Source organism: Tursiops truncatus, chromosome 6, assembly GCF_011762595.2.
Source record: "Tursiops truncatus isolate mTurTru1 chromosome 6, mTurTru1.mat.Y, whole genome shotgun sequence".
Lineage (NCBI taxonomy): Eukaryota > Metazoa > Chordata > Mammalia > Artiodactyla > Delphinidae > Tursiops > Tursiops truncatus.
Genome location: NC_047039.1, coordinates 111,878,135 through 112,155,453, shown reverse-complemented (window position 1 = coordinate 112,155,453; position 277,319 = coordinate 111,878,135). Strand labels below are relative to the sequence as shown.

General features: G+C 56.0%; 8 protein-coding genes, 2 long non-coding RNA genes and 2 pseudogenes across 53 annotated transcripts; 4 read left to right on the top strand and 8 right to left on the bottom strand.

Annotated features, from left to right (window-relative positions):
• Window positions 1-13,927: 13,927 nt before the first annotated feature.
• On the bottom strand, window positions 13,928-16,041 carry LOC101332005 (transcriptional enhancer factor TEF-4 pseudogene; annotated as a pseudogene).
• A 9,128-nt stretch (window positions 16,042-25,169) lies between these two features.
• LOC117312814 (dynein light chain 1, cytoplasmic-like) lies at window positions 25,170-25,736 on the bottom strand (annotated as a pseudogene).
• A 63,685-nt stretch (window positions 25,737-89,421) lies between these two features.
• On the top strand, window positions 89,422-98,318 carry PPP1R26 (protein phosphatase 1 regulatory subunit 26). 7 transcript variants are annotated; one of them, XM_073806759.1, is made up of 5 exons: window positions 89,850-90,617; window positions 91,140-91,222; window positions 91,398-91,459; window positions 91,577-91,697; window positions 92,775-98,318. In XM_073806759.1, the coding sequence occupies exon 5, from the start codon at window positions 93,238-93,240 to the stop codon at window positions 96,802-96,804; it is 3,567 nt and encodes a 1,188-aa protein (XP_073662860.1). In that variant the 5' UTR covers window positions 89,850-90,617; window positions 91,140-91,222; window positions 91,398-91,459; window positions 91,577-91,697; window positions 92,775-93,237; the 3' UTR covers window positions 96,805-98,318. The 7 variants fall into 7 exon arrangements, with proteins under 7 accessions (XP_073662861.1, XP_019793159.2, XP_073662860.1 ...); XM_073806760.1 differs by lacking the exons at window positions 89,850-90,617; window positions 91,140-91,222 and adding an exon at window positions 89,422-89,607; XM_073806761.1 differs by lacking the exon at window positions 91,140-91,222.
• A 3,710-nt stretch (window positions 98,319-102,028) lies between these two features.
• PIERCE1 (piercer of microtubule wall 1) lies at window positions 102,029-107,411 on the bottom strand. Of its 3 annotated transcripts, none has more exons than XM_033859291.2 (3): window positions 106,407-107,411; window positions 105,215-105,314; window positions 102,029-102,913 (listed from the first exon to the last, which is right to left on the bottom strand). In XM_033859291.2, exons 1-3 carry the CDS (start codon window positions 106,547-106,549, stop codon window positions 102,725-102,727), a joined length of 432 nt encoding a protein of 143 aa, XP_033715182.1. In that variant the 5' UTR covers window positions 106,550-107,411; the 3' UTR covers window positions 102,029-102,724. The 3 variants fall into 3 exon arrangements, with proteins under 3 accessions (XP_033715182.1, XP_073662858.1, XP_004324388.1); XM_073806757.1 differs by having other exon boundaries at window positions 102,029-102,910; window positions 105,236-105,314; window positions 106,407-107,410; XM_004324340.4 differs by having other exon boundaries at window positions 102,030-102,913; window positions 105,236-105,314; window positions 106,407-107,407.
• Window positions 107,412-107,483: 72 nt separating this feature from the next.
• Window positions 107,484-111,309, top strand: MRPS2 (mitochondrial ribosomal protein S2). The gene is made up of 4 exons (XM_033858974.2): window positions 107,484-107,627; window positions 107,751-107,876; window positions 108,347-108,476; window positions 110,181-111,309. The coding sequence occupies exons 1-4, from the start codon at window positions 107,588-107,590 to the stop codon at window positions 110,788-110,790; spliced, it is 906 nt and encodes a 301-aa protein (XP_033714865.1). The 5' UTR covers window positions 107,484-107,587; the 3' UTR covers window positions 110,791-111,309.
• A 135-nt stretch (window positions 111,310-111,444) lies between these two features.
• On the top strand, window positions 111,445-214,090 carry RALGDS (ral guanine nucleotide dissociation stimulator). 19 transcript variants are annotated; one of them, XM_073806753.1, is made up of 21 exons: window positions 147,012-147,237; window positions 179,944-180,054; window positions 180,441-180,508; window positions 180,991-181,184; window positions 181,689-181,821; window positions 182,639-182,832; window positions 183,021-183,259; window positions 183,992-184,207; window positions 184,387-184,490; window positions 184,934-185,018; window positions 186,323-186,391; window positions 186,798-186,893; window positions 187,385-187,417; window positions 187,715-187,836; window positions 188,031-188,126; window positions 188,438-188,639; window positions 188,770-189,012; window positions 190,043-190,186; window positions 190,514-190,628; window positions 199,295-199,431; window positions 212,046-213,010. In XM_073806753.1, the coding sequence occupies exons 4-21, from the start codon at window positions 181,112-181,114 to the stop codon at window positions 212,274-212,276; spliced, it is 2,532 nt and encodes an 843-aa protein (XP_073662854.1). In that variant the 5' UTR covers window positions 147,012-147,237; window positions 179,944-180,054; window positions 180,441-180,508; window positions 180,991-181,111; the 3' UTR covers window positions 212,277-213,010. The 19 variants fall into 19 exon arrangements, with proteins under 19 accessions (XP_073662855.1, XP_073662848.1, XP_073662854.1 ...); XM_073806747.1 differs by lacking the exon at window positions 180,441-180,508 and having other exon boundaries at window positions 147,011-147,237; window positions 181,723-181,821; XM_073806752.1 differs by lacking the exon at window positions 180,441-180,508.
• Window positions 115,746-133,434, bottom strand: LOC117312706 (uncharacterized). 3 transcript variants are annotated; one of them, XR_004527171.2, is made up of 4 exons: window positions 133,159-133,290; window positions 130,287-130,334; window positions 127,598-127,672; window positions 115,746-119,841 (listed from the first exon to the last, which is right to left on the bottom strand). It is a non-coding gene; the product is annotated as an uncharacterized lncRNA (long non-coding RNA). The 3 variants fall into 3 exon arrangements; XR_012332748.1 differs by lacking the exons at window positions 130,287-130,334; window positions 133,159-133,290 and adding an exon at window positions 133,308-133,434; XR_004527172.2 differs by lacking the exon at window positions 130,287-130,334 and having other exon boundaries at window positions 133,159-133,412.
• On the top strand, window positions 133,633-143,568 carry GBGT1 (globoside alpha-1,3-N-acetylgalactosaminyltransferase 1 (FORS blood group)). Of its 8 annotated transcripts, none has more exons than XM_033858964.2 (7): window positions 133,636-134,003; window positions 134,866-135,057; window positions 135,648-135,713; window positions 140,094-140,144; window positions 140,227-140,262; window positions 140,987-141,121; window positions 142,224-143,568. In XM_033858964.2, exons 2-7 carry the CDS (start codon window positions 134,987-134,989, stop codon window positions 142,906-142,908), a joined length of 1,044 nt encoding a protein of 347 aa, XP_033714855.1. In that variant the 5' UTR covers window positions 133,636-134,003; window positions 134,866-134,986; the 3' UTR covers window positions 142,909-143,568. The 8 variants fall into 8 exon arrangements, with proteins under 8 accessions (XP_033714856.1, XP_033714858.1, XP_033714857.1 ...); XM_033858963.2 differs by having other exon boundaries at window positions 133,636-134,017; XM_033858965.2 differs by lacking the exon at window positions 140,227-140,262 and having other exon boundaries at window positions 133,633-134,017.
• LOC141279019 (uncharacterized) lies at window positions 191,150-200,367 on the bottom strand. The gene is made up of 3 exons (XR_012332749.1): window positions 200,305-200,367; window positions 199,870-200,003; window positions 191,150-191,217 (listed from the first exon to the last, which is right to left on the bottom strand). It is a non-coding gene; the product is annotated as an uncharacterized lncRNA (long non-coding RNA).
• CEL (carboxyl ester lipase) lies at window positions 201,270-209,879 on the bottom strand. The gene is made up of 11 exons (XM_033858975.1): window positions 209,683-209,879; window positions 207,342-207,492; window positions 207,142-207,264; window positions 206,763-206,960; window positions 206,054-206,184; window positions 205,800-205,907; window positions 205,579-205,696; window positions 203,840-204,026; window positions 203,454-203,657; window positions 202,067-202,264; window positions 201,270-201,778 (listed from the first exon to the last, which is right to left on the bottom strand). The coding sequence occupies exons 1-11, from the start codon at window positions 209,746-209,748 to the stop codon at window positions 201,349-201,351; spliced, it is 1,914 nt and encodes a 637-aa protein (XP_033714866.1). The 5' UTR covers window positions 209,749-209,879; the 3' UTR covers window positions 201,270-201,348.
• Window positions 214,091-215,028: 938 nt separating the features above from the next.
• GTF3C5 (general transcription factor IIIC subunit 5) lies at window positions 215,029-229,986 on the bottom strand. Of its 6 annotated transcripts, none has more exons than XM_033858960.2 (11): window positions 229,638-229,983; window positions 227,284-227,503; window positions 225,846-226,044; window positions 221,795-221,990; window positions 220,587-220,691; window positions 219,240-219,354; window positions 218,743-218,823; window positions 218,460-218,557; window positions 217,381-217,463; window positions 216,556-216,698; window positions 215,029-215,764 (listed from the first exon to the last, which is right to left on the bottom strand). In XM_033858960.2, exons 1-11 carry the CDS (start codon window positions 229,782-229,784, stop codon window positions 215,484-215,486), a joined length of 1,668 nt encoding a protein of 555 aa, XP_033714851.1. In that variant the 5' UTR covers window positions 229,785-229,983; the 3' UTR covers window positions 215,029-215,483. The 6 variants fall into 6 exon arrangements, 4 of the variants coding, with proteins under 4 accessions (XP_033714851.1, XP_033714852.1, XP_073662856.1 ...); XM_033858961.2 differs by having other exon boundaries at window positions 215,029-215,659; XR_012332747.1 differs by having other exon boundaries at window positions 215,521-215,659; window positions 217,377-217,463; window positions 229,638-229,986.
• Window positions 229,987-256,643: 26,657 nt separating this feature from the next.
• GFI1B (growth factor independent 1B transcriptional repressor) lies at window positions 256,644-268,597 on the bottom strand. 4 transcript variants are annotated; one of them, XM_033858940.2, is made up of 7 exons: window positions 268,486-268,597; window positions 261,699-261,818; window positions 260,903-261,043; window positions 260,209-260,480; window positions 259,482-259,619; window positions 258,372-258,636; window positions 256,644-257,336 (listed from the first exon to the last, which is right to left on the bottom strand). In XM_033858940.2, exons 2-7 carry the CDS (start codon window positions 261,796-261,798, stop codon window positions 257,158-257,160), a joined length of 1,095 nt encoding a protein of 364 aa, XP_033714831.1. In that variant the 5' UTR covers window positions 261,799-261,818; window positions 268,486-268,597; the 3' UTR covers window positions 256,644-257,157. The 4 variants fall into 4 exon arrangements, with proteins under 4 accessions (XP_033714831.1, XP_033714834.1, XP_033714833.1 ...); XM_033858943.2 differs by having other exon boundaries at window positions 258,372-258,537; XM_033858942.2 differs by lacking the exon at window positions 268,486-268,597 and adding an exon at window positions 268,243-268,405.
• Window positions 268,598-277,319: the final 8,722 nt, after the last annotated feature.

Below are 277,319 nucleotides of genomic sequence, written 5' to 3'. Positions count from 1 at the left end.
CTTCACTTCATTTAATGTGATCTTCCTAACAATTGTGTGAGAAGGGCATCCTTATTCCTTTTTTACAAATGAGATAATTAAGGCCAGAGACATGAAAGCATTTGACTAACTGCTTAAAAGATAGATGGAAGGATAGATGGGTGGATGGATGGGTAGATGGGTGGATAGATCGTTGGATGAGAGATGGATGATGGATGAATGGATGGATAGATGGATAGAGGATGGATAGATGGATGTTGGATGGATGGATGGATGGATGATGGGTGGATGGATGGTGGGTAGATGGATGGATGGGTGGATGGTAGATGGATGGGTGGATGGGTAGATGGATGGATGGATGGATGGAGGGTGGATGGATGGATGGATGGATGGTAGATGGATGGGTGGATGGGTGGATGGATGGATGGATGGATGGTAGATCGATGGGTGGATGGGTGGATGGATGGGTGGATGGATGGATAGAGGGTAGATGGATGGATGGATGGATGGATGTCTGGCTGGATGAATGGATGGTGGGTAGATGGATGGATGGATGGATGGTAGATGGATGGGTGGATGGGTGGATGGGTGGATGGATGGATGGAGGGTGGATGGGTGGATGGATGGAGGGATGGGTGGATGGATGGATGGTAGATGGATGGGTGGATGGGTGGATGGATGGATGGATGGATGGTAGATCGATGGGTGGATGGGTGGATGGATGGAGGGATGGGTGGATGGATGGATGGATGGATGGTAGATGGATGGGTGGATGGGTGGATGGATGGTAGATCGATGAGTGGATGGGTGGGTGGATGGATGGATGGATGATGGAGGGTGGATGGATGGATGGATAAGTGCCCCATCAGGTCTGTATCCTAGGCCACAAAGGAGGGCAGGGCTACTGAGCTGAGGCTGACAGCACCACTGACCAGCCTGCAGTGTCCCTGGCTCAGTGCTCCTGGCTCAGCAGGTCTTCTGGGACAGGGCTTCATGAACTGTGATGCAAATGTAACGCAGCCCGAACATCTCAATGACACGGTGGATATCCGGATAAGTGCCATGCTACAATTTGAGTTCCCTGGAAGAAAGGAGCTCTTACATGGTCACAAACGAGTCCAGCTCACCAGGCGAAGAAATGGAAGCAGTAAGTCCTGGGTCACGTTCACCTGCGCAAGAGCTGGGCACAGCCATTTACCATGGTTGAGTCGTGAGGTTGTTTTTCTAGAAGCAAAAGACATCTTTCAGCCTGACTCCTCCCGTCTGTTGAAGGAGATCTTCCGGATGCTTCAAATAGCTGAAAGTAACCAGGCTGAAATGAACGTCTGTGAAATTGCAACGTTGTTGGTGTGATGGTGGCAGGAACCAGCTGTGCCATGTCCCCACCATGTCCCCGTCAGCATCTAGAACAGGGCCTGGCCCAGGGTTGGCACCACTAAATGTTTGCAGAAAGAACGAGAGAAGCTGCAGCCAGCCCCGTCCTCTGTGCCCTCACCCTCCCGCCCATGACCTTTTCTCAGGCACCTCGCATTCTGTGCTGCTGTGGTTCTGCAGAACGGGCATCCCAAGTGGGCCTCCTTCAGTCCCAGGGTGACAGGGACAATAAAGAGAGGGGTCTTACAGTCCACCTCTGAGCGGCGCTCACGGCTGCCAAGACCCCCTTATAGGGGGTAAATCTGAGATCGCCCTCCTGGTCCTACACACAGGCTCAGGAAAAGCTCCGTGCACCCAGTTGAGAACGTGGGTCGTGGCGGCTGAAGGGGCGGGGCAGCCACAGCACAGATGAGCCTCGTCAGAGACGGGCACTCAGGAAATATGGGGGGAATAAAACCATATTTGCGGCATCTTGGACTCTTCCTTCTCGAACTTACTCGAAATATGTCAGTATTTGTGTGATCCTAGTTTAAGGTCTGCTCCCCAGCTGTAGCTGCCCAGAAGTCCTTGTCTTTGCTTCTCCCTGACCCCCCTCCCCCAGCAGCTGGCCCAGAACCTGGCACTTAATAAACGTATGAGGCTCAATGAGTAGATCGTGAAAGTACGGATGAATTTTGTGAAATTTATCACTAGCATATAAGGTCTCAAGGGTAAAAACTGGGCATCTTCCGTCTCAAAATCACCACAGTTTGGTGTAGTGCTTGAAGCTTGACACCCCGTAAATGTTTAGATTCTGAATTTTATTTAAATTTAACTGACCGGCCTCGTAGAGGAAAGGAGGACATATTACTCATAACTGAAAAAAAATAAGAAAAAAAAACTTAAACAAAAATTCAAGAGCCCCTGGCTAAGCAACTGAGGGGGGACATCCGGAAGGGAGGGTTTTCATAATTCGTATCTTAGAAAGCCAGACTCACCATTTCCTCCACTTGCTCACGTTTAATTCAATGGTGAAGGATTCGCATCTACTAACAGAAGCAGCCCCGCCGCCTGGCTCTGGGAAACCGAGAACGCTTAGCCAGGGGCTCTGTGGAGCTCCAGCACCAGCCGGAAACGGGACGGGGTCGAGAAGGACCCTCAGGCTGGAGGGGAGATGCCACAGGCAATTTTCTGAGCCACGACATGAGTGGATCCTGTGAAGACGGTGAGCCGGTCCCCCAGGGCAGACCCCGTGGAGCCCCTCCAGCTTCACTGAGGGTGTGCACGCCTGTATGCCCATGGTGCATGTGCATGGGTGCGTGTGTGCACGGGTGTGCATACGCAACATGGGTGTGCATATGTGACGTGGGCACATGCATGCGTGTGCATGGATGTGTACGTGTGTGTGCATATGAGCGTGGTTGGGCGTGTGTACCTCTGTGTGCATGTGTGGGCATGGCCATTGCGTGTGCACACATGTGTGTCCAATCCCAAACCCTAGCCAGAGCTGAGCTTCTCACCCACGTCGCACAGACTGCCGTGGTGCCCCTCCTTTAGGCGCGGAAGACTGGCCCAGGGAAGGGCTTCTTCCAGAGACGGAGCCAATATACAGGACGGACAGACTTTTACGGGGCAGCTTGGATGAGGAAAAGGCAGAGACCAGGTTCACAAACTTGTTTTCTGTGAAAACACACAAATTTAAGTCTAAACAGTACCGAGAGAAAGTCCAGAAATTTTTCTGCCAAACCTGTCGTCAGACTACTTCTGGGCGGTGGGATTCAAGATGACTTTCCTTTTTCTCTTCACTCGCCTGCATTTTCTGTGTTTCTGCGATGGGTGTGGGCTGCTTCAGCTACTAGTTGAGATTCTAGGAGTAACCGCTCATTTTAAGAGCCTGTCCAGGAATGTCTCAGGAGCACAAGCAGGTGGGGGTTCCGGGCCCAAGGCGAGGTGTTTGTTGAGTGACTTTTCCATGTGCTTTCTGCACGGAGTCTCACCTAGATGGGGACGGTCACATCCACCACAAGGAGGACAGGGCAGAAGTGCTGGGAGGCCACTGCTGCCCAAGACCACAGGCCGGCAAGAGGCAGGACCTGGACTCAGGCAGGTCTGTCTCCCAGCCTGGGCCCTTGGCGGGTCCCCAGGAGGCTCTAGAAGCAGGGGATCGGCCCCCAGGGAGCAAGGCATGAAGACGGGGACTGGGGTCCAGCACACTGCCTACCCAGACACGCTCGCTGCAGCTTGGCCTCGGACGCCGCCGGCTCTCTGTGAGATCCCAGGGTCCCTGACGGGTGCACGCCCACCCACAAGGCTGCACAGGTGCGGGAAGCGGAGCCCCAAGGTGGGCACAGGCCTTGAAGTTCTCCTGTCCAGAAGAGCACTGGACATTCTCTCTCACAGGTGCCCAGGGTCTCCCCAGGTGTAGACCAGCTACCAGGTGGACACCCCCCAAGAGACAAGGGGAACAGAGGGCTTAGAAGGGCAGACCCATCCTGGTGCCGCTTAGGGAGAAGCATTGCTGCCGTCGGGGTTCCTGTCGCAGAGCCCTGGCGGGCTCTCTGCTCTGCTTTCCTTCGCTCTTTCCAGAATGAGTTCTTTCTTCCCTCACCTCCTCCCATGGTCACATCCCTGTTTTCTCCTCCACCAAACCTCTGTGGCTCCAACTCGGTGACGCAAAGCAAACCAAAGGGGATGGATTTTATTATCCTAATAAAATTTCAATGGATGTCATATGAGTCTGGGAGTTTCATATCTGCACAAACCTTTGTCTCCATTGAGTCAGAAAATAAAAAATAAAAAGCCTGCTCCCTGTGGCTCTGTAGTCCAAGCACCGTAAACTCCAAAGATTAAAGAGAACACGCTGGCGAGGGCCCTTCCCTGGTGTGGCTACAATGGCAAACAGGCCTCTGATTACATTTCCTGCTTGCAGCTGGCGAATAAAATATTTAGACAATATAAGCTGAATGTTCCAGGCCCAGCCGGCCCGCAGCTGTACTGCTCCATGCAAATGGGAAGGCAGGAAGACAAAAAAATTTCAAATTAAATAAATGCCGGATAAATGCAGATGTATCGTTTTAAAAATTCATCAACATTAACACCCGGTGCAATTTATTTGGGTTTCAATTTATTTGGGTCTTTTCTTTTAGATGAAAAGACCCATCTAACGTCCTGAAGAGATGACATTTAAGCATGAATTTTTGAGAAATCCCATTTCCCAGTGCGTGAGGTGTGTCCCAGCAAGCCCCCGAGTGGGGGACCCCCGAAGTCCCTTCCGAGCCTGACTGACGGACAGAGGGGTGACAGCCAGCATGTCCCCTGCCAGCGCTGGGACCCGGGAGTCCCGCTCAAGCCTGACCTCTGCCTTGCCCACCTGTGATCCCCCGGGCAGCCCCGGGAACACCCCAGGCCTCAGTTTCTCCATCCGTAGTGTGCGGGTTCAGCAGGAAGCAACCGAGGGTCGTGGGGGCCTTGACCGCACCCACACAGGCACCCATATGGCACAGTGCTGGGTGGACGGGCATCCCGACAGCGTGACCGCCCCCGGGAGGGGAAAGTGTGCTTTGCAGGAGGCCACATCAACCGAACTGGGCGCAATCAGGCTACACTTCTGGGAATTCCTTCCTGTTTTGCAAAAAGCAGAGCCAAGTGTGGGCCCCAGAGGAAAAGATGCTGGTCCCCAGCATCCAGCGGCCGGAGGCAGTGGAAGATGAAGGACCAACCTCGGGGGCCGTGGGGCAGGCGCCATGCACACGGTGACAAGCCGGTTCCGAAGCCCCATCGTCGGAGCTGGAGCCTGTTCCCAGGAGACGCCGGCTCCACTGGGAAACCAGCCAACTGCTCCCCGCAAGGAAGTGTCTCTCTGTAGCCACTAATGGAGCCCTGCGTGTGCAGGATGCCGTCGGCAGAGAAGGGCATTTATAACAGCTAACGCGGGGTGGAAGGGCTCAGCCACTGCGCAGAGCTCGGGAGGCGGCTGCTGGCAGGGGGTGGGGGAGCAGGGAAGCAGTGAGGGGCCCAGGACCCCCGGCAGTGACAGGCACTTATGGGTCTAGGCGCAGACAGCCGGCCCAGGGGCCCAGATGAGCAGGACACAAGGATGGGTGGCAGGTGGAGGGACCGGAGGTGTGCAGGGGCCTGGCGGGGACACCTGGCTGTGGTCCATCATGAAGCCCCTCACTTTTTCTGGACTCATCCATCCACACTGTTCCCACCAACCGGGGCACCAAGGGCTTCAGGGAAGGTGCGCAGTGGGCAGGAAGGGAACGAGAAGCTCACCTGGCCGGTGGGCCGATTCCCTCAAGCTCCAAGCAGTGGGGGCCTCCAAGACGTGCCGGGGGCCATGCTCTGTCCCCGGGGGCCTCTGTTTATCTTCTGTAAGATGGATAATCACGGGCCCCCAGGGACTCCCTCGTGGCCTGGCCTGGCCTGGCCGGGCTGCTTAGCAACAGGCTTCGCCACTACCACCCTCCTCCTTCCCACCAGCCACGGTGGTACCCAGGGCTCAGAGCCTAGGGCAGGGTCTGCACTCCCCAGCATCGCTCAGGGAGCTTCGGTTCCACAGAAGGGGCAACTCCTGCGTCTGATGGAGCTGAGGATGGCATGGGCTCAGGGTCCCCGTGCTCTGGGCCGGGGCAGCAGCCCCCCGCCACACTCCCTGGGGCGTCCCCACCAGCCCCTAAGGCACCTCTGTGTAGATGGGGCACCAGGGCTCCCACCCCGAGGGACCACACCGAGACATTCGTGGACCCCAGCACCGTCCCCGCTGTGCCTGACGGGTCTGTCCACCCTGCCCCTGTCCAGCTGCCCAGCCATGGCCTGGGGAGGTCCACCAGCTCACTCAGAGGACAGCATCACCCAACGGCCTGGGCCACGCCCGCTCGCTCACGGGCTTGCCAACGCCCCGGCCGCTGGGTCTCCGAGTGGACAGGGGATCGGGCTCATCTTGTGGCAACATCTGTGCATCTGCACCTCCCTGACCCCTTCCCAGAGACAGCAGAGCCTGGCATCAGACCTCCGCAGGTCCGACCCCACACCCGAGGGCATGCTCTCCAGCTCCCCCCCCAGCCCGAACTCCCTATGCAGTTACGTGTCAGCCTGCCTGCATTTGACCCTCCATTTTCTCCAGGTCCCTGGAGGACATGGGGGAGATGAGGGCGCAGGAGAGCCTGGGCCCCGGCAGTCACCTCCAGCACAAGGGAGGCTCTGCCACGGGGTCCCCGCGTTCGGGCCAGGACACAGGGACCGCTGGACAGAAGTCCAGGCTTGGCGACGGGATCTGCCCACCTTGGGGGTCCTGCCCTGCCGGAGTCTGTGCCCGCTGACAGCCAAGTGCCGTGCGCAGGTGCAGCAGGTCCCTGTCCGGGGGCCCTGGGGGCCCGGAGGCCCCACCCACCCAGGCTTCCTTCAGCTTCTCAACATTCCCAGCTGCAGGTGTGGAAAGGCCAGGCGCCAGAGACAGCAGCCAGGTGGGAACTGGGGTGTGAGCCCCCCAGGAGGCAGGCTGGGTGGGTCTGGGGCGCTTCTGTGCTACAGATGAGTCAGCCCAACCGAGGCTCAGAGAGGGCAGAGAGCTGGTCTTCTCAGAGCCCAGGGGGAGGGCTGGTCATCTCGCGCACCACAGGGCCTGGCCGGGCCTCCCACCCTCACAGCCCTCCCCCTACACACACAGGCACACGCGTGCACACACGGACACAAGTGCGCACGCACGCACAGGCGTACGCACAGAAGACACACACACACACATGCCCTCGTCCAGCTCCATTGGGGAGTGTTTTCCTGGTCAGAACCTCATTCCTCCTGGTGTGAGTGGACAAAACCCACACTGTCTGTTCCAAGAACCCGGCGACAAGGGGTTTCTCGCCCCCTGGGAGAGGGGGGCTCTGTCACCATCGAGGTGCTGAGGCCTTGCCCTCCCCCTAGCCCTCCTGGTACCCAGACAGCCAGACAAGGGTGTGAGGCAGCGCCATCTAGTGGGCGCATCCGGTGCTGCACAGGTGGGCCGGGGTGACCACCAAGGGTGAAGCCACGGACCCCACCATCCCCGGGAGGACAGAGGACGTGCAGAGTCTTCCCTCCTGTGGCCTGCATGGACAGCACCCCAAGGATAGAAACAGCCTCTGCACAAAGGCCCTGAGAAATGCCATGATAGAGCAGCTGGCATGTAAGCCTCAAAAAACAAAAGAATGTGTGGCTTGAGTTCCGTGGAACCCCAAAGAGGCCTGCTCATGTGGCGGCAGCTGAGTGTTTGAAAGGACGGGCTTGGGGTTTTTTCTCCCTATTTTTTTTTTTTTTTTTTTTTTTTTTTTGCGGTACGTGGGCCTCTCACTCTTGTGGTTTCTCCCGTTGCGGAGCACAGGCTCTGGACGCGCAGGCTCAGCGGCCATGGCTCACAGGCCCAGCCGCTCCACGGCATGTGGGATCTTCCCGGACCGGGGCACGAACCCACGTCCCCTGCATCGGCAGGCGGACTCTCAACCACTGCGCCACCAGGGAAGCCCTCTCTATTTTTAAAGATATTTTTTAAATGCCTAGCGACACCCTGGGAGCCAGTGCTGGGCAAGTGACACGTGTTTAGATGCACGCGTGTCCCCTCTCTGCCCCAGGTCCTGCCGAATCGTGGCACCCTGGGCATGGGTAGGGGGTGGAGAAGGCCCCACCCTCAGATGAGGGCAGGTCGGAATGAAATGGCACGTGCAGGGTGCCCCGCCGGGGCTCTCACACCCACGATTATTCTGCAAAGAGAACAGTGTCCCTGAGTGCTAGCGGTCCATCAGCTCTTGCCTGGCAACTGCAGAGCTATAAACAACCAGAGCTCTGAGCAGTCGCCTGGGGAGAGCATCCGCCTTCACCCCGAGACGCCGGGCCTCCTCTCCAGGACCCCACTCACCTCGATGACGGCCACAGAGTGGGGTTCTATGCACGTCAGGCACAGTGGACACCCTCTGGGACACACCCTCTTGGGACACCCACCACCCACTTGGACCCTCACTCCCTGTGTGAATGGAAGTTTGCTTTTCAGACACCATTGCTGGGATCTCAAATATGCACAGGCCAGCACTAAGCGGGGACCTCAGCCTTGGGGGAGGCCGGCATCTCACGGCACCAGTAGGCTCAGGAGGAAAGACGTGGAGGGGACAGGCCGGTCAGCTTTGCCATCAGATGTTAAAAGCCCCCTGTCATGCTGGTGGACACAAGGAGGTGACACCATCAGACGAGAGACAGCCGCCTGCCTGACAAGCACCTGTGCAGCCCCCAGACTCCCCCGCTGTCTGGCACTCGGTCGCAGGGCTGGGGAGGGGGCGGGACGGCCTTTGGGGAGAGAAAGTGAAAAGCTGCTCCTTTGTTTTGGCACCTGGTCTCCGGAGGGCCTGCACGTGTACGTGTGTGTGTGCCTTTGTGTGTGAGTGCCCGTGTGCTGCGCATGTGTGTACATGCGTGTGCATTTTGAGCGTGTGGGCGTGTGTGCCTTTTGTATGTGCCCACGTGTTCCATGTGTGTGCTCGTGGGCACATGTGCATTGTGCCTGTGTTTGTGTCTATGTGCCTGTGCGTGCATTTGTGTGCATGGTACACGTGTGTGCGCCTACGTGTGTGCACGTGCATGGGAATGTCTGGGTAGCTCCAGGTGGAGGCCCACCACCCTGCCTGGGGAGCTTGAGCCTGTGAGGGCCTGAGGGCTCCCCCCATCCCCTCAACTGCAGCCCCAACCCAACCCTGATCCCCAGCAGGACAGGTGTCCCGGGTGAACCTCCCACCCACAGACGTGGCTGCTGAACCCACACTGGCCTTCGCCCCTGCAGGGACCACCCCCCCAGCCCCGCCTGACTCAGGGGCGGCCACCCAAGGACCGCTGGCAACGTGGGCGTCCAGTAGCAGAGGACAGATGGGCGTCTGTTTGCCCAGCTTCTCCAGGGACCCACACCTTCGACCACCCCCCTTGCTATCCACGCGGCGCTCCCAACAGGCTCTTCCCCCTGCTGTCTACACGGAGGAAGTGTTCCAACTCCCCGCACACCCTTCAGCCCTTGCGGGCGTGCAGACCGCCCACGGGGTCTCTCTTCTGCTCCCTGAGCTGCCATGCTCCTCGCTGAGCTGCTGCCCCTAGACGGCCCAGCCCAGTGTGTCACCACACCGACCCCCGCGAACCCGGCTCCCTCCAGCCCTCGTGGTTCCAACCCCTCCGGCAGCCTCCGGCGCCAGCCCCACCTGAGATGGACTTTGCTGCCTGCATCCCTGCCAGGGCCCTCATCTGCTCTTTCCCTACAGCTTGGCTTCTTACATTAATGATAGGTTTGAAAAGGAATCAAGCTGGTGTTCTAGAACATGCCCTGCACTGATTGTGTAAATAAAACTGTAGAATGACAAAAAAAATCAGAAGAATTGGCGGTACCCCCTGTCGCATTTCTCACATCCCCCTGGCTCTGCACCCACTCCCATCTGGCTTCCAGATTCCAAGGAGTTTCCACCCCCAGCGGCTCCACCCACCCCCAGCGGCTCCGCCCACCCCCACTCCCCAGGGCCTCCTTGGCCAGGGGCTCCAGGGTAACTGCTGGCCACTCACTCTGAGAACCAGGTTCCTCTCTGGGCTTGGGTGACTTCTCATCCCCAGTCCCCAGGTGTTGGTCCTTGTACCTCTCTGGCCCCTCCTCCTCTGTTGGCTTCACTGCCCCCTCGGCTGGCCCATCATATCTGGCTTGGGTCCCCACCCATGCCCTCAGCTCAGGCCTCTCCTGCAGGCTCTGGACCCATAGATCTGGCTTCTCCTCGTCCCAGAGACCCAGCGGTCCAGACACCACCTCCCCGTCAACCCCATCCACCACCAAGGCCACCAGCCATCTCCCCTGGTCCCCAATCCCAGCCACCGCCTTCTCGCCCCGCTCCTATGTGCCTCCCCCGCCCCGGCTGCCTTTCCACCGCGGCCCCTCCCACGGACCCACAGACAGATTTTTGTCACGGCACAAACCTGCCGGAAACCCTCAGGGCTGGCCCGTCTTCTTAGGACACAGCCTGCTCCCTGCCAGGCCCCACCCTAGCCTCACCCCTGCTCTTGACACCTGAGCGCCCTGGCGGTCCTGTATTCCCCACACTGGCCACACTCACTCTCACCACCAGACTCCGTTCATGACACCCCTTCTGCCGGGAATCCTTCGCCCTCCCCCACCCCCTGCTGACATGTCTCGTCCTCCAAGCTTTAGCTGCAGAGTCACTCCCAGCGAGGTTCTCTGACTCCCAGAATCAGCAGCGTGCTCCTGGGACACGGGGCTGTGTGTGGTGAGGGGTCACATCCATCGCCCGGCGTCTCCAGTGCCCCTCAGAGAGGGACCGACCGCATCCAGGGCACTCACTGCTGCGTCCCAGCCCCGCCCGCAGCCGGCACACCTGCGCTGTGCAGACGGCCTCCAGCCCGCAAATCAACACCCCTCCCGGGGGTCCAGACCCACTGAGACACAAGGGCCCCTCATCTCGCTATCCCACAGGAATGGCTGGGAGAACACCTGCGCACAGGCAATTCAGAACATAGGACAGGATGTCTGAGCCCCTGCACTGTGCCGTGGACGTGCTGGACTGTCCTGGTTCCGCCCTGAAGAGCTCTGATCAGGACTCCACCCAAGTGCTCAGCACAGCAGCATCTCCTGGGCACAGCTCTCCAGCATCCGGGCCCCGAGGAACCCCTTATTCATCCTACAGAAAATGGACGGGGCTGGGGCCGGGCAAGCCTCTCTGCCCCAGCCTCAGCCTCTGCGTGGCGGCCATCTGGTTTCAACTCAAACTTCACCCATTGGTGAAGGCACCCAGGACCCCACACTAGGAATGAGGGATCCCCCCCTTGCCCAGAAAACTCGCTCAGGTTTATTTTCTTGTCCATCTCAGCAGCAAATCATCCGCTCCTTTCGTTCAACCACTTACTCCCTACCGCCCCTCCCCCTGCACCAGAGTCGTCTACTCCAGGCCGGCAGGTATTTGGGATCCTGCACCCCTTAGGCACTCAACACATGTTTGTTGAATGACTAAAGAGTTTCGGGCCTGCAGACTGTGGCGGCCCCAGGATAAATCTCCCCTGGGCTTGGGGAGCTTGAGAGCAGGCGGTGTGGGGTGAATCCCTCGCATCCCCAGGCCTTCCCCAAGCATGGCCAAAGCCAGCTGACTGAGTCTCCAGCAAGGACAGAGCTGGGTTCCGGTGGGTGACGCCCCTCTCTGATCCTGGCTGGACCCTGCTGCCCAGAGTCTCAGGCTGCTCCCAGCGGGGCAGCTTCATCCCAGGGAGCCTCGCTCGGGAAGCCTGACCCAGGAGAGTTGCTGGTGGGGACACAGGGCTCAGACCCCTTATCACCAGTCCCTGCGCTGGAAACCACAGATGGGGAAACTGAGGCCTGGCCCCCAGTCAGGACAGGGCACGGGGGTTCCGGTGCCCAAGCACTATGCCCTTCAGGGCCCAGGATAAGCCCCTTGTTCCTCCCTGGAGGCCGGGGCTGCATTTCTGCCGATCTCCTCCAATTGCTCCCGCATCCTGCCCACTGCCTTCCCGGCAGGGTTCAATCTAGCAAGTGGTTGTAGCTTCTCGGGTTTACCTCCTTCCGCCAACATCATGGTCTCTGATGGCGTCTGACTCACGGCAGCCGAGACCTCTGTGCAAAGTCGGGAATCAGGGGAGGCAGGGGATGCCTGCCTTCCACCCTCCTCTCCAAGCAACTCACCCCCAGGCAGGGCCACCAGGCAATATTCCAGGGAGACCCAGGGAGACCCTTGGGCGGAGGTGCTGCTGGCCCAGCGTGAATGACCCCTAAGCACACGAGGTCCCCAGCCAGGCCTCCGGTGCCACTACAGACCCTGAGGCCCTGGAGCCTAGAGAAGCAGCCGCTGCTGGATCACAAAGGATTCAGCCCTGGAGTGGGAGGCTGAGGACTCTTTCAGCTGCAGAGACCCCGGGGGGCCCAAGTGGGGCCTGGAGAGAGCCAGCTCTCCCTGAACCCAGGTGAAAGGGCCTTCCCGGCCTCCAGTTCAGAGGTTCCCCAACAGCCTTCCATCCCGTGCCCAGCTGGCTGTGACGGTGTGTCTCTGGAAGTCTAACCTCACTCTCTCTTGCTGCAGCTAAAGTTCTCTCCAGAAGCCAAGATCCCCAGGAGGGCCCTCAGTCCCGTGTCTCAAACCCGCGTGCACATGGCTCATGGTCTAAATGCACGTGGGGCGTGCCCACGGCGGCCAGTCCCCCAGCACACTCTGCCCAGCAGGGACATGCGGGGACGGTGCTCATGGTGAGGGGGTGGGGGCCCGAGGGGGGAGCAGCATACCCAGGGCACCGGCCTCTGGTCCAGACATGCTGCAAACATTAACCTCCTTTGGTCTACACTCATCCTTCCAGTGTTCCCGTCCCGCCCTCGGTTTGCTCAGGCGCTGAGCTGAGTGAGGGGCTGAGGAGAGAGAAGATCCGGGAGCTCGGAGAGCCCAGGGGGTATAGATTTGTGATGGTCCCCATCCCGGGAACAAGCGGCGCAGGCCCAGGGCCAGGGTCAGGGTCAAGGATGCCTCGGCCAAGCGAGGCACAGGGTGGACCACGGGAAGAAAACACTGACTCCCAGCCGTGCTGTGCCCTTTCCACAGAGGAGAGACTGAGGTCCCCAGGCCGAGGTGGTGTGCGGGCTACCACGAGGGCGGGAAGGAGGGCTTGGCCTTAGCAAGACGCAAGTCGTGCCCGTGCAGCCTCGGGCCTCCTCCCCCGCGCCCTGCCCCGTGTCGGCCCCCCCGCAGATGCTGGAGACGTAGCACCTGTTACAAAGCCCTGGGGCAGCCACAGACTTGGCCGCCCCTTAAGTGTCAGGCCCTGGAGCTCCACTGCGCTCCCTCCTTGGAGCTGCCAGGACCACAGGAGCCCCCTTAGTGGGCTTGCAAAGCGCCTTTTTTTTTTTTTTTTTTTTGGTAAAATAGCTTTTTCCTCTGTCAAAACACAAACCAACACACTTTGAGGGGAGGGGAGGAGAACGAGGCGACACAGTCTAGCCCCACGGCTCACTTAGAGGAGGACATGAGACTTAAAAGCCTGACCCCACTGCTTGCCCAGCGGAGGAAATGTCACGACCCTAACACCCACTGATAAATATCTCTTGTTATATTAAAAAAAATATATATATATTTCCAGGGCCCACCTGGCTCTACTCCTGCCAGGTTAACCAGAAAGGGTTAACCTTTAAAACTCAACATCAGGGTCCCGGGATGGAGCTGGTAAGGAGAGGCAGCTTGGGAAGAAGGGGGGTGCTGAAAAACAGAGAGGGACAAGCCAGTGTGTACCTGGGGCCCTCCAAGACCTCCAAAACAGAGAAGGGGGAGGATGCCTGTCAGAGACAGAAACCAGTGCTGTCCCAGGGGTTGTCTCACTCCTGTCCCCAGTGTCAAATGCTCTGGAGTGATCTGTCCTTTCAGACACCCCTGTGAGGTCCCGATATCAGGATGCATCCTTTCCTCTCAGTCCCAGCCCATTCAACTCACCACCGAGCTTTAAAGGTCCTAAGAGGGAGCAGCCCACCGCGCCCCCCCCAGCCAAGTAAGAAGCGTGAGGAAAGCTGGAGGTCCTTCCTGGGAGGAGCCACTTCTGGGGTCCCCCTTCAGTCCCTGACCAGGCGGTAAATGTGGTGCTGGGCCCCCCGCTCACTGGTGGAGACCTCGAAGACATAGGCAGTGCAGAGCAGCAGTTCCTGGGTGTCTCTGTCTGTCACCACCTGGAGGATGGTGCGGTTCTCTAGGACACTGGGCATCATGTCGCACTCGGGCGGCTGCCGCAGCTTGTGCGGAAAATTCACCAGGTACTCACACATGGGTGAGCGCAGCAGGCAGTGCACGAACCTCCCGTCCTCCAGCTGGCACGCTCCGTCTCTACCTTCTCCACCACCTGCTTGCCAAAGGAGCAGCCCTTGGAGGAACAGGTGAAGGTCATGCGCTCCAGGCTCTCGTGCTGTCTGCTCACTCCACAGAAGCCGGCCCCCACCTCCTCGCCACTCGGGCCCCAGTTCAGGTCCGCCCAGAACTCGACCAGGAAGAAGGCGTTGGGGGGCCCACGATCATACAGCTCCCGCAGACCACCCTTTATCTCGGGGAATGTGTCATAGATCTGCCGGACGTCCACACTCTCGAGGCGGGGGCGCTCCGGGGCTGGGGCAGTGCTGGCTGATGTGTACAAACAGGTGCCTCTGGTAAGAGTCAGCTCCGCTCAGCCTGCAACACCACCCCACAAGTATCGGGGTCTGAGCCCCAAATTAAATTGGAGAGATACTGCAGGAATTTAAGAGACTCCGTGAAGTTGCCTGAGGGAGCAGGGGTCAACCCAGCGGCCTGGAACCCAGGCTGGGCTCCCCCCGGGGCTGCCAGCTGCCACAGCCAGGATACCATTCTGTGCACGAGGAGGTGTCAGGAGCCGCCAACCATCTCTATCCCCGTCCGCTCCCGGTATGTGGGCAGACGTTCCTCCAGCGGCGGAGGTCAGCTACCTCGAACCACGATGCATTCGGAGCTGTGCCTCCCGCAGAGTACGTCAGCCCAAAGAGGTGTGTGAGACCGTGAGAGTTCTAGTTAAATCTACCGCCCTCATAAGTAATGGCATGACTTGATAAAGGAACCAGTGCAGGCCAGGTTGGAGCTGAGTCTGGGCTGGGATCAGGGCTCAGCCTGCAGAGGAAGAGGGCTCCGTCTGGAACTAGGGTATGAAGCGACGAGGGCTGAACCTGAAGCCTGGATCGGGGCTGAGTCCGGGGGAAGGACTGGGCTCAGCAAGGGGCCCCAGGCTGAGAGGCGGAATTTCTTCCCCGAGCAGCCAAAGCCCGAGCCACCCACGTGATCCTCTTCTTGCGCTGCGAGCGGCAAGATATTTTCACCAGCTGCCCGATGCATCGCCCATAAAGCCATAAAGCAGAAACTGACTTTGAAATGGCCCTTTCTCCGCCTGTATCCTCGGGCATAAATTTAAATAAAATGGCAATCTAAATGCCTGCGACTCTTGAGTTGTCCTCGTGGGGCTGTCTCTCCGGGCTGCGTGGGGAGACAGAATGCCACCCTAAACCCATCCTCCTGTGCCACACGGGTGAACGTCGGTGGGGGGCGGCAGCGGGGAGGGTGGGCAGCCCTTGGCAGATGGAGCGGACACGTGGGACCGGTGCCTTCCCCTCTGCTGATGCCGGCTCCCAGGGGGACAGGAGAGACGCTGGGTCACCCGAGGGAGGGGCTGCACCTCCGTCCACCTGGGAAAATGGGGAAAGACACAGCATCTCTTTTGCACGCTCTCTGTAACATTTAACAGGCACTGAGCAGACTCCCTACCCACAGTAAGTGCTCGTAAGTATCCTGCATGTCTCCGCCGGGTTGAGAACCCACAGGGAGCGCCGACGGGGGACTCAGCTGATCCGACTTGTGCGGAGCGCCCTTCTCAAACCCAAGTGTGTGGAGGAACCCCCAGAGGGCTGGCTCCGCCCCGGGTTCTGAGCCAGCAGGCCTGGGAGGGGCCTGGGAACGTGCATTCCCATCAGGGTTCCAGCTGGTGCTGCTGGCAGGGGGACCACGCTTGGAGACCTGCTGCGCTAGAGAAAGCTCGCCGGTAGCGGTGACTCAGGAGCAGCAGGTGGGCACGGGAGGGCAGGAAGACGGGGCGGAGGGCCTCGCCGCGGCCCAGGCCGGAGGGGACCAGAGGGCTCCGCCTGCGTGGGGGCAGGGAGAAAGGAGGGGCCGCCATGCCTTGGTCCGCCCCGGCGCCCCAGCCCTGCGCATGCAGAGCCCCCTCGCGCAGGGTACCCTGTGCGCACAGCACGGGGCAGGGCACCCAAATGAACTGCGCCTGGCCTCAGGCTCCTGCCCACGAGTTCCTCCCTCACGGCAGCAGCCTAGACACAGCCTCCACGTACAGGTGAACAAACCAAAGCTCAGGAAGGTGAGGACCCCCCACGTCCTCTGGGCCAGGGAGTGGCGGCTGCTCCCCAAAGCCAAATCCTGGGCTTCCTTCCCAAGCCCCTCTCCAACCTTTCTCCCTGCAAAGTCGGAGGCTGAGCTTCCAGCCAGGTCCCAGGTACAAGCCCTGGCGTTTGGGGGCACATGCCAAACCCACGGCGCCCTTAATCTGGTCCCGACAAGACTGGACCCTCCCCTCAGCCTCCATCCTCTGGACGGCCAGGTCACCCTGTTCCTGTCTCCCAGTGCAGCCCCAGAGGAGGAAAGCCATCAGGACATCACGCTGTCGGGAGCAACGTGGCTTTTACGGGTGGCCTTTGCCAAGATCCGCAGCCTGGCACAAACAGGCAGAGGCACCTCACCAACAGTGAGGAAGGAAACTGGCCACAGGGATGAGCTCCCGGGCCCTGCAGGGGGAGGGAATGGGGGTTGATCTGGTGACATGGGTGGGAGATGCACCTCACCAACAGTAAGGAAGGAAACTGGTCACAGGGATGAGCTCCCGGGTCCTGCAGGGGGAGGGAACGGGGGGTGATCTGGTGACATGGGTGGGAGGTGAGGACAAGAGCCAGCTGTCAGGAGGGGCTACGGGCTGGCGTAAGGACAGGTGTGATCGGGTACCTGAAACGCTTCCCGTGGAGCAGCGGGCAGACGTGAGCTCAGCGGCGTGTGCACTCAGCTACGTGCCCTCAGGTGTGTGCTCACAGCCATGTGAGGAAAGGGCTCAGGGGCTTGTAGAAGGTTTTGCAGATAAGAGGGACTTACCGTTCCACAAGCAAAATCAAGGGTCAGAGCGTAGCTGTGGGCAGGGCTCAGGGGCTCCCTCTGGATCGGGGAGCAGTGAGCTCTGTGGGCGGGGCTCAGGGGCTCAAGGGTCAGAGCGTAGCTGTGGGCAGGGCTCAGGGGCTCAAGGGTCAGAGTGTAGCTGTGGGCGGGGCTCAGGGGCTCAAGGGTCAGCGTGTAGCTGTGGGCAGGGCTCAGGGGCTCTCTCTGGATCGGGGAGCAGTGATGAGCTGAGCGTCTTGTTGGTCTGGGCTCAGAGTCAAGGTCATCCCCCAGCCTGGGTGCAGAGTCCTCCATAGCTGGAGTCCAAGGCTGAGCATAGGTCAGGGCAGAGCCTATGCTGTGGACGGCTGGGCACTAAGGAGGCAGGAGAACTTAGCAGGGAGTGCCCGTGCAGAGCGCAGCTGCAGGGCCCAAGCAGCTGGGCGTAGAATAGATGGTGTTCACAGGCAGTGGGGTGGGGGTGATACTCCTCCTTTGACCCAGCCTTGCCACTTGTCTACGGTCTGGCTACGGTCACTCAGACCCCTCCCGGCCCGAGGTCAATCCAGTGCACTCTCTGAGGGGCTCGCCAGTGGGCCAGGCTTCTCTGACTCCATTTCCTGCTTCCACCAGGCCCACCAGCCTCCACCAGGCCCACCGGCCTCCGCCGGCCCCCACCAGCCATCCATTAGCCAAGATGAGTCCCCATCTAGATCCGTTCTACGTCACCACCGGCCCTGACCTGCTCCCTTCTCTCTGCCCTCTGCCAAACCAAACGAGGGACACCCCCCCCAACCCTGCAACACACCGCCCCTGAGACCAAGACAGAAGGTGGGAACTTTCGCTGGTGACGCAGGGTAATGACAAGGGCAGAAGAGGGGGCGCTGGAAGCTGCACAGCAGGAGAGGCAAAGCTGACATCTGACTTCCTTTTCTAGAAACCTCTTGGTCTCCCTGGAGAAGAGCCCGATTCCCGGGTGAAGCAGGGTAAGCGCCTGGAGCATCCTGTGATGTCAGAAAGTGAAGGGGGCGGGCCATGAGGGCGGGGCAGGGAGCCACACGCAGGAGCTCCCCCTGCTGGAGCAGCCTGGGAAAAAGATAAACACCGGGAGTGTTCCATTCACCCGTAACAAAGCGAACGTCTGCGAGCCCGCACCGGCATTAACAGATAACTGGATAAATAATTAAGTGGAAGAGAAGGGACGAATCTTCCCTAGAGAAGAATTCTAATTAACACGTGTAGAAGGAATGAGGGGAATTGGATACCCCGTGAGCACACCGCTGCCAGCAAGACCCACTAATGGCAGCTCAAAATCATGAACAAAAGTTTAAGGAAAAGGAATGCATTGTAAAGCCTCCAATTACTTCCCTCAAAGGTATTTATTAGTTATGAAGAGAAAAATAGTAACTTTCCGGTAACTTTTAAAAATAGTAACTTTGCAATAGAGAAACCCGACAAACACCGGTTTGATGAAGGGATCAAGGTTAACACCACCTAAGACCTACAGCCCTCAGGGCCTCCCCACGTGACAGCTGCGGAGGGCGCCTCCCTTCTCTCATATTCCTGCCCTAAATGCAGAGTCTCCATCTAATTGTGGGAAAAAATAGTTGACAAACCCAAATTGGGGCACATTCTATAAAATAACCGAGCAGCACTGTCCCGAAGGCAGAGACGTGAACAGAATGAGGGAACAGCGCAGGCAGAGGGCTCAGGAGAGCAGACGACAAAACGCGAGGGGGCATCTGGGGCGGGATACACATCGGATCCTGAAACGGGAAGGACTTCAGTGGAAAACTGGGGAGCCCGCAGCGAGGTCTGTGGTTTGGGGAACAGTCTCACACGCACGGTAATATCTCCCCCTTGCTGACTGTATTACAATCAGGTAGGGATGTTAGGGAGGCTGGGCGGGGCAGTATACAGAAGATCTCTGTCCTAGTGCGCAACTCTTCCTTTTATTTTGAGATGATTTCAAGTGAAGAAGGCATCTCCTTGGCCACATTTGTGTGCTTGGACCCCAGCCTGGCCCGGAGCAGCTCAGTCTTCCGTCTGCTTCTCCCCTCCCTTCCCCAACCCCCCACGTCCCCCAGCCATCCCTGAGCAGAGCTCTCCCTCCACAAGCAGCTCATTCAGGTGTGTTCCCCAGTGAAAACAGTTTCCTCCCCGACAGGAGAGCTGGCACTAGCCAGCAAAGAAAACTTTCTTACCTGAGAATTGCCAAGCAGCCCTGAGGGGGAGCCCCACACCCACTGCCCCCAGTGGGACCAGTTCCTGGCTCCGTATGCCATGCCCTGGAAAGATCGCTGTAGCACTGGGCCAACTCCTAGCCACTGGCAACTCTATTGGTGGCTGCCGTGGGGTCAGGCATCCAACCTGGTCCAGGATGACAGGTCACATGACACAGGCTATAGCAGCCTTTACATAAAAATCCTTTTTAAAAAAAAAATGCCCGCCCAAACTATTCTACCGTCTCCCACCTCTCATTCTACCTAAACCCATCTCAAATTGTCCATTTAGAAATTTCTTCTAAAGGATTTCCCAATACTCCCCAGTCCCCCTTTGGGGAATCGCAGGATGGCCCCAACAGCCAGCCAGAAAAGAGAAAACCCAGCCACCACTCGTGGCCTCATGTCCCCATGCTCCATCCAGAAGGGCCCCCCTTAGCCTCCGGGAACACAGAGAAACACCCCAGAACTGTAAGCCTCTTGTCCCAGCCCACGCCCCACCCCAGTCCTCCGAGAACTGCAGCGCCCAAGTCATTTCCATCCAATCAAGGCGGCAGCAGGAGGTATCTGTGAAACATGCCGTATGACTTCACAGTGGGAAATAGATTAATAATCAGCCAGCTGATGATTAGCATGAGAATGAGGCTCTGGAGCTAACTGAAGCCACCCGGCGAACTGTCAGCGCCTGCTTGGGGTATGAAATATTCATCGCACCCAAGCCCCAACCAGAGAGCAGAGGTTTGTACGTACCTTTCCTTGTATGGCCAATGTCAGACGGGGCTCCTTCCCCTGTGGCACGGTCAGGGCCAAGGCTCAGAGCCACCTACTTACCGGGGCAGTGGACTTCTCCAGAGGGGCATGGGGTTTGGTTACAGATGTGGTCCTTTTCTTGATCCACTTTAAGAAAAGAGAGAAATTCTTGTGAGTGTAGAAAGCTTATGGGTTCTCGCCTGGGGGAGGCCGTTTGTCCCTGGGAGGTGGGGTTCAGGGATGCCCCTTCTGGTGTATTTCAGCTGTGTTCCCTGAGGGGCGTGCCGCATCTGTTCCGCAGCCTGCAGCAGTGCCATTCTTGACCGTGGAGTAGCCTCAGCCACTTCCCTCCGCTGACCTTTCCCTCCCCGTTGCTCGGCCAGCAGCCAAGAGCTCTCTCCTCCAGCCAGGGGTCTTCAGCCAGCTCCAGTCATGGTGGGCGTGCAGGACAGGATGCGCCACAAGGACAGGCCGGCCCCCGTGTGATGCCTTGTCTCCACTAAAGCCAAGAGGGGGGCAGTTTCTCAGTCCCCCACAATGTGGAAAATATTAATGGCCTCTTCCCTACCGTCATAGCAGCCACACTTTTTACAAAGTAGGTCTTCCCTGGTGGCGCAGTGGTTAAGAATCCGTCTGCCAATGCAGGGGACACGGGTTCAAGACCTGGTCCAGGAAGATCCCACATGCCGCAGAGCAACTAAGCCCGTGCACCACAACTACTGAGCCTGTGCTCTAGAGCCCACGAGCCACAACTACTGAAGCCCGCGTGCCACAACTATTGAAGTCCATGCGCCTAGAGCCAGTGCTCCGCAACAAGAGAAGCCACCGCGATGAGAAGCCCGTGCACCGCAACGAAGAGTAGCCCCCGCTCGCCGCAACTAGAGAAAGCCCGTGCACAGCAACGAAGACCCAAAGCAGCCAAAAATAAATAAATAAATAAACAAATAATAAATAAAAAGTATCCAACCTTCTATTGTGTGTTGGATGTGAGATTGACATCAATTTTTCTAACAACAACAACAAAAAAGCTGCTCTATGCCATTTTTTTAATTAAGATAAATTAAAATTCCTCTGGTTTGAAGATATTTTAAAGACTTTTGTGACAGCCTGAAGATCGTTACTGCCCCCCTGGGGCTCCGGCTGATTCCAGCTGCGACAGCGTCTGCGATCTGCCCTCCGGCCAAGACCCCAGGGCAGACGCCCCCAACCTGGCATGGAGACAGAGTCCCAGAACCCACCCTGAGACCTGGACGCTCCCAACTCCTGCTGGGGGTCGGAACGGATGCTGCCTTTGGGGAGCGCCATGCCCGGTGCTTATGAAAAGCCAGATTTAATATACGTGCCACCTCCAGTGGGTGCTACCAAGCAACACCAAAGAGTGGAGTTCCGATCCATCTTACAGTGTGGGTGACCTCAAGAACAGGGTGCTGGTGGAGGGAACCAGGCACTCTCCCCCACGTATTGTGGTTCCACTTGTAGAAGAGGCAACTCCAAGACAGAAAGCAGATTAGCAGTAGCCGGGGGCTGGGGCAGGCATCGGAAGGGAGTGCTGGTGGGGACGGGGGCTCCTTAGGGGCAGCGAGATGTTCTCCAATTGATTGTGGTGCTTGTACAGCTCTGTGAACGCAGTAAAAATCACTGAATTGTACGGCACGTGAATTATATCTCAATAAACCTGTTTTAAAAAAAAAAAGAAATCACTATACAGTAATAACGTATTTATTCTGAAAAAAGAAATGTGTATATATACATATACCCTCTTACCTAGCGATTCCACTTCTAGGAATTTTTCCTAAGGAAATAATGAAGGACGTGCACATAGATGCTTCCATACTTTAAAAAAGACATTAAAGTGTCAAGTGAGAGGGCTTTGAATAAATTACGGTGCATGCATTCGCTAGAACACTGCACAAATGGCAACTTAACTCAATGTGGTAGAAACGCACCTATTGACATAGACGCGTGTTCACGCTAAACTGTTGAGTGAAATTAACAGGGAACAAACAGCAAATGTGGATACTGTCAAATGATATGCCTCACCCACGTGGGAGAGCGCTCGCTGAGTTATACACAGGGGCTACTTCCAGATGAGGGCTCTGGGAGGATTTTTTCCCCTCCTTCTTTCAATTCTCAGGATCATCTAGCTTTTCCATTTTGACCTGTGTTACTGGTGCAATCAACTGGTATGGGTTCTTTTTTGGAGATGGCCAGAGGGAGGGCAAGTAAAGAGAAGGATGGTCTGGTCTGAGCAAACAGAGTCTTTTGGGGCAGCAGAGCAGAGCGGCCTCTCCAGCAGAGAGGGCTCTTGGAGCTGAGGACCTGGGCACCTGGGCAAGACCTGCCTCTCTGGTCCTCCATCATGTATAAAATATGTGATAAATCCCACCTGGAATCCTCGCTCCCATGCTGAGCCCCAGAGGCCCCGAGGAAGCCACTGAAGGAAGACAGCTGTGGGTGCAGGAAGCCAGCCCCACATCCTCACGTCCCAGGGACCAGGCCTGGATGACGAGCTCGGGCCCCGGGCCAGCAGGTCGGCACTGTGCCTGCTCCCTTTGCCTGTGCATCATTTCCTGTTACTCAGCATCACTCAGCCCGGGAGATGCCAGCCTGGGGCCGCGCCAGCTGCTGAGAGGAGCTGCTCCCTGTTCCGGGCACGCTCGGCTGGGTTTGGGTAGCCTGGGCCTGAGCGGAGTTGACAGCGCTGTCTGCTCCATCCCGAGGAGGGTAGCTCTGGGAGCAGACACAGCAACACCCAGCGCCTGCCTGAAGTGGGGCGGGACCCCCCAGCTTAGCCCCGGGCCCGCCGCCCCTCCATGGCCCTGCACGGGTGCAGGAGACTGTGAGACAGGACTACCCCGGACACCAGCCTCGGGTGATGAGGCCGGAGGTTCCATCGGGACAGTGGCAGGGCTGCTGCAGAGGGACAGCACGATCCGATCCGGCCCATGGCGCTAAGCGAGCACGTACTAACTGCTCTAATGGGCTGTTTCCCTCACCCCTCACACCAGCCGGGTACCCAGGCTTACAGAGGAGGGACCAAGGCTCAGGAAGTTCGTTGCCCAACTTGATTACTAGCTGGGCCCAGACTTAAATCTGCCTGAGTGGGGAAGCTGTGCCCCAGGCTCGCTGCAGCGGGTCTGGGTCGCCAGGGTCGGGCTGCCCACCAAGCACCCGCAGGCCTCCAGACTGGGCCGGGGGCCTGGCAGCTCCACCCCCGTGGGGAGGCAGGGAAGAGGCTCCACCTGAAAGACCGACAGAGCCGGCGGGCAGGGTCCCGGTGGTCATGGCCTAGGGCAGCCTGTGGTCTCCAGAAGCTGCCGCAAGACAGGCAGGGCCAGGAGCCCGGGCTGGGCCTGTGCCCTCGGGGAGGAGAGGAAAAGTGGAGCCCGCCCACTGGGGGAGGGCCTGTCCCAGCTCTGCTTCCCAGGAAACAGGCTGCAGGAGCGTGGGCCCTGGAGGCCCCCCTGTAAGGAGCTGAGGACAGCAGGTGGGCAGAGAACAAGGCGGGCCTGCAGTGAAGGTGCAGCGGCCGAGTTTCCGCAGGTCACACGGGGTGGAGCTGGGGGCGGTGGTCCTGGGGGCTAGGCCACCACCTCAGAGTTGCCTGAACTGAGGTGAGGGGGACAGGCCTCCATACCCACTGCATCAGCTCATCACTGGCACAGACCCCCAAGGGGGCAGCTACCTTGGACCAGGAGGGTCCAGGTGGCCAAGGGCGGAAGGTGGCGGCTGTGAGAACGTACTGACGGCAGCTGGGACCGGAAGAGGGAACCTGGGTGGATGCAGAGCACGGTCAGGGGCAGAGGCAGCCCCCATCCTGCCCAGAGAGGGCTGGGGTCAAGGCGAGGCCCCCAGGGCTCCTATCTGCCACGGGGCCAGAGACGAGCCCTCCTGGTACCCTGAGCCTGGGCCCTCCATGCTGGCCGCGCTCCTGGCTTGTGGCTGCCATGCCCTCAGGTCCTAGTGGGCCTTAGTGGCTCACTTCTCTGGCTTCCTTTCCAATCGCAGATGTCAAACCTCAGGGCACTGCCTGGGTCCCTTTCCAGAGGGAGCTGATGCGGGACAGCAGGTGATAGGGGAGGGCCTGGATTCCCTTCCTTCCCCTGTCCTCTGGCAGGACCCTCCGTGCATCCAACCCCCTACCGCCTCCCCCTAATCACAGCCCGGCCAGGAACCCACGGCCGTGCTCACCTGGTTGAAGGTAGCACAGCCCTCAACACAGCCCCTCACGGGGCAAGAACGCTACGTTCATAAAAGCAGTGTTTTTTCTCTCTATGAAGATTTTGGAACTCACTGTGTGGGAATCCAAACCACCCAGCTGAGCAGAAACGAAAAGTCTCCCCAGATCCCGACCCAGATCGAACCTTCTGCAGCTTCGGTGCCACCCCCTCCCTGGGCCCCCTTGCAGGTTTGCAGAGGTTGAGGTATAGACCAGCATCCGTGCTCCCACTCTCTGGGTGTTTCACTCAACAGTGTGATGTCCATCGTGTCCAGATACAGATGTGCATTCAGCCTTTCCAGTTACACGTGTCAAACCTCAGGGCACTGCCTGGGTGCCGAGGCCTCTGGGCGTGGGGCGGTGTCCCCCATCCCCCGACAGTTCAGGAGGATCGGAGAGGTGGGCGCCGGGACAGAACCTACAGGACCCCCAAGCCAGTGCAGAGAGCCCGCCAGGCCTTGGTGCCCTGGCCTGGGAAGCCGGGTCTGTTGACCGCACAGCTGCGACCACATCTGGTGAGTGGGAAAGCTCTCAGGAACGTGCGGGTGGTAGCAGGGAAATTGGAGCCGAAGAAGCAGAGTCAGCCCGGCTGCAGTAACTTCTTTGCTCAATCAATAGCTATTTCCCGGCTCCAAATTACTTTCTTCTCCCCCTGAAACCATCAGAGGCAGCTACTGCCGATCAGCTATGACACGTTAAAGAAATGCTATTGGAATTTCCAGGCCTGAGAGGGTTCTCCTGACCCAATGTTTGCTCAGCCATCCCTGGCAATGCCATGGAGAGGACAAGACATAAAAAGAGCTCATGGACCCGGCTGAGCAGCTCGGCTCCGGCCACGGGGCAGCCAGGACCTGCGCGAGGCTCAGGGTCCCCAGAGCGGCCTGCTGGGGCCTCCACACCGCGGCGGAGTGGGCGCCAGACTTCGGCAATCCACCCTGTCCCTCCCTCCCTGGGCCCGACTTTTTTTGTTTTGGTTTTGTTTTCGTTTTTTGTTTTGTTTTGCTAATTGCTTTATAACCACAACAAACTAGTGCAGAGAAAGCCCTGTACAAAACAACACAATAAAGATCGAGGTGTTCCCTTAGGCAAGGCTGAAGATTTCAGTCTCTGGTATTTGGAATCTAGGCTGCAGTCCTTGTTTGTGGGTGGATCACTGGGTGTGTGGCACCGTCCGTGCTTTTAACCAGATTTGAACAGGAGAACGGCCACTTGGCTCAGGTAGAAGACGAAGTGTTGGGTTTCACGTGTCACATCACTACCAAAGTTCCTCCCCATGGTGCAGTGCCAGGTAGGGCTGTACTTCTTGTCAAACTCCTTCCTGACACGGGCAGCAACGTCCTTCTCTATAGTCTATTTCTCTAGTTCCTGAGTAGCACGCTCCACCGAGTCCTGTTGCATCTCCTCTGACATATTGGCATTTTTCATCACGGCCTCTCGGTCACACGTGGTTACCAAGGGGCAGGGGCTGGCCGACTGCAACGGCAGCGCATCTGTGGAGCCCCACGCCAGCCGCCGCCGCCTAGTCATGGGCCCGACTGTTAATTGCCCCAACTGCATGCCAGGCCGAGCATGGGGTACGAGCCCACAGAAATGACAGAGACGAGTGCCCTGCCCTCTGGAAGCAGGCAGGACGGGAGGCCACGCAGAAGCAACTCTTGGAGTGGCTAAAATAACCCAGTTGCGGCCGTGTGCTCACAGCAAGAGGGAGTCCATCCCCCCAGCAGGGCCCCGGGAACCCTAAGCCTCCCAGCATGGATAAGAGAGCCTCCGGCAGGCTTTTCCTGTGATGGGAACCCATCTCACCTGTTCCCAAATGTAGTGGATTGAATGGGGGTTCTCAAAAGGTATGTCCGTGTCCTTACCCCCAGAACCCGTGAATGTGACCTTGTTTGGGAAAAAGGTCTTTGCAGATGTAAGGAAGTTAACGATCTTGAGATGAGATCATCCTAGATTAACCGGGTAGGTCTTAAATCCGCGGGCAAGTGACCTTATAAGAGACACAGAGACAGAGGAGAAGCCACATGAAGTTGGAACAGAGACTGGAGGGATGCAGCCACAAGCCAGGGACACCTGGACCACCACGAGCTGGAAGAGGCGGGAAGGATCCTCCCCCAAAGCCTCTGGAGGGAGCGCAGCCCCGCCGACACCTTGATCTTGAATTTCTGTCCTCCAGAACTGGGAGACGATAAACTCCTGTTGCTTTCGGCCCCCCGGTTTTGGGCAGCCCCAGGACACTCCCAGACCAAACACGGAAAACACTGAGCCCAGCAGCAAAGCGTGTGGTTCAGGTGGGAGTCCCAGCTACTAGCTGTGTCCTTGGGCAAGTTACTTAACCTCCCTGAGCCTCAGTCTCTATATCTTAAAATGGGAATAGCGCTAGAACCTTCCAGAAGGTTGGGAGTGATTACGTGAAATGATGTCTGGCACATGAAGAGCCATGTGAAGGGGTCACCATTCCTAGGCCCCCTCCCTGAGGTCCCATCCTTGCCCTATCATGTCACCTCTACCTAACTTCACCAAGGCCCCCAGGGACTCACATAGGTGGGTTTGGGGGATCTCAGGAGCAAGCATGCTTCCAACCCTACCCATATCAGAAGGAAATGAGAGCCCCTCCTATTCCTTGGCCTCACATCTCCAAGCCATCCTTCACAGTGCCCGTAGCAAAAATGGCAGTGATGATAATAGTTGCAGTAGCAGAAAAACACTTAGACATTCTTCTGAGAACATCGTGCTCGCAAAGGCACCAGCACCTCATAATAGACATATAAGGTCAGCACTATAGTTATTCTCCGTTGACAGGTGAGGAAACTGAAGCACGGAGAAGCTTGTAAATTGCTCAAAGTCCCGGGAGCTGGGACACCCACCAGGCCATCTGAGCCTTTATCCTGTTGAAACTTGCCAAAGTGAATATTACAGCTGTATTTATATGATGGCGTCTGAGACTCTGGGTGTCACAGACAATGCCTAGTGCCAAAGACATGGGATTTCATTCTGCTCCAACCACTTCTGTTTTCTATACGAAAGGAAGGAAAGGAGTGGGGGGAGGGAAGATGTGAGTCTGGCCCCCGGGTACATGGGGGGATGGGGGTGCAGCAGGGGGAGTTAAAGTTGGAAAACACCCTGGGCCCCCAGCATGGCCACACTCAGGACAGGCCCGGGCCTAGCCATCCTCCGCCCATGAATTTCTAGAACAGGAGATCCCAGCTGGGCTAGGAACCACACTAGCTGGACCAATTAACTATGGTCTACACGAGGCAGTGTTTCCAACCTTGAAAAATACACTTAAAATGAAATAAATAAGAAGATGTAGGAATTAAGTGTGAAGGAGCCACATAGAGGCTTGGCCAGGGGCTCAGGAAGGGTAGCGTCCTGTCCAGGTCACCACTGCACCGCCAGTCCCTGAACTTGGGCAGGCGCCAGTAGCTGAGTGGCCGAGGTGGACAGCAGGGCCCGGGCAGCTGGATGGAAACAGGCTCTGAGAGTGTGTTTCTCTTCCTTCCAACTCCCAGAACCCAAACGGCTGAGTGGTCTGGGCTCCTGGGTTTCAGGAGGTCCCAGGCCTGGGTCTCCGCCCCAGAGGGAAGTGGGTTTCTGATGCCCTCCGAGAGCACCCAGCTCTGATCAGTCGGAAGCCCCCGGGGACTTCCACTGCCCCGAGCTCCTCAGCTCGGCATTCCAGGCCCCCCAGCCTTTCTTTCCATTATCTGCCTTGTGATCAAAAACCCCCAGCCGCTTCCTGATAGCACCCAAGCCAGAGCAAACCCCCCTTCCTTGAATCCCCCTGAAAATCACCCACCACAGGCCCGAGTCCATTCTAAGACCTGTCGTGGAGACACCCGTGGTCCCCAAGGTGTGCATTCCCTGCGACGGCAGCAACGAGCCCACCTGGTCCAAGCACAGCGTGTCCGTGGTGGCCCCTGCTGAAGTCATCACAGCACCGTATCACGTCACACCAGCTCTGGCCGGTCCCTGTTGCCCTGAAAACGCCCCTTGTCCCCCTTTGCCCTCACTGATACCTGCGGTGAATTCTTACCTGTCCTGTAGATCTCCGCTTGGACGATACCTCCTCCAGGATGCCTTTCCAACTCTCCAGACTGGCTTTGCTGTGCACGTCTGTGCCCCTGCCCGCGTGAGTCCCTCTCAGGGTCCTGGCAGGCTGCGCCACGGCTGCCTCTTTCCCCACCAGCCCCTCCCTGAGGGCGGGGGCTGGGCCCTGACCGGCTCGGTCTCTGCAAGGACCCAGGGTCCGGCCCCACCCAGAGGAGATGCACAGGGAGGTTCCGGAGCAACCTGGTCTCGACCCCGCCAACAACATTATCAGCACACGGGTCTGTGCAGGACCTCGGGCCACCTGCCCCGACAGTAATGATAACAAAGGAGAGTGGCCTGAAAACACTTGCCTTTCTCGTGTCCGCCGCCCCAGTGACTCTGAGTGGGTGAGAAACTGGGGGGACAGCTGGTGATGGGGGCCGACATTCCTCACCAGTCCTCTGGGAGCCAGCGTCCTCCCGAGGGGCAGAGACCAGGGCACGGGTGCCCCCTCACCAGCGGTGTCCAGCACAGGGCAGCCTGATCTTTTCTGCAGGACTCACGGGCACCAGGCTGGCCTGGGAGTAAAACAGCCCAAGCACAGGCGTCACCAGCAAGCGCATGAGCTACTCTCGCCAGGACATGCTGGGTTTTTAAAGAGGAGCCCTGGACATTCACACGCAAAAAAAAACAGTGTAGACACGGACTTCACATCCTTCACAGCATCAACTCAAAATGGATCAGACCCAAATGTAGAGAGTGAAGCTATAAAACTCCCAGAATACAACGCAGGAGAAAATCCAGCGGCCCCTGGGCACGGCAGGCCCCTCAGATGCAACACCACAGGCACAATCCCCGAGATGATTGCCAGGGGCTGGGCGAGGAGGGATGAGCAGGTGGGGCACAGGGGTGGGATGTTTAGGGCAGTGACCTACTCCGTGTGATACTGTGATGATGTACATGTCATCACACAATTGCCAAACCCACAGGACGTGCAAAGATTCAATCCTCCCCTCAACCCCACTCAATTTTTCTGTAAACCCCAAACTGCTTAACAACAAAGGCTATTCATGTCAATTTTAAAAGAGGAACCCAAAAGAAAGAACGAAGCCAGAGGGTGACTTTTCAGCCAGCAGGCAGGCCTTCTCCGTGGTCCTGTGCTCAAGAAGATTGCCACCGAGCTCAGGCCTGGGATGCTCTCAGTCAACTGACCTCCAGCCAGGGCTGCGGGAAGGCTGAGGGTCCTGGAGGGGAGAGGGTCCTGAGGGCCACCATGCGGGTTTCTGAGGACCTCTGAGCACCTCCTGAGTCAGCAACCGCACCTTCTGTCATTTTCTCCAGAACGTTGATGGCGTGATGCCGGCCGAGTGGCCCGCACGTCAAGCCTCCATTGTTCATTATTCACAGACTTAGTCATTCGTGCATTTAGTCATTTCCTTTGTCTCAAGAAGAAAGCAAATTCCACCTTCCGCCAGCCCCAGCAGAATGACTGGGCACCCCAATCACGGCTGTTGGGATTAATAAGGTTTCTCAGACCCTCATTACCATTTCAGAAACGCTGTCCAAGGTACAGTGGGCAGGGGCACCTCATGCCAGGAAGGTGTTCCTTTACAAGATGAGCAGTGAGAAGGTCAATTAAGACAGGGGCCCCCCGAAGGGGAGGCTCCCAGACCTCCCCAAGTGCACAGAACTCACCCCCAGAAATGGGTGTACCAGCCGGAATCTGGGGGTGGTGGGGGAGGTGGCAGCCGTGAGGGTCACTGCCCTGGACCACCAGCTCGATTCCAGGCCTTTAGGGAGTGTTTGCTGGTGGCCACTATCACAAAAGCCACACGGACAGCCGGGTCTCACCTGTGCGTGTTAGTGCACTAATTCACATTCATACACGCATTCATTCAGCCACGTGGGCATCCTCAACTGTTTCATGAACATCTAGTGCGTCCTTCCTAAGGAGCCCACACATTTATTTATGAATCCACACGTCCACAGTGCAGGCAGGCACGCATGCATTCAGGCCTGTAGGCTGTGTGGGGTTTGCAGGGGCAGACAGCCGGGTGGGTCGGGGGCCACTGGGAGAGCAGGCAATGCTTCCTGGGGAGGGGGCATCAGAGTGCTGTGTGGGGAAGGCCTGGAGTTGCTCTAAGCAGGGAAATCCCAGGCACCAACAAGAGTGAACCTTCCAGGTGGCAGAGGTCATGCCGCCGTCCAGGGAGTCGGCTGGCTCTCAGAGGGCGTCTCGGTTTTGGGGTCCACACCGTGCGGGCTGTGGGCACCCCCATACCCACAGCACATCAGAACCCACCTGGCCAGCCCTACAATGCCCAGCGAGGGGCACGCTGTGGCCAGTGCAGCAATTGACAATGAAACACTCATCACTGCTGGCAGAGCCCTGACATACGGCACGGAGAGCACAAAAAGAGTCATCTGGTATTTAGTAGTTGCGTCAACAAAGCTCTATTTGGAAGTGAATTCAACCTGATGGCATCCCAGCCAGTGAGCGTGGGGACGCGGCCAACCTGTCCTGCAGCGGCAAGATGACGGCTCATTCCCGGGACATCCAGGAGAGAGCTCGCCAACAGGAGACACACCTGGGCAAGGCGCAGACTGGGCTTGAGGTCATAGCCAACGGTACTCCACTTCAGGGGAGCCCATGAAATTTTAACGACATTCTGAGGTTTGCCAAAAAGCATCCTTTTAAGAGGAGAGCAAGAAACGCCCCTGCGTGGAACCTGGGCAGCAGGGGCTCAGAGGAACTCATTCCTTCCCATCTCCCCATCACTGAGCTCCAAGGCGGGCACGCCTACAGGGCCACCCAAACTCCGGCTTCCCAGGCAACCACAGCTCAGGCCCTGCCTCTGGCTTCATCCCCCTGTAAGCTCCTCCCCAGGGCAAAGGCACCCCTCGTCCCAAGGACCGGTGTCCCTCTGGAAAGGGCTGCCTCGGGCCCACATGCCTCTCTTGAGTTGCTTTTCAGAAGTAATTTCCATGTAATGAGAGCACAGGGAAAACTCACTATTCTAGACACCGCTAATTAGGGGTCTGGGGCCAGCAGAAAGTGACATTTGCTTTCTCCACAGACAGTGCGAATTAACAACCAGACAAGATCGCAGGGACCTTTAAAGAGCCGGAAGCAGCTCCTGGCCAGCGGCTGTCAGCTGTCAGGAGAGCCCTGGGAGGGCGACACCAGTATTATTCCCATTTCACAGAGAAGGAGACTGAGGCTCACCCTGGGTCTCACAGGGAGGACCCCAAAGAGACCAGAGACCACCAGGCCCCACTGCCTGGGGTCCGGCTCACTCCCCCCATGGCAGTCGGTGGAGAGGACACAGGCTCTGTACTCCATCCTCTGGCTTTGCCAAATTCCACCCCATCTGGGAGACTGGAAGGATGGGGGCAAAGGGACCCTTCTCCTTTGTAAACTGTGAGATCCTGGGGGGTCAACAGAGAGGGGCAGCTGGACCGGAAGGATCTTGTGAGCAAAGGCGTGGAGATCTGTGTTGCTGGAGTGAAGCGTCTCTGAGGGGCACACGGTAGGGCTGGGCAGTGGGAGCATCCAGGAGCCCGGCCACGCCAGTCCTAAACTGCCCGGGCTCCCCAGCTGGAGGAGGTGGGGGAGGAAGCCCCCGCCCCAGGAGAGAAGGGACGGAGGCCAAACTGAGGAAGGGGTGGGAACTGGGGCTCATTTCCTGAAAATTCCAGCTCCCCCCTGGTGTTCTCCCCACGCAAAGGTCATCCCCTTGTCCTGGAAAGTTGGGGCCCCCAGCCCACACTCACACTGTCAGGTTCTTACCAATCCGTCTGCTCCGCGTCGCTGAGAGATGTGGCCCCACTTAATCCCACACCCACCCCTGGGGTGTGACACCCGTGGGTGTGCGTGGATCTGTCCCGTCCCCCCTGGGTCCACAGCTAAGGAGCCGTGCTTAGGGGGGTGGGGGTTAGGAACAGGAAACCTGGGAAAAGTCACATCTGCCTAAGAGGGTCCCGTGCAGGGGAGGGGTCGGGGGTGAGGGCTGCAGCGGTCCCGTGGCAGAACCTCCATCCCACCCTCCCCCCACCCCTGCAGGTGCGGAGGCTGCTCCACGGACACCAGCGGGGTCAGCAGGATGGCAGCCACGGAAGGGCAGACCGTCCACCCCACAGACTCTCCTGCGCACGCAGAGGCAAGATCTTTCTCCACCTTCAGCTCGCGAGGGATGGAATCCCCAGCCGCATGGCGTCTCCATCCTGTGTCCGTGGCCTTGAGCCCACTCCTGCTGAGAGCGGACCAGGGGAGGCTTCTGAGCCCTTGATTGGTCAGTAGCTGGTAGTCGTTGAGCTGGGAGGAGGCCCACGGTCACCTTGCCCAGAGGCCCTCCTGGCTGGGAGGGGCGGAGAGGTGGGAGGGGTGGAGCAGGTGGGAGGGGCTGGGGGCGGGGTTCTGGTGCCGGTGGGCAGGCTGAGTCAGGACTGCAACGGGCAGGGCCAAGCAGGTGACCTGGCGCACAGGGGCAAAGGGCTTCAGGGGTCATCAGCTTACTCCTCATAAGATACTTGCTGGACACACGGTGCAGCCCAGGCCCTGTCCCTCCCCGACACCCAGTCAGCACAGCAGTGAGGTTTTCTCTGGACACACCTGCAGGGTGGGAGCTGCAGGGACCAGGTGGACAAGGGGGTTTAACCAGAGCTGGGGTTTTGCCAGGAGAGGGCCCAGAAGGGAGAGAGGAAGGGAGGGAGTGGGGCGATATGAAGGGCATGGTGCGGGCGGACTGGACTCCAAGCCAGGACAGAGGGCAGCGACCAGGGAGCCTGGGGAGGAGGGGGGCAGAGATGGGGGTGGGCAGTGAGTCAGCGGGAAGCTGGGGTGGAGAAACAGGTCGGGGAGGGCCCCAGGTGCAGGCCTAGAGCAAACTGGAAATGCAGGGCCCTGTTCAAAACAGCAGGCAAGGTGGGTCATTAAAGTCATTGAGATCCAGAGCCTGGTCCTTTCCTCCACGTGATGTTTTTTATTTGCTGCTACTTAATGTCATTCAAAGTAAAGAAAAATTTTAAATGTAAATTCTTAGCATGAATTTTACCATTTATCCTGGTTTCTTCTCTGATTATTATATCAGAGCATCTAAGTCGTATATGGAATCACGGCAATTATTCCATTTGTATTTCATGCTCTTTCCTGAGGAATGTCTGCATGGAGCTGAGGAGAGAAGCCAAGCCAGACTCAGGATGGGGAAGAGGACGCCCCCCAGGCAGGAGCTGCTCCAAGGAGCGCCCCCTCGGACCCTCGGGCAGGGCGCAGACCTGCCACCTTCCGGGCACACCTGCTCCGACCCGGCTGCTGGGTCTCCCCTCCTGCCAGCCGCCAAGGGAAGCACACACCTGAGTGCACGTCCCCAGCCCACTCGATCAGTCGACCCCAGGGGCCTTGCAGCCTGCGCACCAGGACTCGGTAGGTAGTGGATGGGGGCCCGAGAGGCTCACCCCCACCAAGTCGCTGCCCAACCTGCCTGGGCCGGCACCGTGGCTACCACCTGCCCCAGCTCCAGAGACCAGCCCGACCCCTAGTGCCCAGGCCCCTGCCAGGACAGAGGGCAGTCATGGTCTCTGGGCAGGGATGGGTAGGGGAAAGTCGGGCTGGAGTCTAGGTGCTGACGGGTGACCCAGGTGGGATGTGGAGAGAGAAGCTTCGTCCTGTTGGTCTCTGTACAGGGGACTGGGGGAGGGGGGAGAGAGGGAAGGGGATGGGCCCCGGGGGGAGAAGGGGGAGCATCTTTTGGGAACAAGCTTGCTCAAGGCCCTCCCTGCCCTCCTGCCCGAGCCACTCAAGGCCCGGAGGCTGGGGGAGCAGGGCCGTCGGTGGCTGGTTCTGCGCTGGCCTGGGCCCCAGCTCCGGGCTCCCCGCCAGCGTCTTCCCCGCCCCCACCCCCGAGTCCCTGTCCCCTTTGGAGGCAGGAAAATCAAGGCAGGCAGCATGGATGCGGTCGGGATCACAGGCCACACCGCCTCCAGGAACGGCCCAGAGGACACGGTGCTACCGCCTATCCTGACCCCACCACAGCCCTGGGAAGGCTGTTTCTCGAGGATTCGGGGTATATGCAGACCCGGGCCCGCGCTGACCCCAGGCACCTGGGCTCTGGCCCCAGCGCTGCCCCTCCCCTACCATTGCACCTAGCTCTGGACCTGTCTGTGGGCCTGGACACTCACTCAGACCCTCCCCAGGATGTCTTGCCCTGGACCTCCCCAGGCTCGCTCCTCGAAGGAATTTTCCATGAGTCTGCGGGTCACCTCCATTGAGTCCCAGGTGACACAGACCTGGTGTCTGGCAATCAGTGAGCATGTGAGTCTGCATGTGTGTGCACACGTACACCACGCCTTCACACACACACACACACACACACACACACACACACACCACGGGGTCTGGTCGCCACACCATCCAGCCTTTCACAAGTAGAAACCCCATCTTTCTGGGGTCTCTGTCTCTCCCTCTCCCTCTGTCTGCGTCTCTCTGTCCGTTTCTGTCTCTGTCTCTCTCTGTGTCTCTCCACCTCCTCCCATGTCCTTCTCTAAAGCGGGACGTTTCCATCTGGGCTCCAGCCCACCAGTGCACAGGATGGGGGACCCGGGGCATCGCCCTCCCGTGAAGGGCGATCGCGGTGATTTATTCGACTTTCTGGCAACAGCTTAATCGAGTCTGGATCGAGTCTTAATCGAGTCTGGTTCTGGGCTCATCCTCGTGGCCAGGAAACCCTCAGCCTGTAGACCCCATCCCGTCCCAAGTAGCAGAGACGGTAGGCAGAACCTCTTGTGCCCGTTGTGGCTGAGGCTAGGGCTGGGATGGCTGGGACAGCTGGGGACCACGGTGGCCTGTTCACCTACTGACTCCCTGGGGAAAGGGCCTGGTTGACGAAGCTCCCACGGGTGCAGGGACCCTGCTTGCCCCGGCCCTCCCCAGGTACCTGACTCAGGGCCCTGCACGCCCACCCCTCCACCCTCTCCCCGAGACTACTGCTTCCACAGACCCGGCTTTGTCTACCTCTCCAAACCGTACGGTGCCGTGGGGCACATCTCTTTGAGTGTCTCTCTGCCTGTAAACCATAAATGCCTGTGATCAGGACAGGTCTTCCTCATCATCATCTCCCCAACATCCTACAGAGATTTCATTTGGTACTTCAGACACTTACATGCTGGGGCAGGGAGGGCGGGGGGGAGGAAACGGAAGAAGGGAAAGAAGGAGGGATAGAAGGAAGGAAGGAGAGGGGAGGGTGCTGGTGGGAGTGCGCTGGGCAGTCCTGGAGAAACTCGGGACAGTGCAGCATCAGGACCAGACAGGGTGGGGCAGCTGACCTCACCAGGTCATTCAGACGTGGATGCCAGATGCCAGGACCACTTCATTTCCGCCTGGCGTGGCAGAGCTGAGAGGAGCCCCGGTCCCCTCGGCCCTCAGCATCCTAGGACCAAACACCCCCCTTCCCTGGGAATCGCCGGTCCTCGCCTGTTCCCATTTTTCTCGTTTCAATAATTCTTGCAGCCAATGTTGTGTAAATAAAATTATTCTTCCCCAAAAAATCATTAGCAGGGCCCGACATTAATTCCCCTGCAATCTGTGTAATTAACTGCATGTAATACAGGGCATTAAAGGATCCATTTGCTAATCACCGCTCCTCTGCTCCAGGCACCTAATTAAATCCCTTCCTGTTTCTCCATTTACAGGATCCAGGGCAAAGATACAGACCACCGGGAAAGCTGCTGTCATAAATCAGCTTTTTGTAATTGTCAGAGGGCGCAGGTCCACCGTGTGTATTTCATTTCACTCCCACCACTCAGTCCCCACCCCTGCAGCCCCCTCCCTCCCGGACTCGTGACTCTCCCCCCAGGCCCCTGCAGGGAAGGACACCGCACCTGGGAGGTGGGCTCGGGAAAGAGCACCCACGGGGTCCAGCTGAGCGCCTTGCCCGCGACATACCTACCCCCGAGTCACACCTTTGCCGCTGCGGCCCCTTCACGTGAAAACTTTGTGCCACCCTCGCCTACGTCTATTAGATGGGGCTCTGGGACCACCTTTCCATCCTGGGGCTCCTGCTTGTCTCCTTAACAACAGCAGCCGCTGGGGCAACTGGGGGTGATTTTGTCCCTTCACTGAGGTCCCCAGACAGCTGTCTCCTCGGAAACAGGCCTCAGGAACACAGCTGTGGCATCTGACATGAGTTTTGAATCCTGGTACCTCCTAGCCCTTGTGACCTTGGGGAGGCACATGACCCCCCAAGCTCCTGTTTGCTAGATTATCAAAGGGGCCAGGACGGTCGTGGAGGTGTGAGTAAGCCGTCGAGGGAAGTAACAAGGCTCGGCTCCCCAGGACAATCCCCCGCCGGTGAGCAGTGAGCACTTGCTACCCGCCGGCACCGCACGTAACCCCGAAGGACGGCCTGTCACCCAGCCCTGTGAACGGGCACGTTCAGGGTCCTGGAGGTCAGGCCGCTTGCCCAGCACCCAGGGGCTACTGGCAGAGACCTGTACAAACAAACCCAGGTCTGAGGAAGCAGGTAAACAGGGCCAGGCAGGGTGTGGAGCGACAGTTGGTGGGGACCAGGTTTCTTTTGGGGCGAGAGTCGCACAGCTCTGTGAATATACTAGAAGCACTGAATTGCACATTTTAAACAGGTGACCTTCACAGTCTGTGAATTACATCACAGTGAAACATCATCGTGGCAGCCCAGGCCGGGACAAAGCCCACCCACGGACCTCTGGGGCCCCCAGCAGCTGGAGGAGACAAGGACAGCCCCTCCCCTGGAGCCTCCGAAAGGAGCGGCCTTGCATCGTGGATCTGGACTCTGGCCTCCAGAGCTGTTGTTTCCAGGCACCCGGTTTGCAGCGATTTGTTACAGCAGCGCAGGAAACTCATACTTCTTCTGAATCAGAATCTGAATGTTATAAGATCCCCCGGGGAATTCAGTGCACGTTACAGCTTGAAAAGCACTGGTGTCCAGGCGCTGAACCCAGGCTGCCTCTGGGCTGAGCAAGGCTTGGGTCTGAACTCAGTACTAATAACAGTACCTCTACTCAGAGTGGGAAACCGAGGCAGGAAGTGAAAGAGCTACACCAAGGGCACACGACACAGGGCTGAGCGCCCTCCCCCAGGGCCCTTGTCCACACGGCTGTGAGAGCGATGAGGTCCCAGCATCGGCACGCTCCATCCAGAGCAGAGGAGGCGGGCGGGGACGGTGAAATCAGGCGGCCAGACTGAGTTTGTTGGAAGAGATTCGAATTCAACCTGAAAGCACCGGATGCCTGCCATGAGCCTCCAGTGCCCGGATCCCGGGCCCCCGCAGATGCCCAGGACGGCTTGACTCCCCTCGTGGGTTGGTTCTCTGCACCCTGCCCCTGAGACAGAGATGGGGATGCGGGAGGTTCTCTGGGAGCCCTCTCGGGTGAGGGCCTGTCGGGTGAAGGAGGCAGGAGCAGGCAGTGGGAGAAACTGAGCGGCGAGGCAGTCTCTGCAAAGGCCTCAGTCCGTCCCACAGATGCTCGGGGCCATCCCAGATCAGGGCGAGACGCCAAGGCTTTCGGACCCACACGGGCCAGTCTGGGATGCTAGCCGCCCTCAGAAGGAGGCACGGGCTGGGGCCAGGCTGCTCTCTTCGGCCCAGGGCGAGTCTGCAGAGGGCTCGCTGAGAGCGCAGGGGGTGCAGGGGATCTGGGCAGCGTGAACCAGCTCCCAGCACCCTCAGTCTGGTGCCAGCCCCACGCGGTCCCCGCCACCCAGCTCTCCGTCTGAGTCCCCTCCCCACACAGCTGCCTGCCTCCCACCAACGTGGAGGCCCCTCTTCCTGGTCAGCGCAGAGGGCCTCAGAGCTTGGGGGGCAGAGCCATTACCCACCTTGATCGGGGGGTCAGTGGCGTGAATCAGCCTTCACGTGCGCAGTTAAATCGGGCAGCCTGCCGAGCCCGTCTCCAGCGATTTCCTCCTGTTAATAACGCTTCCGTTTGCCCCGTGCAGCGCATCTGTCGCAGCTAGCCCCCTGCTGGCCCATATTTTTTAACTTCTAATTACGATCAGATGTGGGATATTGAGTAGTGTGAGGCCTTCTAGACGTCTACCGAGATTTCTTCCTAATAATGTCATTGTAAGGCTCTCATGGTTCATAACTTGGGTCATTACTGAAATACATACATAGCGGTGTCTCCAAAGTTGGACCCTCCTCCCCTAAGAAGGGAGTTTCAGGGGGAGAATCGGAGGTTGGAGATGACCCGGTGAGGAATAACAGAGGCAAAGACTTTCTCAGGTCCCGGCCATGAGCCTCTGCTCCCGGGGTGCCTCAGGTGCGCCCGCCCCGACACCTACTCCTGAGCCTCTGATCACCTGAGAACAGCTCTCCTGTGTCACAGAAGAGCCCTCACCAGGAGGGAGACGTGGGCCACCTTCCCCGGAGCAGGACGGTTAAGGGTTAGGCGGGCTTTGGGCCAGGAACCCCAGCTCTCTGAGTCTTCCAAGCTCCTCCCCAAAAGGCAGCATCAGGAGGGTCAGTGAGGGGCTTCAGTGTCATAAGCCCTGTCACCTGCTTACGCAGGACCCTGCTGATGGCAAGGTCACCCCACCAGCTGCAGTCGTGGGCATTGTTGTTCCCGGGCGGCAGTGCCTTGTCCCAAACGGGAGCTCGGCACCGAGCACATCCCTGCAAAGAGCGGCAGAGACACCCGCCCAGCCCACGGCCCGGCTCACACGTCTACCAGTGCAAGTTCGACACTGACAGCTCGAAACTACAACCCTGATTGATGGCTCTTTCCTTGCAAAACACCTGCTGGCTTCCCCAAAGACCCCTATCTTCCCTTCTACAGAGCCACTCATCACCCCTGCTACTACGCCCAGCACGGGGCGGACGCCGTTCCTTCTTCCCAAAGCAGGGCTGGTGGCGGCAGCCAGCAGGGGCCGCCACGTCGTAGCCGTGGCTCTCAGACACACCCTGCCTTCCGACAGCTCCGAAACATCAGTCAAAGGACGCCCAAGGCGGAGCCACAGGTAGCGTCCTCGTGGCCGGTGCCCCCAGTTGATCCGCTGGCCCTTGAGGCACCTTCAGCTGTTTGGCTGGACCTTTGCTGCCCCTGAGGTAGTCACCACGGTTTGCCTTCCCTCCCAGTGATGCCCTCTGGCCCCCGGAGTACTGCCTGCTCTTCACGGGGCTCTCCCCAAGGCAAGAGAGTGTCCGTGGCCCACTTGCCGACCGGATGTGACCTCTCTGAGGCTGGCGGCTCCAATGTGCGCCTGAAGACGAGAACCACCGCCTGAGTGTCCATCTGCGACCCCGTGATCTGCACATCCTAGCTCCAGACCACCTGTGCAGGGACCACCAGGAGGCTGGGAGACAACCCTGCCAACACCCGCCCCTCCCACACCTCCCATGTCCCCCCTGGAAGGGGACATGAAGAGTCCACCAAAGGTTGGAGAAGCAAGATGGGCACTTCCTCAAAGTAAACGTGGCCACGTGCCGTGTTCTGCCCCCACCCCATGGCAGGGAGGTAGGGGATCCTCCTGTCACTGCAGGTCAAGTGAGGGAACCTGGGGCTGGGCACCTGACTGTCCCAGGTGAGGGGCTATGCCTGGAGCATCCCTTGTGACGGAGCGGGGAGTCGGGCTGTGTATCCCATGGCCGTGGTGCCACGTTTGGGGGCAAAGACTCCAGTGGGGTTCTCTCCAGCAGGGCAGCTGGGTTCTGGTCACCTTGGAAGAGACCCCTCCCACAAACACCGCTTGGAGTGGCCAGGTGACCCCAGGAGAGGGGACAAGGGTGGCCAGCCAGCCAGCAGCCTCCCTACCCCAGGAGCCACAGGCGAGAGATCCTCAGAGATGGGGTCTCCCAGACCCACACAAGGACCCCGAGGAATCCGTCACACCCGGCAGGCACCAGCAGCAGTTACAAGGCACCGTCCAGGGTGCCCTTCTGCGCCCCCGGCCCCTCTCGACTCTGCTGGCGCCAGGTGGGTGGGGGAGGGAGACCATGTAGGGCTCAGCGAATCAGCCCACAGGCGTCTCACCCCCGAAGGCTTGACCTCGGATGAATGTCTTGAGATGAGTGACTGTTGGAAAGACCACTTATTACTATGTAGCCCTTATCAGGGATGAGAAGCAGGGCAGGGAAAGTGCGCTCAAGGGAGCAAATCCAACAGGGAGGGTGAGAAGGAACAGGATGCCATCTGCTCCCGCCTCCTGGCGCAGCTCCTCCAATAAACCAGTGACCAACTCGAGGCCAATGGTGGATGAACACAGAAACCGGATGTGGTCCGTCCTTACCGTGGAACACTATTCAGCCTTAAAGAAGAAGGAAATTCTGATCCAGGCTACAACACGGACGAGCCTTGTAGACACCACGTTCAGTGAAGTGAGCCAGTCACAGAAAGGCCAGTCCTGCAGGACCCACCCCTGCGAGGTCGCTGGAGGAGTCAAACCCACAGAGACAGAACGTAGATGGTGCGGCCGGGGCTGGGGGAGGGAGGGGAGTGAGTGTTTAATGGGGACAGGGCATCCGTTTGGGAAGATGAAAGAGCCCTGGAGACAGACGTGAGGATGGTTGCACAATAAGGTGAATGTGCTCGATGCCCCTGAGCTGTGCACTTAAAAGTGCTTTAAGATGGTATCATTTATGTTACGTTTATTTTACTGCAATTTTAAAATTTTAATAAGCCCGTTACACATGTATTTACTTTTATCTAAACTCTGGAAGCGCGGACACCCAGCCCGTCTCTGGCCCAGGTGCTTATTTCATCTCAGTCGCTTGTTCCTAAGTTTTCTACGCAAACGCTCATTATCTTTGTTGGAAACAGGTAGAGTCATGTGGGCCCACCCACTCAGAACGGGTGGGGGACAGACAGCCAGGCCATCTGGTGGGACTCAGGAGTGGACGCTGGGGGACTGACCACACCCAGGCCCACAGGTCGGGGTGGAGTCTGCCCTGAGTGACCCAGGGTGTGACTCGGCACTTAGAGAAGAAGCAGAAAAGGTCATCTCTGGTGTCAGAGAGCATGGTGAGAGGCAAACGGCCCGGTCCATTCCCCACCCTGAGCCAGAGCAAGAATGCCTGGGGCAGAGCCCGCCGTGCAGGGGAGCCAACCAGAGGGGACCAAACCGGTGAATCACCGCCAGCCATTTGAGCACGCGGGTTCTCAGGCCATCAATAAATGATGAGTGGTTGCCACAGCAACAGTCCCACCATATTTCATCTCCTGGAGACTCAGGAAAGCTCCAGCAGTGCTGCAAAGAGCCAGGCGGAAAGGGAAGGGGCCTCAGCCTCCCGCCTTTACGTTGGCCAGACCCCGGGGCTCTGAGCGCAGGGTGGACACTGCTTGGATGACATGGGGGTTTGGAGGGAACAGAAAGGATGGGTTTGAGGCAAGAAGGGTGGTGAGCGGCACAGCCCAGGAAGCAAAAGGGAGCCAAATTAACCCCGGCTGACTCTGATCTTTGGTGTATTGCAGGTCATGTGACCTCTCTGAGCCTCAGTTTCCTCATCTGCCAGAGATAGAAAAAATGGAATACAATACAGCTGGGTGCATGTCAGCATTCAGTAAATGGTACCTAACATCATTATTGTAGGTAAATAGCTGTAAACGGTGGTTACCCACATAGTTACCATATTGGGGTTTCTATTCCCCTGTGTAAATCCTTAATTCTCTGTGGCATCGCTTCTTCCTGACAGACAGCCTTCAATATTGCTCGTGAGCAGGTGGTTGGTGAGTCATTCTTTCAGCCTGGTGTATCCAACGAGCCTTTATTCCACCTCCATTTTTGAAAAAATGTTTTTGCGGGTTTAGAACTCTACATGGACAAGTCTTTTTCCTCTCAGCACTTTAAAGATCTTTCCCTACTATCCTCTCACTGGTTTCCTATGAGAAATCCACTGTTTCCCTCATCGTTTTTCCTCTGAGTATAATGTGTCTTTTTATTTATTTACTTATTTTTGGCTGCGTTGGGTCTTTGTTGCTGCACGCGGGCTCTCTCTAGTTGCAGAGAGCGGGGGCTGTTCTTCGTTGCGGTGCGTAGGTTTCTCATCGCGGTGGGTGGCTTCTCTGGTCGCGGAGCACAGTCTGTAGGCACGCGGGCTTCAGTAGTTGTGACACGCAGGCTCAGTAGTTGTGGCGCATGGACTCAGCTGCTCCACAGCATGTGGGATCTTCCCGGCCCAGGGCTCGAACCCGTGTCCCCTGCATTGGCAGGCGGATTCTTAACCACTGCGCCACCAGGGAAGTGCATAATGTGTCTTTTTCCTTTGGCTGCTTCATCACTGGGGTTGAGCAAGTTGATTATAACATGCCTCGCTGTTGTTTCCTTCATGTAACTTGTGCTCGGGTTTCGTTGAGCCTTCTGAATCTGTGGGTTTACAGTTTTTATTAAATTTGGACATTTGTGAGCCATCATTTCTTCCAATGACTTTTTGTTCTCCTCTTTCCTCTCCTTCAGGGCTCCAACTGCTCATATATGAGGCCACTGAAAGTCGTCCCATGGCCCTCTGTGCACTGTTCATACGTGTGAGGTTTTTTCCTCTGTGTGTTCCATATTGGATAACTTCTAATGCTATATCTTCAAGTTCATGGATCTTCTCTTCTGCAGTGTTTAATCCCATGCAGGTGTATTTCTCATCTCAGACACTGCAGTTGCTTGTTCTCCCCTCTAGAAGTCTGATGTGAGTCTCTTTTGTAGCTCTCACGCCTCTGCTTAATACGTTCAGTTTTCTTCCGGCTTTTTGAACGTAGTGACAGCAACTGTTTTAATATCCTCGTCTGCCAGTTCTAACACCTGGGCTAGTTCTGGGATGGCTTCGACTGATTGGTTTTTCTCCTCCTTGAGGGTCATATATTCCTGCATTTTGTGTGCCTGGTAATTTTTTACCAAATGCCCAACCTAACGAAGTTCACCTTGTCAGGTGCTGAATCTTTTTTGTTCAGGTAAGTAGTCTTGCGCTTTGTTTGGGGGTGCATTTACTTTGAAACAGTTTGAACCTTTCCAGTCTCGCTTTTAAGCTTCATTATGCAGGATCAGACAGTGGTTAACCTGGGTTTAGTTATTCCTCGTGACTGAGGCCAGACCCTGCTGAGTGCTTCCTGCAGGGACCCATGAGTCACGAAGTTTCCCATCTGGCTGGTGGAAAGGAAGCCTACTCCCAGCTCTGTCAGCCCGAGGGCTGTTTCCTCTCGTCCTCTGGGTGGCTGGTCCTCGGCTAGACCTCAGGAACCCTCCTCACACGCATGCAGCAGCAGCACTCACATGAATATCGGCGGGAGGGCGGGGGGCCTCCAAGTCTCCCCTGTGCAGCTCTCTCCTCCGGGGCCCGGCCCTGTGACTCTAGATGCCTGGGTCTCCCCGGGCCCTCGGGTCCCTCTCCTCCACTCAGGGCTTCCATCAGGATCCTCCTGGGGTCCCCTCTCTGTGCCACAGCTGGAAACCCCCTCCTGGCCATGAGCTGGGGGCAATCGAGGGGCTCACCTCACTCCTTTCAACAATCACTGTCCTTCCTTGCCCGGTGTCCAGTGTCCTGAAAACTGCGGTTTCATAGATTATGTCTGGATTTGGGGAGCAACAGAGGGGAACACTGAGGCTTTGAGCAGACTCCCACCAGGACCTCGAGTTGGCCCCAAGTCCAAGTCCAGGGGCATCGAGCCAGGCCCACGTCTGGGCAGCAGTGCCAGCAGCATCATTGTCATTGCCATTTATATTTTAAGGGGAGACAAGAAAAGGGGAGGGTCTCACACTCACCGGACCTCGTCTTTCAGCCTCAGTCTCTACTGGTCAGTAGGAAAGGCCTGTCTTTACCACTTGGTCCAAAGGCTGTTTGCAGACTGGAGGCCCACCCATGTTTCCTTGAGGCTGGTCAGGGCCAGGCCAGCAGGCCCAGAGCACAGGAGTGTACGAGCCCATCAGGAGGACAGAGCCCCATGGGCCTGGGCATCCACCCTAGGGCCAGATCAGGGGCTGGGGGGAGGGTCTGGAAGCCCCGAGAGAAGGGGGAGGGCTCTGCAGGCTCTCAGGAATCTTATTTTCATCGTTGCCACCACTTCACCTGCATACACAGGCCGCTATCACAGAAGGCCCCAGCCTGACCTTCCCTCCAACTTGCCACCCGGCCTCCACCTCTGCCCGGTCCACAGTGCCAGTGCCGGGGCCCCGCAGGGGCTCTCTCTAGACAGAGGGCGGGCTCATCCCCTGGCTCTCCTTGGCTTCCCTGAGTCCCAGGAGAGACAAAGCCGGCAAAGCCACTGACCTCCAGCCAATGGGCCTCTCGCATAAAAATCTACCACCAGACCGTGAAATGTTTAAACACCATGTTTCACCCCTAAAAAGTGAGGCAGGAGCCAGCACCTTCTGAGCCAGGATTTTCCTGGGTACAGATGGGCATTTTATAGACCAAAGCAATAGAATAAAATACACATGACCAGCGAGCTGCTGGCGAGTGGGGAGCTCTGCCCGAGGAAGGACCAGGGGGCAGCCTCCCTGCATTGTCCTGGCGCCACAGCGTATCCTGGCTCAGAGCACTTGGCAGACAGGATGGTTCAGGTCTCCGATTTCCAGAGGAAGAGCCTGAGGTCCTAAGAGCTCCCATGACTTGTGTAAGGCCCCCGGCCCCGTGGTGGAGACAGGCTTGAGCCCGTGTGAATCCAAACCCTGCTCGCCTGTTCTTGAGCCCCCATGCTGCCCGCACCCAGACCAGGAGGGCTTTGGCCCCCTCTTTGCACACACAAGGGAGGGCGGGACATGGGGTAGTGGTGGAGAAACACAGCAACCCCTGGAGGGACACAGTGGGATGGGGGTGGAGGTGGTGGGAGGGCCCCCCTCTCTGCTCTGGGACGCTGGAAATCCGTAAACCAGACCCAGGCGGCAGCTTCCACACAAGCAGGGTCCTGCAGTGGGTTCTCCCACCCTCCCCCACCTAGGGGACTCCCAAGGTCCTCTCCAGCCCCTGCCCTGGATGCCCTTGACCTCAGGGTGGGACAGGAGACTGGCCCCCCAGCCCAGATGGTCCCAGACCTGCTCAGAGGCCACCCGCCCAGCTCAGCGGGGGGCAGGGGAAGTGAGGGGGATTACCAGATCCCCCCGACCCTGGGCGTCACAGGGCTGAGAGCAGCAGGAGGGGCCGGTCATCCACCCCTTGTGCCCCTCGTGCCCTCGCACCCCTCGCGTGTACAGCCAGCATGTCCTGCGCCTACCATGCCCCTGCCACGTGCGGGACACAGGGCATGTGGGAAGGGGGCATCTCCTGGGAGTGGACCCTACCACGCCCTAACAAACAGACAGGGGAGGGGCGCCGGGGGGCCCGCATGCCCAGGGTCCCCTGCGGACCACCTCAGCCTGTGCTGCAGCGGGTGCGTTTGGGGTCAGGGCGGGAGCCCTGAGGGGATGAGGCGGAAGGCTGGGGACCCAGAGCGGCAGCCTGAGCGGTGGGGAGCTTTCCTGAGCTCGGGGGCCACCATCAGAAGCTTTAGGCCGGAGGGGGTGAGAACAGGGGCAGCCTGTGCGCTCCTGGGGGCAAGGGCGGGGGCACATGGAGGGCGAGCCGCGGCGGCCGGGCTGCAGGTGGAGGGAGGGGTGGCAGGGGGACGAGGCTGCCTGCCGGCCGTGTGGCCTTGGACAGGTGATCCCTCTGAGCCCAGAGAGCTTAAAGGTTAGGAATTAGGAATTAGAGGTCTTGACCCAGAGCAGGGGTGGCTCCCCCCACCAAAAAGGGGCCACATCGAATTGGCTCACACGTGCTGCTGGTGTTGTCCTCAGCCATGGCCCCCCAGGGACGCCAGTCCCTCCCCTGCCATCCAGGAGACACCGACTCCCACCAAAGACTCGCCTGCAGACTCCTGTGCCGCGTGTTCTGCTCCAAGCAGCTCCTCGGAGACGCTTCCCGAAGCTGGCGGCCCCTCCCGAGAGGCGCTGAGCCCACCCAAGACAAGCGTGTTTGCCTTCTGCCACGTGTTCTTTATGAAAGCCGAGAGCACTCCAGGGTCCCCGAGAGCCCGTCCCGGCCAGGGTCACTCACAGTCCAACCGTCAGAGTGAGTCCGTGAAGGACATCCCGGCCTTTATTTATGCTTCTTAGAAAGACTGGAACTGATCCAAATCATCAAGTCCTTTACTTTCTTCTTTTTCTCCCACAACCCACAGATGCTCCAGAACCTCCAAGAATGTCCATCCCAGAGTCCACCCTCTGCTCCTGGGGCCTTAAACTCCAGCCGCCCCCCAGATGCTTCAGAACCCGGGGCATCCAGGAGATGCAGCCCAGCCGGCACCCTGCCCTCACCTCCCTTCTTCCCGCTCTCCCCGCCCCCCTTCCCTCCCCACCCCCTTGCCCAAGATCCAGTTCACAAAGGCCCAGACTGCCCTCCCAGAGGAAAGCCCACACGCTCTCTTAGGAGGGAAGACTGGATGCAAAATTCACAGACCTGGTCCCTGACACATCAGAGAACAGTGATTACCCATCTGCCCCCAAAGCCTGCTGGCCCTGCCCTGTCCCCACTGGGACAGCCCTGAAAGATGAGATAATTCCACATGGGGACATCAGGGCCACCAGGAACAAGAGGAGCCTGGCCCAGGGCCTGGGAGGGTTCCAAGACCTGCAGCCCCACCTCCATCCGGCCCCTCCTTTGACGGCGGGAGCCTCCCATCCACACCCATCCACCAGGAAGGGGGCGCCACCTCCCTCTGCCCCTCCACACTCCCCAAGAGAGGAGGGAAGCATCAGGGCGCCCTTGAGGTCTGGCTGACCCCAGCCCTAGCGAGACCAGCCTGCCCTGCTGCCCTCCCACTGGGCAGTACCCTGCGGGAGGACCAGTTCCTCACCCAGGTCTGCCATCTCAGCAGGGCAGTGAGGCAGCAACTAATTACACTCCCCAGGGAAAGTCTTTCTGCTTCGTGATCTTTTTAATGAGGCTCTGGGTCTGAGCCTCCAACCACCACCATCAATTATCTGTGGGCGGGTCAGGTTGCCCACCTTCATGAGCCCCCTATGCTCAGGTCTCATCCTGCAAGGGGTGTGGCAGGCACGTCAGAGAGCAGAGAGCTGGCCACAGAGGGCACAGCCGGGAGAGGAAAAGGAGGCCTGGGGGACCCCAGCAGGTCCCCAGGCCTCTGGATTTGAGACAGGCTGGGACCTGGGACCCTTTGCTGCAGTGCTTGCACCTGGACACACCTCTCCTCGAGCGTCAAAACACAAAGAAACTATAAGGGACTAAAAATAACTGCGTGCGTGCACAGTTGGGGCAAATTCTGGACAAAAGATACAAAGAGATCAAAAAGCCCAACTGCCACTTCTGAAGAGCCGGGAACAAAAGCAGGGGGTTGGGAGCAAAAGCAGGGCACTGAGCACGCCCCCTGCACACACCACCACCAAGGGGGCGGGCAGACCTCCTAAGCCACGCCTCCGGCCCGTCCCCTGGACACACCCCTACCCTCATCCCATATAGGGAACCAGACGCCCCACCACCACTGCCAGCTCAGCGAGTAAGGGAACCTGTTACTTGTTCTTGCTGCGGCCCCAGTACAGGCTCGCCTGAATTTCTTGTCTGGCCGCTAGTCAATTTCTATTGACTGGGGAAGGTCGAGAACCCTGGTTGGTATCAGACTGAGTGTCCCTTCCGTCGGCAGGAGACCCACACCTGACCCCCAGCCCTCCTCTGCCCCCCCCCCCGCCCCCTCCAGCTCAGCAAAGGCTCAGTTCTCCTCCCAGAGCCACACCTTCCTTCCCAACCCAGCCCGTCATCAGCCAGACCACCGGCCGTGCTACAAAGGGGCCTCCTCTCTGCCCTCCTACCGCCCCCCTCTGCTACCCTAACCCAATCACTTTCTTCTCTGTCCCCCCCAAAGACTGTCAGCACCATAAAGGCAGCAGGGCCTCTGCTGCACCCACTGCTGTAGACCAGTGGCCCCCAGTGGGGACCATTCTGCCCCCCAGGGGACACTCAGCATGTCTGGCGACACCTTGCTTGTCACACTGCCAGGGGACGCTTCTGGTATCCAGCGGCTGGGGCCGGATGCTGCTGAACACTTTGCCATGTCCAGGATGGCCCCGTGACAAAGGTCAGTCCGGCTCCAAATGGCCACAGTGCCCGGGGAACGGATCTGCGAGAGACTCGCCACCTGGCACAGGGCCAGGCTCATGGTGAGAGCTCTGTGACGTGTGCCCAAGAAATGCCAAAAAATGAATTCGCTGGTAACACATGAATGACGGATGACTGCTTCCCAAGCTGCAGGGAGGGGCTGATGTGTATTTTGAGACGTGCTCACACACGTACGAAGGTTCTCTGCGACAGTAGAGTTCATCAGAGCACAGGGACATTGCCCTGCCCCGAGTGCACACCCTCCACACGCCCCCTGCGCCCCTGCCCTTCCCCAAGTCCCGCCCATGAGCTGAAGCCACACCCACCACCCTCTCTCCACCCTCCTGGGCTGCATGGACCACACCCCACAGAGGAGAAGGCTCAGTCCTGCCCTTTGGGGCTCTGTGCCCAGGGAGAGATCACCATCTCCCTTGATCCTCAGTTTCCAACAATGGCCGCTGCCCGGCCACGACCCAGCACCGTCATGACAAAGGAACGAAACACTGGACTTGGAAGCACCTTGCAAATTGTAGGGTGCCACACCACCGGGAAGAGCATCCCTCCCGTGCCGTTGGGCCCTCCAGGCCCAGCCCCTTCTTCACCAGGGCACCTGGGCATTTCATGGGGCTGGAGTCCAGGGCCCACGTGTGCAGCTGGCAACCGTGCCGGGGCCAGGCAGCCCACAGGCCCCAGCACGCTCGCTCAGAGAAGGAAGGAACCAGGCAGATGGCTCGTGGGCAGGCTGGGGCCGCCACCCCGTGTGGGCAGTCAACGCAGACTTCTTTGTGCTGCCTCCTCCACACTGTATCAGGAGACACATGGGGAGAACGAGTTTGGCCCCAGAGACAGGCCTCCAGGATCTCAGCTAAGCTGTCTGTCTTCCAGGAAGCCTTCCTTGATCACCCCCCGCCCCCATCAGGCACGGCTCTGCTGGCTGCCTCTGCACCTGTGCTGCCCTCACCCCACCCACGCCACACCCATGGACGCAACTGGTTTGCTCATCTGTCACGCCACCGGACTTTGGTTCCGTGAGGGCAGAAACTACCTGGTTTTTCGCCTTTGGATCTCTCCCTCCCTGCCCACTCCCAGACCTAAACCGACTGTGTGGCTTGCTCAAGAAAAATATTTATAGAGTGAGGGGATGGATGGATGGACAGATGGATACATGGCTGGCTGGATGGATGGATGGGTGGATACATGGCTGGATGGACAGATGGATGGATGGACGGACAGACAGACAGATGGACGGACAGACAGAGGGACAGACGAATGGATGGACAGATGGACAGATGGATGGATGAATGGGTGGGTGGGTGGGTGGATGGATGGATGGATGGATACATGGCTGGATGGATGTATAGATGGACGTGTAGTGGATGGACAAACCGACAGACAGACGAATGGAGAGGATGGATGGATAAATGGATGGATGATAGATGATTGGTTAGATGAGTGGATGGATGGATGGAAAGGATGATGGTTGGTTGGATGAGTGGACAGATCCCCGGACAATTAACACACTCAGCACATAAGTAGAGGCCTAACATGAGATGCAGAAAAGCTGGAGGTGGACAGAGGCAGGGCCCAGGCCTGGAGCCAAGGCAGGAGGCCCTAGGACAGCAAGCCCAGGGAAGCAGGACCATTTGCAGGGCAGAGCCAGGAGGTGGGAGTGATTAAGCCTGCATGCTCACCCCTGGAGCCCCAGCAGCCCTGCATTCATTAAGGTGCTGATTAGGAGAATTTCATGGCAAATAGATATTGATGCCTGAGGTGCTCCCAGCCCCGGCACCGCCAACTTCCTGATCAAGTGTCTCTCAGGATCTCTCCGCGGCCCCAGGGCCACACTGCCTGCAGAGAGTCTCCAGGAGTGAAGGAATCCTTGAGCCCACAGGGTCCCTGCCCAGGACGATTCAAATGACCTTCTGAGGCCCCCACTTGTCCCCTCCCTCCACCAAAGAAAATTCAAAGATCCAAATACCAAGGACTTTAAAAACCGCCCAGGGACTTCCTTGGTGGTCCAGTGGTTAAGAATCCACCTTCTAATGCAGGAGACATGGGTTCGATCCTGGTCGGGGAACTAAGATCCCACGTGCCGCGGGGCAACTAAGCCCGAGCACTGCCCGCACGCTCTAGAGCCTGTGTGCCCCAACAAGAGAGCCCGCATGCCACAACTACTGAGCCCACGTGCTCTGGAGCGGGTGCACCACAGCTAGAGAGAAACTCGCGTGCCACAACAAACAGCCCGCATGCTGCAACGAAAGATCCTGCGTGTAGCAACGAAGATCCCAAGGGCCGCAACTAAGACACAACGCAGCCAAAAAAATAAATATTTTTTTTAAAAACACCCAGGGCTTCCCTGGTGGCGCAGTGGTTGAGGGTCCGCCTGCCAATGCAGGGGACATGGGTTCGTGCCCCGGTCCAGGATGATCCCACATGCTGCGGAGCGGCTGGGCCCATGAGCCATGGCCGCTGAGCCTGTGCTCCGCAACGGGAGAGGCCACAGCAGTGAGAGGCCCGCGTACCGCAAAAAAAAAAAAAAAAACGCCCAGCTCAGGCTACCTGTAAGCATCCTGGGTGGACTTCCCTGGTGGTCCAATGGCTAAGTCTCCACGCTTCCAACACAGGGGGCACAGGTTCGATCCCTGGTCGGGGAACTAAGATCCTGCGTGCCCTGCGGCAGGGCCAAAAAAAAAAAGATAAAAGAAGAACCCTGGGGGCTCAGCCCTTCACCCATGGCCCTGGTCCCCCCCGCGCCCCCCCCCCCAGTCTTTCCTTTCTCACGTCCTCATGTCTGAACAGGGCGCCCTTTGCGTATCCTGCTCATTTGAGACACACACAGGGCTGTCTGTTAGGTCTCTGCCTCTCAATTTCCATATGCAAAACTGAGGCTCCATAAGGTGGGGTCACTTGCCTTGGCCAAGAGGACACAGGCCAGAGCTGACCCCACGTGTGCTGTGGGCTGCCGGGCAACGTCCCCTCGGCCAACTGCACAGCAGTTGTGGAGGTTTGCCCACCACCTGCTGATGAACCTGGACGGTCCTGGCACCCAGGAGGCGGGAGGGAGGCTCGGGGACCTGCTGGAGCCAAGAGCCCAGCCCCGGAAGCCAGTGGGTGCCCGGGACTTATGGTTTCCCTAACACTTGCACACCTGAGACAGGTGTGGTCACCCTGGGACACTCCCATCCCGTTCGCAGGGGAAGCAGCCCAGCCCAGAGAGGTCCCAGCACCTGGCAGAGCAGGCAGGGGCTTCGGCGTCTGGCCCAGCCTGAGCGCACGTGTGACCCCGGCAAGCCCCCTCCCCCTCTGCACCCCACCCTCATCTCCCCCAGGGTGCAGGCGTGCAGACGACACCCCTCGTAGGGTGGAGAGTTCTGTTCCTGGGCTGCCCTGCAGCTCCCCAAGGCCCGTCCATCTCTGGACCTGTCTGAGCCCCACGGGGACCTTCAGTGCGATAAACAGACAAGGGCCCTCATATGGGAAAGGACAGCAGGTTTGAGGCAGCTCAGCACGCCTTTGCTGGCGACCCCATTTCTCAACGTGCGGATGGGGGATTTCACGTCAAGTTGGGACAAATTAAAACACATTTGTCATCCGTTCTGAAGGCGTCCAGCCCCCGGGGAGTCCAGGCACCGTCTTACTCCAGCTCACCCAGTGCCAAGTCAATTGCGGGAGCAGCGAGCTTTTGGTTGAGGAAACGAGGGGCAGGGCTGTGGTTGATCCCGGGCCCATCGCTCAGCCCGGACGGAGCCCTGGCTTCAGCTTCTCTGAAGCCTCGTCCACACTCTGCCCTTGGCCATGATGAGTGCGCTTTGGGAGGACCCTCCCTGCTTCCTCGAGGTGCCTCCTGCTGCGCGGGTGACAGCCCGAGGAGTCCTGGCACAGGCTCAGCCCCGGAACTGGGGGTGTGGTCCCAGACGGCGCTGGCGGTGGGAGTGGCGGTGAGGACCGCTGTGTGAGGGCCCAACGGCGAGCCTTCTTCACCTGGATTAGCTTGTTCAGCCCTCAGAGCAAACACCGCTCCCATCAGCATCTACGGAGGGGGCCCTGCCCGTCTGCAGGGCGCCCCTCACGCGGAGCAGTAATTACATCACCCTCAAGACCACAGGGAGAAACACGGGCACTGGCAGAGCAGGTGGGCGGGGATCTAAGCCCATCGTGGGCCGGGATACGGCCCTGAGGATGTGGCTGTTAAGACCGGACCCCAAGGCTGGAAAGGCCGGAGGGTCGGAAAGGGCGGGGGCCACTGAGACTGCAGGAGGTGTACCCTGGGCAGGACTGTCGGCCAGGAGGGGCTCAGAGTGGACTCAGGGTCCTCGCAGCTGCTGCACAGGCAGCCAGTGGGCGAAGGGCTTCACGGTCCTCAGAGGGACGCCCTTGGCCGGTTGAGGTGGCTGCCTGACCGCAGAGGAGGACAGATGTGCTTGGGGTGCACCCTGGGGACGGGCGGGCTGCAGAGGGTGAGGACCCATCCCTGCACACCTCACCTGGGGCGCACCCTGGGGACGGGCAGGCTGCAGAGGGTGAGGACCCATCCCTGCACACCTCACCTGGGGCGCACCCTGGGGACGGGCGGGCTGCAGAGGGTGAGGACCCATCCCTGCACACCTCACCTGGGGTGCACCCTGGGGACGGGCGGGCTGCAGAGGGTGAGGACCCCTCCCTGCACACCTCACCTGGGGAAGACGGCAGCCCCTCCGGAGCTACTCGGCTTAAACGTGTGCTGAGAACTCAACCCACAGCCCACGGGCCCCTGCGTCACGACCCAGCTGGGCGCTGTCATCGACTGCTTTGCGCAGGAGGGCCTTGAACCGCCCCGGGGGGCTGACCCCAGGCCCACCCCTTGGAGATGCCCCCGTCCTGTGCCAGCTCCCAGCTGTCTCTGCCCAGCCTCCGTCACCTCCTTCCCGGGAGGATCCCGCTGTCCATCTCACCCCAACCTTGCTCCGTCTCACGCCCCTCACAGCCCAGCAATGCCCCCTCCGCCGACCCTGGCCCCCTCTCTCCTGACTCTTCACACCTCAGGTTTCCCTTGCCTCCTGGAGGACTTTATCTCAGCTCCAGAAAGATGCCCAGGTGTCCTCCTTACCTCCTCCGCCCCACCCACCACCGGCCCCCTCCCAGCCCACCTCCCTGGCCTGGACCGCCTCCAGGGGCTGCTCTCTCTGCTCCTGTCCCCCCCCCCCCCCGCATCACCTTGGCTGCCCTGGCCCACCACCCTCCAGGTGCCGAGGCCCCCTCGCCCACTGCTCCCAGGCCCTGCCGTCTGCGTAGACAAGCACACGGCTGTTCCGGGCTGGGCACCGGCTCCCCGCCCCCTCCTTCCCGCCCCCTCCCCAGGCCACCCAACCGCCCGCAGGCTCTCAGCGCCCCCTGGTGGACAGTCGCAGGCTGGCCCTCGCCCTCCCTCCCGGGCAGCGCAGGGCAGGGACCCCTCCCCGCTCCCACACAGGTGATGCCCACACCGCCGACAGCAGAAGGGCGGACGGAGATCTGAAAGGGGACCCCACGCCTGCGGAGGCGAGCGCAGCCCTGCGGTGAGCTGCTCCAGTGGGGGTGGAAGAGCCTCACAAGGGGTGAAAGGTCGGAGGTCCACACTGAGGGATGACACCAAAGGTCCCCATCTACGAGCAGCCATGGTTCTGATGTATTAGGGCCCGGAGGCCCCAGGGCCACGGTTCACTTACTTATTCAACCCTCATTTTACCGAGCGCCGACCGCGTGTGGAGGGACCCAGCTCGGTGGCCCGGCTCACAGAACACCCCATCTGGGGGGACAGAGGCGCGAGTGAGCCACGCGGTCACCCAGCTGAGGGATGCGCATGGGGTCTCACAGAGCCCCGAAGATGGGCGCGTCCCACCAGGGCTGCGGGGCGGGGTCGCACCAGGCTGGGCTGCTCGCAGGAGCTCGGGGGTCTGAGCAGAGGACGGACGTGGTCAGATTGCTGAGTTAGGGGGAGGACGCCGGCCATCCGGGGAGGACGCTGCCCGGGGAGGACGCTGCCCGGGGAGGGGACCATCTCAGGGTCCAGGGCAGGGCCGGGGGGGGGGGTGGCAATGTGGGGTGATGGGGTGGGAAGAGGAGACAGACACGTAGAGGCTGAACCAGCAGGCCTGGGTGGACTTGGGGTGAGGGGGCAACAGAGAGGACCCCAGGCCAGGGCACGGCCCCCAGGAGGAGAGATTTCTAGAGGAAGACAGAGATGTGAGTGGGGGTCAGGGGCCGTTTAGGGGACTCTGCAGTTTCAGTGGGGAGTTGCATTGGCAGCACGGTGGGTGCTGGGGGGAGGCACACGGGACATGGCCGGCAGAGCCCCAGGGTGACCACGGGGCCTCACAGCCACCTCCTGCCTTCACGCCTGTTTACTGCTAACATGTACAAGGACCCCAGGGCAGGCAGGCTGGGGTCCCGGCACCGGTTCCCAGGCCATTTGCCGAAGGAAAGAGTGAGGTATGAGAACACGTGGGAAAGTGGAGGAATACTTTTTCCCACTGAAGCAACGTTATAGCTTCCGGTTGGCATGATCAGGGCAGCGGGTGTCTTTGTCGAGAAGATGTGGGGGAGGAAGCAGGACTCCACTGGCGGCAACCAGGCAGCATCAGCAGAGACAGCTCAGTTGCCTTCACGCTCTGCATGCGTTTCTGGTTTTCATAAACTGACGTATAGACGGCACTTTTTCCTGTGCCAGGCACTGTGCTAAGCAGGTCTCAAACTCCAATTCGCTTAATCCCAGTGATAACCCTGTGGTTCAACGTCTGACTGTATGTATTTTGCCTTTTGTGGAAACGTCCAAGATAGGAGCAAGGACACTCCTGGGCCCAGAAGCCAGCGTGCTCCCTGGAAGGAGAGCAGTGCTGGGGACGGAGCAGCCTCGGGGGAGGGAGCAGCCTCCGGAAGGGGGCAGCTGGGAATCAGCCCCACCCTCCGCCACCCTCACTCAGACCCCCATCCTGGCCTCTACCAGACGAGCCCCCAGAGGGCCCAGGACCAGGGCTGGGGCGTTTGCTCCTGGATCTGTGCTCGCTCTTTCAGGCTAAGTACTGGTTGCTTCTGGCCACACTGTCTCCTTTGTTCCCCCCAGGCCCCTTGGGTTTTAAGGGAAACGGCCCTGACATCCAGGTCTGCTGAGCTCCAGGCCTGGAGGACTCGATCTCGTTGCTGGGACAGCCCTAGCCTTTCAGCCACTCCCCACCGGCCAGCTGTGGGCAGGGACCCCTGAGCTGCCCCTGACAGGAGCCGAGGAACTGAGCCCAGACGCACAGCAGTCTCACCACAAGCAGGGTCAGCCAGACCCAGGCCCCCAGGGAGACAGCCTGCACCTGCACGAGAGCCACACACAAGCCCTCCCAGGGGCACTAGAGGCCCGGATGCAGGGCCCACGCTGGGGGGAAAGGAGCCTGACCCCATCTGGGCGGAGTGACCCCAGCTGCCCTCCAGCCCCTCCCAAGCCACTGCCCCAGAGGCTGCCAGGCGGTTTGCTCCCTCAGGGGCAGCTGGATGGGCTCTGCCAGGATCTTGCAGGTGGCGGGGCCGCCCGGAGCCCGGGACCAGCCAAGGCCCGGGCTCCAGCTCCTGTGCCCAGAGCAGCCTCCTCGAGGGTCTCGGCCCTGTGGTTCCCCAGGCCCACAGCCGTGTCCCCACACACTGGGAAGCCGGTGACCCAAACGGGGTCAGCAGGACCCTGGCACCCCTCCCCCAACTCTGGGGCTCAGACTTTGGTCAAGTCAGGCCATCACCGGACAGCTTCCTGGGGGCAGTAGTGGAGGGAACTTGGAGTGGACAGAAACCCTCCCCTTCCACAGGTCACTCACCATGTGACCTCGGACAGACTGTCCGGTCCCAGCCGCAGCCTGGGCCTGCGTGCCCTGCTCTGAAAATCAGGACAGTACGTCACCCGTCACAGGGGTTGAGACTGGAGCTCTGTCCTGGTAAAAGAGCTCAAAACCTGGTAGAAGAAGGGGGCGGCCGAGGGGCAGGGCATGGGAGCGGGGGGTACCAGGACACTCTGAGAACGCCTGCCGCTACTAAGCAGGCCACCCGCCCTGGTCCCCTAGGCCACTCCAGCATCTCTGCCCGTCCCCTTCCTCTGGGCAAGGCCGGCTCATCAACCAGATGGGGAGTGGCGTCCCATTACGATGGACAAGGACCCTCTAGAGACCGAGGGTGGGCAGGGGCCACCACGGGCAGCATTTCCAGCTGGCCTCTTCAGGCACCTCCCAGGAGACAATCCCTTGGGTCAAATAAATTTGAGAAATTCTGCACTCGGCCGCTACAGCAACTCACAAAGTGCAGGGATGTATTGACCACCTGGGAAGCACAGTGGACTTCATCAAAAACGATGTTTCGGGCTTCCCTGGTGGCGCAGTGGTTGAGAGTCTGCCTGCCGATGCAGGGCACGTGCGTTCGTGCCCCGGTCCGGGAAGATCCCACATGCCGCGGAGCGGCTGGGCCCGTGAGCCGTGGCCACTGAGCCTGCGCGTCCGGAGCCTGTGCTCCGCAACGGGAGAGGCCACAACAGTAAGAGGCCCGCGTACCGCAAAAAAACCAAACAAACAAAAACAAAACAAAAAAAAAAAACGATGTTTCCCAAACTTATTTGCTTGGATTCTTTTTTTTCTAGCCACACCTGTTAACGTCCCCTGGAGCCCGTGTCCTGAGTAGCCCAACTGGGAAATTCGGCCAAAATGTGTCTCAGAACAAGTTAAAGGGTGTGACCTCTGGGTGTGACCTGCCCTGTTCCATGACACCCTTGTCCCCTCCCTGCCTCCACTGCATGCTCAGTAGGAGAAAGAGCCGAGTTCCAACACCCCGTCCTCAGACTCTCTCTTCTCCATTCAGGGACAGGAAATCATTCAACTAATGAAGCCGCTTACACCCGTGTCCAGGAGTGGGTAGGAACCAGACGTCCACAAAATGGATTTTCCAGAAAAACAGAAATTGGCAGTCTTCCCTCAAGCTGGTATCAGGAGGGAAAAAACCATGAACAATTTAAATAATGACAGAAGAGAAAACTCACGACATTCCCTGAATTCCCCTCTTAGGCTGAACCGGGGCCTGAGAAGTCCCAGGAAAACAATTTTAACTCTTCACCCAGCGCTTCGGCACCTTGTAACCTCGTGCTGGGAAGGAGCCTGGAGGGGCCCGGGAAGCATTCCCCACCATGTGGCCTCGGGCCAGCCCTTCCTCTGCACCCACGGCCTCAGCCGTGGACGCTGAACTGGACTCGGGAAACCGGGGAAAGAAACGCAGAACAAGGTGATCACGGGATGAGGCAGCCAGTGTGTCCTGAATTACATTGCTCTGAATTTTAACCCTAAGCAGGTATTAGGTTTGCGGGGCAGGGTTGGCGCTCATGTCCATTTGCCATCTGGACACAGGGGCTTAGGGCAGATGAAACGTTCTCCTTCAGTGACGACACACAGTCATCACACACCCACTCATGGCTGCCTTTATTGTACTTACGGATTTGTTCGTGCGTGTACTCCCCCAAGTATTGATAATGCAATGAGCACCGTTAGCCCCCAGACCTTATGGGCTCCCTCCATCCCCCCTCCCCACCTTCCTCACCATCCCAGAGATGATTGCCAGCCCGTGCTGACGTTTGTTTGCTTCCTTTGCTGTTCATAAACAGTTTTATCGATCCAGAAGTATGCCGAAATCGTCCGATGTTCAGTTTGTCTCCCTGCTGATGAGATCCACCAGCCACTGGCATGGCTCGTCTCCTGCCGGGGAACCCTCTGCTGTTGCAGCACCACGACTGGCCCATCCTTTCCCCGGGGTGCTCTGCGCCACCTCCTGCCTTTTGCACAAGTTGTGCACCTGTGCACACGGCCTCAGGGCGTGTGAATGTTCAACTTTGTAATATGAGCCCAAATTCTTCTGAAGTGATTGTTCAAATCTATCTTCCCACCAGAAAGAGAAGGTCCTACAGACCCAACCTGGTTCACCACGTGGCAGGCTCTAGACTGCACTTAAGACGGAGTCACGGGTGCTCCTCATTTGTGCCTCATGTGCTGTCAGCCGTCTGTCTTCCCTCATCTGAGAGATGCCTGCCCATGGCTTTTTCCCATTTTGCTATTGAGTTGTATGTCCTTTTCTTATTGGTCCGTCAGAATTCTTTACATATGCTGGATCCTAATTCTCTGTCCATTATTTGCCTTGAGAATATCACCCAGTCCATAGCTTGCTTTTTGCTCTCTTTAATCGGTCTCTTAATAGACAGGATTCTTAATTTTAATATCTTCAAATTAATCTAGTTTCCACTTATGGCTAGCGATTATGGTGTCTTGCTTGTGAAATCCTTCCCTGCTTCCCCCCACCACCCACAGGTTGGGGGAGGCTGGGCACTGAGAGGGAAGAGCAAGAATCCTATGGAAGAGGATGTCCAGCGAGGAGGAGGCTGGGGGAGACCCTGAGACACCCCAGAGTGGTGTGAGGTCTCTGAGCACAGGGTGAGCTTGGGCTGGGAGGAGGAAGAGGAGGCAGAGTGACCCCTGTGGATCTGCGCGCCCAGGGCGCTGGGACCCTCTGCCTTCTCAGGGAGAACCAGGCTGTGCCAGAGGGGGCAGCAGACAAGCTACCTTCTGGCAGAGGGCCGCAGAGAACAAGGACTGACTGTCCCCGCTGCCAAGGCCTGGGCAACCCCGCATTCCCAGAATGCCTGCCCCCAAGACAAGCTGAAGGGCGAGGGGGAAGAATTGGCCTTGACATCTCCCATCTCCCAAGAGGGGCCAGGAAAAGTCACCGGGAATGGGCAAGATTAAGTTTTGCACCCCAGATGTGCATGGGGGCTTCAGAGCCCGGTTCATTCCCAGAGAAATACTGAGTTTCTACCTTTCCCAGCTGACAGGCCCGTCTGCCCCTGCATCGGGACCTCGGCACCTGGAAGGGCCCCTGGTGGGTTTAGAGGCAGACATGCTGGGCTTGCCCAGCGTCTGGTTTTCGGTCCTGACTCTGGGCACCCGGGTGGAACACACTCCATCCTGGGCCCACCGTCCCCTCTGCGGCAGGAAGGGACCAGCCTGAGTGACGCTGTCCACGCCTTACATATGCAGACAGGACCAGGGTGGGGTTGGTGTCGCCGCCAGGCCAGTAGCGGAGCAGCAGGAATGGCAGCCTGGGCTGGCAGCTGCCAACGGCCCCTGCAGCCAGGGCAGGAGGCCCAAGGTGTCCATCAAACATGCCGACCGATGGCCATGCAGCTCCGCCCCAGCTGCGCAGGCACAAGACTCCTGTCCCTCCCAGACTGACAAAGTGCCACACGGCAGGGCACCGCTCTGAGGAACAGCACAGAGCCACGTTTGCAAAGGCAAAAAGAAACGGGTGAAGTGAATTCCGCTCATATATTGTATTTAGGCCAAACATATCAATTGTCAGTTTCAACGTGTAGCCGATATAAAAATTATTGATGAGCTATTTGCGTGTTTTTCTACTAAGTCGTTGTCAACATCCGGGTGTATCAGTCACAGTGCCTCTCAATCAGATGGCCACATCTGATCAGGGACTGGGGGCCGCCACATCAGATGTGCAGAGCAGAAAGGACACCAGGGCAGTGGATGAGAACAAGAAAAAGTGCAGGCGCACTGTTTAGAAAAGAGAAGCCGATGGTCAGTGCAGGGAATGACCAGAAAAAGGGCTGTTTCCGTGCTCAGCTTCCACCGAGCCTGGCGTGGCCATGTCTCCCGAGGGTGGGCTGAGGGCCTTAGGACTGATTTTTCTAGCATTTCAGTGACAGCCACGTGGTTCTCGCCAAGCCAAGGGCATGACTGCCCCCTGCTGGACTCGCTGCTCCCTGCATCCGTCCTCTTAGGTGGGGAAATCCTGGCACCCAGTGGGCACAGCCGGCATTTCCGCAAGAGGGAAGCTCCCATGGCCGGGCTGGGGCTCAGAAGTATAGGGGCCGTCGGTGAAGGGGGTTAGAAGGTACAAACTTCCGGTTATAAAACAAATAAGTTCTGGGGACATAATATACAGCATGGTGACCATAGTTAATAACACTGTATTGCCCATTTGAAAATGGCTGAGAGAATAGATCTTAAAAGTTCTCATCACAAGAAAATTAAAATGTGGTAACTATGTATGGTGACGGGTGATAACTAGACTTATTGCGGCCATCATTCTGCAATATATACACACACTGACTATTACATTGTACACCTGAAACTAATATAAATGTTACAGGTCAATTATACCTCCATTTAAAAAAAAAGAACAGGGCCACCTGGACCCAGTTTACCAAAAACATCAGAAATGGGGCTGGGAAAAAGCTGAGGCCAGTGAGGCAATAGAATAACTTAAAGGGGATGTCAGAAAACACAGTAATCAAGATTTTATTTATATATATATATATATATTTAAAGTAATTTTAAAAATCAAAATTAACACTAAAATACCCGTGATGAACAAAATATCAAATGTTAAATAAATACAGGATCTGACCCTCACCCAGTCCTGGAGGTGGTGGGGTCCTGCTTGGCTTTGGAGAGACCCACCTAAGCCGGCCCAGGACTCTCCCAGCTGCCAGAGGTTCTTTCTGGAAGAAGGTGGGTGTGTTAATCTGCTCAGGAGGCCATAACAAAATACCGTAGAACTTGGGGGGCTTAAACAACAGAAGTTTATCTTCTCACAGTTCTGGAGGCCGGAGTCCCGGATGCAGGGGCCATGGTATCTCCTGGTGTGCAGATGCCTACTCTCTCCGTGTCCACACGTGGCCTTTCCTCGGTGCAGAGAGAAACCTCTGGTGTCTCGTCCCCTTCTCTTTTTTTTTATAATTTTTTATTTTATATCGGAATATAGTTGATTAACAATGTTGTGCTAGTTTCAGGTGTACAGCAAAGTGATTCAGTTGTACATATACATGTACCTATTCTTTTTCAAATTCTTTTCCCATTTTGGTTGTCACATTCTCTTCCCTTTCTGATCCGGACTTCAGCCCTATAGGATCAGGGCCCCACCCCGATGTCCTTATTTAACCATAATTGCCTCCCGAAAGGCCCCATCTCCAAATACAGTCACATTAGGAGTTAGGGCTTCAACGTGTGAATGTTGGGGGCACAGTTCCGTCCACAGCAGTGAGATACAGATGCGGGAAGCAAACCTCCTGCTACCTTCCCGCTTCTCTCTGGCCCTCTGAAGCGCCTGGGGGAGACTCTGTAGTCAGGCAGCTGGACCCTAGAACCTGCCCAGCACCCTCCAACCTTTGGCAAAGACATGGGATGAGCATGGGCTCAATAACCCGCAAACTCCACCCGCCTGCGCAGTCCGTGGTGTCCTCACAGCTCAGACCAGGCTCCCCTGGCCCTCCTGAGCGGCCAGGCCATGGGGCCAGCAGTGCAGCCACCGCCCACCCCACAGGGTCTCCTGGATTCAGAGCTGACAGCCGAGGTGCAGGAGACCTGCCCCACAAGGGTTCCTTCTGCTCCCATGAGGATCCCGATGGCGGCCTCTGAGCTGTTGGATCCTTCATTTCCGTGACTCCCCATAGAGGGCCCACGGTCACCCACTAGGAAACCCGGGACAGCCGAGGTCACGCAGACTGGCTGCCTCTGTCCATGGCTGTCCAGGGCCTGCCCCGCGGGGCCAGTGCACTGCGGGGATGGAAGATGGACCTTGGTTTCTCTGGGCACCTCCAGCCAAACGGAACTGATTTCTTGGGAGATTTTGCAAGAGATTCGAGACTCCTTTTCCCACAGAAGTAGCCTGGAGGTGGGAGGACGGTCTGGTTTACAACTTGCCCTCTGAGAGGCGCAACCAGAAGTGGCCTGGGGGAACTGCCCAGAAACGTAACAATCCCCCTTCACGGTCATTCCCTGTGCTGACCAGCGGCTTCTCTCTGTCTTTTTTTTTAGTGCTTTCCCAAAAGAATTGAACACACATCCACCTATGTGTTAAAACGCGCTTAAAAATGGTTCATTTTGTGAATTTCACCTCCATTTTTTTTTTTAAGTGCTTGAATCCCTGCAGGACACTCTGAGCCCAGCTGTGGAGCCCGTGGTGGTTTAGTACCTGGGGAGCTCCAGACTTTCGGGGGCTACTTCAGGTGATGCCATTCATCCGTCGTGCCCCCGGACACAAAGGACAGAAGTGCACCCCTTCATCATAGATGTGTGCTGCATTCCAGCCCCAAAGAGATCTTAGAGGCTCAGCTGTACAACGGGTCCCCAAAGCCACTGACCCTCTGCCTACTGAGAGGTGGGGTCTCTAAGAGGTCTTAGAGACTCAGCTGTAAAACGGGTCCCCAAAGCCACTGACCCTCTGCCTACTGAGAGGTGGGGTCTCTAAGAGGTCTTAGAGACTCAGCTGTAAAACAGGTCCCCAAAGCCACTGACCCTCTGCCTACTGAGGGGTGGGGTCTCTAAGAGGTCTTAGAGACTCAGCTGTAAAACGGGTCCCCAAAGCCACTGACCCTCTGCCTACTGAGAGGTGGGGTCTCTAAGAGGTCTTAGAGACTCAGCTGTAAAACGGGTCCCCAAAGCCACTGACCCTCTGCCTACTGAGAGGTGGGGTCTCTATCACCTCCTTAAAGCTGGTAGATGGCTCCTCCAGCAGAGGATGGAAGAGGGAAGATCTCTTGGTTCAGAGGCCAGTCAGCGTGCTGCTGGGGTCCAGCTCCCTGGACCTTCACCCTGGGAGACTCCCTCTCTGAACCTGGCCACCGCCTGGAGAAGCCCAATCCACATGGACAGGCCACAGGCAGGCGCCGCCTTGGAGTCCGGCCTTCGGCACCACTGGGATGGTCTAGCCTCAGGCTCCAGCACTGGCACCTCCCAGCCGGGCCCAGACAACCTGGAACAGAGACAAAGCTACCCCACTGTGGCCGGCTCGAACTCCTGACCTCCAGGCCCCTCCGTGAGTGTAATAAAAGTGGGACTGTTTTATCTCACACAATTAAGGTTGAGGTGGTGTGTTTCACAGAAATAGAAAACCGGATCGTCAAGAGAGTTCCTTCTTTGAGTGACGGCTGCCCCATCACTTCCAATTTGAACGACCTCAAACTGATATCTTTTCCATCTAAAACGTCATGCTTTGCAGACATCTGAGCTCGCCCGTGTAAAGGCTTGGTGAAGGGCAGTATTCTCAGGAAGTACGGAGCCCTCTGGAAAGCTCTACTGCTCAGAACCTCCCATTGCAAGGGACAAAACACGAGCCAAACCAGCTTAGCCCAGAAAGGCAGGTGTCAGCGGGGCCAGGGCAGCCTCAGGCTGGATCCAGGGACCAAGGAGAGGTCGTGGGCGTGTCCACCCCCTCTCTTAATCTCTCTCCCTCTGATGGCTTCTTTCCCTCCTTCTGGACCTTCTCCACATGGCCAAGGGAAGGGTGGACTTGGCCACAGAGTCCCCGGTTCACACTGTCCCATGTCAGCAACCCGGATGGAAGCCCCCCCTTCGGTGCGTGTCACACGTGCAGATTCACACCCCTATACGCACACACCCACACGTGCACACATGGGAAGGACTCTCTCTACATAGCAAGACTTTGGGTCATAATTTCTACTTCCTTAGAAGCTGCGTACACGCTCATGTACGTGTACACAGATGCACGGGGCACCTGTACATACACACAAGCACACATACACACACACACGCTCACAGGTGCGCACACACACTGGGTCTTCTGATCCCCACATTCACGTTGGGGCCACCTGCCCTGGTCTCGCCCTGCTGTGCCCACAGGAGGTTTTCCAAGACCGGGCAAACGGCAGAACGATCCCTTTCTAACAACCCTTCCTGTGAAGAAGGTAGACAGACCTTCTTAACAAAAGACATCTAACAGAGGGAAATATTTGCACTGAAATGCAAAAATTGCTACTCCAAGAGCATTTTTAATTATCTCTTTGAAACTGGAAAGTGTCTTGTGTGGGTGCAGAACCCATAGGCTTGTTTCTCACTTTTCACTGCGTTACCGTCCTCGGGAGGGGCCCTGAGGGGTGGCATCCCCGTCCTGGGCCCTAATGCTGACTCCCATGTTTTCTTGAGGTGCCCTGGCTGAGGACCATGCAAACCCTCCAACCTCGAAGCCTCGCTCCTGAGATGAAGACAGAGCTGCCGCTCCCAGGCTGTGAGCTTGGTACTGGGGCTCTCCCTCCCTCTGCCTCTTGCCCCAGCCAGGCTCCCACTCCTTTGTTTATTCTACAGATATTGACAGAGCATCTTCTACGTGCCAGACGTGTGCATCCGTCAACTGAGACCTGCTTTCAGCTTGGAACATTTAAACCAAGTAATTCTCCCGTTGCCTTAAGTCAACCATGATAGAGCTGCAAACGTGAACTTCTGATCTGCAGGATGCTCTGGGGACAGCAGTTCAGTGGGCAGGGGGCTCTGCCCTTTACAAGAGACAGATTTTTACACAAGACTATAAAGCCTCGTATGTTATCTTCTTCCAGAACTCAGACTCCCACTTCCCTTTTCCTGAGAAATTCATCAGAAGCGGGGTTCCCAGCCCCAGCACGACTGACACTGGCGCTGGATCACTTCCTGTCGCGGGACCCCTGGGGCGCCTGCTGTGGAATGTGGAGCATCTTCCTGGCCTCTACTTGCTACGTGCCACCCCTGCCCACTGTGACAACTGCTGGTGTCTCCAGACTCCGTCCCGTGTCCCCTGGAAGGCAGTGCCCCCTCCTGTCCAGCACCACTGATTCAGAGGAAATACTTCTCCTAGATTGGAGTCTTTTTGAGCCCGTTAGAGAAACTAACGGCTTCCTGTACATGTGAGGAAGGTCTCTGCACATCACCTGGCCAAGAACACCTTCCTGAGAGAGCAGGCCCAGCGAGCAGGACGTTGTTACAGGGAAATCTCCGACGGCAGCTTTGGCCGCCGCCTTCACCATCGTGCCCTCTACTTCCCCATGATGATCGGACGGTCCGTCCAGGTTTCTACTTTTGACTGAGCCTTATCATTCCTGATACATCTTGACAGGCTTCTCCACTGCACACGGTTTGAATGAATTTCCTGTGAGGAGCCTTTCATCTCAAACCTAAACAGCCAAGGAGCATCCCTACCAGAGAGACAGTTGCTGAAACGCAAGGAGCATAATTGCTTCAAAGGAGGCGGCTTGGAGCCTGGGCGGGAGCCGGGGGTTCACTTCCGAGGACACAGCCCCTGTTTGAGCTCTTGCTTCTGTGACTCTTTCTGCAGTTTGGATCCGCTGTGTGAGTTCTTGTCCCTGAGGAGCTGGTGCCCCTCGGTCCCCGGCCTCCCTTCCCCGTCTGGGGGGGATTTTCCCACATCCAACTCCACGAGCTTCTGGGAGCATCTAGAACCTTCTAGGAGCACCCAGAACCTTCCAGAACCAGGCCCAGATTCTTCTGCCAGGGAGAAATGACCTTTGCACTTTTTACTCCATGAAGTATCAGAAAGGAAAAATCATTATTTCCCCTCAAGGCTTTTATACAAATAAGCAAAATTCTAAGCAACAGGAAAAGAGAAAGGGAAGTGCCCAGTTTTTTGTTTTTTTTAATCCAGTGAAAGTTGTCCTCTTCGTTTGTTCTGCCGGAAGGGTTTGTTTAAATTATTGGAACATAATAAACGATAATATGTGTTTTTATTAAACTGAAGTTCTGTAAAAGATATTCCTAAAACCAAGATGACTTCAAAAATTTCTTTCAGGAAAAATGATTGCTGTCTTTAGCTATAAAAACAAGCCAGAACAGAGTCTCCCAAAGGGGGTCATTGTGTTTTTTTAAAAGAACCTTAGTGGGGCTTCCCTGGTGGCGCAGTGGTTAAGAATCCGCCCGCCAATGCAGGTGACACGGGTTCGAGCCCTGGTCCGGGAGGATCCCACATGCCGCAGAGCAACTGAGCCCGTGTGCCACAGCTACTGAGCCTGTGAGCCACAACTATTGAGCCCGCGTGCCACAACTGAAGCCCTCAGGCCTAGAGCCTGTGCTCTGCAACAGAGTAGCCCCTGCTTGCCACAACTAGAGAAATCCCGTGCCCGCGCGCAGCAGCGAAGACCCAGTGTAGCCAAAAAAATAAAATAAATAAATAAATTTAAAAAAAAAAAAAAAAAAAGAACCTTAGATATTTACTTGAAAAGCGTGAGTTTGAAACTTCTGCTGTGAGCATAGCTAAAGCTATGTCTTTATCTACCTAGATAACACGTTAAAACAACAAGAAGAGTTTTTTTTAAACCCCATGTTCAGAAAAACTAGGAGATAAGTATAAAGTACAGACTCTGAAAATACACATAAGGGAGGGGAGCTAAAACTGGGCAGAAGGAAGACGGGCATCTCCGAGGGTGGTGGGCAGATCCCAGGCAGTGGATCTCAGAAAGAACCAGCAGGACGCATCCCTCGTAGATGAAAGGGGCTCGCTTGGAAGTGAAAACACTTGATTGTAACCAATGTGGGGATTGCAGAAAGAGGAGGAAGTCACACTGTCAGCAAAAATCCACCTGCGTCCAGGTTGGCTCCAAGAGCCCGAGAAGGTAGCAGACACACGTGGTTACATGAACCAGCAGTGTTTGCAGGAAGAGGTCCACTCAGGAGGGCGGAGGAACAAGCTTTGGAGTTGTGAGGCTGGGAGGTATGCTGAGCCCTCACCCAGAGCATCCACACAGGCAACAGGACAAAAATCAACAAGTGGGATGATGTCCAACTAAGAAGCTTCAGCCCAGCAAGGGAAAGAATCCACAAATGAAAAGGCAACTTGCGCACTGGGAAAGAATACTTGCAAACCGTATGTCTGAGAAGGAGTTAATATCCAAACTAGATAAGGAACTCACACAACTCAACAGCAAAACCTAACCAATGTTTAAATGGGCAGAGGATGTAAATAGACGTTTTTCCGAAGAAGACAGGCAGATGGCCAAGAGGTACATGAAAACGTGCTCCACGTCACTAATCATCAGGGAAATGCATATCAAAACCACAATGAGATGTCAACTCACACCTTTCAGAATGGCTATCGTCAAAAAGAGAAGAGATAACAAGTGTTGGTGAAGATGGGGAGAAAAGGGAACCCTCGTGCACTGCTGGTGGGAATGTAAATTGGTGAAGCCACTATGGAACACGGTACAGAGGGTCCTCAAAAAATTTTTAAAAAGGGCTACCATATGACTCAGCAAATCCACTCTTGGTTGTATGTTCAAAGGTAATGAAAACAGGATCTAGAAGAGATACATGCACTCCTCCCCCATGTTTATTTCAGCTTCATTCACAATAGCCAAGATATGGAAACAATCTAAGTGTCCATGAACAGATGAGTGGATAAAGAAGATGTGGTGTATATACAATGGAATATCATTCATCCATGAGAAAGAAGCACATCCTGCCATTTGTGACAACATGGAGGGACCTTGAGGGCATTATGCTGAGTGAAATAAGAGGCTTAGACTGAGAAAGACAAACACTTTAAGATATCACTTATATGTGGAATCTAAAAGAGCCAAACAACTAAGAGAAAACAAAATGTGAAAGAATTTAGAAAAATATTTATGTCATATCATTAAATATAAATGGGTTTAACTTATTATTCAAAGAAACAGACTTTCAGGTTGTACCTAAAAGCAAATCCAGTTCTATGCTGCTCAAAGAAATACATCTAAAATTACTAGAAATTTCGAAAATAAAAGGTTGTCAGTGGTATGTCAGGAAATGGAAAAAAGCAACTACGATTATGTGTTAGAGGATTATATGTTAAATACTGTCTACAGAAAATGAGGAATAAAGTTTAATATATACAGTTAAAATAGTAAAGGCAACACTATCACAAAAGACAAAATCTTTCTAAGTATCATGACCTCAAATGGAGGAGAAAGGAATGAAGGACAATGAAAATGGTAAATATGGAAGTAAATGTAAATGAATATTAAATGTATAAAACAAAAAGATAGGAAATACAGAAGAGTGTGAGAGACATAGTAGATGGAGAGAAAATCTAACACACATTTCACTAGGGTCCCAGAATAGGACGAGGCACAGAATGAGAAGCAATATATAAAGAGGTAATGGTTAAGAACTTCGCAAAATTGATGAAAGACATCAGTCTACAGATTCAAGAAGCCTTGTGAATCCCCAACGAGGATAAATAAGAATAAATCTATAACTAGACGTTCATAGTATAAACCTGTTTAAAAATCTGCAATAAAGAGAAAATCTTAAGCAGCCAAAGAAATAAAGAAGGTTGTTGAATTTTCACACACACAAAAAAACAATGAAATGATATCTTTGAAGTGATAAAAAAAATAATAATAGTAATAGCAATTGTTCTACCTAGAATTATCAGATAGAAGAGGTGGGGTGTTGGGAAACAATATACTCTTTACAGGAAATACACCTAAAACACAAATATACTTAAAAATTGAAAGTAGGGCTTCCCTGGTGGCGCAGTGGTTGAGAGTCCACCTGCCGATGCAGGGGACACGGGTTTGTGCCCTGGTCCGGGAAGATCCCACGTGCCACAGAGCGGCTGGGCCCGTGAGCCATGGCTCCTGAGTCTGCGCGTCCGGAGCCTGTGCTCCACAACGGGAGAGGCCACACCAGTGAGAGGCCCGCGTACCGCAAAAAAAAAAAAAAAAAAAATTTGAAAGTAAAAGAATAGGAAAAGATAGCATAAAATACCAGCCAAAGGAAAGCTGGTGTAGCTATCTATATCAATATCAGAAAAATAAACTTTAGAGCAAAAAACATTACTAGACATAAGACAGACTTAATATTGATAAAATAATCAATTTATCAGGAATAATGACAATTCTAAATTTTTATGTACCTAATAAACAAAGAAAAATAGACAATTACACATCATGGGAGATTTTAATACAATCTCAGTAATTAAATAGAACAATCATTTGAAAATCAGTATGGATATAGAATATTTGATCAACATGGCCAAGAAAACTGAGATTTGTTACTTCTTACAACTCCACACATTCTTCCCAAATGCACTCAGAGCATTTACAAAAATTAACCATATACTGAGCCAGAAAGGATGTCTCAAAAGTGTGAAAGGGCTGATATCATGAGGGGTACATTCTCTGACTTCAGGGAGTGTAGCAGATTGTAGTTTCCATAAAAATAGCTTCAACAGTATTTCTGTTTCAAGGTCTTCCAGAACTGTGTAGAGATGGAGTCTAATTCCCCTAGCTTGGAACTTGGCAGGGCTTTACCTTCAAGAACCAGAATCTAGCGGGATTGATGCTGAGAGACATCTAGGGCTGGGTTACAAAGCTGATGCCACCCAGCTAGCTCTCTCTCAGACAGGTCTCACCCTTAGAACACAGCCATAATGTCGTGAGGAAGCTGAGGACACATGGAGAGCTCGTGTGAAGGTTTTCTGACCCAGCTAAGGTCCCAGCTGATGCATGAATTACTAGATGTGTGAATGGATGAAACTTCAGATAATTCCAGCCCCCCGCCTTTGAGTCATCCCCACTGAGCCCTACCCAAACTTCAGTTCCTGAGCAAAATAAATACCACTGTTGTTGTCATTTTAAACCACTATGTTTTCGGGTGGTTTGTCACAAAGCAATATGTAACTGAGACACATCAAGCTAGAAATCAATACCCAGGGCTTCCCTGGTGGCGCAGTGGTTAAGAATCCGCCTGCCAATGCAGAGGACACAGGTTCGAACCCTGGTCCAGGAAGATCCCACATGCTGTGGATGCAGCTAAGTCCATGCACCACAACTACTGAAGCCTGCGCTCTAGAGCCCGTGCTCCGCAACAAGCGAAGCCACAGCAATGAGAAACCCACGCACGGCAATGAAAAGCAGCCCCCACTCGCCGCATCTAGAGAAAGCCCGCGCACAGCAACAAAGACCCAACACAGCCAATAAATAAATAAATAAATAAAAATTAGAAATCAATAACCAAAATAAATCAGGAAATTTCCATTCTTGGAAATTACCGTTACATTATTATGAGAATATTTTTAACGAAATAATAATCAAATTGTAATACATCAAAACTTGTGAGATGCAGCTTAAGTCATGGCTTAGAAATGTATAGCCTTAAAAAGTATGTAAAATTAATAAGAAATGCTAAAAATTAATAGATGAGCATCCATCTTTTAAAAGCCTAGAGAAGGAATAATAAAGTAAACCCAAAGAAAATGGATGGAATAATACAAATAATAGAAATTAATGAAATACAACAGCATTTAATACAAAGTTTTCAACAAAATGTAAATTTGGTTCTTTGGAAGAACTAATACAATTGATAGATCCATGATGAAGAGGTTAATGAAAGAGAGAGAGAGAGAGGAGGCATAACTAACTAGTATCAAAAATGGAAAAGAGGACATCGCTACAGATCTTGTGCATATATACACAAAAGATATTAAAGTGATATTATGTACAACTCTATGCCAATAAGTTTGAAAATTAGATTAAATGGACAAATTCTAAGAAAAATACAACTTACCAAAACTAGTATAAGTATAGATTCTAAATATTCCTAAGATCGTTAAATAACAAACCCAGTAATAGATACAAAGAATAGCATAAGACACTCAAATGTGTTCCAGAAATTCCTAGTTACCGATATTTAAAAATCTATCATTGTCCCTCACAACAGTGACAAACTAAAAATGAAAAATCATTTGACCATCTTACTAGTGAAGAAAAAGCATTCTATATATTCAACATCTATTCATGATAAATAGCTTGTAACAAACTAGAAATCAAATGGAGCTAGGAAAATATCAAAGATATCTACCAAAAAATAACACAACACACAACCCACTTGAACTCTTGTTCCAAGAAACTGCAATGCTTATTAATTTCGGGTAGGAGTGCAAAATGGTACAGCTACTTTTGAAAACAAGTTGGCAATTTTGCATAAACCTACCACGTGACCCAATGGTTTCACTCTTGGTATCTACCCAAGAGAGAAGAAAATGTCTGTCCATACTAAGACTTGTACACTATTTATGATAGCTTTGTCTATAATAGCCCCAAACTGAAAACAACACAAATGTCCATCAGTTGGTGAATGGATAAACTGTGGTACATCCAACATTTAAAAGGAACAAACTATTGATATATGCAGAGTCATGGATGAACCTCTAACTATTACACTAAGTGAAAGAAGTCATATTCAAGTGGCTACGTAATTGCCCTGAATCAGAATATCCTTCAACTTCTGAACAGACAATGAAGACAGTAATTAAGGAACTAAGACGGGGTGGTTTGGCAATACCATGTGGAACCCAGATAGAAATCTGTGCATAAATGGATACTTGATTTATTACAAAAGTGGCATTGCAGAGAATTCAGGAATTATGTCTCCACTTAATGGTTCTGGGCAATTAAATATTCATATTTTTAAAATATGGAATCAATACTTCACATTACATAGAGCAATCAATCCCATATGGACTGTAGAGCTAAATCTGGAAGGAAAAACAATAACTGTTTAAAGATAATACAAAAAAACAGCTTTTTTGGGCTTCCCTGGTGGCACAGTGGTTGAGAGTCCGCCTGCAGATGCAGGGGACACGGGTTCGTGCCCCGGTCCGGGAAGATCCCACATGCCACGGAGCAGCTGGGCCCGTGAGCCATGGCCGCTGAGCCTGCGCGTCCGGACCCTGTGCTCCGCAATGGGAGAGGCCACAACAGTGAGAGGCCCGCGTACCACAAAAAAAGAAAGAAAGAAAAAAAAATTCTGCTTGCAGATTGAGTGGCTCCCATTTTAGCTCATGTCTGCCTTCCTGGTTCTCACATAGCGGAAAGAAGCTACCTGACAATTTCAACATGTCACCTAGAAATCTCTCAACCAGATCCACAGGTACATTTTCTATCTTCCAAGTTACAGACAACAGGCAACATTTTGTCAATTGTTGAGCTACGTGTTACACCATTTTTCCATCAGCTGCAGCATTTCTTCTTTAAATGCCTTTGCAGACTCCACTACCATTTTGCCATTTTGTTAACCTTTGCTGATAAGTTCTTTGACACTTTTCCATTTTCTGTCCACTGCCTGGTCCCAAAACTAATGCCACATGGGTTGGGTCTGTGTACTGCAGTGTGCCCCTCCCTCTTTCTGGATTCCAATTTCTGCTTCAGTCAGCTTTTGCTACATAACAAGAAACCGCAAAACTACTGGCTGGAAAAAAACACCATTTTATTTGCTCATCGTTCTGTAGTTCAGCAGTTTGGTCTGGGCTCAGCTGGCCTGTTCTTCTACCAGTCTTGATGCTCTCATGCATATGTGGTCAGCTGGTGGGTTGGCTGGTGGCTGGATGACTAAGATGAGGCCCTCAGCTGGAGTAGCTCCTCCTTGCCCCAGGGGTCAGTCATTCTCCATTCTGCTAGCCTGGGCTTCTTCACATGGTGGTCTCAGGACCGCAAACATCAGTGAGACCAGCAAGCCCCAGTGGGCAAAGCCATTCAAGCCCCTGCTTATACTGTGTGTGCTGAGGTCCCGTGGGCTGAGGCAAATCACACAGCCTAGCCCAGAGTCAAGGGGTGGAAAAGCAAAGTCCTAATGGGAGGAGCAGTCACACCTCTGAGGACCACAGGCCTGGAGGAAGAGGATCGCCCCTGAGGCTGGGGAGATCAGGAGAGGCAGGCGGGAGGGGCCCTGTGGGAGGAGCGGGAGAGGAACAGAGGGCGATCACCTCGTCCATTCAGGCCGGAGAGGCTGCTGAGCTCCCAAGCCACTTACCCCCAGCCAAAGCCCCATCCAGGCCGCGTGGGTCCTGGGGGCATAGGAGGGAGGCTGGGGAGAGATCAGGATAGGCAGGTGGGAGGGGCCATCCAGGAGGAGCTGGAGAGGAGCGGAAGGCGGTTGCCCCGTCCACTGGGGCACGGGGAGCCTGCTGAGCTCCCAGGTTGGTCCCCTGTCCTCCAAGGGCCCCCTTTCCCCCGCCCTTCCCCCCCCCCCCCACCAGCCGTAATGGTCCTGGGGGCATAGGAGGGAGGCTGGGGAGATCAAGAGAGGCAGGCGGGAGGGGCCCTGCGGGAGGAGCGGGAGAGGAACAGAGGGCGATGCCTGGCCCGCTCCAGCCCAGGAAACCTGCTGGGCTCCCAGGTGAGGTCCCCCACCCTCTGAGACCAGGAGTGGGAAGCACGCCTGGGCCCCTTCTGTTCCTTGAGCCTAAGCCCCATCCCCCACAGCCCCCAGGACCTTTTCCAGCCCTGTGGGTCCTGAGCATTGGCCCCGCCCACCACCCAAACCTCGCCGGCGCTTAGGCCACGCTCTCCACAGCCAAGGCCTTTCCCACCCACCCACCCCTTTTTTTTCCTTTCCCTCCTCCTCCTTTTTACTATTGTGGTACTGATGTACCTTCCGATTGTTGATTCATCTATACTTTTATTTTTACATTCTTTCTAACATATCTGTTAGTTTCCTAGTCTAATTTTATTTTTTACTTTGTTATTGTTCTCTTTTTTTTTTTTTTGCCACCCCACGAGGCTTGCGGGATCTTGATTCGGGAGCCTGGGGTCGGGGGAAAGCTCCTGCAGTGGGAGCTCTGAGTCCGAACCACTGGACTAACAGAGAACCTCAGACCCCAGGGACTATTCATCGGAGTGAGGTCTCACAGAGTTCCTCATCTCAGCACCAAGACCCAGCTCTACCCAGTAGCCTACAAACTCCAGTGCTGGAAGCCTCAGGCCAAACAACTAGGAAAACAGGAACACAATTCCACTCATTTAAAAAAAAAAAAAAAAAAAGTGAGATGGTAAAAAAATACGTCACAGATGAAGGAGCAAGGTAAAAACCTACAGGACCAAATAAACGAAGAGGAAATGGGCAATCTACCTGAAAAAGAATTCAGAGTAATGATAGTAAAGATGATCCAGAATCTCGGATGTAGAATGGAGGCACAGATTGAGAAAATACAAGAAATGTTTAACAAAGATCTAGAAGAACTAAAGAACAAACAAAGAGAGATGAACAACACAATAACTGGAATGAAAAATAACTAGAAGGAATCAATTACAGAATAACTGAGGCAGAAGAACGAATAAGTGAGCTGGAAGACAAAATGGTGGGAATAACTGCTGAGGAGCAGAATAAAGAAAAAAGAATGAAAAGAATGGAAGACAATCTCAGAGACCACTGGGACAACACTAAACGCACCAACATTCAAATTATAGGGATCCCAAAAGAAGAAGAGAAAAAGAAAGGGTCTGAGAAAATATTTGAAGAGATTATAGTTGAAAAATTCCCTAAGATGGGAAAGGAAACAGTCACCCAAGTCCAGGAAGCACAGAGAGTCCCATACAGGATAAACCCTAGGAAAAACACACCAAGACACATATTAATCAAACTAACAAAAATTAAATTCAAAGAAGAAATATTAAAAGCAGCAAGGGAATAACATACAAAAGAATCCCCACAAGGTTATCAGCTGATTTTTCCGTGGAAACTCTGCAGGCCAGAACGGAGTGGCAGGATATACTTAAAATCTACAACCAAGATTACTCTACCCAGCAAGGATCTCATTCAGATTCGATGGAGAAGTCAAAAGCTTTTCAGACAAACAAAAGCTAAGAGAATTCAGCACCACCAAATCAGCTTTACAACAAATGCTAAAGAAACTTCTCTAAGCAGGAAACACAAGAGAAGAAAAAGACCCACAAAAACAAACCCAAAACAATTAAGAAAATGGTAATAGGAACATACATATTGATAATAACCTTGAATGTAAATGGATCAAATGCCCCAACCAAAAGACACAGACTGGCTGAATGGATACAAAAACAAGATCCATATATATGCTGTCTACAACAGACCATTTCAGACCTAGGGACACATACAGACTGAAAGTGAAGGGATGGAAAATGATATCCCATGCAAATGGAAATCAAAAGAAAGCTGGAGTAGCAATACTCATACCAGACAAAATAGACTTTAAAATAAAGACTGTTACAAGAGATAAGGAGGGACACTACATAATGATCAAAGGATCAGTTCAAGAAGAAGATATAACAATCGTAAATGTTTACACACCCAACATAGGAGCACCCCAATACATAAGGCAAATGCTAACAACCATGAAAGGAGAAATCGACAGTAACACAATAATAGTAGGGGACTTTAACACCCCACTTACACCAATGGACAGATCATCCAAACAAAATAAATAAGGAAACACAAGCTTTAAATGATACAATAGACCAGATAGATCTAATAGATATTTATAGGACATTCCACGCAAAAGTGGCAGAATACACTTTCTTCTCAAGTGCACATAGAACATTCTCCAGGATAGATCACATGTTGGGTCACAAATCAAGCCTAGGAAAATTTAAGAAAATTGAAATTGATCAAGCATCTTTTCTGACCACAACGTTATGAGATTGGAAATCAGTTACAGGAAAAAGTAAACTGCAAAAAACACAAATATTTGGAGGTTAAACAATGCCCTACTAAATAACCAAGAGATCACTGAAGAAATCAAAGAAGAACTAAAAAAAATACATAGAAAAAATGACAATGAAAACACGATGACCCAAAACCTATGGGATACAGCAAAAGCAGCTCTAAGAGGGAAGTTTATAGCAATTCAATCTCACCTCAAGAAACAAGAAAAGTCTCAAATAAACAATCTAACCCTACACTTAAAACAACTAGAGACGGGGCTTCCCTGGTGGTGCAGTGGTTGAGAGTCCGCCTGCCGATGCAGGGGACATGGGTTCGTGCCCCGGTCTGGGAAGATCCCACATGCCGCGGAGCGGCTGGGCCCGTGAGCCATGGCCGCTGAGCCTGCGCGTCCGGAGCTTGTGCTCCACAACGGGAGAGGCCACAACAGTGAGAGGCCCAAGTACAGCAAAAAAAAAAAAAAAAAAAAAAACAACTAGAGAAAGAAGAACAAAGAAAACCCAAAGTCAGTAGAAGGGAAGAAATCATAAAGATCAGAGCAGAAATAAATGAAATAGAAATGAAGAAAACAATAGCAAAGATCAATAAAACTAAAAGCTTGTTCTTCAAGAAGATAAACAAAATTGATAAACCCTTAGCCAGACTCATCAAGAAAAAAAGGGAGAGGACACAAATCAATAAAATTCGAAATGAAAAAGGAAAAGTCACAACTGACACTGCAGAAATACAAAGGATTATAAGAGACTACTACAAACAACTATATGCCAATAAAATGGACAACCACAAAGAACTGGACAAATTCTTGGAAAGGTCCAATTTTCCAAGACTGAACCAGGAAGAATTAGAAAATATAAACAGACCTATGACAAGTAATGAAATTGAAACCGTAATTAAAAATCTTCCAACAAACAGAAGTTCAGGACCAGAGGGCTTCACAGGCGACTTCTATCAAACATTTAGAGAAGAGCTAACACTGATCCTTCTCAAACTCTTCCAAAAAATTGCAGAGGGAGAAACACTCCCAAATTCATTCTACGAAGCCACCATCACCCTGATACCAAAACCAGAAAAAGATATAACAAAAAAAGAAAATTATAGACCAATATCACTGATGAACATAGATGCAAAAATCCTGAACAAAATCCTAGCAAACAGAACCCAACAGCACATTAAAAGGATCATACACCATGATCAAGTGGGAGTTATCCCAGGGATGCAAGGATTCTTCAATATATGCAAATCAATCAATGTGATACACCACACTAACAAATTAAGGAATAAAAACCATATGATCATCTCAATAGATGCAGAAAAAGCTTTTGACAGAATTCAACACCCATTTATGATAAAAAACCCTCCAGAAAATGGGCATAGAGGGAACCTACCTCAACATAATAAAGGCCATATATGACAAACCCACAGCAAGCATCATACTCAATGGTGAAAAACTGAAAGCATTTCCACTAGGATCAGGAACAAGACAAGGATGTCCACTCTCACCACTCTTATTCAACATAGTTTTGGAAGTCCTAGCCACAGCAATCAGAGAAGAAAAGAAATAAAAGGAATACAAATTGGAAAAGAAGAAGTAAAACTATTTGCCAATGACATGATACTATACATAGAAAATGCTAAAGATGCCACCAGAAAACTACTAGAACTAATCCATGAATTTGGTAAGGTTGCAGGATACAAAATTAATGCACAGAAATCTCTTGCATTCCTATACACCAACAATGAAAAATCAGAAAGAGAAATTAAGGAAACACTCCCATTTACCATTGCAACAAAAACAATAAAATACCTAGGAATAAACCTGCCTAAGGTGGCAAAAGACCTGTACTCAGAAAACTATAAAACACTGATGAAAGAAATCAAAGATGACATAAACAGATGGAGAAATATACCATGTTCTTGGATTGGAAGAATCAATATTGTGAAAATGACTATACTACCCAAAGCAATCTACAGATTCAATGCAATCCCTATCAAACTACCAATGGCATTCCTCACAGAATTAGAACAAAAAATCTTACAATTCTTACGGAAACACAAAAGACCCCAAGTAGCCAAAACAGCTTGAGAAAGAAAAATGGAGCTGGAGGAATCAGGCTCCCTGACTTCAAACTATACCACAAAGCTACAGTAATCAAGACAGTATGGTACTGGCACAAAAACAGAAATATAGATCAATAGAACAGGATAGAAAGCTCAGAGATAAACCCACACACATATGGTCACCTTATCTTTGATAAAGGAAGCAAGAATATACAATGGAGAAAAGACAGCCTCTTCAATAAGTGATGCTGGGAAAACTGGACAGCTACATGTAAAAGAATGAAATTAGAACACTACCTAACACCATAAACAAAAATAAACTCCAAATAGATTAAAGACTTAAATGTAAGAACAGACACTATAAAACTTTTAGAGGAAAATATAGGAAAAACATTCTTTGACATAAACCACAGCAAGATCTTTTTTGATCCACCTCCTAGAGTAACAGAAAGAAAAACAAAAATAAACAAATGGGGCTTAATTAAGCTTAAAAGGTTTTACACAGCAAAGGAAACCATAAACAAGACAAAAAGACAACCCTCAGAATGGGAGAAAATATTTGCAAATGAAACAACAGACAAAGGATTAATCTCCAAAATATACAAGCAGCTCATGGAGCTTAATATCAAAACAACAAACAATCCAGTTAAAAAATGGGCAGAAGACCTAAATAGACATTTCACCAAGGAGGACATACAGATGGCCAAGAGGCACATGAAAAGATGCTCAACATCACTAATTATTAGAGAAATGCAAATCAAAACTACAATGAGGTATCACCTCACGCTGGTCAGAATGGCCATTATCAAAAAAGCTAGAAACAATAAATATTGGAAAGGGTGTGGTGAAAAGGGAACCCTCCTACACCGTTGGTGGGAATGTAAATTGATACAACCACTATGGAAAGCAGTATGGTGGTTCCTAAAAAAACTAAAAATAGAACTACCATACGACCCAGCAATCCCACTGCTCGGTATACACCCTGAGAAAACCATAATTCAAAAATAGACATGCACCACAATGTTCATTTCAGGACTATTTACAATAGCCAGGACATGGAAGCAACCTAGATGTCCATCCACAGATGAATGCATAAAGAAGATGTGGCACATATATACAATGGAATATTACTCAGCCATAAATAGAAACGAAATTGAGTTCTTGGTAGTGAGGTGGATGGACCTAGAGTCTGTCATACAGAGTGAAGTAAGTCAGAAAGAGAAAGACAAATACCGTATGCTAACACATATATATGGAATCTGAAAAAAAAATTGGTACTGATGAACTTAGTTGCAAGACAGGAATAAAGAGGTAGACATAGAGAATGGACTTGATGACACGGAGTGGGAGGGCGAAGCTGGGGTGAAATGAGGGTAGCATCGACATATATACACCACCAAATGTAAAGTAGGTAGCTAGTGGAGTGGGAAGCAGCAGCATGGCACAGGGAGATCAGCTCAGTGCTTTGCGATGACCTAGAGGGGTGGGATAGGGAGGGTGGGAGGGAGGCTCAAGAGGGAGGGGATATGGGGACGTGTGTATGCATATGACTGATTTGCTTTGTTGTGCAACAGAAAGTAACACGGTACTGTGAAGCAGTTATACTCTGATAAAGATCTATTAAAAAAAAAAAGAAAAGAAAACAAACGGGTGGTTTCAGCTACTCCAGCCTGGCCCCAGAGGACAGACCGGTCACGACTTAAGAATTTGTAGCCAGACTGTCACCTGATCAGATAAAGGTCAACTGACCGAGCTGCAGCTGCTGCCTGGGGGAGCCGGGGAGTCTTAGGCTGAGGCCAGGCTGGAGGGAATCAGCAGAGAACTCCTGTCTGCTGGTAACCCAAGTCCCTGGCATCAGGGCGGTCGGGCCCAGCACAAAAGAACGTTCCCAGTAAGGGAGTCTCGGCCCTTTAGGTGTCACGTCTCCTTGACTTTTCTTCTCTGCTTAGACAGCTTTAAAGGAAACCCAATCATTTCCCAACTTAGTAAACCTGCACTTGTGAAATGTAAGTCACCATTTTGTGGATGGCGACCACAGTTCTGAATGTCAAGGGCATTGCGGGTGTGTGCGTGCACTTGAGGTAGGACCCCTGTTTAGTCCCATTTGGTGGCTACGACCCTCCCCTGTAAAAGGGCGGGGCTTCCCCAGATGGTCTGTGAAGCCCTTCCCAGCACTTCAGACTCTCCTTAAATACATCAGCAAGCCTCAGGCTTCAACCGAGCCAGCAAGGGGACTTCCCTGGTGGTCCAGTGGTTAAGACTTCACACTTCCACTGCAGGGGGCATGCGTCCGATTCCCTGTTTGGGGAATTAAGATCCCACATGCTGTGTGGCCCCAAAACAACAAAAAACAAAAGAACAGCCAGCGAGGAAGAGTAAAAGAGCCAAAGAAAGGAGGAAACTGGAAATGGTAAATAGAGGGAAAATAGAAAACATGAGTGCAGAAGATGCATAATGAGTTGCAGAGGGGATGCTTCTGCTGGGGGGTCCGCATATTCAAGGGCTCTCCCTCCAGGACCCCACCAGGTGCTCTTGGGGAAAAGCCGATTAGACCCCTAGTGTCCGTAGCAGGGGAGGGGCAGTAACACGCCAGAGCCTGCCCCATTCCTGCCTTTGCCACACACTTGATCTGGGAAGACTGATCGCCCTGCCTGGTGCTCCGTGCTCTGGGCGCTGCTGGCCACTCCCTCCCTGTGCTTAGCCAGCCCACCCCGGCCCTGCAGATCCCTGCAAGGTGGCAGCTGGGGCTCCATCACTCAGTCCCGTCCCCTCGGCCAACCCTTGGGGCTGCCGTGGTCTTCGTCAGGGTCACAGAAGGTCTGATCATCCCCTTTTAAGGGCCACCGGCTGCCATTCCCATTAATTCCCCCAGGGAGTTGCAAAATGGTGACATTTGAATTCTACGTTCCTCTTCCGTTTATTAGTCGGAGTGCTTTAATTTAAAAAACAAAACAAAACAAACCCCACTCCCTATGTACTATTTGGCTCCCCAGTGGCCCCGCTCACTCGGGAAAAGCAGGGAAAATGCTGGATTTCTCCTCGTCACGTCCTCAAGATGACGACCCGATTCCTGTTCCCTCCCCGACCCCCCACCGACGGTAACGATTTGGGTTATTTAGAAATGTTACAGTGAACTCATGGACTTAGACTTATTTTCAAATTTTACTCTATTTTGTGCTGAGCGGCCAGCAGGAGGGCACCTACAGCCTGTCCTGCCAGTGAAGGAGGATGGCCAGTCCACCTCCCTCAAGGCAGTGGACGAAGGAGGTGGCTTCCGGGTCCAGGCAGGGAAGCCGGAGGGAGAGCCCCTGAGCATTGGTTCCTGGGGCGGGAGAAAGCCGGCTCCCACACCAGAGCAGGCTCTCCCTTTGAACTTGTCCCCCCAGATCAAGGTCTCAGGTTCAAAGATCAATGTTGTTCTATTTCAGGTCTCCAACTAAGTCTTGACACCAGTGGTAAGAAAAGCGAGAAGGTACTCTCAGGGCTGAGGCTGTAACATGTTTCCTAAAATTTTAGCATTCTTATCAAGTTGGATAAGACTCCTGAGTTTGGGGCAGGATATCTTGAATGAAGCTGTCTCTGCCTCTGGCCTGTCCTTAAAGCCTAGAGCCTCTGGGCTCCCTCGGTTGGGCAGCCCTGGAAGAAGCCTTGTCTTTTCATCAGGACCTTCAGCAAAGGGACGCGGTCTGTGCTTGGACATTTCTCCAGAAGTGGCCTTCTCCTCCACCAAGTTTCTCAGTCAGCTCTGGATTCTTCAGGAAAACGTCCACCAGGCAGCTCTCTCCTTTTCCAACCACAAACGTTCTGTCCTCAGTTCCCTGGTCCTAGAGGCCCAAGGCGGGGGTCCCCAGACCACGCAATGGGACGCTCTCTCCAGCCTCGTCCAACGTCAAGAGCAGCTTTGGGCGTGTTGGGAGGATCCAGCTGGCGTACCGCAGAGACGCCTCTTTTTTCTCCAGGTCTCAGTGCAGAACAAAGCTCTGCTCTTTTCCCCAAGTTCAGCCCAAAGGCACCAAAATTCAGCCAAATTCTGTGAAGATTCAGAGCAGAAACCAGTTGTCAAACGCGCATTCTTCCTTGGGCACCACCTTTAAACGCCTGGGTTTCTCCTTTGAGGTTTTAGGTGGAGTTCCTTCTCCAATCGGCCGCGGGTCCAGGGCAGCCGTCAGAGCAGGGGCTGTCACCGTGGCACCCTCAGCAGCCCCTCCAGCCCCGGAAGCCTCAGACGGTGCCTGCATGTTCCGTTCCAGGCTCCCAGAGCCAGGGTGGCTTCTTAGCCAGAGGGTTTGCACGGCACTCCTGGCCCTTTCTATCCTTGGCAACAGAGGCTGCAGAGAATAACAGTGGCTGGGGATCCAGTGGGGCCTGCTTGCCCCCCACCCGGACAATCCACTTCTGAGCCTGTCTTCTGTGGTCCAGCTCTTTTCCCTGACGCCTTAAATGGTGCTGAGATAAACTGAACACCTACAAGTCTCCACTGTGTTTCTGTGCATTAAGGATGAAACTAACGCCCCGCATCCTTAGACTATAAGCGAGCGGACTGCGCAGGGCGACATGAAAGGTCACCTCTGCCCAAGTCGTAAATGTAACCAACCAGCCTGTCCCCCAGCGAGTCTCTCGTATAAAACCTCAGTGGTGCTGGGCGGCCCAGGTAAAAGCTTCCTTCTCTCTGGCTTCTACTCTAGGAATTATGGCTACATTTTAAGTCTGTCTTACTGGTCAACCTCCTCTTGCCTCCCAGCAGAGCAAACCCCCTTCCGTTGTAACTGGAGACCGTGGTGTCGGAGTGTAGGGTGAAGTGCCACAGCTGCTTTTTATAAAGGGGCTCGTCCTGCTGTGTAAACAGAGCAGGAAATGCCAGCCGGGCAGTGGGTCCACTTCTGAGCGCCCACCCTGGCACCCCGCCGGCTCTCCCTGCACACACTATCTCCGCAGGGGCTTGGGGGCAGCTCACCTGTCCTGCCCTGCAGCCTGGGCGCTGGGTGGGTCAGGCGTGTGGACGACCACACTGTGCCACCCATGTCGGAGAAACAGCCACACTCACTGGGCACACTCAGGGCGGTGAAACACTGTCACTTGAAAACTAGGAAAGTAAAACCCAGGCTCCCAGGGAAAAGCTGTGTCTGATGCTCTCATTTCAGGGAGGGGAAAACCCTGCACGGCCCCCGGCTCTGTGCCCGCCCCGTCCACTCCTCACTCCCAGCCTCCGACGCCTCTGTGTTCAGCCTGAGAGCCAGCCTACTGGAGCGCCCCCCCAGGACGGAGCTGGGTGTCTGCCCAAAGGCAGTCACCCCACCCATGCCCCCTCCCAGTGGGTCTCCATCCACCAGTGCAGGCCTCATGTCCCTTCCCGGGTCTGCAAGTTCCTGACGTTTTTCCAGTTATGTGCCAGAGCGAGATACTTCCAAGATGGAATACAGAAAGTGTCATGGAGGGGAATGTTTCTGAAACCGGCTTTAGTGTGAAAGCAGACAGTGCCTTCTAGAATGGAGAGAGGGGATGGGACACAGGGGAGGGCCCAGCTCTCCACGCAGCCCGACTTTCCTCTAATGGCACCAAACTAACTGGTACACAGAGAAACCAGGACCCTTTATCAATCTGAGGAGACCCTTCCCCAGCCCGCGTCCTAGGAAGGGAATACATGATTCAGGATCGAAGGAGCTTTGTATTCAAAAAAGGTTGAATTTTCCATATTGCCTTTCCAAAACTCAGAGAACGTGCAGTAGATTCCTCTTCTTTCTGCCAAAAGAAAACTGAAATAGAATCATTTTTACAGATTTGGGGACATTTTTGAGACTGAAGTGTGAACTCTCGTTTTTACTCTGTGCCAATTCGTTCCCCAGGAGCACGGAAGCGTCCTCACGACAAGTTCTGCCAGAACTGGTTTCCGTCGCCACATTTGCCATCATTTCCATCCTGATTGTTTCCTGATTGTTAACATTCTGATGCAGATTTTCATATCTAAGTCTTATAATCTTATCATTTCTGGACAAATTTTCAGCAGCCTCTTCCACTGAATGTAGTTGGGATAAAACTTATAGATTTAACAAGCTAACTCACTCTGCCTGAAATATGGATAGAAAGAGTGGCATTTCTCAAGTACAGAATTCGAGTAGCTGTTTCCAAAGGAATAAAGTCCTGGAGGTTTGCAGTGGACACAGGGCAGCTGCCCAGACCCCTTCAGGGCGGAGGCGCCAGGAGTGGGGTCTGCACTGGCCACACTCCTGACTGAGGTCCTCTCCTTCCCGGGGGCCGCCCACATCCAGTGGCCTCTGTGCAGGGGGTGTAACGGCCCGGCCACTTTCCTCAATGGGACAATCTGAGGGGGTCATCTCAGTCTCGGCCTCCACCGCACCCACATTATGGCCACCTCCCCTCGCCCAGTCCTGTGTCCAAGGATGCTGCAGCCTGAGCCCTGCACACGCTTCTCCTTCTCATGTCTGCGTGGACTGACCTGAGGGGGGCTCCTGTCCCAGAGTGTCTGGGCCCAAGACATCCGACTTCTGCCGGCCTTTGTCGCTTTGCCTTTGCTCAGTATGTTTTCCTGCCTTTAAAGGGTTCCCCAAACCTGGGGGCCTCAGCCCCCAGTCTGGCCACCTCCCAGTGCCGCCCCAGTTACCCACAGGCCCTCCGAGGAGAGGACGGGCGCAAACTTCCCAAAACTGCCTGATAAGAATGAGGACCTTGGTCCAATTTATTTTCTGCCAAGAATCAGAGAGAGAAAATCATTTTTGTGTTTCCTGCCCTTGCATGAGTGAATCGGAAGTAATGCAACTTCATCCTCCGTTTATGACAGACTCTGGGCCCTCCTGAAAAATTTCTTCTCAAGGGGATTATTTTCTGCCTTAGTTTAGCTGCCTTATAAACAGACGATCTTAAACTCAAGTTGGCCCCTGAAATGGTAAATAATAAACTGAGTGAAATTCATGTCAGGAAAATTCTAAGAACCTGACACTCAAGAAATAAACTGAATAAAGGTCGTTTCTGAGGTGACAGATTTTTTAAATTAATTTTTATGGGAGTATAGTCGCTTTACAATGTTGTGTTAGTTTCTGCTGTACAGCAAAGTGAATCAGCTATATGTGTACATCTATCCCCTCTTCTTTGGACTTCCTTCCCATTTAGGTCACCACAGAGCACCGAGGAGAGTTCCCTGTGCTACACAGTAGGTTCTCATTAGTAACCCATTTTATACATAGTAACGCATATATGTCAATCCCAATCTCATCAGGCGAGAGATTTTAAAAAATGGTTTTGCAGGGCTTCCCTGGTGGCGCAGGGGTTGAGAGTCCGCCTGCCGATGCAGGGGACGCGGGTTCGTGCCCCGGTCCGGGAGGATCCCACATGCCGCGGAGCGGCTGGGCCCGTGAGCCATGGCCGCTGAGCCTGCGCGTCCGGAGCCTGTGCTGCGCAACGGGAGGGGCCCCAGCAGTGAGAGGCCCGCGTACCAAAAAAAAAAAAAAAATGGTTTTGCAGAAATAGAACTTCCAAAGACTGAATCGAGTGGGCAGAGTTACTTGGACCCGGTCTGGGTGGTGTGTGTGTGTGTGTGTGTGTGTGTGTCTGTCTGTCTGTCTGTCTGTCTGTCTACACTTACACACATGAACTTTCATACATTTCCATTCCATACTTTACATGAGGTGATTTTTGTATATATGAAAACAATGCTCATGATTTTACAGTTGAAACCGTATAAAGAAGCCAGCAGAACAACGCAGCATCTCCTGGCCAGCCCTCACACGGGGCCACTCCACAAAGGACGTCTCACTGCTAACAGTGGCTGGCAAGTCCCGGGGGAAAATGCCACTCTGTCGTCCGTTCTGCCAGGCAGGACACCCCACGGCCACCAGCGAGATCAGCCCAGCCGAGGCTTTATGTGGACCCACCTCATCCTCTCCAGCAGAGGCTCCAGGCACAGATGGTCAGTGTCGCCGCCCCTCCGAACAGCCGTGTAAGTGGGGTTTGCTTTGCTAAGTGAAGAATCGTCTTTGTGGAGATCCACCTGCGTGAACCGTGTGACCATAACCTCGGGACAGAGTCCTCGAAGAGGGGTTGGCGGGCTTCACACTTCACAGACGCTGGTGGGGATGCAGTCCTTCATCCTCCCATCAGCTGGTTCGGGGGTGCCTGCATCGCCCGTGTCCCCCCCTAGGGACCATCAGTGGCGGGGGCTGGGGGGGAGGAAGTGGCACCCCCTTTCATTGGAGGTTTTCATTATGAGAGCACCCTTAACTCTTTTAGGGAAAACAGGCACAAATAAAGGGGCCTCTGGCTTCTGTCACTCGCACTGACTCTGGCCCTGCTGTCCTGGCTGTCTTCCTGGGGGTCCCCTGCTCCGTGTGGAGAGTAACTGAGAAAGTCCCTAAGAATTCCCTGCTCCCTTGACAGAAGGGCAAAGAGAGGGCCAGAGAGGAGCAGTGACGGCACAGGGCCCCAGAGCCTGACTGGAAGCCCACCCACCGCCCTGGTCCCTGCTGCCAGCGCTCACCCATCTGGGACACAGCAGAGCTACTGACTGTCATTCTAGAAGAGTCAGGCCTGGGCTGAGCAGAGATGCCAGGGTGACCCCTGCCTTGGAAAAGGGAGACCACTTCATGGTGGTAAGAAGAGGGGGAAAGCAGCCTGTGGGCGGATCCTAGGAGACCCGGAACTTGCACAGTGAGGAGACTGATTGGGGGAAAACTAAACGCCAAAGTCAGCACCTCTTACAACAGGAAAGTTTTGATAAAAATAGATGTCCTTCTTGTTCCTCCGATGAAGATCTTACAGCATGCCGGAGACACAGCTTCCTCAAAGTTACAGTATAAATGTGTGTGTACGTGCATGTGTGTTCACACACGTGTGCCTGTGTGCACATGCAGGTGTGTGTGTGTGTGCACGAGCGTGTGTGTATACATAGGTATCTGAAGGTCGGCGGTTTCAAAAAGGAATGAAGAAAGCCTTTCCCGGGCTTCCCTGGTGGCGCAGTGGTTGAGAGTCCGCCTGCCGATGCAGGGGACACCGGTTCATGCCCCGGTCCGGGAAGATCCCACGTGCCATGGAGCGGCTGGGCCCGTGAGCCATGGCCGCTGAGCCTGCGCGTCCGGAGCCTGTGCTCCGCAACGGGAGAGGCCACAACAGTGAGAGGCCCGCATACCGCCAAAAAAAAAAAAAAAAGAAAAGAAAAAAGCCTTTCCCTTTCCAGAATCTGCTTATCCCCCGTCACACCCTTGGATTTCTGATTTCCACAGGAATCTGTAATTCATGGCCCTCCATGGCTTCAATTGTTCTTATTTGTAAATTTAGCCACTAAACTGGTAAACGCTTACAAAATCTCAGCGTGGTAAAAGCTGCCCTGGGCCTTACCGCTAAGCCAGAAGCCATAAAGGAAACTTCACAGATTTGGTTACTCAAATTGAAAACTCGTGCATGGCCAACAAAACAAACCAAAAGCTAAATCCAAAGTTAAAAGAAAAATGACAAACTGAAAAATAAACGAGTATACACTGGAGATATGCTAAATCCTTAATGCAAGAAACTCTGCAAAAAGAAAAAGACACACGGCCCAAGAGAAAAATTTTAAATGCTCACAGAACACGTACAGGCAATTTTCCAAATGGCCAGTAGTAAAATAAAAAGATGTTCTACACCACCACCAGGCAAAGAAATTAAAATCAAAGTGGAAAAGATTTGTTTTACCTGTGAGATTGCCAGACGCGAATGCAAGGATACAGTCCAGCCGTGCTCCCCACTCAGTGGGTAGACGGTATGTCAGCTGGGCATTTCTGGAGGGCATTTTGGCCAAAACGCATACCAGTCCTCAGCCCAGGCGAGGTCTCTTCTAGGAATTTACCCTGAGGAAAACTCAGCCGGCTTCCAAGGACACATCAGCAAAGATGTTCATCACAGCACTATTTACAAACTGTGGAAAGGGACTTCCCTGGTGGCGCAGTGGTCAGGTATCCACCTGCCAATGCAGGCGACATGGGTTTGAGCCCTGGTCCGGGAAGATCCCACATGCCGCAGAGCAACTAAGCCCGTGCGCCACAACTACTGAGCCCACGTGCCTAGAGCCCGTGCTCTGCAACAAAGAGAAGCCACCACAATGAGAAGCCCGCGCACCGCAACGAAGAGTAGCCCCCGCTCGCCGCAACTAGAGAAAGCCCGCAGCCAAAACTAGATAAATAAATAAATAAAATTTAAAAAAATAAAAACACTGGCCGTGTAGGAGCTTCTAGTAACAGGACGGCTGATGCCCATAGTAACATCTATGCATCCCTTTTTGTGGCTCATTAGGTTATTAATTAGATGTCTTTTCCCAAACTTTTGGTAATGAAAGAGTATGACTCATAGAAGACAGTGTTTATTAAACAATTCTCTGAAGCATGAATGCTATGTTTCCATGGCTTTCAAAATTCCCTAGGCGGATAAGGCTAGAAATAGCCCCCTTCTCATTCCTGCAGGAAAAAGCCTCTGACTTTTTTCTCCTGTCCAACTTCTGGCACTTTTTAGACAGGAAACGAAACCCCAGTTCACCCCGAGATACGTCTGGGTCAGGGGCATGGAGGCCGGTAGGGATGGAAAGACGGACAGTCTTCGTGTCTTGCTTTCGACCTGTCCCTCCCGCTGCCCGGGCTCCACCCCCACCAGCCCTAGCACCCTGAGTAGCAGTGGGACACCACAAGCCTCCGGTGAAGATCTCTGAACTGTTAGAAAAATCAAACAAAACCAGAAAGAACTTCAAGGCCACACAGTCAGCGAAGAGACCAGAAAACAGAACCTGTCTTACTGTGCGGTGGGGGGTGGGGTGGGGGTGTTCCTGGAAGACAATGCTCCCTCCCCATTCCCAAACAGGCCAAACGCCCAGGACAGATGTGTCTTTAACATCTGTTTCCTCCTGTTGGAACCCAGCTGAAGGTACGCCTATGGAGCCAGTCACAGGGTGCCCCAGCCTCCACCCCGGCCTCCACAGACCCCCAAGGCCAGGCCAAGGGCCTGCACACGGTCAGGTGCTCAGTGACCATCTCCTGAACGACTGAGGGATGCTCTGCTCTCCCAGGTCCCCTGTGGCTCTGAAGTCCTGGGTTTCCACTACACATGAGGCTGCCTCCGAGCTTCCCTGCTGCAGGACCCAGCCCCTGGGCGGGCTGTTTATCCATTCTTAGCCTCAGGTTCCTTATCCCGAAGCTTGGGGTGAAGTAGGAAACGCAGACACATAGAAGCATTGGGCAAAGGCAGCAGGAGGCCTAGGCAGCTTTCCTGGAAAGAAGGCTGGCCATGCAGCACTGGAGCTTGGGGTACTGGGGGGAAGGGGGGCAAAGAGGGACCCGCTGCTTCCAGGGAGCCAGACTTGAGCTCTGCGCAGACTTAAGGCAAGGAACCACCTCCTTCCAGCCGGAGGCACGGTGCTAGGCACACAGCGGACGCTGGCCGTGTAGGAGCTTCTAGTAACAGGACTGCTGATGACCACAGTAACATCATCCACGACAAAGTAGCCCATCTGTGCGCCTCCCGGCCTGAACTTCCCACCGGGGACCGCGGAGGCAGGGCGGCGTCTGCCAACTCGGCCACTGACTCAGCGCACGACCCCCGCTCCCGGGGTAGTTGGGGGCCAGGGGAGAGGGCGCCCAAACAGCACCGGAGGGCCCCAGCCTCTGGCCGGAGCGGGCTGGGGGGTCAGACATCACTCCGACTACTCACTCCAACCGCACCGGGCGCATTTCGGGGTCCGGCCCGAGGCTGGGGAGGGGCGGGGCGTCTCTGGAAGCTCGCGCCGCCTCCGGGCTGGGCAGGCGCGAGCGCGGGCGCGGGCGCGGGCGCGGGGCGGGGCGGGGCGGGGTGGGAGCGGGGGCGGCGCGCGGCGCCCGCGGCTCCTCCGCAGCGCGGCCGGCAGGTGGGCGCGCGCTCGCCGGGCGGGGGTCCGGCCGGGCCGCGCGCCTCCCCCGGAACTCGGCCGTGCCATTCCCATGATGCCCAGCCACCGGGCACGGCTTCCGGAGCGCGGCCGCCACAGCCCCGCCGCCGCCGCCGGTAGGTCCGGGGAGGGAGCTCCGGGGGCCGCCCCGCCCCGCGCACGCGCGCCCCGCCCTCCCGCGCGCGCCCCCGGCGCCGGCGGCCCGGCCCCTCCGCGCCGGGACCCCGCCGCCTCCCCGGGACGCGGCGCGCGGGGCGGGGGCCAGTGCGGGGCCGAGTGGGAGGAGGGGGCCTGGCCGGAGGGCGGGCATGCAGGCCGCACCGCGGCGCCGGGCCTCCGGGGTAGGGGCCGCGGCGGGCGGGGCGGGCTCGGCCCGGCGCCGGGTAGTTAGCTGGCGCGGAGGGCGGGGGTCGCGGCCTCAGAGGCGGCTCCTGGCCGGGACCCCCGCCTGCGCGCGCCCGCGTTCCTCGAAGCCGGCCGGGCGCGGGGCCCAGGTGAGGCGCAGGTGAGGGCCCGCGGCGGGACAGCTTCCGGCGCGGCCGAGGGCCCGGGGCCCGGCCCTCCCGCTGAGATCGTGCCCTGCGCCCCGCCCCGTGCAGCTTCCCGGAGGGTCACCGGGCCCCTCGCCCCCAAGCCCACCGAGCCCAGAATATAACCCGGGCGCAGCCCTGCGTGGAGGCCCGACCCCTTCCTGCCAGAGAACCGGGTCGCCTCTCCGGGCGCCGGGATCCTTCCTGACAGAGGCTGCGCTGGGAGTGAGCGCCCCCAGACCGGGAGCAGAGGGCAGGGCAGGGTCAGCCGGGAGGGTCTCGCCTGGCCTCCGGCCCCCTAGGCACTGGCAGTGGCCCTGCAGCTTTGCTGGGGAGCCGTCCTTGCCGTATTGTAAAGTCTCATCTTCCGCGGGCCAGGGCCGGAATTCCAGCGCACGCCCACTTCAGGCTGGCCCTCCAGAGAGGGCCCTCCTTCTGGGCCTTGTATCCCGACCCTCACCTCCCTAATCCTGGGGAAAGTCCAGCCTGGGAGGGAAGGGCAGGAGCTGCTCAGCATTAATGGCGAAGCCACATCGCGTGCGGGGAGCCGGACTTGGCCAGGGGATGAGCGTTAGCGAGGTTCTGTCCTCCTGGAGGTTGGTGTCTAGACTGAGAAGAGAACCCAGGTGCCCTCCTCCACTGTTCAAATTCTAGCACCACGTGGCTTTGGGGCGCAGGGCTGGGTGTCCTCACAGCCAACCCTCCAGACCTGGTCCCCGGGTTCTCGAGGAGCAGGGTGGCAGTTTGGCAAAGCGAAAGCCCCCAGGCTTCAGCCCACAGTCTCTCCAAGTACAGTGTCGGGGAGTTTTCCAGAATGATTCATCTCATTGTGGGTGATTGTCTTAAAGCCACAAGCTGTCGCTGGAGACGCTGTCTGAATTTTTAACCTCATTCTTGCGCTAGGTAATTTGACAGTTCAGAAAACTGCCCCCTAGGAGTCCGAGCTCTCCATAGTCATTTAAGAGCTGTGAACATGGTCAAGGTGATGGGTAGAGAGCAGCGCTTTTCCTTCCGCCCACTCTGCTACCTGGAGTGGAAAGCACTGCAGCTTGGGTTCATCCTTGGGCCCACTTTTTCAGATAGCAGTGCTGTTTAAGAAGTTAATATTCTTTATTTAGACTCTTCCCAGTTCAAGGCCTATGCAGATGTCTCGTAATCGCTGTCATTTTGCCAAGGCAGCTTGAATGATGACCACAGCAAGGTGGGCGCAGCCCAGGGAAAGAGCCCTCCGCCTTCCCACTGTTGCTCCCCACTGCCCTTGGGAGGGAATCTCCCTGGAGGGTGGTGCTGTGGGAGGGATCGTGGACTGTTATGGGTGCTCACATCTGAGGACTGATGAATAGCCTCCCATGTTCCCTGCCGTCACCATCCTACAGGATCAGACCGATGGCCCAGGAGAATTGGGAATTAGTTGTGGTTAACTGTATTTGGCCTCAGGGTAAGTTCTTCCAAAATTGAATTTTGAGCCCTTAATGTGATTTCTTTCCCCCCAAATACTTACCAGCTGTAGTTTCAGCCTCTGAATTAGGTCTCTGATTCTCTTTAATCTTGGCAGTCAAAAGTCCGTTTAAAAAGTGGGCACCAGATGCTACAGCGTAGAGGTGGGGGGACGAAGACCCAATCCCTGAACTGTTCTGCAAACGTCACGCCGAACCTGGACTTGAAGAGAATCGCAGGTAAAGGCAGCAAATTCTTTTACATTGTAGAGTCTCACTTTCTGAGCATAAGTAGTAATAGCAGAGGACTTCCTTCTGAATTGGTCATGCCCTCTGGTTAATTGCTGGTCCCACCTGTTTGGGCACGTCTGTGCCTAGGTGGCTGGGCTAGGCTTTCCTGGAAAGGACTGTGGTGTGTAAACACAGGATTCTGTGCTCGTCAGGAAGGAAGCTCCTGGGGGAGAAGGATCTGCATGGGAAGCAAAGCAAACACACAGGCCACTTCCGGCCACCCCCAAGGCCCCAGGGTGGTGACCGCCTTGCCCGGCACTGTTTGGAGTTGGAACTCGATTTCCCTGTTTCCACAAGCACTGCCAAGCTCTCCTCTTGCATCTCGGCTACTTTGCATTCCAGTTTGCAGGGGATCGGGAGAGGTCAGAGAAACATGTTAAGAGCTGACAGTTATATGATGTATTTTGCGTCTCTCTAATTGGCTGTGTACAGCCTGCGTTATGTTCCCCTCCCCGGTGGTGGTCCCAGACCTGTAGTGTAAAGGCTGTTGGGAGCAGCTCTTCAAAGTGTCCCCAAGACTATCCCAGTGGTTCTGCCGACCCAGCCACATTTGGTCTGAGATACAAAAGCTGTGGAGAAACCACACAGCGTGAAAAGGGGCGCCTTACTGTGTTTGGGGCAACTTCTATATTAATTACCTAAAAATAATCATACGGTCCCGTGAGACCATCTGGCAAATATACATTCGACGTTTTAAAATAAAGAGGCTTTGGGCTTCCCTGGTGGCGCAGTGGTTGGGAGTCCGCCTGCCGATGCAGGGGACGCGGGTTCGTGCCCCGGTCCGGGAAGATCCCACATGCTGCGGAGCGGCTGGGCCCGTGAGCCATGGCCGCTGAGCCTGCGCGTCCGGAGCCTGTGCTCCGCAACGGGAGAGGCCGCAACAGTGAGAGGCCTGCGTACCGCAAAAAAAATAATTAATAAATAAATAAATAAGTAAAATAAAGAGGCTTTGGTATAAGTGAGTCTTTAAAGTTGTTTAGGGAGATAAATGTTTAAATGCTCCCATTGAGTAACTTCTCATTTCAGGAGCTGCTGATTCGCGTCAAGGTTGGACCTACCCACGACGTCTCACTGAACCTGGATTCATACTAGTTGTTCTTTTCCACCTGCAGAGGAGCACTGAGTCTTTATCTCATTGGCATCTCCTGACAACTTTTGGAGGTAAATAAAACCTCTGTTCCTGTCCCGGAGAAGATGGACAGAGAGACGGGGAAAGGACACTCGTGTGAGCTTCCGCGAGCTCGCTGCGGGTGGCTCGGAAGCGTTTTCTCATGAAGCTTCGTGGCCGTCTTGCGTCTACAGCCAAGGGAGATGCGACCCGGGAGGCGTGAGTGACTTGCCCTGGGACCCGCGGCCGGCTGGACCCTCACCAGGCCCACCGCTTCTCCGTGACCTGACCTAGGGCGCCATCCCGGCGTGCCTTCTCCTCCAGGATGTGAAGCAGGCAGAGAAGCAAAGTGCCGCCTCTCTGCGCGTCCCGTCGGCTAGGATGTATCTCATGAATGCGCCTCCTGTGCTCGCCCTGCCGTCCAAATGGGAGGCCTTTGGCCCACCCGGGAGCTGTAGGTTTCCCGGATGCTTCTCGGAGCCGAAGGAGGGCGTCCCGAGAGCGGCGGTGAGCGCCAAGGTGCAGGCGGTCATCAGCACGCTTCAGGGGGACGGGGCCGCCCTGGGCATGAGTGGCGAGCATGGCCGGCAGAGAAGCCAGAGAGCGGAGAGGGGCCGCGGCACCAGGCTGGCTACTAGCCCCACCTTTGCCGCCTGTGGTCTTGCTGTTGGTTTTGACCCCAAGGGGGAGGAGGAGGCCGCGGACCTTGGCCCCCTGGTGCTGGATTCGGACAGTGATGATTCCGTGGACCGCGACATTGAGGAAGCCATCCAGGAGTACCTGAAGGCCAAGAGCGGGGCCGCCCGGCCTCCCGCAGCCGGTCGATGCAAACCAGAGCCGCCTCCGAGCAGCACCCCGACCGCCCTGTGCCCCCCAGACCTTGCAGCTGGCCCCACTGGTGTCCCCGGCAGCCACAGGGGAGTCGGCCAGGACCAGGGCTCTGCCTCGCCGCTCAGCGTGAGCAGTGAGGACTCCTTCGAACAGAGCATCCGGGCGGAGATCGAACAGTTCCTAAGTGAGAAGAGGCAGCACGAAACCCAAAAATGCGACGTTCCTGCAGACAAAAAACCAGACCCCGCTGACAGCTTGGCCCAGTCGGCGTCTAGATCCAGCAGAGAGCCGACGGGCAAGGCGTACCAGCAGGAGCTGGCGGGCGCCTGTAAGGAGTTCACCTTCCGGAAGCCTCCCAGGTCCACAAAGGCTGGCGCGCTGCCCAGAGGCCCCAGGTGCAAGGTCACCGTTGAGCCCGCCGCGGCTGCGGGCCGCCCTGCAGAAGCAGCCCCTGGTAAAGTCGGGGTCAGGAGGGGCACCGGCTCAGGGAAGAGGGGAAGGCGAGCCAGGAGCGCGGCCCTGGTGCCTGAGGCGGTCGACTCAAGCAGCGATGATGGCATCGAGGAGGCCATCCAGCTGTACCAGCTGGAGAAGAGGAAGGAGGCAGGTGGCGAACCGCCGCAGAGGGCCCTGCCCGCGGAGGAGAAGGGCCCCGGGCCCCCTGCACACGGCACGGGCCTCTGCACCAAGAGCACCTGGCTCGAAGGCCACGGGAAGACCCCGGGCAAGAAGAAGCCGGTGGCCACCAAGGCCGCGGACTTCAGCCCGGGTGGCCTGGACCCCGACCACCCCTCCAGGCCTCCCAGGGAAACCGTGGCTCCTGCACCTCCAGGAAGTACAGCTGCCGAAAGCAAGTCTGTGGACGGGTCCCCGTGCCGCGCAGACACATCCGCGGAGCTGATGTGCGCTGAAGCGATCCTGGACATTTCCAAAACGATCCTGCCGGGTCCCCTGGAGGGCGGCACCAGATCCCCGCCCACCAGCCCACTCCTGTATCCCCACGACGTGCCTTCCTGCTCCGACGGTGACAGCAGCTCTGTGGACAGCGACGACAGCATCGAACAGGAAATCCGGACGTTCTTGGCTCTGAAGGCGCAGTCAGGGGGGCTGCTGCCCAGGACGGAGACGTGCCCGCCACCGGCGCACAGCCCGCTGCTGCCGTCCGGCCTCAGCGCCTCGGCCTCCAAAACGCCGGACCTGTCACTGAGCTGCAAGAGGAAACGCGGAGGAGGCAGCACCGCCGTGCGGCCGTGCACGCCCAAGAGGACCAGAGACACGGCCGAGGCGCAGGAGGGCGCCCGGGACGCCGACCGCAGCCAGGGGAGAGCGCAGCCCAGCCAGGGGAAAGCCAGCGAGGCCCCGGGAAGGGAGGGTGAGACCTGGGGCCAGCCTCTCCCCTGCAGGACGGGCGTGCTGGGTGATGAGCACGGGGCCCCGGTCACGCAGGGTACCGTGTTGCCAGGCCCCGGGAAGGCGGCCGAGGCGAGGCGCGTGGATGAGAAGGAGAGCTCCGAGGACAAGAGCAGCTCGCTGGACAGTGACGAGGACCTGGACACGGCCATCAAGGACCTGCTGCGGTCCAAGCGGAGGCTCCGGAAGAGGTGCAAGGACCCCAGAGCCGGCTGCAAGAAGAGGGTCAGGTTCAGCACCACGGAGACGCAGTTCCTGGATAAAGTAGGAGGCTTCCCGAAAGACTGGAAAGACCGAAGCCCACATCTGCTGAAAAGCTGCCTCTCAAAGTCCAGAAAAGAGAGCCCGGGGAGACCCTCGCACGTCCTCTGCCGAGAAGCGGTGAGAGCAAAGCCAGACGGCATGGCAGCCGAGGACGCGCCCCCGGCTCCCCGGTCCAGGGGCCAAGCCGCAGGAAGGAGCCTGTTCTCTGGTGAATCGGAAGCCCGTGAACTTCGTGGTCCGGCCCCAAGCCCCAGTTCCCTGTCTGATGACAGCAGCTCCGTAGACAGCGATGACAGCATTGAACTGGAGATTAGGAAGTTTTTGGCCGAAAAGGCCAAGGAGTCCGTGAGCGGATCAGACATTCAAGGAGGGGGCCCCACCGCTCTCGGGACGGGGAATGGGGGCAAGCCAGAGCTGCCGTGCCGGAAAGTGCTACCTCCCGGCCCGGCCCTTCAGCCTGGCATGTGCACTCGGAGCCAAAGGTGCAGGGGGCCCTTGCAGCCGGCCGAGGGACCGAGGGGCCCGGGCAGAGCCTTCGCTCCGGCCGGGAGGAGCAGCCCCCGCGCCGAGCAGGCCTGCAGCCCTGCAGCCCTGGCCAGATGCGAACTGGTGCCGCCCAGGAGCGCCAGCGGGACCGCGTCTGCCAAAGGGTCACCAGCCAGTAGGAGAACTGCCTATGCGCCCAAAGATAAGAGCCCGAGGGGGGCCGAGGCTGCCGCGGGGGAAAGCGCATTGGCTCAGCTCCCGAGCTGCATGGAGGCTGGCGCTCGGGCAGAGAGCCGGAGCTCACTGGCACGGACCCCAGGCGCCGAGCGAGAGGGGAGGCTCCGGGCCGGCCTCGCCCTGCCCTGGACTGACTTCTCCCCCCAGAGCCGGTTGCAGAGCACCTGGGCACTGAGCACGAAAGGCAGGGACGCGGCGGCGTGGAAAGGGGGCCTCAGGGGCCAGAGAGAGAAGCGGCTGGAGGGCCAGGCCCGGGGCTCGCCCAGCCTCGCCGTGGACCCCAAGAGAGGCCTGCCTTTTGCCGGCTTCTCACCACTGCTCTCCACGCAGCTGTTTCACTTCGGGAAGAGTGTCTCCTGGGGGGGGAAGCAGGCCAGCCTCTTCAGTCCCCCCCTGAGCCTGCCTCTGCAGGGCGCATCCTTCTCGGCCTTCCGAGAGACCCAGGCTGGCCACGGCCCAGTGTTCGGAAGCTCACACTTGCTGGTGAAGCAGGAGGGTGGCCGCTGGCCGCCCAGGAAGTCCCAGGCAGGGCTCAGTCTGCCCGACAGGAGGAACTCGGGGCCGGAGGAGAGCATCTTAGACCTGCGGTACAGGCGGAGGGGGGTGGACAGAGACGATGAAGACCAAGAGGTCCTGGGCAGCGATGCCAGCGAGTTCAGCGATGCGTCTGTGGAGGAGGGCGGCAGCCTCTTGGCCAAGGGCCCCGTCCTCCAGCTGTGAGCACGCTCCTGGCCGCGGCAAGTGTGGGCGAAGCATGTGTGTGCCCGTCCCCACATGTCACACACTCCTGATGAAAGGGCGGAGCCCCGGAGGCCCCTGTACAGCCTGTATATATGTACACTAACGCGAAAGGATGTTTTTATTTAACAGATGTGTCCTGGTAAATATAATTTTTGTAGGCTTTTTGTAAATTATTTAAAGTGCTGTAAAAAATATTTTTGGTGAATACCATTGTTGGATTTTGTAGGGCGTCCCTCGGGGCAGTTTTCCGTGGTCTCCGCACTAGTCTTAGATCAGCAAACACTTGGTTCCGACTGTCCCTGCACTTGGGGTTGAGCGCTGGTGGCCGTGGCCAGTCGTGGCCACAGTTCGGGCCCGAGGAAGGCAGCAGCTGGTGCCCCGCCTGAGACGTGCCAGAGCGCCCCAGCGGTCTTGGTTGGGACACCCCTGGACAGCACTTCTTATGTAAAAGAGGCCCGAGCATGTCTTCAATTGGAAAAGCGTTTCAAAGCACAATGGCCAGCGAGCAAACCGGCCATGCCAGTTGCACATAGGAGTCCTGAGTGAGATCTCAGGGCCGGTCACCAGTTCACGCCTGAAGCCTGTGTTGTTTAACGTCCAGTCCTGTTCAATCATGACATGATGCTACCGGCTCAATAAACCTATTTTTATACAGGAGCTACCGTCCTTCGTTTTTAGTCACAGCTCTAAAAAGGTACCAGGCAGCCCGTGTGCTTTAAATGCCCTTGTCCTGATCTGGGCAAAGCAAAGAGGCAGCGGCTGCTTCATGGGTTCTGGTGCCCGGAGTCCTGAGGACCGAGGACAAAGCCCACCGCCCTCCGGGAACTGGGCTCGCTGGGACTGTGCACCACCAGCAGGGGCGTGCCCGTGCTCGGTGTGTTTGAGCGGCGGTGCCACGCACACAGGGAAGAGCGTGGCATCCTATACCTTGTGCTCTGAGGCTGCTGCGGTGCCCACAGCTACAGAAGAGGCAGGTGGGAACCTGCACACGTGAGGCTGAGCGCTGACGTTTACCCGCGATCGTCCAGCAAACTGATCGGCTGCCGCAATTGTGACAACTCATCAGTAGCTGCAATGGGCCTGGAGCAAGGTTTAATTTGCAGCTGAAGTTGTTATTCTGATGTGCAAGTGAATTTTCTACATGTTGTGCCCCCCCCCTAGGTCTTAGCAGGAATTCACTTCTGTACCCAAATGGGGACGTGTGCCAGCACCCACAGTCAGTGTCCGCTGGGTCAGATGCTGTGACGAGCAGGCCCTGTGGACTCTGTGACCGTCCGGTGCCTACGCGCTGTGCATCCGCTATTTCCGTTGTCGAATATTCATTCACTTAAGTGCTTCCCGGAAAAACAATCCATGCTTTAAATTTCATTTAATTTTGAAGGAGTGCTTTTAACACTTGAAAACAAAAATCAGCTTGTTTTGTATATAAGAACTGGATTTTTTGTTTTTTGGTTTTTTTTTATGCTAATAAATCAGGCACTGCTCACAAATCAGTTGATGTAGTCTGTCCTGTGCAGAGTGGCCTTTGCAGGATGTTGACGTGAGAACCCGATGTCTAGGACCTGCCAGTGTTCTGTGCCATCGTGCATTTAGTCCTGAGCACCTGTCTGCTCCTGCGGCCCATCCCAGTCTCCCCCAGACCCTTTGCACCTTCCTCTCCCCCTGCCTCCCTAGCCCCAGTCTGTGTGCTTACCTGGCAGTGCAGGCCATGCCTGGTTTTCACAAACTGGACGTAAACGTGATCGTGCGGGCCCATCCCTGGATTGCCAACAAGCCATGCTGCGTGAAAGAGTTTTGCTTTCCCTCTCTCCAACATCCTAGGTCAACTCTGGCACACACTGGGGCCAAGGTCCGAGGTCCCCCTGCACCCTGTCTGCAAAGGGGGCTGCAGTGGGGGGCAGACGGGAGCACTGTCCCTCAGTGATGGCTGTCTATACGTTTGCAGCCCTGGTACAGCTCCTCCGATGATCCGGGCCCGACCCTGCATCCCTGCATCACAGCATCCCCGGAGCTGCTGCATGAGATGGCACGTGTGCCCGCACTTGTAGGAAGAGTCTCGGCGAGGGTGCGTTACCAAATCAAGCTGTAATTACTCAGACCTACAGATAAGTCCGAACCAAAGAGCCCCTCTTGCTTCCCAATGGGGAGGGGGTGGGCGTCTATGTACCTGGGGCCACAGGTTCATTTCACCTAATGCAAAGAAGGGGGAGAGACCCGTTTTTTTGTTTTTGTTTTTTGGGGGGGGGGTTTTGCGGTATGTGGGCCTCTCACTGTTGCGGCCTCTCCCGTTGTGGAGCACAAGCTCCGGACGCGCAGGCTCAGTGGCCATGGCTCACGGGCCCAGCCGCTCCGCGGCATGTGGGATCCTCCCGGACCGGGGCACGAACCTGTGTACCCTGCATCGGCAGGCGGACTCTCAACCACTGTGCCACCAGGGAAGCCCCAAGAGACCCGGTTTTTGAGGTGTCTAATGCTCTGGGTTAGGTCATCCTGGGGTCACTGTGTCGCTGCAGGAACTGCCCCCTTTTCTGGAAAGAATGGGCCCATTTCAGAAGTCCCAGCAGAATAGGATGGGAGGGGGAAGAGGGGGAAGTCCTGGAGGTTAGTGTTCAATGTTCACCACCCACGTCTCCGCATCAAGGAGAGGGTCTTCCTAAAGAGAAGAGTCATGGACTTCCCTGGTGGTGCAGTGGTTAAGAATCCTCCTGCCAATGCAGTGGACACGGGTTCGAGCCCTGGTCCTGGAAGATCCCACATGCTGCGGAGCAGCTAGGCCCATGCGCCACAACTACTGAGCCCACGCGCTGCAACTACTGAAGCCCGCGTGCTCTAGGGCCCGTGCTCCTCAACAAGAGAAGCCACCGCAATGAGAAGCCTGCGCACCGCAATGAAGAGTAACCCCTGCTTGCCACAACTAGAGAAAGCCCACACGCAGCAACGAAGATCCAATGCAGACAAAAATAAATAAAATTTTAAGAAATCGCGAAGTGTTGCTCTGAACTTCCTCTTTTGCTCAGAATCCAAGTTATCAACAGGTTTTCCCAAGCTGTGACGCACTCGCAGTGGGAAACCAGGCCCTCAACTGAAATACTAACACTTTATCTGCTCATATAAAAAGTATTACCACCTTGATCCTCCTCTCTCCTTGAAATTAATTTAAGGGACTGTGTAGAGGGGACGGGGAGGGGGAAATATATTATTTGCAGAAGCTTTGAGATTTCTGGTGTTTTGTGTGCTGAGCAGAGGGATTTTTTTTTCCCAGTGTCAACACATTTTACTAGGTATTTGAAACCATTTATTCTAATTGACTAAATAAAAGATTAAATATCACTGAAGAAAAATAGACAAATGAAAATATACTTTTAGAGTAAGAAGTTACTGGTTTTAAGCCAACTCAGCAGCTAAATTAAGTGATTAGTAAAGTGCTGTGGAACTTCGTCAATGTTTCATTTCAGAGTGGAATAGAGGCCAGATAAAGAAAAGACCTACTCGTGGATGGGGAAAGAGTTTCTCTGGAATTGCCGTGCAGTTTATTTAATAATCTGTGGAAACTGGTTTTTGTTAACCTCTTTGGATCGCCTTTCCCGTAATTGTTCTGATTGGATTTAAGATTTCAAAAGAACTCAGTACGAAGGTCAGAAGAATGATGGGTGTCATTTTCTTCCCATTCTGTGTGCTATAATGCCGAACAGAAGGCATGTTCTTGTAATTTAGGGTTAGACCTGTCAGTCTAAACTCTTTTATTTTTCCCTCACACATGAAGATTCCAGTTTGAAAATAGGTTAAAAAGATAAATTTCATGATAATCGCTGGAGTTCGTATATGACTCGTGCAAACAGGTAGGAAGTTAGGGTGTGTCTATGGGGTCAGATTCTGATGACCTGGCCCCTCCCAGGACCCCCCAAGGTGGGTTCAAGCCCAGGACCTGCTGCAGGGCACCCCCTCTGGACCCTAATTTTCCCATCCATAGATGGAGGTACAGCAAGACCTGCCCCAGGCGTGAGCATCAGATGAGGTGACACTGTCAAAGCTCTTCAAAAACCGTGAAAACAGACAAGTGGAGGGGAGCATGGTACCTCGCGGGGGCCCAGGCGCCAGGAGCATGTGGGAATTGGGAGCCTGAGCCGGAGATGGTGGGTGAGTTTTCAGGAAGACAGGCATGTACGTTATACCAGAGGTACTTCGGTTGTCCGTCTTTCCAGACATTTATTCTACGTACAGAGTCTAACGTTCCATTAACTCATTAGCAACTGATACAGAAATATTGGTTATTGGCTATGACAATTAACGCACATCAATGCCTGATTCTGATGCCAGGATTAACTTCATAAAGCTCACTGGCGTGCTTGGCATGTTTTGTTTGTGGATGTCAGCTCGACTGACCGTCCCAGCCCGGGCTCTGACCTACACACGCTGTCCTGTTCCGGGAGTGCAGGTGCTCACCGGGTCTAGCTTGGAGGGGAAACCGTCACTTTGCCTGACCGCTGCATCCTCCCCTAGATCCCCTGCGCTTCCCAGCCAGCTTCAGAGGAAGGGATTTGTCCTTTTCAGTGAGTTTAGAAACTGGATTGATCAGCTGTTCTTTTTCCTTTTTTATTTCAACAGAGGAGAAATACAGAAACATTCTGAGGATTTTGGTATTTTTAATGAAAGGTTGTTTTAAAAAAAAGGCATTTTCAGTGTGATGCCTGGAGTCTGTGCTAGTTTTCCAGCTAAGGAGAAGGATATGACCTAGACCCTGGCTCCAGATGCAGCTTTGTACCTTTTCTATTCAAATAATAGATTGATTTTCTCTGGAAACCATTTCCACCCCAAACTGAACGTTAAGAATGTTGCTGAAATGTTTACTTTTGTGTAATAATAAGTCTTTAATGAAGAAATAACCGGTCATGGTATTTCATTTCCTCCCCAATTCATATGTGAGTAAAATCTCTTTGGGTAAAAACCTTTGTAAGGAAGGTAGCGACGGTGGTCTGTAACAACGATTTCTTCTGTCTGGTTCCAACACCTTCCGGGTTTCCTGTGATGAGCTGTCATAAAGGAAGGTGGGAGGAATCTATGTCTGGAAGATATATATTGTCGTAGAAAATGTTTTCTTATTGAGGACCCTCTACATCATAGTAAACATTGATTGAGAACTAACTACGTGGAAAGAGAAATCCACTTCATGCAGTTATTACCCCCACCTGAGAAAAACATGGTCTTCCCCGCCTGATTTTTTTTAAACTTTTTATTGAAGAGGTACAATGAACAGCAAGCGGGGAAGCCCGACGTACACCTCACCCCTCAGCAACAAGCAGCAGTCACCAACTTGTTGACTCCGCCTCTGTCCCGCCTCATTCGTGGCCAGCGGGTGCTCAATATCACTCCAAGCTTGGCCCGGGTCAGGGCCAGTAAGGGCCCTCCCGCCTGGTCCCGCCTGGAGCTTTCCTCCTGAGGTCCCCTCTGCCTCCTCGCCCAGCCCTCGTCCACACCCAGGCAGAGCATCCTACCCTCCCTCCGTGGCTCGGCAGGTGCTTGAGAACAGAAACCACGCGTAGTTTGTCATGAGTATAAAAATGGCTCCCAGAGATGCAGGTGGGGCTCTCGGGCGTTCCCAGCCTTCAGTCTGAGATCGGGGTCCCGGCATGCCCACCGCCCTACTCATCGATTATACCTGAGTCAGGGACTGGGGACATGGCAAGGTTTTTAATGGAAAGTCAAGCCATTAGCTCTTTTTCATCTAGACGTAAAACAGAGAAAGTAGGGCATCATAGCCCCGTTTGCAAATTTTTCTAACCTAGAGGGGAAAAATATTTTCAGGGAAAGCAGTGAAGTCTGTTCCTTTACAATTGGGCAAGTTATCAAAGATTACGGCTGCCAACTGTCCCGACTATCTCCGCCAGAGCCGGGAGGCCCCTCAGTCACAGATGGACGGCTTGCTGACCCTGTAGCTGGGGTGGAAGTTGAGCCGGTCGTAGAAGGTGATGTAGTTGTCCGGACCCGTCACAATGCTCTTCTCCATGGAGACGTTGAAAGTATTGTTCTGGAACATTCCACCAGCTGCAACTTGTCTCGAAAATTTATACGAATTTGGATAAAATACCTTCTGGAAGTGAAAAGGGGACACTAGGGTTAGTGATACATGATAACACTCTTGAGCAATCAGTCATTAGGTATTTTGGGAAGAAAAATAAAAATTTGTAAGAAAATGTTTTTAAATTCTTATTTTGTAAGAAAATGTCGTCTCCAGTCCTAGGAAGCAGAGAAGCCAGGGTGGGCAGGATGGCTGGCCTAGTTGGCCCCAACCATCCCAATTTCTGCCTAATGTCAGGGAATAATGATTAATGGTGCCTCCTTTCACTATTACATGGATAGAAGAATCAATTATGGGGCCACCTGGGCAAGGCATTGCCACATCTGAATATGGTTACAAGGGGTCAGGCCCAAAGCTGTTCCCAGTTCAGCTTTTGCCAACTGTACAACTAGGGCAAGTTACTGGACCTCTCTGAACTTGAGTTTTCTCTTCCGTGGAAAAGAGAGAACATCAGTAGGTTTCCACCTTGATGGGGTATTAGAATCCCTTGTAGAGCTTTAAAACAATTCTGATGGCCAGGCCCCCCCAGCCGAGGGGTCTGGGGAGGGGATGCCCTAGCGAGGTGGAGGTGCAGTGAGAACACAGATGAGGCCGCTGGTGTGTGCGGGCACCCAGGGGTAGGAGTCATTTCAGCAATACAGCATCCCCAGGTGACCTCGAGGTTTCTGACAGAAGTGGCCTGGACCACTAGCAGATAGTACACTTGGGACAGGTGGCCTGTTCTAGGCTCCCCTCGTGTCAAGTAGATCATTTGATGTTTTGTCTCCTTGGCAGGAAGCAAGTACCAAGAGAAACGGCCTTCAGTGCATTCTTTTGTTTGTTTTTTGTGGTGGTTGTTTTTGTTTTGTGCTTTGTTTTGTTTTGTTTCATTTTTGGCTACACCCTGCAGCTTGTGGGATCTTCGTTCCCCGACCAGGGATCAAACCCGTGCCCCCTGAAGTGGAAGTGCGGAGTCCTAACCACCGGGCTGCCAGGGGATTCCCAGTGCATTTTTAAATAGACTTTATTTTTTAGAGCAGCTTGGGGTCTACAGAGAAGCCGTGCAGAGTGAAGAGTTCCCGGATCGCCTCGCCGGCAGCAGACACGGCTGACCTGCTGTTCACATCTCCCATCAGTGCATTTAGAACAACTGAGACAATGGTGACGGGTCGTCATTAACTAAAGTCCACGCTGTACGTAGGGTCCACTTTTTGCCTTGTACATGCTGGGTTTTGACAAATGAATAATGAATGACATGTATCCACCACTACAGTGTCATTAAGAATAGTTTCCTTCAGTATATTTTCTAAAACCCAAAGAATGCATTTTTATTTTCTGTTCCCACGTGGGAAGGAAACACTGCGTGCTGCTGGTTGAGTCCCGCGGCCACACTCAGGTCAGGAAACTGGAAACCAGGTTCCAGATAAAGCAGGTCGATAAGCGGCAGGAAAAATTTCTAAACTTGCCTCCGGAGAACCTCGGTGCTTCACGTCCCACTGCCTCATAAGACCAGCAAATGGCCTTTTTTATAAAAGCAAAACATCTGGACCTATGTTTGTAAGTGTGTCGGTCTTTTTCGTGGAAATACCTGATCCCTTGATCCTGGGAGAATGACCTTTAAATGCTCTAGGAACTTTCTAGAGAAATAATCTTCTCACAAAAGCTCTATCCCCCATGAAAAACAGGTAAATAAGCAATTATCATGATCTTTTAACATGAATAATTTGGAAGAAAAACAACAACACTGCCAGCCCCAAAATGGGAGGCCCTCCTGTCTTGGGTACCCAGGGGATGCTTACACTGGTCCATCTGCCCTTCACCTGGACCCAGCAGGGGCATCAGGGGGTTCTAGGAGGCTCCCTGCCATGTGAGGTTGATCTCAAAGAGGGGTCAGGTTCCCCAAAAGTGCACAGATCCCGGGGCCCTTTTGTAACCTGTGCTTTCATCAGCCAGTGCTGTCTCTTAAGATCACAAGTTAAATATTTCATAAAATACGGTATTACTCCAAAAAGAAGGCAGTTCTTCATTTATCTGCCTCAAAACCTACTGCATTAGGTTACGAGAGTCGGCTGGTTGTACGAGTGAATGGGGCCAGCCCTTTGGGATGTTGTAAGGAAGACTACATGCCCTTTTTCCATCCTTTAAATCATTTCATTGCTAAACTCATTCGTTCATTTATTTCTACCCTGCCCTGTCCCAAAAGGAATTGAGGTGCGCCCTCCCCCTTGGTGCTGTTGGAACTGCGGGCCTCTCTGCACCTCCCCGTCCTGATGTGTTGCTCTTTTGAGAAATCTGGAGTCTCAGCCTCCTCCTAGAGATGCCCCACCTGCGCACCTTTCTTTGCTTCCTCCTTACCGGCATCTCGTGCACCGTGGGTGCTCTGCTCCCATACGCTTGGTTGCTGGTCCTGTACACTGAGGGGGGCTCCTTGGTCCTAGCAGATGAGAAAAATACTTTCTTTTCTAGTCATTTGTTTTAATTCTGCCCAAGCCACAGCTTTAACATATTTGGTTGGTGGAGCTTTGTTGGAAATGCCCCAGATGGGCGATGCAGCCATGAACCTGGGCTCCTGTCGAGTGCAGGGTTGGCCTCCCTGGCAGGCTCAGCCTCCCTGACTCCCTCTGCTGACCTCTGCCAAAGCCCTAAAGAACTCCCAGGTGGCAAGTGCTGGCCCTCAGCCCCAGTGGGACCTGGGCCCATGCTGTCATTTCCTGGGTGGGTGGGTAGGCTGGGAGCTGTGACTCAGCCTCCAGGCCTGCCACTCGCGGGGGCCAGCCCTTTGGGATGGAAGGGGATGCCCTCCCATGGTGGGGGGGGAGGTCCCTCCACTTCTGAGCCTCCAGGAGAAAATGTTCCTGCAGTCTCTAGTCCTGATGCTATTGGTACAGCAGTTTAACTAGTGGCTGTGGGCTCAGACACCCCAGCTCTGCCTCATACTAACTCTGGGATCTGTCTTTCTACAACCCAGATGTCCCTCCTGGGAAATGAAGATGCTAACAGAGCCAACTCTGTGGGATCGTGGAGGGACTAAGGGGGAGAGGGGGGAGCAGGGAAGGCACGCACAGCCTGCCCAGCTGTGTCTTAAGAGGCTGCAGCGCACTGGAACAGCTGGCAGGCCACGGCCCTCGGCAGCCTGGTGATGGAGGTGTCGCCATGCACCTCAGGCGGACGGGTCCTCTCTTCTAGAAAGGAGAGGAGACTGACCCCGCCCTAGAGGGTGCTGCTGGGATCAGCCCGAGTTGTGTGATTTCCCCTGGGCAAACCCCGCCCCACCTCGCTGGCGGGAGGCCCACTCACTCCACCCGCGAGTCGCAAGCCGCAGGCAGCACCTCCGCGCTCATTTGGTGGTTAACAGCTGACCCCGCTTTTGACTTGGGGGCCGGGAGGGGGCCTGGGGGTTCTTGCACAACGGGCCATCTGCGCAGAGCGCAGGACCAGCTGGGCACCTGGCTGGCGGCTAGACCAGGAGCCCTTTCTTTCCTCTTTGTATGCCAGGTGGACCCTGACCGGACTCCCTGGTCCTCACCTGTAGCCCCGAAACCAAGCCGGGTTGTTGAACCTGGCCGGTAGGTCCTCGCTCACGCGGTAGTAGTCGCTGGTTTTCTCCGGCGGGGACTTGGCCTTGGGCACCTCCTGCTCCGCGCATCCCTGGGGGTCCTCCTCGGACATCTCGCCTCTGTCCACCCGAGTTTCGTGGGAAAGAAAGAGCGGGCAGGAAACAGCTTCTCAGCCCTGGGGCCGTGAGGGGCCGCGCGGCGTCTTGTTGCTAAGCGACGGTCCGGTCACCTGACTGGGTGGGCGGGGCCCTTAAAGGCGCCGCGCCTCCTGGGCCGGAGGCCGCCCACCGCCGGCTTGTGGGGGCAGAAGTCCGAAGTTCTAGAACCTTCCGTGGCGAGCCACGAGGCCCTAGGCTAGCCGGGATAATAAGGCATTACTTCCTGGGGCCGCAGTGCCGGGTACCCGATGATCAGTAGCCTTCGGCGCCAACATTTTCCCAAATGCGGTGGGGGGCAGATTTCCAGGCAGATGAAACCCCGGGCCTGGGGCTTCATCGGCAAATTGCGGAGTTCAGGTTCTCTAAGGCCGCTCCGTTGTAACGCTCCGACGCTCACCGCGTGGACCAGGGCTGCTCCTTGACCCCCACCCCCGACTTCAGGCCCCCCAGTACGCTGCATCTAAAATTAAGACTCCAGATTTGCCTAACTTTATGGAATCTTTCTAAGCCAAATGTTTAAAAATTAAAACACTTTTGGACAGCGGGAGGTTGTGCTGGACTGGCCGCAGGTGAAGACGGTCCCCATCTCCCGGCGAGTTCCCGCGGGACGGCTGGGAACCTCCTCGGCCGCCGGGCACTGTGCAGGGAGGGTGCGAGGGGCGGAGTATCCAGACCCCGCGCTCGACAGGACCCCGGCTCCGGCCCGCCCCACGCTCCTTGCGGGTCCACGGTGCCCGGGCAGACCTGGGGCGCAAGGCCCAGCCTTCCCCAAGGACTGCGTGCTCCGACCCGGGGGGCAGGCGGGGGCCAAGGGGCGGGGACGCGTCCAGAGCTGGGGTGCCCGAGAGGCGGCGGGCGCTCAGTGGCACCCCCGGGCCTGCAGGTGGCGCTGCGGCGAAGGCGGGCCGCAACCGGAAGGAGGAGCCGCTCGTGGGGCCGCGCCTGCCCGTCTTCCGCGTCTGTCCGTCCGGCCGCCTACCGGAGTCCACGCCATGGTACCCGGCTCGGTCTTACCCCGGCTGCTCGGCGCAGGTAAGGCGCCCGGGACCCGGGGGTGGGGGCGCGGCAGGGACCCTCTTGCGGGCCGGGCGGCGGGAGGGAGGGAAGGAGGGAGGCGGGCGGGGGGCGCGCGCCACGAGTTTGCTGTCGCCGCAGGTGTCCGGCGCTGGCCGCTCCAGCTGCACCTCGTCCAGACAGCGACCCCGGGCCCGGTGGGGCCGAGCGGCAGGACGCTGGGGAGCGCCGTGGCCTCTGCAGCCCGGGAGCCCGAGCGCAGCAGCGGTAACTCCGGCCCTGCGGTCCTGGCGGTTTGAAATTGTCCCGCTGCTAGGAGTCCCGGGCGCTCTGGGTCTCCATGGGGCCCCTGGAGGATGCGGGACTGGGGAGGGCGAAGGGCGGCCTTCCGCCCCTGGCAGCCCACGTGCTGGTCCGCACGAGATTGCAGCCCTCCGAGCAGCCCCACCGCCGAGTAGGGCCGAGGCCCGCCCCCCCGCCCCCCCACGAACCGCGGCCGGGGAGCTCCCGCGGGCGGCTGGCGGGACCACGGGGACCTCAGACACCACCCGGCGCCCCTTCTCTCCGAGTGAAGACTCGGCCACGTTTACCCAGGAGCGAAGCTGGGGTCAGATCCCGGCCTCCGCCCCGAGCCTCCAGAAAAGGCCCCTGGGGACCCTCAGCATCTGCCCTCCCGCAGACCCCAGGCTTGGGAGCCGGGATCCAGACCCTGCATCCTCTCCCCCTCCCCGCCCCAGATCTGAACGAGAGGATCCTGAGCGAGCCCCTCAAGCACTTAGACTTCTTCAATGTCAAGGAATTGTTTTCTGTAAGAAGTCTCTTCGATGCCCGGGTGCACCTGGGACACAAAGCTGGCTGTCGGCACAGGTAGGTGACGCCCCTGGCGAGTGTAGGGGTACCTGGGGGGCTCGGGACCCTTGCCTTGGGGTCCAGGGCCCCTTTTTCAGTTTGTTTGTTTTGTTTTGTTTTTTGGGTACGCGGGCCTCTCACTGTTGTGGCCTCTCCCATTGCGGAGCACAGGCTCCGGACGCGCAGGCCCAGCGGCCATGGCTCACGGGCCCAGCCGCTCCGCGGCATGTGGGATCTTCCCGGACCGGGGCACGAACCCGTGTCCCCTGCATCGGCAGGCGGACTCTCAACCACTGCGCCACCAGGGAAGCCCTCAGTTTGTTTTAAGAGCGTCTAGCTCCCTTTTCTTCCAGATGGGATCATTGAGCCCCAAGGAGGGGCAGCTGTTTATTCTCAGGCCCCGTTTGCTCCTCCCGACCCCCAGACCCCGCGGACCTTGCTGTGGGGCTCCTGGTCGTCGGTGGGGCCAGGCCCGCTGCTGCTGGTTCCCCGACAGACAGGCCAGCCGGGAGGGCAGTGCTGGCAAGGCCGTCGGCATCTCGCGGAGGTGCCTCCAAGGGCACGCAGAGGAGTGATGACTGGCCCAGTCTTTTCACGTGGCGATTTTGATGGTTGGGTTGGGCGTGTATTGGAGGAGCAGTTAGGCCAGGGAGGGAGGCGGTTGTAGATGTTCAGGGGAAAGGTGATGGGCCCAGCTGCGCCGGCAGAGCCGGAGCAGTGGTTGGATGTGGGGTGATGGGGGCAGAGCCGGCTGAGCAGAGCCCAGAGCAGGTGTCGACATCCTTCACATCAGGAACTTGGGTCCTATGAGGGTGACCCTTCAGCCACCCCAGTGGGGATGTCACACAGGCACTAGGGAGAAGCAGCCTGGGCCGGGGGCCACCACATCAGGACCTTTTGAGAACATGTGGAGTGGGGGATGGAGGAGAGAGGAAGTCCCAGGTGGGAGCCCTGGGCAACCAGTGCCTCAGAGTCTGGGAAGAGGGGGTGGGGCCGGGGCATGGGAGGAGGGACGCCACTGTAGGTGCTGCGGAGAAGTCACCTGAGGTGAGGGCACGTGGGGCCTTGGGAAGGCTCTTCGGAGAGGAAGAGAGAGTCCCAGCGGGGGTGAGCAGAAGAGTGAATGGGGCGGGGGCTGCAAGAGGATGGTCTCGCAGCCCCAGCGCTCGGCCCAGGCCAGCGGGTCTGTGCCCTCAGGGTTCCCTCTGAGGCCTGGCTGCCTCCTGCTCCGGCCTGTCACGCTTGCAGCCCAGGGCACCCCCTGCCTTTCTGGTCCCCCAGCCCCCCCAGGGGGTGGGGCTCAGTTGTAAAGCCTCAAAGGTGATGATAATGACAAGGATGGGAGCCAGACAAGCAGCACCGGGTGGGACGTGGTCCGGACGTCACGTTTAAGTGTCCAGATGTCCGTGTGGGTCCACTCTGTTAGGCACCCCGCGCGGCCAGGTGGAGGTTCAGAGGGGTAAGCCGCTTGCCCGAGACATGGAGTGGCCTGCAGCCCAGCCTGCCCTGCTCGCCCACCCTCACCCTCCCACTGCCCGCGGCTGTCACTCCTGGGACAGCGTCCCCGCTGCCGTCGTCATGGTGAGGGCTGCAGACTGTTCCAGCCCTGGGCTTGCCGTGCCCCCCGTGCAGGGGCCCGGGGCTGGGGGAGCGCATGAGAAAGGGCGGGTGGAGGTGGCCACGTGGGGCTGGTTCACACTGGCCTTGGTGGGTGTCCGGCAGGTTCATGGAGCCGTATATCTTCGGGAGCCGCTTGGACCAGGACATCATTGACCTGGAACAGACGGCGATGCACCTGCAGCTGGCCTTGAATTTCACGGCCCATGTGGCCTATCGCGAGGGCATCATCCTGTTTGTGAGCCGCAGTCGGCAGTTCTCACACCTGATCGAGAACGTGGCCCGGGACTGCGGGGAATACGCCCATACCCGCTACTTCAAGGGCGGCCTGCTGACCAATGCGCCCCTCCTGCTGGGCCCCAGTGTCCGCCTGCCAGACCTCATCATCTTTCTGCACACGCTCAACAACGTCTTTGAGCCCCACATAGCCGTGAGGGACGCGGCCAAGATGAACATCCCCACCGTGGGCATCGTGGACACCAACTGCAACCCATCCCTCATCACGTACCCCGTCCCGGGCAATGACGACTCGCCCCCGGCCGTCCAGCTCTTCTGCAGGCTCTTCCAGACCACCATCAACCGGGCCAAAGAGAAGCGCAAGCAGGTCGAGGCCCTGTACCGACTGCAGGGCCAGGAGGGCGCCAAGGGCCGCGGTGCAGCCGACCCTCCTTCCCCGGGAGTGCAGGCCGAGCTGGACTTGGGTCATTCCCCTTGACCTGCCTGCTCTTCTCCTGAGTGAAACAGCAGCCGAGTCTGTTCTGAAGCTGGGACCCAACCCCCTGTACCCACACCCACCCCCGGCATGGTTCTTAGCACCTTCCCAGTTATTCCAGGCTTCGGGTCCCTGCTGCTAGGAACGCTTCTCAGCAGCTGCCCGCCCGGGGCTCCACTTCAGACCCGAGGACCCAGCAGGCTCACTGGGCAAGTGGCCTGCCTGGAAAGGACCCGTCGGAAAACATCCCGTCCCTGGAGTCCGAAGTCCTTGCTTCTGCCTCAAGATGAGTCCCTTGTGTGTTAGGAAGGTTCTCACCACGTTGACTTTTCTAAACCAGAATACCCCTAGGTTGGGCTGCTTCCCTGCTGCCTGGCTTCAGGGGCTGTTTTATAACGTGAGGTTGCAGGGTGAGCCACTAAGAAGACTCCATCCGGGTTGGGACAGGCTGGGCAAGGCAGACAGCGTGATTTCAACAGGAATAAAGCTTAGATTTGGGCGGAACGGGGACCTGGACCGTTGGTTCTGCAGCGTGGTCTGTGTGCTCTGTTTTCATCGGCACCCACGGGGCCCCTGGAGCACACGAGACACGTTCCTGCCCCCTGGGTCCTCGAGCTTCAGGGAGACAGGCAGGCATGTGCACGTGGGTTTGGATGGGACGGCACTGGCTGCCCCTCGACACCGTCTTCGGGGTTGAGGCTCGAGGCCCTCGTGTCCTGCCCATGCCCTGAACAGGCATCCTCCCCAGGTGGTCGGGTAAGATGGGACCCTGTTCACAGGAACTTTTGGATGCCCCCTCATTCGTGGGACCTTCCTTGGCAACACTTGTGTTCCTGGGATGAGGTGTGGCCCCTGCTTTCCAGGACCCCACCCCGTGGCTCCTGGTGTGCACATGACCACCCCAGGACCCTGTCTGCCGCCGAGGGTCCAGGCAGCAGGTCCTGGTGGGGTCAGAACAGGATGGCCTCGTGTGGATGGATGCATCATGCCAGTCCACGTCCTACAGTAGCACATGGGGGCAGGAAGACTGGTCCCACAGGCCCGCTCAGCATCTTTCAGGGGGGGCATGCGAGGTGGAGGTCCCTGATGTTTTCTGGAAGGGTTCACAGTTTGGAAGGGGCAAGGAGCTGATGCCAGTTTGAAACCAACTGACAGGCATCGGTTTAATTTGCAAACATGAAGTATGGGCATGCAAATTCACAGGCAGGTAAATTGAGGGGTCCCCCCAAGACTTTCCCCCCACAGGACACCTCCCTCGGTGTGCGTGGGTGAGATTTCCCGAACTCCTCTGGAGAGAGCTGGCCGGGCCTGTCGCTCGGCGCTCCAGGGAGGCCGGAGTGGGCAGCCAAGACCCTCGAGATCAGCGCGGTGTGAGAAGGCTCAATGGCCGTGGACGGGAGCTCTGGAATGTGAGCTGGGCCTCCCCAAGGCGGAGGGTCCACACCGCCCTTCAAAAACAGGCCTTCTGGGGAGGGCAACACAGGCAGGGCGACGAGGGACACGCGAGAAGGCCCTGTTCTCTCGCCCTTGACTCGGGCTGGGTGGAGGGGAGCAGCCCTGGAGGGCGGGCACCCCCGAGCACCCCTACCCCACCCCATTCCCCAGGGTGGCCTGCCTGGCCCTGGCCATCCTCTGTCCCCTGAGGATCCCCCTGGAACCTGCACCAGACACAGGCCGGTGAAGACCAGCAGGGGCAATGAGAGTGTGTGCTGCCGGTCCTGGGGACGCTGGGAGCAGGGTGGACAGGGGTGGCCACACTGAGCAGGTGACTCGGCGGATGATGGGACACAGACGAGCTGGGCGGTTTCAGGTACACGAGGACCTGAAGGGAGGCACAGGCTGACGGAGCCCAGAACCCGGATGGGCCGGCTCGGGGGGGCACTTCCAGAGGGGCTCAGGTAAAAGGAGCGGGGGGGCAGAGCACGGGCTTTCACCCTAGCCGGGGGTCAGCCAGCCCCGATAAACATCACAGCAGGCACAGTAGATATGACAGCCTCACGGCCTCCTCTAGATACAGATGCATCCTCCCTGCAGGAGGGGACCTCCAAGTTTGCCAACCTGGAGATAAACACCAAGAGAGGCCAGAAGCCCCAAAGGCCTGGCGAGCAAGGGCCTGAGCCCTCCCCTCCTGCTGCCGCGGTGACGACTTGCCCATTAGCCCTGACCTTTCCTGGGGTCTGGCAGGGTCGTTCCCTGAGTGGTTGGTGTCCCAGGGGCCTGGAAGAGCCGGGTTCAGGGGGAGATTTGGGGCCAGGGTGGGTGAGGGCAGGTGCACCACGCCACCAACTCGGGCCAGCACAGGCTCGCGGTGAGTGTAGGCATGCAGGGGTCTCTAGAATCGGGCCTGCAGGTGGCTGGGGCCAGATGCCACCTGGGGCCACTGCCCAGGGTCCAGCCCAGGGCTTTGCCTCCAGTGGCCAGTCCCAACCCAAGGAGCTGGGCTCCTCCCTTCACCCACCAGTGCTCCCAGGCCTGGCCCTGGCCACGTGCAAAGCCAATTCTTTCTATACCGTTGCATCTCAACATACGAGCCTGAATGTTCTCACACTGTTTTTGACCTGTCCCTCCTTTGTCCGAAAATCAGCCCGTGTATGAAAATGAGTCAGCCCTGAACCTGTATGAGACCTGCAGGGTGCGGACCGTGAAGGCAGGCACGCTGGAGAAGCTGGTGGAGCACCTGGTGCCCGCCTTCCGGGGCAGCAACCTCTCCTATGTCACCATCTTCCTGTGCACCTACCGAGCCTTCACCACCACCCAGCGGGTCCTGGACCTGCTGTTCCAAAGGTGAGCGCCCCGCCCACCCACTGGCTGTGTGTCTTGGGAATGTCGCTTTACCTTTCTGAGCCTCAGTTTGCTCACGTGAAGGCCGGGCTGCCAGGACTGTCGGATAAGCATGGACAGTGCAGCCCCGCGCCCGGCCCTGTGGAAAGGGCTGCTGAGGGCTGGGGCGGTTTTGATTAAGGTTTTCCTCTGCCCCATGGAGAAGCTCTCTGCTTCCAGCCCCTGGGCAGAACAGTTTTCCCGTTTGTAAAGGAGGTTCCAGATTCTGTCTCAGGGGTCCTTCCTGGGAGTAGCCAGGGCAGGGCTGGCTGGGGGCCGGCTGAGGGCCCAGGCCCACTCAGGCGTCTGTAAGGTGCTGGTTGGGCTCATTCGTTCAGCAAATACATACGAAGCGCCTACTGTGTGCAGGCACTTTTCTAGGCACTTGGCTTTATTCAGTGAACGGTGCAGACAAAAATCCCTGCCCTCCCGGGCTTCCATCCTAGCCGGAGGGTCAGCCAGTAACACTAGACGTCATAGCAGGTACGGTAGATGTGACGCCCTCACGGCCTCCTCTAGATACGGGTGCATCCTCCCTTATTCCAGCGAGGACGGCGGACCTCAGGACCAACTGAAAAAGTGAGTAGACTTTGGGTCTGATGGGAGGGGCTGGGCAGAACCCTGGCTGCCACACATCTTGTGATTCCCGCTGGAGGGCTGAGGTCTGGCTGCAGGAGGAAAGGAGTCAGAGAGCTGTGGCTGGGGTCCCATGTCCCCAGGGAGCAGAGGGAAGGCTGGGGGCTCAGAGCTGGCCCCTGAGAGCATCCATCCCCTCAGATCCGGGGCCCAGGACAGGAGGTGTGGGGGGCAAGCTGCTGACACGTCAGCCTCGCAGCCCAGTGTGAGTGCTCAGCTGGGGCTCACGGGAGCGCAGTCAGGGTCAGGGGGCCGGCTACGTCCCCACCACCAAGAATGGCGTCCCCGGGAGGACGAGACCCGCACTCGGGCGCACAGACCAAGGCAGCCGTCGGTGCTCGAGCTTCCGGTTCAGGTGCGCGAGGCCCGTGAAGGCCGGGCAGGGGCGCACTCTGCTTGTCCCCTCCTCCCTCCCCTGTTTATGCAGCGCCTACTGTGTGCGGCCAGGCCAGCGCGATGGACAGAGCGGGCGCGGCCCTCCCTGCCCTCCTGCAGTTTCCTTCCCAGTGGGGAGGGCCCGGGGGGCTGGGGGCAGACAGGAGAGAGTCAGGCTCCCCCGAGGAAGGGAGAGGTGGTCACCAGGGACAGAGGGCCCCTTCCTACCAGGCCTGCCGACCAGGCCTGCCCCCGCCTGGCAGCCCAGTGCGGGTGGGGCAGGGGCGGGCCCAGAAGCCCAGCCCCCATGGGGGAGCCAGGGGAGGGCCGCGTGGAAGGAAAGGCCAGGCCCCTGACTCTGCTGCCCGCCCGCCTGCCCCCAGTGCCGTCTCCTCCATCCTGGGCACCTGGCTGGACCAGTACTCCGAGGACTTCTGTCAGCCCCCGGACTTCCCGTGCCTCAAGCAGCTGGTGGCCTACGTGCAGCTCAACATGCCCGGCTCCGACCTGGAGCGCCGCGCCCACCTTCTCCTGGCCCAGCTGGAGCGCACAGAGCTCACCAAGGCAGAGCCGGAGGGTGAGGAGCGGGGTCGGTGCTGGGCACGCAGGAGCCCCCGGGGCTGCCTCAGACCGCCCACGTGGGGACCGCGGCGGGGAGACGTCCTGTCTCAGATCCTGGCTGGAGCCTCTGTAAAAGGCCGCGGGCTGTTTCCTTTGCTTGCAAAGGCCCGTGTGAGGCAGGCACGTGGATCTCCTCCTGCACCTTCACTGCCATCTCAGGATCTAGAACTGGCTCCAGCACCAGCCCCTGTGCAATCTGAAGACCTAGATCCAGCTGCAGAAGCAGCAGCAGAACTAAAGCCAGATCCAGAGCTGGAGGCGTTTCCATCAGTGGCTGGAGGGACACCTTGAGCGGCGGCACCGGAGTGGGAGCCAACATCACAATCAGTTGCATCAGCACCTCTGCCTCCAGGGCCCGCGGCTGCACCTGCTCCGGAGGAGACCCAGAGCCGGCTCGGCACCCACTACCCCTGCGGGGAGAACGAGCTCTGGCGCCACGCTCAGCGTCAGCTCCTGACCCACTTCTACCCGCTCCCCCCACCCCCGAACTTCCCTTCCCCTCCCCTGTTACTGTTTCTGATTTGGTTTTTAATTTTATGTTTTCGTTTCACATTATTTATGGTGTCTTTTACGTCTTCATATAACCAAGTTTAATTTTTTAAATTTGAAATTGTGCATTTCAGGAGCATCGAGTATATTCACAGTTCTATGCAACCTTCCCCAGGGTCTCGGGCAGACTGTTTCACTCCCCAGAAGGAATCCCTGAGCCAAAGCGCTCATGCCCCATTCCTCTCTCCCCCAGCCCCCGACAACCTGTAATCTGCTTTCTGTCTCTGTGTCTTTACCTGTTCTAGATGTTTCCTATAAATGGAATTATACAAGGTGGCTTTCTGTGTAGGCCACATATTTTAAGAGGGGAGTAGTTAATTTTTGTTTTCTTTTTTTACTTCAAAATAGCAGTTTTGTTATATGAAAGGGAAATGCCAGATGGATTAAAGATGGGATGTACAAATTGAAGTCTTTTTTGTAAATATGTGTGCAGTCTCAGGGTAGAGACCCCTGTTCTGAGTCTGGCCCCAGAGCCAGAAGACAGAAGGGAAACGCCTGGCTCTTCCCATGGCCAAACAGAAACAAGAAACATGTAGAAAGCTGGGGAGACAAACCATAAACTAGATCAGCACTCCTCACACCCCAGGGCCAGAGAAAGGTTTGACGCCCCTGTGGTCCCCCAGATCTTGAAAGTCAATGTTTTAAAAAGGGACAGAGAACACACATGTGCAGCTCCAACAAGAGGCCGCACACGTGGTCGGTACAGGTCAGAGACGCTTGACCTCCCAGTGAGGACACGCAGATGTAAGCGCCGTCTCCACGGCGCTGTCAACACCACACCGACAGGTTTCTAGTCTGGTGGCGACCAGCCCTGGGGACAGTGTGAGGAAGCAGAGGCCCAGCCGGTCCTCTAGAGGGAAGCGTGGAAGGACACTCCCGTCTGGGAGAACAGTGCGCAGGACCCCAGAGCTCCACGGGTGCAACCCTTTACCTGCAGAGCTAATCCCAGGAGTTTACCCGCAGGAATTCTCGCATGGTGTGTGTGCCCATGTGCACGTGTGTGCGTGTGCAGTCGTGGGTGTCAGGTGGGGAGGACTCTGGGCACGTGTGCCCTTCTGGAACCTGGTTCCCCCGGGCGGGTGCTGATCAGTCCATCGTCTTCCTCCTCCGCATTTTCTGGGGCCCCGAATCAGAATTTCCGAAAAGCCCCTGCTATGGGACATGGGCCATTTGCCATTTTTCACTCTCAGAATCATGCTGAAGGGAACATCTGTGTCCATAAATCTCTATTCAGGGCAGAATCCATGAGGTGGATTTTCTGGGTCAAAACATATACAGTTTTTAAGGTATTGGCCACAGTTTCCAACAGAGCGGTCTCTGCCCACTTTGAGCCTCGCTTGGGAAAGCGGGGCCTCAGAGGACCCGAGGGCCGGGACCTCAGGGAGGGAGGAGGAGGAGGCCCTGGGAGTGACCTGCCCAGAAGGGACTGTCCCGCCCTCAGCCCCGCCCCCAGCCCCGCCCAGTCCTAGAGCGGGTACAGAGCTGGCTCTAGTTCAAAGGTGGCTCTGCTCCTAGGACTGGCACTGGAGCTTATGCAAGAGCTGATGCTGGACTTGGCTCTAGCTCTGGGGAAGGCGCTGGAGGCGGATCTACCTCCAGAGACGGTCTAGACCTGGTTCTGCCGTTGGACAGCGCTCTCGAGCTGTCTCTCCCACTGGCACGGGAGCCGGTGCTACAGCTATTGCGGTCGCTGGCTCCGGCTCTGGCTCTGGCGCGGCCACTGAAGCTGACTCCTGGGTGGGTACTGGTTTGGCTTGAGCTGTGGGTCAGGTCCTGGAGCCGCTGTACCTCCGGAGCTAAGGTTACAGCAGGTGCCGGAAGCAGCCGTGGATTTTGCTGTGGATAGGACGCGGGAGCTGTCCCTGGTGCTGGAGCTCTCGCTGACTTTGCGGCTGACTCCAGCTCCGGTCTGGTGCTGGCTCTGCTTCTGGTGCCTCTAGCTGTACAGCCGGTCCCGGCTCGAGCTCTGTGGCTGGCGCTAAAACTGGCGGTGGAGCCGGCTGTAGCTCTGGACTGGTTCCACCTCTGGAACTGGTGTCAGGGCAGATTCTGGCGCCAGAGCAGGCACAGAGTCTGGCCTAGGAGCTGCTGACAGAGCTGCCTCTGCCTCTGACGTGGCATCACGCTGGTGCCAGAGCACGATCTAGCTCTGACGTTGGTGCTGGGGCTGTGGCTCTTTCTCCTGAGCTGGCACTGGCTCTAAGTCTGCTACGGGCGCCCAAGCCAGCTCTTGCTCTGGAGCTGCTGCAGGAGCTGACTCTCATGGGGGCTCTGGCTCTGGAGTTGGTCCTAGAACTGTGGCTGGAGCAGGCTCTAGGTCTGAACTTGGTGCTGACTCTCTCTCTGGAGCTGGTGCCAGGAATGGCTGTAACTCTGGGGCTGATGCTAGAGCTGGCGCTGGAGCGACCTCTTCCTTGGCACCTGGCACTGGCTCTAAACTGGCTTTGAGCTGGTTCTCACTCTATCACTGGGGCTGGCACGGGAGTCAGTGATAGAGCTGTCTCTATCTTCCAGAGGTAGAGCTGACATGACAGCTGGTGTTCAAGCCAGCTCCAGCTGGTGGGATAACAGCAGCCCCGCCCAGGAGCAGCAATGGAGCTGAGGCTGGAGCTGCCTCTATCTCAGGAGTTGATGCCAGTGTTGGAGCCTGAGTTGACTGTCGCCATGGCACTGGCTCGAGCTCTGGTGCTGGAGCTGACTCTGGCTCTGCAGCCAGCTCTGGCTCTAGTTCTGGAGAGCCAGAACTATTAGTGGTAATAGAACTGGCTCCGGCAATGGATCAGTGCCGAAGCGGGTGCTGGAACTGACACCGAGTCTGGAGCTTTGGCTGGAGCTGGCTCCAGATATCACTCGCGCTCTTGAGCTGGTGCTTGGAGCTGGCTCTCGCCCTGGAACTGTGGAGCTCTCTCTAGCTCGGGAGCTAATGCTCGAGCTAGCTCTAGTGCTGACACTAGCTCTAGAGAGAGCTCTACCTCTAGAGCTGCCTGTAGCTCTAGCTGTGTTGCCAGAGGTGGTGCTGGGGTAGAGGCGAGCTCACTTCCTGTTGTTATCTGTCACTCTGGGCTTTGTGTTGGGTCTGATCCAAGCTCTAGAGCTGCTGCTGGAGCTGGCAAATTGGTTGATGACAGAGCTGCTTCCATCCCTGCAGCTGGTGAGACAGCCGGTGCCAAAGCTGGTTCCAGCCCTGGAGCTGGTGCTGGAGCCAGTTGCGGAGCTCACTGGAGTTTGAGGGCTTTTCCATGAGCCGATGATGGAACTAGTTCTCTCACTGGACTTGACTCTAGATCTAGTGATGGAGCCGGCTCTCATTCTGCACCTGGCACTGGCTCTAAACCTGGAGGTGGCCCTGGAGCCAGCTGCAGCTCTGGAACGCTGCAGGAGCCGGTGATTGGAGCTGGCTCTGGCTCTGGAGCCGGTGCTACCTCTAGCTGTCGGGCTGGTACCAGAAACGCCTTTAATGGTACAAGATCTGGCACTGACAGTGGTGCCAGCTTGGGAGTTGGCAGTCGAGCTGGCACTGGTGCTGCAAGAGGACAAAAAGTTCACCAACCTCGTGACTGTAGACTGCGCGCACACACTTGTGCACGCATCAGATACATTTCTTTTCTTCCCTTCCTTTATCTTCTTACCGTGCAGCATAACATAGACCATAAGGTACACAAATAACTGTTACCCTCACATCACAGGGTTTAAGTTACAGGTCGTCAAGGAGAAAAGTAAGCATCACCCCAGCACTCTGCGTGCCCTGGGGACAGTGCCCGCGTGTCTCATCAGGAGGGAGAACGACTCTCTTACTGTCTTCACTTAGAGACTCAACATGGCTACAGCAGAGCTGTGGGTACCGAGTCAAAAGAAGGTGGGCCGTGACGGTTGGTCTCACGTGTCAACCTGCCCAGGCCGTAGTGTGCAGTCATCCGATCAAACTGGTGATTTAGTCCACACGTGTTGTGAAGCTACTTATAGGTGTGGCTGACTTGCCTTTAAGTAAAGATCACTCGAAGGGTGGGTCTCATCACGTGAAGGTCTTACAAGCCTTCAAAAAACCGAGGTTTCCTGAAAAAGAAAGTCTGGCTCAAGACACAGCAGCTAAGGATAGCCTCAAGACGGCAGAGGAGTAAGACGCGGAGATCACCTTCCGCCCCACAAATACATCAAAACTACATCTGTAGGAGTGGAACAACTCCTACAGAACACCTACTGAACGCTGGCAGAAGACCTCAGACCTCCCAAAAGGCAAGAAACTCCCCACGTACCTGGGTAGAGCAAAAAAAAAACAGAGACAAAAGAATAGGGACGGGGCCTGCCCCTCTGGGAGGGAGCTGTGAAGGAGGAAAGGTTTCCACACACTGGGAAGCCCCTTCACTGGCGGAGATGGGGCTGGTGGGGGGGAAGCATCGGAGCCACGGAGGAGAGCACAGCAACAGAGGGCAGAGTGGAGAGACTCCCGCACAGAGGATCGGTGCCAACCGGCACTCACCAACCCAGAGAGGCTTGTCCGCTTACCCGCTGGGGCGGGCGGGGCTGGGAGCTGAGGCTCGGGCTTCGGAGGTCAGACCCCAGGGAGAGGACTGGGGTTGGCTGCGTGAACACAGCCTGAAGGGGGCTAGTGGGCCACAGCTAGCCGGGAGGGAGTCCGGGGAAAAGTCTGGAGCTGCCGAAGAGGCAAGAGACCACTGTTTTGGGGTGCGCAAGGAGAAGGGATTCAGAGCACCTCCTAAACGAGATCCAGTGACGGGCGCGAGCTGTGGCTATCAGCGCGGAGCCCGGAGACGGGCATGAAACGCTAAGGCTGCTGCCGCCGCCACCAAGAAGCCTGTGTGCGAGCACAGGTCACTATCCACACCCCCCTCCCGGGAGCCTGTGCGGCCCGCCACTGCCAGGGTCCCGTGATCCAGGGACAAATGCCCCGGGAGAACGCACGGCGCACCTCAGGCTGGTGCAATGTCATGCTGGCCTCTACCGCCGCAGGCTCGCCCTGCACTCCATGCCCCGCCCTCACCCCAGCCTGAGTGAGCCAGAGCCCCCGAATCAGCTGCTCCTTTAACCCCGTCCTGTCTGAGCGAAGAACAGATGCCCTCAGGCGACCTACATGCAGAGGCAAGGCCATATCCAAAGCTGAACCCCAGGGCTGTGCGAACAAAGAAGAGAAAGGAAATCTCTCCCAGCAGCCGCAGGAGCAGCGGATTAAATCTCCACAGACAAATTGAGGTACCTGCATCTGGGGAATACCTGAATAGACAATGAATCATCCCAAAATTGAGGCGGTGGACTTTGGGAGCAACTGTAGACTTGGGGTTTGCTTTCTGCATCGAATTTGTTTCTGGTTTTATGTTTATCTTAGTTTAGTATTTAGAGCTTAGTATCATTGGTACATTTGTTTATTGATTTGGTTGCTCTCTTCCCTTTTTAAAAATATATATATATTTTTCCTTTTTCTCCTTTTGTGAGTGTGTATGTGTATGCTACTTTGTGTGATTGTCTGTATAGCTTTGCCTTTACCATTTGTCCTAGGGTTCTGTCTGTCCATTTTTTGTTTGTTGTTTGTTTGTTTAGTATAGTTTTTAGTGCTTGTTATCATTGGTGGATTTGTTTTTTGGTTTGGTTGCTCTCTCTTTTTTTATTACTTTTTATTTTTTATTTTTAATAATTTTTAAATTTTTTATTCTAATAACTTTATTTTATTTATTTTTCTTTCTATCTTTCTTTCTTCTTTTTTCTCCCTTTTCTTCTGAGCCGGGTGGCTGATAGAGTCTTGGTGCTCCAGCCAGGTGTCAGGCCTGAGCCTCTGAGGTAGGAGAGCTGAGTTCAGGACATTGGTCCACCAGAGACCTCCCGGCTCCACGTAATAGCAAATGGCAAAAGCTCTCCCAGAGATCTCCCTCTCAACGCTAAGGCCCAGCTCCACTCAACAACCAGCAAGCTACACTGCTGGACACCCTATGCCAAACAACTAGCAAGACAGGAACACAACCCCACCCATTAGCAGAGAGGCGGCCTAAAATCATAATAAGTTCACGGACACCCCAAAACACATGACTGGACGCAGTCCTGCCCACCAGAAAGACAAGATCCAGACTCATCCACCAGAACACAGGCACCAGTCCCCTCTACCAGGAAGCCTACACAAACCCCTGAACCAACCTTACCCACTGGGGGCAGACACCAAAAACAACGGGAACTACGAACCTGCAGCCTGCAAAAAAGAGACCCTAAACACAGTAAGTTAAGCAAAATGAGAAGACAGAAAAACACACAGCAGATGAAGGAGTAAGATAAAAACCCACCAGACCTAACAAATGAAGAGGAAATAGGCAGTCTGCCTGAAAAAGAATTCAGAATAATGATAGTAAAGATGATCCAAAATCTTGGAACTAGAATAGAGAAGATGCAAGAAACATTTAACAAGGACCTAGAAGAACTAAAGATGAAACAAACAATGAAGAACAACACAATAAATGAAATGAAAAATACTCTAGATGGGATCAATAGCAGAATAACTGAGGCAGAAGAACGGATAAGTGACCTGGAAGATAAAATAGTGGAAATAACTACTGCAGAGCAGAATAAAGAAAACAGAATGAAAAGAACTGAGGACAGTCTCAGAGACCTCTGGGACAACATTAAACGCACCAACATTCGAATTATAGGGGTCCCAGAAAAAGAAGAGAAAAAGAAAGCGACTGAGAAAAATATTTGAAGAGATTATAGTTGAAAACTTCCCGAATATGGGAAAGGAAATGGTCAATCAAGTCCGGCAAGCACAGAGAGTTCCATAAAGGATAAATTCAAGGAGAAACACACCAAGACATATATTAATCAAACTACCAAAAATTATATGCAAAGAAAATATATTAAAAGCAACAAAAAACATACAAGGGAATCCCCATAAGGTTAACAGCTGATCTTTCAGCAGAAACTCTGCAAGCCAGAAGGGAGTGACAGGACATATTTAAAGTGATGAAAGAGAAAAACCTACAATCAAGATTACTCTGCCCAGCAAGGATCTCATTCAGATCTGATGGAGAAATTAAAACCTTTACAGACAAGCAAAAGCTAAGAGAATTCAGCACCACCAAAGGAGCTTTACAACAAATCCTAAAGGAACATCTCTAGGCAGCAAACACAGGAGAAGGAAAAGACCTACAATAACAAACCCAAAACAATTAAGAAAATGGTAATAGGAACATACATATCAATAACTACCTTAAATGTAAATGGATTAAACGCTCCAACCAAAAGACATAGACTAGCTGAGTGGATACGAAAACAAGACCCGTATATATGCTATCTACAAGAGACCCACTTCAGACCTAGGGACACATACAGACTGAAAGTGAGGTGATGGAAAAAGATGTTCCATGCAAATGGAAATCAAAAGAAAACTACAGTAGCAATTCTCATATCAGACAAAATAGACTTTAAACAAAGACTATTATAAGAGACAAAGAAGGACACTACATGATGATCAAGGGATCAATCCAAGAAGAAGATATAACAATTGTAAATATTTATGCACCCAACATAGGAGCACCTCAATACTTAAGGCAAATGTTAACTGCCATAAAAGGAAAAATCGACAGTAACACAATCATAGTAGGGGACTTTAACACCCCACTTTCACCAATGGACAGATCATCCAAAATGAAAATAAATAAGGAAACACAAGCTTTAAATGATACATTAAACATGATGGACTTAATTGATATTTATAGGACATTCCATCCAAAAACAACAAAATACACCTTCTTCTCTAGTGCTTATGGAACATTCGCCAGGATAGATCATGTCTTGGGTCGCAAATCAAGCCTTGGTAAATTTAAGAAAATTGAAATCGTATCAAGTATCTTTTCTGACCACAACGCTATGAGACTATATATCAATTACAGGAAAAAATCTGTAAAGAATACAAACACATGGAGGCTAAACAATACACTACTAAATAACCAAGAGATCACTGAAGAAATCAAAGAGGAAATCAAAAAATACCTAGAAACAAATGACAATAAAAACACGACGACCTAAAACCTATAGGATGCAGCAAAAGCAGGTCTAAGAAGGAAGTTTATAGCAATACAATCCTACCTCAAGCAACAAGAAACCTCTCAAATAAACAACCTAACCTTACACCTAAAGCAATTAGAGAAAGAAGAACAAAAAAACCCCAAGTTAGCAGAAGGAAAGAAATCATAAAGATCAGATCAGAAATAAATGAAAAAGAAATGAAGGAAAAATAGCTAAGATCAATAAAACTAAAAGCTGGTTCTTTGAGAAGATAAACAAAATTGATAAACCACTAGCCAGATTCATCATGAAAAAAAGGGAGAAGACTCAAATCAATAGAAATGGAAATGAAAAAGGAGAAGTAACAACTGACACTGCAGAAATACAAAGGATCATGAGAGATTACTACAAGCAACTCTATGCCAATAAAATGGACAACCTGGAAGAAATGGACAAATTCTTAGAAAAGCACAACCTCCCGAGACTGAACCAGAAAGAAATAGAAAATATAAACAGACCAATCACAAGCACTGAAATTGAAACTGTGATTAAAAATCTTCCAACAAACAAAAGTCCAGGACCAGATGGATTCACAGGCGAACTATCAAACATTTAGAGGAGAGCTAACACCTATCCTTCTCAAACTCTTCCAAATATAGCAGAGAGAGGAACACTCTCAAACTCATTCTACAAGGCCACCATCACCCAAAACCAGACAAAGATGTCACAAAAAAAGAAAACTACAGACCGATATCACTGATGAACATAAATGCAAAAATCCTCAACAAAATGCTAGCAAACAGAATACAACAGCACATTAAAAGGGTCATATACCATGATCAAGTGGGGCTTATCCCAGGAATTCAAGGATTCTTCAATATACACAAATCAATCAATGTGATACACCATATTAACAAATTGAAGGAGAAAACCCATATGATCATCTCAATTGATGCAGAAAAAGCTTTCGACAAAATTCAACACCGATTTATGATAAAAACTCTCCAGAAAGTAGGCACAGAGGGAACTTACTTCAATATAATAAAGTCCATATTTGACAAAACCACAATCAACATTGTTCTCAATGATGAAAACCTGAAACCATTTCAGGATCAGGAACTAAGACAGGAACAAGACAAGGTTGCCCACTCTCACCACTATTATTCAACATAGTTTTGGAAGTTTTAGCCACAGCAATCAGAGAAGAAAAGGAAATAAAAGGAATCCAAATCGGAAAAGAAGAAGTAAAACTGTCACTGTTTGCAGATGACATGACACTATACATAGAGAATCCCAAAGATGCTACCAGAAAACTACTAGAGCTAATCAATGAACTTGGTAAAGTACCAGGATATAAAATTAATGCACAGAAATCTCTTGCATTCCTATACACTAATGATGAAAAATCTGAAAGAGAAATTAAGGACACATTCCCATTTACCATTGCAACAAAAAGAACAAAATACTTAGGAATAAACCTACCTAAGGAGACAAAAAGACCTGTATGCAGAAAACTATAAAACACTGATGAAAGAAATTAAAGATGATACAAATAGATGGAGAGACATACCATGTTCTTAGATCAGAAGAATCAACATTGTGAAAATGACTCTACTACCCAAAGCAACCTACAAATTCAATGCAATACCTACCAAACTACCAATGGCATTTTTCACAGAACTAGAACAAAAAATTTCACAATTTGTATGGAAACACAAAAGACCCTGAATAGCCAAAGCAATCTTCAGAAAGAAAAACGGAGCTGGAGGAATCAGGCTCCTGGACTTCAGACTATACTACAAAGCTACAGTAATCAAGACAGTATGGTACTGGCACAAAAACAGAAATATAGATCAATGGAACAGGAGAGAAAGCCCAGAGATAAACCCACACACATATGGTCACCTTATCTTTGATAAAGGAGGCAAGAATATACAACGGAGAAAAGACAGCCTCTTCAATAAATGGAACTGGGAAAACTGGACAGCTACATGTAAAAGAATGAAATTAGAACACTCCCTTACACCATACACAAAAATAGACTCAAAATGGATTAAAGACCTAAATGTAAGGCCAGACACCATCAAACTCTTAGAGGAAAACATAGGCAGAATACTCAATGACATACATCACAGCAAGATCCTTTTTGACCCACCTCCTATAGTAATGGAAATAAAAACAAAAATAAACAAATGGGACCTAATGAAACTTAAAAGCTTTTGCACAGCAAAGGAAACCATAAACAAGACGAAAAGACAACCCTCAGAATGGGAGAAAATATTTGCAAATGAAGCAACAGACAAAGGATTAATCTCCAAAATATACAGGCAGCTCATGCAGCTCAATATCAAAAAAACAAACAACCCAATCCAAAAATGGGCAGAAGACCTAAATAGACATTTCTCCAAAGAAGATATACAGACTGCCAACAAACACATGAAAGGATGCTCAACATCACTAATCATTAGAGAAATACAAATCAAAACTACAATGAGGTGTCACCTCACACCAGTCAGAATGGCCATCATCAAAAAATCTACAAACAATAAATGCTGGAGAGGGTGTGGAGAAAAGGGAACCCTCTTGCACTGTTGGTGGGAATGTAAATTGATGCAGCCACTATGGAGAATAGTATGGAGGTTCCTTAAAAAAATAAAAATAGAACTACCATATGACCCAGCAATCCCATTACTGGGCATATACCCTGAGAAAACCATAAATCAAAAAGGGTCATGTACCACAATGTTCATTGCAGCTCTATTTACAATAGCCAGGACATGGAAGCAACCTAAGTGTCCATTGAGAGATGAATGGATAAGGAAGATGTGGCACATATATACAATAGAATATTACTCAGCCATAAAAAGAAACGAAATTGAACTATTTGTAATGAGGTGGATGGACCTAGAGACTGTCATACAGAGTCAAGTAAGTCAGAAAGAGAAAAACAAATACCGTACACTAACACGTATATATGGAATCTAAAAAAAAAAAAAAAATGGTTTTAAAGAACCTAGAGACAGAACAGGAATAAAGATGCAGACGTAGAGAATGGACTTGAGGACACGGGGAGAGGGAACGGTAAGCTGGGACAAAGTGAGAGAGTGGCATGGACATATATACACTATCAAATGTAAAACAGATAGCTAGTGGGAAGCAGCCACATAGCACAGGGAGATCAGCTCGGTGCTTTGTGACCACCTAGAGGGGTGGGATAGGGAGGGTGGGAGGGAGACAAGAGGGAGGAGATATGGGGATATATGTATATGTATAGCTGATTCACTTTGTTATACAGCAGAAACTAACACACCATTGTAAAGCAATTATACTCCAATAAAGATGTTAAAAATAAACAAATTAATTAATTAAATTAAATTAAATTAAATACTCTACAGGGGGGAAAAAAAAAAAGAAGACACAGCATCTAGAAGCCCGCTGGAGTGTCCAGTCCTGCAGGCTTTGGACATGCCACCCCCTTGCTCACATGAGCCCACATGTTAAAATCAATTCTCTCTGTATATACACACAACATATACACCTGTGCGTGTGTGTCTACACGCACATGTGTATAAGTCGTGTGTGTGTGTGTGTACACGGGTGTATCCTGGTGGAGGGCCCTGACTTGCCTCTGTCCTTCCTGCTTCCCCTTTACAATCCCTGTTACCTGAGGCCTTAGACTCAGTGCCCGGTGGTATGCAAGCCTGGTGTTTCCTTCTGAGCTCTGCCAGCGCTGCCCGGGGTTCCGAGAAAAGCCTGGCTGACACTGTCCTGGCTAAAGACACACAGAAGACCCCCAGAGCCCTCTTACCTGTAACAATCCAGAATGCGGTCAGAGAGCTTACACTCATGAGGCTGGCCAGCAACACGGTCAGCATGCAGACTCCTGGAACAGAGAGGCGGACATATAAGGCCTCAGAAAAATAAACTAAAAACAGGATTTTCTGAATGTGGAATTCCACAGCAGGAAGGTCTGCACAGAATACGTTATCATCCCTTCAATACATGTCTTGGGGAAGTCAAGTCTTTTGCCTATTCATTGTTACCTTTTAGCGCACAACTTAATACACGCTATTTCGTGCACAATCCTCTCCTCTGATGCTAAATATTTTCACTCTACGGTCTGCAAAGAGAAGAGGCAATCGTGGCGTATGCAAGAAAGAGGGAGCCACCACCCCTGGAAATCATCTTTAATATTTGAATTTCTAGCTGTCATTTGTTTGGGGTGTCCAATAGTCTGGTCCACCCCCAGTTACACAGCAGCCAGGGCAAGGATAACAGGATGAAGACGGCTACGCTAATCATTTAACCATCTTGCAGTGAGTGTTTAATATTTGGAGTCTGATTTGCTTCCAGGGAGGTTGTGTGTGTTTGGTGAGGGAGAAACACAGAGGAAGAGGGGGAGGCAGATGATTTCATGGCTTAAAAGCTGCTGTACAAGCTTTTCCCACTAAGTGCAGAAAAACATTGGACAAAACCCAACATCCTTTCATGAGAAAAACACTCAAGAAACTAGAAACAGAAGGGCACTTCCTGAGCCTGATATAGGGCATCTGGGAACAATCCACAGCTCACGTCACACTTAGTGGGGAAAGACTGAAGCCTCCCCCGAGATCAGGAACAAGATGCGCAGTGACCAGTCTTGCCAGCTCAGTGCCACATTTCACTGGAGGTCCATCAGGCAAGAAAACGAAATAAAAGGCATCTAGACTGAAGGGGATGAAGTAAAACTATCTCCATTTGCAAATTACATGACCACGTATATAGGAAATCACAGAGAATACGGGGGGAAACTATTAGAACTAATAAACAAGTTCAGCAAGGTTGCAGGATACAAGATAAATACCACAAAAATCAGTTGTATGGGAATGTCAATTGGTGCAGCCACAATGGAAAACAGTATGGAAGTTCCTCAAAAAATTAAAAATAGAACTACTACTATGTGATCCTGCCATCCCACTTCTGGGTATTTACCCAAAGGAAATGAAACAAAAAGATACATGCACCCCAATGTTCATTGCAGCACTATTTACAGTAGCCAAGATAAGGAAGCGGCCTGAGCATCTATTGATGGATGCATGGACAGAGAAGATGTGGTGTGTATATAACGGAATATTATTTACCCATAAAAGAAGGAAATCCTGTCATTTGCAATAATATGGATGGACCTTGAAGGTATTACGCTAAGTGAAACAAGTCAGACAGAGAAAGACAAATACCATATGCTCTCATTTATACGTGGAATCTTAAAGAAAAAAAATAGGGGCTCATAGATACAGAGAACGGATTGGTAGTTACCAGAGGTAGGGAGTAAATGGGGGCAAAATGGATGAATAGGGTCAAAACGTACAAACTCCCAGTTATAAAATAAAGAAGTCCTGGGGATGTAGTGTGCAGAATGGTGACTAGAGTTAAGAATACTGTGTTGAATATTTGAAAGTTGCTAGGAGAGTGGTTCTTGAAAGTCCTCATCAGAAGGAAAAAATCTGTGCAACTATGTGAGGTGGTGAATGTTAACTAGACTCACTGTGGTGACCATTGGGCAATATATACCAATATCAAATCATTATCTTATACACCTGAAACTAATATACTCTTATATGTCAATTTAAAAATCGATTGTATTTCTAAAACTAACGCCGAAAAATCTGACAGTGAATGTAAGAAAACAAGTTAATTGACGATAGCATCCAAAAGAATAAAATACTCAGAAATAAACTTAGGATCAAAAATATAAGACTTAGGGGCTTCCCTGGTGGCGCAGTGGTTGAGAGTCCGCCTGCCGATGCAGGGGATACGGGTTCGTGCCCCGGTCTGGGAGGATCGCACGTGCCGCGGAGCGGCTGGGCCCGTGGGCCATGGCCGCTGAGCCTGCGCGTCCGGAGCCTGTGCTCCGCGACGGGAGAGGCCACAGCAGTGAGAGGCCCGCGTACCGCAAAAAAAATAAATAAATAAAAATAAGACTTATACAATGAAAGCTACAAAACATTATTGAAAGCAATTAAAGAAGGCTGAAATTAATGGAAAGATATCCCACATTCATGGATCAAAAGACTTTATACTATTAAGATAGTGGGCTTCCCTGGTGGCGCAGTGGTTGAGAGTCCGCCTGCCGATGCAGGGGACACGGGTTCGTGCCCCGGTCCGGGAAGAGCCCACATGCGGCGGAGCGGCTGTGCCCGTGAGCCATGGCCGCTGAGCCTGCGCGTCCAGAGCCTGTGCTCCGCAACGGGAGAGGCCACAACAGTGAGAGACCCGCGTACCGCCAAAAAAAAAAAAAAAAATGGCAATACTTCCCAAATGGAACTACGGATTCATTTGGAAATGCAAGGGATCCAGAATCGCCAAAACAATACGGAAAAAGCAGAGCAAAAGCAGAGGACGCATACTTTCTGATTTCAAAACTCGTTACAAAGCTACAGTAATGAAGACAGTGTGGTCCTGGCATAAAGATAGACATAACAAATCAATGGAATAGAATTGAGAGTCCATAAACAAACCTTCGCATCTGTAGTCAATTGATTTTTGATGAGCAACCAGACAATTCACTGGGGAAAGAATAAATTTTTTCAATAAATGGTATTGGGACAACTGGATATTCACACGCAAAGGAAGAAGTTGGACTCTTCCTCACAGCCCTCACGGTGGATGAGGGCTTGCCCAAGAGCTGCGAGGAGGCTGCTGGGGCCAGGCTGCTAGATGACCCTAGAGCCTGCCTGGCTCAGAGCAGCTGGCTGGGTGAGGTCACTGCCTGGTGAGACCCTGGGACGAAGGTTCAGTCATCCTCCAGCTGCATCTGTACAAGAACCTCTGACCTGGGGACTACAGTTCCCCCTTGTTCTAAGTGGGAAACTGAGATGCCAAGATCCCTCCTGGCCTGTAAGTAGCAGCCCTGGGGTTAAAGCCAGATCCCTCTGGTCCAAAGGCACAAGGCTTCCCCTCCCCTGCATCCCCTTTCCCTTAATGGGCTCTGCCTCCTCTTGGGAAATGGAGCCCTGAGCAGGGATGTCAGAGGCCCTCCCCCACACAGACAGGCTATGGCCTGTTCCCTGGCCTATCCCCATCTGGAACACACTTCACCACTTCACATCTGAAACAGTGTATACACACACACACACACACACACACACACACACACACACACTCAGAGGCCATGAAACACTGACTCATCCTGGGAGGGCTACCCTCCAATGTTTTCGATTTTACTTAAAAGTCCCAGCTATCGGGCTTCCCTGGTGGCGCAGTGGTTGAGAGTCCGCCTGCCGATGCAGGGGACACGGGTTCGTGCCTTGGTCCGGGAAGATCCCACATGACGCGGAGCGGCCGGAGCCTGTGCTCCGCGGCGGGAGGGGCCGCGGCAGTGAGAGGCCCGCGTACCGCAAAAAAACCCAAAAAAACAAAAAAAAGTCCCAGCTATCCCACTAACTCGGGCATAGCCCACTAAGCAGTGGTGAGGGCAGTGGGGACCTCTGTCTGAGTGTTCCCACTGCCAGGACACCAGATTCCCCCTGCCAGCCCCTGGGCGTGTCCCCTGCAGGGCTCTCAGAGACAGGCACAGATGACCATCGATGCATATGAGCAATTTATACATGTCTCTAGCTGTTTCCTCTGGTTTCTAGAAGTAGATAAACTTAGTTGAAGGGGAGGGTATCAGGGTCCTATTGCCAAGTCACCCTCCAAGAGGAGAGTCCAGGGACCTTTTAACTTCCTTCATCTCTTCACCCAGCTCCTCCCAGACCACCCCTGATGCTGTCCTTATGCTGAATTTGTCCTCTCCTGAGGGGAGGGGGGACAGGGAAAACAGGGAATGCTGGTTTGGCCAGGGGCTGGGTGTTGCCTGTTGACAGAATACTGGTGTGTCTGCCAGGACCCCAGGGCTGGGTCTGCCCCTGCGCACAGCATGTGGGATCTTAGTTCCCAGACCAGGGATTGAACCCATGCCCCCTGCAGTGGAAGCGCAGAGTCTTAACCACTGGACCACCAGGGAAGTCCCTGGCTCACCTCTTTATTACCAGGGAGGGACCAGTGTCCGGAAGGTACACCAGAGAACTTTGTAAAAACACAAACTGAATGAGAAAAACCAATCAGTTGGTCCCAGACCAGGTCCCAGGGAACCAGGTGTTTGCAGCTAAAAATGGAAGCACGACCTTTCAGCCAGCAGTCACCAGCTCCCCGGGCCTGTGCCTGGCCCCTGCAGACTCTGGGGAAAAAAACCCTGCCTTTGGGGCTTCCCTGGTGGCGCAGTGGTTGAGAGTCCGCCTGCCGATGCAGGGGACGCGGGTTCGTGCCCTGGTCCAGGAAGATCCCACATGCCGCGGAGCAGCTAGGCCCGTGAGCCATGGCCGCTGAGCCTGCGCGTCCAGAGCCTGTGCTCCGCAACGGGAGAGGCCACAACAGTGAGAGGCCCACGTACCGCAAAAAAAAAAAAAAACCCTGCCTTACAGGAACCTGAGGTCCTCAAGGGAAATCCCAAGGACATAGGCAATGACACCCACAAAGGATCTGGGAGGCTGTGCCCATGCACCAGGCAGATCTGCATTTGCAACTTTAAGCTGCATCATTGTGACCTTGAACAAAGCTATAACCTCTCTGAGCCTTGATTGTTGTTTTGTCTCCCATGCTGTTTCTCTGCACAGATCTTCCTCGACTTACAGTGGGGTTACATCCTGATAAACCCACCCTAAGGTGAGAACATACTGAACACCATAGCTTAGCCTAACCTACCTTAAACTTGCTCAGAAGACGTACGTTAGCTGGTAGTTTATATTATAATAGAGCTGAACATCTCATGTAATTTACTGAATACTATACTGAAAGTGAAAAACAGAATGGCTGTCAGGGTACAGAATGGTCATAAGTGTATCCTTGTTGAGCCTGGTGATGGAGTGGCTGACAGAGTTGCCACCACGCTGCCCAGCATCACGAGAATATCTCACCGCACAATCTATAGCCAGCCGGGGAAAGATCAAAATTTACAATTCGAATTGCGGTTTCTACTGAATGCCTATAGCTTTTGCCTCATCCTAATTGTATCGGGTTTCTCCCCGGCCCTTGTTACCGTTCCCTTATTTACCATGAGGGGGCCTTCCTTTTTGTCCCTCTGAATGCCCCCTCCGTCGCCACGCCTCTACCACCACCCTCTGCGCTTGGCCTACACTTGGAGACATATAAGACGGTCCCCCTGGGGCTCCTGGAGTCCCTAGGATGAACCAGGGTCAATACAACTCGGACAGGCCTTGGTAAGAAAGTATGGCCAACTCCCTTCACAGAAGAGGAAAAACAGAGGCTCCGAGGGATTCCGGCAGCCGCTCACGGTCTCCAGGCCGGCGTGCCAGCCTCAGGGGCCCTGAGCAAAAGAGTGATGATCCTAACCCGGAAAGTAAGTACGACGTCCAGCTGGTTTCCCATCCGGTGATTGCTTCGAGGCTCTTCTAGAAACAATAAAGTTTTTCCCTCAAATCATTTCCCTGATTTCTCAAGCCCGCACCCCAGCCCGGAGTTCCCTGACCCGCGCTCCTCGCCTGGAAGGTGGGTCGCCTGCGTCGGAGGCCACGGCCCAGGTAGCCAGCAGAGGTTAAAAGTCCTGGGACCCCGGCGCTCGTGGACCCCTGGGGACTGGGGGCGGCAGCTGGTGGGCGGGGCGGGGCGGGCGGGTGAGTAGGAGGAGCAGCGGTAGGTGGGCGGGGCACGCAGGGGGGTAGGTGGGGCTGAGGCCGGTGGGCGGGGCGCGCGGCTCCTTTCCCCTCCCCCGAACCCCGCCCGGCCCCGATCCCGGCGGGCCCTTAGTCAGGCCCCACCCAGCGCGCTACTAAAGGCACCCGGCAGGCCCCGGGTTTTGCCGGACTGCAGGCGAACGGAGACCCTGTTTTCAGGGCGGGGCTGCGCCCCTCCGTCTGTTCTAACGCTGGTCCGGCCGCAAGGGGCTGAGTCTGCAGTCCGCAGGGACAGTCACGCTCCCGCGCCGCTCCCTGTCCCCGCCCCGCGCCCGGCCGGAGGAGCAGCGCCGCGAGCCCGGAGCCTGCAGTGGCCGGCCGAAGTCGAGGTGCGCGTCTCAGACCCAAGCTCCTGGGTGCAGATCCCCGGCTGGGGCGGCCGAAGCTCGGGCCTGGTTCTGCGTCGGCGGAGCGGCCCCGGCGGCCCGGGCTCCACCGGAGGAAGAATCCAGCGGAGCCGACGGTCGACGCGGAGCTTTGGAGGACGCCGCGCCCCAAGCCCGGGTGGGGAAACGGAGGTCCGCAGAGGGAGGGAGAGGGAGAGGGAGCGGGCCTGCCAGAGGCCACCGGGTGAGCCGGGGCCAAAGCCCCAAAACTCCGGCCCGGGGATCTTTATCTGACCTCGGGCGGACCCCCGCAGAGCTGTCAGGCGTCCCGCGCTCTCTGTGACCCGGGCCGGACCCAGGGCTTTAGAGCCCTTCCCGCACATCAGGGGCGGTGCGGATTGCGTCTTGCCACCTCACCAAGCCCCCTATAGCTGAGGAGGACGCCGAGGCTGTGGTGGAGCGGGCAGGAGAGCGCCTTGCCCAGGTTTACCGCCGAGAGCGGGTGAGAGCTGAAGCGCGTTCCCGCGGTCCCGGGAGAGCCCAGGCCCCCTCTCCCGGAGGAATGCGCTGCTACCACTCCTGCCCCCACCCCCATCCCGGGGGATCTATGCCGCCCCTCCCAGCGCACCCCCCCCACCCCAGGCCGAGTGTGTCCCCGCGGTGCGGGCTCTGGGCTTGATTTCCGGCGTCCTCCCAGTTTCCCCAGGAATCCTTCTCCAAGCCCCGCCCCCCCCAAGCGCTGTTCCCCTAGTCCCTAGGATGGCCGCCCTTAGCTTAACACAGAAGGAGGTCAGTAGGGAGACCTGAGAGACAAGGCAAGGAGCCAGGCGCCTTTCCGGCCCAGGACCTTTTGCAAGGCACCGCAGCAGGCTTTGGCTGAGTCCTGAGCCTCTGTCCTTCAGAACTGCCAGACCTGGGCCTGGGCCCAGCAGGACGAGGAGACAGCTGGAATCCACATTCCCCGGGTGAGGCCGCCCAGGGGAGGGCAGGGCAGCAAAAATGGGGCCACTGTCCTGTGGATAAGGAGCATTCCTTTGCAGGTGTTCCCCGGACCCCGGAGACACAGGCTCCGAGCCCAACACCTCTGAGAGAGGTGGGCTGATTCACCAAGGCACACCCAGACTCTGCAGGTACCCAGGCTCAGATGCTGCCCACCCAGCGATGCACTGCCCCAGACTAGCCCTGGGCCTGGGGTTCTGCCTGCTGGTGGGCATGGCCCTCTGCTCTCTGTGGTGAGCATACCCCATGGAGCCCTCCCTCCCTACCCCAGACCCCTCCGTCTCTCAGCATCTCAACCCCCAAACCTTGACCCCTTCACAGGATTCCCAGGTCCCACCCCCTTCTCTCGGTGCACCTGTCCCTTCACCCCAGCCCCAGTAAGACTGAACTAGCCTGGCTTATGTATTTTGCTTTGCACTGGCCTGGCCTTCGCACTTGCTCTTTCCTCTGCCTGGACTGTTCTTCTAGCCATGTTAATGTTTATGCTCCAGAATTCACCCTATGTGTTCTTCCCACAAAGCTCTGGGGGCCGCCCCCAACCACCAGCCCCCTGTGTGCAGGGCCTGGCATCAAGAGCATTCCTGTCCCAGGAATGAACGGCTGCACGGCTCATGACTCATTGCGGCTAATGACTCATTGCAGAAGACCAGGAGGCTTTGTCCTCCGAGGTCAGCCAGACCCAAGGAATGATTGGGCGGGGGCGGGGGGAGGGGAGGTGTATCCCAGGTGCACCACGCGGGGCCTGCATTCCCACTGACATGCAGCAAAGTGAGTTTTCAGCCTCACGTGCAAAGTCAGGTCAACAGGTGTATTTCCTTCCCAGGGTGTATGTCGAGAACTGGCTGCCGGTCTCCTATGTCCCCTATTATCTCCCCTGCCCAGAGATCTTGTAAGTATGGGCCAGGGCGAATTGGGGGCCCCCGGAGTGGAGAGGGTGAGCGGGTTTTTAAGGTCACTTTGTAGGTTCTTAGGTCCTAAGCTCATGATTCTGAGCAGTGTGATGGGCTGCCACAGGTGTGGAGTGAAATTCCCCTGTTTCAGTCCTTGGGTGTCCTTGCAGTGCCCCCTCCACAGTTGTGACCTTGAGCATGTTGCATAGCTCTGAGCCTCACTTGCTGTATCTGTAAAATGGGATGATAGAGGTGCCCCTCCCGAGCCAGCCAGAGCATGGGGTACTGTAATGATGCCTGTAAATAGCCTGGTGTTGCACCTGGCACGTAGGAGGTGCTCAGGAAAGAGTGCTTTCAGGACTTGACTTCTTTTTCTTTTTTTAATACATTTATTTATTTTATTTTATTTTTTATTTTTGGCTGCATTGGGTCTTCTTAGCTGCACGCGGGCTTTCTCTAGTTGTGGCGACTGGGGCCACTCTTCGTTGAGACGCGCGGGCTTCTCATTGCGGTGGCTTCTCTTGTTGCGGAGCATGGTCTCTAGGTACGCGGGCTTCAGTAGTTGTGGCATGTGGGCTCAGTAGTTGTGGCTCGCAGTCTTAGTTGCTCCGCGGCCTGTGGGATCTCCCTGGACCAGGGATCGAACCCTTGTCCCCTGCATTGGCAGGCGGATTCTTAACCACTGCGCCACCAGGGAAGTCCAGGACTTGACATTTTGCTCAATTTTGTGTTCTCTGTGGCTTCAAAGAAGAAATGGACACGTGACCAGTCTCCCCCACATAACAAATCTGACATTTTGTCAGTTAAGAGTGAAAAAGATTTGGTTATAGATGAACCTAGAACTTGAAATGATTCCTACTGATTGCGTCACTTTTTATATCCGATATCAAACGTATCTCAGACTTGCCAAGATGGGATGGAACAGTCTGCCGTTCAGATCGCCCCAGCGCTCTTGTCGTTCAGCTGTCCTTAGCGAATAATTCTCTGCCCTGGGCAGGTTGTTCTGTGACAGCGCCGGCCTGATTCCAGTGACGTCCTCTCACCGTGCTTTGTTTCATGCCCCAAATAAGTGCTGGTTTATAAGAACCAGTGTGTTTCCCAGCCAAGTCCTCTGTGTCATCAGACTAAAACTAATAACAATAATTTTCAAAGTCCAAAAAAAAAAGAGTGAAAAAGGTGATTTGGGACAGTCTCAAGGGGACATTTGGCCACCCAGCCTTGTTTTTCATGACAGCAAAAGGAAAGTTTAAAATCTGGATGATAGACTACTAACTAACAACAAAGTGTGTTTCACTATTATAAACATAGAATACAGTAAATTAGGAGGCTGGATAACAGAAAAGACAAAAGAAAATGAAATACCCTCTTGTGTTTTGCTGGTCCAAGTCACACTCTGACTCCAAAGTTCATTGTCAGCTCGTTGGTTGCTACGCTTTCTATCTGAACAGATTGTTCTAAAAAGCAGAAAGGCTGCTTGGTATCGAAAGTAGCTGTGACCACAGCGTTTTTGTGATTTTTATCCAGTTTCCCCAGAATTGGCTTGCTTTTTTGGCATCTGGTCACCATCATTTTATTCCACCCAGGGACTGGGCCCTAATTCTTGAATCCCTCTCCCTTTCCCACCAGCAAGTTTGCAGCATTTAGGTTGTTTCCAATTTCCCAGCGTTCTAAATCAGTTTGTAGTGAGCAGCTTTGGATAGGCCGCTTTTTCCATCTTAAAGATCCTTTCCTTTGGTAAGTTTCTGAGCCAAAGGATATGGCTGAGGTATTCATCCATCGCGTCAGGTTGCTCTCCAGGGGGACAGGGGCACACACACACTCGAACTCACACAGATATGCCACCCCCTCCACCCCGCTGCAGCTGCATTGCACCTGGGCCGGTGCTGGAAGTATTAGGTGCTATGAAAAACAAAAAGCAAACCACCTTGCTGACTCCAGACATGGGAAATGTGATGTGGTTTGAATTCCATTTCTTTGATTCCTACCAGGCCCTCACCTCCCCCACGCCTTCCCATTAACTGAATTTCCTCTTTGGCAACTCGCCTACTCCAGCACCTTCTCTCCTTGGCCTGTCGGTGGGTCCTCTATCACCACCCTTGGCCGAAAGTACTTGCTACATTTTTTTTTCTTTGCAGTTGGTCTGGCTTTTGGTTCTACTGAGTTATTTTTTTTTAATCAATTAAAGTTGGAGAGTTTCGTTTGTTTGAAATGGTCACATCTTCCCCTCTGTTCACTTGGATCTCTTCTTTACTTTTAGTTTCATGACCTTCAGAGGTTTGGAAACGTGAAGTTCCTTTTTTTGGCGCTGGCTCATCTGTGGCTTTGGAATTCTTCTGTCTAACCCGTGAAAGTGGCCAGAGCAGAGTTGGGTCCAGGCTGGTGGGGGAAAGGGAAATACCGATGGCCAGGGAAGTGTGGAACAAGGGCCCCTTTCCCCTTCTCACTTCTGACCACCTTCTCAGAGTCCCATCACTTTCTTTTCTTCTTTCTTTTTTTTTTTTTTTCTTTTTGAAGATGTTGTCTTCTTTATTTATTTTTGGCTGTGCTGTGCAGCACGCAGGATCTTAGTTCCCTGACCAGGAATCAAACCCGCACCCCCTGCAGTGGAAGCGTGGACGGCCAGGGAAGTCCCCCTATCCCTTTCTGAGCAGGGGCCTAACATGTGCTTGTCTGTGTGAATCTAGGGCAGGGGGCCAATTGGATGGATCAACTTTTAAAAATTGTTGCTTCCAGAGTATAGACAGATCACAGAAGGACACATACAATAGGGTTTCACTTCTAAGAGGTCTCTGGAATAGTCATATTTCTAGAGACAGAAGTAGGAACAATGTTCCCAGGGGCTGGGAGAGGGAATGGGGAGTTAGTGTGTCGGGGGAACAGGGTCTCAGTTTGGGAAATGAAAAAGTTCTGGACGTGGATGGGGGTGACGGTTGCCCGACAATGTGAACGTCCTTTAAGGCCCCTGAACTGTACACTTTCAAATGGTTAAAATGGGAAATCTTTGTTACGTATATCTTACCACACACACAAAGCATAGACTGAAAAAACTAGGAGAGCTCCAGGAGGCTTAAGCCATCCCATGGTAGGTGACGTACTGAAGAGACCCAAGTGGACGGCAGGCACCCACGTCCTCAGGTGGTCTGAGCCTTACAGGCGAGCTCAGGCCTCTGCTGAAACAGGTTCTGACCCGGTCCCTGGGTGGCCTTGAGCAAGCCTTCCCATCCCCCAGGCCTCGCTTCCACCCCGGGGATCGATATTATTGTCCCCATTTTAAGGGTGAGGGAACTAAACCCCGAGGAGTGAGATGTCTGGCCCCTGGTCTCTCCAGCCAGCTGGCAGCAGAGCCAGAGGCATGTCACTGGCAGCCTCCTGTGTCTGACCCTGTCGCCGGCCACCTCCTTCCTTAATCAGCCCTCCTTCCTAATCCCCCCAGGTTGGCCGCAGCTAGTGGGGGCCAGCCACACAGACAGCCTGCCAAGAAGGGGCCAGGGTGCTGCCCTTACCATTCGCTCCGTGCTGGGCACTGGCTGACAGGCCCCGACTTACATACCTCTCTTACCTCTCACGACAGCTCTAAGGGTTAAGGGTGCTGCCTCATTTTACAGATAAGGGAAAATGGGTGTATCAGTCAGCCTTCCACTAAAAAAACAGAACCTGGAAGAGGGAGGGAGACGACTGAATGACTGACTGACTGATTGATTGAAAGCAATCGGCTTACACGACTGTGGGGTGGCGAAGCCGGTCTGAAATCCACGGAGCGGGCCGTCGGGAAGGGTGGGCTGGAACTCTTCGGCAGGAGCTGACACTACTGTCCACCGGCAGAATTTCTTCTTCAGGGAAACCTCAGTTCTATGCTATAGCTTTTCAACTGCCCGTACCAGGCCTGCCAGACTATGGAGGATGGTGTAGATGTCACTGACATCTACAAAACCTGTACCTTCACAGCGACGCCTTGATTGGTGGTTGTGACACTGGCTTCTTCAGCTGACCGTCACCGTAGGTTCAGGTTAAGTAACTCGCCCACCCAGGCTAGAAGGTGGCAGAACTGGGCTCACCGGGCCTTTACAGCTCCACAGACCTTCTCCCCAGTGCCCAGGCTCTTCCAGAGCAATATGTTTGAAAGAGAGACAGAAAAAGACTTTGGAGACAGATGGTACCAGGCTGGAATCACTGCCCTGCCACACGGTGACTCTGGATAGACCGCCTCTATAGGAGTCCAGCCCCGACAGAGTGGACAGGGCAGTGGGGGTGGGTCAAGGGCGTCTGGGGGGTTGGGGGTGCCTGTCCCATGGGGGTGCTTCACCTTGACCTCATCCTTCCCTGCTGAGTGTTTCTGCCCCCCACCGGCACTAATGGCTCTGTCTCACCTCTCCCACCAGCAACATGAAGCTGCAGTACAAGGGGGAGAAGCCATTCCAGCCTGTGACACCGTAAGCAGACTGTCACTTCCCCCTTTGTGGCCCCGGGGTTGGGGGCTGCCTCCCCTTAACCACTCACCCTTCTTGATTACAGATCACAGTACCCTCAGCCCAAGCTGCTGAAGCAAAAGTAGGTGTTGATTAGGGCCTGGGCCCAGAATGGGGAGACCTGGGGTAGAGGCGGGGGCGCGGGCCTCTGATCTGGAAGTTGGGGTACTGGAGGTGTCCACTGGCCTCGGGGTCTGGGTCGTCTGGGACCTGGGCTCCGGTCCAGCTCTGTCACTAGCTGTGTGACCTTGGACAGGTTAGCCAACCACTCTGCGATTTTTCTGCACAGGTGAATAATAATAATACCCACCTGATAGGAGGTTGGAGGCCCGGATGAGACGGTGTTTGCAAAGTGCACAGCAGGGAATTCCCTGGCAGCCCAAGTGGTTAGGACTCCGAGCTGGCACTGCTGGAGGGCCTGGGTTCAATCCGTGGTCAGGGAGCTGAGATCTCTCAAGTTGCGTGGCGCGGCCAAAAGTAATAATAATAATAATAACGCAGAGCACTGTGCCTTCTGCGTGGCCGCGCTCGATCCGTCGTCGATGATGATGTTGATGACCCCCGTCTCCGAGGCACTTAGCGGGCACCGGAAATGCCAGGCTCCTCTAGACGCTGGGCATGCGTTAACTCCTGGTCTTGACCACGCTGGGAAGTAGCTATGACTATCCCCACTTTCCACATGAGGATACTGGGGCCCAGAGACGGGGATGAAGCTGCCCAGGGTCACACAGCTTTGGCAGGGCCAAGATGAGAGGGAGGCTTTCCCAGGGGAGGGTCTCAGCCCCCACGGCCTCCTCTGCTGCCAGGCCCACAGAGTTCCTGACGCTCACACCCTGGCTAGCGCCCATCGTCTCCGAGGGAACCTTCGAGCCGGAACTTCTGCGTCATATCTACCAGCCGCTGAACCTGACCGTCGGGGTCACGGTGTTTGCCGTGGGGAAGTGAGTAGTGGGCTGGGCTGGGCTGGGGGAAGGGGGGTTATAAATTCTGAGCCCCAGGAATTTATAGTCTGGGGAGAGACAGGACCCCAACCCGGGCACCAGGGAGGCCCTGAACCAGGTGCTGTGCAGGTGGGAAGGTACAGAGTGGAGTATGCTGGTGGGAGGGGAGCTTCCTGGAGGAAGGGGGTCTGGCCCTGGCATGGAAGGGGGGAGGGGGAGGCAGCCCAGGTGAGGGGGCAGCAGGAGCCTTTGTCAGGAGACACCCTTGTCCCTTCACCCCTTCTGCTTCCCCTGAACCGTCCAGGCAGGTGTGAAGGAGTGGAAAGCCCCCCAGACCACCGCATAGAATTGGGGGTCCGTGATCAGGCCACAGGCAGGTCAAGAGACCCAGGCAGAGCCGGCCCATCCTTGGGGACCCTCTCTCCTCCAGCCTCTGGCCTGTGGGCTCTCTGGACACCTCCTGTTTTCCCCTCTCCTTCCTCACCCCGCCTGCCCTTTCCTTTAGGAGCCATCACCTGGCAGCTTCCCTCTGGGTCCCTTTCTGGGACTCCTGAGAGAGGGACCCTAATGGGTCCCCAGCAGCTAAGCACTGGCCAGATGATGGATGGCCCGGCGGGGATCAGGGGACCCCCCCACCCCTGGCCCAATCGGCACCCCGCAGCCAGCACCACCCACCTTCCCTTGACTCGGCCACTTCCCCGTTTCTTGGCTCCTTTCCTCTCTCTGAGGCTCAGTGTCTGTGCCTAGGAGGTGGGGACTGTGGTCCCTGCCTTCTAGGGAGTTTATGAGGCTAGAAGGAGAGAAGAATCCCTTAGAACACTGCCTGGCACTTAGTAAGTGCTCAGTAAAAGTTAGCTCAGTCTGTGAATATGAGTCATCAATCATCATTATTAGGACGGTCTTAAGAGGTTGGTACTAAGATGGTGGGGATTTGACAGACAAGGACCCCGAGGGGCGGACCTGAGTGCCTTCTGGAGATGGGAAGCTGGGAGGTGGACCCCAGCCCGGCCAGCCCCAGCCCTGTCCGTGTGGTGCTACCTAGTGGGGACCCAGGCAGTGGCCCCGCTGAGGCCACGGGGCGTGATGGGATTCTCTCCACCAGGTACACCCAGTTCGTCCAGCGCTTCCTGGAGTCAGCCGAGCAGTTCTTCATGCAGGGGTTCCGGGTGCACTACTATGTCTTCACTAACGACCCCACGGCCGTTCCTCGGGTCCGGCTGGGCTCCGGCCGCCTCGTCAGCACCATCCCCATCCTGAGGCACTCCCGCTGGGAGGAGATCTCCACACGCCGCATGCAGAGCATCAGCCAGCACATTGCCGAGAGGGCGCACCGGGAGGTCGACTACCTCTTCTGCCTCAATGTGGACATGGTGTTCCGGAACCCATGGGGCCCCGAGACCTTGGGGGACCTGGTCGCTGCCGTTCACCCCGGCTACTTCGCTGTTCCCCGCCAGCAGTTCCCCTACGAGCGCCGGCCTCTTTCCACCGCCTTTGTGGCGGATGGCGAGGGGGATTTCTATTATGGCGGGGCGGTCTTTGGGGGGCGGGTGGCCGAGGTGTATGAGTTTACCAGAGGCTGCCACATGGGCATCCTGGCAGACAAGGCCAACGGCATCATGGCGGCCTGGCAGGAGGAGAGTCACCTGAACCGCCGCTTCATCTCACATAAGCCCTCCAAAGTGCTGTCCCCCGAGTACCTCTGGGATGACAGGAAGCCCCAGCCCCCCAGCCTGAAGCTGATCCGCTTTTCTACCCTCGACAAGGACACCGACTGGCTGAGAAGCTGATGGCTGAGCCGGGGCTGCCGTGGATGGGGGGACCCCAGTGAGCGCCCAGCTCACCGGAGCCTCCCTGCACCGGTGCCTCACTTCTCAAGCCTTAAGTGAGACCAGCCCTGTGCTGTCCACCTCCCAGTCTGCCAGCAGAATCCAATGGGAAAATGGGCCTGTGAAGACCTTTGTAAACTGTGAAGGGTGGTGCGCATATGAGGAGAACGCCAAGATCATGTAGCCTGTGTCCCAAGAACAGCAGGACAGGAGGCGGGGAGACCAGAGGTAGAAAAAGACAGGGCCCGGCAGGCCTCACCCAGCACACGTGCCTTGGGGCAGGCTCTGGAGTCTCAGCCCCGCCCAGTACCTCAAATCCCCCTCTGCCCCCCTTCTGTTGCCTGTTGCCCTTAAAGTTGCACTTCTAACACTGTGTGAAAGGCATCCCGGACCCCTTTTCTCTGGCTGCGGGAGTCCTGGATACTGTGATGTCCCCCAGCCACACAGAGCCAGTTCCTCGCTCAGGTCCCTGAGGGAGCCTTTGACATCGCCCAGGTCTAGGCTCGCTCTGGTTTCATGTCCCACCTCCCTTGAGGTGCACCACACTCCCTGGCACCAGCCGCCTCCTTTGTAAGAGGGTTTGGGCAGTTTTTAATAAAGGTGGCGTGTGCTTGGCCCTAACCGGGTTTCTTCACCTGCACATCCGGGTATCTTGGCCACCAGCCCGCAGGGATGCAGACAGCCTGGGTTGCAAATACACTCAGCTCGGGTGGGTGTGGTCAGGGTATAGTTTTCCAGAAACCTGGGCTGATGCCGCTGCAACAGACAGGATTTCACCCTGCTTCTCCTGGGAGATGGGTGAAGTGGAAGTGTCGCCAGATATGCTCTCCTGCCTTGGGGGACGCAGAGCCCACCAGCTGGATACCCTGTGGGGTCTTGGTCCCTGAGCACGTAGCAAATATGTCTGCCGGGGTTCCTGCATCCGCGGTCAGTCTTAGCCCTGGGATGCCCCTGGCAGGCCTGGGGCCCCAAGGCCATGGTGCAGGCCCAGGATTAGAGGGTCTTCAGAGTCCTGTGGTGGTTCCCTCTGCCTGGTGGGACAGAGATGCAGTGGGGGGTGGCCCAGTGTCCACTGCCCTGGGGGCAGCAGCATCTTTGCCACGTAAGGCAGGGGCGGAGGGCGGGGGGCGATGCGGTCTGTGGCCATGTCGGGAGGAGGAGGAACCCACCCACCTGACCACCCCTGGCAAAACGGGGGCCAGCCCCAAGTCCACTCTTCCTGCAGCCTGTGTTTTGGGCGGCAAGCAAGGACAGACTGCAAGAGTGTGGACAGACTGAGTGATCGCTGTGAGGAGACAGCCTGCGCTGGAGAGGACGGTCAGGGAGAGGCCCCGAGGGGCTCCCTGGGCAGAGGGACAAGGGTGGACCCATGGCCCATGTGTCGCTAGTGGGGAGCACCTTAACCATGGTGCCTGGACCTGCCCCAGGGTGTGTGTGAGGCCAGCAGTGTTGAATGGGCAGGCCCTGCCTTCAAGGAGCTTCCATGTTGGAGCATGGAGAGGGCCCTTAATGTGGAGACCAGAGAAGCCCTCAGGAGCAGGTGGCCCTGAGGCCCGGGCAGCACCATCCTTGCTGCGGGGAAGTGAGCCCCTTCTCACACCCAGCCCAGCTGATGGGCCCTGCTCAGCCGTGGCTCAAACCCCAGGCACTATGGCTACCCTGGTCTCCATCCCAGGGCGCAGGCCTCAGACACAGTGGAGTGAGTTATAGTGCCCAACTCCTGGACCCAAACCGGGGTCCAGGCTACTTTCCAAAAAGGAGCTGAGGGCTTGGGGCCAGAGCTGCTCCGTGGGTGTGAAGAAGGGGACTGGTAAGAGTGGGAGGGGTGGCAGGAGACAGGCCCGACCCAGCAGAGGGAGGGGGAGTGCCGGAAATAGAAATAGACAAAATTACAGATGCAAAATGTCTGCAGTGCCCCCTGCCAGCGAGGCCCCTGAAACTTAAACTTGCTGTCCCCTCATGGCCACCTACCACCTCCCCGCTCCCTACAGTCCAGCATCCCTGCTCTGCCACAGGGCCTGGCCCTGCACACCTCCACTCACACGGCCTGCCGGTCAGGCCTCCCTGTCCAATCACCTGGCCAGTTCCTGGGGACAGACTCCTGACATCTCCAGGAAGCCTGCCTTGACTTATTCCCCCTCCAGGGTGGGTGCCTTTCAGTGTTCCCATAAATCCTCATCCCTATGTCATCATTGACAGTGTTCTGCCCATCTCCACCCCTTTCCCCAGTTGGTAAACCCCAAGAGGGTACAGATGGCGGTCAGCCAGGTTTACCCTGGTACCCGAAACCCAGGAGGCATTCCATGAATGTTTGTTGAATGACTGCATGAATGTGAGGCAGCTGAGAGAACACGGGTTTGAGTCTGTCCTAGCACACGAGGGATGCTGGGCAGGTTACTCTATCTCTCTGAGGCCCTGGGGTGACGATCAAATGGGATTATGGCTGGGAGACCTCTGCGCACTGACTTCTGGGCACGTACTTGGAGAAGTAGATAGGTCTGGGACCTAGCTAGGCAACATGCCCAACCCTGGGAGAGGGCAGATGACCATCATAGCCCCCACTGTGCAAAGGAGGAAACTGAGGCAGACCCCATCCCTGGCTGCATCTCAGGGATGCATGCTTGCGTGGGGTGAATAACGCACCTTCCAGTTGAGATGCTGTGGCTCTGACAAAGCCACATGGATCGTGTCCCCTGCGGCCCCCAACCTGCAGTGATCCCCAACTCCTTGCCCCTCACTCAGCCCCCTTGTGGTCTGGTCCAGACACCCTCCCCAGTGTGTGCACCCCTCACTCCTACCCCAGCCTCCCTACAGCCTTCCTCCCCCAGGGACCCCACCAAGCCCTCCCCCCCACAGAGCCCCTGCCTGCAGCGCCCCTCCCTGAAGCCCCCCATCCGAGAGGGACTCACCTCCAAGGCTGGGCTCAGAGGCCACAGCCTTGGGCTCCTGTGCAACCACAGCCTTTGAGGTCAGAATGATCTGGGTTGAAACCCACAGCGGGGCCACGTCACAGCCCTGTGACAGGCAATCTCGTGTGGTGACTCTCAGAGCCTCAGTTTCCTCCACTGAAGATAAGGTCAGTCCCTCTGACCTTGGGAGGGAGTGTTGGGGATTAAAGCAGGGGAAGGTGCCCCAAGTGCTTGGACTCAGGAGGTCGTCTGGCTGAGGGCGCCCAACACAGGACGAGGCCTCTGATGGTCAGCGCAGGCTCAGTGAAGGTAGAGCAATGATTCTGAGTCCCCTGTTCACTTAGAGCTGAGTGACCTTGAGAGCTGAGGCCACTGTTCACAAATAAAAAGTCAAAATCACTGAGCACCCAGGGGGTGTTCTTACTAACACTAACTACCGCCGACAGTCATTCAGCCAGTGGTGGGCCCCTCCTCCCTGGGCTCCTCCAGCCCCCTTTCACCAGCCAGGGCTGCAGCTGGCGACAGGCTGGACCTCGTGTCCGGAAGTCCTGCCAGGAAAACAAGGAAGGGAGTGTAGGGGGGGTGGTGGTAGGGGCGGCTTGACCTTCTTTTCTGTACCCCGTGTCCACTGCCGCCTCCAGGACTGCCTGTCCCAGCCATGCGCTCATGCGCTGAGCTGGCCCCAGCAGGTGGGATACGGGGTAGGACGGAAGGATGGGGGTGTACAATCTCACATCTCCAGGTCTACACTACCACCCGGCCCAGCCCCCGCCCGGTTGCGTTTGGGGCGGCTGGAGGTCCTAGGGGGCACAGGAGGAACAGAGCAGGTGGCGGAGGTGGGAGACGCGCTGTGACTCTCCGGTGCGCTGCGCGCGAGCGCGCGGCAAGGCGGGGCTCACGTGCACGCGACGTCCACGGGCCCGCGCAGGCCCCGTGTGCGCTCCCGGCCGTAGACTCTAGGCCCTGCTGCCCCGGCGGGGTCCACCCGCGTCACCCGGCGAGAGGGAGACCGCTGCGCGTCCCCGAGCTCGCTCGGCGGGGTCCGCCCCTCACACCTGCGGTAGGCAGGGCAGGGGCGGGGCGGGGCGGGGCCTCGGCGGTCCCCGCCCACCCGGCCGGAGCCCGGGAGCCCGGGCGGAACCCAGCAGCGGGGCGCGAGCGGCCGGCGGCGCGGCGCAGACAATGGGAGCGGCGCTGGCGGCGGCGGTGGCGCTGGCGGAGCCCCGGGCCCGGCGGGGACGGGAGGCCGCGCCATGAGCCCCGCAGCCGGGCGCCCCCCTGCGCCGCGCGCGGGCCGAGGCCAGCGGCCTCTGCGAGCCCTGGGCCCCGCCCTGGGGCCGGCGATGTGCTGCCAGGGCTGAGGATGATGGTAGATTGCCAGGTGAGTGCCCCGCCCGGCCGCGACCGCCCTCCCCACCGCCAGGGGGTGGAGGAAGGACCGCGTGCCCGCCCCCCCCCGCCCGCACCCCATCCAGCCGGGAAGGAGCATCGCGCCGAGTCCACGCGGAGCGCGCGCTTACGCAGCAGTTCCGCGTCCCACCCTTCCTGGTACAGCTGGGAAACTGAGGCCAGGAGAAAGACACGGACTGGCCCGGGGCCACGAGGTGGGCAGAGTCCAGAAGAGAAGGGAGGGTTCCAGCCTCCAATGCCAGTGCTCAGCCACTATCATGGGGTTTCCTTTGGGAATGAGAGCCCCTAAGATTCTGGGCGACCCCTGTTCACCCCCACCCATGAGGGGCCCTTTCCTCTCGGTATCCCGACGCGCCCACGGGTACATACACACACATTGACTTCACAGGTGGGGACCATGGCGTAGATCCAGAGGAGAGTGGACACAGAAGTGACAAGGGGGAAAGAAGAAATTGGTTGGAGGCAGCTCTACCACGGGGCAGGACCATCTAGTCTCCTGGCAACATGCCCAGGGCTCAAAGCGTGAGGGACAGAGGTGCCAGGCAGACGGGCTGGGCGTCTCCAAGGTTCCCGGGGGTCGGCGTAGGCAGGAACAATCCCCAGGGCAGCCTGGAGAGGACAGTTCCTCGGGTCCTGCATCCACCACTCTGGGCGCCTGGAACTAGGATGAGATTCCCCCGTAGTGTGGAGGGAATTACAGGAGAGAAGTCCTCGGTTTAATCCACTGTAATTTGGGGTGCATAGTTGGAGTGATCCCGAGGGTCCTGCAGCTCGTAGAAGAGTCTTTTGGCCTTGGTTCTCCATCCCTGACCCACTGTGCTCCAACTCTTCCGAGTAGAAAATGCTTTCTACTCCTTCGAGGTCCTTCTGAGCAGGGGGCAGCCTGGGGGCCTGGGGACCTGGGGACCTGGGTGGTACAGAATGAGGCAGAGCATTGGACCACGTCTTTGTTGGCACCTGGGGGTCCTCATTTGGAAGTGGGTGGAGTCACTGCCCTGGTTGGAGTAAGGAGGCGTCCGGAGTGAACTGGACACCAGGACAGTGGCGGGAAAGAGGGGAGCAAGAGAGGCTTCTGAGGTCCTGCACATCGCCCCTGGAGCCGGCATGTCCTGCTCCTTTGCCCCTCCGGGGTAGGGAGAGTCGCTGCCTTGACTACACCCAAACAAAGGTGTGTGTTTTGTTTTCTGGTTTTCCTGCCTGGGGCTGCAGTGCTGGGGATGACCACCAGGGGGCGGGCTGTGCTCACTCTGCTCAATGGAGCAACTGGAGCAGGGAAGGGGCACCCGGGAGTCATTCTGGGCATCCCCCTGCCTCCGACCCAACAGGCACCTTTTATTGCTAGCCTCCAGGTCCACAATATGAGCTGCTCAGAGGCAGGAGGGGGCTCCAAGATCCTCTATTGATTCAGCTACTGTGCCCTGGGCACTCACCCAGGAGCTCACAGCTTGGAAGGGCAGATGGACAAAAGCAGGAAAGCAAATCCCCGTGAGAGAGAAGAGCAAGTGCTCTAGGGAATGAGTCAGGGCCCTGGAAGGAGGGCCAGGAGCCCCTGGAGGGTCTAAAAGGCCTCCAAGGTGACGTTGATGCTGTGACCAGAGAGACAAGAGCAGCCTAGCCCTGCACACTCTGTGAGCAGTGAGCCTGGGGGAAGGTCAAAGGTGAAGAGACTTGGAAACAGAAGATTTCGTAGCCAGGAGGAAGTGAGACAGGAGCCAGTGTGGCTGGGAGAGCTGAGAAGGAGAGCGGGGAGGAGGGCAGGGCAAGACCTGGAAGGACGTCCCGGTGTCTGTGCCATGCGACAGCATCCCCTAACGTAGCGCGTACAAGGACAAACACTGACCCTCTCAGTGTCTGTGACCAGGAGGCAGGCTCAGCTCAGCTGGGAGCCTCTGCCTCGAGGTCCCCCAGGAGGCTGGGCTGTGGTCTCAGCTGAGGCTCAGGGTGGGGTCTGTCTCTGAGACCATTCTGGGGTTATTGGTGGGATTCATCTAGGCAATGGGTGGGTGAAGAGAGATATTCCGGAAGGAAATGTCCTGTGGTCAGGGTTGATTTGAGGAGGGGAGGTTATGATGCTGAAGATGAGAATGATGATTGGGTCTGGCATCTACCAAGTGCTCACCTGCGCTCCATCCTCACTGCCCCGGGTCACCTGCATGGTCATCAGGTTCCTGGGCTCTGCCTGGAACACTGGCTTGGCTGCACTTGGCTGGGGTAGCAGAGGTGGTACTTGGTCCACTGGAGGTGGGGTGGTGTATTAGTTTCCTTTAGCTGCTGTAACAAAGTACCATAAACTGTGTGACTCAAAACAACAGAAATTTATTCTCTCTTAGTTCTGGAGGCCACCATGCTCTTTGAAGACTCTAGGAGGGGATCCTTCCTTGCCTCTGCCAGCTTCTGGTGGTGGCCAGCAATCCTTGATGTTCCCTGCCCTGTAGACGCATCCCTCCAAACTCTGCTTCCATACTCACATGGCCTCCTCTGTGTGTCTGTGTCCAGTTTTCCCTCTTCTTGTAAGGACACTGGTCATTTGATTAGGGCCCACCCTACTCCAGTATGACCTCAGCCTAACTTGATCATGTCTGCAAAGACCCTATTTTCCAGAGAAAGACAAATATCATGTGATATCGCTTATATGTGGAATCTTTAAAAATGGCGCAAATGAACTTATTTACAAAACAGAGAGTCACAGATGTGGAAAACAAACCTATGCTTACGAAGGGGGAAGCGGCGGGGGGAATAAATTGGGAGATGGGATTGACATGTACACAGTACTATATATAAAACAGATAACGAATAACAACCTACTGTATAGCACAGGGAACTCTACTCAGTACTCTGTAATGGCCTATATGGGAAAAGAATCTAAAAAAGAGTGGATATATGTAGATGTATAACTGATTCACTTTGCCGTACAGCAGAAAGTAACACGACATTGTAAATCAACTATAATCCAGTAAAAATTAATTTTTTAAAAAAAGAGTGCTCCTAAAAAAAAAGAGACTATTTCCAAATAAGGTCTTATTCACAGGTGCACAAGGTTAGGACTTCAACTTACCTTTCGTGGGGACATAAGTTCAGTCCACAACAAGGACACAGAAGTGATTCTACCCCCGAAGGCCAGGTACCCAGGTGTCCTCAGGGATGGGGGCAGCAGTTGGGGTCTAATCAGGTCTCCGGGGCTTGGCCCCCGGCTGGAGGTTTTGGGGTGTGAGTGGAGCCTGGGGGTGCCCTGTCGGGGACAGCACGGCTCCGCAGCTCGGCGCGTCCTGACGCAGCACCAGCAGGTGGCGCTGTGCCCTCCTTGCGACGGCCCCGGCGCGGCTCTGAACAGCCGCGGCGCGTAGACAAAGGTCTCACCTTCCAGTTTCGAGGAGACGACAGACACAAAATTGTAAACAGTCCAGGAGCACAGTCAGTTCAGGGGTGACGCGCTGCGGAGGAAATCAAACAAGGCGGGGCCCCGGGGTAGTGACTGGGTGGCGACCTGGATGGGCCGCCACGGGGCCCGACCCCGTCAGACCCACAAGGGTTAGTTTTTCGTTTCCTGCTATACCTGCAAGCTGAGCCGACCCTTCTCAGCTGCTTGCAGGGGCCCTGCAGCTATGATTACACTGGGGGTGGTTTCCAGACAGCTCTCCCATTACCGCCGGCCGGGTGTCCGTGCGTCCCAGATGTTGGGGGGATCACAGAAGGCAGCCATGGGGATGGGTGGGCAGGCCGAGCAGGTCAATGCTTGAGGGGGTCCCTTCCCCAGAGACCCTGCCCAAAGGGGGCGATGCTGCCTGAGCTCTCCCATGGCCCGCCTGGTGGGGTTCTGCCCGGTTGTACAAAGCGGGGAGCACCATCTGTTGCCGAGGACCAGGGCCCCTGGGCTCCCCGAGGCATCACTGAGATGCAGCAAAGTGCCCCGCGTGGCCCTGGCCCGGGAGGTGGAGGCCGTTTCTTCCTGTGTCCTTTGGGCGCTTCCGCATCTCACAAGGCCGGGGCCAGTAGCCCTTGGCGGTGGGTCACTGAGGGATTTACGCAGCACATGTTCATCGAGGGCCTCAGAACTGAGCACTTGGCCCTTGCGGAGCACCTTGACTCCCATCTGAGGGGATCTGACCATAGACACGAGGGACAAGGGTATAGGACAAGCAATAGATCCAGTGGGGAAGGCATTGGGCTGGGACCCTGGGGACCTGGGTTTGGTGGCCGCTCGGCCAGCAGTGGCACACTGGCCACGGGGCCACGCTCTGTAGAGTTCTAGGCCACTCCCACACCTCCATCCCGGGCTGCGGAGATGCCTGTTGTAACGACAGCCAGCCCATGGCACCTTCCCTGCGTCCGGCCTTGGGCTGCAGTGTCTCGCTGTATCTGCAAGATCAGCACTGCTGCCATCCTCACTTTTGGGAAACTGAGGCCCTGGAAGGCCCAGGGACTCCCACAGCTAGATAGTGGCAGGGCTGGTGAGGGCGCGTCCCTGCGTGCAGACAAGCCTGGGAGGGGCTCGGCATGGGCATGGGCGTTGGGGGCAAATTCCTTCCAATTACAGTGAGCTCCCAACGGTCAGGGCAGGGCAGGCCCCAAGGTGGTGGTTAACAGCGGGAGTGGAGACGTAAACAGAGCTAATGAACCCCTTTGTCCTCACCCCGCTGTAATGAAGGCTTTGAACTCTGTTCTCTGCATTTTCTTAGGGTTCTGGGTTTTTGAACCTCAGTGAGTCTTCTCTTAGGGTCACGGCTGAGTGGTCTCCCTGGGGGTGGGGGAATGAGGTTTTGGGGCGTCAATGTCTCCTCCCAGGGCAGCCAGGCCAGGGTGAGGAGGTGGAGAGGAGAGGGCATCTCCCTAAAAATGATAAGTCCCAGGAGAAAGGAGAGTTCCCATGGCAACCGGGAGGAGTTGCTTGGCAACTACGGGTCCCCAAAATACTTGCCTGCAGGAAGGCTCGGGGCTGGGGCTTTCCCATGGCCTGTGTGTAGCCTTAGCCACTCTGTGGCTGGTCTACCACACCCTCCTCTTCCACCCAGCAGCCTCAACCTCAGAGTCTTCCTGAGGGAAACCCTAGCCTGCTCCCCGCTCCCCATTGCCCCACCCTGCCAGCCAGCCACCTGCATCAGGCCAGTCTCCTAGCAACGGCTATTTCCTGGACACCTGAGTGACAGTTGATGGTAGCAGAATGTCATAAAGTACAGGGTCAGAGGGCACAGCAGGTGGAACCCAGTACCAGCCAGGGTTGGGGGGAATATGGTGTCTTGTGCTTTGCACCCCCTGCGCGCTGAAGCCATGAGTCACCTGGGCCTGGAGCAGGGCGGCAACGCAGGGTGTTGCTGGAGGGGGCGACGGGTAGAGCGCTGAGATAGAGGATTTCTGTTCTGGACCGCCTTGGAGACTTGGCTGTGTGGCCCTGGCATGCCCCTTCTTACTAGCCTCAGTTTCCCCGTCTGTAGTCACAGCTACCCTTGTACCCGTGTGTTCACCATTCAGTGCATAAATTATGCCACCTATGGGGCCTTGGGGTGGGAGGGTGAGGGACCAGGACCAGGCCAGGCACTGCTTCTTCATCTGCCCATCTGCATCCGTCTCCACGGTCCAGGGGAGGCAGGCGGCCTCGTGGTTAAGGCCATTCACTGGCTTTGGAGATGGACACCTGTGTCTGTATCCCAGCTCAGTGCTTAGCACTCAGTGTCCTGGAACAGGCATTAAACCCGTGGTGGCTCACTGCTCCCCAGTGTGAGGAAATGGGGTGCCACGGGGATGGAAGGCAGTCCGGCCCTGTGGGCCTCTTAGGGGCTGCTTTAGTTTGTGGGCGCTGACCCCGTGCCCAGCAGCCCCAAGAACAGGGATGAGGGCTGTGGGTAGCCAGGAAGGAGCCCCTCGACCACAGGACAGGGTGGCGTGTTGGAAGGGAGGAGAGGCTGGCCCCACTCTGGTAGGGGCCAGGCTGCCCAGTGGTTGGATTTTGGAGCTGGGCAGGGAGGAGTGAGACTGCTGGTGACCCCGAGCCAGGATTCTAGACTGACCGTGACCGTTCACTCTCTGAGTGACCTCGGGCCATCGTCTCACCCCTCTGTGCCTCCCTGGCCGCATCTGTCAAACGGGGAGGGGGCGTGCCCACCTCCAGGGTTGGGGGAGGCTCCGGCGGCACCCGGTAACCCGGTGCTGGACACCTGTGTTCGGCGTGCGGGCAGCGCAGGGCTGCCGGACGATCCTGGCCTTGACTGCCCAGTTCCCGCACCCCCGTCCCCAGCCCTCGCTTCGAGCGCAGCGGGAGGAGGGGGCGGGGCGAGGACGGCGCAGACAATGGCCCGGGACCCGGGCGCCGGCAGCAGTGCCCGGAGCGGGGCGTGGCGGCGCGCCCCTGCCGGCGTTCATGCTGGTGGTCCCGCCGAGCGCGCGGGCGGACGAGGTGAGCCCCAGCCCCGCGGGCGGCCGGGGAGGACGGGCAGGAGGCCACCGGCGCGGGAGGGAACCAAGACGCTGGGGCACTGCCCCCACCCACCCTGGGATTTCTGCAGGGAGGGAGCTCAGTTCACCGAAGTGAGGCAGCTGGGCCCTTGCCCCACTCCACCCCACCCCTCAGGGTAAGAGGGGGCGGGTCCACCCCGGGGCTGGGGGGGCACCCCAGATCGTCCCCGCTTTCTGGGTTGGGGTCCAGAACCGGTTTACTGGGGGAAGGCACAGGGCCTCTTCTCTGGTACCACCTGAGAGTCCAGGTGTGCCCACCTGACTCTTTGGAGCTGCGGTGGGGAGGGGGTGACCCTGGACGGTGGAGAGGAAAGTCCCCTTGGCCAGTGAGTGACCCTGAGCCCCAAAACTTACCCACCTCCCAGCCCCTCCACTCTTGGAACTCCACCGTGACCACAGGCCTTTGTCGCAAGAGGCCCTTTCCCAGTAACTGTCCAGCTCAGAACTGGGAGGGTGAGAACGTGGGGGGGAGGTGAGGAGGACAGTGTTGAAGCCATTGGGGCTGCCACCATCTGAGATGAATCTGTTCCAACGAGATTCTTGCTGCTACCCACCCCCATCTGTCTGGGCTGTGGCCCATCTCCATCACCATCTGTAAGGGAGGCCCTGGCCCCTGGTCATGTGGGAGGTGAGGCTGTCTAGAGGTCAAAGGGGAGAGAGAAGCCTGGGGCGATTTGCGGCATCCAGACAGGTAGATGCCTTCGCTCCTCCCTGCCTTGCTTGCCTCACCTGTGGACTCCCTGGATGTCAAGGTGTGTGAAATGTCCCTGAAGCACCTGGCACGGGCATAGGCAAGCCCTCTGCAGGTGGCAGGAAATGCCTTTAACCCTTCAAGGAAGGCAGGTGGCCGTGTGGCCCACCAGCTGTGTGGACAAGCAGTGTTGACCACCCTTGGAGAGCTGGGGGCAGGGCGCCAAGTTGACTCCCCGCCTATTTCCAGCTGGGGAAACTGGGGCCCAGAGAAGCTGAGAAGATTGTCCAGGCCGTACGGCGAGCTTTCCCTGCGTAGCCTTCTTCCCTGAAGCCAGCGTTCCAGGCCCCTGACCAACCCCCCACACCGCTGCCCGCATAGGGACTGGAAGGTGCGGACTGGAAGGTTGCCCTTTGACCTTCTAGTTGCTCGGGGTTGAAGTTCAAGGGCGAGGCAGTCCACCTGGCCTGAGGCCCTGGGTGGCCAGGGAGGTGGCAGCTGCGGACTTTGGGGGCAGGGAGCTTGTAGGTGGGCAGTGCCACGTCTGCGTCACGGCAGACGACGGCAACAACTGCCATTCTCCAGGATTTCAAAAACAGTTTCTTTCACAGCCACTTGGGACCAGGAAATCCCAGCACAGAGTATGGGCCTCCTTCCTCTCTCACCAGCCCTGCCGGGAGCAGGCATGGGGTGTCCCTGAGGAAGCGTGCTCACTGAGTCTGGGGACATGGGGTGGCCATCGCCTGGCAGTATGAGGTACAGGCGAGGCTCCTGGGGTTGGGTGTCCCATCCTGCACATGGACATGCGAATGTCTTGGGAGCATCCCCCTGCCTTTGGGTGAATATGTGCACGTCTGAGTGAATTTGTGGCCACGTCTGTCATCACGTGCCAGTAGTGGGCACGGCAGTCCGGCAGTGGCTGAGCAAGCACACGTGTGAAAGGACACGTGCAGACTCACGACTGGTGCCTGGGGGAGGGAGAGCGTGGATCGTGCGAGCACAGGCGTGTGTGCACATGCGTGCATGCAGGCATCTTGCCTTTGCAGAACACCAGGCCCAAGCCTTGACCGTGAGGAGGCCGGACCCCTCAACCTCTCATCTTTAAATGGGTTGAGAAGTGTGCCCAGCTCACAGGGCTCTAAAGTGCTTAGCACATGCCTGGCACGCGTGGGCACGCTCTTGCTGTCGCGTGGAGACCTATACAGCTCTTGAAGGGTCCCCAGGCAGAGGAGGCCAGCTGGTGCCTTGGCGCCTCTGTCCCTTGTCCCAGGTATGAGCAGGTGAAGGCCCTGGAGTCTCGCCTTCTGTGGGAGGAACCAAGGAAGGAGCAAAGTCCAGGGCTTGGCAGAAGGACAGTGGACGGTGGGAGGCTGGGACAAAGGCCGTGAAACTGTCACTCAGCCCCAGGGCACCCTCTCGCCCTCCCACCCCCCACCGTCCTGCTGGAGAAGAACTGTGAGAAAGAAGGCAGTGGGCACCAGCCCCACCATCTCCCGCAGCCAGCTGGAGCCCCAGGTCCTTTTCAGAGGCCAGGACAGCTCAGGAGGTCCCCCTCTGAAAGGGCAGCCCCGCTTCCCAGGCCCTGGGCCCCCGCAGGCGGGTGGGTGGCGGCGCCGGGTACGCAGTGTCCCTGGCACGGCAGGCAGCCTCCTCACCACAAGAGCCCGTTTGTCCTGACTCCCCTGGCCCTGAAGCCCTGACTGACCAGGCCCCGCTGGGCACAGGGGCCTGACTGTGGGCTCAGCTCCCTCTCCCCCCCCAGCCTCAGTAGGCCTGGCTGGGCTTCGGGAAGGGGCTTTCCAGGCCGGGCCTAACCACGCCAGAGCGAGCTCTGCTTACCCGACGAGCAGAGACCCGTTCCCGAAGAATTGTTACTGAGCTGGGGACTCAGGAAGGAGAAAAAAAACCCAGGTTGAACCAGAGTTGAGTCGACTGCCCACCTCCCCCAACCGACATCCCCAGGCAGGCTGGCTTCTGGGAGCCTCCAGGCTCCTGTTTTCCAGAAAACCTGGCTTCCCCATTGCTCCTGCCTGGGCATGCCCCCCACCTGTGCTCCCAGCCCCACTCTCTGGAAAGCGTTTTAATGGCAGATTGGCAGACTGGGCCTCGCCCTTCCTCTTTGCCATTCCTCAGGCTCCTCTCTAGCCTCACCACCTCCTCCAGGAAGCTTTCCTGGTCATCTTCCCAGATGGAGCTCATTGGCCCCAAACCCTGAATATTTTCGAGTCCAGGAACTTAGAAGCCGGAGGGACTACCTGGACCACGGAGTATTTGTTGAGAGCCCACGGTGTGCCAGGCAATGTTCCAGGGGTCGATACGTCAGGGAACAGTGTCCCTGCTATCAAGGAGCTTAGACCCGTTCCAATAAGAGAGGGAAGAACTGAAAAGATGCTTAGAACACAGTGGCCTTTGCACTCCTGTGATGGTGTGCGTGTGCACGTGTGAGTGACACAGTCATCCATCTGCCCATCGGCAGTGTGAGAACCCACCACGGGCCGGCCCTCGTTCCAGGTACTTGGGTATGAGGGCGAACGGGGCAGATCGAACTTATAGCCCAACTGAGTGGCGAGACACAAACCAATCCCACAGTGAATGATTGTGTTTTTTGTTGTTGTTGTTTTTGTTTTTGCGGTACGCGGGCCTCTCACTGCCGTGGCCTCTCCCGTTGCGGAGCACAGGCTCCGGACGCGCAGGCTCAGCGGCCATGGCTCACGGGCCCAGCCGCTCCGCGGCATGTGGGATCCTCCCGGACCGGGGCACGAACCCGTGTCCCCTGCATCGGCAGGCGGACTCTCAACCACTGCGCCACCAGGGAAGCCCTGGATGATTGTTTTATTAACATTTTATTAGTGGTACTTTCTCAGCTCGTCCACCTTATTTAAAGTTGCAGCTCTCCAATCCCATTACTCTATTCTATTTTTTTCTTCTCTAGCATGCTTGCCTTCAAACAAGTATTTAACTTATTATACTGCAGGACCAGAAGCTGATCTTTATCTGTTTCATTCCCTGGTATATTCCCAGCACTTGAGCAGGGCCTGGCATCTAGTACCTGCTCAGTTAATCAGTTGTGGTCTGAGTGTGGTGCTGTAGTTGGGCCCCCGGGGCCACTCTGGTCTGCAGATGGTGCAGGCTGAAAACCCCATTACCAGTCCCTCAGGGATGCAAGATAAACTGAAATTGCTTAGAGATTTTTACGGCAATTGGATGTTGCTGCGACATTTCAATTGCATTTTACGACAGTGTCAGTCAGTCCCGATTTGGGGATTAAAAAGGAAAACCACTGATTCTTCCCCACAGAGTGTCCTAGACTACTTGAGGATAAGGTTTTTTGAACATGTGGCCTATGCCAGGCCCCATCCTAAGTGCTTCCACCCGATATTGCATTTAACCCATGCGAGCTTTTGGAAGCAGAGGTCATCCCCATGTGTGGCTTCGGACCAGGCTCAGCGCGGGGTGGGGAGAAAGTCACTTGCCAGCTCCCCCAGCCAGTGAGTGGCAGGCTCTGGGTTTGAGCCCAGACTCCGTCTACCTGGAGCCCCAGCTCGTGGCTGCCACTCTAATCCATGGAGTTGGATGTTGAGCTCCTTGCCGAGCTGGACGCGGGTGCAGGCCCGAAGGGACGGGGAACTGTCCTCGGCTGCCACGGGAGGGGGCCGCTGGCACCCTTGGCCCGGCTAGATCCTGATGGCGCAAAGCCATGGGGAGCAGCTGGGGCAGGGCCCGGATTCTCAGATCCTCGGCAAACTGTGTGACTCAGCGGGCTGGTTAAAGGGGCCGACGGGTGGACAGCCCGAGCAGGGGAGCCCTGTGGCCAGTGAATCAGTAGTCAGAGCAGCTGGCCGCTGGGTTACTGTCCTGCCTGGGGTGGGGCCAAGCCTCAGCTCTCAAAACAAGCACAGCCCCTCTGTCTTTCTCCCTCCCAGCTCCCCTGGCAGATGCTCCCTGTGGCTCTGCCGTTCCCAGGGGTCCCCACGTCTCCCCAGCCTGGAAGAGGGGACAAAGCCTCCCGGTTCGGGCGTGTGGCCTTCCACAAGTCACTCTGAGGCTCAGGCCCCCGATGGCCTTCATGTAAAGAGGGAGCCCCTGCCCATGGAAGGGCACCTCGAGGATAGACTCTCCCTCGGCTCTTATGAAAAGCTGGGAGCAGCTTGGGAACAACAGCCCCAAAGCCAGACTGCTGTGTGGCTTTGGGTGAGTTCAGTGCTGTCTCTGAGCTCTGTCCCCAAGCTCTCCTGCAAAACTGCCTCACACATTGTGACGATTAAATGATATCCACACTGGCATATCAGTGAACAGCAGAAATACTAGGGAGGTCGTTGACTCCGGTTTAGGCATGGAGTTGGGGGTGGGGGAGGTGAACAGGGAAATGGATGTCAGAATCTCAAGCTGGGCCTCATACAGCGGACAGACCACCCACCCTGCTGACGGGGACCCAGCAGCCCCAAACCTGCCCGCGCCGCCAGGAACAAATCCACTTTAACCCAGTGCACAGTGGAGGCAAGCAAGCTGCCCTGGGGACCGGACAGGCCCAGGCATATACCTGAGGTTGGCACTGACCATCTGTGCAGCCGCGGGCAAGTTGTTTGCCCTCTCTGGGCCTTGGTTTTCTGTTTTACAGCAGAGGTAGTCGCCGTGGCTTCATCTGTTTCACAAATGCTGGGTGGAAAGGTGTTTTGTCTCATCAGTAGCCGCTTCTGCCTGCAAGGCTTCTATTTGCCTTAGGTGAACCCCCCCGGACCTAAGCCCCTCTCCCAGCTTGTGGGGCTGGGCCACTGGTGCGCACGGCTGTGGCATCACCCCTACCTAGCAGAGCCAGGCTGGTGGTGACTGTGTTGAGCGACCTGATGATGGGCCTCAGGTTCCCAGAAATGAGAGGGAGGAGAACCGGGCTGTCCCCACCCCCAGCAGGACCCCAAGTCAGGTCAGGAGGCTGCAGGAAACAGGAACGAAAGCTTGGCCCCAGGCCTCTCCCGCCTGCTTCCTGGACAGGATGTTGTGCTGAGTAAACAGCTTGAATTGGAGTCACCACTCTGGCTCTGAGTCACAGCTCCTAGCGACAGCCACGCGGTGTTTATAAACAGTGTGCTTCCCACCCACCAGGGCCTGCCCCCACTCCCCGCCCCCGGAGTCTGACGAGGGTGAGAGGACCCCACATGCCGGAGGCAGCAGGCTCCCCTGGAATCCCTCCCCTGCCCAAAGGGCTTGATTCGGGGCGCACGTCTGTGCGTACACGTGTGTCCCCGAGTGGGGTTTTGCTACGTCTGGGCTTGTGTGTGGCTGACGAGGTGCCTTATCCCGGGGCTGCCTGCATCGTGGGCAGAGTGCCATTTTCAGGTCACGTGACCTTGGTGTCCTGGGACAGGCGTGGAAGCCGGGGTAGCATCTCAGGGCTGGTGTGCATGTTCCCCGAGGCCACGCCCACCCAGGGCTCCGTGCACAGTACAGGGGCACAGGAATGGAGGTGGAGAAGTGGCGGGGGCGGGGGGGGGGGGTTTGCAGGTGGAGCGCCCCTAACTGGTCCCAGCCTCAGAGCCCTGGCTCTCCGTGGCCGGTCTCCGTTCCAGGCCGTGACAGTGATGGTGTGGGCCATGTGGTGACACAAGGCCGGCAAGGAACAAAGGCGCCTCTGCTCTGCCCTACACGGGTGGGAGGAGGGGTGGATGGGCCCTGCCTCTCCCCCCCTCGCCCCTCCTCCTCAGGGCTCCTGCCTTTCTTGCCTGCAGCTGGTCCTGTCCTACCTCCTGGCTGTGACTCAGGCCCTCGGCCTTCCCAGAGCTCAGGGCCCACTGCTCGGGTCCAGCCCTGCCCGGGGCCTGGCCTGGCTCACAAAGGAATGGCCCAAATGTCTCTGAGGCCAGGCTGACCTGTGCGGGGGCTAGGGTCATTGGAGAAGAGCCCAGGGAGCCTTGTCTGGTGCTCAGGAGCTCCGGGAGGGAGACGTGCCACGCGGCACGGATCCTGGTACCCGGGAAGCCCTCAATAAATGCCTGTCAAATCAAAGGCATTAACACACAGACACACCTAACTGGGCAGCCTGGCTCCCTATTGGCTCCTGTGACCCCACCCCTGCTTCTTCTAAAGGCCTCCTGAAGTTCTCCGCCACCCCCAGGAATGTCCTCACAGTTGGAAAGGCTTTCCCATCCCGTCGCCCACCTGCTCATCCCTGCCACAGCGCTGGGCCCAGGGACCAGGAGGCCATGGCTCGGGGAAGGCCCTCCCCCATTTCATCCAATGCCCCCAAGGCTAGGGAGAGCTCGCTGGTCCACTTCCAGGGCAGCCAAACCGCATCGAGGGGTGCCCGAGGTCACATGGCCAGTCAGCTGGCAACACAGGGGGAGAGAGGCCAAGGGTGGGGTCTGCCCAGGCCCCACAGGGCTGTCTCCCTCCTCGGAACTCTACTGCCCCCTGCCTCACCCATGTCCTGCTGGAGCCTGCACGGGGCTTCTCCCCAACAAGATTGAGCACCTGGGGGAGCCCTGCCATGCCAGCCTGTCCCCGAGAAAGTGGACCAGAGTGTGTCTGCCAGCCCTCTTGGCCTCCCCTCTGCCGGACCAGGGTGACAACAAACATTTCCAAGTTATCCACTGGGATCCGGTTGCAGGGCTGCATGCCGGGCACCCAACAGACCTCACACTGCCGTCTGGTGGTTGCTCTTGGAGGTGGAGCCAGGCCACAGTACCCCTGGTGCAGGGGCAACTCCGCCAACATTCACTGAGTGTACATTACATGCCAGGCCCACGTCCATGGGACACGATCAGAGTGCAGGCCCCCCCAGTTCCAACCACGAACCAGGCCTGTGCTGAGTTCTTGTTGAATCCTGCAGCATCCTTGTGCCCATTTTACAAATGAGGAAACTGAGGCCACTAAGTCGCTGGCCCAGAGTCCCAGAGCTGCTGATAGAGAGCCCAGTCTCCCAAACCCACCAGTTTCCCAAAGGTCCAGATTAAGAGCCACCATGCACAGAAGGGCTAAGGTGGCTGGGGAGAAGAAGCAGGGGGTGCCTGAGTGGAGGTGAGCATGGGGTGAGTCAGGGCCGAGTGAGTGGGAGGGGGCTGGGGGCAGGGAGGACTTTGGATTCTTCTGTGGGCTGGACAGAAGCCTTTGGAGGGATTTTAGTGCCGGGGAAACATGCTGCGCTCTGGGTGCAGACATGCGGTGGGCGCCTGCAGGCAGGAAGACGGCTGCCTCGAGGTCTACCTGGAACCCCTCCCACTCAGCCCCCCAACCTCCAGATGCCCACCCACATCCCCGAGAGAAGCCCCACCCTAGGGGCTCCTGTGTCCCGGGAATCCTTTCTTCCATGAAAGAAAGTCTCCTGCCCCAGAGGTGGGGGGCGAGGATTTGAATTTGAAAACCTCTGTACACCGCCACCCCCTCCTATAATGGATCAGGAAACTGAGGCTCAGAGGGAAGAGGAACCTGCGAGTCCCAAAGGGAGGCAGTACCAGGCGGGGGCAGGAACCAGCTCTCGGTTCCGCGGCTCTGAGCTGCCTGCTCTCGGGTCGCCTGCGCCCCACAAAGCCACCGGAAGAGGATGTGAAACACTTGCTCAGAGAGGCAGAGCAAGTGCTGGCGGGGCTTGGCGTCAGGGCGGCATGCTGGGCCCCGGCAACCCCGCCAGGGCCCCGGGGCCTGATGTGCCTGTGGGCTGGCTCCGGACCCCCTGTCCACCCCCTTCTCCTCTCGGCCTCCACGATCCTGCGTGCCCAGCCGGCTGCCCACCAGGGTCTGAGGAGGGTAAGGAAGCAGCCCTTGGCCTCTGGGTCATCCTGGCATCTCTGGGTCTGGGCATCTGGGCTGTGTATGCCGACGAAGGGAGGGTATGTGGGCTCTGCAGAGGTGCACACAGACAGGACCCGGATTCTCCCTGTGATATCTTGGGCAAGTCCTTGCTCCCCGGGGCCTCAGTTTTTCCATTTGTCAGATGTGTGGGTTGGGCTCATCCCATGGCATACAATGTCTGGTTTGCAGCAAAATGAGAATAATGGAGACAAGGTCGTGAGTTTCCCTTAAAGCCAAATGTATTCATTTAACAATTATCCATTTTTCTGATCGTATGCCCTGCTTGTTACTTTTGGTGGGGTCTTTTCTGAAACGATGGTAATGATAGTGGTGATAGTGGTAATGATAGTGATGGCATTTTTTTTTTTTTTTTTTTTACTGCCCTACTTGGCAAAATAAACGGTTGCCAACCCTAGTTGGTCCCCGCAGTTTAAAATTAAATCCCATGTCTGGGTGCCAGGGGTGGAGGAGCTCCGAGGGCTGAGTGGCGGGGAAGGCTTCTGGAATTAGATGGTGGCTTAGAGAAAGCAGGGTCTCCTGCGCACCCTCCACGGGGCCTGGCAGGGCTCACACCTGCCTGGGGGCCCCACTGGCCAAGCTGCTTTGACCTCCGTGACATGTACTCGCCACCTTTTCTGACTCTGGGTGGTGATTTCCCCCCAGGCAGGGGGGATGGGGACAGGGCCCCAGGGTGCTGGGGGACACAGCTGGGCCCACCCTAAGACAGCAGGTCTGAGCTGCAGCTACTGGCCCGGCTCAGGACACAGCCCGGTCCACCCACCCTTGGCTGGCTCTCAGCCTGGTAAGAGTGGGAATTCCTGGCCCTGTTTACCACGGGAACAGGTATGACAGCCCCGCGGGTGACACCAGGCCTAGGCACTCGGGCGCCCGACTCCACTGGGGCCGGCAGATGGGCAGACAGACTGGCAGAGGGCCTCTCTGGGAGCCCACCCCCGGCCTGGCTCCCACCCCATGATGGCCCAGGAAGCCAGGCCTGCCGAGCCCAGAGGCAGGAAGGGTTGGGTGTTCCTCGCCTGTGTCTCTGGGGTGACCACCAGACGGAGGGCCGTCGCCCGCCGTGCTGCTCTCCAAAGCCCCACACCTTGGCCGAAGACACCTCTGCCGGCACCGGCCACCGAGGTGATCGGTGCCTCTGCTGAGAGACTGGCTAGGCCGCGGCCAGGGCCCTTGACGTCCTCCCCTCCCGTCAGAACTGGTGGAAGAAGTTTGGCTGGAAGCTGCCCGGGGAGGCTCCATCTCCCATTCTGGGTGTGAAAGAGGAGGCGGGTGGTGGTGGTGGTGGTGGCGGTTACCCTGGTACCCGTGTCTGCCCACCTGGCCGGCCTGTCTACCTGCTCCCTGCCCAGGCGGGTTAGGGTGGCTGTGGCTTGTCCTAGCGGCTCCGCGAGTTCATATGATGCGTCTCAGATTACAAAGAGCTCTTGTGCATTGTTTCATCATCTTTCCTGAGAGCCGAGTGGTGGTGGTATTACTACTACTATTATTATTGTTATTATCCCCCTCTTACTGATGGAGAAACTGAGGCTAGGAATGTGCACAGCAGGGACTTGAACACAAACCTAGGCTCTACGTTTTAAGAGTTTCCCAAACCTACAGGCCCGCTCCTTGGTCGTGTGTGCCCAACGTTCCACCGGCGTGGTCCCTGTGAGGGACGGGACCCCTCCCTTTCTGACCTTCCCCTCCGTGATTCTCGTGTGACAGGCTCAGTTTCCACGTGTTTGTGTCCCTTCTGTTTCTCTTCCTCTCTCCTCCCCTGCACTCCCACCTCGGGCTCGTCACACGTTGGATTGGTGGCCTTTGGGGACGTCAGGGACCCCTCAGGGTGCTGGGCCCTGAGCGCTCTGGGAGTGGAGGACAGTCATCAGAGTGGCTCCTGGTCTCACTCTGTGGCCCTGGATCACACGTGTGCCCCTCCGAGTGTCCCCCTTAGCGTCCCAAGAGTTAGAGTCAGGGCCACGCACACCCACCTCCAGGGGAGGAAGGGAGGCCGCACGGCGAGCTCATAGCTCATCTGGAATGCCGGTCATCCTCGTCCTGAGCCACTTCCACGGCTCCGGGCATTGATTCATCTTGTTCTGGTCACCCTGGGACTGCAACGCCCTGTGAGGTCAGAGATTTGGGGCGATGATGATGTCAAACCCCTCCACCCAGGATGGTCTCCTAGATGTTTGGAAGCTTCGCTTCCCACCTCCTGATCATTTCTGAGCTTGGCCTCCAGCCTGTGAGGCCAAAGAGGAGGAGGCGGTCCCTGGAAGTTCCCAGGGACCAGCGGCAGAGGAGGTGGGGCTAAGCTGGGCCCACTCGCTGTGCCAACAGTTCCCACGCTCAGCCCAGGTGCATCACCTCCTGCCAAGGTGTGTGCTCACCCGCCCACAGAGGGCTACCCCAGGACTCAGGCTGCCAGGAATGGTGACATCAGGTCAGGGGAATGACCGAGGAGCCTGGCCAGGCCACACCCCTTCAATGACCTCCCCAGGCTCTAAATATAGACCAGAAAAGACAGACAGACCTGGTGACCTCCACCTGCCCAGTGAGAGGTGAAAGGTTTTCCACAAAGGCCTGGTCCGAGTCCGGGTACCTGTTCCTCATTGGGCCACCAGCTCCCTCCATCACCTTGGCCGAGCCCAGGCTGGAGGAGGTGATGACCAAGGCCCTTGTCATCTGGACATTTCCTTGAATCAGTTCTCGCTCTGAGCCACCGTGTGCCTGCCGGGCTTCCCCAGAGTTGCACCCTGGGCCCCAACCCCATTTTCTGGGACCCTGTGCTGGGCAAAGTGATGGGTGGGAAGTGGGAAGCATGGGCTAGGCAGAGAAGGGCTGGCTCGAGGCTCTGAGGACCGCAGCTGTTCTGTGTGAGCCTCACTGGGCGTGGTGAGAGAGGACCCCAGAGATGCAAGCTGGGGTGCACCAAGCAGTTGGTCTTTTGTCTGAGGGCGAGGGGCTGGGGGGCTCTGAAGGGTCAAGAACCCTCCGGTTGCTGTGCATCAGGGGGACCAATGATCAGACGACAGCAGGTAGGAAAAGGGGCCCCAGAGGTTTGGCCTGAGACACCTTTTCCTTAAATCGGAGATGGCTACTCAGGGGCCTCTGGGAAGCCCAGTGGGGTCTGGGGCAAACCCACGAGCAGATGGCCCGGCTGGAGAGGACAGCTGCCTGTCAGCTCCCGCCCGGCCTCCTGTTGCGTGGGAACACAGACCCGGTGCGGCTGGGTTGTCCAAAGTTACAGGAGCAGCCAGAAATGTGGATTTTTCTATGAAATCACCTGACCTTTTACTGTTGGCTCAAAATATGAAAAACACTTTGCAAGCCAAGCAAAACACACGTGGGCTAGATTTGGCCCGGTTCTCTTCCCAGCTGTCAGCTAGAGACCTGTCTTTTGAGCTTCCCGTGCGAGGAGCGTCCTGCCTACAGGAACGGTCTGTACGGCGATGTCGTCCAGGGCTCCTTGTGACGCCCAGGGAAGGACAGATCCGCTCTCCGGGGAAAGGCTGTACAGTGCTTTGTACTCGCTCTCCCTCCCAGCAGACTCTCCAAGGGCCCAGGTTAGCATAGACTCGATTTCAGGCTTGCCTGAGGTCCCTGGGTTTGCCTCCAGCCCCATCTGAGCTGCATGATTCAGTTTCCCAGCTGCCCACTGCCTCGGGCCCCTTGTGTTGTAAGGATGCTCTGAGTGCCCCTTGGGTGTGGAGCGAGGAGCCTGGGAAATGGTGAAGGTGGGGGCGTGGTCACTGCGCTGGCCCCGGGTCCGGAGGTTGCTCCCCTCCCTCCAGGGCTACTGGGAGCCTCAGCAGCATTAGGGGACAAGTCTCAAACTGTGTCCTTTTTCTTTTCTAACTTCTATTACGGAAAATTCCAAAAAGACACAAAAGTGGAGAAAATGGCACAAAGGCACCCAGCGCTCGTGATCACCAAGTGCGGGGCCACTCGTGCTGCGTCTTCTTCTCTTACCGGCCCCATGTCCTGCCCGCCTTCCCCACAGCAAATGATATTGACACGAATCCCAGGCACATCATTCCATCCATCTATCTATCTATCTATCTATCTATCTATATATATATATATATTTTTTTTTTTTTTTTTTGCGATATGCGGGCCTCTCACTGTTGTGGCCTCTCCCGTTGCAGAGCAACAGGCTCCGGACGCGCAGGCTCAGCGGCCATGGCTCACGGGCCCAGCCGCTCCGCGGCATGTGGGATCTTCCCAGACCGGGACACGAACCCGTGTCCCCTGCATCGGCAGGTGGACTCTCAACCACTGCGCCACCAGGGAAGCCCCATCCATCGATATTTAATACGTTACTCTAATAGTAACCAAAATCCTGTGAGCACACCCAAAAAATGATGTCTATCATCTGGCTATCATCAGATATCCAGTAGTGTTCAAATAATCCCAGTTGTTCCTCAGGGTTTTCTTTGTTTTCTTTCTTTCTTTTTTTTTTTCTAAAAAAAAAAAACAGTTGCCCTGTTCAAATCACAATCCAGAATCCGCACGTTGCATTTGGTCGTATGTCCCACCTTTATTTTATTTATTTTTTAAAATATTTATTTATTTATTTTGGCTGCGCCGGGTCTTAGTTGTGGCACGCGGGCTTCTCAGTTGCGGTATGCATGCAGGGTCTAGTTCCTCGACCAGGGATCGAACCCGGGCCCCCTGCATTGGGAGCTCGGAGTCTTACCCACTGGACCACCAGGGAAGTCCCTGTCCCACCTTTATTTTAATCTACAGTTTCCCCTTTGTGTTTTCCCCTGAAATGTATTTGTTGAAACTGGGTGGTTTGTCCTGTGAAGATTCCCAGAGTCTGGAATTTGTGGGGTGCATCCTTATATGTGTTTAACATGTTCTGTGCCCTGTCATTCCCCCAAAAGGTTGTTCCATGCAGAGGCCTGGTTGGATTCAGGTTAGGTTTTTGGCAAGGGCACTTCGTGGGTGGCTCTGTGTTCATCCATCAGGTGGCACCTATTGTCCTGGCCCCCTCTCTTTTGCCCTTGGGAAGAGATCTACCCCACAGCTTTGGGGGAGGATCGTGAGGGGACATGCTTGAGGGTCGGGGAGGGGGGCCTCAGGGAACTGCAGTCCCTGGTAAGGAGCTTTACCTGTGCTGTCTTCCCTTTGCTAACCAGGAGAAAACTGTGCCTTGGAGATCGGGTGACTCTTCGGGGGCCGAGGGCTGAGGGGTGGGTGGCATTGGCAGGGAGGGAGGGTCACACAGTAAGAAAGGGGTGGAGCTGGACTTTAAGCCCAGGTATCTCAGCGCCAGAACCTGGCTTCTGTGCTACCCTGCCCCTCTGGGGACTAAGGGTGTGCGCGTCTGTGTGCGCTCATGTTCACGCAGCTGGAGCAGCAAACAAGCTTGCCAGGACCCGGGAGGGGAGCCCCAAAGTGGGGGGAGCAAGGCGGGGAGGGGGACAGGCACCAACCAGACAGACACCAACCAGAGGGAACCCCCCCATCGCCCCCTCCATGCAAATGATGTCCAGGTAGTCAGATGGGAGGCAGCCAGGCCAACTGTGTTGGTGTGTTGCGTCCTGATGGAACTCCCCAGTCCTCACCTCCCCAGCCTGCTTGGGCCCCGCTAACCCTGGCCCCCTTGACCTTCAAGGTCAGAGAGGTAGTGACCTTGGTGCACTCAGGAGTCACTTGGCCTCCATGGGCCCCTTTCCCCAGCTGTAAAACGGGCACGAGCTTGCTTCCCAGGCCCCTCCCTGGGAGAAAGAGATAAAGGGAGCAGAGAAAAGAGATAAAGTGAGTACAGGCAGATGCTGGGCTCTCCAGGCACTGAGAGCTTGGCCCCAGGAGGAGTGTGGGAAGAGAAGCTTCTAGCCCAAGGCCGTGTCCAGTGTCCAGGTCACCCCTGTCTTGGTCTTTGAAGACCTCATTCCTCTAAATATGTCCCACCCACCTCACCCTCCCCTGGGGCTTCCTCAACAGCCTCCTAGGGGTCTCCACCCCCAGCCAAATCTACCCATCTTGCTTTAAAAATGAAAACAACAAACAGAACCCAGCGTTTCTTATTATGTGTGTGTGATTACTAAAATATTTTAGAAAAATTAGCAAATTCTGAGAAGTAAAAAGAAAACAGTGTATAGCACTGCCCAGAAATAGCCACCATTCCTTTTGCAAAGTAGGTCCCTCTAGTCATATGCACGCGTGGAATGTCAGCTTCTAAAAGTATGCTCTGCATCGTGGTTTTCTGACTTTACAGTTATAGCCGAGCATCTCCCTGTATCACTGTCCTACTGTGGTAGGTAATGGCACACGGTGTCCTGACAGTAAGTCTGCATAGGGTGTTTGAGTTGATTCCTTTGGTAGAGTTGTAATTGAGGTTTCCATAAACATCGTTGTACAGAAATCCATGCCCACATCTCTGAATGCTTCCTTAGGGTTAATTCCCAAGAGTGGGATTGTTGAATCAAAGCCATGAGCGTTTTTGTTTTTTTTTTCCAAATTTATTTTACTGAAGCAGAGTTGACTTATGTTGTGTTAATTTCTGATGTACGGCGAAGTGATTCAGTTATGCATATACACATTCTTTTTCATGGCATGAGCGTTTTTAATGCCTTTAATAGAAATCACCAAGTTGTTTTCCATCTTTGTCAAGGCCTCGCCTTGTGCCTGATGGAGAACCATCCGGCAGGTGCTCAAGCTGCCCACATGGGCACGCAAGTGGGTGGGAGCTGCTGGGCCCCCACTGTCCATGGGTATCTGAGGCCTGGCACACAGTGGGTGCACGAGATATGCTTATGGAATGAGTAGTCTGGACCTGCCCTCTCATTTTACAGATGGGAAACTGAGGCCCAGTGGTATGGAACCAGTTCTGGGGAGGTTGGTGGCATTGCCGGGGCTGCTGACAGCAACGGCAGGCCTCTGTGAGGGCTGAGGGCTGAGGCCCGGGGCAGGCCTGGGCAGTGTGCTGGTGTGCGGGAGGGTCCCATTCATTCATCCGTCTACTTGCCTCCTCCCTGGCTTCTAGAAAGCGCAGCTGAGGCTCCCTAGCCCTGCTTCCTCCCCAGCCCTCAGCATCCTTACATCCACCCTGAAGGCTGCCCTGAGACCTTGAGCACTCAAGCCACCAGTGAGTGGCCCCAGGTGACCAGACCAGTGGCAGGTGCCCAGCTGGCATTTGTCTCTCGTGATCCCTCCTCACTCTTGAGTGCTGGCCCCACCTGGTGATGCCTGGTCTGGGTTCTCCCCCTTTCCCCCAACTGCCCCTCCTCTGCTGCCTCCCTTCTGCCTGTACCTCCTCAGGGTGGCCTCAGGGCTGAGAAGTGCAGGCAGAGGCCCCTTCCCCCCCGCACCAAATACACACCCCAACCCTCATGACTTCCAAATGCACGTGTGCACTGAGGACCCGGTTCCAGGACGCGGGAGCACACAGCGAGGCACAGGCATCGGCAGAGTGAGTGCTATATCTGTCAGTTACCCACTGTGATCCTCTCGGGTGACGAAACTAAGGCTCAGAGAGGTTAAGCAACTTGTCCGAGGCCACAGAGCTAGGGAGGGGCTTAACTGGAATTTATGGGAGGTGGAGACCCACTGCTTGGCCACACGTCGACACTTACACAAGTCACACAGCTACACAACCCGTGCGCTCCGCCCGCGCACGCACCCACACAAAGGGCCTAACCGTGGAACCCGCAGCCCCACGACACACGCCGCACGAGCACTCCCTAAGGCACAAGCCGCCATCACTCCACCGGGGTTGCGCGCGCGCAGGCGTACACACTCCCCTCCGGCGTCTCTGGCCGCTCCCTCTCCTGGCCCCGCCCCTCCACGCCGCAGGCCCCGCCTCCCGATCCCCGCCCCTGGCCAGCCGGCCCCGCCCCCGGCCTGACCTCAGCGGGGCCGGGCCGCGGGCTCAGAGCGCAGGCAGGGCCGAGCCGCGCGGGCCGCCGCCGCCGCCGACGCCGCCGCGCGCCGGGCCGGCCCCGCGCCCGCGCCGCCCCGGGTCCCGCGGCCCGGCCGGCCGCCCGCGCCGCTGCGAGCCGCCCATGGTGCAGCGCATGTGGGCCGAGGCGGCCGGGCCTGCGGGCGGCGCCGAGCCGCTGTTTCCGGGCTCCCGGCGGAGCCGCAGCGTGTGGGACGCCGTGCGCCTGGAGGTGGGCGGCCCCGACAGCTGCCCGGTGGTGCTGCACAGTTTCACACAGCTCGACCCCGACCTGCCGCGCCTGGAGGTGGGTGAGCCAGGCTGGCCCGGCGCTCGGCCGAGCGAGGAGTGGGTGGGGGCCCAGCGTCCTTAGCGGGTCACCCACCTCCAGTGGTGGTGGTCACCGCCCCCAGTCCGGAGGTTGCGGAGGGGGAGGGTCCTTCCGCAGAAATCCCCCTCCTTGCGCCAACCCCAAGGCAGCCAGGTGGGCGGAGGGGCTGCCGCCAGCCGGTCCAACAGTTTCGGGACCAGAACCGGGTCTTCGTGCCCCCCTCTATGCGTCCCAGTGCGTGACCTCACCGAGCCCAGGTGTGCCACTCCCGCGCCCCTGCAACCCAGGTAGACTTGCTCCCGCGGGCAGGGCAGTCGCTGTCTGTTTGCGTCTGTGCCTTTCCCTACAGCAGGGCTGGGCCGTATTTAGTCCCCGTGGCCAGGCCGGGGCCGGCTTAGGCAGTTTGGCTTCGAAATGCAGGTGGTGAACGAGTGATTAGGGCGGCAATCTTCTAGAATCCTCAGAGGCGGTTGGGAGCACAGTGGTCTTACAGACAGCCCCCCTTGGGGGCAGAAGTGGACTCCGATGTTCTGGGCTGCTCAAAGCGGGGGAGTGGGGAGACAGGCCTCCAATCTGTGGGGCCCGGTGTCCAGGCGGGGAGGTTGGGACAAGGGCCTCTCAGGTGGAGGGGTGACTCACTTCTTGATTAGAAAATGCGCCGACACCCTGAATCTGTAAGGATTTGGGAGGATTCAGAACGGGGGTGTGCCTATCATGCATGTGGTTGGGGGAACTAGGTGAGGGCTGGACTCCTGTCTCTAGTGTGCTCTGGGCAGCGGGGGGCGGGGGAGGAGTTCCCCCCCCCCCCTACCTGACTGTGCGGCCAGGGTGGCAGAATCCAGGGTTGGGGCCTGGACAGAGGCCATTCCTGGGTCGGAGAGCTCATCAGGGTTCCTGAACCCCCGAGCTGGCGAGGGCCCCTTGGTATCCCTGCTTTGTCACTTTAGGCCCGGGTAAGTTGTAATTGCCAGCCTGGGTCCCGTGCCTCTGTGTGTCCCCAGTGCCTAGACGGGGCCGGGATGCATACTTACCCGAGGATAAAGCGCATCTCCCTGCCCAGAGTGGGGGGAAGGCAGGGGGTGGAGGGAGCTCTTGGTGGGAGAACCTCGGGCCGGGGAGACCCTTTATTGCTGAGCTTGGCCGGTGGCCCGGCCAGGCACACTCCCCGACCCTCATCCACCCACAGCTCTGGTCTTCATTAGTGGCTGGAGCGAGACCCCTGGGAGGGTGGGGGTGGGCGGCCTGACACCAGCCCAGCACTCGTCTGACTTTCATTATGTCTGGCAGCTCCTCGGGCTTTGTGTGTTGGAGGGTCCGGCCTGCGTGCTCGCAGGGGTGGGCCGCTCAGCTGCTTCTCTCCCTCCCTCCTTCCCTCCCTCTGTCCGTCTGTATCCCTGAGGAACCGAGGGAGAGGCAGAGCTGAGCCCTACCCCTGCCCAAGGGTCTGCCTTGTCTCCCTCTCTCTCTCTTTCCGCCTCTCCCCCTCTCCCCCCTCCTCTTCCTCACTGGCCCCAGCACTGAGATCCAGGCCGTGGCTGCTGTTTAGAAATCAAAGGGGAAGCTTCTGGCTGGGGCAGGAAAACCAGGGTCCTGGCAGGAGAGGAGGCCACTGCCGGAAACCAAACACAATGACCATTTACCATGAGCTGGGGGAGGGGGTGGGGAAGTCCCTGTCCCTCCTGCCAACACCCCGCCCCCCCCCATCCTGGGGCCGATTTCCTGGTCGCTGGGGCTTGCCAGAGCTGAAGCGGCTGTTCGTGGTCCCTGTCCTGTCTGGAAACCACTAGGCAGTTTCTGGTTCCTTCCCCGGTCCCTCTTTCCTTAACAAGTCTCCACCCCGTCCTTCCCTCTCTGGGCTAACAGATGTCCTCACACATCTGGGCATCTGCTCATCATCGTACTTCTAAGCCAGGCCACTGCTGACCCAGCCCGGCCTGCGCAGTTCTGTGCTTTCTGGAGGTCACCGGGCCCACGCCCCTGCCTCCGTTCAGGCCACTGCCTCAGCCAGGCAGGAGGAGTCCCGGAGTCCGTAGCACCTACTGTCTGCAGACACCACCCCCTCGTTCCAGCTGGCTTTGACCAGCCCTCCCGAGTAGGTGCCGACCCCACTTTATAGGAGACTGGAGCTCAGAGAAGTGAAGTCCCTGAACTAAAGGTACACGCAGCCAGCGAGGACGCAGCCGGGATTTGAAGCTGGGCAGTGTTCTGTGCTGGGCGCCTGTTGTGTACGAGAGCCCACAGGGGTCAGAGAAGGATACCTCGCAGTGAGACAATTACACGTGCCCCAGGAGGATGGTGGAGCTGTTAGGGGAACGGAACCAGGCCCAGGCAGCCCAGAAGTCCCCGTGCTTGGTGAAGGGTAGGGGTGCTTATAGGCCAGAGGAAGGTGAAAGTGCTTTGGGCCACAAGACACGGGGGAGAGCTTCAAGGAAGAAACAAGCCCACAGCTGGACCCTAAAGGTTTTAAATAATAGGTAATATGAGCCGGCACTGGGTGGGAGGCCGTGTGCTGAGCAGTTTGCGTGCGTTATGTCTTTGGGGGTCAGGATCATCTGTCGTCCATTTAACAGATGGAACAACTGAGGTGCTCGATTGCACAAACTCACTGAGCCAGCAAGTGGCAGGGGCGGGATTCCCACCCAGGCAGGGGGTCTGCAAGCCCTGAGCGCGGTGTAAGTGGGTGGAATGAAATGAGGAAGCCTTCTGGGAACCTCGGGCAGAGCAGAGATGTGCAGGGGAGATGCGTCTCCCTCCAGCCTCCCCGCCTCCTTCCCCATTGTCTGGTCTCTTGATCTCACGGTGTGCAGGGCTCCAGTGTAACCCCCAGGGCTCAGTAGCCTTAGGCCAAGAGGCATGAGCTGAGAGGTAGGGGCGTGTGTGTGTGTGTGTGGTGTGTGTGTGTGTGTGTGTGGTGTGTGTGTGTGCGTCTGTGTGTCTCTGTGTGTGTGTGTCTGTGTGTGTGTGTGTCTCTGTGTGTCTCTGTGTGTGTGTGTCTGTGTGTGTGTGTGTGTGGTGTGCCTGTGTGTGTGTGTCCGTCTGTGTGTCTCTGTGTGTCTCTGTGTGTGTGTGTGTCTGTGTGTGTCTGTGTGTGTGTGTGTGTGTAAGTCTGTGTACTGTCATCTACCAGCCAGGCTTCCCGGCAGGCTCCAAGGCGGCGGCCTCCAGCAGCTGCACAGCCTGTCAGGTTCACAAGGGGCCTGACCGGCTGCCACCTGCTGGGCCCCCATGGACTCTCGGGTTCCCCTCTTGCTTTACTCCTCAGGGGCCAGGCTGGCTGGTACTGGGTCCTTGTTCCTTCTCTGGCGGGGAGGACTTCTCCGGACTGGGCACGCTGAGCTGTTTCCCCAGCGGCTCTGGGATAGCCCTGGGGCAGGAGCGGGTGGGGGCTCAGTGCTGGGAGGTGTTAGACCGCTGGCAGGCAGGACTGGGCCCCCATCCTCAGCCTGGGAGTTAGCCGTTTCCAGGCCCTTCTTCACTGCTGGTGAGGAGGGTTTGGAGGAGACTTAGCACTGGCCACCTGCAGCCTCCGAGCAGGCCAGTGGGGGCGGTTTGGGGAGGTGGCACCCCGCCACCCAGTGGAGGACTGGCTGCCTGTAAGGCCCTCACAGCGTGGCACCATGCTGTGTCCGCCCTGCCTCAGGCTCGGCGTCCGGCCTCTCAGGCTCAGGAGTGCCGCGTTCCTGGACATGTGGCTCCCGTGAAGCCACTGTCCCCAACCCAGTTCTGAGGAGGTGGGAGTTGAAACCTGCAGCCCAGTGCAGGAGAAGCGGAACTTTGAGCAGCCCCCAGTTTCCATCCCCTGACCAGCCTGTGGCGGGGGAGGGGGAGGGGTGAGCCGATGGTTGCCAGAAGGGTGCCCGGTGAGCAGGGTGAGGGCATCCAGCACGGGCCTGCATTCTGGGAGCTCGGGGAGTGCGTGTTGCCCGGCGTTTTCCTCTCCTCCCCAGGGAGCCCCCGGATGCTGGCAGGCTCTGGCAGCTCTGCGGGCTCGAGGGAGGCACGATGTCCTTTTGACCCAAGGGGCAGCGTCACGCGTGCTGGTCCAGAGCTTGGGCTCTGGAGGGAGGAGAGCTGGGCTGGAAGGCCGGCTCAGCCTCTCGCAGCCCTAGACGTGCTCTCGGTCCCTGAGCCTTGGTTTCCTTATCTGGACTCGAGGCCAGTTGCTCCGCTTAGGCTTCTGGTGAGGACCGAAAGAGACAGGCGGCCTGGCAAGCGGTCCCCACGGCGCCTGGTACTGTGTCAGAGCCGGACAGGCCGTGGCTGCCACGATTGTGTCTTCTGACAAGGTGCCAGGGGAGTGCCCGTGCCCAGGGCTCCAGGAGGACGCTGGCCAGCCTGGTCAGCATGGTGCTTCCCAGGCCTGGTTCTCGTAGCTGACCCCAGGCCTGGGGGTGCCCTGGCCATCCTGTGGCAGGAGCCCCGACCAATCCCCTCTCAGTGGAGAGGTGCGGGTGTGAGGGAACTCCCATTCCCCGCCCCCCCGCCCCCCTCTGGCTGTGTGACCTGAGGAAGCCTGTTCTGTCTCTGGTCTCCCTCCCTCTAGCATGTGACCAGGGGCTGAACTGCACTTTGAGGCTGTGACGGTGGCAGCCACCAGTGGAGCGAGGCCTAGGTGTGTCTCCACGGCACATGACTGTCACGGGCCAGGGTTCAAATCCCTGCCCCGACTGCCTCTTCCTGGCTCCTGACGGGGATGAGCTCCCCGCCTGGCTTTCGCCACCCATCAAGTGAGGTGTCGGGAGGATTAAACGTGATGAGTGTGCAAAGGGCCTGACACCTGGGAAATGCCCTCAAGTGCTGGATGCTGTGGCCAGTGGTGTTGATGTCAGCTGGCCCTCCCTCCACGCCCTCGTGAGAGGCCACCCTCCTCCTCAGCTGTCACCAGCCATGCCCCCTTGCAGGCCTGGCCCCTAGAGGCCTGACGGTCGGGAGCTGGGGGGCAGGAGGACGAGGTGGGCAAGGCCAGCCTGAGGTCTGGTCTCCGCTCTCCACTGGCAGCATGTTTCTCTTCTAGACGCTGACGAGTAGCCAGGCTTGGGCTGGCCGAGAAGGTTCTTGGGGAGATGGGTCAGCCTCTTTGGGGGCTCAGCACAGGCTGATCCCCAAACTGCAGTTTCTGGGGTCACTGAGCTCCCCGGTTGCCCTACCGCCCAGGCACCTCGTGTGGTCCCCTACTAAGGCCACCTCTGGGCTGCGCTGCCTGGGGACCAGGAGCGTGGCCACCCCCATCCAGGGCTGACCTTGAGTCCTCACTGGGGGTCTGTTCATGTCCTCGGGCTCAGGGTGCAGGACACCCACCTGGGGTGGGGGCAGGCCCGAGGGTGGCGCCCCGTCGCCCACCGGGAGGGCCATGCACGTTTGGCGTTTTCTTCCTCCCTCCCTGGGCACACGATCTGAGAGATGAACCAGGGCTTGGACACTTTCTACTTGACCATCTCCCCTGGGCCTTGGTCTCCACCTCTGTAAAATGGGTGCTCGACTTTGTATTCAAACTGTCCCGGGATTCGGAGAGACTAAGCAGCTCTCTCTGATCCCTGAGCCCGCTCGTGTTTTGGCTCCTGCATTCAGACAGAAGGCTAAAGGGTCGGAAAGCCGCAGGCCTGGTTCCCTCCTCCGCACAGATTTAGGATGACCCGCCCTCCCTTTCACCTGGCCCTCCTCCAGCTCTCCGGGCGTCTGGCAGGTCTCCCGGGAGGCTTTCCCTGGCCCGGTGTCCGTCGTCAGCTCGCCAGCCACAGCGCCCTCAGGTCCTGTTCCTGGGTGCTTTGTATGCCTGGCGCCGAGCCGCTCATGTCCCCTCTCGTGACCCCTGCCGCCTTCGTCCCCTTGGAGAGCTGCTGCCCTTCGCCCATCTCCCAGACAGTCTCACTGAGGCCAAGGGCTGCAGGGCTCAGCTGAGCTGGGAGCCAGAGCCCTGCAGGAAAGACAGTACCTGTGGGTCCGGTGGGCCCAGGGCTGCAGGGTGCTGGCGGGTGGCTGGGTCAGGGCCTCGGGTGACCTCTGTGACTCAGTGGGCCTGAGCAGCAGCTCAGCGGGGTGCCATGAGGTCCCCGGGCGGTGATCTCATGCACGTGGGGGCCACCGCCCCCCCACTCCCCACCCTCGCCTGCGTGAGTCCAGGTTTCTCCACGTGCAGCCCCAGGGAGGAGACCACGGTGTGGCTTCAGGCCCTCCTCCTCCGTGAGCCCCTGGCCAGTGACGGGGAGACGGTCTGCAGCCAGAGGCGTCTGTGGGTCTGGAGGCCCCGTGTGGTCTGTAGTTGCAGCTTCCACAGCAAATGTACAGCTGAGTGGGAGGAGAGAGGTCACCAGGATGGGAGAAGGCGCCACCCCCGTGTGTGCAGGCACGAGCCGCCTTCTGGGGGAGATGGCAGGGCTGGAAAAGGCCCAGTAGGTCCCCTCTGTTCTCTCCAGAAATGAGGGTGGGGTCGGCTCCCGGCAACCCTGTTACTCTGTCTTGCGGGAATCGGGGCTCGGCCTGCAGTCAGTTGGGGCCACGGCATCAGAAGGCTGATCAGGTGACACACTAACATGTCACCCAGGCTGTTTCCTTGTCCCTGGGGCTCCGAGGGACAGCAGGGTGTGGGGCACCCTGGTGCCCATTCTGCCAGCCTCTGCTCACGAGGGCCTGGAGGCATCTCACCACCCTCGCTCCAGACCCAGGTGGCGGTAGGCTGGGCAGTGTGTGCAAGGCCCAGCTGCCAGCTGGGTCCCCGGGCCCTGGGGACATCTGTGGGTGCCTGCTTGGGGCGGGACAGGAGGATCTGCCCCCTGAGGACACAGCCACCCACCTGGCGTTCTTTCCCCCTAAGAGCTCACTGCTGCCCTGTGGATGCCTCCCCCCAGGGCGTCTGCCGTTTGCTTGGCCATACCCTCCCCCGGGAGCTCCCCAGCCCCCGCCAGAGCCTCCCCAGGGGCTTGGTGCTGCCCACACGGGCTGCCTGTTCCCGGGCCTGTGTGCTGTCTGCTCTGCTAACAGGATGGGTCACCTGTGGGGTCCAGGGCCCAGCCCTTCCTGCCCCAGAGGGTCCCAGGGCAGGTGCCAGGGCTGTCGGCCGCTGTCCTTCTCTGTCCCTGGAAGCGCGGTGGGAGCGCGGAGCAGACGCCCCACTCTGCCGCTTTGTGCCCAGGATGCGGGCAGCTCTCTTTGGATCCCGCCCTGCCGTTGTCTCTTGGTCGATGGTTTAAATGGCGCCTGCTCTCTGCACTGCTTGGACGATCTGGTTTTGTTCCTGCTGCTGGGCTGTGGTGAAGGGCCCGGAGAGGACAGGGTTAGCTCCGCGGGGCTGGAGCAGCTCCCCATCTGTGCCACGAGGCGGTGACTCCCCCTGGCCCAGCATGTGCGGCTCTCAGCGTCCTGCCCTGCCCCCCACCGGGCTGGCAGAAGGGGGCCCCTCGGGGTGGGGGAAGGGCTCGGGATCACATGACGCCTGGGCAGGGCAGCCAGCTGCTCCGTCTGCCAGCGAGGCCCATGGCTCACTGCAGAGCCGCTATTTAGACCCGCTCAGGGATGGCGAGGCTTCCCATTGGTTGGCCTGGCCAGGAAGCGCTTCTGTCCAGCGGCCTTGATGGGGCCCCGCTGGGAGCCAGGTGCTGTGTGTGCTCCCACGGGGTTCGAGTCCCGTGCCCACAGTCAGGCAGGTCCAGCACGGGAACTCTAACCTGCTGCCAGTGACTGGGGTGCTCAGGACACTGTCTGGCTCCAGGCTGGACCAGAAGTGGCTGGAATCCCCCGGAGAGGGACGGGCCTTTCCAGGGCGGGCAGCAGCCTTTGCGAGAGGCAGTCGAGGACCCCTGAGGAGAGGTAGGGGTGGGTGGACAGGGCCCTGGTCTCGCAGGTGGATGGCAGGCCCCTGACGTCACCCATCACCGCGGCCTCTTCTAGGCTGGGGAAGGATGTGTGACCCAGGGAAGGAAAGTACGCATCTGCTTCAGTTCTGCCTCAGGAGGAGGCGTTTCCCCTCCTCGATGGAAGGGCTGGACCTCCCCAAGTGTGGGCTCTTGAGGTGAGGGCCCTCTACCTGCGGGTTCCCTGCTGACTTCCGAGAAATGCCTGGCTGTGTCTCCGGAGAAGGCGAAGGCTCAGGAGCCCCTGTGTGATTGCACTGGCTTTCCTGTTGGTACAATGCCCAGAGTGGGAGGGCGGCCTTGGGTCAGAGGAAGTAGATTTCCGGAGGATGGCTCCCAGGCCTCCCAGAGCCCTTGAGGCAGGAGGTCCAGGCCCATCCCGCTCCCTAGCCCCTGACCCCAGGGGTGCTGATGTCCGGGGGGACAGCCCACAGGACACTGGGCACCTGGTTCCTACCCAGGGGCCCAGCTGAGGCCGAGGGATTTGGGAAAGGCTGTCGGTGGGGCCCAGGCCGAGTCAGCACTTCCACTGGGCCTTCTGTGAGCTCCACGCCCACCCTGAGCTGGGGCAGTGACCCGTGATCCTAGCTGCTGGCATTGACCATGTGCATGATGGCCCTTTGCCAGCGAGCACCTCCCCCCTCCTCCCTGAACTCTCAGAGGTCTGTGTCTTTACTCCTAGGCCCCCCTCCCCACTGCAAGCTCACCCCGTCCCTGGACAGGGGCAGTGGGAGAGGGGGTGGAGAAGCCCAGGGCAGCAACGACTGAGTGGCCTTGACCAGGCCTTGATGCAGCCCCCGGGACAGCCTGCCCAGCAGGAGGGATCACTGCCTTTTAAAACAAGGGTCTTCCTGCCCGGGGTCTAGAAAGCAGCCAGATGACACCCCCCCCCCCCCCACTTCCTGGCCTAGCCAAAGCCCCGTGGTTTTGGAGTTCTGTGGAACCCCAGGCATCAGCCCAGATGCCAGCACTGTCATCATTCTCATGCTGTCCCCATGCACGTGATGACAAACAGGGAACTGGGAACTCCTCTGTTGCCCAAGAAGGCACAAGACTGAATGAGCAGAAAGGGAAGGAAGGGGCCTTGACTGTGGCCGTCGAGGATGCCCGCACCTGCCCCAGACCCGGGAGGCTGACTCCAGGGCTGGGGCAGCTGTCGCAGGTGCCGTCTGGGCACATGAGGGTGAGGGGGCCAGGGGCCTCACGCCCTGGGGGAGGCATCTTCTCGGGGGGCCAGAGCCCCCTAGGTGCAGTGGGCTGAGTTAGGGCCTCGGGGTCCCGGCTCCGCTGTTTACCGTCCGCGGCATGGCTTTGGATGGGTTGCCCTTCCCTCGGCTTCCGTGTAGCCACCTGTGAAATGACCGGATAACAGTACTCACCTTGGGGTGGGGGTGGGAGCGGGGGGATCCCCCTGGGCAGGGGCAGGCTGTTGTTGGAACCCCAGTGGGTACGTCTTGTTCACACCCAGCCATGGCTGATGGGGTGAGGACGGGGGTGCTGGGGGCAGTGCCTGCCGCCCCGATAGTAACCCCCGGCCCTCCAGCTGTCGTCCTGTTAAATTCTGGGCTGGAGGTCTCTGTGGCCACCGACCTTTGCCTCATCTAGGGAGCAGGAAGTGGCACGGGGCGTCCCCCTGCCACACAGCCAGGCAGGCCCCGACACCCCCGCCCGGTGGCCGGGCGCTGTCTTTGCAGAGCTCCACGCAGGAGATTGGCGAGGAGCTGGTCAACGGCGTCATCTACTCCATCTCCCTGCGCAAGGTTCAGGTGCACCACGGCGCCAACAAGGGCCAGCGCTGGCTCGGGGTGAGTGTGGATGGGGGGTCTCCGTGCCCAGAACCCCAACAAGGCCCGGGATGCAGGGGCCACCCTGGCCACTCCACTGGGCTCCCTCCCAGGGCTTTCCTGCCTGGGGGGCCCCCAGCCCTGCTCCCAAAGGAATCTGGGCCCTCAGCCCTCCCCTACTGTCCAGCCCTGCGCTGGGCCAAGTGCATAGTTCTCTGTTCACTTATTTGTATGAACATCAGAAAAAGACACTTCCATACTATTTCCACTTCATGTTAGGCTGGGATCACTTATGCATTTTGCCCCAGTATTTCTTGTTTTAACGACTGTCCTTCCACACCTTCGCCAAGGCTTTCATCACCTTACTTAGTAGGGCTTTTTTTTTTTTTTTTTTTTAACCCAAAAAGGACTCAGCCTACTATATATGGTTCTCTGCAACTTGCCGTCACGGAACACAACTCCATGACCCCTCCAGGTCAGAGCGGGGGCCTGACAAATACGTAACATTTCAGAAGAGAGGCTGGTTACCAGCCATAACTCAGCCTTTCACTGCCGTGAACCTTGACGGGATTCCTTTCTGCAGCCATTTCCACAGCGCCGCCCTGAATAGCCTCTGGGTCCTAACATACCGTGCCTTTCCACCCCAGGCTGAGCCTCTGTTCTCTCATCTCTAGAACGGGGATGCTTTGCCAGGGATCCCGGGGACTCTGCCCTTAATACGGCAAGGTGCTGTTATTACTCAGCTAATAAAATGACCTGAAGGTGTTGGTGTTGCGAGTTTTCATCGCCCCACCTCCAGTTCAAAAGCTGAGACCCTTTTTCTGTTCCGGGCACTCACGTCCCATCTCCGTCCAGAAGTCGCCGGGCGCTTGGGGCTTCCTCTGAGTTCCAGCCCCTGCCCTCCTCGTGGGCCACGGTGCTGTCGCTGACCGTCTGTGCCTCTCTGTCCCACCCCAGTATGAAAATGACTCGGCCCTGAACCTGTATGAGACCTGCAAGGTGCGGACCGTGAAGGCAGGCACGCTGGAGAAGCTGGTGGAGCACCTGGTGCCCGCCTTCCAGGGCAGCGACCTCTCCTATGTCACCATCTTCCTGTGCACCTACCGAGCCTTCACCACGACCCAGCGGGTCCTGGACCTGCTGTTCCAAAGGTGAGCGCCCTGCCCCTCCCCGGCACAGTGGCTCCCCGCCCACCCACTGGCTGTGTGTCTTGGGAATGTCGCTTTACCTCTCTGAGCCTCAGTTTGCTCACGTGAAGGCCGGGCTGCCAGGACTGTCGGATAAGCATGGACAGTGCGGCCCCGCGCCCGGCCCTGTGGAAAGGGCTGCTGAGGGCTGGGGCGGCTTTGATTAAGGTTTTCCTCTGCCCCATGGAGAAGCTCTCTGCTTCCAGCCCCTGGGCAGAACAGTTTTCCCATTTGTAAAGGAGGTTCCAGATTCTGTCTCAGGGGTCCTTCCTGGGAGTAGCCAGGGCAGGGCTGGCTGGGGGCTGGCTGAGGGCCCAGGCCCACTCAGGCGTCTGTAAGGTGCTGGTTGGGCTCATTCGTTCAGCAAATACATACGAAGCGCCTACTGTGTGCAGGCACTTTTCTAGGCACTTGGCTTTATTCAGTGAATGGTGCAAATATCCCCGCCCTCCCGGGCTTCCATCCTAGCCGGAGGGTCAGCCAGTAACACTAGACGTCATAGCAGGTACGGTAGATGTGACGCCCTCACGGCCTCCTCTAGATACGGGTGCATCCTCCCTTATTCCAGCGAGGACGGCGGACCTCAGGACCAACTGAAAAAGTGAGTAGACTTTGGGTCTGATGGGAGGGGCTGGGCAGAACCCTGGCTGCCACACATCTTGTGATTCCCGCTGGAGGGCTGAGGTCTGGCTGCAGGAGGAGAGGAGTCAGAGAGCTGTGGCTGGGGTCCCATGTCCCCAGGGAGCAGAGGGGAGGCTGGGGGCTCAGAGCCGGCCCCTGAGAGCATCCGTCCCCACTCAGATCCGGGGCCCAGGACAGGAGGTGTGGGGGGCAAGCTGCTGACACGTCAGCCTCGCAGCCCAGTGTGAGTGCTCAGCTGGGGCTCACGGGAGCGCAGTCAGGGTCAGGGGGCCGGCTACGTCCCCACCACCAAGAATGGCGTCCCCGGGAGGACGAGACCCGCACTCGGGCGCACAGACCAAGGCAGCCGTCGGTGCGCGAGCTTCCGGTTCAGGTGCGCGAGGCCCGTGAAGGCCGGGCAGGGGCGCACTCTGCTTGTCCCCTCCTCCCTCCCCTGTTTATGCAGCGCCTACTGTGTGCGGCCAGGCCAGCGCGATGGACAGAGCGGGCGCGGCCCTCCCTGCCCTCCTGCAGTTTCCTTCCCAGTGGGGAGGGCCCGGGGGGCTGGGGGCAGACAGGAGAGAGTCAGGCTCCCCCGAGGAAGGGAGAGGTGGTCACCAGGGACGGAGGGCCCCTTCCTACCAGGCCTGCCGACCAGGCCTGCCCCCGCCTGGCAGCCCAGTGCGGGTGGGGCAGGGGCGGGCCCAGAAACCCAGGCCGCATGGGGGAGCCAGGGGAGGGCCGCGTGGAAGGAAAGGCCAGGCCCCTGACTCTGCTGCCCGCCCGCCTGCCCCCAGTGCCGTCTCCTCCATCCTGGGCACCTGGCTGGACCAGTACTCCGAGGACTTCTGTCAGCCCCCGGACTTCCCGTGCCTCAAGCAGCTGGTGGCCTACGTGCAGCTCAACATGCCCGGCTCCGACCTGGAGCGCCGCGCCCACCTTCTCCTGGCCCAGCTGGAGCGCACAGAGCTCACCAAGGCAGAGCCTGAGGGTGAGGAACGGGGTCGGTGCTGGGCACGCAGGAGCCCCCGGGGCTGCCTCAGACCGCCCACGTGGGGACCGCGGCAGGGAGACGTCCTGGGGTGCTTCTTGAGCTGAGGCTTCTCTAGAAGGCAGTGATGTGGTTTCTGTCTTGGAAAAAGAGGCAGGTGTGTTGCTGAGCTCCGCTCTTCTTTGCAGCTCTGGCTCCAGCTCTGAAGCCGACTGCAGCCCTCGAGCCAGTGCCGGCTCCAGCTCTAGCGCCCAGGCCGGTGCCAGGTCCAGACCTCGAGCCAGCTCTGGCACCAGCACCAGCTCCAGCCCCAGAGCCTTCCTGGCCTTTGCCCGTGGCTGCAGAGAACGGGCTGGGTGAGGAGAAGCCTCACCTCCTGGCGTTCCCGCCCGACCTGGTGGCAGAGCAGTTCACGCTGATGGACGCGGTAGGCAGCTCATCTCAGCAGGGCGGGCAGGGGTGCACCTTCCTTCAGGCGTCTGCCCTGCCCTGTCCAGAGCTGATGTCCTGCCCCAAATCCCATGACAAACCGTGTCGCCCGGGCAGGTTTCCTCACCCGAAGACCTCGGCTCCCCTCCAGGCTGTGGACCCGGGCCCCATCCCTCTCACTGTGTCTGGGTGGAATGAGGTGGAGCGGTAGAAAGCTGGGCGGGGTCTGGCCCACCCGGTAGCAGACGGTCGCTCACTCCATGGGCCGCCCCCCCTGCCCCCACGTCTGCTGAGGAGGTCTCACTAGCTTCAGCACTTAGCAGGCACCTGGTGCGCGCTAGAAGCCGTGGCAGACGGCAGACGCAGCCTCTGGTTGTAGTGCCCACGTGAATGGGCATCTGGACAGGGGACAGGCCTGAGGCGTGATCAAGGGCTAGAAGCACCAGGTGTGAGCCGCATCTTGTGCTGGGAGTTAGGGTGGACTGGGGAAGGTGGCCACCTCTCTCTGCTGCCAGGGTCACCCTGGGTCACCTTGCGCTGGGTGCCCACAGTGGGCAGGGAACAAAACCAAGAGACAGCACCTCCCCCGGCCGGGCTCGAGCCACCTCCCCAGCTTCCAGAGCTCCAACTCTGACCAGTGACCCTGCCTAGGCCTGGGGGTGGGGGTGGGGGGACTGTGGGCATTGAGCTGGGGTGCGGCAGAGCCGGGTGACCTTCCCCTTGCCCCCAGGAGCTGTTCAAGAAGGTGGTGCCCTACCACTGCCTGGGCTCCATCTGGTCCCAGCGGGACAAGAGGGGCAAGGAACACCTGGCTCCCACCGTCCGTGCCACCGTCGCCCAGTTCAACAGTGTGGCCAACTGCGTCATCACCACCTGCCTCGGGGACCGAAGCGTGACGGCCCGCGCCAGGGCCCGGGTGTTGGAGCACTGGATCGAGGTGGCCCGGGTACGCGGCCGCCAAGGGCCCGGGGAGCCCTTTCTGCCCCTGGGTTGATCTCATCCGACCCCAGGAGCACCTCCCGGGGCATCTGTCCCATCCGGGAGGGGGGTGCCCCCCTAAGAGGGACTGAAGCTGGAGCAGGCGGGAGCTCGGCCCCCTCTCACAGCCTGGCCCCTCCCTCCCAGGAGTGCCGGGTCCTCAAGAACTTTTCGTCCCTCTACGCCATCCTCTCTGCTCTGCAGAGCAACTCCATCCACCGGCTGAAGAAGACGTGGGAAGAAGTTTCCAGGTGGGCAGGCTTCTCCCTGGAGGAGCTCCAGGGTGGACCTGGGGCCTCCCACGGGGCTGGGTGCTGCCTGGAACCTGCCCAGGGACAGCGCATCCTGGGGGCGGGGTCTCTCAGGGCCAGCAGTTCTGCCTCAGGACCTGGTCTCTTTCTCTGGCAGGTACTGGCTTGAGCCATGTTGGGGGTTTTCATGTGTCTACTTCACCCACACGACTCTGTGCACTTAAAATCAGAACTGGCCAAAACAGAGCCGCTCAGTCGACTGGGAATGGGGTTCCCCGGTGACCCACATGAGACCCACCCCTCCAGGCCTACCGAGCCCTTAGGGTCCAGCAGAACTCTGTTTGGAAACCACCCATCCAGGCAGTTGAGGTCTCTGGGTCCTCAAATGTTGTTGCCCCTGCACCCCTCCCCGCCATGCCCTCCTTTCTTCTTCCTTCCCCCAGGGACAGCCTCCGCATCTTTCAGAAGCTGTCAGAGATTTTCTCAGATGAGAACAACTACTCCCTAAGCAGAGAGCTGCTCATCAAGGTAGAGTCCGGGGGCTCGGGGTGGAGGGGCTTACGTTCCCACTGAAAGTTTCTCCGAAAACTTCTCATGAGATCTGTCGGGTATGTGGGCAGGTGGGGGGCAGTTTGGGAGATAGGAGGCCCTAGTACAGGGATGGAGCAGGGCAGCTGGGCTGTTCCAGAGCTGTGGGCGGGTGAGGGGCAGGATTAGAGTCTCCTGGCTCCTCACTGGTCCCTCACCCGGCACTCAGGGTGGATGAGGTCAAGGGTGAGGGTCTCTTCCTTCCCCAGACCAGCCTAGCCTGTCCCCACAAAGCCAGGCCCTGCTGTTCCTGTCTGCGCTGACCTCCGAGGGCCAGGCACCCCGCCTGCCCAGGGATGGCACTGCAGGGGCCGCCCAGCCGTCGTCCAAATGAGCAGGAGGTAGATCTGGGGGCTGGGGCTCTTCCCTCTGCCTCAGGGCAGACACTGCGAGGGAATCCAGGGACTCTTCTCAGAGTCTCACCACAGGGCCTTTGGTGACCGTGACAAATGGCCCAGATGGCTTGTGGCAAGTGCACAGGGGTGCGAATGCATTCACGGGGGTCCTTCCCCAGAAACCTCCATACAAAGAGGAAGCAAAGTGTAGCCACCCAGTGCTCCCAGCAGCCCCAGCTCACCCTCTCAGAGGTGGCACGAAGGAGACCCCTCCTGAGTGGCTGCAGGCAGAGCTCTGTGCAGGGGACATCCCGAGGGGCTCCGTGGGGTTGTGAAGGCCTTGGCGCGGCAGACACCCTACTCAGCCAGGCCCCCCCAGACTCCCTGTCCCTCTCTCGATGGCTTGCCCGGCAGGGGGCCGACACACACCAGAGGCTCTGAGCCCTTCTGAGGCTCATTCAGAGGCAAGGCAATGCCTGTCTCTGGGCCTCAGTTTCCTCATCTGGAAAGTGGGCGAATGCTGACCCCAGGGTGCCAGCCTCACGGGGAGGCAGTGAGGTTCAAGGGGGAAGGGAAATCTGCGTGAGTTTTGTGCAGGACCCTCCTACCCTCTTGCAGAGACGGGGGGTCGGGGGGAACAGCACAGCCACAGTGATGGAGGTGTGGCGCTGAGTCCTTGGAGACCCCGAGGGGCAGGTGTAATCCTCATCTGTGCTTTCCAAGGAGGCCGGGCTGCTGACCCACGTTCCCACACCCTGTGAGCACCCGAGCAGGGGTGCAGATCTAGGAATGGAGCACACTGGGATGGCTGGAGCGTTTGTACCAGTGACCAGGGCCAAGGTCGTGTCTGCTGGTGGGTGATGGGGGGAGGGTCAGAAGGCCTCACCGACCCTGTCCTCGGCCCTGCAGGAGGGGACCTCCAAGTTTGCCACCCTGGAGATGAACCCCAAGAGAGCCCAGAGGCGGCCGAAGGAGGTGGTGAGTGTGCCCGAGGCTGGGAGAGGAGGGGCCGCCCCGAGCCCCCGCTCCTGTAGCTGCGCTGCCTGACATGACCCTTAGACCGACCTACTCCGGGGCCTGGGGGCGCTGCGCCCTGACCAGCTGGTGTCGGGGGACTAGTAACCACCAGAGCAGGGGCCTGGAAGATCTGGGCCCAGTGGGGATTTGGGAGGGGGGAGGGGCGGGGCCATAGATTTGGGGATTTGCCAAATACCCAGCCTGCAAGGTGACTTGAGGGAGTTAGGGTCCATGCACGCTGGGAGGGGGATTGGGGGGAAATGGCTAAAGGTCCCCAGGCTGCGCCGAGTGGGGGGCCTGAGTGGGGCTGAGGGGTTTTCAGGGGAGGGGCCTTGCTCATCAGTCCCACCCCCCCCCCCCCGCCCAGTTGTCACAGGGTGTCATCCAGGGCACCGTCCCCTACCTGGGCACGTTCCTCACAGACCTGGTGATGCTGGACACTGCAATGAAGGACTATCTGTATGTGAGTGAGCCCAGGGCCGGGGTCGGGGTGGGGGTCCTGAGCCCCGAGCTCTCAGCAGAGGGTGCACCTCATCTTACGAGAGCCCCCTGGCCGTCCCTGTGTCCCGGGGACACCTGCCCATCTCGGCAGTGAGTGAACAGAGCTTGGTGCCCGCCTGGTGGGGCTCATCAGAGCTGCAAGGGGTTTGACCCAGCAGGACACAGCCCCTCCCTCAGGTGGCGGCCATGGGTGGAGCGGCTGGGCCCTCCAGGGTCAGGCACATGTGGCCAACCTGGCCCTCCTGCCCAAGGCCTCAGTCTCTCTAGCTGCTCTCAGACCCCTGAGCCTCGGCGCCCCTCCCACCCCGCCCCGGCACCCCGGCCCCACCCAGGTCCAGGTGTGTGCTGTGCTGCCCCCTGGTGTGTGCTCTGGGTAGTGCATCCTGAGGCCCGTGAGGGGCGGTCATGGGCTAGGGGACACTTTCTGATGGACGCTGGCCGTGTGCTTTCCAGGGGAGACTGATCAACTTCGAGAAGAGGAGGAAGGTGAGCAGACGCAGCCTCGCGGGAAGGGGGCCCGTGTGGGGGGCGGGATCAGAGAGCCACCTGGCTAGAACGGCTGGCTCCGACCCCTCCCTGTTACATTTTTGGGGAGAGCTGGATACAGAGAGAGGGGGAGCCTTTCCCACGGGAGGATGGGGCAGGAGGTCGAATCAAGGACACCTTCCCGGAGGGGCTGTTTGAACCTGGCTGTGAGGACAGGGTGGGAAGTGGGGACCCAGAGGCTGGCACAGGCCCGGCCGACCCAGACCGTCAGCGTCCTGTCCTCCCCTCTGGCCCCAGGAGTTCGAAGTGATCGCCCAGATCAAGCTGCTCCAGTCGGCCTGCAACAATTACAGCATCGCAGCCGAAGAGCACTTCGGGGCCTGGTTCCGGGCGATGGAGCGGCTCAGCGAGGCTGACAGGTGAGTGCGGGCAGGAGCTGGGGGGGCACACGCGGGCTGCCCCTGGGCAGCCCCGGAGAGCCTGTGGCTGGCGATCCTGGGCAGCCTTGGGTGCCGTCACTGGTGACGGCCGGGCCCCTGGACTCTAGCTGCCAGGCAGGCACTGGGAGGGAGACCCGGGTGCGACTCCCCACAGCCGCCGCTTTGTCCTGTAGCTACTCCTTGTCGTGTGAGCTGGAGCCCCCTTCCGAGTCGGCCAGCAACACCCTCAAGGTCAAGAAGAACACGGCCATCGTCAAGCGCTGGAGCGAGTTGAGTGCCCGGGTGGGCAGGGGCGCTCCCTCGGGGCTCAGGGAAGCTTCGGGCTGCGAGTGGGCTTGGGGGTCAGGCAGCTGGCACTGGGATCCCAGCTCCCTTGCCAACAGCCCTGTGACTGGGCCACTTGCTCCACCCCTCTGGGCCTCAGTTTTTCCCCCTGTGAAATGGGGTGATGCTAAATGATCTGTCGGATGCTGGAGCCAACGGGGTGATTGCCTGAGCACTCGGCACAGAGTGCAGGGGACAGGGGTGGGCTGTGTCCCAGAAGAGGCCTCCCCTAAGTCAGCCAGCCCTTCCATTGCAGCCGCCAGGCCCCCAGCACGGAGCTCAGTACCGGCAGCAGCTGCCACTCCAAGTCCTGTGACCAGCTCAGGTGCGGCCCCTACCTCAGCAGCGGGGACATTGCCGACGCACTGAGTGTCCACTCGGCCGGCTCCTCCAGCTCCGATGTGGAGGAGATCACCATGAGCTTTGTCCCAGAGTCCCCTGACGGCCAGGAGAAGAAGGTGACTGCCCCACCCCCTCCCTGACAGCCCTTCTCAGCCCTTCCTAGGGCCAGAGTTCCCCGCTGCACACCAGAAGCCCCCGGAGCTGGACAGTGGCCCGGGGCTTCCGCTGATCGTGCCGTCCCCGCAGTTCTGGGAGTGCACCTCCCAGTCGTCCCCGGAGACCTCCGGCATCAGCTCGGCCTCCAGCAGCACCTCGTCCTCCTCAGCCTCCACCACGCCCGTGGCCACTACGCGCACCCACAAGCGCTCCGTGTCAGGGGTCTGCAGCTACAGCTCCTCCCTGCCCCTCTACAACCAGCAGGTGGGCGACTGCTGCATCATCCGGGTGAGCCTGGACGTGGACAACGGCAACATGTACAAGAGCATCCTGGTGAGCCGGGCGGCGTCCCCGCGGGCCCCTCACTCTGCCGGGCAGCAAATCCGTATTGAACACCATGGGTCACCCCTGCCCTCCCAGAGCTGGTCTCCTGGTGGGTTGGGAAGGACAGAGGGCCAACCAGGGAAGGGAATGAAAACAGCTAGTGTGGGCTTCCCTGGTGGCGCAGTGGTTGGGAGTCCGCCTGCCGATGCAGGGGACGCGGGTTCATGCCCCGGTCCGGGAGGATCCCACATGCCGCGGAGCGGCTGGGCCCGTGAGCCATGGCCGCTGAGCCTGCGCGTCCGGAGCCTGTGTTCCGCAACGGGAGAGGCCACAGCGGTGAGGCCCGCGTACCGCAAAAAAAAAAACAACAAAAAACCAGCTGTGTGTCGATGGTGATCCGTGCCGGGGTGGTGGACTAGGGGTTTACAGCAGCAGTGGGGCAGGACCTCACCCATAAAGGGCCTGAGTGTGGGGGGAAGGAGGGAGCAGCGTGCAGCCTCCCAGGACAGGAGTGTGCCTGGGGCTTGGAGGAGAAGCAGGAGGTCCGCAGTGAAGGAGCAGGGGTCGGGGGAAGAGTAGGGCTCAGCAGAGCAGGCCAGCGTCAGGGGCCTGGATCTCATGTGAGACAGGTGGGAGCACTGTTCGTTGGAGCACAGGAGGGGCAGCAGTGACTTCCGGCCTCTCCGTGGGCGATGGGCTGGTGCTGGCAGATGCAGGGCGGCCAGTTAGGAGGCGGCGGCTGCAATCCAGGGTGGGTAGCAATGGCTGCACCAGGCTGGTGGCCGCGGAGGTGGCCGGCAGTGTCAGACACTGGGGATCGTTGGAGGTGTCGAGATCTTGCCAGTGGGAGTTGCCCACAAACACTGTGTATGTTGGGGGGGGGGTTGGGGGCTGGGGGGACTCCTCTCATCCTCCAGAACTCAGGCTGCCAGTGAGCCATTTGCACCCCAGAATCCTCCCACACTGGGTCAGATGCCCCATTAACACTGTCACCTGTGTCACCCCGAGTCTAAGGCCCGCCTGTGCTCTGGCCCTTGAGGTCGAGGCAGCAGGGCTCGGTCTGCACTCTCCACCACTGCAGCCTCCAGCCAGTGGAGGCCTGGCACGTAGGCGGCCACTGGGCATCCAGCCAGCTGCTCCTCTCTCACCTCCAGGGCTGGGACTAGATGCCGTCTGTACCCAGGTGCAATGATACCATTGTCCCGGATGGGCAGGGTCAAGGGGGACGGTTAGGGGGAGCAGCCCCGGGGGCAGGCGGTTGCCCTAGGTGGTGTTGGGAGGAGGTGGCAGGCTTGCAGGAGTTGGGGGGTAAGTGATCGGGTCCATGGAGGCCTCCCCAGAGGGGCAGGAGAAGGAGGCGCAGCCCCCCTGGACCCAGCCTCGGGTCAGAGGCTGTGAGCCCCTGTGCGCACAGCGCCGAGGCAGCTCTGTGGGCCCTTGGCTGCTACACCCCGGACCCTCAAGCTACACCAGACCCTTGCCCTGACGGCCTGTCCCCCACCCCGTCCAGGTGACCAGCCAGGACAAGGCCCCAGCTGTCATCCGCAAAGCCATGGACAAACACAACCTGGATGAGGATGAGCCAGAAGATTACGAGCTGGTGCAGGTTATTTCGGACGATCGAAGTAAGTCAGGGCCGGTCAGGCGGGCGCTGGGGCCGCGGGGCAGGGAGCACTGTGCCCCAGGCCCACCACCCCGGAAGACGTGCCACCAGGGTGGGCGTGGGCTTTGTCCACACACAGACCTGCCTAGGGGCAGCTCTGGATGCCCCCAGTGTCTCCTCACTGGCCCCTGGTGGCTGCTGGGCCCTTGTCCCTTGCCCTTCCGTGGCCGTGAACAGTCAGTGGGAGACCTCGTTCAGTGCTAGCATCGTTGAGGAGGGGAGAGAAAAGGCTTTTCTCCTGGGGCCAGGCAGCCAGATGGCCGAGCCCACAGGCCGTACAAAAGGGCGTTTTCTGGCTAAGATGGGAAATGAGTGCTTCAGAAAAGATCACGACTACCGTGGATTAAAGCATCGAATTTGTGAAAATCCGTGAACGTGTGACACTGTCTTAGTCCGTTCTGGCTGCTATAACAAAACACCACCACTGGTGGCTTCTAAATGACAGAGATTTATTTCTCCTGGTTCTGGAGCTAGAAGTCCAAGATCAGGGTGCCAGCATGGTCAGGTTCTGGTGAAGGCCCTCTTCTGGGTTGCCGGCGGCTGACTTCTCACTGTGAACCCAAATGGTGGAAGGGCGTGGGGAGCTCTCTGGGGTCCCTTTCATAAGGGCACGAATCCCATTCGTGGGGCTCCACCCTGATGACCTAATGGCCTCCCAAAGGCCTCACCTCCTAATCCCATCACATTGGGGGTTAGGATTTCAACAGATTTAGAGAGGACACCAACTTTCAGCCCATAGTAGATACTAAACACAGAGGCTACTAGGGAGCAGCTGGGTATTCTAAAAACTGGGAAGGGAAAGGATCAAGAACAAGCACAGACTTGGAACCAGACGGCTACGGCTTGTAGACCTCGGGCAAATTCCTTAAGTCCTCTGTGCCTCTTTTCCCATCCCCACAATGGAGATAAAATAGGCAGTGAGTTGATCCCTATATACATGGATTATATGCTCACGTGTGTACGTGTGCCGTAGACGTGCCGTAACTGCGAAGATTATCATCACTCTTTCCTTTCCCATGAGCTGATCCCGCGTTCACAGCCATTACCCAGACAGTTAGCAATGACCCGCCACGATCGCTAGAAGTTGTTTTCTAAATCCTCTCTTACCTTGTTGCACCATTTTGGTGAGGTAAGCAAGGCAGGTGGGACCCCCATCTTACAGAATAGGAAGCCTGAGACCTAGACAGGTTGAGGACCAGAGTAAGAGCCACACGATGGAGCCCAGAGCACACATGTTCCAGCCCAGCAGTGGAGAGTAACAGGCTCAAGGCCAGAGGAGAGGGTGGGAAACAGAGCCAAGAGCAAGTACCTGCTGGGATCCTGGCACCCTATGAAACCCTGTGCAGGAGGCCTGGGGCAAAGCCCGCCCTTAACTTGGCCCCAGAGCCCTTGTCCTGAGTTGTGCAGGATTCCAGGGAGGTGATCTAGGTTCTAGAAAGCTTATTGCAGCTGGACCTCCCGATCAGTGAAGGCAGCAGGGGGCAGGATGGGATGACCCTTTGCCAGCTGCAGACTGAGGTGGGGCTTCCTGGAGTCGGAGTCCTTTTTATTTTTATTTTTATTTTTATTTTATTTTTATTTTTGGCTGTGTCAGGTCTTCGTTGCTGCGCACAGGCTTTCTGTAGTTGTGGCGAGCAGGGGCTACTCTTTGTTGCGGTGCGCGGGCTTCTCATTGCGGTGACCTCTCTTGTTGCAGAGCGCGGGCTCTAGGTGCGCAGGCTTCAGTAGTTTTGGCACTCAGGCTCAGTAGTTGTAGTGCATGGGCTTAGTAGTTGTGACGCGCAGGCTCTAAGGTACGCGGGCTTCAGTAGTTGTGGCGCGTGGGCTTAGTTGTTCCACGGCACATGGGATCTTCCCGGACCAGGGCTCGAACCTATGTCCCCTGCGTTGGCAGGCGTATTCTTAACCACTGCACCACCAGGGAAGTCCCCAGAGTCCTTTTTGTTTTTGAGTTCCTTTTTTCTTTTTTTTTTTAAATTAATTACTTATTTATTTTTGACTGTGCTGGGTCTTTGTTGCTGCGTGCGGGCTTTCTCTAGTTGTGGCGAGAGGGGGCTACTCTTTGTTGTGGTACGCAGGCTTCTCACCGCGGTGCCTTCTCTTGTTGCGGAGCATGGGCTCTAGGCGTGCAGACTTCAGTAGCTGCGGCACACGGGCTCAGTAGTTGTGGCTCGCGGGCTCTAGAGCACAGGCTCAGTAGTTGTGGCGCACGGGCTTAGTTGCTCCACGGCATGTGGGATCTTCCCAGACCAAGGATCAAACCCGTGTCTCCTGCATTGGCAGGCGGATTCTTAACCACTGTGCCACCAGGGAAGTCCCTCAGTGCCTCAGCAGAGTCTGTCCCAGGCAGGTGTCATTAAGGGGGGTCCTTGGTGGTCCTGGAGTTGCCTTGAGGGGTCTCAGGTGTCTGGATCAGGCCTGCCCTCCTGGGGGCTCTCAAGTGGTGGGGTGTCCAGTGGGGCCCGCATAAGCACAGCTGACCCTCTGCCCCTCCCCGACCAGAGCTGAAGATCCCTGACAACGCCAACGTGTTCTACGCCATGAACTCTACTGCCAACTATGACTTTGTCCTAAAGAAACGGACCTTCACCAAGGGGGCAAAGGTCAGGCATGGAGCCAGCTCTACCCTCCCGCGCATGAAGCAGAAGGGACTCAAGATTGCCAAGGGCATCTTCTAACTTGTCCCTAGCTGGCCAGCCACAGAGCCGCCCTTTCCAGGGTCTAGCTGGCTGGGCAACTAAGCACTTACAGACTACAGTGGCTCAGGCCAGGTGGGCACCTGCGCCCAAGCTGCCAGCCCAGGCCACCCCCAGACTCCAGTTTCACCCTGAACCTCTCCTGCTGCCGGGATTGACGCCTGCCCGTCGATGGCTGACCTGGCCTCCTCTGGACCACTCGCTGCCTAAGGTGCCTTCTGCTCTCTGGAACCAGAGGACGAGCTGACTTTTGCCAAGGAGCGCTGCCAATGGGCAGGGAGCCCCGCATGCCGCCGGGCACTGCCCTCCGTACACTTCCCTCACACCTTCCCAGGTGTGGGCCACTGCCACCTGTGCCCATGGGCACCCCAGGGCACTACTCATCCACCGGGTCTGACCACTGCAGTTCTCTCCTCCCACCATCGTGGCCTTCCTCAGGCTGCACCAAAGATTCCATCATCAGGGCCAACTGAAAGGGAGGGAGTCTCGCCCACTGCCCACTCCAGCCCTCCCCTGGCAGAGGAGAGAGACACCCCCTTCACGGACCACACTCTTAACCGGTGAGTGAGGACGGTCTCGGCCAAGTCCCACTGGTGTCAGATTTCGTGACACTGCAAGTGCCATCCACCACTGTATCCTGGGCTTTACGAGACCACACGAGACGGGGATTGGTGGGAAAGGAGGGTTTCGGGGGGAGGGGAGGGGGATTGAATATTTGTATAAAAGGTGAAAAAAAATGTTTACCAGTTGGGGAGGGGCAATATTTATTTGTTGTAAATAGCAAATGCTAGACTTGAATATTATATTAAAATCCTGTTTCTACTATAGTCTGGGAGTTGTGGTATTGTTCTTTCATTGCCTGTGCTCATTGAAGTGAGATACAGACTCTCACATTCCATGTTCAAATAGGAAGTCTTGCAGGGTTATTGGTTTATTTTACACAGGAAATAAAGAAGGGCAGGAAAAGCAAGAAGGGCCAGCCACCCTTCTCTGGCTCACTTAAGGAAACAGAGAAGTCCACCTTTCACAGAGCGGATGTTCACTTCAGTATCATTAAACTGGGCCATGAGCTGAGACAGCCCCTCAGAACCCCTGGTATTTGAATTTGGAAGTGCTTTCACGCGGCATAGCAGCAACCTGTGGAATTCCAGTTTTTAAAAACAACGTTTTGGGGACTTCGCTGGTGGCGCAGTGGTTAAGACTCCGCACTCCCAATGCAGGGGGCCCAGGTTCGATCCCTGGTCAAGAAACTAGATCCCACACGCATGCCGCAACTAAGAGTTCGCATGCCACAACTAGGGAGCCCGCGTGCCACAGCTAAGACCCAGTGCAACCAAATAAATAAATATTTTTTAAATAAATAAAAATAATGTTTTTAACAGAAAATGGTGGAGTAAAGATCAGTCTCTCCATGGAAACAACAATGAAGCTGGGGAAAAAAAACTATCAGAATCAACAATTTTGGGACTCTGGAACCTCATCAGACACAACAACCAGGAGAGTGCTTGATGAAGGGTGACGGCTGCTGAACTTCAGCTGTTAAGGAAATCTCTGTCAGGTCACACACTGAACCCCTGAGACAATGGGGCAGAAGCTGCCGTGACTACACAACAAGGAATACAGGCCTTGCAAAAACAGTTGGGGAAAGTCACTACAGAAACGGAAGACGGCAGCCCTCAAGCCACAGAAGCGATCCCTGAGGAGGGGGAGAATCTGATTTTCAGGGTTACGATATTATAATTCTCAATATCCAGGTCTCAACAAATCACAAAGCGTATCAAGAAACAGAAAAATAGGGCTTGTTCACAGGAAAAAAAAAAAAAAGAATTGGACAGAAACTATCCCTGAGGAGGCTCAGACATTAAAATTACGAGTCAGAGACATTAAGTCAGCTGTCTTGAATATGTTCGGCGAGCGAAAAGGAGCCACGGACCAAAAAACTAAAGGAAATCAAGAGAACAATGTACGAACGTGTAGGGAATTTAGTAAAGAGATAGAAATTATAAAAATAAACCAAGTGGAAATTCTGGATCTGAAAAGTACAATAACTGAAATGAAGAACTCACTAGAGGGGTTCAGTGGCAGATCTGAGCAGTCAGAAGAAAGAATCCGTGAACTAAGGCAGTGGACATTATTCTGCCTGAGGAGCAGAAAGGAAAAAGAATGAAGAAGATTGAACAGACCCAGAGGGACTGTGGGGACACCGTCCAATGTAACTGCATATGCATAAAGAGAGTCCCAGAAGGAGAGAGATTATTTGAAGAAATAATGGCTGAAAACATCTCAAATTTGATCAAAGACATAAATCTACACATTAAGAAGCTGAATGAACTCCAAGCACGATAAACTCAAAGAGAGCCACACAAGACACATTACAACACAACTGTTGAAAGACAAAAAGGAAATCTTGAAAGCAGCAAGAAAGAAACAATCACATGCAAGGGGTGGGGTGGGGTCCCTCCACAATAAGATTAACAGCTGATTTTTTTCATTAGAAACCATGGCAACCAGAAGGCCGTAGAGTAACATAGTTAAAGTGTTGAAAGATGAGAATTCCTTAGTAGTCCAGTGGTTAGGACTGTGTGCTTCCACTGCAGGGGGCACAGGTTCAATCTCCAGTCAGGGAACTAAGATCCCTCATGCCAAGCGGTGTGGCCAAAAACAATAGAAAATAAAGTGTTGAAAGAAAAAGAATTCTGTATGTCGTAAACTATCCTTTAAGGATGAAGGGAAATTAAGATGTTGCCGGATAAGCAAAGTTAAGGCAGTTTGTTATTAATAGTCCTGCCTACAGGGAGTGCTAAAGGGAGCCTTTTGGGTTGAATGAAAGAGCACTAGACTGTAACTCCAAGCCATGTGAAAAAGTAAAGAACACTAGGTGAGGTAACTAATAGGTAATTCTAAAAGCCTGTATTGTTGCACTTTTGTTTGTACCTTTTCTTTTTTTTTCTATATGACTTAAAACGCAGATTCATAAAACAATAAGTATAAGGGTGTTAATGGGAACAGAATGTATAAAGACATAACCTGTGACAACAACCACATAAAGGGGGAGGGATGGAGATCAGAGAGCTGCATGTTCGTATACTACTGAAACTAATTTGGTATTATTCAAACTAGACTGTTAGGAGTTTAAGATGTTCCTTGTAATCCCAAAGGCAATCAATAAGAAAATATTTTTTTAGAAATACACAGGAAAGAAAGGAATCAAAATGGTGCACTATTAAAAAAAGATCAACCAAAGGAATTCCCCAGCGGTCCAGTGATTAGAACTCTGCACTTTCACTGCCAAGGGCCCAGGTTCAGTCCCTGGTCAGGGAACTAAGATCCCACAAGCTGCGAGGTGTGGCCAAAAACAAAATTTTTTTTTAATTAAAAAAAAATCAAATCCTTAAAAAGCAGTAGTGGTGGAATTGAGGAACAAAAAGTGTAGAAGGCATACAGTTATACAAACAAATAGCTAAATGGAAGAAGAAAGTGCTTATCAGTAATTACTGTAAATGTAAATGGGTTAAACTCTCCAATTAAAAGTCAGAGTGAGAAAATGGATTTTTAAAAAGCCTGATCCACCTATCTACAAAGATATGAAAAAGTTGAAATGAAGGATGGAAAAGGATATTCTGTGAAAATAGTAAACAAAAGGTAGCCGAACGGCTATGTTATTATCAGACAAAATAGACTAAGTCAAAAAGGTAACAAGAGAGAAAGTATATATCGCTTAAAGATTCAATCCATCAAGAATATAGAACCATTGTAAACATATACACATCTCCAAAACACATGAAGCAAAAATGGACGTAATTGAAGAGAGAAATAGACGGTTGGAGACTTCAGACCTCACTTCCAATAATGACTAGAACAACCAGACAGAAGACCAGTAAGGAAACGGGGCTTGAACAACCCCAGACATCAGATGAGACCTAGCTAACGCGTATAGAATATAACAGAGAACATGGGGCGTGTTTTCAAGCATAGACCACGTATTACACCACAAAACAAGTCTCAGTAATTTCTAAAAGATTGAAATCATACAAAGCATCTTTTCCAATCACAGTGGAATAAAGCCAGAAATCTACAGGAGAAGAAAGCTGGAATACTCATAAATATGTGAAAATTAAACAACACACTCTTTAACAACCAGTGGGTCAAAGAAGAAGTCACAGGGATATTAGAAAATGCCTTGAGATGAAAGGAATCAAAACCAATGTACCAAAAACTTATAGGATGCGGCAAAAGTAGTACAAAGAGGAAATTTTACTCCTGTCAATGCCTACATTAAAAAATAAGATTTCAAATCAGTAACCTAACTCTACACCTTAAAGAACTAGAAAAAGAGCAGACTAAACCCAAAGCTAGCTGAAGGAAGGAAATAATAAAGATTATAGGGGAGAGAAACGAAACAGAGGAGTAGAAAAACAGAGAAGATCAACAAAACCAAAAGCTGGTTCTTTGAAAAACAATCAGTGAAATTAACAAACCTCTAGCTAGATTGACTAAAGAAAAAAAAGGGGAAAAAGACCTTCAAATTACTAAAACCTGAAACGAAAGTGGGAACATCACTACCGACTTTACAGAAATACGGATTATGAGAGAATACTGTGCACAATTGTACGTCAACGGTATGCATAGGAATATTATTCAGACGTAAAAAGGAATGGAGCTCTGATTCATGCTACAACGTGGATGGACCTTGAAAACACTGATTCCACTTGTAAGAAATATCTGGAACAGGCAAATTGATTGGAACAGAAAGTAGAAGAGATTACTGGGGTGGAGGTGGGGGGGAATGGGGAGTTAATGGGTATAAAGTTTCTATCTGGGGTGATGAAAAGTTTTGGAAATAGTGGTGATGGTTGCACAATAGTGTGAATAGAATTAATGTCACTGAATCACACTTTTAAAAATAAAATATTTGGGACTTCCCTGGTGGTCCAGTGGTTAAGAATCTGCCTTCCAATGCAGGGGACGTGGGTTCAATCCCTGGCCGGGGAACTAAGATCCCCACATGCTGCAGGGCAACTAAACCTGTGGGCCACAACTAGAGAGCCCGCGTGCCGCAACTACTAAGCCCGCGCGCTCTGGAGCCTGCGCACCACAACTAGAGAGAAGCCCGAGAGCCGCAATGAAGACCTGACACAGCCAAATAAATAAATAAATAATAAATCTTTAAATAAATAAATAATCTATTTAATAATTTAATATTTAAATAAATGTTTGTTTATAAAATTAACATTTTTATGTTATATATATTTTTATCCCAGTTTTTTAAAAAATAACTTCCTCCCAAGCTGCTTTTCTTTTTTTTCTTATTGGCAAAATATTTTTTTAAAATTAATTTTTATTGGAGTATAGTTGATTTACAATGTTGTGTTCGTTTCTGCTGCACAGCAAAGTGAATCAATTATACATATATCCACTCTTTTTTAGATTCTTTTCCCATATAGGTTATTACAGAGTACTGAGTAGAGTTCAGAATGCTATACAGTAGGTTCTTGTTAGTTATCCATATTATATATAGTAGACTGGGATTGACATATACAAGCTGATTTCTACAGCTTTCCAGGAAGAGGGAGCATTTTCTCCTTGTCCTGTAAGAGTGTCTTGACCAGCAGTCTACCACTTGTAGATTTCAAGGTCAAACTCTGGAATTTCATCAGCAGTAAGTGGGGAGAAATTGTCAACAGATCAAAAAGTGCAATGTGGGAAGGAACAGGCCAGGGGGTCATTATTAGCCAGTGGACTATGGACATCAGGGGACTCTGCATCCTCCAGGGCCCTGTGATCGACCCTTGACCTCCTGGAATCCTTGCCTCTGACATCAGAATTCCTTTTCCTGCTGGTTTCACGTCGGGGGCGGGGAAGTGTTTGTGATGCAGCTTTTAAGGCTGCAGCTGGGCCTCGTTCCTTAAGCATTTCTGCTCTTGTGAACTAGGATTTCCAGCAACTCTAGGATTTTCTGCAACTCTTCACACAATTGATTTCACCCAGAAACTCGCTAGAAGGCGTCCTGCCTCTCTCTGTCCGGCATGTGGTGGCCACTCATCTGGGCTGGCGTCTGATGAATCCCGGGTGAGTGCTGGTTTGCCAGGGTAAGGAGACTGATTCCTGCCAGTGAAGGACCCCTGCATTGTCCCTCTGTAGCCAAGATAAAGTCAGAGGCCGTGTGGTTCTGAGGTCCACCGTCTTACACAATCACCAGTTTACAAAGGCAGTTGTGTTGGTACTGACTATGTCCTAAAGGCTAGCTGGGCCGGAGCCCTTAGAGCTTGCAGAGTCCCCCAGAATGGCTGCGTTTTTTGTCCAAGTCTGTGTTGTGGTTATGTCACGGGGAGGGGGGTTGTTTGAACCTTTCCCGCGGGGAAGGTTGAAAGATGAGGCATGGGGGCGGGGAGGGGGGTTGCCCCCAAGACTGCCAACCCACAGACACGCTTGGGCACAGCCTTGCCAACGACATACTGAAGCACCACGTCTCGTCAGGGTGGTAAACAGACTCTGACCTGAGCTCACCTGCGTGTTCCCCCGGGGCTTCATCATGAGAGGAGTTAAAGGGTTACCACTTGGCCCATCAGGGAGCCTCCAGGCCTCTGGACAGGCCTCTGGCCCGCACCTTGGTATTTTCAGCTTCATCCCCTGGATAAAGCCTGGAAAGGCAAGAGCCAGACGAATTACGAGGCGTCTCCCCAAGTTGTCCCGACGGCTGCGGGCGTCACCCAGACACACAGCAGGGCTCGCCCCTGCCAGGGAGGCCCGTGCAGCCTAGGGACTGAGCACACACCTGGATGCCGGCCATTGTGACGTGGCCCAGCCATCCAGGGACGTGATTTCCTGAATGATGGGCACAACTGTTCTCTCCCCCAGCAAGGGAGAGAAGTACCGCGTTGCAGCACTGTCCAGGCCCAGAGGAGGCTCCTGAGAGCAGACCCAGCAGGTAGAAACACTTACAGAAGTCACGTGCGTGCAGAGCAGGGATACATTGCATCCTTGGGCTCCATCGGCCGCCCGACCAGGCCAGGAAGCCCAGAGCCGCCAAGGTGGTCACAGGCCAGCCCGGGGTGACCCCTGCTCCTCGGGGGGCCAGGTTTGCCCCCTGTTCAGCTCTGCTGTGTGAGGCTGCAGGACTCGCTGCCCGGGCTCAGCCTTCCATCTGTTGCTGGAGAGGGAGGGTGGCCGGCTGACCCCCGGTGCTACTGCACCCACTCCCCCCACCCCCCGCCCCCAGGCTGAGCTGCTCAGGACTCCGGAATCTCTGATCCCTCACCCCCACCCCACAGTGACTGAAGAATGGAGGGGAGCGGGGAGAGGAAGCCCCAGCATTGTTGCAAGCACTGCCTGTGGAGTGTCTGGGTTTGAATCTTGCTCTGATGACCTTGGGCATGTGCCTGGGCTAGACTCCCAGAGGTGGAGATGACCCCGACTCTGACCTCTGCCTCCTCCCCCCCCGACTCTGCCAGAGACATCGGGCGCTGCCCAACGCCCAGTTCTCTTGCAGCCTTTGCTTCTGATCCTTCCAGTGCAATGCTTTACCCTCTCACTGACTCGCATCCAGCTGGAGGCAGACTGTAGTTAGAACACAGAGGCCCCTGCCCGCACCCCACAGGACCTGGCCGTGGCTGGGCTCCACTGGTCCAGAGGCGGCCACCGCCTGCAGAGCCCCGCCCCTCGGAGCCAGCAGCCTTGTGTGGAGGGATCCACGCCAGAACCCCAGTCCTGGCCCTGACGCTTCACTTCTTTGAACCTGTTTCCTCCTCTCCAAAATGAGGATGGTCCTGTCGGCTTCCTGGAGCTTGAGGGCTGACAGATCAGGGTGAAATCCTTGGGCCGGGCTCCTGGTGCTGTCATGAGAGCTGAGGGCCCCCCTTCCTCCAGCTGGGTCTTGGGAGCAAAAAGAGATGCCAGACAGAGAGGGATGAAGCTTTATTTAGGAAGAGCTTGGGAGGGAAGGTGGGCCATGGGGTCACACCCTGTGGCCTCTGGAGGCCAAGGACATTAGAAGCCAATGACTATGGGCATCTGAGCCACCTCAGAGTGGCCCGCGGTGGGCGCGGGGGTGGCCTCAGAGTCACCCGCGGTGGTGGCCTCAGAGTGGCCCGCGGTGGGCGCGGGGGTGGCCTCAGAGTCGCCCACGGTGGGCGCGGGGGTGGCCTCAGAGTCGCCCGCGGTGGGCGCGGGGGTGGCCTCAGAGTCGCCCGCGGTGGTGGCCTCAGAGTGGCCCGCGGTGGGCGCGGGGGTGGCCCCCTCGCCGGTCACCGTGGGCAGTGCCTGGTAGGTCACGGTCCAGTACTGCAGGTAATCGGCCCTTAGGTGCTGCTTCATGGAGCTGCCATCCATCTTCTTGTTGATTTCCAGGTAGTTGCCACTTTCCAGGGTGTAGGGATCCCAGTGCGTGGGCACAGGCGAGTGGCCCATGTTAGGGTCCCTGCAGAGTGAGAAAAAAGGCTGGGTAGCTGGCTGGAGACCCGGGTCCCTGGCCCGGCTCTGCCCCGGCTCTCCTGGGCAGTTCTCCACCCTTTGCCCCGTAAGCACTTCCCTGTCTCCTGGGCACTGGCTGGGCACGTGCGCATCCTGAGGCCCAGCCAGGAGCTCTGAGCCTCACACAGACGGGGGTACGGAGGCTCAGGGAGGTTAAGTGTAAGTGAGGGAACAGGGACTGGACCCCAGCCCTGCAGGGCAAGGTGGCAGGAGGCCACCCTCACCGCTGCCTTACCCAGTTCTGGCAAAGTTGGTCCAGTAGGCGATCATGGCCTTGGAGACGGTCCTATCTTGGGGCCGGTAGCCCAGCGGGGTGGCAAAGGGCTTCCCGAAGACGTACTGGAGGTCGTCTGCATGATCAGCCCCCACCCAGCGGGGGTAGGTGGGCATCCGAGACGGTTGGGAGAATAGGTAGCTGTAGGTCTTGGCGCTCCTGAGGAGGGCAGTGGAGACCACCCACGTTGGCAGGGTGTTCCCCTGGGGCCGCCCGCCCCGGAGATGGGGCCCCAGGGGAAGGCCATGGGGAGAGCAGGGAGGGGTCTGGGGAATTCCCACAAGACTGGGAAGGGGAATTCCCTGGTGGTGCAGTGCTTACGACGCAGCGCTTACACTGCCGAGGGCTCGGGTTCAATCCCTGGTCGGGGGACTAAGATCCCGCAAGCCACGTGGTATGGACAAAATAAATAAATAGATAGATAAATAAATATAAAGTATTTTTTTAAAAAAGGCTCAGGAAGGATCTGGATCATTACACCTGGGGGAAGGAAAGCTGTGGCCAAATGTATGACTTCATGGGTTCTACAATTTCAATTGTATTTATTCTTCGCCTCCACCAAACATAGGGAGGCGTCTTCCTTTCATAATTCAGTATCAGGAAAGATTGTTTTTGTGACTTCCGTGGCAGTCCAGTGGTTAAGACTCCACGCTTCCACTGCAGGGAGCACGGGTTCAGTCCCTGGTCAGGGAACTAAGATCCCGCGTGCTGCACGGCACAACCAAAAAAAAAACAAAACAGATTCTTTTTCTCTGCAAGTGAATTTGTATTCTTGATTTGATTGGACAAGGTACTATATGCCCTCAGATGTTTCCCTTTTTGCTTTGACTGATAGGAACCTCAGAGCTAAATTTATTGCAAAGCTTTCATCCCAGACTTCTAGGTGTAATTTTATCTTTCTGCTTTTTAAGCATTCCTAACTTGTTTTTTATTTTCACCGGCTGTTATTATGTGGAGGTTTTTAATGTGGCCACAGGCTTATTTTGAAAGTTGGCAAATTCGAAACCCACAGCAGAGAACATCACCCAGTGTTGCCCTCCTTCTACACAGCATGAGGGATGGAAGGCAGACTCAAGGACTTTCCGATGGGGAGAGCTATGGGGTGTGGGAGAGCGTGCAGGGCTGCACTGGGCAGAGGCTCACAGGAGGGTTTTGTAAAGCCCTCAAGGCTGGGAGGGGAAGAGGGGTCCTCTCAAGCCCCGTCAGGCCTGGTAGATGGTGCAGGCACAGGCGGGGACTGAGCATGCCCTTCCCAGGCCTCTCGGACACCTGGGAGCCACCCACCTGCCAGACCTCGCTGGCAAGGTGCGTGATCCCAGGTGGGCCAGCCCCGCGCCCCCCTCCTCACTTGGCGTTGGTCTTGTGCTGGGCCACGGCGATCTCCGTGGGCATCAGGAAGAGGATGTCGGTCTCCAAGTGCACCACGGTCTTCTTCTTGTTCTCCTGGGACGAGTCTCGGGCCCAGGGCTTGGTGTAGAAGTCAAAGGTGGCGTTGGCACCCCTGGGCCCCTTGGTGATGGTGAACCTGCTGACCAGCTTGTAGAAGTCCTCCCTGCAGAGTCCAGGCTGACACTGGATCCTCCACCCCATGCCCACAGGAGGGTATCTGCACCCCTATGCCACAGAAGGCCACGGGCGACCCCCCCATCCCTGCCACAGTGCTCCCTTCCTCATTCTGTCGATGCCTCCCCCAGCTGCCCCGGGGCACCGTCCCTGTGCCACCACCCCCCTTACTCTGTGATGGCCCGTTTGTCCTTGTTGATGGCCGGCATCTCCACGCTGGCGAAGATGTGGGCGTCCATGTCGTTGGTGCCTGCTATGTAGTCAATGTCCGCAGCGTTGGCGTACAGGTTGATGGGGTCACTGGGGAGGAAGTCTCCGTCGACGACAGGGAGGAAGCCCAGGTAGTTTACCAGGGGGTCTGGGGGGGAGCGGGGGAGAGCAGCAGGTTTTCACACCTTCCGGTACCCACCTGCCCTGCCCCTCAACCTCCGGGACAGGAGCTGACTCCATCCTGAGGCCGCGGTGGAGATCTGCCTCCTTTGATGGAGACCAGGGCTCCTCGCGACTGACATTCGGGCCCGATCGTTCTGTCGTAGGGGCCGCCCTGCACAGTGCAGGGTGTTCAGCAGCCTCCCTGGCCTTGACCCACTGGACACCAGGTAACACCCTCTCCCCAGCTGCGACCACCAAAAGTGTCTCCAGACTCCGCCACGTGTTCCCCGGGCACAAAATCGCCCAGATTGAGAACCACTGATTCAGGGACCAAGACTGTCCTCTCGCTGCAGCTGATGTCCCTTGCCTGTCCCTCTTTTCTTGCTGGGCCTAAATCAGGGGGGAGGAAGACCTCGAAATCATGGAGGGGACCGATGGAGAAAGAGTGCCCCCTCTCCGCGCTGGGTTCCAGTGTGTTAGCCGGAAATGGCGCGAGACCCCTGCACTGACCTGGAAAGGACCGTATGGCTGGCTTAGGGCAGAGGGTTGTCCTGCCTTCATTAGGCCTGGCCCGTTTTCCCTCCAGTTCAGCTCAAAAGGAAATAGAGTCGCATTTCTGCAAATCCATGGGTATTGCTACCAGGACACCAAAATCCAGGTGCTCAAGTCTCTTATATAAAATGGTGCAGTATTTGCATATAACCTACCCACGTTTACCTGCGTACTTTAAATCATTTCTAGATTACTTATAATACTTAATACAATGTAAATGCTATGTAAATAGTTGTAAATGCCATGCACACGTTATGTGAATAGTTGCCAGCGGGAGGCAAACTCAAGTTTTGCTTTTGGGAACTTCCTGGAATTTTTTTTTTAACGTTTTCCATCTTCAGTTGGTTGACTCCCCAGATGCGGAACCCTCAGACATGAAGTTGGTTTGCATTTGGGGCCATGTTTGCTTTGGTTTCATTTTGCCTAGCACTTATGGTTTAATTCACATTAGGTAAAATACAAACGATGGGGTCCCATCATGCTTTGCCTTAGAAGAAGGAGCAAGAGAGAATTCTCACCTACTGGGCTGATGAGACTGACACTCATAGGATTTTGCTGCTGGGGTCGCCCTGACCTTCCTGGGGTACAGAGTAGCAGAGCTGGAAGGGCCAAATGCTACAGCGGGTGTTCAGGAAATGTTGTTGAACGAATGAGTGGAGGAAAGAATGAATGTTCGTCTAGTACAGAGGCTCTTGGTCTGGGGTCCACGAGTCTGCCAAAAATTGTGTACAGATGACTGCACATGTGTGCGTTGTTGGGGGAATGGAGACCAAACATTCTTCAGCTTCTCGAAGGGGTCGTGACCCACCGAAGACAAGAGGAAAGAACGGCCCCTCCTCCCCTTACGGCCGAGGCCACTGAGGCCTGCAAGGGCAGTGGTGGCAGCAGGCTGCCTGGGGATGCCAGCGAGCTGGCGACAGAGCCAGGATCAGACCTGGCGCCCAATGTGGAGCCCCCGTGTCCCCCGCCCAGCAGCCCCTACTCACACTCCATGCCTGCCAGGGGCAGCTTATAGGCCAATGTCAGGGCACGGGGGTCAGTGACCTTCAGACACCTGGCCATCCTGCCAGTATCGTTCAAGGGACAGCCCACCTTCTCTGCGATCTGGGGGTTGGGGAGAGGAGGTGCTCAGGGCAGAGAACACGGGGTCCAGGACAGAGAGTGGAAAGGAGGAAGGCTCCTCCCCCCCCACAGCTCCTCCTTTTACCTTTTTGGCCCAGAAGAGGGGGTTCTTCTGGATGGCCCAGGGGCACAGTGCCACGCCACTCTGGCTGATGGCTCTCTTGATGAGGCCCTTGCTGTAGGGAGAGAGGGTCTGCAATACACAGAGGTCCTGTCACCAACCTCGCCCGCCCCCGACCCCCGTCTCCAGGGCTCGGCCAAGGACACCCCACACGTCAGCTCCAGCCCCCCTACTCCCTATCTGCATCACCCCCTCCCACACCTTAGGGGTCCCCAGACCTGCAGAGAGACGCTGGCCCCTCCGGCTGATTCCCCAAAGATGGTGATGTTGTCAGGGTCTCCCCCAAAGGCTGCAATGTTCCTCTTCACCCAAGCGATGGCCATGTGCTGGTCCCGAAGGCCATAGTTACCTGGGGACAGGGCAAGGGCCTTCAGCGGGGACCCTCGGCCCAGACCGGGGTGCTAGGGGCCTGGCCCACACAAGGTGCGCTGTCCGTGTGGGTGGGATGAGCACGTCCCTGACTGTGCGGAGACCCTCTGGAGCCCCAGGATGTTACGTCCTGCAGCGTCCCCAGGAGGCTGGCGGGCTGGGAGCTGTGGGAGCGGGTCCCAGGCTCGGGAAGGGGCGCGGAGGGCCAGGGCCGCTCAGCTGTCTCCCGCTGGGCCACACTCCCTCTCGTCTGTCCTGGGGCTTCCGTGTCCCGAGTCACTGCCTCGGTGTCCCAGCCCCTGTCTCTTTCACTTGCCTCCCTGCCCCTCCCCGCGGCGCTCTCTGGGTCTGGCTGACAACCTCTTCTCTTTGGCTACAGCTGTGTCTCACGGTCCAGCTCCAGCTCCCTCACTCTGCAGATAGGATTCTGGGCCTTTCTAGGGGGATGTCGGGAGTTGTTTCAGAACAAGGGTTGCCGAGGGGCGTCCCCGCTGGGCTCAGAGCTTGGGGGCTGGGCACGCTCACTCCCACACCCAGTGCGCCCGATGCCCGGCAGACCTGGCAGGTTGGAGTCTCCGGTGCTGAGGAAACCCAGGGGGCCGACGCGGTAGTTGAAACTGACCACGATGACGTTGCCCCGAGTGGCGATCTCCTCCCCGTCGTACAGGTAGTTGCTGAGGAAGTTGGCCCCTTGGCTGGACCCCACGAGGAAGCCACCTCCGTAGATCCAGACCATGACGGGCAGGTTCCGGGAGACTGAGGGCGGGGGAGCAGGCCCAGGGACCCCAGATGAGCCCCCTCCCCGCTCTGTGCTGATGTCAGGGAAGTTCAGCTCTGAAGCCCCCAGACACAACCCAGGGGCAGGGACCGGGCCTCTGGCTACTTGGGGGCTTCCTGCAGGGCGAGGGGAGCTGGAGGGTGTGTGGGGAGAGCAGACCTTCCTTCCTGCCCTGGGGGACCCAGATGTTGAGGTAGAGGCAGTCCTCTTCCCCGTAGGTGCTGTCCTGGGTGATGGTGGCCTGCAGGCATCGCTTCTTGAAGTTCTTGGCCTTCAGGGTTCCTGGGGACGGCCGGAGGGGTTGGGGTGAGGACGGGCCCACCAGCCACAGGGCCTGCCCCACCCTCACCCACTCCCACCTTGCCAGCCGGGGTGTCGCTGTGGGTTCTCCAGGGGCTTGGGGGCGGCGGCATAGGGGATGCCCTTGAAGATGTCGACATAGTTGCCAAAGAGGCCCAGCTTCTTGTTGACTCCTTCCACGAAGCCGCCCTCTGTGTACACGGCACCCAGCTGGGATGGGAGGCGGGAGATCAGGGGGGCTTGGGCTGGTCAGCCCCTGGGGGCAGGGAGCCCACCCGCAGGCCCCGGGTGCCCAGAGGCTCCCCAGAGACAGCTTCAAGGAGGGGCCCATCTGCACCTGAGACCGAGGCCCCTGCCACCTGCGCCCATTGCTTGAGGAGGGTGCTCACTCCCCACTCGCCCCCTGGGTGTCCTGCTCCCTGAATCTCAGAGGAGCCTGGTTCAAGCAGTGTGTCCTCAGGAAAGCCTTCCAAGAAGGCCGGGACAGGTGGGGTGGAGGTTTGGATTCTTGCTGTGGCCGCCTATACCCTTGAGCCTCAGTTTCCCCTCCTGTAAGATGGGTGACGACAGTATCTCCCTCGTGGCCCGTTTGCTTGTCCAGCTGCCAACAGTGACAGGTGCACCGCGGACACTGAATGTTTCACGCCCAGCCGTGCGCTCCCTGAGCGGTGGGCCCGTCTTTCTCCTCCGCTCATCTCCCCCAACGGTGTCCCCTCAAGTCCTCACAGCCCCTGTGCTCCAAGCCGGGAAAGAACCCTGCCCCCCAAGGCCGCCGGCACCGCTGCTGCATATCCAGCCCTTGTGCGGAGCCGGCCCCCCAAGGACCAGTGCGTCCAGTCCTCACCAGCATCCCGGGGGCTGGTACTCATCTACCCATTGTTCCTGGAGGGAACACTGAGGCTTTCCTGTTTGAAGTCACCGCTGGGAAACTGTCTGAACTCAGGGCCGGCCCTTCTCCCCTCCCAGCGCTTCACCCCGTGGCCCAGGGTGAGCACAGGTCCATGCTTCCTGGCTCTCACCTGCGCTCGGTTCCAGGTGGGCAGGGGCAGGGCAGCCCCACGTCCCAGGCCCTCTGAAGTCTATGCTGAGAGGGGCCCCCTGCCTTGCTGGGTGGGGGTCAGGCGGGCTGGAACTGGAGAGGAAGGGGCTGGAAGCAACACCTGCCGGGTGCCTGGGGGTTGGGCCCAGGCGGCAAGCCCAGGCTGGCCCCTGTCTGTCTCTCTCCCCGCTTCCTGTCCCGGAGGAGCCTCACACACCCCCGGCCTCGAGGCATTTTTCCTGATCAGCCTCCCTGGCTGCTGGGAGAGGGCACGGGCCAGGTCAGCGCCTGGTGGGGAGCAGCTCAGAAGTGGCTCTGTGTGACTGAGATCAGCCTGAGGGCCCCGGGGAGGGGCAGGGCATGGGGACCCTGGCCATCCGTCGAGGCCGGTGGGGAGGGGCGTCGCTGGCTCTGGAGCAACACGGAGGGAACCAGGGCCCCCTCAGCACCTAGAAAAGAGCTCCCCCTGAAGGAGAGCGACCTTCTCTCGGGGGCAGACGGCGCCCAGAACGAGGCAGCAGGGGTTCGAACCTCGGGACGGCAGAGGGTGGAAAGAGCAGGGCCTGAGAGAGCAGCTTGAAGGGTGGCGGGACCCGCATGGTGCGCTCTGCGAGGGGCTGTTCGCTCCGCCCTGGAAGTGTTTCCCCGCCCTGTGTCCCTCACGCTGCAGGAGGGCAGTGAGGGAGCTCAGACGGTATGGCCGCCCCAGGAGGGTTGGCTGGGCCTCCTGACTCTCACTGGGGAGGGGAGCTGTAGCAAGCAGGCGGGTGGGGGACCGGGAGGTGGAGGTTACACTTCAAGCCAGACTCCAGGGTTGGACTAGCCCAGGTTCCAGGCTCCTGCTCAGCCCCTGTGGCTGTGTGATGTTGGGCAAACCCCTTGTCTGCTCTGGGCCCCTGTCTCCCCTTCCGGAAAAGAGGGACAACGTTGACATCTCTAGAGGGGGGAAGGAGCCAGAGGGGTGTTGTGGGTCAGGTTGCCGACTCAGCAAATAAAAGTTCAGGCTGCCCAGTTACACTTGAATTTCAGATAAATAATGATTTTTTTTAGCGTATGTCCTAAATATTGGGTGGAACATACACCAAAAATGACTCGTGGTTTATGTGAAATTCAAGTTGAATTGGGCACCCAGTATTTTATGTGGCAGCCTGAGTCATCCTGCGAAGGGCAAAACACGACATGCAGAGTAAGTGCCCGGGAAAGGCTGATGTCGGGTTCTCTTTCTCAGTCTGGCTCTTTCTGCCAGTGACTCTGCCTGTCTTCCCTCGGCTGGGCCCTGTCCCCAGTTTCCATGTCTGGCTCAGCAGAGGAGAGAGGGGCCCCGTCCCCTGGCCCGACCCCTCTGCTGGGCTCTCGCCTACCTTCGCCGCACTCGCTACAGCCAGCCAGCAGGCGAGGCCCAAGACCACCGGCTCCCAGCGCCCCATGGTGTATGGCTGCCTCTCTGTGGCCCTCGCTCTGGGCCCGCGGTATTTATGGGCCTGGAGCCAGCCCAGAGCTGCCTGAGGGGGACCCTTTCCCCCGCCTCCTACCGTTACCCTTTCCTCCAGGCTGGCCGAACGCCAGGTGGTGTAGCTGGGGTCAGGAGGCACCTGCTGTTTCCAGCCGGGGTCGGGCTGGGCCAAGGTCACGTGCAAACACGCATATATACGCAAACACACACACACACACACACACACACACGTGGGGACAGTCCATCTTTCCCAGGGTCGGCTGCTGCCCTGTGACCTGGTCCCCACAGTGCACCTGTGCAGGTTACTGCCTACCTGGGAACAGAGGCAGATGGCACGAGTGCAGGGGGTGTGGGGAGGGCTGGGGCTTGGCTGGGTGCTAAGTGCGCTGCGTTCTGGCGCCTCGACAAGGGCTTGCTTTCGCTCCTGGGGAAATGGGCAGGCTGCGTCCCCCTGCCGTGCCTGCGGCTCAGCAGTGGGCGCTGATAGGCGACTGGGTGCGTGATTTCTGGGATAGAAAGGGCCACGGGCTACTGGGCCGCGGCTGGCTGTGCGGCTCGAGGTGGGGTGGGGACCTGAGCATCATGAGGTGGTCCCGCCCTGCAAGTATGGGGGCTTCTCGCTGTCAGCAGCACAGTCCTGGGAGGGCAGGACGAGAGACCAGCCCAGCCTTGAGGGCTTCCCAGGGAAAAGGAAGGGCCGGGCTTTCTGGCCACAGGGAACCTGCAGATACACAGCTGTCCATCTGTCTGTCTGCCTGTCCGCCTACCATTTCCTGTGCCCAGATTTTTTGTGACGCAGAGTGAATGGAGAGAGGCTGGAGAAAGGTGGGGAGGGGTGGGCGGCTGCAGGTGGGAGGGAGTCAGGACACTGGGAAGAAGAGGCCATGCAGGCTGGGCTGGCGGGTGTGGGGCCGGGGCGCAAAGGTGTTGAGGGGTGCTGCCAGTGACAAGGAAAGGCACTTGCGACTCACACCTTTGCCCTGCTCCTGCAGTTCTAAGAATCTGTTCTAAAGGAGCTAATTCTAAATAGGGGGGAGGGGAACATTCCAGGACGTTCTGTGCAGTGTTATTTATAGTAGCCGAGGAGGAAAGGAAGGGGGCAGGAGAGGGAAGGGGGCCTGCAGTTCACTCATAGGGGGTGGCTGCCTCTTCATTTAATAGCGAGGGCCTCACGTGGTCCTGCACAGAGTAGGTGATCGATAGACACAGGACGAGCATGCCCAGAAGTGCCTGGGAGAATCTAACACTGTCTGTCCAGTAAAAAAATCCGCCCCGGCTTCCTGGCTGGGTCTGTCCACTGTGTTCATTGCTTGACCCTGTGTTAGAGACCAACCTCAGGGGCATTCCTCTCAGCCGAAAGCTTTGGCCACTGGCTGAGGTCTGACAGAGAGCCTCTCCTTGACCAAACTACTCAGGCTCCCCGACCTCTTCTTCAACTCTGCATCGTCCAGTTTTAGCAAGACTCTCGCTAAATTGCTTTAACCGGAATGCCCCACCCTCCATATCTGCCCCGCCTTGATCTCTGATTGGGGTCCCCATCCTCTGCCGTCCCCCGCACCTATGATCGCTGACCGCCCTGGTCTGTCTTCAGCAAGAATCCTGTTAGGTCAGTCTCTCCGGAAGCCCCCTCTCCCCTGGTGTTTCCTCTTTTTTTTTTTTTTTTTTTTTTTTTTTTGCGGTACGCGGACCTCTCACTGCTGTGGCCTCTCCCGTTGCGGAGCACAGGCTCCGGACGCGCAGGCTCAGCGGCCACGGCTCACGGGCCCAGCCGCCCCGCGGCACGTGGGATCTTCCCGGACCGGGGCACGAACCCGTGTCCCCTGCATCGGCAGGTGGACTCTCAACCACTGCGCCACCAGGGAAGCCCTGGTGTTTCCTCTTAGTAAGTTTCCATCCACAGACTCTCTCTCACCCTTGTTTGGCTAGGAAACCCCACTTGCCCAGGCTGTATTTGGACTTGAGCTCAGATCTATATGGAAGTCTCTCTTTCCCTATTGCAATAATCCTGAATAAAATCTGTTTTGGGGAATTACCTGGCGGTCCAGTAGTTAAGACTCCACGCTTCCACTGCAGGGGGCCTGGCTTCCATCCTTGGTTAGGGAACTAAGACCCCACAAGCCATGCGGCGCGGCCAAAAAAAAAAGTCTTCTTACTGCTTTAACAACTGTCCAGCTGTCTGTGTGTGTGTGTGTGTGTGTGTGTGTGTGTGTGTGTGCGTGTGCGTGTGTTTAATCATTTTTACTGGAGTGTAGTCTGGTTTTTCTTTGACAGATCTCCCAAGAGCCCTGGGACTCTAACCTGGAAGAGGGGCTGGCCTGCGTGCCTGGGCCACCTCGGTCCCCCTGCTGTGGATTGTGTGGGATTTGCTGTGCATGGCCTCGGCTGTCGCTCTTTCCTCTCTCAGGCAATCTTCTGACTCCTTGGTTCTCACAAAAGAAAACTGGGAAAATCAGACAAAACTTGGAGCAGTGTGGTTGTTACATATCAGCTGCATTGTGGTAATTTGGTGGAGAAAACGTAATCCAAATGTCTGAACTGGGAGTTTTGAATCCTGGTCCATGGACCTGTTAGGAAGTTTAAGGACAGGCCATGGGAGCCTGGATGGCCCTCAAACTTGATGCACATATTTGTGGGGAAGCATATTTTCCTTCAGAAAGACTCCATGGTTATCACTGTATGCTCGGAGCATCTGTGACCTTCCAAAGAGTCTAGGTGGGACGTATCAAAAGTTCTGAATTGGTATAACTGACAAAGTAGAAAACTGATGAAATTGACTTAATGGCACAAATACTTTTTAAAAATGTTTTTCTGGGCTGGAGCACATTCTGTAAGGGCAAATGCACCTGTGTTAACATTTGCAGACGTTGTAAATCAGACAGACACAGGTCCAACCCTGACACTGCCACTCGATAGCTGTGGGATCTGGACACGTGTCTTCACCTCTCTTAACTTCCCCACTGATACCTTTGCTCAGGGAACGGTGTCTGAGAGGTTCATAGCGCAATAATTATCAGGGTCTACTGTTCACAAGGTGCCCAAAATGAACATTTAAAATTTGTTTTCAGGCAGAGAAATGTCCATTTTAAGTTGTAGGGAACCTAACTATATCAGTAGATGTTCTAGCCACAGAGAAAACGGTTACTTCAAGTGACTTGGAGGCGTGACTGTGTGTTCATAGCAGCGTTTATCCTAAGGAGAAAGCAAGTGCAACACAATCTTAAATGATCTTTGATGGTCATATTATTTTATCAAAGATTACTTTATATAATTTATCATTTGTTATTTAAATTTGTATATTTGATAATTTATATGATCTATTATAACATTTTCTATTTTGAAAATATATGTATGTTATAGGAGAAAAAGTAATTATGCTAGTGGTGTAAGATTTTCAGCGTAAGTGGAAAAAGAAATGAGTAAGATCAGAGAGGGACTTTCCTGGCGGTCCAGTGGTTAAGACTCTGCACTTCCAATGCAAGGAGTGTGGGTTCAATCCCTGGTCGGGGTACTAAGATCCCACATGCTGCGCAGAGAAGTAAAACCTTATAATCTTACATTTTCATTGGGAGATATCTATATGATCTCATAACTTATTATTTTTGGGGGGGGTAAAAAAGTGTCCATTTCCTAGCTCTGTGTAATCCAAAGCCCTAGAGGTAAAGAAAACCCAGCAGCAACAAGCACCCCCTGGTGCCCAGATTGGGGTGTCTAAACACCATTTCCACACCAAGGAAGGTGGCACCCTGGAGCAACGGCTGGGCTGGATCTAAGACAGGAAATGCAGTGGAGGAGCCTGGGCCATCACGGTGGCTGGAAGCAAGAAGGCGCGGAAGACCAGAGGGTGCGTCAAAGGACACAGGACCCAACCCGGGGCTGCTCTCAGGCCAGACATGAGACAAGTAAGGCAGCAAAAAGCATGACTGCAACTGATTGAAACAGATCATCACAGAGCTAAAAGCATCCCCCTGGTCATCACTGGTCATTGCTGTGGAGCCATAAATGAGGCCAGCCGATGAGGGCGACAGCACCCGAATCTGCTGGTCAGTCAATGCTCATGGCACTAAAGGGACCCATCAGGCATCGGTGCCTCCCAACTGGATGGGCGCATTCGAAGCTGAATTGCTGTTGATTTGTTAAGTGTGATGACAGCGTCACTGTGTTTTGAAAACAAAAAGTCCTGATGTGTTAGACACACACTGACGTATGGGATGGTAACTGGTAAAGCCATATGATGGATAAATAGGGGCTTATTATACAATACTCAGAACTTCTGTGTATATTTGCTATTTTCCGTAATAAAATGCTTTTTAAAAGAGGGTGTGTGTAGGTATTTCGGTTTCTAAGTAGGGAACCCCTGAATACTTTTCAAGAACCTGGGAAGCCCGTCCAATTCGGCACATAGAAGGCAGGTTCTGGGTAAGGTGGGGCTTAGCTGCAGAGGGAGTGTCCCTGCCCCCCGGCATGCCTCTCTCAGCTCTGCACAGGGACCAAGGCGGCTTCCGGGAGAGGGGGGCCAGAACCCAGACCTTCTCCCTCTGATCTTTGAGGTTAGCAGCATGGTTAAGAAGTGGGACCAGCCGCAGCTAAGATCCACCAGCAGAGACCTCGGCCTGAGTGAAAGCGGTAGAGGTGAGGGAAGGGGGAAGGCCCAGGCAGCTGCACCTCACCCCCAGTGGGAGCGACAGGCACGTCGGGGCGCTCAGCTCTCCAAGGCCGGTTCCCAGAACTGACCACTTCAGGCCGACTGTGAGCCACTGGGGTTTCTGACCTGTCGTGGGAGGGGGCTTCCGTCTGACTTTGGAACTTGTGGTCACACTCTGCGGCCCAGCCTGCCGGCTGAGGAAGTAGGTGATGGGCTCATCTCTGGCTCAGGCAGTGTGTGGGGGGGTACTCCCCGGGGAGGGCAGGTTCAGCCCCACCAGGGACCCTGCAATCCCTGGAAACCTCTGGTTTCACACCAGGCAGCCCTGAGACAGGGTCTGTCTCCCGTGAGCCTCTCGAGAACACATCCACTTGGAACAGGAAGGGATGAATGTGAGGCTGTAGGGCCCCCCGGGCTGCAGTTACTTCTGGCTGCTCTCACCTGGCCCACCTGTCGAGGGGCATCAGGCCTGTTCTCAACCATCCCGGCATCACCCACCACGAGGTCACTGAATGAACGACTGAAGGGACAAACGACGTCCAGCAGGGAGCCCAAGCCCAGAGGCAAGAGGAAACCCCTCTCTGGCTGACATCCCCACTGAGACACCAAGGCTCCTTGGGAAAATGTGTTTAATACGGACAATTCCAGCTGGGCCTGCCCTTTGCCAGGTTACCCCAAACGGATGGGGTCCAGACACGATGGCAGACTTCACCGCCTGTGACCACGGACCAGGCTCCTCGCCCCGTCCTTTTGCCTCAGCAGCAGCCAGGGCCGGCCCTCCCCCGCTGCACCATCTGCACCTCCAGCGCTTGCTGGTCTCGGCCAGAGGGAGGTGCTGGGCGCTGGCTCAGCCCGAGGGACACCGGGCTGGCTCGCGGCTGTGCAAAGTCGGGGCACCACCTTCGGGATGGCCCCGGGCACCCAGGGTCGGCTGTACCCGGCTGCTTTCCTCAGCAGGGCCGCCTGGGGACATTCTGGCTTCTGTGGGCAGCAGCAGGGGACCCCGGCTTGTCCTGGGTCCCTCATCAGGCCTGGTCGGGGGGCCCAGCCTGGAGCCCAGGGCTGCATCACACGTAGTCCAGAATTTCCGTCTCCATCTCGTTCTCACTCCCGTCCGACGGCTTGAAGTCGTCCTCATCGTCCTCGTCGTCCTCGTCCTCCGCGTCCTCTGCTTCCTCGTCCCCAGATCCGCAGGTCAGCTGTTCTTTCCCGTCGTCAGCTTTGGCTGGGCTGGAGAAGAGAGCTGGGCCAAAAGACAGGCCGTGTGTGTCCCGTCGTTGGCTCCTGGGCGCACCCACACCAGCTGTCGCTGGTCTCAGCCAGAGGCCCTCGGCTCCTGGGGGCCTGTCTACAAATACGGGTGTCTGGGCTCAAGCTCTAGAGAAGCTGCTTTGGGAAGCAGGACGGCTGGGGGACCTGGGACTCCAGTTGAAAAAGCACTTCAAGGAACACTGAGGCCAAGGGCCTTGGAAACCTCTTCCCCGGAGGAGCCTCGGGCAGCTCATGGGTCCCGTGGACTCCCCAGGAGTGTGCAGGGCTCTGTGTCAGTGCTTTTCTCAACTGGACTCTCAGAGGGGGGCTGTGTCCTAAAGGAGGCTGAGAACCCCTACTCCCATCAGCTCCACAGGGGCTGGTGTGTCTGGGACGCCCCCTCCCCGAGCCTGGGAGGAACCCCCGAGAGGGGCCCTTTCGCTTGCTCTCCCCCAGCCCCATCAGACCTGCAGTGCAGCAAGGGCTCACTCCCCTTGCTCACACCCCGTGCAGAGATGCTCATCCTGGGGAGGGGCAGGCAGTGCCGGGCGACAGGAGCCCAGGCCCCGCCGTCCCTGCCCTCCCAGGGGAGACAGGAGCAACGTGCCCACACGTGGCCAGAGGATGTAGGGTGACGTCAGGGCATAAAGCGGCGGCCCCCCTGGCAGCACTGGCCCTGTTCCAGCCCCACCCCTCTGGGCCCGTCTCCTGCCTTCAACCCCCAGGGCTGAGCCCTGTCTCCAAAGGCCCCCCTCCCACCACTGTCAGGGCAAGAGGCTCCCACCTGGGTGCAATTTCTTGGGGAGCAGGTCCACTAGGGACACTTGCTTGGGCCCCAGAGGGGGCCCCAGAGCACCCAGGGTGTCCCTTCACCCCGAGCACTCTCACCAGGCCTCTTGGAGCGGATGGTGTGCCGGATCATGAGGGACATCATGTCCCTCAGGTCATCACTGGTCTTGGGGAGGCACCAGCCGTCCCGCTCTGTGCAGAGACTTTCAGCCCCGTCATTGCGGTGTATGATCTTCTGCAGCCTGGGCGTTGGGAGACAGAGTTCCGGGGTGGGGTCTCTGCTCACAGGGCCAGGAAGCGGTTTTGGCAGAGCTGGGGTCGTGCTCAGAAAAACAGCACTCAGAGCGCCACCCCGAGGGAGGAGCTCGGTCACGAAGGGCGTCAAGAAAGCGGTCCACCCCCAGCTGGGGCCCCGACCCCCACCCTGCACACGAGGCGGGCGTGTGCCGCGGCCCACTTGCCTGGCGAGAGCCTGAGCGTTCACCAGGTTCCAGGCTGGGTTTAACACGCTCCCGCCTCCTCCCACCCCAGCACCCCTCCCCCAGGTTTTTAAACATCACTAGGAACAACTGGCTTAAAGGTTTCTGGGATTCTGATCAACTCCAGGGCCTGGGGACCGTGTCAGGAACCCCCATGCGGGCGGAGGAGGAGGAAGGCAAAGACCCCGGCCCAGCGCTGTGCTCTGCGCGCAGCACAGCCGGCTGCTCAGAGGTGCGGCCCGAGGCGCACCCGGGAAGCCACTCCTGAGGGCCGCGCGAGCCCGGGCAGAGGACTCCCAGGCGGCCGGCCTTCTCGCTGAGAGATGAAGGCTGACGTGAAGTGGAAGAGTCGCAGGAAACACCTCGGTCCCCGGCTGGTTTCTCTGCACTGACCCTGAGTCCCACGGTCCCCACCTCGGCGTCTCAGGGCCCCGCACGTACGTACTCGTCCACGTTCAAGTCGCAAAACTGGTAGAACATCTGTCGGTACGGTGGCAAGGCCCCCTCCCGGAAGATGTAGACCGAGTCCTGGCAAAGGAGGGCAGAGACAGCAAGGTCGGAGGGAGCGTCCCTGGGGGCGGGCGGCGCAGGAGAGCCCCATGCCGTGGCTCCCACGGGGCCTCTCCCAGGGCGGCTGCCGATCCTGCTCCCAGGACCTGGCAGGCCTGGCTCTTCTCCCTGGACTCAGGCGAGGCAGATGGGCCACAGGCCGGGGAGCCGGTGTGCAGAAAACGAGCCGCAACTCCCCAGGCGTCGAGGGGTGGTCGAAGCAGCCAGGCCCTCCCTTGGGCCCTGGGACCGTGAGCCGCCGGGGGCCGGGGCTGGGCTCTGCCTCGGAGCCTCCCTGCAGGGCCCTCCGCACGTCTCTCTTCCACTGCTCGGTCATCTTAGGCGGCCCTGCAGGCCAGTTCCAGAGGTGGGGATAAAGGCCTAAGACAAGAGTCCTGGAGGAGGACGGTTGCTCTGGCGAGGGTCCGGGCCCTCCCTGAGGAGTGGAGACCTGACGCTGCTGGGAGACAGCCGCCCCAACCCCTCTACGAGGCAAGTGACTCCAGGGAGGGGGCCACCCTGCCGGCCTCCCCCTCCCAGCCTGGAGCAGCTCACGTCGGCCAGGCACGGGAAGGGCCCCGGGAGTCGCCGCCCCTGCTGCGCGCCTGTGCTAACGAGAGCCTGAGCCTGTGAGGGCGGTCCGCGGCCGGCCCGCGGCCAGGGTGCAGACGGTCTGCTCTGGCTTCAGGCCCACAGCGCCTGAGGCTCACCAGCCCCGTGGCTGCCACACGGGGCTGCTGGCATCTGAGCCCCTCCCTGAGACGTACCCAGGTGGTCCTAGCACCCACGCCCAGAGGCTGTCCCGGGAGGTGGGAGTCACGTAAAGGCACAGGGAGGGCAGAGCGGCCTCAGTCGGAGCCCCTCCTGGCGTCACAGGCGGGGCTGGGGGCTGTGTGAGGGGTCCTGGGCCTGCCCGAGGGAGGGGCCGCCGCCCCCCGTGCCCTCACCCAGGAGGGCAGCTCAGGGGACACCCACCTTGAGCTTGTACTTGTTGGAGGCCAACTTGCGTGCACTGGCCGACCCCGAGGGACCCAGGCCCTGCTTCAGGTCTTGCATGGTGACGAGCTGGCTGCCTGCGAGGGGACCACGGCAGGGCTTTGGAATACAGGGGTGTGTGTTTCTCCCGCCCCCCCCTCCCCGGGGTGCGCGGGCCAGCAGTGCCCTGGAGTGACCTCCTCGGGAAGCCCCTTCCCATCCCGCCGTCCGGACGCCCATCTTCCCCAGCGCCTGATCCGCAGAGGGAGCCTGAGCCCCTTACTCGTTTTTTTGACGGTGATGGGGAGGCTGTAGTTGTAGGTGCTGCGCTTGGCCTTGACGGGCATGTCGCTTGGGGCGTAACCTGCCGGAGGGGGGCGTGCATCAGCTGGGGTGGGCACAGAGCCCCTTCTGGCAGCCACAGGCACACCGGGGTTCCCTGGGGCGGCTCCTGAGAAGGGGACTCAGGCCCCCCGCTGGAGTGACAGGAGCCGCCGCGTCCTGGTGCTTTGTGTGCGGGGGGGTCACCGCGGGCCGGGGACAGGAGACTGACGGGACGCCTGGCCTGCACCACAGGAGCTGTAAGGAGCCACTAGAGCATCACCACAGGAGCCAGGACGAGAGCTCGGGTCCTCGTGTCTGCGCTATTCTGTCCCTAACAGTCCCACCAAGGGGGGAATATATCCTCTCCACGTGGATATATTCGTATTACAGAAGAGAGTGCTGGAAACAGAAAGCGATAAAGGGAAAAGGAAAGCAAGGGTTTCGGTAATTGTTTACCGTATTTCATTCCACAACGGATTCGGAAGTCAAGGACTTGATAAATCTTGGCGTCTGGGTGTTTTCGGGGGTCGTACCCGAATCGAATCCAGAGGCTTCTCCAGGGGCCTGTTATCTGGAGACAGAAAGGGCGGGAGTGCGAAGGGTGGTCACGGCCGATCCCCGGCCCCCCTGAGTTGCAGGCCCAGGTGGCTGCCCACATGGGGCAGCACCACACGCCCACGAGGTGGGGACAGGCTCTGGAACCCTGCCCCCCAGCTCGCACGTGTGGCTCGGTCACCTCGGGTAGGTCACTTGGCCTTTCCAAGCCTTGGTCTTCCAGTCAGATGGCGTCTTGGTGAGGATTAAATGAGACGGTGCCCCTGAAGCCCTCACCGCAGTGCCCGGCACAGAGAAAGAGCTCAAGAACTGTCACAACTGTGCTAATGGATGGAGGCACTGTCCCCAAACAGTGCTCCCGAGGTCCTTGTGTCCAGAAAGCCAATGCTGAAAGGCAGGCAGCAGCTTTGTGATGTCGGGTCTAAGCCCAGGAGGGATGAGCCCGTCTCATGCCCCCCACCTCCTGGCCATCACAGTCACGGTCACGTTGTCCATCTGCCTCCCCAGGCCCCAGGTTGGACCCTTGGCTGGCAGGAGCTCTTCCTCACAGCACCTTGGGGAATCTCAGTGACGACAGCCCCATCTCCATCCCTCCTGGACTGAGTCCAAGGCGCATGTGACCCCCACTGAACGCCCCTCAACCGAGGAAGAATGCGTGAAGGCAGGTGGCACTGTGGTTAGGGGCCCAGGCGCTGCAGCCAAACAGGCCGGGGTCCCCAGGGGGCTCTGCCACTCCCTGGCTGTAGGATCTTGGCCCATCAAGTCGCCAATCTGAGCCGAGCCTCTTCATCAGAGGTCCAAACCCTGCCGCCATGCCCCACGGAAGAAGAAAGGATGCTATGCACATAGCACTTAACCCAGGGCCTGGTCCTTAGAACGCTCTCCATACAAGGCCATTAAAAAATGTATGATCCCTGGTTTCCCTGGTGGCGCAGTGGTTGAGAGTCCGCCTGCTGATGCAGGGGACGCGGGTTCGTGCCCCGGTCCGGGAAGATCCCACATGCCGCGGAGTGGCTGGGCCTGTGAGCCATGGCCGCTGACCCTGTGTGTCTGGAGCCTGTGCTCCGCAACACGAGAGGCCACAGCAGGGAGAGGCCCGCGTACCACAAAAAACAAAGTATAATCCCTTTAAGAAGCCATCCTCCAGCTGCTGGGACAGGGCCGCCTGCCCTTGCTGGGGCTCTGAGGCACGTCAGGGATCAGGACAGCGCAGGTGGGAAGCGCGGTGGGTGGTGGGTGGGCACTCACCATGTAATAGGCCATGAAGGGCAGCAAGACCTTGAGCTTGTCGGGGTGGACGCTGATGTTGGCCTTGACAGCGTTACGTGACCAGATGGGGCGGATTTCAAACAGCTGGAGGGTCAAGGCAGAGGCTGAGAAGAGCACCCACAGCTTCCCCGCCTGCCCCAGGCTCCCTGCACGGTCTGGCCCCAGAGGACCTTCCTGAGAGGAGTGGGGGTGGGGGGAGCAGGGGCCAGGCAGGTGGGGAGGGGCCTCTGCGCACGCCCACTCGTCCCGCCCTGAGAAGCGCCCTGCTCGCCCAGCACGTGTCAAGTGCGGTTGCAGGGCCTGGGGGTCCGGAAATGACCATGAAAGACGCTGTCCCTGTCCTTAGGCGGCTCAAAGGGCAGCGGGGAGGCAGAGGACCAAAGGAGCCAGAGCAGGGCCAGGAGGGGGACGGGCCGGAGCTCTGGGCCCCTGAGCAGCCCCAGAGGGCAGGGGCCTGAGCCGGGATGTGACGAAGGCCGCAGGGGACGGCCCACCCCCTCCCAGTGGGAGGGCTGTGAAGGGCCAGTGGGGCTGGAGTGGGAGGGCCAGGGTGGGAGCGGCCCCGAGCCAGGTGGGAGATTGGGCTGTGTCCTGATGACAACGAGGGGCCTTGGAGAGTGGCCCCCACTTCCCCCCGACCTAGCGACTGCTAGAAACATAACAAGGTGTCCACCACTTAAGAAATAACATCCCACCCCACCCCCGTCCCGCACCAAGGGGACAGTCAAGTTCAACAGGGGCAGGGGCAAGGGTCGGTCAGCAGTGATGTGCTGAGAACCTACTGTCCACACCTGTGGCGACACAAGGACCAGAGTCCCCTGGCCTGGGTCTCCCAGAACCTGCAAGCCAGCGGGTAAGGCAGAAGGCCGCCTCCGCCCAGGGCCCCCGTCCAGCCCGGCTCTAACGGGGAGGAAGCACCGGGCCTGGTGCACACCAGGTGCCCCATCTGGTGTGTTGCAGCCAAGGGCTGGATGAACAGAGCTTCCGGAATCCCGGAGCTCCACGCCGAGGTCACATGTGGACAACGTTTACCATCCCAGAGGGACCTCTTATGAGTTTTGAGGAGCACTTTGAACTCTGGGAGGGCAGGGCTTACGCTGGCATAGCTTTAGATGCCACAGCTGGAGGCGAGGAGTTCCCAAGACAAGGTGCGGCCAGGGAAGGTGTGGCCGGGGGGCCGGGCTCACCTGCCTCAGCTCCTCCTCCACCTTGTGGTCCACGGGGTTGGTGCACACCTTCCTCCAGGTCTGGGCCGCAGCCTCTAGCGGCTGCTCGGGGGCCTCATCCCCCTCGAAGTTGACAAAGATGGCATTGTGAGGGCGCCGGGCCCTGCTCAGGCCGATCAGGTTCTCCCCGGAGATGGAGGGGTTGTTGTAGCCTTCCCTAGGAGCAGAGAGCTGCTGAGGGCGGGAGCGCCAGGCGTGGGCCCGCTGGACACGGGCAGCCCACGTGTGGGTGCGTTTCCCTGGAATCTGGGTGAGAAGCGGGTCTCAGCCCCGGCCACTGAAGGCAGGCGCCTGTGTTCTCAGGCTGATGACCAGGAGAAGAAGGGGGAGCGAGTCCGAGTCAGCTCAGAGAGGCTGGGGTGTGGGGAAGGGCCCCTGCCGTGAGGCTGGTGGCCTCACGACTGCATCGCGCCGTGCACGGCACCGTCCAGCCAGTGAAAAGCTGGAAACAGCCCAGATGCCCATCAGGGCAGGGACAGTGGAATCAGCTGAGGCGCGGGCGGCCACACGGGAACCACCAATCAGCTGTCAGAGCGCAGCTGTGCTTACTGACGCCCACAAGTCACTCATCTAACCCTCGAAACAATCCTACGAGGAAGGACCCATTTCCCATGAAGTCACTGAGGCCACAGGCGTTGGAAACCTGCCTTGAGCCAGAGCTCGAGGTGATGGAGCTGGGACTTGAGCCCAGGGAGGCTGGCGGGGCCGCTAACCTCCGTCCTGCTCGGAAGCATCTCAACGGTACCGCGGTGAAGGGAGGACGTATACTACCAGACGCTCTCGTCACAGAGGCTAAAAGAAGAGCTCTGGGGACCTCCCTGGAGGTCCAGTGGTTAGGACTGCGAGCTTCCACTGCAAGGGGCCTGGGTTCGACCCCTGGTCAGGGACCTAAGAGCCATCCTGCAAGCCGCACAGTGCGGCCAAAAACAAAAGGGGGGGGATGGGGCTCTGCCACCAGCTGTTAGCACAGAACACACAGGGTCAACGATTCCTAGGGGGCTCAGAGAGCTTCCCTCTGAGGTGGGACATCAGGAACATCACAGCTTCGCTAAAGCAGGGGGAACAGTACAAGGAGCCCCCATAAGCCCACCATCCGCTTCCACAACTGCCGTCACAGGGCCCATTTCACGCCATCCGGGCCCCACCCCAAACCCACTCAATTATTTTGCAGTGCATTTCAGAGTATGTCCTGGATGTCACACAGGTGATTAATACCTTTTAAATTTGTTTCCATTTTACCGTAATTTTCTACATGAGTACATACCATCTGCATATTTATAAAGAACAACAAAGTGATTTTTCACATTGGGAAACAAAATTACAAAGACGGGATCAAATCTGTGCCTTTTTTAAGCAACATGACTCCATTTGAAACCATCCTGAACACTGTCCTGTTTTCCAAGACAACTCCCCGAGGCCCCAGACACCCCCGAAGAAAAAAGAAAGCCCCGGCCACTCCCTCTGGGCCAGGCAGCAGCAGGGCGCAGGCCGCCTGCCCTCCCCCCTCAAGTGCCTCGAGGAGGGGGGACCCCCGTCAGGCCAGCGTCCCAGCCTGTCCTCTGCCCACTGGCCATATAGGAAGCTCAGCCCCCCTGGACCCAGGAAGGCCAGCAAGGCGGGGGCCAGGCCTCCTCTGCCAGTCCTTGGTACCCATGAGGGCCATCAGAGCAGAAAAATCGATGGCAGCCCTGGGAGAAAAGGCAGGTTCCTTCCACGCACTGGAAAATCAATAAACGACATGGGAGAAAAACAGGGCCTGTGGGTTCAAGGGCAGCCGGCCCTCCACCCCTGTCCCCCTCCCAGAGGCTGGGAGACAGCTGTTTGCAGGCCCTACAGGACGGAGCAGTGACTCTGACGCTGCCATCCAGCATCAGGGCCGCCAATGCGGGGCGGGGGACGGGTGTCTCTAGTTCCTTCTTCTACATGTTTTTGTTTCTGACTGTAGAGTAAAATGCTTGTGGGGGAAAAATAAGTTTCAAATTTCAGAAACATGTACATTTAAAACATTTGAAACTCTCATAATGAGTATAACATACGCACAGAAAACTGCACACACTAGGGTTTTCAGCAGGGAGGGAATGGACCCGATTCCTTGCAGTTATACATTTCTATAATGTCTGGTCTTTTCTAACAAGCACAATTTACTCCTGCAATCAGAAAAAGGATGGCGGGGGGTGGCATTATGGACTCAACTGGCCTGAGAGACATCGACCCTTGTCTGGCTCTCGACTTACTTTTGAGGCAATGGGGAAACGGAGCGAGGACTGGGCCCTGGATGACGTGAAGGACACTGTTAACGTTTGCTCGTTCTGATGACAGCACTATGGCTAAGTTAAAATAAACCAAGTCCTTCCCAGTTAGAGACACACACTTGTTTCTGGAGGACGCGCTATGATGCTGGGGGTGGAGGTGGTGGGGAGGTGAAACCAGCAGCAGAAAGTTGAGGCTGGTGACGTAGGTGGGCGTCCATCACACACTCCTCTCTCCTTTCGGAACTCCCCAGAATATATTTTTTAAAGGAAGGGGACAACACATCTTTCTCCTTAGCATAAAATCTAAGCTCCTTTCTGTGGTCCGTGGGACCCTCACCCCACCCCTCTCTCGGCTCTCTGCGCTTCGGGGGCAACACCCCCGACTGTGCCTTTGCATGTGCCAGCCCCCTGGTCTGGAACGTTCTCCCCGGATCTTCACCTGCCCGGCTCTGTCATCACACAGGTCTGTTTCAAAGTTCAGCTCCCCCGAGGACCCTCCCGCACCCCACTCACTGTGCATGACAGCCCACTCCCCACTTATCTCCTTTAAGACACACACCTGCCCGCAGGCTCCCACCGCCCGCTCATCCTTCACTGGGGCTCCACCGGCTCCCCAGCCCCCGGCCCTGCACGGAGCCGCCTGTCGCGTCCCCACTGACACTGGCTCCAAGGGGAGCCCTGGGCCCCGACAGGCGGTCAGTACTCGTTGATGGAAATACTTGATGAGGGAAGAGAAGCTTCTCGCCCTCCCGCCGCTCTGCAGATAACTGCTCTGGGCCCAAACTTCCCCGTCTTTCCAGGCTTCCATTATCACCCAGTTTACTTTCATAGCACAGAGTCTGCTCTAACACCTGCTTTTCCTAGAGCAAGCTTTCTGGACACGAGCCTTGTTGGCCCATGGAGCCCGCTTTCTTAACGGCTGTGCGGTCTTCCTTGGCACAGACAGGCCGTCGTTTAATTAACTACATCATCCCTATTAGTGGACTGATCGCTCACTTATCCACTTTATCAAACTCTGCCCGGCACTCAGTGTTCTGAGTATTTCCAAAAGCCTCAGTCATTCGGCCCTCTAACGACGCCGAGAAGTGAGTACTGTTACTATTATCATCACCCCTGTTACAGGCGGGGAGGCTGGCGCGGGAGGTCGGGGCTCACCTGCCCGGCCTGTGATGAGGGATCACAGGTCCAGGACCTGAACGCGGGCCCCCCCCACCCGGGCTCTCTCGCCACACCAGGCCCGCTCAGCTCCTTGCGACTGCCCACAACCAGCCAGAAAACGCTCTTGTCAGTGTACCTTTGGGCACAGAGGCGACAGTCACTGTGGGATAAATTCCTACAGGCCGCCTGGTCGTCAGGAAAGAACATTTAAAACTGTAATAGATTCTGCCAGGTTGCTCTCTAAAACATATCGACCTCATTCCCAGGGCTGCTGCGGCAGGGGTGTCTGTCTCTCCACACCTCAAGGTACACGCTTTTGGGGAGGGGTCTAAGTCCAAAGGCAACATCCTGACTCACACTCTGTGGTGTGAGGACAGCCCTGAGCAAGGCCTCCGGGTGGGGCGCGCGGACCCGGGCTGGTTCCTGACACCCCTGGTCAGGGCCCCTGGTCACCAGCTGCTCTGTTGCTGGGGCCACGGGCCTGAGTAAAGCCGGCCACCCTGGCCGCCTGACCCGCGAGTGGAAGAGTCCAGCCCTCTGAGCGCAGGGCCCTTGCCCTGAGCCCCGATGCTGCGGGGCGGCGGCCACAGGGAGGTACTTACCGGTGCTGTGTCTCTGGGCGGTAGGAGTAGTCCACCGGGGTGTCCAGCCTGGAGAAGATGGGCGGGGGGATGTAGAGCGGCAGCTCCTGGTGGAAGAAATTCTCCTTCTCGGGCTTGACCATGAGCACCTTGCTGTACATGGACATGTGCCTGCCACCCGCCTCCGTGTGCACGGCCAGGTACTGGAAGTCGGACATTCCTGGGAAGAGAGGTAGACAGATGGCGGACACACTAGCGCACCCGCCCAGGCACTGGCAGCTGCCACGCACCAGCACCCGCGTCTCCTCGGGTGCGCTGAGCGGGCCTCGCAGGGGAGGCTGCCGGAGCCAAAACAATATGTCCGAGTCGCTTCTGGGAACAGCCCAGTCGCCTGGATAAATACTACTTTGGGGGGTCGGGGAGTTACCTGATATGTGAGGATAAAGTCTAGGCCAGTGCTGCTTAGACTGTACCGTGCACGTGACTCACCAGGGGTCTTGCTAAATGCAGATGCTGAGGTGCTGCATTTCTAACAAGCTCCCAGGTGAGGCCCATGCTGCTGGTCTGGGACACACACTGAGTGGTGACGTACCGGCTCAATTAGAGAGAGAAAGAAACGGATCACTTGGGAAGCCTCGTCCCGGGACGGACGGCCCTCTTTGGTGAATACCACTTTCCACCAGAATGACGGACGTTCCAAATGCCCCACTTGTGGGATCCCAGGCCCTGTTTTAGTTTCTTTACACTTTCTATCGCCCTCTTCCTTTTTAGTCTTTATTCTCTTCAGTTTCTATCTTAGAACTGCAGCTGCAACTATAGATACTCTTGAGGCTTGTTAGTAATTTGCCAAGTACCATACGTGTGTGCAAACCGGCACACGGGCATCGTCTCTCTGAATTTCCACGAGGGTCTGAGGAACTCCGGGCTCCCACTGCACGGACAGGGAGACCGAGGGAGGCTGAGGCAGGCACAACTCCCCCTCTCCACCCCACGCCTTAGCACCTCCTCCCAGGGGTTCCCTGTGGGGAGCAAACTCGATTGAGGACCCCACAGGAGACATCCAGCTGGCTGAGAGTTCAAAGGACATAAGGTCCCAAGGGGCTGAGGTGACCTGGGGAGGCTTCAGAGGGTCGGCAAGACCAGCAGCAGTAAAAACCAAGAAGCTCCCCAAACACGAGGGCGGGGGTGGGGCTGAAAACTGGAGGCCTGTGGACCAGTTTAACTTGGCCCCGTAAAGCGGCTTTAACAATGCGATTTCTCAGAGAATTCCAGCTTCTCTTAAGAACGCAGAAAACCGAGCAGCAACGAGCAGGGCCTCCTGGACAGGGCCTGCGCTCTGCCACCCCCCTCACGCCTGGGCATATCCGGGCCCCCTTCACCGTGTGGATGACCCATGCAGCTCCTGCAGGCACGAGGCCCCGAAATAACCCAGTGTGGTAAGAATGCATTTTGCAGTTACCTTGAAATTTGTAAACGGTGGAGACGATGCCAAGGCTCTCTATGTCGAACGTGACCTTGGGGTGAGCCTCAGGCCCCGGCGCCCCCCTCTGCCGCCTCATCTTCCTCTTGATCCGGAGCAGCAGGCTGCTGGTACTGAAGCGGTTGGCACACACGGGGTGGCAGTAGGGGTCCTTGGGCCGGAAGTACAGCTCCAGCCTCTTAGTGGGGTCTGCATAGATCTGCGGGAGGTCAAAGGAGACAGAGTGAAGCAGGGGGCAGCAAAGCAGCCGGCAGCTCCTCCCTCAGTGAAAGCCTGACGGCAACCCAGGTGGCCAGGGAAGGGCCAGGAGGATTTTTCCGTTTCGTTCTGAGCTTTTAATTCCCGAAAGACTCATTTTTCAAACCCAAGTATCTTAGCTTTTATCTGGTAGGGAAAATGAAGACAGTCTCTTCCTTCTAAGAGGTTGTAAAGTTGGAGACAGTAACTGTCAGTTAAGTAAAGCCATTGTCTCTCGAGTGACAGGTCAGTGCGGGTAACCACCTACTCTTCTGGGAGCACTTCACGGAGGTGTCACCCCCGTGTCTGCCGTGGAGAGCCTGGGTGGGAGTTGAATGACTTGTCCAGGGCTTCTTCTCTAGGAACTACCCACCCCAAAGGGTCCTGGCATTCACCCTCATATATACAAAAGTTTCGAGGTCCAAAGGAGATGAAATCAACAAATAACAAGCACTTTGGCCCTGACTAGTGTGACTCATCTTTCCATGCCTTGGTTCCTTCTCCTTAAAATGGACATAATAACAGTACCTACTCATCAGACTGTTACAATGATTAAATGGAAATATATGTAAAGCACTTAGCCTGACACCTAAATCATGGTAATGTGTCATCGATATAGGAATGCTTGTCCCACATTGGGTAGGAGGGACACGGTGTCAGCTGTGAGCGTGTGGCACCAACAATGTTAACCAGGCCAAGGTCATCTGCTTGCTGGTCTGCTGGCTCCCCAACACCCAGGACACAACCTGGCCCTTAGCAGGTGCTCAGGAAGCATCTAGGGAAAGCAAGTTAAAAAGAGCCCCTATTGTCAGGAAACAGGTCTCTGAGACTGCTGTGCTGGGAATGACCCCAGATGTGGGGCTGGCACAGAGGAGGTGCACAAGAAACAGGAATGGAACGAGTGAATGACCAGTCTCTTCCCAAAGGGGTCCCACTGTAACTGTGTCCAGACATCCCTGGCGTTAGCAGGAGTAAGGGTCCTGGTCAATGCCGCCGTAAAGTAAGTCAGGATAAAAGAAGAAAACATGACTGACTGGGCCTCTACTGGCCTCCTGTGCTTAATGACAGGTTCAAGGTTTTTCAGTATTCATAAAGGATGAGGAAGCAGAATTAAGAGTTCAGACTTCAGAGGGAGATGTGCATGCGTTCAAATTCCCACTGTACCATGTAGGAGCCTGTCTGACCCAACCTTTCTTCCTGTGTCTTTATCAGAAAAATGGGAACAATAATGGTGCCTAACTCACTAGATTGTCGTGAAGATTCAATCATGCATTTGACGAGTATTTTAGAAGCAGGCACAGTCATGGATATTAGGACCACGGGAGGTCCCGTTCTCATACAGTTTACAGCCTCAGAGCCAAAGGTCCAGGACAGACAATAAACACATTAAAACATAATTTCAGGTTGCAATTAGAGGTTAGCTGCTAGCAGCCACTTTAGTAAGGGCAGTCGAGGAAGGACTCTCTAAAGAAGAGACACTTCAAGATCTGGTGCGTGGAAGTCACTTACATAGAGCTTTGCACAAGGTAAGAATTCATCCCAGCTCCACTGTTTGCTGGGTGAACTTGAACAAGCTGATTCGGTTTCCTTGTAAAATTGGGACAATGACAGTTCCTACCTGGCAGGGTTCTAATGCGAATTGAATGTAAGTAAAGCACCTAGAAATGTAGCTGGTACAGAATAAATTGTTAGCTATTACTACTTTTAACACTAATAACATAATCCTTCCTCCCCCCCTCATTGTAGGTCAACGGTTCTTAATCTCCCCATACCTCAGTTTTCTGCTCTGTGAAATGAGGATGTGGCAGCCCAGCACATCCTGGGGAGCGGGGGGGGGGGGGGGTCGGTGCAACTGAGCTCTTTTCATGGCAGTAATGATGGGATGGAATGGACACCCTCTCCCCTCTGATCCCAGCGCTAAACTAACTTCCACGCCCGGCGGGTCTTGAAGCAAATCCCCGCCCACTGGCCGCTCCAGAGCCGACCTCGAGCTCCGTTGCCAAGGAAACCTCACATCCCTGGGTAGTCCCGCCCCTCGGCCGTAGTCAAACGACTCAGACCTCCCCTGTGGTCCCCGGAGACTCCCCGCTCCTCACCCGGGAGACGCCTTCCTCGCCGCCCAGGGTCTGCAGCATCTTGGACACGTCGCGCACCACGCCCGGGTACTCCACACACACTATGTGCCGCTCGCGCCGCAGCTCCACGGGGACGGCGACCCCCGGACCCCAGTCTGCCGCCGCCATTCTGCCAGTCTCGTCGGGCCCGCCGCGGGCCGTCCCTCCCCAAGCTCCTAGAGGCCTAGCCTGATCTGTTCCGCTAAGGAATCGTTCCGGGCTTCCTCCCCGCTCGCGTTTGTCTAAATCCCTGAGTTCCGCGAGCCTCGAAGGCCTCTGGGAGCACACCGCCGAGGTGAGGCCCCGAGGCTCGGGGTAAACGACAGCCCGTCCCTCAACTTCGTGTTTAAAACGAGGAGGGTTGGAACTCGAGGGGCGGGGTAGGGACCTGTCTCTTCCACCAACCCGCGAGGGACCTGGAGGCTTGTAAGACACGCCCACTCTTTTAGCCAATGAGAACCCGAGAGACACGCCGAACTTTTTAGCCAATGAAGAGTCAGAAGGAAGCGAAGTTTCAGCCCCCTCCTTCCGCCTGCATAGGTTTTTTAGTCAATAATGAACCAGGACTAGGCCGGGTCTCCTCCCCTTCCTCGGATCCCACCCAATGACAGCTCGAGGGCGGGCTCGAGGTAGACTTCCGGCCTGTCTTCTTGCGTGCCGAGGTCCCAGAAGTGGTATCCTGACGCCGGGTCCGCCGGAGCGGTTTCTTGGGGGCTCGGCCCCCCACTCCTACTGGCCGCCCCAGAACGGAGGCCAGGAGGAGTTTAATCTGGAAATGGGGAGCGCAAGGGAATTTCACTTTGAATCTTTTTTTTTTTTTTTTTTTTGGCCACGCCGCGGGCTATGCGGGATCTCAGTTCCCCGACCTGAGATTGAACCCCCCGCAGCTGGGCAGCGAAAGCCCGGAATCCTACCCACTAGACGATCAGGGAACTCCTGGGAGTTGTGCTTTGAATGCTCGCGCACCTCCACACACGGAAAACCGGGAGCGCCCCCCTCCCCCGGTGAGAGCTCGGGGCAGAATGCGGGTGTCTGTCCTTCGTTTCTTAGACAGTTATTTAGCGCCTGCTGTGTGCTGGGCACTACTCAGAACCTAACAGGAGAGAAGCATTAAGTGAGCGGCTGTGGAAGACCCTAAAAGGAGGGACCGGGGCCATTCTAGGAAATGACGGAAGGCAAAACTGTTAACAGCAGGCAGGTAGCTAGGTATGAGAAGAGAAAGAAGGGCAGGGGCCAGGTGGCAGGGGGTCCATGGGCAGACAAAGAAAAACAGGAACCTCCAGACTGACAGGAAACCACACATTCTGAGTGATAAGTGTCCTGGAAGCATACAAGGAAAGATGAGGAAAGGCGGGAATCTCTTGCGTCCAAATGTAACCTGTTGCTCATTATGCCCTCATTACAATAAAATTAGCCTCACAGAAGTACCCATCATGCATCGACGCCATGACAATTCTCATGTAAGCTAAATAAGGACAAAAATCCCTCCTGCCCTCGGGAAGATGGAGCTGGGATGAAAATCAGGGAATACGAACCCCGAACTCCTCCTTCCCCAGTAAATATTCCGCCCCTTCCTTTGTATGCCCCTCATAACTGGCTTGCCAAAGAAACCCCGGGCAGCAGCTCTTCACCTGTCTGCTCGCTCTCCCTCTGAGATAGTATTCTTGCTTAAATAAATTCTTAAATAAAGAATTAAATAAATTCACTTTACTTTCTTAACCTCCCTGCTTCGTCTCTGAATTCTTTCGCGATGAAAAAAGAACCTTAAATTCACCAGGAACAAAACTATAGGGAGTGAAGTAGGGGGAGATGAAGGGTCAGAGGTCTACATAGGCCAGACCTAAAAAGGATGTACCTAACGGATGGGCTTTTTCTGAGCGCGATGGAGAGCCTTTGAAGGGTTTTATGCAGGGAGTGCCAGAATCTGATTTATGCATTTAAAAGACTCTATGTGGCTGTTGTGTAGAGAATAGACCAGAAAAGGCAAAAGTGGATTCAGATAAACCAACAGAGAGGCTGCATAATCCACGTAAGAGATGCTGCCTGGGGTCAGGGAAGTGGCAGTGAGGATGGAAAGAAGGGACTAGGGACTTCCCTGGTGGTCCAGTGGTTAAGACTCCGCACTCCCAATGCAGGGGGCCTGGGTTCGAGCCCCGGTTGGGGAACTAGATCCTGCATGCATGCCACAACTAAAAAAAAAAAAAAAAAAAGGATCCCGTACTCGGCAACTAAGATCCCGCATGCCACAACCAAGACCCGGTGCGGCCAAATAAATACTTAAAAAAAAAGGAAAGAAGGGATCGGATTTGAGGATGTCATGGGATAAAAATCAGTAAGAGCAAGGGACCCCTTGGATATGGGTACCCCAAGTTCCCGAAGTGATTTCTGAATCGAGATTACCTCATTATTCTAGATGGATTTAAGAAGGCCAAATAAACGGCTGCAAAGACCACGAAATACATTTTTAAAAGAAAAGTGTGTAATCTGAGCGTGAGATATATGTCATCGGCTGGGAGCCCCGAGACTTTGAAAAGAAGGCCCCTCTGAGAGCTCGTGGAGGACGGGCCAGAGGAGGCTGGACATGAGGCTTAGCAGTCCCTGACCAGCCTTCTCCTGTGGGAACTTGCATATTCTACCATCAAAGAAGATTCTATTCTGTGAGGCCAGGATAATTCTCCAGACTTTTCCATGCCTTGAGATGAGATGTCCTTTTAAACTTCTCATGTCCTTTGCTGTCATTCCATGCTCACCAAACAGTATTCTGGGTTGGTTTAATTTTCCAGAAAGGAGAATCTGAATAATAGATGTATATTTTTACCCCTGCCCACAATTGTAAATTAATAAATCGGTGTGTTTATATCATCCCCCTCTGAGTTTGGTACACATGAGTCAGTCCTGAGGGCTGTCACTGTCGGTAGAGTGACTGATGAAATATTGGATACACAGTTAAGTTAGATTGGATACATACATAATGTTGGCGACATACTTATAGTAATTATTTGGTCGTTATTTATCTGAAATTCCAACTTAGCTAGGTATATTTTTATTTGCTAAATATGACGCTCTTACCTCTGGGTATGGAAGGAATTGCGTTTCTGAACCTGCAAAGCTGATTCTAAACTACTCACAGCCTTAGGGTGTCCACTGAGGTCCTGACCAACCTCTAGCCCCCAATCCAATGATCCTTTTTAGTTTTGTCTGCTCTAATCTGTTCTCCTTATGGAAGCAAGAGTGATCTCTCTAGGATGAAATCTCACTCTGGCTTTGTCTCCAGTGACTCCCCCACCCATTCCCCATCCCACCATTTGGCTGACCCCTCAGCATCCTTCAGGGTTCCATGTAGAGGTCACCTTGCGTGGAGAGTTTGGTGTCACCCTCTGAGACCCTGACATCCAAACTCATCCTGTCACACAATCTGCAGTGCTGTTTTATTTCTTTTTTATTTCTCTTCCACTAGAGCTGCAGTTTCCTGAGGGCAAAGACTTTGTCCTACCTGGGATCCAAGGTGGTGAGGTCAGAGACAGGAGTAGGACGGTGAGGCCGGGCTGGGAGGAAAGGGAGGCCAGGAGGTTCAGGAACCCAGTTAAAGAAGCAGCTGGGACTTTCCCCAAACATCACCTGCATTGGGAGCAGGTAACAATGACACTTAATATTTGCACACTGAGGGGGTCTTTCCCTGCCCGGTTTCCGGGCATCCTTCCCCACCCTCGTCCTCCTGCAGTGGGAGTTTTCATCCCTTTGGACAGAAGGGCTTGGGGTCTCTGCAGCTCTCGCCACCTCTTGTGGTCTGGATTGGGGTGGGGGCCAGGGGCGGCTGGGGCATGCCACTCCCACCCAGGAGAGATGCAGCCGCCAAAAGAGACCTGGGTGTTGGTGACCAGTGTTTGCTGCTCAGGAGAAGGTGGGGACCCCGGCACGAGACACTGAAGGGTGCGCCTTCCACTGCCCACTGTGGTGGCTGAGCTGCCCTTCCCTGGCTCAGAGACCCTCCGCCGAGACAGGCAGAGGCGCCGGCTCTCTCCTCTTGGGTCTCAGGCTGAATCTCGGCATCCGTCTAAGCCTTGCGGGAGCATCTCGAAGCTTTGAGTCTGGCCACCCCAAGTGGAGTTTCTGCCTTGCCCTCGGGGGGGACGGCCTGCTTCACCCACTGGTCCTCACTGGGGTGTCTGGAGACTGGCCCACACGGTTTGAAACGTTATGCCTGCTTCAATGTTCTCTTTCACATGGCATGCGTGAGTGCTGGGGAGGAATGCGGGGGTAGGAGGTATTAGATATATAAAGCTCTCATCATCAAGGCGAAACAGGTTATTTCCATCTTGGGGGTGTAAGACAGGACTCAGTGTAGTCAAATACGAAGCCAAACGTTAGTTCCATTCATCAATCATTCAACGAAAACCTTCTGAGTCTCCGCCGTGCACCAGGCAGTAGGTCCCTCCGCAAGAAGGGAGACAGGTAATGAACACGTACGTAATTCTCACACCTGGCATGCTGTGTATTATATGTGCGAAGAAAAAAGGCAGCCTAAGGGGGTGTCGTGTGCTGAATGGGGGTCCCTAGGACACGCCCTCATCTCAATCCCTGAGATCTGCGAATGTGACCTTATTTGGAAAAAGGGTCTTTGCAGAGTGATTAAGCTATAAGGATTTTGAGATAATGGGATCTTCCTGGATTACCCAGCTGGGCCCTAAACCCAATGACAAACGTCCTTAGGAGAGAAAGGCAGAGGAGATTGGACACACAGAGAAGAGGAGGCCTTGTGATCACAGAGGCAGAGGTTGAAGTCATGTGGTCACTAGTCAAAGGTTGCTGGCAGCCACCAGGTGCACTGGACAAGGCAGGAGGGACCCTCCCCTCCCGCCTTCAGAGGGAGCCCGGCCCTGCCGACACCTGGGTTTCGGACTTCTGCCCTCCAGAGCTGTGAGAATATATTTCTCTTGGGTTTTAAGCCACCTAGTTTGTGGTCATTTATCACGGCAGCCACAGGAAACTCGTACAGGAGGACAGAGTCATTGGGTTTTAAAGCATTTTCAAGATTCATTTCTGAGTCGTGACACTTTCTGTCACGAGTGGGGCAGTTTTTCTGCTGTTGACTTTAAAAATATATATGCACAATGTGAGAGTTGCAAGTTAAGTTTTATTTGGGGCAAAATGAGGACTGCAGCCCGGGAGACAGCGTTTCAGATGGCTCTGAGAAACTGCTCCGAGGAGGCCAGGGGAGGGGCCGGGATATACTGGAGTTTTGCAACAAAGGGCAGGTAGTGGGGAACTGTCAAAGGATTATTGTTAATTAAAGAAAACCAGATATCTCAAGTTAAGGAAGTTAGCGCTTTTCTATATATGGGAAGATGCAAGAGTCTGGGCTCACTGAAATCATTCCTTGATTGACGTGCACCTTAGCTTTCTGGAGCCTGTGTTTTCACATCCTGAGTTTCCTCAGCGCTCACTGCACGGAGTGGCTGCAGTCTGACGGCTGCCAGATGGCAGGTATCCTTTTCAGTCCTGCGTTTCCTCAGGGCTCACCAGCTCACGTCGGAGGGCTGCCATCATTGGTGACTGTGACCTCCTTTGTTTATTGATATGGCAGGAAATATTCCATTTATAAATATTCCATTTATCACTGTTCTCTCGAGTTACTGGAAGTCATTCACTGCATGGCAGACCTCCCCGTCATCCCTCACCCCTTTCATGAAATCAGAGACCCCCCTGTTCATTGCAGCACTATTTACAATAGCCAGGACATGGATGCAACCTCAATGTCCATTGACGGATGAATGGATAAAGATGTGGTACAAATATACAATGGAATATTACTCAGCCATAAAAAAGAATGAAATAACGCCATTTGCAGTGACATGGATGGACCTAGAGATTATCATACTAAGTGAAGTAAGTCAGACAGAGAAGGACAAATATCATATGATATCACTTATATGCAGAATCTAAAAAAATGGCACAAATGAACTTATTTACAAAACAGAAATTAGAGTCACAGATGCAGAAAACAAACTTATGGCTACCAGGGGGGAACGTGGCAGAGAGAGATTGGAATTGACATATACACAGTACTATATATGAAATAGATAACTAATAAGAACCTACTGTATAGCATTCTGAACTCTACTCAATACCCTGTAATGACCTGTATGGGAAAAGAATCTAAAAAAGAGTGGATATATGCAGATGTATAACTGATTCACTTTGCCGTACAGCAGAAACTAACACAACACTGTAAATCAACTATACTCCAATAAAAATTAATTTAAAAAAAGAGAGAGAGAGAGAAAGAGACCCCCATTCCCAGGCTGGAGGCTCTCTCTAAGGTGGCACAGAGTGGTGAATGCCCCATGCACGACCTAGGTGGTTGAATGGCAGCAAGAGGTGTTTCACAAAGGCTCGCTGGGCAACCTCCGTGTGCGGGACCCTGTGCCAGGCACTGATGACCAGCGGGGGAGACCGTGAGATGGGCAGAGTCCACGTCTGATCAGCTGAGACAGACAGCAAGAAAGGAAGTAAATCAATATGTAATACAATACCACGCAATGAGACTGCAGGGGAGAAACAAAGTCCAGTTTATGTTGTCTTTTCCTGCAATGGGTCCTGCAGCGTGTTTCCCCAGCACACCCCACCCCACTCCACCAGACCCCAGGGAGTCACAAGGTGAGCTCTCCACCAGGTCTGCACAGGCTCAGATCCTCCCTGGGTATCTGGGGACCCAGATTCGGGAGTGGTGGGTGCAGTGGCCGGCACCCTCGACATCTTCCTATCCTCTGTTCCCGCCCCTGGGCCGTCCCGGCGTCCCAGTCCCCGCTCCCTGATTGAGGACACATAGCTGTCCTATCTGCAGAGGTACCCCAGGGCGTTGGAAAGGGGCTGCTGGCTGATTGGTAAGGCCGAATCCCATGGAGCGGGGTGGGGAAGCAGCCTGACACCCCTCTAACCCACAACTCCCGCATCTGACTCCGGTCCAGGGTCTGAATACTGAATCCTGGCCGGCGAGCCCATTCTTTGTGTGTGTGTGTGGGGAATGGTACCTGGGATGGGGGGGTTACTGATCCTCTATTAACCGAGGGCAAGGAGAGTTTTGGAAAATGTTTCCTTTGGGCCCCAGAATCTGAATATTTCTTCCTGGGCCGCTGGGTTAGTCCATGGAGCACACAGTGAGGGTTTAACACTCCCCAGCCGGAACTGGATTCTCACTGCGCCCTTAGAACGGGACAGAAGGCGTAGTGTTCACTTTCGGCCACGAGGTGGCGACAGAGCGTCCACGTAGGCAAACACCGCCACCTGGTGGTCACGCTACGCCTATGACACCCTGGAAGAAAGGGCAAAGTGGCCGCAGAGGAAGGGAAACGGACCAGGGACCTCCTAAGAAGTCTGTGCTGGGGTCAGCAGCCAGCTCCCTCTCAAGTCCAACCGCGGGGGAGCGTGGCCACCCCTCTCCCCGGCTGCACAGGTACCAGCCCGCCCAGGCCCAGTCATCGTCTCACACAGCCCCGCCGCTGCGATGCAAATGATGGGAACGTGGAGGATGGGGTTTACATAGAGGTTTCCGTTTGCTTTTTACTTCCAAGTGGGACACACTGTTCCAGAGGACATTCGTCTTCCTAGTCAACTGGCTCCAAAGCAAAATTAAACTAAACATCTACAAGGCTGAACGTCAAAGACTGTTCGTAAATAGAGCTTTTGTGGCCTAGTTAAATATTTTCAAAAATGTGAGAGGCAGAGGCAAATTTCCACGCAGCTAATAAAATTTAAGCATCAGGCTTCCTCAGTTGCAGGTACCTTCCTTCAAGGCCCCTTGGCGTCGTGTTCACACGGGCAGATGTCTTTATAAAAAGGGAAAAGGTAAGATATTTTAACTGCCGTTGGTTAAGACTGCTGTCTCTTTCCATCTAACCTGCCCTCCTGTCCCACTTCCCCTTGCGTTGGGAGGCATTGAAGTGGTCACCGGTATTTCTGGGAGGCTTGATTCGGGGAAGTCACATTGGGAGTACATTCCGTTTCGACTGAGTGGAATATATGTGCCTGATCTGTAGTCACTTTTGAGGGTGGGGTCTCAGAACAATAGAAATTTATTCTCCTACAGTTTAGGGGCTAGAAGTCCGAGATCAAGATATTGGCAGGGCCGGGCTTTCTCTGAAGCCTCTGGGGGAGAACCTGTTCCACGCCTTTCTTTCGGCTTCTGGAGCGGCCAGCAGTCTTTGACATTGCTTGGTTGTATTAGATACATCACTCCAGTCGCTGCCTGCATGGGCCCGGGGCTATCTTCCCTCTGTGTATCTGTATCTTCGAAGGATTCTCCCCTCTGTGTCTGTGTCTCTCTCCTCTTCTGTTTTTTTATTATATATATTATTTTATTGAAGTATAGTTGATATAAAATCTTATGTAAGTTACAGGTGTACAATATAGTGATTCACAATTTTTAAAGGTTATACTTCATTTATAGTTATTATAAAATATTGGCTATAGTCCCCATGTTGTACAATATATCCTTGTGGCTTTTGTTTTTTTGTTTTTTTTTTTTTTTTTGCGGTACGCGGGCCTCTCACTGTTGCGGCCTCTCCCGTTGTGGAGCACAGACTCAGCGGCCATGGCTCACGGGCCCAGCCGCTCCGCGGCACGTGGGATCCTCCCGGACCGGGGCACGAACCCGTGTCCCCTGCATCGGCAGGCGGACTCTCAACCTTACTTATTTTACATAGAGTAGTTTGTACTTCCTAATCCCGTACCTCTACGTTGCCCCTCCCTCTTTCCCTCTCCCCACTGGTAACCACTAGTTTGTTCTCTACATCTGTGAGTCTGCTTCTTTTTTGTTATATTCTTTAGTCTGATGGGGCTTTTTAGTTCCACATATAAGTGATATCATACAGTATTTGTCTTTCTCTGTCTGACGTATTTCACTTAGCATAATGCCCTCCAAATCCATCCATGTTGTTGCAAATGGCAAAATTTCATTCTTTTTTATGGCTGAGTAGTATTCCATTGTGTGTATATATATATATATATATATATATATATATGTATATGTATATCTATATATATATTTGTTTGTTGATGGACACTTAGTTTACTTCCATATCTTGGCAATTGTAAATAATGATTCTATGTACATTGGTGTGTATGTATCTTTTTGAATTAGTGTTCTTGTTTTTTTCAGATATATACCCAGGAGTGGAATTGTTGGGTCATAGTTCTGTTTTTAGTTTGAGAATGTAGTCACTTCTGTGATAGGTAAGTTATTGGTGGCCAACCCACGTAAGAATGGCTTCCAGAAATACCCTCTTACCGCCTTCTGTGACGGTTTGCTGGTGGTGTGATATGAAGGTCCACGGCCAAAGGCAGTATAGCAGCCAGAGCCAGAGGCCTGTCTATGGAAAATCCCTCCATCCTGCAGACGTGTAAAGCTGTAAGCAGAGGAATGTAAAATGGTGCAGCCACTGTGGAAGACAGTATGGCAGTTCCTCAAAAATTAAAAATAGGATGGCCATATGGTCCAGCAATTCCACTGCGTGGTACACATCCAACATAAGTAAAAGCAGGGTCTCAAAGACACATTTGTACACCCATGTTCATAGCAGCATTATTCACAATAGCCAAATGGCAGAAGCAACCCAAGTGTCCTTCAACAGATGAATGGATAAACAAATACAGTCCGTTCATACAATGGAATATGATTCAGCCTTAAAAAAGAAGAAAATTATGGGACTTCCCTGGTGGTGCAGTGGTTAAGAATCTGCCTGCCAATGCAGGGGACACGGCTTCAAGCCCTGGTCCCGGAAGATCCCACATGCCATGGAGCAGCTGAGCCCGTGCGCCACAGCTACTGAAGCCTACGTTCTAGAGCCCGTGAGCCACAACTACTGAGCCTGCGTGCCCCAACTACTGAAGCCCGCGTGCCTACAGCCTATGCTCTGCAACAAGAGAAGCCACCGCAATGAGCCCACGCACCGTGGCGAAGAGTAGCCCCCGCTCGCTGCAACTAGAGAAAGCCTGTGCTCAGCAATGTAGACCCGGTGCAGCCAAAAATAAATGAATTAATTAATTTTAAAGAAAGAAGAAGAAAATTCTGACGTATGCTACAACATGGATGAACCTTGAGGATATGCTGCTAAGTGAAATAAACCAGTCGCAAAAAGACAAATACTGTATAATCCCACTTATATGAGGGACCTAGAGAAATCAAATCCATAGAGACAGAAAGTAGAAGGTTGGTTGTCAGGGGCTGGGGAAGGGGGAATAGGGAGTTAGTGTTCAATGGATGTAGAGTTTCAGTTTGCAAGATGGAAAGGTTCCGGAGATGGATGGTGGTGATGGTTCCACGGGAACGTGAATGTACTTAAGACTATCAAACTATGCGCTAAAAAATGGTGAAGATGGTAAATTTTATGTTTTTTTCACCACAATTTTTGTAAAAAATTGTAAGCAGAAGATTCGGTTCTCATCAACAGTGAAAATGGAAGTTCTCTCCCATCAGGAATAGATGTGATAATGCAAAGTATAAAGGTATAAATGCAGCATACATTTTTGTTTTTGATGACGTTCACACAAAATAGGATTTATCAGAGCTCTGTGCAGGGCCCAGCTCTGTAGCAGCACCTCAGATAGCCGCACATCTGGGGGCAAAGTGCCATATTTCATGCTCCCTAAACATATTTGACCAAATCTTACCTCAGGATCCTCAATCATAGGTTATGAAGCTGAAAAAACAGTGCTTAACTAGCGGTAACAAAAGCCACTTTAAAAAAATAAATTTATTTATTTTATTATCTATTTTTTGGCTGCATTGGGTCTTCGTTGCTGCGCGTGGGCTTTCTCTAGGTGCAGTGAATGGGGGCTACTCCTTGTTGCGGTGCGCGGGCTTCTCATCGCGGTGGCTTCTCTTTTTGCGGAGCACGGGCTCTAGGCGCGCGGGCTTCAGTAGTTGTGGCACACAGGCTCAGTAGTTGTGGCTCGCGGGCTCTAGAGCACAGGCTCAGTAGTTGTGGTGAACGGGCTTTGTTACTCTGCAGCACGTGGGATCTTCCTGGACCAGGGCTCGAACTCGTGTCCCCTGCATTGGCAGGCGGATTCTTAACCACTGCGCCACCAGGGAAGCCCCCAAAAGCTACATTTTGATCAACCATGCTAAAGAATTTCCATTCTCTCTGTAGAAAATATTACAACATCATTGTTGTAAGAGGAGGCAAGTAAAGAGTGTGGACCCAAAAAAATGTAGGGAAAAGGTACGTAAAGAGAGGTCCAACAGTTAATTCACATACATAGTTTTCTGGATTTTAAAATTTTTCTTTCTTTTTTTCTTCCTTTTAAATTTCTTTTTTACTTTTTTTCGGTTTGTTTTTGTTTTGTTTGTTTTGGGTTCTTTTTTATTTTTTTAAATATTTATCATTTGTTAGGATTTCTTCTCTCGTCCCACATAGCTATTTGCTTGGATACCTATTTTTTACTCTTAATTTTGTTTTCTTTGGCCTAAAGAACGACCCTAAGCTTGTGTAAGCATCAAGTCCCCCAAATCTTGGAACTGTCCGCAATTTTTTCATTGTTACGGTGGAGGCAATTGTCCTTCACAACTTTCTACATCCTAACTGAAATTGCAACTTCTCTTAGGGTCTTTTCAATGCCTGTAGCACCTATACCAAGGGTTATTTATTTATTTATTTATTTATTTGTTATTTTTGACTGTGTTGGGTCCTCGTTGCTGCACGCAGACTTTCTCTAGTTGTGGCGAGCGCGCGCTACTCTTCGTTGCGGTGCACAGGCTTCTCATTGCGGTGCCTTCTCTTGTTGTGGAGCACAGACTCTAGGCGCGCTGGCTTCAGTAGTTGTGGCGTGTGAGCTCAGTAGCTGTGGCTCGTGGGCTCTAGAGCACAGGCTCAGTAGTTGTGGTGCACGGGCTTAGTTGCTCCGTGGCATGTGGGATCTTCCCGGACCAGGGATCGAACCCATGTCCCCTGCGTCGACGGGCGGATTCTTAACCACTGCATCACCAGGGAAGCCCCCAAGGGTTATTTAGAAGTGTATTGCTTGATATCCCCAAACTGGGGAATTTACAAATTGTCTTTTCTGTTATTGACTTCTAGCTTAATTCCACCATAGTCAGAGAACATATTTTGTATGATTTCACCCTTTTGAAATTTGGGGGGACTTGCTTTATGTTAGGATTCTGTGTTCCCACTACAGGGGGCACAGGTTCGATCCCTTGTCGGGAAACTAAGATCCCGCAAGCCATACAGTGCGGCCAAGAAAAGAAAAGTCAACTCTAAATGAATTGACGACAAATGATAGCTTACTATACACTCCCTTCCATACCCGCCTTTTTCGCGTGACGATATGTCATGGAAATTAGTCCGTATCAGTTCACATGGTACTTCCTCATTTCTTTGAACAGATGCACAGTGTTCCACTATATGGTTGGACCATGATTTATTTAACCAGTCCTCTTTGAGGGATACTTAGGTTGTTTCCAACCTTTTGCAAATACAAGGTAGCAATGAATCACTGTTGTGTGTCCCTTAACACATGGGCAGATATCTGTAAGATATTGTTGGCTCAAAGGGCATATACATCTGTGATTTTGTCAGGAGGCACCAAAGGTCCTCCCATTGGGGCCACAACCCTATATGATCTCTCCTTCCCCACCCCCCACGAGGCCAGGCTGTGTGAGGGTCACAGGGACCTGTGGGGGCCTCAGGCCATCCTCCAGCCCTGACCGCCTTGGGCACCTCCACCTCCCCGTTTCCCCGGCTTCACCGCCTTCGCAGGGCTTGGTGCCAGCCTTGCCGCCCCGCAGAAGCCAGGGGGCGCTTCTCGCTCAATGAGCCTTGGTGCTCATTGCTGGGGTTGAGGGAGGCGGGGACCCTAAAACCTTTAACAGAGATTCTTGGGGTCCTGCTCCCCCAGACTCTCCAAACCACATCCATTTTGCCCCCTACCCCCCCCGCCCCCAATTCCTAACCCTGCGGCTCCAGGGGCCCCCCAGAGCCTCCGTGCTTTTGCCCCCGCCCTCCCCTTCTTCTCAGGGCGACCTCTGAGAACAGGTGTCCGTCTCCCACTTTGGAGAGGCCCCTGTACACGGCACACGTGGTGCCCACTACCCCGAACCCCCCACCCCCGCCCGATTGCTTGTGGTTGGTGGGGTCTCTTTGGCCCGTTTCCCGGCGCCTTTCACAGACAGACAGAGGGCGGCTAATGAATGAGATCGTCAGGGAGCGAAAGCGGAACCACGCCGGGAGTCCCGCGCGCTCCCGCCCTGCGCCGCCCTCTGCGGGCGCGGCCACCAGGGGGCGCCGTGCCCTCCCGACTCCGCAAGGATCCCGGCCGGGTCCCCGCGGGAAAGGGATGAACGACCCTAATAATTCAGCATTTCCGGCCTCAGGACTAGCCAGGGCTACGGCCCCACCTGACGCTTGGAAGAGGGGGAGGGAGATGGGGAGGGAGAAGAGGTGGGCGAGAAAGGGGGGAAGCAGGGAGTGGGGAGGAGGAGGGGGAGAAGAGGGAGGGGAAGAGGGAGGGAAGGGGCGCTGCGGTCCTGGATGCTACCGCCAGCGTTCCGGGCTCGACCCCTCGCGGTCTGCCCAACGCAGGGATGCCACCTCGGTACCCAGGACTAGAGGTGTGGGTGTCGGGAGGAGAGCGGGCCACGGAGCCGGGACTGACTCCCCTATCCTTGGGGCAGGGCTTACCTTCAGATTAAAAAGCCTTTGGGCAGAGGTCCCTTAAAATTCATCCAAGCTATGGACAAGCCTACGCCTCAGTTTCCACGGTTGTAAAACAGGGATACATAGCGGCAGCTATTTACACGGGAAGTCCTACGTGTGCATGCAGGGTCCCCTTTGGGATGGGTCTTCCAAGACGATCGGATCACACTGAGGGCTGGTCCTCCCGATGGGTAGTGGGGCTCTCTCCCTGCGGTAGGGTCTCACATCCGTTCGCTAATGGCCGGGAAGTCCATGCAGCTCAGGTAGGACTGACCGGGGCTTCCGGACCCCAAGTCACAGCCCCCCCACCCCAGCCCTGGGACCTCACCATGCACCAGCCCCTTGGGGTGTAGGGGGGACAGGCCCATTATTTTGTTTGCCCATCCATCCACCCATCCATCCGTTGAAAAATATTTACTTGCTAGATGCAGGGGAAGCAGGGGAGACCTTCACGGGTTGTGTTCAGACAATGGCACAAATGGTTATTTGATGACAATTAGATCAATGTCAGAGGGGAGAATCACTGAGGGCTGTGAGAGTCTGTCCCGTGCGAAGCCAGGCCTCCTCGGAAGGTGCATGTGGGTTGAAACTAGAATGAACAAGGAACGAACCTGGTGAAGTATTGAGGGAACCAGCTTTCAGGCAGAGGGGACAGCTTTCTGGGAGACCCTGAGGCCAGCACATCCCCTCTGGGAGGAAGAGGAGGACACTGGGATTCTGGCGCAGCTGCATTGTGGGTGCTCACTTGCTTGGTCCTGGAGGGAAGCGGCCTCTCCCCGAGCTCTCCCGCAGCCCCCAGGTCCCTTCCTGCTCCATTCAGAGCGTGCCTGGCCTGGCTGGCCTCGGTGGTGGAGGACGTTGCTGCCCGTCTCTTCACCTGCACCACGAGCTGTTTGCTGCTGGGCTCTGGTTCCAAAGGCTTTGTTCAACAAACACTAAGACTACACTCTACCCACTGGCTTTTTTTAAATTTTTTTTTATGGTGCTAAAATATATATGACATACCATTTTCCATTTTCACCATTTTTAGGTGCACAGTTCAGTGTATTAATTCCATTTGCATTGCTGTGCAACCGTCACCACCATCGATCCCCACAGCTCTTTCCATCTTGTAAAACTGCAGCTCTGTCCTCATTAAACCCTCACTCCCATTCCGCCTCGCCCCCAGCCCCTGGCACCCACGATTCTACTTCCGTTTCTATGAATTTGACCGTTCTAGGTCCCTCATAGAAATGAGATTTGTCCTTCTATGTCTGTCTTGTTTCACGTAGCATAAGGTCCGCACGGTTCATCCATGTTGCAGCATGTGTCAGAACTTCCTTCCTTTTTAAGGCTGAAAGATACTCCGTTGTATGGACAGATCACACTTTGTTTATCCACCGTCTCTCGATGGACACGGGCTGCTTGCGTTTTGGCTGCTGTGACCCCGCTGGCTTTCCTTGCTTCTTGTTCAGCACCTTGGGCCAAGCACACACCCCGTGAGCAGTTGATATTTTGCGAACTTGTGGCATGTAGGGATGGTAGACCCCTCGTGAACAGCTCTCTCCCTTTTGCATCTTGGGAAACTGAGGCCCAGAGGAAGAAGAGGACTCCCTCAAAGTCACAGCAAAGGCTTGAGGAGCTCCAAGTCGGCTCGGAGGACTTAAAGGGGCGTAAGGCCCTTGGACCCAAGCCTGTGCCTGGGGGTCCCCTCCAGTACCAGTTCCACTCCAGCCATCTCACCCTTTCCCGAGAAATGGCCTCAGAAAGCTGCCAGGTAGTCGGACCCTCGGCCCCGTGTGGCTGCCGAGCACGGTGTGGGCATTTGTCCCCAGGTCAGATGCTGACCTCTACCCCCAGCCTCGGAGACGGAGGTCAGAGCTGGGGTTGCTCCTGTCGGGCATGTGCACCTTCACTCCCCAGGACAGCCCTGCCACGGGTTTTGTGATCGCTTTTAGAGACGGGCAGTTGGGCCCAAAGTAGAGAAATGACTTGCCTAGGAGGGCAGAGCCCCACACAAGCCCTAACTTCAAACCCATCATCGGTCCATCTGTCCGACCCCACTGGTAGAGGAAGCCAGTGGCCTCAGTCCCCCGCCCCCTCCCATGTCCAGAGGCCTCCTGAGAGGGAGTCAGAGGCCCAGGGTGGGGCTCCAGGTCTGGCCCGACTTTGGCCTGGAAGCCTGGACTCCCGCTGGAGAGGTGTCCAGGGCTGACGTGGCTGAGGTGACCTCGGCCTCCCCCCGCCCTCCTCGGAGGATGCTCCCAGCCCTGCAGTGGCCCGCCGCTCCCTCCAGCAGGCCTGCAGAGGACGGGCACCCTCACCTCCTCATGTGGCTGGGCGTGCACGGAGCAGGGTCTGCAGGCCGGGCTGCAGAGGGCCACCCGGGGTGGAGGGCGTCCGTGGGTATCCTCCAACTGAACTTTCTGTGAAGGCCCCCACCCTTCTCTTTCTCCCTCCCCGGTGTGGTGGGACGGCAGCACCTAGTCCAGCTGCTGCTGTGGCGGGGTGCTTCCTCTTTGCCTGGCTAGCTCTGCGGTGGCCCTGGGCCCTCTGGCCACCGACGGCATGCCTCCACGACTTCCTCTGGGCCAGGCCTCCACATCCCACACCTGCGGCAGCCTTTGCTGTTTTAGAAGCTTTATCTGCCAGAGGGGGCTTTGAGGGCGAGTGGGACCCTTATCTCCCCACCAGGGGCCTGTCCTACAGTTGGGGCTTTGTACTCTGACATTGTGATTTTTTTTTACCCTTGTTTTTCCCCCCAGGGAGGGAAGATTTGCTGAATCATCCAGGGGAGGTGGTTGGAGGGGGCCGTGGGGTGAGGCAGCTGGAGGGCAGTGATAAGTCTGAGGCTGGGCTGAGGGGCGCGGGGCGCCGGGCAGGGAGGAAACCCCGAGCTGCGACGGTTTCCAGCTAAGATTGTTAGCTTCTGCAGAGCTGCCCTGGGGGCGCTCACTCAGCTCAGGGGCTGAACCTTCCTCCCAGAGGAGGGCCGGCCACAGGTGGGCATCCTTGAGCCGGCAGGGACTGGCTGGCTGGGACCGTGAGAGCCGACAGCAAGCCGTGGTGAATGTGACTGGGCACCGGGAGTCCCAGGATGGCTCCTGTGACCCCTCCAGGTCACCCTCGCTCGACACTTGGGCCTCTGTGGCCCCAACAGGGCACTGGCTGGCGCCAAAGCCCCCAGCAGGTTGGAAATGGAGCTGGGAGCAGATGGAGACCTTATATTTCCCCAGGGCCTTTGCACCTGCCATTCCTTGGCTTGGGGCAACCCTCTCCACTTTTTTTTTTTTTTTTTGCGGTACGCGGGCCTCTCACTGTTGTGGCCTCTCCCGCTGCGGAGCACAGGCTCCGGACGCGCAGGCTCAGCGGCCATGGCTCACGGGCCCAGCCGCTCAGCGGCATGTGGGATCTTCCCGGACCGGGGCACGAACCCATGTCCCCTGCATCAGCAGGTAGACTCTCAACCACTGCGCCACCAGGGAAGCCCCAACCCTCTCCACTTTTGACAGATCAAATTCTTTTCATCATGGGACTTCCCTGGCAGTCCAGTGGTTAAGACTCCTTGCTCCCAGTGCAGGGGGCAGGGGTTCGACCTCTGGCTGGGAAACTAAGATCCCACATGCCCTGTGGCCTAAAAAAAAAAAAAATTCTTTTCATCTTTCAGATGTCTGCTTCCTCCAGGAAGACTTCCCTGACCCAGGGTTGGGCTTGGTGACCTCTCAGCCTCCTAGAGTCCCCTAGATGTCCCCTTTTTGGGTCTTGCTTCATCAGGGCCCAGCCCTGAGTGGATGCCCAGGTTGTTGTACAGAACCTTGAGGTTATCTCCTCGGAAACACTGAGAGGAGTTGCCTTCTGTTGGGACTAAAATCCTGGGGCCTGCAAGGTGGGAAGGAATCCCCAGAGTGGATGGGCTGGCCCCTGGGCTGCTCTCTGCTGCAGAGTGGACCCCCCTGGCAGGGGGAGGTGGGCCCCACCTGGGCCCTGGATGCCACAGCCTCTGCCTCCTCGGCCCTCACTCTCCCTGCAGGCTGGCCTGGCCTCTAGGAGCGGGTCTCCCAGCCTCTGCTAGAGTTGGTGATCTAGTGGAGACTGATGTCCCATCAGCTTTGCAGGGCAGGGCGTGGGCCACATACAGAGACAGGGTCGTGCTGGGTGCAGTGGGAGGCCCAGGGCAGAGGCTGGGCTGGACGAGCTGAAGGCTTCCCCAGAACGCTCTCTGCCCCCCTGATTTCTGATTCCCCCCGGAGTCCAGTGGGCAACCGCAGCCCCGGGGAAGAGGGGTGATTGACGCCCCTGAGTCAGTGGCCACATCCCCTGCTGCTCCCAAAAGGGGCTTCTGGGGCAGGAAGAGCTGGCCGCGGTTGTCGCTTCTCTCCCTTCCTGCTGCCCGACTGAGCCCAGAGATAAGTCCTCGCTGGGCTGAGGGAGGCTCGGGGGGTGCAGTTCTTCCCCAGAAATCATGTCAGGGTTCCTCACGTGGAGGAAAGAGCCTGAGGACCACGATAACCCCTTTATTTTTAAGAGATCCGAGAGGAAGTCCCAAGTCACCCTTTGCAGAAATAGCTCTGAACGTCAGCCTGGCCCCAGCTGTCAGCAGGGACAGCCCACGAGTGTGGCCTGGGTCAGTTCATCACACGGTGGCCGGGAGGGTGCTGGACCCGGGGATCCAGCCCGGGGCCTGTGCTCCAAGGTCAGAGCCACTGGCTAAGATGATAACAACAGCCACGTTTCTTTGTGCGTAATGTGGACAAAAGGCAGAGGCTCAGAGTCAAGGTGTTACCAGGCGCGAGCAGCAGAGGTCTAAGCTGCAGAAAGGTGTCAGTCGCCCCTTTTCTATCTTCCCGAATTTCAAACCGTGCTGCATGTCTGGACGCTGGCCTGAAGCCACGTGTGCTGCGGCCCATGAATGTGCTAGCTCCAGTGTCTGTCTCCGACAGTTGTCACCTGCGCCCTCCATTCCCTTGTTCAAGAGTCCACGAGGGGAAGGGGGGAAGGGATAAATTAGGAGTATGGGATTAACAGATACACATTGCTATGGATAAAATAGATAAACCACGCAGACTTACCGCATCGCCCAGGGAACTACGTTCAACATCTTGCAATAACCTATAAAGGAAAAGAATCTGAAAAATCCTATGTTTTTACAGCCGAATCACTTTGCTGTACATCTTTGCGGCTCGTAGATGTGGAGACCGGGTTTTAACTTACTTTTCTTTCATAAAATACTTTGTTTTCCTAAAAAAAAAAAAATTGTGTATACCTGAAACTAACACAATATTGTAAATCAACTATGCTTCAATAAAAGAGAGAGAGAGAAAGAGAGAGGAGATCTTAAAAGTTCTCGTCACAAGAAAAAAAATTTTTTACTCTGTGTGGTGACGGACGTTAATTTGACTTATTGGGGCGAGCAGTTCACCATATGTACAAACATCGAATCATTAGGGGCTACACGTACAACGTACAGAATGTTATATGTCAACTCGATCTCAATATTAATTAATCCATTAATTAAAATGCAAAAGACTGCAGAAAAAAAAAAAAGAAAGAAAAGTCGACGAAAGGACATCTTGAGACCTGGAGGGTGAGGACCAAATCTTGAGATTTCTGAAGACCACGGGTTTCATTGTACAGATGAGAGAAACCGAAGACTAGAAGGAAGTGCCCGAAAGACTCCCGGCCAGGCAGGGGCCACAGCGACATCCCAGCCTCCCGACACCCCGTCTGGGATCTCTCCTTCCCCACCTCTCACAAGGCCGGCTCCAGGGTGAGGCTGCCCCAGTACCATGCGCTGCGATCCCCACGCCGACACCCTGCGCCCGTTCCTCCTGGCTTCATCTGTTTTTCCTCTGTGTCCCCGCTCGGTGCCGTGAGCACGGGCACTGTGAGCTTCTCCCACTGCCCTCTCCTCGGCCACTTAGAAAGGAGCCTCGCTCACGGCAGGTGCTCGGTAGATAGGAGCTGATGAATGAACGCTTTCCGACCCATTAGGGCAGGCTTTGCGCCTCTGGAAGGTCCTGGACCCGGGCTGTCATATGGGACTCTGGGGGACTCGGCTGTCGGCTCTGCAGACAGTGGCAGGCCTGGCCCTATGCCTGTGCCCCAGGATGGGCAGAGGCGTGGTGCTCCTGGGCTGGAAGGCCCAGCATTCCTGGCTCACCAGGGACACTTGCCCTCTCTCCTTCTCTCCCTCTTAAAGTAAGCAAATCACCTTTCTTCCCCCGGGCCCCCGACACCCCCACATTCTTATCATAGAAATCATGGAAAAGTCAGGAAAAGTCTAGAAAAGGGAATTGTAAAAATCCACCGTGATGCTGCCCCCCAGATAGCCCTGCAGACCTGGGGATCTGCCCCTCCCTCGGATGGCCATCGCCGAGGGCGGGGGCCTGGGGGCATGGGGCCAGCGCCATGTCTGCAGCGGCTGCCCCTGCAGAGCACAGGCTCTCTGTGCGGGAGCTCCAGCCCCGGGGCGCGGGGGCAGGGTCCCAGGCCTCAGCCTCTCACCCCTCCTCCTTCTGTCTTCCCGCTCCTGGCCTCCTCGTCTACACTCACTCCGAGACTCAGTTTCCTCATTCGTAAGGCAGGGATGACCACGACCCGACTCCCTGAGGGGCTGGTCCCTAATGTGAACGGAGACTGACTTTCACCCCGAGACCACAGGGGCTGCGAGAGGAAAGGCTGGAGTGGGAAAGAATGGTGGAGAGGTACCCTCCTATTCCCTTGTGCCTTTCGGGGCATGGAACTTTCCAGAAAAGGGGACTTTTTCTTTAAGCCTTGCTGAGGAGCAGGGCCGCATCAGGCCCGTTCTGTGGCCTGGAAGGCCGTGCCCAGGGAGACATGGAGGCTCCCACCCGCGCCTCTGTGGTACTGATTCCCAGCTGCCTCTGCCCGTGCGGCCGGGATGCCAAGGCCCCGCCAGGAACCTCAGAGGCCTCGTTTCCCTGGCTCTTGTCATTTGGGCGAAGTGGTTGGAAGGCTCCCTCCCTCTCTTTCTCTCTCATTCTCTCTCTCTGCTTCTCCCTTTCTCCCGCCCTCTGGCCCACCAGGCCCCTGATAACACTTGGAAAGTCCTATCGGCTTGGGAGCGCCCTCCCGCCGAAGCCCGCTGGCCTGCTCCGCGCTGACGGTTGGCAGGCGGTACCGTCTGATAAACTTATCAGGCCAAACCTGGGCACGGGCCGCTCAGCACGAGCCTCTGTCTCAGATTTCCCTCCTCCTGCCTTCCTGCAGCCCCCCGGCCCCCGTCATTGGAACCCCAGGCCCTGCCCAATCCCAGCCGGACCCCAGGGAGGTGGGAGGGGACAGCCCTCCACAGAGACCAGGAGGAAGAGCTGGGGGTCCGGTGTCTGGCCCGCTGCTCCCAAGCCAGGGGCTCCACCTTAGGGGTCCCACCCCACCTGCCACGAAGGAGCCAGGGGCCCTGATGGGCTTACACATCCTTCTCAGAATTACTGGGGACCTCCTAGGTGCTGGGTCCTAAGCTGAGTGCTAGGACTGGCCGCAGTGTCTGCCGGGAGATGGCTCTCGGGTTTGGGGGTTGGGTTCAAGAGAGCCAGCCCTGATGAAGGAGAAAGGACACCGACCCGAGGAGCTGTGGAGGGCCAGCAGCTTGGAGGGAGGAGTGGGGAGGCAAACCTCAAAGCAGGGAAATAATATTTGAGCCGAAGCAGTCTTTTTGTAACGCCAGTGATAATGTTATCATGCGTGCCCATGACGGAAAAACACAGCATACACGCTGAGAAGGAAGAAGAAAATACACAGCCCCCTCTGTGCAGCCCTTGTTGATACGCTTCTCTTTATCCTTGCAACCTTCCTTCTGTGTGTGTAATTAACAAAATGGAATCGTATGGTGTATACTGATTTTAAACCACTTTTTCACTTAAGATATCATGAACAGCTTCCTATGTTGATGCATTTATTCTGCAAAATCTATTTTCTGTTCAATTTTTTTTTTTAGTAAAAGTACACACACACACACACACACAAATCCAAGTCTCTTTTATAGATAGCATCGAGGGTGAAATCAACCCTCTTTCCCAGCCCCCAGAAGCAACGGCTATCAATGGTTTGATGGACCTTCTTCGGGTTTGGTTCTCTAAGCATCTGCAAATGTACGTTGTGCTGTTTTTACAGAACCAGCACGCAATCGTGAAGCAAACGTTTCTCACTCCACACCAGCACCCAGGCTCCTTCTGGGTCAGTCCTTATAAAGCACACTGGATCCAGGGACTTCCCTGGTGGCACAGTGGTTAAGAATCCGCCTGCCAATGTAGGGGACACGGGTTCGAGGCCCGGTCTGCGAAGATCCCACATGCCGCGGAGCAACTAAGCCCGTGTGCCACAACTACTGAGCCTGCGTGCTGCAGCTACTGAAGCCCACGCGCCTGGAGCCCGTGTTCTGCAACAAGAGAAGCCACTGCAGTGAGAAGCCCACGCACCTCAACAAAGAGTAGCCCCTGCTCGCTGCGACTAGAGAAAGCCTGAGCACAGCAACGAAGACCCAATGCAGGCAAAAAAATAAATAAATAAAGCACACCAGCTCCTTTCAATGGCTGCTTGGATGACCATTGCCTGGGTGCACCATCGGTCACTTAGCCAATCTCCTCTCCTGGGAGGTTAGGACGGTTGCAATTTGTTTTTTCCATTTTCAACAGGCTTCAGAAGATGATCTTGTAGCTAATCTGTGGCCCATTCATGACTACTTTTCTTTCACACAAATTCCTAAGAGTGGAACGGAGGGTCAGTGGGGTGAACAAGTGTTGAAAAATCTATGCACTTGTGGGACTTCCCTGGTGGTCCAGGGGTTAAGACTCCTTGCTTCCAATGCAGGGGGCGCGGGTTCAATCCCTGGTCGGGGAACTAAGATCGCGCACGCTTCGCGGCCAAGAACAAAGAAAAGAAAAATCTATGCAGTTGAGCTGCGTTTCAAGGGTTCAGGGGAGGGGAGAGGGGATTTTAGAGGAGGGAACACCGTGGGCAAAGGGTGGGAAATGGCATCGGGAATTCCCTAAAGGTCTTTGGGGGAATAACAGGAAAGACTTGGCTTCCTGTCCAGAATCCCAGGGAAGTGGGATGGTGCGGCTGCGACGGTCTCCTGTGCATCCTCCCTCCATCCCGGGGGGCTCGCCTCTCTGACCTACCTCAGCAGGGAGCCAGGAGGAGCTCAGGGCAGCTGGTGCCGCTATCATCCCCAATATACTGACTCAGAACCTGACTTGGAACCGCTTCCAGTCCCCAGTGCTCCCGCTGGGCTCCCCAGACCACACCATGTGTCCACCATGGGTTGTCTTTCTGAAGCTCAGCTTCCTTGTCTCCTGGGTTCCTCCCTTGGCCCAAAACAATCAATGGCTCGGGTGCCTTGGGAAGATTCTTCTGGGTCCTGGGAAGATTCTTCTGGGTCTTGGGTCTCTCCTGCTGCCCCTGGCCCGTGCCAGGCTCTGCCCCAAGGTGTGTGGCCCTCCCAGCTTTGGATGCTCCTGGCCGGCCCAGCTTCTTCATCATTCTCTGGTCGTGTCTCTTCTATCCCCTGTCCTCCACCCTCACCCTTTTATTCATCCTGCTCCTCCCCTACGGAGTAGCCTGTGCCAGCCTCAGGGGGAGCCCATCCAGGGCTGGGAAGGTTAGGTCATGGCCAGGGGCTGGACTCGATTCTGCAGGTGATGGACGGAGGCACACTTGGTGAACTTTCAGAACAAGTCCTATTCTTCTAGATGATCCAGAACCCTACATCCTTCCACTCCCCCCACTGCCCCAGCGCCCAGGCTCTGCCACCTCCATTCCCGCATCCATCCACGCCTTCCGGGCCAGTGCAGTCAGCTCTGGGCGGTCACGCTTGGGGACAGGCTGGGGTCAGCTCAGCCACCCGTGTGAACTCCTGGGCTGACCCTGGGAGGTGCCTTTCCATCCTTACCAGTGATTTCCTTGGAGGGCTGCCGGGAACCTCCCAGAATGTCCCTCAGGGGCTGGCAGGGCCCGGAGATGTTGCCTGAAGCTGACACCGCTGGCGGGACATTTCATCGGAAAATGAATTCCGGTGTTGGTTTCTGCGCCTTAAGGTGACTGCTTTGTTTTAATATTAAAATTCTGGTTTTGTTACTTCCCGTGGAGAATGTCGATCCTACGGGTTGAGTCTCTGGCGCCACCCTGAAGCCTCACTGGCTCCGCCCACGCCCTCCCAGCCTCAGCAGCGGCAGCCCCTCATCTCCCCGTGCAGCCTCAGGGGCCGCCACTGGCTCCGCGGTCTGTGTGAGTAGAGCCCCCTGGAGTTGTGCAGTCAACCCCACAGTTCTGGTGGAGAGGCCCCTAGGCTGGGTGGTCAGGAAACCTGGATTCTGTGTGACGTCGCTGCCGACCGCCCATGTGACTGGGGCCACCGCTGCCCCCTCCCTGGGCCCGTGCCCTCGTGCAGCAAAGGGAAGCCACGGGCAGTCCTCACGGGGCTGGATGGGGCCTCCCGGTTCACACGCTGTGACTCTGATGCTGGGAATCTCAGACGGGGGGTGGGGAGTGGAAGCGGAGCGAAGGCTGAGGACGGCTGACTGCACTCCCTCCACTCACAGACAGCAGCTGGGGGCCCCGCCGCACCCACTGAGTTGGGCCCCCGACCCCAGCATGATGAGCGCAGCCCTCGCATCCCGCAGGAGACGGGACTTTGACGGGACCTCTGCTCCCACTGGCGGGAACGTTGCCAGTGGCTTGTGGCTGGTGCCAACCTGCAGGCCTTCTCCAGGGCCGCAGCTCTGCGTGCGCAGGGCAGCCCATCCTTCCTGTGACCGCCCTGCGGTTCCTGCAGCTGGCTGAGGGGTGGGCGTGGGGAAGGGACAGCAGCCCGGCTCTCCCCCTCCACGCGGTGCCGATTCTCCCCGGGGAAGCAGGTTTCGCCGCCCCCCCCATACCTGCCCACCCACTGGCCCCCTTTCTCTGCAATGTGTGTACAAATGGGGGTGCAGACCCCCTGCTCTGAGGCTGCAGGGCCCTCCCACCGTTGTGGGCACTCAGTGGAGGGGTCGACACACTAAATCCCCAGCTCCCGACCTCAGCAGGTGAAGAAAGACACACTGTCCAGCTGCTCTTCCTTGACCCGCCCTGCTGCAGAAGTTAGCAAACAAGGAACATGCAAAGTAGCTCCTCTGTGCGTGTGTGTGTGTGTGTGCGCGCGCGCGCGTGTGTGTGTGTGTGTGTGTGTGTCCGTCCGTCCTCTGGGAAGTTCAGGCGCACTCCGGGTTCAGAAGCCCGGGTGAGCCTGGCCCTGCTGTGTGGCTTTGGGCAAGTCCCTTCCCCTCTCTGGGCTACACGGTCCTCATGGGCAAGAGGAGGAGGGGGGAGCAGGTGTTCTCCAAGGCTCTGGTGGCTCTGGTGGGTTGGCTGCCAGAGGCTGTCTTCCTTTGACCTCAAGAGTGAGGCTTGCAGGACAGGATCTGAAAGCCTGCTGAGGAGACCAGACCACCCTCGTATGCAAATCCCGAACCTCCACCCCATCCTCTGCACACCTGACAGGTCTGTGTAGGGGAATTCTTGCTAAAGTAAACAGGAAGAGCCTTTGCAATGAACTACCCATGGGGTCCTGCCCAGCCAAACCCAGAGCCTGGGAGTCAAGGGATTTACCGTTCCTTAAGGAGCCTCAGAATCCTCTAGATTCACAGCGGAAGAGAGGAAACATCTGCAGGTGTCATTGGGAGGAAGGGTAGACAGAGACTCAAAGAAGAAGACTTGGATCAGATATCCTGATCCCAGCTCTGCACTTGCTTGCTGGGTGACCTTGGGCAAGACGGCCAACCTCCCTGAGCCTCAGTTGCCTGCTCTGTAAAATGGGGTAATGACAGCTCCTTTGCAGAGGGCTACGTGGGTTAGAGACAACGTATGGAAACCCTGAGCCCAGCTTGTTACCCGGAAGGGACTCATTCAGAAGTGTTCATTGTGGTGGGCCAGGGACGGGCGTAGTGCTGAAAGCTAGAGCCCAGAGGGAATTCCTTCTAGCAGAGCGGAAACTTACCCACAGATAACCGCCAGTCCAGGTTCGGTGGGTCCTGAGCTGTAAGCAAAGAGCCCGAAGAGCTCCGTTTAGAAGCAAGAGAAGACTTCTGGCTGGAATGACCAAGGGAGACTTCCTGGAGGAGGTGGCATTTGAGCAGGCCTGTAGGACGGGCAGGATTTCAAGAGGGCACATTCATGGCCTACCAACACTAATCCTGTGTTAGGCCCTCCTCACTGCTGTATACTCGTGGCCTCAGGGGATCCTCCCAGCAGCCCACAGGAAAGGATTGCTACGTTTACCATTTTACAGGGGAGGGGGCTCAGCCTGGAGTCACCCAGCTAGTGAGGAACAGCACCAGGCTTAACTTAATCACACCTGCAAAGTCCCTTCTGCCTTATAACATTCACAGGTTCCAGGGGTGAGGACGTGGATATCACCTTCGGGGGCCATTATTCTGCCTACCATGGTGATTCCATTAAGGACCTTGAGATGGGAAGGTTACCCTGGATGACCCAGGTGGGCCTGATGTGATCACCAGGGTCCTTGCAAGAGGGGGGCAGGAAGGTCAAAAGCAGAGGAAGTAGGTGGGCTGGTGGGAGGTCCAGGTGACGCACTTTGAAGATGGAGGAAGGGGCCACAAGCTGAGGGATGCAGGCGGCCTCTAAAAGCTGGGGAAGATGAGGAAACAGAACCTCCCCTGGGGCCTCCAGAGGGAACCAGCCCTGACTTTTAGCCCCGTGAGACTCATTTTGGATTTCTGACCTCCACAACTGTAAAAGAATACGTGTGTGTGTGTGTGTGTGTGTGTGTGTGTGTGTGTGTGTGTGTGTGTTTAATGTTCTGGCTGTGCCCCTTGGCCTGTGGGATCCTAGTGCCCCGACCAGGGATCAAACCCACGCCCCTTGCGTTGGAAGCACGGAGTCTGAGTAAGTGGACCCCAGGGAAGTCCCCCTTCGTGTTGTTTGAAGCCACCGAGTTTGCGGTGACCTGTTAGAGCAGCCACAGGAAGCTGCTGCAGCCCCAGCTGCACCCACCTTGCCCTCGCCTGGGGTCTCGTCATGCGGGTCTCTCACGCCTCTGTTTCAGCACTTTATCAGTTTGGTCCCCCGATGTGTCTGCGAGCGACTCCGGAGCTTTCTATGCTGTTCAAGCCTTCCCACCATCCCTCCCCAGAGCCTCCGGCACTAGCTTGCACCCGGTATGCGTTTAAAAAATGGTGGCGATATGTAAGTAAATCTGTGTCTTTTATTTACAGCTGTTGAGAGCAACAGGCTTTTGACAGCAGTAACTGCTGGTTTCCCCGTGGTCTGACCGCAGAACTAGAACCCCCGTGGCCTGAGCGCCCGTCAGGAGTGGGGAACAGCCAGCACGCTGGCTGAAGCAGAGGGGTTCTAGGTCTCCGACTGGGGCAGGAGACAGCTCTGACCACCCACGGCAGCCAGAAAGGGGCCTGCTGAAAACCGAGCTGACCAGATCCCCGTGAGCAGCAGGCAGGGGGAGGATTTCTCTGTGGGTCCCAGCTCTGGTCTGTTCTTGGCATCGCAGTGCACCTGGGGCTACTCTGGCCTCCTGGGCTCTGCCCCGGGGGGAAGGCACCGAGCCCTTAGACCTGTAGACAACATCAGCTCAGAAAAGATCCAGCTGCCACACTTTGCAGCAGGAGAATTGTTGGTCCAGAGAGGGAAAGTGACTTGCCCGAGGTCACACAGCAATTTCGTGAATCTCAAAACAAGCTTGACGAGTCCGGTCCAGTGCTGCCTCCAGGAGACTGGGGATCTGGGTGTGTGAGGCTGGCCTCCCTCCAGGTGACACGATCTTGGGGCAGGCCGGTCAGGAGCTGGGAGCGGGGACAGCCTCACTTGAGGTTGTGCTGGCTCTCGCGGTGCCGCCGCAGGTCCACTTTACGCTGGAAGCCTTTGGTGCACAGCTCACAGCTGAAGGGCTTGAAGCCCGTGTGCTTCCGGCTGTGAGTGATGAGGTTGGAGCTCTGGCTGAAAGCCTTCCCACACACCTGGCACTTGTGTGGCTTCTCACCTGCGGGGCGGCAAGGACAGGGTCAGGGCCGTTTGGACCAGACCTGCTGCCCCAATGCCCTGCAGTTGTTCTCTGGAATTTTATTATGTTTTATTGCACGTTCACTTTAGAAAATAATTAGAAAAGGGAGACAAGAAAAATACAACTCTGACCACCCAACCCCTCGGCCAATTGTACCCCAGTTTTAAGGCAGGGACTGGGTCCACCTTGTTTATCAATGAAGCCCAGCACCTGGTACAGGACCCTGCACAAAAGAGGCACTGGCTAACAGCTGAGGAATGAATGAATGGGGAATGAATGAATGAATGAATGGAGGGATGAATGAATGGTTGGAAGAATGAGTGAATGGATGACCGAATGGGGAAAGAATGAATGGGGAAATGGATAAATGAATGGCTGGAAGGACGAACGAAAAAGTGACCAAATGGGGGAACAAATGAATGGATGGAGGAATGAATGACTGAATGACAGAGTGGGGAATGAAGGAATGGAGGAATGAAGGAATGGAGGAATGAATGAGGATGAATGAATGGTTGGAGGGATGATGAATGAGTGACCAAACGAGGAATGGGTGAATGAGTGGGGGACCAAAAGGGTGAGTAGCAGCATGACTGAATGAATGACCAAATGGGAAATGAATGAATGTGGGAATGAAGGAATGAATGGCTGGAGGAATGAGCGAATGAAGGAATGATGAACGAAGGAGAAATTCACCTGCTGGTCTCACTTCTACACACAGATTATCAGTGTCGACATTTTGCGATTTCCTTCCAGTACTTTTTCTACGCAGTAAGTAACACAGCGTACCCCGCCCTCCTGTTGGAGCGGGGTGGCCTCCCCTGTGTAACCTGACACCCCCATCCCTCCCCACCCGGGGCCTAAAGCCCGCACCTTTTAACAGTGAAAGGTTGGGTGCCCGCAGGCTCTGTCTGGGCCCTGGGGTGGGGGGCTTGGTGGGGGCGGGGTGGGGGGAGGGTCGGCGGACCCAGGCCGGGGAGGAGCTCTGCTGGGGCAGAGCGCGGGCCGCGGCCTCACCGGTGTGGATGTAGGTGTGCTTCTTCATGTCCGACTTCTGGTGGAAGCGTTTGCCGCAGAACTGGCAGGGGTAGGGCCGCGTGTCCGAGTGGATGAGCAGGTGGGTGGACAGGGTGGACGAGCGCTTGAAGGCCTTGCCGCACATCCGGCACTCGAAGCTGCGCCCCTGCCGGAGGAAACGAGGCCCCGGGGGGTCAGGCGCAGGTGGGGCCTCGCGACCCGGGACTGCCAGGCTGGGCGCGGGACTGGACCCGGCCGGGATCCCCTGAGGAACAGGACACTCCATTGGGGTGGCCTCGAGGATGGGGCCTGGAGGAGCAGGAACCAGGGACCCCCATTCCTGCCTCCTAGGAGGGGCCGTGGCCTGGCCCCTGAGTGGCCTCCTATTAGGGGATTTCCCCTTGTGGTTTGTTTAAGCGGCTGAATTATTGGGGCCCAATTCTGGCTTCTGCCTCTTACTCGCCACGTGACCTTTGGCAAGTCATTTAACCTCCCTGGGACTCAGTTTCCCCATCTGTACATTGGATCGTTATGGGTAGTGACCTCAAAGGATCGTTGGGAGGATTGGAGGTCGGGAACTGAGCTGGCAACTGGCACGTGGCACATTCTAACCATCTTTTCCTGCGTTTCCCACCTGAGCTTTTATATCTACCCAGGTGTTAGCAACTCAGGTCAGTGTCAGGTGCTTTCCCTGGAATGGGATTCTGAGGAAGGGATTTCGGCATCAGGTAGGGCTAAGTGGGATGAGATGAACATTTAAGCCTGATTTCAAGATTCTAAGAGTCAAGGGTCTCAGAGGTGAGAAACCTGTCCTGACCACCCAGGAGGTGGGGTCATTCCTCAGCATCCCAGACATCTCGCTGCCCCCGAAATCCCACCTGAGCTCCTAGCCTCTTCCAACTGTACATGAAGCCAGCTTGGTCCATCAGGGACTCAAATGTGTTAAGGGCGGGTGACGGAGACCCAGATCAGGGCGGCAGATAATGAGGGCCCCCCAATCTGTCACCTTCAGGGGCACAGAGAGAGACCCACCGATGCCCCCTAGGCTTCCTGGGGCGAGCACAGAGCAGGGGTGGGAAGTGAGGGTGCTGTGCTCAGCCAGCTGCCCACCTGGGAGTGGACGTGCGTGTGCTGCTCCAGGCTCACTGCATGGCCGAAGGTTTTGCCGCAGACGTTGCAGGCGAAGGGCCGGGTCCCACTGTGGGAGCGGCGGACGTGCACCTCGAGCCCATGTGGGGTGGAGAACACCTGCAGGAGGGGCAGAGCATGAGGCCCCGGGGGTGCAGAGAGGGAGAGGGCCAGGGTCCCACCTCTGCACCCAGCTAAGCCACAGGTGGGTGTACAGGAAAAGGAACACTGGATTGCCGATTCTGCTGCCATGTGCTGTGTGTCCTGGGAAGGTCCCTTTCCCTCTCTGCGGCTGGCTTTCCTGTCTATAGAATGGAGTCTGGGAGGGGGGATCTGGAAGGCCCCTCCTGGCCCTATCTGGAGGCTGAATGGCGGTTAAAAAGTGGGAGTTGGGCAGAGCCAGGTTTGAATGCTGGTTGTGATATCTACTTGCTGCGTGCCATTGGGCAAGTGACTCAACGTCTCTGAACCTTAGCCCTCCGTCCACCTCCCGGGGCTCACGCATGTCAAGTGCTTAGCACAGGGATGAGCACATGGTCAGGGCTCAATGAACGGTGATGAGGGCGAATGTTGTGAGTCCTTGATCCCACCAGAGGACCCAAGAGTCACATCACAGGGGGCACCCAGCTCTGAGCACTCGCAGCTGCCAGGGTGCTGGAGAGGCGATGCAAGCAGGACCCGAGAGCCCACCCGCATCCCGGCCACCCACCTTGCTGCACTTGATGCAGTGGTATGCGTCCAAGCCCGGAGAGTAGTGGAGGCTAAAGTCCAAGGGCGGCTCAGTGCTGGGCACCAGAGGGCTGCCGTACAGGCTGACGGAGCGCTCCAGGAAGGCAGACTGCATGGTGGAGGGGGCCTGCTGGTAGCTGTGCCCGTAGGATGAAGCCAGGGCATCCCAGGAGAATCTGGGCTTGTAGAACGAGGGTGAGTCGGAGGATGGCGAGCCCTCATCCTGGGGTCGGGACGTCACAGCAGGCCCCTCTGTGGAGAGTGGGACACATACCTAGTGGTGACATTCAAAGCAGGGCACCCCCTCCCCGCCACCCTCCACTGTGACCTCATGCTGAGGCTTTGGTGTGTAGCCCCGATTATTTACTGGGGGGGGTCTGGGTCCTCACTGTGGCTCCTTGACTTTTCAGTCCAGAAATGTGCCCCAAGCCCTGCAGAGTGCCCACTTCACCCACTACGTGGGCCTGTCCAGCTGCTTCCTCTGCCCCACCACACAGAAGTTCTCATGTGGGAATGAACTCCCCGTCCTGGAGGGATTCAAGCAGAAGCCTGAGAGCCTGGACTGTCGATCCTCCCTGACTCCACAACTCCGAGGGGCCCCACTTCCACAGGCCCATCCATCCTGCATTCCCCTTGCACCCGCTGGGGAGTGGCGGGGGTCCCCTGCTGGGTACCTGGGGCGGAGGCCATCCTGGTCATCAAGCTCTGGTCCAGCTCCAGCTCCGGCTCCCGTTTGAGGTCAGTCCAGTCCAGGCACTGGTTTGGGAACAGGGTGCTGAGGACAGGGTTGGTGCTCAGGACCTGGTCCCTGGCCACTGTGGGGAGACAAGACCGTCAGACTTCAGCTCTGGGAAGTCCGGAGGGACTGGGGGAAGGAGGGGCACCAGAGAGAGACCACTGCTGCCGCCCCTGGTTCTTCCCAGGATGGTGGGAGCAGCGTGGAGGCCAGGAGGAGACCCCTGCCCTCCCCCTCCCCTCCCCCTCCCCTCCCCCTGCCCTCCCCCTCCCCTCCCCCTCCCTCCCCTCCCCCTCCCCCTTCTCTCCCCCCTCCCCTCCCCTCCCCTTCTCTCCCCCCTCCCCTCCCCTCCCCTCCCCCTCCTCTCCCCTCCCCCTCCCCTCCCCTCCCCTCCCCCTCCTCTCCCCTCCCCCTCCCCCCTCCCCCCCACCGAGGAGAGCTCTCGGACCAGTCTCCATCTTTCTGAGCACCCACCCTCAGCCCTAGATCAGCCTTCTGATTACGAGTCACACGTCAGCTGCTGAGGACAGTGCCAATCAGGATGCTCTCATCACCCCCATGGGGTGAGAAGAGATAGGTGCATTTATTCATTCATTCAACCCACATTTACTGAACTCCTCCTGTTTCCAGACTTGGAAGAGCGGCTACTTCCGGTGGGATGCTGCTGCACCCCCATCACATGGGCAGGGAGTCCTGGTGGGTACAGCAGAAGGCCAGCCCGGGCTATGACTCACCAGGACCAAGGGCAGGAGGCCAGAGGAGCCCATCCTCCTGGGCACGAGGCTGGTGGTAGGTGTGAGCCTTCTTACTCTTCACCAGGAAGGAGCGTGGCATCGTCACCGGGTGCCCCACACCTATAGGGGGAGAAGACGAGAAAGTTTAGGAAGGACGAGAGGACGATACTCCTCTATATTTTAGGACCTCCTCCTAAAATCAAAATCCACTGTCCTGGTTTGAATACTGTCCCCCAAAGTTCACATCCACCCAGAATCTGTGAATGTGACCTTATTTGAAAATAGGGTCTTTGCAGATGTAATCAAGTTAAGGTGATGTCACGCTAGGTGCAGAGAAACCCTAAATCCAATGTGACAAGTGTCTTTATAAGAAGAAGGAAACTTGGACACACAGACACAGACACGTGCAGGAAGAAGGGCCACGTGGAGATGGGGGCAGAGATTTGGAGGGATGCGGCTTCAAGACAAGGATTGCTGGCAAACCAGAAGCTAGGAGACAAGCCTGAAACACATGCTCCCTCAGAAACTCCAGAGGAGCTGACTTTGCCGACACCTTGATTTGGGATTTCTAGACTCCAGAACCCTGAATGAATACATTCCTGTTGTGTCAAGCCACCCAGTTTATGTTTTTTTTTTACAGCAGCTACAAAGCCTAGTGTCCCTCACTCCTCTCTTGCTGGAAAACCAATACAGCCACTTCTAGAAAACCCCAGGTCAGCCTGCCCCTGCTGCATGCCCTGAGTTACCCTGGGAGCCGAGAAGGAAGGGCAGGGGTACCTCCATTTGTGAAACACTCTGCACCCTGCACCCAGAAAACTGCATCTGCATCCCGGTGGGGTCTGCATTCAGAGGCCGTGGAAAGTTGTGGTCTGAGCACAGGTTTTGGAGTCAGATGCTCACGGGTTAGAATCCCAGCTCACCCGCTGTGCAATTTGGGGCAGACGCTTAACCTCTCTGGGCCTATTACCTTTTCTGTAAGATGGTAATCCAGGTTGATGGTGCTGGTGAGTGCCTAGTACGTGCTCAGCGCCTATCAGGGAGGAACCTGGCAGGTGGGCTGCAACGAGGGGGGCCACCTCAATCGCAAATCCACGTTATCGTGCAAGTTGGGTGCTGACGTAGCCAGGGCGGGGCTGCACCTTGTCCACAGCTCCGGCCCGGAATCTGGCCCCCAGAGAGGGAGGGGCTTTTCCTCTCTCCTCGGGGGTGGAGGAAGTGGTTGAGCTTCTATGTGGAGCTCGAGGCCTGAGAGGACCCCACTGGAGGCCTGAGGTCATTTTGTGCACCGGGAGGAAGAGGCCAAGGTCCACCAACTCTAGGGACTGAGCACAGGGCAGCCCAGCCCAGGCCCATCACTGAACCCACGGGTCAGCGGGTCGGGGAGTGCAGAGCTGGACCAGCCTGACTACCCGGTACTCTTGGCTTCTGGTGCAGAGCCCTCTGGGGCAGCGAGCATCTCCTGCCCGCTGCCCCAACCCCCCAAGATGTTTCACATCCCTGCGCCCAGCCAGGAGGCTCTCCTGAGGGCTCCCAGGAGACAGAGCATCTCCTGGTGGTCCTCTGTCCCCGCCACCCCCCACGCCACTCCCCAGGCAGAAGCTCAGAGGAAATACCCAGCCGATGCCGGTGCTGATGGCAGCTCAGCTGGGCCCATTCCCCCGGCCTCAGAGGAGGAACCCCTCCACTCCTGGGCCAGCCCAGGCACCAGGCAAGGCTGCAGGCGTGATAGGGCCAAGCGCGGGGAAACAGATCGCGGGAAAAAGCTCTGAACAACAGCGAGGGCCTGGTTGATAAGGCCGTGGCCAAGAAGCCGGCTGGGAGCAGGCAGATTAGAAAGGGAGCTTGGAGCTCTGCCTTGGGAGAGGCCCTGGGAGCCACCCCTTCCCCAAGGGGATGACCCAGAGCAGGCAGAAGAGGTACCCACACCCGTGCCCAGACCTGCCCGCCCCTCTGGGGGCAGCAGGAGTTTGGGCCATGCCACTCTGCCAGGGGCCATCCCAGGCCCAGCCTTCCTGAATGGAGGCCTCAGTGTCCGGATCTGCTAAATGGCGATCTCAGACCAACTTCCTGGGACTGCTGGGGAGAGAAGGGAACTTTATTTATTACAAACAATTGTGTAGAGGGCCCAGTGCGGTGCCTGGGCTGCTGGGGGGATGGAGGTGCTCAGCCCACAGAGGAGAGGCTTCGGGAGGGCAGGCACTCCTTGGGTCCTGTCTGGTCTGGTGGCATCCCCAGCGCCTGACCCAAAGCCGGCACGCTCTATGGATGGGGTCAAGCCCTGACCAGGAGCCGGGACACGCTCCAGGCCCCTCCCCCTGGGCCCTGAAATGAGGGCGTGGGACCTGATGGCCTCTGGGGTCCGGTCCAGCTGTCAGATTTTGACCACATGAGGCTCAGCCAGCCTGCTGTCCTCCCCAGGCTTGTGGGGCAGCTCTTATCTCCCAGGGACAGTGTTCTTCCTCATGCCTCCCCCTCTCCCCCCGCCCGGGGCTCCACACACTGCCCCTTCCTGCCCCCTTCTAACTCTTGGCTTCAGGAGCCCCCTGAAGAGGCCAGAGCCTGGGCAGAGCGAGAGGAGACCCTCACGTTCTGGGGGAGGGCCGTGGGGCTGGGTTCCCCTCGCCTTTTATTCTGGGGGGACCTCCGTAGCCATGATTTTTTAAAAACATAGTATTTTATTAGTCAATCAACTAGAACCAAAAGTAGGCTTTAAGCCGCTGAGCTAGAACACCAGGAAATACTTCCTGCAGCCTGGATCTGCAGAGCCTCAGCTCTGATAATCCTGGCTTGTGAGCTGTGTGGCTATTACCCCACTTTACAGAGGAGGAACTGAGGCTTAGAGACCGGCTCACAATCCCAGGGCAGAGTGAGGCGGAGCTGGACTTGGTCATCTGCCTCCCAGGCCTCCGTGCTCTTGGCTGTCAGACCACGGGGTGGGCTCTTGTTCGGGGCGGTGGCAACTGAGCTGACAAGCTAAGGAGGAAACCAGGACAGCGCGTGAAGCTCCCCAGCGTGTACTGCGTCACTGAATCTGACACCCACCGGGGCAAGGGAAACAGTGATTGTCTTCCCGGGTCACGGGGGGAACCTGAGGCTGAGAGAGGCAAGTGGCTTGTCCAGGGCCTCACAGCAGAGCCAGACCCAGAGCCCCTGCTTGCTAGGACTTGACTCCTGGCCCCAAGCTCTGCCCATCTGCACCTGTGGTCCTTTCAACACCGGATGAAGACAGCCTGCCTGGAGAAGGGAGGAGAAGTCTCATTGGTGGGGCGAGATGGGGGACAAATCAAATTCCCCTGATCTTTGGACTCTTCCAGGATCCAGCAGGCCCCATCTCGGCTCGTGAGGAGTTTGGGGTGGAGAGGCAGGCGAGAGAACAGGCTTCTTTTAGGAAGCTTCAGTGATCCCTTTGGCTCAGAACCCAAGGAGACCCTAGAGGTCAGCTCATTGGAACCTGGCATGACAACACAATGGCTCTCTGGGGTTCAGAAGCACGTACACAGGGGAGCAAGGGGGTCCCAGGAAGGTGATTCTCAGGGCCCACTCTAGTGATCCCCCCGGGGCCCCCAATCTCTTCCCCTTCCCTCCCTAGAACATTCTCTCCGCTCAGCCTGGCAAAGTGACAGTGGCGAAGCCATGAAGCTCACCGAAGCCATCAAGCCAAATGCACCCAGAGAACTTCCTTTTGACCCCTGTGAGCTGAGTTAAAAAAAAAAAAAAAAAAAGGAACCAATCACCTATACTGTAGTTAATTAACAACCACACGGTTTGATTCACACTAACCTGTCCTGAGAAAGAGCTACGAGCAGAGATTGTGTAAGAAGCCCAAGATTTCTTCATAACAGAGGCCTTGATGGTATCGGGCCTCCGGAAAGAGCCTCGCTGTTAATATCTCTTCAAAAACCCCCAATCCCAATAGAGGGTTCCCCAACCCTGAGTCAGAATCTCGGCCAGTACTTCTGAAGAGGGGCAGCCCCGCACCCTGACTTCCAGACGGAGCCAGAGCAGCAGGCCTGTGATTTCCGTGCAACGAGGCGCCTCCCGTGGGGCTGAATCGGATTCTGTGACCTTGAGCCTAACCACGTCAGCCGTCAACCTGGGGCTTGGTTTTCCTATCTCTCAGAAGGGACGGTTGGACTAAGAGATTTCTAAACTTCCCTTTTACGCTAAAATCCCATGCTGGGGTTCGTTGACTTTTAGCATGGGACCGACCTACCTTGACTAAGAAACTCATCACTCGGGTTCCCTTTTTGGGAGGATTGAGTAAGATACTCCGTTGTTTCTCAGAGTCTGCTACAGAGGACGCTTTGGACTTCCTTTATGCTTAAAGATGCGACTCAAGGGGAAACATAAACAAACAAACAAAAAATCACCCTTTCCATGTAGGAGTCAGGGGACGTGAGCCCAGGTCCTTTTTGGGGCCCCAGCAGAGCGTAGTCATTACTTTTATTCAAAATTTGGAAGGAGTTCTCAAATGTTTCTTCCTAAGTTCAGAGGATGCAATGTCAAAAAGAGGTGAATCCACCTCTGGGTATATAAAAGTATCGAAAGCAGGGACTTGAACAGATATTTGTACACCCAGGTTCATAGCAGTGTTATTCACAATAGCCAAAAGGTGGAAACAACCGATGTGTCCATTAACGGATGAGTGCATAAACAAAATATAGTATAGACATCACAATGGAATATTATTCAGTCTTCAAAAGGAAAGTGATCCTGACACATGCTACAACATGGGTGAACAATGAGGTCATTATGCCACTTGAAATTAAGCCAGACACCAAAGGATGTATACTGTAGGATTCTACCTATGTGAGTTACCTAGAGTAGTCCAATTCAGAGACAGAAAGTAGGATGGTGGGGGCCAGGGGCTGGGGGGATGGGAGGACTGGGGAGTTATTGCTTACTGGGGACAGAGTTTCAGTTTTTTGCAAAATGAAAGAAGTTCTATAAGTGGATGGTGGTGACGGTAGCACGGCAATGTGAATGTGCTTAATGCCACTGAACTGGCCACTTAAAAAATGATTAAAATGGTCCGTTTCATGTTATATGTATTTTACCTCAATAAAAACAAAAAGGAGTGTACAAAACATTTCCTGAGCATCTCTGAATTAGAGCTAAAGCAGTTCCCATTGGTTTGAATTCCTGGAAACAAAGGAACAAAAACCACCCTCTAGACTGAGGAAGGGTGAAGTTTTCTGTTGTTTCTGAAAAGGGTTGAGAGGTTGTGTCACAGTGAAGTATCACATGTGATCATGTTAGTTTTCCCGGGGCGGGGGTGGGGGTGGGGATATGGCCCCAAAGGCTTCGGGAGCCCTTGTACTCTCCGGTAGGACACCACCACCCAGTCTCCTGAAAGCCTTGAGAAAATGCTCTGCACTGGTTTTGAGTGACTCCATCAATCAAACCTAACCCAAGTATAACTCCCTGGTGGTCCCCAAGAACTTTCTGCTGGGAAACGGACATACCAACTCACAAACCTTTTTTTTTTTTTGGCCGAGTGGCTCGCAGGATCTTAGCTCCCTGACCAGGGATCGAACCCGTGCCCCCTGCAATGGAAGCACATAGCCCTAACCACTGGATCACCAGGGAATTCCCTCCGATCCCCAAATCTGAGTTGGAAGAAACCTCACACACCTTCTTATCCAAAGAATCCCTTCTGCACCACCTCTGAGGACAAGAAACTTGCCCCTTCTCTAAGACTGGAGTCTTGTACCCGTTGCCCACTAAGCAATGTGCAGAGGAGTGAGCCCGTGTGGGCAGGTGCAGCTCAGCTGGCTCCCACCAGATCCACGTCCAGAGACCGAAAATTACTTTGCACCTCCCACCATAGTATCTCATGAAAGCTGCGGACTTTCTTCCCAGCAAAACGTACACAGGCACATACCCACGGTGATTCAGTGGACTGCCCCCCTTAACAAGCCCTACGTTAGAGCAAGCACCTCTCCCCAGACGCCCAGACTCTAACTTGGCTTTTTCTTCAAAATTAGGTAGAAGCGGCTGAGGCACCACCTCCCCATCTCTTGTTCCTGGAGGCTGGGTGGGACGGTGCTGTGGAGATGTCAGTCCCCTGCTCCCCTTAGGAGGCTCTGCATGTGAAATGCCTCCCTCTCAAAGTGCCCCAGGAACTTTGGGGAAGGTCGCCTGGGATTGTGGGTGCTGAAGCTAAGACTTCCTTCAGAGTCCTCAATCCCACTCTCTTATTTCACAGCCAAAGAAAGGCTCAGAGTGCCCTGGGGACAGGGCCAGTCTGTCTCCGAAGATGGACACCAACTCGGGCACTTCCACCTGTGTCTTGCCTCGCCTGCCCAGGTCCCTGGGAGAGCTGGGGTGTGGGTATGACATCGTGCAGGTAGGTGATCTCCGTCAGCCTGAAATCAAACCTTCAAAGGGCGTTCATGGGACCTCCCTGGCGGTCCAGTGGTTAAGACTCCGCGCTTCCACTGCAGGGGGCACGGGTTCCATCCCTGGTCAGGGAACTAAGATCCCGCATGCCATACGGCCAAAAAACAAAAGCAAAAATAACAACAACAACGGGTATACATACATAATTGGCGGAAGGTAATTCCTCCACAGGTACACGGGGGGCTCGCAGCATCTCAGAGGAGACAGTCTCCTTGCCACCTCTTCTCTGGGTTCAAGGACTAAAAGCCACCTCTCATAACAGAGATTTTCCAGCCCACCTTAGTCTTCCTAGGACTGCCAAAGGGACTAGGTAAACTGCTTGGAAAGGATCTAAGTCGGATATGCAAATTTCAAAAGAAGAGGCAGGGGCGTTCTACTCACTCACCTGTCCGGAGCTCCTTGTCCGCGGTGGGAGCTTGCTGCTCCCTATGGGGACGGTGCCACCCGGTCAATTTGTGACTCTCTGCTCAAGTAGATACTTCTCCTTTCCCCCCCCTTCTCTCCGTGTGTGTGTGTGTGTGTGTGTGTGTGTGTGTGCGCGCGCGTGTGTGTTTCCTCTTCTGTTTCCCTACCTGATTTTCAATCTGATTATTTGTGTCAAAATCTGGCGGTGAAGGAACAGCCAATAGAGAGCGCGCCAGAGCTCTGGGCTGTATTTGCTTATCAAAGCTTTCCAGGAGCCAAGACTCTCCATTCTCTTCTCTAACCCGCCACTCCTGGAGCAGCACGCACTCTCCGGAAATTTTTAATAACATGTGTATTTAAAAAGTAATGGCTAAATTATTAAATTTTAAAAACTGAAGTTAAAATAAAACATTTACTTATAAACCTGATTTTGTGTAGAGAACTCATAAGTTAGTCTCTTTCTTCCTTCCTCCCTTCCTTCTTTTTCTTTCTTTCTTTCTTCTTTCTTTCTTTCTTTCTTCTCTCTTCTCTCTTCTTTCTTCTTTCTTTCTTCTTTCTTTCTTCTTTGTTTCTTTCTTTCTTTCTTCTTTCTTTCTTTCTTCTTTCTTTCTTTCTTTCTTTCTCTTTCTTTCTTTCGTTCTTTCTTTCTTTCTTTCTTTCTTCTTTCTTTCCCTCTTTCCTCTCTCCCTCCCTCCTTCCTTTCTCCCTTTCCTTCTTCTCCTTCCTTCCCTCCCTCACTCCAGGAGCCCAGCACTCAGCATCCCCAGCCTGGAGCACTCCCCTACAAAGCCCTTGGCTTGTGCTGCTGCAAACTGCTTTTAGAGGGGCCCCTCTTGTCCTTGCAGAGGTCGCCGTTGAGAAAAAAGTCAAATCCACGCTTCCCCAGACTAGACGCTAGAGCGAGTGGGGAGCAGCAGGTGTGATATTGAACGTGGGTGATTCCCGCATGTGCGGGACCCTCAGCCGCTCAGGCCCACGGGCAGGCTGCTCTCGGGTCCCAAGGCCCGCGTGTGCTGCCATCTGGTGGCCGCTGTGGAGTACTGGGAGGGCCGGGCGATGGGGGCTGCCTCCAGGTGTCCGTCACCAGCGGGAAGGCTGGGATGGCCAGTCTCGGACATTTCAGCCCACTGGGCACAGAAGCCACCTCCTTCTTCCTCCTCTGCCCCTCAAGCCTCCCCCAGCTTACGGGATGGCTGATTTATTTCAGGAGGTTTTGCATATGAGAACTCACAAAATAGAGCAGTGTTAGGCTGATTTGCATATGCACTGCCAGCCCAGAGCTGGAGAGATTATGTTTCCCTCCTAAAGAAAACGAGTTTGGCAACAGGAAGCCCCGACATAACTGAAGTCCAAGGTCCGACATGGAGAGAAAGGCGGGGTTTCGGGCAGGGTCTCACTGCTGCTGGGCCAGGCCATCGAGGGAGCGCCAGCCTGTGGGTCACCCTGGTCTGTGCGGTGCTGGTACTCTCTGGACCACAGGCCAAACACAGGAGACGACTGGTCTCTCTTCTTGGTGGACAGAGAGATTAGTGGAAACTCCTGGAATATTCTTTGGATGCCGCAGTTTGCCCATAGTCAACTGGAACTCTTTGTCATTATGCAAAGAGTTCAAGGACGTTCAGAAAAGTAAAAAAATAATTAGAAAAATGATTATAGTAGAAATAAAAATAAAAATTAATTCAAGGACTTGTCCCTTAATTCACTTTGGTATACACACATGTCCGCAGTTTGCTATTGTCAACCAGCAGGTCTTTTTTTCTTTTCACGGAATGTTATTTTGTTTCAGGACCTCCTAAATTCTCTTGTGGCTTTCATTAACATGTTTAATGATTTCACGGCTTTTCATGGCTTACCTTACCAATCACCTTCTCCATTCAGGGCATTTAGTTTGTGAGGTATTTTCTAGTGTAAGGCTGCTGTATCCGGCATGTACAGTTCAGCTGTTGTTCTAAGATGTAGTCCCACTTAGGGTCCTTCTCTTCCCCCTTGAGTAACCAACTCAGGGACTCTTTTCCTAGACCAGGATCCCAGCCTGCAAGTAAAGGCAGGCCTTCCCTGGAGCCACCTGGGAGCCCCTCTATGGGAGAGCACTGGCCAGGCCCCATGACCACATCAGTTGAAGCCAGGAGGCCCCAGGCAGCCTCTCATAGGCTCTTGCAGACTGAGACCTCCCAGCCTCTGGATCCCTTCCAGGGCTGCCTGCAGAGCCAACACCACTCCTCTTGGTAGGCAGTCCTGGAAATTAAATGCCTTCATTTAGACTCTTCCAAGGGCTAGGTCACATCAGCATCCTTGTGCCCATTCATTCGAGTTCTGTTGGTACCTTTCACGTGCCAGGTCCCTCCTTCTTCCCCCTTCCCTCCTCCCAGCTCGGGCTGCCAGAACAAGACACCACATACTGGGTGACTTAAACAGCATTTATTTCTCACGGAGGCTGGGAAGTCCAAGGTCAAGTTGCCAGCAGATTGAGTCTCCGGTGAGGACAAGCTTCCAGGCTTGTAGACAGCCGCCATCTTGCTGAGGCCTCACATGGCAGAGAGAGGACAAGCTCTGGTTTCTCTTCCTCTTCTTAAGAGGACACTAATCCCCTCATGGGGGGTCCCAACCTCATGACCTCATCTAAACCTATCTCCCATCCAAAGGCCCCACCTCCAAATACCATCACATTCATTCATCAACATATGAATTTTGGGGAGACACAGACATTTGGTCCATTACATTCCCTTAGCTAATACATGTTTACTGAGTACCTACTAGGTACCAGATGCTAGGGTTTCAAACAAGAACCAGACAGGAGCCCTAGTGAGCTTCTTCTTTGTCTAGCAGGTGGGACAGAATACCCAGACATTTACAATTTGGGCTAATAAGTGCTGTGATGTGAACGTGGTTTGCATGTAAACAAGGAGCTTGGGGCATTGGGAAATGGACCCAGACTTGGAGAGTTAGTGAAGGAAGTGGCATCTAAGTTGACGCCAGGCTGAGTTGGTTGGGAGAAGGAAAGTAGGGAAGGATGTGCAAAGGGCTGGAGGCCAGGACCTTCAGGGAAGTGACAGCAGCCAAGTTCAGTCTGAGTGGAGGGTGGCAACTGAAGGAAGGGGAGGGAAGGATAGGACACTCGAGAGATGAGCCTAGAGAGGAAAGAAGGAGCACGATCAGGAAGATTCCTGCCTGGCTTAGAACCTTTAATGAGGGGCTTCCTTGGTGGTGCAGTGGTTGGGAGTCCGCCTGCCGATGCAGGGGACACGGGTTCGTGCCCCGGTCCGGGAAGATCCCACATGCCGCGGAGCGGCTAGGCCCGTGAGCCATGGCCGCCGAGCCTGCGCGTCCAGAGCCTGTGCTCCGCAACGGGAGAGGCCGCAACAGTGAGAGGCCCGCGTACCGCAAAAAAAAAAAAAAAAACCTTTAAGGAGTTCCCTTTGCCCACAGGACAGAAATCTCAGCTTCAGAGATTAGCGCTCAGTGTTTTCATGGTGTCAGAACTCTTTCAAATGACAGAACTTTTTCAGATGCAACTTGCAGAAACCCGATTTAAACTTGTTTAAGAACAACAAGGGACTTCCCTGGTGGTCCAGTGGTTAAGAATCCGCCTTCCAGTGCAGGGGACGATTCCTGGGCAGGGAATTAAGATCCCACATGCCACGGGGCAATTAAGCCCACATGCCGCAACTACTGAGCCTGCGTGCTCTGGAGCCCGTGGGCCACAACTAGAGAGAAGCCCGCGTGCCGCAATGAAGAGCCCGTGCACCTCGATGAAAGATCCCGCATGCCACAACTAAGACCCAATGCAGCCAAAAAATAATAAATAAATAAATATTTAAAAAGAAAATGGTTCCCTGTGGTCAGGGGCCACACAGTTGTCAAAAAAAAAAAAAAAAAAAGAACAAAACAATTACTTCATGTCACTGAAAAGAGTCTACTTCAGGTATGGCTGGATCCAGATGCTCACATGACATTGCCTGGATCTCATTCATTCCAGCCTCAGGACATTTGCATTCGTTGTCCCCTCTGCTGGATGGCCCAACCCCAGACCTTTCCATGGCTGACCCCTTGTCATCCAGGTCTCAGCTGAAATGTCACCGCTGTAGTGAGACCTCCTTTGCCATTAACTAAAGCCTGACTTTCCCACCCCAGACACTTTCTGTTTCATCAGCCTTGCTCTTCTTAGCATTCATAATTAACTGAAAATATCTTGTGGATTTATTTCCTCTTTATTTATTTATTTTTGGGGCCTCACTGCCCACAAGGAATGTGGGCACTACAAGAGCAGGGGGTCTCATTTCCCTGGCTCACAGCTGAATCTCAGTGTATGGTAGATACTGATGATGTAGTTACAGAATGAATGGATAAATCAATCAATCAATGCATAAATATCTCACTTTCCATCTCTCAGCTTTGCTTTATCCTGCGGCTGAGATCCTCAGCATTACCAGTTTGAGTCTATAAGCTTAGAAACTCCAGTGGAAAGAAAGCTGCTCTCTCAATAGTTTCAGTTAGAGGCCAGGGAGTGACTCTGATTGGCTCATTTCTGCACCATTCACTGTAGTGGGGAGAGGGATATGGGCCTCTCATTGGCCCGGGCTGGCCGACCTGCTAAAACCACGGGAGAGTGGAAAAAGGGTTTGGGCAAGGACACAGAATAAAGCCAGAAAAGTGTTTAGGGGTGTAGCTGCCACCTTCTAACCATCTTCTCATTGTCACCTGAATATGCTGTGTCCTTCCTGCTGGTGACTGTCGATTAAAAAAAAAAGCACAGCCTGAAAGCTGAGAATTATATTTTATTTGGGGCATTACTGAGGACTTAAGCCCAGGAGACAGCCTCGCAGGTAGCTCTGAGGGACTGTTCTAAAGAGGTAAGGGAGGAGCCAGGATATATAGGAGTTTTTGCAAAAACGAAACAAAACAAAACAAAAAAGCAGGTAGTCGAACATCAAAAGATTATTGCTAATTAAAGAAAAACCGGGGAACTTCCCTGGCGATCCAGTGGTTAAGACTCCGCGCTTCCACTGCAGAAGGTGTGGGTTTGCCCCTGGTCGGGGAAATAAGATCCCTCATGCCGCACAGCACAGCCAAAACACCCAGGCACCTCAAGTTAATGAATTTAGGGCTTTTCTATGAATGGGAAAATGCAACAGTCTGGGCTTAATGAAATTATTCCTTTGATATGCATCTTAACTATCTAGGGTCAGTATCCTGTTTTTCTCCATCCTGAATCCCCTGGGGTGCACCGTTGTGTGTGGTTGCAGTGGCTGAGGGCTTGGTGGCCACAACATCCTTTGTTTACTGATATGGCAGGTGAGTTCTTTATCCACCAGACCAAATTCCAACTCCTGCCTTTGCCCTTCCTGTTCCCCCTGCCTGGAATGTCCTTTTTCTTCAGTCTACTCCTCCAGGAAGCCTTCCAGACTTCCCACAATCTCTGGGTCACCTGTAGTATAAAGGATTTGGCCCACCACGACAACCCTTGGATTCTTGTCTCTGTCCATTGTCATGGGCACTCAGCTGCTTCTTAATAAGACCAGCAGCTATCTGAGGGGAAGGATCCTGTGGAATCCTGTCTCAGCAGACGACAGGCACTGACTGACCCCAGTAAGGCTGGCCTGTGCTGTGCTGGGTGTGCTGCAGGGTTCAGCCTCTGGTCCCAGCATTAGCTGGCGTCGGCTCTGTGACCTTGGGTACATTTATGGCCTTGGCTTAGAATGGCCACAGAATGCAGCAAGCGGGAGCTGAGCTGAGCCCACCCGTCCTGGGGACGAGAGGATGGACCAGGTGGTCTTTGCCCTGGGGGTGAGGGCTCCGAGATGCTGCCCAAGGGTGACCCTCCTACCACCACCACCAATCCTCCTCTGCCTCCTGGCGCCGGAAAGGCACCCATCGCGGTCCTGCTGCGACTCAGTCATTCAGGGAGACTGGGGAGCTCTGTCCAAGCCCAGGAGCTGCAGGCAGCTGAGGTGGAGGGAGCCCCGCCCTGCCTGCCCCTCGCGGACGGCACTCCGTGCGGGCCGACCCCACCTCCCAGGCGCCCGGGCTCCGCGGGAGGCAGCAATTCGCCACACGGTGGCGCTCCTGCCTACTTTTCCTTTAGCAAAAACCAGCCCGAAAACTCTATCCATCTATCTATCTATCTATCTATCCACCCATCCATCATCCATCTATCTAATTACTGCTTAAATTACAAGAATGAAATATGATCAGAGTAGAAAGAAGAAAATAAAATATGCACCTCTATCCTGACGTGTATCCTTTTAATTTCCCTCCCTCTCTCCCTGCCCCTTGCCCCCTCCCTTTCTCTCCCTCTCCTTCCCCTCCCCCTGTCTCCAGTCTCCCTCTCCCCACACATACATATGTGTGTATAATGTTTTCGATTCAAACAAATCTTTATTGGCCCTTTGCTCTTGGGTACCACACAGGCATTATCTCCCTCGGTCTGTGAGCTCAACCCTCCCATCCTCCTGCCTCCAGGAGTCTCGAGATGGGGACGGGCAGCTTCCTGGTGGAAGACCACGGCGTGAGGTTCTGGGGTGCCTTCACTTCACAAGATGGTTGGTTCGCCTAGAGGAGCACGACAGGAAAGAGGGGCTTCGAGAAATCAGGGAAGGCAGGGAAGCAGGGGGTACAAGAGAGGAGCCTTCAAGGGCCAGCGTTCCTGCTTGATGCCTCCCAGCATCCCCGGGAGGGGCATCAGACAGAGCGCTGGGACCCTGTCAAGTAGCTCGTCTGCTCTTTCTACCCCACAGCGACTTCATGAAAGCCTCTGGCAGGAGGCAGCCCTTCATAATGGAGACTGGTGTTTTATTGCCTCCCTTCTAGATGATTCATATATGTTTTGTTTTTTCGTTGTTGTTGCTGTTTTTGCGGTACGTGGGCCTCTCACTGTTGTGGCCTCTCACTGTTGTGGCCTTTCCGGTTGCGGAGCACAGGCTCCGGACGCGCAGGCTCAGCGGCCGTGGCTCACGGGCCCAGCCGCTCCGCGGCATGTGGGATCTTCCCGGACCGGGGCACGAACCCGCATCCCCTGCATCGGCAGGCGGACTCTCAACCACTGCGCCACCAGGGAAGCCCTCATATATGTTTTATAAAACATAAATCCCCGGTGGCAATTAACAGAGCGGATAACGTCGGATTCTCCAGAGTCACTTGGGGGCAATGGGTGCATCGTGCCTGTACTCAGACCTGGGCTTGCTCCTGGCCTTGACACACACCCGCTGCAGACCACAGGCAGACATTAGTCTCCCCGAGCCTCAGACTTGCCGTCTCTAAAACAGGGCTAAGATAAAGCTTCCCTTGGAGCTGTAGGTAGCAAATGAGATAATACATGCAAAACATTTTATAAATGCTAAAATGCTTTAAATGTGTAAGTTATCACATCTCACCAGAAATATTCAGCTGTGGAACTCTGCCCTCTCTTTCATGGGCTAGTCCAGAAGCCTTAGCTGCTGAGGGCAAACAAGCAAACGGGGCGCGTCAGCCTGATTCCTACCAGGTGGGCTGTGCTAATTTACATGGCAGGCTGGTTATTAATGAAACACACGGCATCTGGTTACTGCGCCATAAACTCCCGGTGACTTCCGCGCTTGTGTTCTCTGGATACTCACAGGAAGCCCTCGCGAGGCTGCAGGCACAGAGGAAGGAATGAGAGTCTCGTGAACATTCACCCATGCCAGAGAGGGTGCAGGGCCGTCACAAGCCTCGCCTCTTTTAGTCCCAGGTAGCATTTTGTCACTTGGAAGTATTGACCAGATGATGGGAAACCAAGCACCACCCCCCAGGTGCAGCTGGTACCATAGCCAAGTCCACACAGTGATAAGTGGGGGCATCTGCCTGACCAACCAGGGCAAGGACCCCACCTCCTATTCCCCAGGGTTTCTCCAGCACCATGCCTGGCACATTCCAGGATCAGTGAGCTTGTGACGCATGGATGCTAGTTTGTATTCTTCCCAACAAGCACTGTGCGTGTGTGTGTGTGTGTGGGGGGTGGTCCACTAGCCAGCCTGAGGAGGGTGAAAATCCCCAGTGGGTCCTCACCTCCTCGGTCAAGCCCCATCAGGTAGCCCCAGGGAGCGGTGGCCTTGGTGCCTGCGTAGTTTCAGCCATCAGAGGAGTTTTCTGTGGCTGTTGAGCGGGGAGAGGCCCTCTCTCCCCCGATATCCTACGTGGGTCAGGGGGCTTTGGGCCTGGGGCATGGCTTCAGTCTCCAGACCGAGGAAGCAAAGCCTCAAAGGAACCCATAAAGAAGTGAGAGCCGAGGAAAGACATTCAGGACGACATACACCTCTCTGCAGAGAACTCGAAATACAAACCCATCTGGGAAAGAGCAGTCTATCTCAAGGCTGATCAGCATTAGAAGTGACCTGCAGGGGGCGCTGCCTTCCAGCTTCTAGGATTTGCACTCAATTTACATTTATTTTGCCTGTACCTTCAGAGGTTTTCAAATTACCATTTTATCACTGTCCCCTGAAGGGTGAGCATTTTTCTCTTCCGGTTGTTTCTTATCTACCCAAGAGTATGTAGGGAGGTCTCCTTCTCTGAAGAAAAGAATGTAGAAGCTGGGGAGAGGGTGAGGACATAGCAGTCTTGTGACTACAGGTGGTACATCCTTGAAAGGTGGTCTGTCCACGCATTTCTGTAAGATGAGTGGTTTGCAGTTTAAAAGGACACGTGTCATAAGCTCATTTGGAAAGCAGGAAAGAATCCTTTACAAATCACCCCACCCAGATCCAGCCATTCCTCTCCTGGGTGTGCACCTGAAGCATCGAAGTGGGGACTCAAAGAGATACCCGTATGCCCGTCTTCCCAGCAGCGGTATTCACAACAGCC

Excerpts from the sequence above, each read along its gene's own strand:
- PPP1R26 (XM_019937600.3), top strand. The coding sequence starts at position 93,238 with ATGTATCTCATGAATGCGCCTCCTGTGCTCGCCCTGCCGTCCAAATGG.
- MRPS2 (XM_033858974.2), top strand. The coding sequence starts at position 107,588 with ATGGTACCCGGCTCGGTCTTACCCCGGCTGCTCGGCGCAG. Across the intron at positions 107,877-108,346 it reads GGAGCCCGAGCGCAGCAGCG|ATCTGAACGAGAGGATCCTG; the intron begins GTAACTCCGGCC and ends TCCCCGCCCCAG. Across the intron at positions 108,477-110,180 it reads AAAGCTGGCTGTCGGCACAG|GTTCATGGAGCCGTATATCT; the intron begins GTAGGTGACGCC and ends GGTGTCCGGCAG.
- GFI1B (XM_033858940.2), bottom strand. The coding sequence starts at position 261,798 with ATGCCACGCTCCTTCCTGGTGAAGAGTAAGAAGGCTCACACCTACCAC. Across the intron at positions 260,481-260,902 it reads CAGGATGGCCTCCGCCCCAG|AGGGGCCTGCTGTGACGTCC; the intron begins GTACCCAGCAGG and ends CACTCTCCACAG. Across the intron at positions 257,337-258,371 it reads GCACACCTACATCCACACCG|GTGAGAAGCCACACAAGTGC; the intron begins GTGAGGCCGCGG and ends GCCGCCCCGCAG.
- CEL (XM_033858975.1), bottom strand. The coding sequence starts at position 209,748 with ATGGGGCGCTGGGAGCCGGTGGTCTTGGGCCTCGCCTGCTGGCTGGCT. Across the intron at positions 207,265-207,341 it reads GCGACACCCCGGCTGGCAAG|GAACCCTGAAGGCCAAGAAC; the intron begins GTGGGAGTGGGT and ends GGCCGTCCCCAG. Across the intron at positions 206,961-207,141 it reads CCCCCAGGGCAGGAAGGAAG|TCTCCCGGAACCTGCCCGTC; the intron begins GTCTGCTCTCCC and ends CCCCGCCCTCAG.
- PIERCE1 (XM_033859291.2), bottom strand. The coding sequence starts at position 106,549 with ATGTCCGAGGAGGACCCCCAGGGATGCGCGGAGCAGGAGGTGCCCAAG. Across the intron at positions 105,315-106,406 it reads GCTTGGTTTCGGGGCTACAG|GACCAAGGAGCCCCCCTCAG; the intron begins GTGAGGACCAGG and ends CTCATCTGCTAG. Across the intron at positions 102,914-105,214 it reads TAAGGAGGAAGCAAAGAAAG|AAGGTATTTTATCCAAATTC; the intron begins GTGCGCAGGTGG and ends TTTCACTTCCAG.
- RALGDS (XM_073806744.1), top strand. The coding sequence starts at position 170,196 with ATGGTGCAGCGCATGTGGGCCGAGGCGGCCGGGCCTGCGGGCGGCGCC. Across the intron at positions 185,019-186,322 it reads GCAGAGAGCTGCTCATCAAG|GAGGGGACCTCCAAGTTTGC; the intron begins GTAGAGTCCGGG and ends TCGGCCCTGCAG. Across the intron at positions 186,392-186,797 it reads AGAGGCGGCCGAAGGAGGTG|TTGTCACAGGGTGTCATCCA; the intron begins GTGAGTGTGCCC and ends CCCCCCGCCCAG.
- GBGT1 (XM_033858964.2), top strand. The coding sequence starts at position 134,987 with ATGCACTGCCCCAGACTAGCCCTGGGCCTGGGGTTCTGCCTGCTGGTG. Across the intron at positions 135,058-135,647 it reads ATGGCCCTCTGCTCTCTGTG|GGTGTATGTCGAGAACTGGC; the intron begins GTGAGCATACCC and ends TTTCCTTCCCAG. Across the intron at positions 135,714-140,093 it reads CTCCCCTGCCCAGAGATCTT|CAACATGAAGCTGCAGTACA; the intron begins GTAAGTATGGGC and ends CTCTCCCACCAG.
- GTF3C5 (XM_033858960.2), bottom strand. The coding sequence starts at position 229,784 with ATGGCGGCGGCAGACTGGGGTCCGGGGGTCGCCGTCCCCGTGGAGCTG. Across the intron at positions 227,504-229,637 it reads GCGAGGAAGGCGTCTCCCGG|ATCTATGCAGACCCCACTAA; the intron begins GTGAGGAGCGGG and ends GACCTCCCGCAG. Across the intron at positions 218,558-218,742 it reads CATCACCGTCAAAAAAACGA|GCAGCCAGCTCGTCACCATG; the intron begins GTAAGGGGCTCA and ends GTCCCCTCGCAG.